Source organism: Acipenser ruthenus, chromosome 22 (genome assembly GCF_902713425.1).
Source record: "Acipenser ruthenus chromosome 22, fAciRut3.2 maternal haplotype, whole genome shotgun sequence".
Taxonomy (NCBI): Eukaryota; Metazoa; Chordata; class Actinopteri; order Acipenseriformes; family Acipenseridae; genus Acipenser; species Acipenser ruthenus.
In genome coordinates, this window is record NC_081210.1 from 18,464,817 (window position 1) to 18,749,080 (window position 284,264).

Consider the following 284,264-nt stretch of genomic DNA (forward strand, 5'->3'; position numbering starts at 1 on the left):
ATTATTTACAATATTATGTTGAATAAAAAATCAAAAGCAAAGTCTGATTTCTATTAAATATGGAATAAACAATGGTGGATGCCAATTACTTTTGTCAGTTTTAAGTTATTTCAGAGAAAATTGTGCATTCTTCGTTTTTTGTGGAGGGGTACCAACAAATTTGAGCACGTCTGTATGTAGAGGTCATGATTCACCAGGATGCGGTGATTGAATTGGAAAGTGATACATATTGTAATGAATCGAAACCAGAAGAATGATTCCGATATTTCACTCCCATTATTGGGAGCTCTTTAACATGGCCACATGCTAACTTTACTAGTGTTATGGTGTGGTGGTTGTATCTGTTACTACATCCTGACTTGGAGTGCATGTTTTTAACCATTCTGTTTGTCCTTTATTTCATGCTCATAGGGAACACCAGGACGAGATGGCTACCCGGTAAATAAGCACTTTAAGATATCTCTGGCACCTTCATCTCCATCTCTCTTCCACACACATTTCTCTGTTTCTCTGTCCACTACCTCTCTCTTGTTTCCATCTTTCATTATTCTTTTAATCCAGTTTCCATGTTTCAATAGGGTTTTTCCTGTAAAACGTTATAAAACAAATCCATTGAGGTATACCAGACCTTGAAGATGCTGCTTGTTGCATCCTACACTACTGCTGTGCGCTGGAGCAAAAGCAGGCCAGTATGTAGAGAGGTGTACTGTCAAGCGGGTCCCAACAGGGGAAGAGACACTATCTGAGCCCAGAGTAATTAAGCTATTATAAGGTTAAATTGGTGCGAACTTTTAAAAGTGTATGGACAAGACAAATCATTGGGGAACTTCATGTCTCAGCTGTAGCACTGTGTATAGTGAGAAGCAGGTTACTATTGCATGTAATGGATAAAAAAAACACTTTGTTATAAAAATATGAGTGTGCCTCCCTCCACTTACATTGACTGAGCATAAGCATCTGTGCTACATTTACAGTGCATAGTAGTCTTGAAAAGTGATTTACATATAGTTACATCAGGTAAAGTAGCCACTAATTACAGATGATGGCGGTGTTCTTTCTACGTGACATTATTTGGATAGTTTATATATTAAACCTTTCTCTCTAAAAGGAATCTAACTTTAATTCAGGCAGGGTGGCAATTGCCAGGCAAAGTCTCATTTAGAAGGTGCCGTGCTTCCTAATCCATTCGCAAACACACGCTGCTTCTGAAAATCAATTCTAGCAGTCGACTGAGAGAATAGAATGTTGCTCATATTTACTTACTTCTCAGTTTGCCTTTCACGTGCGGTGGGGCTGTATCTTGGCCTGGTACACTAGTGCTCTGTTCGTATGCCTTGGTTACCATACATATCTGGTTGATTTTGTTTTTCTGCCAAATGGTATCGCTCTACACCGAGGTCCCCACATTGTTTTGCCTTGAAGTAAATAAAGATTGGGTTCTGTACACAAGATGTTATTCCCTCTAAATGGTTGGGCTGCTTGCACAGCTGCCAGAGAGTAGTAGGGAATTCTCCCCTGGCCTGTGCTGCCAGAGAGTGCTGCAGTACTGGATGCAGAGCTGCTGTAGTGGGGAAGTCTCCCCTGGATGCTCTAGCTGGTGTAGTAGCGAAGTTACCCCTGGATGCTCTAGCTGATGTAGTAGCGAAGTCTCCCCTGGATGCAGAGCTGCTGTAGTAGGGAAGTCTCCCCTGGCATCTGTCTGTTACATGGCACAGCTGTGTAATGTTCTAAATATATGTATTGCCATTCCTTTCAATAGAAATCTGTCAATTTATAGAAGTTTTATACAGAATATTCTATAGATAACAATATCCTAATAAGGATTGACTAGAAATAATTTGCAGCATACCACCAACAGCTGACTTAAATTAACTTACAGAAACGCTACTATATTTATAATTTCTGATCTAAACTGTGGCGTACCTGAATAAAGGATTCATATTTCTGATCTAAACCGTGGTATATCTTAATACAGCAGGATTCATACACAGAGTTAAATGGTGGCGGTATTTAGATCTACCACTGTTATTAATTATTAAAATAGATGCCAATAGGCTATAGCAGGGTGGCAAAGTATTGTATCCTATGTGATGCACCAGTGAGCATGAAGGGGTTAAAAAGAATGACGCGACACACACTTCAGAAACAAATGTAAAACAATCTGTTTAATAAACAGTCTTGCATGGCATGTGAAATCACTATAGCCAGTCAGTAACAACAAACAAGCTCGGGGGTGCTTGAGTTCCTATTGCAGTGTCACACACCGGGGCGTTTCACTGTGTGTTTAACCTACAACACATCTGCGGCAGTTTAACTTGGAACTCTTACTTTATCAGCCAGTAGCATCACACTTTACCAGATTCCAATCAGAACATTAAACTAGGGGCTCGGAGACGCAGTGACGAAACTGTTCCATATAACCCAGAAGAGACTGGGGGCAGTGAGGCCTTAACAGGTCACAGAGCATATAGGAAACAGGGACAGCACAGCTGGTGTTAACACAATCCTGAAAAATGACATCTATAATCTGTAAGTGTGAATTAGTAAGACACTAAGCAATGCTGTCGGTACCCAGTGTTCTCTTGTTTTCATATCAGCAGAGAACGATATCTGCACTGGCCTTCAGAATAGTGTTAGCCTTGGCATTGCCCTCTAGTGGCAAACGTGTGCAACAGAATCATTATTGATTTCTACCTCTAGCTCTAGTATGATAATAGCCTTAAAGACAAGAGTGTAATATATTTAACTATTGAAACCTTTACTCAAAACTCTTAAGTTACATGTATTCATCAGACTCTGCTTGGAGCTGTCAATATCCTATTATAAATGGCCTTTCTAAGCTAATATGGCTTTAGAATCTGGAATCTTTCACAACAATCAGATTCTATGCAAAGAATCTGTGGCTTTATAATAGCATTATAACTGACTTATAATACACATCCGACCCCATTAACAGAATAGCACAGCAGCCAGTTGCTGAATGATTTGATTGTATTACTAAAATTCAGGACCTTAAAGGAAAGACCAAAGCACCTGACATATAAAAGCTATAACTGTTGGACATGTAGATGCTCTCTTAGGTAGAGATAAGTAGGTATTCTAAATACCCAACCTACCTCTCTATTTAAAGGTGTCGTTTCCGCATGCACTCCCATTGTTTTGAATCATGTATCGCAGGACTAGTGTTGGGGGACACTTGAAGTTCAGTAAAGAGATTTCTACTGTACTTAGACATTCTGCTGATTTATGATTAGGATGATATTAATAAAGAAAACATCGTCTAATATTAGCCTTTCTCCCAAGTGGCAACCCTGCTCTGCTCTGTTAACCCACAGACAGGTCAAGACTGACAGTGGTTCCTCTGCCTCCTGCTGTTAGAGTCAGAAGGGCTGTCTTGCATGGCGGTGCGTTTCCACTGCTCATCACAGAACGGGATTCCATTAATCAGACAGCACGCTAAAAAGCCTATTCTGTTAAACATCAAAAACCGCCCTGACAGTCCTGACTTTGTGGAAAGAAAGACCACAGATGATTTCTAAGGCTGCGGATCATTTTAGCACAAACCTTTATTGAATTAGACGTAGAACAATGCGTTGCATGTGAGGTTTCAAAGGGAGGCAGTGGGTTAGGGAGTTTGTCTTTGACTGTGTTTATCTTTGGCTCAACCCAAGGCAAGACTCGGTCTACCTCACATCGTGAAACGGATCTAACAAAGTATGTAGCAGTATTTTAAAAGTCTGCTTGCTCTATAGAATGCATCAGAGATCAAAGTGTGATTGTACAGTTTCTAGAGAGGTTCTTTTGCGGCTGGAGTAGGCTATGCTTGCATTTCTTTCCTGAGGTTTACGCCACCGTCTTTTTTAATTTCCCCCTGGACGATTTGAGTATAGATTTCCTCAGAGAGTTACTGTATCAGAGAGGCCTGCTGCAGGGTTTTTGGAACCTGTAAAGGAATAATTATCAAAGGTTATTTAACTTGAAACATATCTGCTCTTAAAATGAACTCTCTTGACATTATTTAACCTGTTAAGGCCCAGTGATCAGAGAATGATTGCATGTGTGCTGTAATAAAAAAAAAAAAGTCAATTCCAAGTTTTACAAGCAGAAACAAAATGACATCCTAGCAGGAAGCAATAATGCAGCAATTTCACTGCTAACAAACAGCTAACTAAACTTTAGATATATAAATATTATTTTCTGTGAATCTCAGACTTAAGTGATAGAAATTGACAGGTAGCCTGGAGCTATATTTGAGTGTTTCCAATGGAAATGCTTGATCTTTTGTGTGTTTTTTTTATTTGTAATATAGTACAGCTATCGCCAATACCTGAGATGTCTTGGTATGATAGCAAGAGCATGTGCACTATTTAATACCAGGACTTGGCAGCAGAGTTTACAGTCGTGTAAACTTTGTCAAACACAGATCTGTCTGTGAAGTTCTACATTAAATGGTCTGTATCGCATTTTGACATAAGAATAAACTGAGTATGCAGGTCTGCCTGCTTGGCAAACCGTTTTTTCTTTATTTAGTGTGCAAACAAAGCGTAAGGTTGGACCAATAATTGATTAGCGTGATATTAGGCACAATTTGATTATGCTTGACTATAATTTTTTTTTTAGCCGAATATTGCTAATTGATAATGTCATTATTATCCAGCACCAGCAATACATGAAAGTGAGTCAACACACCAGACTGATACAGAGATGAATGAAAGAGAACTAACAACACAACACACCAGCAGTCCTATTTTATGCTGTCTCCTGACACACCTCGCGAGGTGGTTCAGAGACGACACTGAACCGTCATAACTGTAACCAGTGCTATTCTATATCACCTTTTCTGCACTGAATAAAAGACAGTTCCAGCAGTATCATTTTTTTTTAATTGACCGCTAACAGTAAGCCATGGACACCTTTCATAATTTTAATGTTGGAAGTGGTGAGTATATCCCTTCCCTTCCTGTGTCAGTATGGGTATCTGTGGTGTATACCTGCCTTTTTTAACAATCTCCAATTTTTCGAAGAAAGTTCTTCCTGAAAATCGATTCGTAACCAAATCTACTACAATGTCTCTGTTGTCTGATGACACTTAAAAAAAAAAAAAAAAAAAAAGTATAGAAAGCAATTTGAAATATTAGTTCAAAGTTATCAATATCATTTTTAATAACAGTCTCTATAATAAGCAATATCGCTTATTATATATAATAAATATGTATCGCTCGCCTCTGCTCACTAGTGATTGGACAGCTGCAAAAAAAGGGCAGATCTTTGACTTTCCCATTGATTAAACTTACTCAAGCCGAGGCAGAGAATACCTTCAACTGTTTGTCCCGCCTCCGCTCACTTATGATTGGACTGCCTTGGAGAAAATTCAGATCTTCTATTGGTTCCTGTTTCAGTACTGGAGCAATATATTCAGTAATCTTCCTGAAAGGGTTACAATTAAGGAGTACAGCATGTTGCTCTCATGATAGTGTACTGGCACATCACACATTAATGAATGGGTCTCTACCAAAGCATACGCTCTTAATATTAACGGATACTCTTGGCAAAAAAACAAAACTCTGATGAAGTATGTTTATTTCTGAGATTAGTTAATTCTCATAATTGGAACCAGTACACTGATTAAGGCTTTTGCTGGGAGATTTGTCTACTTCAGTTTTATCTTAGAACTTGCACCAACTTTCAAAGGAAAGTATCCTTCACCTAATTGATTGGATTGAAAAACAGGTGTAGTTGTGACCCAGTTTACAAAAACTTCCTCAATGGTGCAACAGTACTAGGCTTACCCCTGTTTCCACACATCAGACCATTCATCTGTACTGTAGCTGCTACAGTATTCATCCATGATACTCCAGTTATGAATCCCCCTTCTTTTTTGAAGTTTAATAGCACTTCTTGAAAACCATCTTCATTGTTGTGATTTATATCAAGTCTTATTATAACAGAAATCTTTTTGCCCAGTTTTCAGCCCAAACTGCACAAGATCTCTCATAACAAAAAGAGAAAGGCAACACACAGCATATTAATGTGGGTTTAACTGGGAAGCCAGGCAAAGACCAGGCAAAAATTCAGTGTTGGAGCAACAGAATTCAAAACCATGCAGAAACAAAACAAATCTCAACATATATTAAAAATAAATATGTATTGTATTTTAAAGCAGACTGTGAGCAGTACAAAGTTGAATATAAAATCCAGTGTTACATTCTGTACAGATTGAAATGCATTTGAGCAGATGTGTGCTAGCTGTCCTAGCTGGTAGTGTGTTCTTGCATCACTGAGTCTGAAGTTCGTTAGTAAGGGAGTATTGATACCACCTAGTCATTGGTATACAGCTGGTAGTGTGTTCTTGCATCACTGAGTCTGAAGTTCGTTAGTAAGGGAGTATTGATACCACCTAGTCATTGGTATACAGAATAGCCTTTATTTGCATTTTGTTGGCATTTTCAGCAGCTTCTTGCCAGTGAAAAGTCTGACCACACAGGCAGGGGTGTCTCAGCATTTGAGCTTGACTGGCCCGCTGTATTCAAAGCCAGGCTCTACTTGGTTGACAAAACTTTGGGAAGCTGTGGAAATCCGCTATGTTTTTTCAGGTGCCACCACAAATCCAACATATTTTCCTTTAGGAAAAAATATATATTTTTGTGGTCTCGACTCCTACCGCAAAGGGTGGTCCAATCGCGCCAACGTGCTTTCAGTGCAGTGGCTTGGAAACATTGACTACAATTTTCGTTTCTTTTTTTTTCATAATGAAGTGTCAAATGTGGAATAGCAGTTCTGTACTGAGGGGCAAAGGGCAGCTACATTGGGATGAGCTGCTGGGGGAATATGCAGTGGAAGTGGTAACGTTGTTATAAATGGTATCCCAATGGCATGAACCAATACACAGTGTGGCAAATAGGTGTCTTAGCGGTATCTATTACAAGTCACATACAACAACCAATCCGAGTTAATGTATACACTGTCCTCTAATACAACAGCAGAATCTTTGTTTGTAATAAAACCACACACACGTTTCTTTTGGTTTGTAATACAGGGTTATAGCGCACCGAACGTCTGTGTATGTGGGTAATGTCTGTACCAGTAGAAGTGAATAGGCCGAGCCTGAAACGAAGTCGAGGTCTGTTTACACTGTGTGTGCCGATATAACAAATACACAGACACGTCCAGTCCGATGACTGACTATTATAAACTTCTTCATTATCAATCCAGCTGTATTTGTTTTTTAATCATTACCAACCTGTATTTAGTCAATTTCTTTTCATTTAAAAAGTGGGGAAAGGTTGATGAGGACAATACCGTTAAATGACTGATGTGGGTGGCTGATTGTGATGTCACCGATTTTGAATTTCAGTTGAATTCCGAGGTGAACCGCAGGTATGATTTTTTTTTTTTTTAAAACAGGTGAGGTGAACCGCGATTTATGTGGAGAATACAGCACGTAAAAACAGAAAGCAGCATGGCTGATGTCATGGATAGGGTTTCTGCGTGGTGTCGTGGAATACAGACGGTGAAACGTGGGCTCTGATTGGCTGAAAGATCCTGAGCAGTCTATAGTTAAAACGTCTCTTAGCAGTTCTCTTACCAAACTGAATCAGATGACATCACCTCTATAAGAGGCACTATACATCAAATCTAATAGTGACTAGTAGAAGCATCTTTCACTGAAGCATCAGTGGCAGGGCATGCTAATTTGCAAGCAGCTGACTTATTGTTTCACATGTGAAGGAAATAAACAGATCTGAGTTGTACTTATACAGAGTAAGAACCTCGTCTCTTCCCTCTTATTACAGACAATTCAAACGCCATTCTGTTTCAGAACAACAAGCATTTATTCAAGTCACATAATAAATAACAAGCTTAGACATATTTACACACATATCTAGCAACTAATGAACATGAAAGATATGTTCATCCATAAAACCTAAATATGTTATTTATTAAAAAAAAAAAAGTCAGCATATATTGCAGATAATCACCACCGACAATTATTTCAGAGCACAGGATTGTGCGCAATTGATTCGTGGTGGACATAAATCTAAACCAGAAATAACTTTAATAGAAAAAAGCATTTGACTATTTTCCCAGATGTTGGTGCTGTGCTTGTAATGTGTACAAGACGTGCATTACAGTTTTGAACCCACGCAACAAACGCTGTATCCAGAAGCACAGATTTAGAGTCGATTTAAAAAGTTCTAATTTTTTGGCGCAGTTTATATATCCGGAAACATTGTTAGATAACCAGGTTTAGCATGTTTTTATAGACTCCTGTACCTTGCGTGCCTGCTGTCCCAATTAAGAGTCTGTAACTGTAAACAAACTGGGTTGTCAAGGCAAGAGGGTGGGGCCTGTGCGAGACCGGCAACTGAGCACCTTAACCACTCTGCAAAGGAGCCAGGCTCATTTTCATGTGCGGCTCTAGAACCTTAAACCTCATCTCAGACACAGAATTCATAAAGGCAGCACATCACACATCAGCAAGGTTTTCCACCTGATATCCTGCTCTGTGGAATGCACTGAAGGCTGTGTCAAACATAGTAAAAACAGACACGCATGAATTATTTTAGTGTAAAAATAACTGGAATTCCAATAGCTCTGTTGCCATTTCATTTGTTTTACATTGTTTGGCAAGAACTCCTTATTATTTTCCATTTTAAGGAATGAAGTTCACAAACCGCTTTAAACAGTAAACATATCAAATACAAACGGAACTGTCAAAAGCAGATTGGTATCGTAATTAGGGGTTCTGATTTTCCAGATTTTTATTTTTTGAGTAGTGCCCAAAATACTGCAATAAATCACTCCCATTTTAGAGGAGGGTATTTGATTTGAGCCGACATTGTGAAACTTGGGCGACACGTGGCAGAAGATTTGATCATTTCCATTTGTTTTTGCAAGCTGCAGCTTTAAAGCTGGAAGAGGATATCAAAGAGAAGCCAGCATGCTGGACCTGACATACAGCGATTTTAGAAAGACCTGTAACATTCTTGGAACTGTAAGCGTTGTTCCGATATTTTCCAAGTGTATTTCTGATGATTCTAAAAATGAATGTGCTACAGTCAGGCACATGCAATTGCATCTAGTACCTGTTGCACATTAACAGATGGCACCATGTTTTAATGTACTCAGGTCATGGAGGGTGATTATTTTGGTATTTTAGGCCTGGAGATCGGTGCTTTGACTCTCACTGTGAGGGTTTGGTTTGCCCACAGCCTCCATCCTCATTAGTGTCATAGAAATGTTCATCTTTATCAGCAAAGCTCTGTTCATTCCAGAAACAAGCAGGTAGCTCTGTATTTGAATTATTTAAAACTACATGTTCTGTGTGAAACGGAAAGCTTACTATTAACAATTGCAGAATGGGTTAATGGAGTTTAAAAAGGAGCTTATGCTGAACAGCATGTCCTAGCATAACTGTTTCCATTCCCAATCCCCATTGTTCAAATACAAATTCACTTTATAAAAACATAAGCAGTGTTCTGTGCTGACAGGATCACCATCTTCTGTAAATCAAACTAATAAGCTGAAGTCATGCAGCTGCAATGGGCTCTGTTTCTGGATCGTGTCTGCACGCTCTCTCTCTCCATAGCCCTGAGCTTGGGTTATAAAAGAGGGGAGACCACAGCCTTCTGCAGCCAGGATTTCATTTGAAACCATGCAAATACTTTACATCAACTAACTGGAAATTAGGTAACTTGAAAACACTAGCAGATAGGCACGACCTACTTCCCTTCTAAAGAGGGTAGGTAATGTACTCAAAGGAGACGCACTGTAATATTGTTTGTCTGCGCTTTGTTTTTGTTTTTTTTGAGATGTTGTTGTCTGCACTTCTTTTTTGAGGTGTCCTTAATACTGTCTAAGTGTTCTAAACAATTGATCATAATGCTGGGGGTTATGAAGCATTGAAGCTAAGGAGATGCCATCCAGAACAGTGTCTCGTCTTCCAGTGGTTATTCAGTATAGTGTAGCTGCTGTCTGTCAAAGACAGGTTTAGCAAGAGAAAGGCTGAATTGCTCATTTTGCTTTCTGACATACTATTTTTCCCTCAAATGTTTTTAGTTTTCGCTGTTAAAAAAAAAAATATATATATATATATATATATATATATATATAAAATGTATATATGTGTATGTATGTTTGATGTTAGTACTGGTCTAGTTATTTCTAGTTTACAGCCAAGTTGTTTATAGTTGTCGTGCGGCCCATGTATTATTATTATTATTATTTGTTTATTTAGCGGACGCCTTTATCCAAGGCGACTTACGGAGACTAGGGTGTGTGAACTATGCATCAGCTGCAGAGTCACTTACAACTACGTCTCACCCGAAAGACGGAGCACAAGGAGGTTAAGTGACTTGCTGAGGGTCACACAATGAGTCAGTGGCTGAGGTGGGATTTGAACCCGGAACCTCCTGGCTACAAGCCCTTTTCTTTAACCACTGGACCACACAGCCTCCTCTATTAAGATTGCGTATTAAGATTGCATGTGCCTCATACGCTGTAAAAAACAAAAGATCAAAGTGACGTCCAGATTTCATTGCATCTCAGGTTTGTGGAGAAAGTGATATTTATAACCCTCAAAGGAATATTATTATATTAAAGTATTGTTGAACTATCCCTGTGGTGATACCAAGTTACCAATTCAAATAGATTTTTCTAATTGTAAGACCATCTGTTTTAAAAAGGAAAGCATGTTTTCTAACAAGATTTCTTCAGTGTCAACTCTTTGTGGCTTTTCTTTAATGGTGATTACACCGTGTAACAATTTTTTTTTTTTTTTGGTTCCTGGGTAGTAAGTGCTATTTCCTAATTGTTTATGCCTCAAAAGTATAGAAAATGGCTATTATTCCCCACAAACTTTGCTTTTGTGACCAGGACAGTGATATTTTGAAATTTACCTATTTTCCAGAACATTCCAGATAGATTCAGTGCTGAGTAAACTTGGAGTAACTTATAGAACTTTCTAGAACTTTCCAGTAATATAAATGGTAGTATAAATACAGGGGCCTTAAGCCCACCAGTTCAGTTTAGTTCCAGCTGCCTAAGTGGATACATATCTGCATTTTTCTGAGATGGCATCAAGAGGCTACAAGCATCCGGCAGATGCATTTTGCTATGTCTGCGGCCAATTTATCAAGACAAGAGCAAAAAAGTACTCCGTGGAAGCATCTGCTAAGATGTGTGAGGCCTACAAGGCATATTTCGGCATGCCTGTCGGGGATCAAGACAAACCCTGGGCACTTCATTTCACCTGCGAGCACTGCAAAAAAACTCTGGAAGGTAAGATGGACAATTGTTGCTCGGAATTTTATGTTATAAAATTTGTTAATTTTTAAAATTGTAAAAGTTTTTAATTTTAAAATGTTTTACAATTTTCAATGTTATTGAAAAAATATATCATATATGAAAAATGTTGCGAGAATCTCTTACACATTAGTCATGGGTGAAATAAATGTATTTTTGTAGGATGGTACAGAGGGGAAAAGAGAGCCATGAAGTTCGCTATCCCAAGAATTTGGCGAGAACCCACTGACCACTCAAGAAACTGCTACTTCTGCATGGTGGACCCTTCCAAGCGGACCGAGTTCTCTGTGGGGAGGAACAACGTCAAGTGGGAGCCACTGGTGGACCCCCGGAAGGTGCTGATGCCACCACTGCACATCAAATTGGGCCTTATGAAACAATTTGTCAGAGCTCTAGATAAGGAGTCGGCAGCCTTCAGGTACCTTCAAGACTTCTTCCCTAAGCTGTCTGAGGCAAAGGTCAAAGCCGGTGTCTTCGTCGGACCACAGATAAAGAAGATCCTGGAGTGCAATTAATTCCCCAAGAAGCTCACTAGTAAGGAGAAAGCGGCTTGGAACAGCTTTGTCGCAGTGGTTCGGGGCTTCCTGGGCAATCACAAGGCCGAAAACTATGTGGAGCAGGTTGAGACTCTGGTGAAGAACTACGGCACAATGGGCTGTAGGATGTCCCTCAAAGTCCATATTCTTGATGCTCATCTTGAGAAATTCAAGGAGAACATGGGAGCATACTCGGAGGAGCAAGGCGAGCGCTTCCACCAGGATATACTGGACTTTGAATGCCGCTACCAAGGACAGTATAACGAGAACATGATGGGAGACTACATTTGGGGGCTGATTCGTGAAAGTGATTTACAGTATAATCGTAAATCTCGAAAAACTACTCACTTCTAAATCTTTTGTAGTCATTTTTGTATTACTTTAGTATAAATACATGTTAATTTGGATTCATATGTTGTTTTTTTCTGACTTTTTATGTGAACGAAAAGACACAAATTCGCCCGTTTTCTCATTGGAAATAGGTAAATTTCAAAATATCACTGTCCTGGTCACAAAAGCAAAGTTTGTGGGGAATAATAGCCATTTTCTATACTTTTGAGGCATAAGCAATTAGGAAATAACACTTACTACCCAGGAACAAAAATTGTGTTACATAGTGTTATGTTTACTTGTGGTGGTTTTGTGGGATATCACAATCAGGCTTCTGGTATGAAGAACTTGATTTTAGGCTTTCCATAGATCTAGTTTACCTGAAAGTCAAACATTGATGTCTGCAGTCTATAGGTCAGCACCAGTCTTTATCTACAGAGTGGAGGCAGTGAGATATTCATTACATTTCTCTGAACTGGGGTCAATCTTTGATTTAGATTAAAGAAGCAGCAATTAGGTTTATTTATTTAACATCCCCCAGCAATGTTGAGGTTCAGTTCTTTGATGGCAATACACTGTTTTGCATTTTGATTGCATTTAAAGGTCATTTTCCTTTATCGTGGCCAGTATTACATTTAAAAAAAAGCATTTCTGATTTAATGAGAGGGCCACGGAGTGTTCTATAGAAATAATGATGGAAGTAATTAAATTATGCTAAAACACAAAATAAATACTTGATATTTGGACACAGTGCAACATTGGGTTACAAGGGGATCAATTTCAAATTTGGTGAAACCTCCATGATAGGGGGGGGCCACGACACAGCAGTCCACAGTTAAGAAGTGAATCAGCAGCAACTGAAACAAGTCAACATCTAGATTTGTATTTATTTAAAAAGACTTGAGGTTGAATATGTTTCAAAGCTTTGATTTGCTTGTGGACTTGACCAGTATCATTGTTCATTCGTTCAGGTCTTGGGTTCTCTCCTTGTACATTTCTGTGAGCACACTTTACAGCTTCAAGATCTTCTTTTCAAATCCTGTTCTTTCACTGTTTCTTTAACTTCTTTTAACTGTAATGTGTGAGGAGATTCTGCATTGATTTCCATTCATTCATAGCCAGAATTATATACTATATTTACAGTAAAACCTGTCTAATCCAGCCCATCTCCAAACCGGTATCCTGTATAATATGACATCATTGTGGGTCCTGACCAAATCCCTATTAAAACGAATGGTGTGGTACCCTGTACAATCCGGAACCTGTCTATTCCGGAATCTGGCATCATTTATACGTCTTGTTTACCTAAAATCAATGGAAATTTGACAGTGCAGTCTGGCAGTTTATAATCAAGTATGTTTCATGAATACAGTGCAGTAAAACCCTCGTTTGCATAATGGAGAAAGGAAATCATTGCAATCCTTTAATTGCAGGATACACCTGGACTGTACATCTACAGTATGTATTGCAATAGTTATTTAAAGTGTTCAAATATTTAGTCATTTATACTTTAGGTTTACAGTACTTCTGCAAACCCTCACACTGTAAACTCCGGTCCCAGCGATGCCCGATTAGACAGGTTATTCTGGTAAACCATATTTAATAACGTTTAATAATAAAATGAGATGATATCTCTTAGTATGAACATGCCCTTTGTACTAAAACATCTTGTTCTCAGATCAATCTGCTGCTGTCAAAATTGTCACGCTTAGTCTACTATGAGTTCATTACAGCAGCATCTTTATCTTTTATTGTCTTTATCAATTCAAAGTTTGTTGTTGTTCTTTTAGGGTCCACTTGGTATGGATGGGAAGCCGGTGGGTATCAGTAATAGAAATTCTCAGTTATGATTTAGATTAGAATGTGATTATGTATATATATATATATATATATATATATATATATATATATATATATATATATATATATAATATATATAAGGGTATAAACTTGTTTTAATAATGGAATGGACCCTTTTTCAAGATGAAAATCACACAATTTTAAAACTGTATAAGGATAAGCAACCAGTTAAATGTATAAAGAGGCATAAACAACCCCATGCTGAAATACCCCACAGCTCTGCACAGGTATTCAACATTATACTTGCATGGACGCTCAAACTGTTTCTGATTGGTCGACAATTAGCTTCAGATTATTTATTTATTTTTTGCTTGTTTTTTGCTTTGATTTTGCAGTAACTCAGGTATTGTGGTTTATGTTATTATTTTGCTAGGTCTGTGTTGAGGTGCTGATGAGTGAGGGAGCTGCTCTTCAGTTCTAGTTGCGGCTGCATACATGTGGAATACAGGCTAGATCAGGCCAGGTGTTTTAGATTAGAAAGCACCACCACCATCTAGTGCACTTTATTCAAAGTGGCATATCAGTAGATGCTGCTGACTCTTCCATTATAAAGACAAGCCTGTTGCAGGCAAGTAGAGCTGAAGAGGAACTCCTGAACACGGAGGAACGTGCCTTAACGGTGAACTGTCAAAACAACAAACAGCACAGAACCTGAGTGATTGCAATAAGAACCACGTAGAATGATTGCAAACACAATGAAATGTGAAGCTGCTTACTCTTTCATTGAACAAAACATTACTCTCCAAGCTACCACTGCCCCTCACTTTCAGCCTGATTCATTCTGTCGCTGGTCTAGTCTTCATTGTAAAATTGGTAGGGAAGTAGAATATATGGTTACCATCACTTTATGGAACCACACCCATTCGTCTTGCATGGACAATTTCTGTTGAACTGTTCCCGATGTCCAATGGCCATGTTTGTATGTGAATAAGCTGCATTACTGTTAACTACTGTGAGATTAATCTTGAAGAATGACAATAAGATGCATCTGTTTCCATATATGTGAAAGGATAATGGCATGGCTGTGGCATGTTATGAGGTAATAATGGAACTCCCAAGTCAATAAACAAGTTCCATTATTACCAAGGAGCACACAGCAGTGCAGTTATCACTATTACACTACAACGGTTTAAAGTTCCTGTATTCATGTATTCACAAGGGAGTTCCGTTATTACCGAAGAACACACCATAGCAATACCATTATCACAATAATACTACAGCTTTTTAAAATGTTTCTGAAAGATTGTTGTCCACTGAAACAGTTCACCCTTTGAAAGCAGGACTCCAGCACCTGTAATAATGGGCCAGCTGACCTCCATAGAGAACAATGGGAGAGTCCGGATTTTGTAAAATATTAGTTGGTATTCATGTGGTCTGCCTGCCCCACCACGTTCAGAGGGATTTCTTGCAATTTTGAAATATTTTTAGTTTGGTTTTTATATGCAGACAAGGCCAATGATGCACATTATAATTTGCACTAAGAATGCTAATAATTGTGAAAGCCAAGAAAAAGAGCTGTTTAACCTGAATACTGTAGTGTTGGTACGAAGCAGTGCTGAAGTACTGTAGTGCTGATTCCTCACACCTGCAAGCCTTCTGAGCATCGTTAAGTAAACCATTAAGATTCTTTTAAAGGAGCACGTTAACTTGACTGATACTACTGTGGTTAAACCCTGAAGAAACGTTTGGCTCTGCGTGAGGTTTGTTCCATCTTGCTTGTTTCAACCAACATACATAAATAGAACACTGAATGTGTTTTAAATGTAACAAGTCAATCTGTCAACTTCAGATTGGCTTCAAAATATATACAGATTCCTTGTGGCCAGAGCTCCTCATAACAATCCTTTTAAGCTGCACCATTACACACAAAAAACAGTCGAGATGTTTGTCGGGCTATATAAATAACTGACAAGCAAAGACCGAATGCACAGCTGGTGGAAGCTTTAACAGTGAGAAACCTGTGTTAGCTTTCAAAGCATTTGTCTTTGATTAGGAATCAGTTTAAACATATGAAGGGAGCACAGCATATTCAAAGGCTAGCAATCAAAACCATTTGATAGTCCACAATTTTAGGTTCGCTTCATTTTGCCTAAAGTAATTGAAGCTAACAAAATAGTTAATACAATGTCTCTGACGTACACATGCATTCATTATATAGGTTTCAAATGTGCAGTTTTGAAAGAAACACATGCTATAGCAAGCATGTATTATCATTTAAAAAACATGACATCTGGTACTACACAAGGTTAAAGAAACCTTTGTTTACAAGGCTTGCTTTTAGACTGTCTTGCACTTCCTGCCTAATTTAACCTAGAGAGTGAAAATGTCCCCACTTCAATGGCTTCTTCCCTGTCAATAGCCAATCAGCTGCTTCCCCTAATGGCTGACACACAAATAACCCAGGAAGTGCAAATGTAACAGATGACCTGAGAAGGCGGCATGTGCTATAACATGTGTTTCTTTCAAAGCTGCACATCGGAGGTGTATGTAGACAATGGAAGTGCAAAATGGATAATAAGAGGCAAAGGATAGTTTTTTTTCAAAACACCAGTTTATTTTAGCAATGTTTCTTGTCTAGTTTTTTTTTCATTCTGTGTCACTAAATGGTTAATTCCTGTTCTCCTTATCCCAAGTACCCCAAATAGTAAGAGGCAAAGGTTCTCATTACTGTAAGCTTAATCTGTTCCATTAATATTGTGCTTGAAGACAGATGGACCCTTATGAATGTGACAGGAGTGTAAAATGACACAATTAACAAACATTTGCGCTTGCTTTAAAAAGCCGCCTAATGATTCTCTCAGGACAGTGTCTGGGAGCTATCAATAACAGATGGGTAGTTCATGCTTTGTTTTCTATTGCAATCTGAAATGCACGCCTCAGAGTTTTGACTTTGGAAACTCTAACTTCAAGCCCCAGGTGTGTTTGGCCAGTTACTGAAAGTGGACTGGGATGTATAGGGCAGGCGTCAACAGGAAACAGTGTGTTTATCCCTTCAAATCTTTGGGGGGGAAAAGGTGTACAGTCAACTTTTTTTATACAGTCATTTGCATCAATAGGAGGAAGATAATAGTGTTAGCCTGACAGTAAGTCACGTTCACATTACTCTTAGTTGCATCTCTTTGCTGTTCGAAATGCATTCGCAAAAAGAAAGAGGCATGTTCCGATTAACATCTGAATTTTATTAAAAACACGCTAAAAAGAAAAAAATCTGACAAATGTACGACTTCTAATAAGTAACATTACTTTTGGAAGGGTTTTACTTCCAGAGGTGACACTTCTACTGTTTAAAAGGTGAAGTTTATCAATCTGTGTTTACCCAGGAATTTATGATTGAGTGAAAGGATATACTGATGGAAACAAGCATGAGTAACTGAACAGGCGAGTTGAGAATTACATTGATGAAATGTAAGAGCACTCCGCTTGGAAAGAGTTCAGTACGAGGGATTAGAGCTGGAATTCCTCTATAGAACTAAGCCTGGTGCGTTTGGAGGTCCACAAGCAGTGCCCTAAAGCTGAAGTAATTGCTTGTTTTATTTTTAACAGGGCCCCCCTGGACCAAAAGGAGATAAGGTACGAAACATGTTCCACGAAAACACATGCATTTTTAAAGCTGTCCCGCTTTCACTATTGTTTTACTAGAATGAGGTTAATACATCCGAAAAGAAATCAAGCACATTAAATGATGTTTTGCTTTTCCGCAGGGTGACCAAGGGGATGCTGGTCCAAGGGTAAGTGCAGATCAAACAAAAAATGTGTGTTGCTTCTGGTAACTCTTGATGTGCTTAAATGGAGTTTTGTGAAGTATTTTGCATTCCCGAACACACAATGTATTACACAGTCAGTTTATTGCTATAACACTGCTGCCTGGCTTTCCGTACCTTCATATGCATTCGCATCGCTTCGCCTAATATTTAAAAAAGTGATTCACTCTGATTTAATCAACAGTTTGCCCATTTGTAATGCTATTATTTATTTCAGGCTCTTTCATGTAAACTGTTCCAAATTTGAGTTTTAGTGCCAATGATTTACATCACAATGCATCCAAGTTACAGCATGTTCATCTTGCTATAGGGGTCATTTCAACCAATCAAAACCTTTATTCTCCAGATAAGGTGATTTTAAGAACAAATTCGTATTTACAATGACTACATGGGAAAAGGCTCACACCACCACAGCAAACATCAAACAATAAATAAGGAGTAAAAAAAAAACATAAAATCAATGATAAAACATACTAAACCAGCACAGATGTCAGTCTGCAATGAGTCGACCCTACGGCTAAAAGCAACCTCAGATATGAATGGTTCTAATTTGAACTTTTGTTGAAAGTCATTCCAGTCATTGGCGACTGCAGACTAGAATGAAGTGCCTGATACCTGGTTGTGGAAGGGATGGGTATTCAATGACACGGGAGACAGAAATTAGAGTGGAAACACCACACAGGTGCTCAGATTTATTTTTACTCCTGTGAGTTGCACTAATTGACTTGAGCCCGTAGAGGGTGCTGTTGTCCGTGGTCTGGCTACCAACTATGGTATCCAGAACCAACGGGAATACCACAGCAGGGTACTCAGTACAGTTCAGGGCACTCGCAGGTGCTCAAAAATAATGAAAAATGAAAAAGGCAAAAAGAAACAGGGAAAATAAAACACAGTAATGAAAACTACAAAATAAATGTGCTGCACTTCGCAGCGTGATTTTCCCCCAGTCGCCGCTATTCGTACAACCTGGGTCTCCGTCCTACTCTAGGCCGTTCCTCAGCTCACTCTTTAACAGTGTCAGGGGCTGCCCAAGGTTTCCCCACTTTCTCTCTCTGGCTTTAAATTATTGTCTTTAATTTTCTGTCCGGAAGGTTTTTTCTCTCCCGTCCTTCTTTGATCAAACGAGAACGCTTGCTCGTCATTCTGGTCTAAAGGGGCAGATCTGAGGAAACAGCAGAGTATTAATTTATAGGTTAAGCAATACCACTAAAGCCCGCCTCCCAGCCACTCAGAGAGGGGGAAAGCGCACACACCCTCTTCCCCACCTCTCCGTGTCACCGCCATGACTGGCAGGCAGATCCCACGGGACTGCCACCCCCCTTCCTGCAGCATCGTGCATGCGTCAGACGGCCAGTCCAGATCTCTCCCTGTTACACTGGTCTACATTATTATTATTATTATTATTATTATTATTATTATTATTATTATTATTATTATTATACATAGAAAAATAGTTGGTCTAAGTATAGAGCCTTGAGGGACTCCTGTTGTGACTGGAATCCAGGCTTAATCATTAGGACTGCCGATGGTAGCCTTAATACGGAGAGTGGCATTGCCGTCAATAGGAGAAAATCAGGACTGTAAAGAACGTGTCTGTGGACCAATTTTACAAATCAAACTCTTATGATACCTGTAGCTTAACAGAACAAAATGTACCCTGATAGTGAGGTGGGGAGAGCCCCAGAACAGCTGCTGCGAGTGTCTTATTAGAAAAACAATTAGGGTTATTTTAAAAACCATTAGTGTTATTTTACTCCAGACATAAATGTAACATTTCTGGTATAATGATCTGAGAACCGTTCTTGACCTTTGATAGTTTGCATGGATTTGCCCAAGTCATATGTCAATGTCTGACAAGCATTTTCCCAAACACTTGCTATACATATAGTGAGTGTAGCAAGTGGGAATCAAGGTCACCTCCACACTGAAATCAATGCAAACTCTACCCATCAGTGTGCCTGTAGCGTGTTTGTAGTAACCCCAGCAAGAAAAAATTCAGATCCAGTTAGTCTACTTTTGTTAAAAAAATCTGACAAACATTTCAACGAAATCCTACTTGGCAAACCCACAGGGACTATTGATCAATTTTAAATATGTGTACATTTTAATGTCAGTTTTGAATTTGTATAGTTTTTTTTGTATCCTGTGATATACTGTACAGAACACTGTCCACCGTCACATTTACAGCATCGCCATTCTGTCGACAAATTATAAATTCAGTTAATCAGATTCAGATCAAAAGCAGAACATAACTCTTATTTTTAATGTATTTATGATGCACTGTAACAGGGGTGTTTGTTACATGTGTGGGTATCCGCTGATTAACAGGAGAGACACAGAGATAGATGCTGAAACGCCGCTCAGGCGTCCAGGTTTTATTGACAATGTTTACAAGCTGTTGCAGTGGTAGGTGGCCGCCACTAGGGTACCAACAATGGTAGTCCTAGTGTGGGAGGACATACACAAACAACATACAAAATCAACTAGAAAATAAAAGTTGACCAAACAGTGGTCGAGCGCTACTCCCCTAGAAAGGAGGTCCCGCTCCAGGAACAGTCTCCCTGACACTTCCTCTCTATAGCGTTTCCACTATTCCTTCCAGTACTAGCGATCCTGGTATACACACAGTGATCCTAGATCCAACGATCCCGCTATACACATGGTGATCAAAATAATAATTCATTTTTCCTTTTATATTTATCTCACCCTGGTTAACGCACGCAGTTGTGAGGATCCTACAGCCAAACTCGCCTTCCCTGCTTGTAGGACAAAGACACTGGCTTTCCAGCTCCTTTTTAAAGGCATGTGGCCAAGGTTAATTGATCAATTAATCAATGAATGCCTGGCCACATTCCACACCTCACTCATTACCAAGGGAGCTATTGTTTTTTAGGTTTGAAGTTTTAGTTACATACTGTGCATGACTCGGTTCATGTTGAGGAGCCTGTACTGCACACCGCTGCTGTTCATTCCATTAATGCTGCAGTACCTGTTTGAGTAAGGGCTGTGCTGCTGTATGTATAGCATTGCCTCACCCTGTCCTGTGTTGTGTTCATAGGGCTACCCTGGCTCAACCGCTGCAGCACTACTCAGTAATCAGATTCTTACAGTGAAGGTTTGTGGGAGCGTTTGATACAACCGGGTCAGACCTCTGTCCTCTGACTGCTTCTCCACTGTCCCTCAAGACTTTACTAACAACTGCAATCTCACTGCTGCCTCAGTTTAGTTCATCTGCAGCACTGAAGTTCAACATGATGTTGATAGTAAGCATACTGTCAAATAGACAAGTTAAAGTAATTTGTTCATCTTAGTTAATACATATCACAAAGCTTCAACTCATGATTTCAAGTTTGATTAAGGATTGAAGGACTATAGGAAAGATTGACTCTTGCTGAATTACAGTTGAAAGGGGTTTTATTAACTGAAAACTAGATTTGATTGTTCAAAAGGAGCTTTATAAAAAAAACAGTCCTTAACAGAATAGTCCTTAATGATCCCATAGGTTTTTGTGAATTCAGACCAGTGTATCAATGCATTACGATTTTGTTGTCCATTTGGTAGTTACCAGTAAACAGTCCGTTAATAATTCTCATTGTATCCAGAGTTATTCGGTTGATCTTCTGCATTCAAAATGAACAACAAACATGGCAACCAAATATGACATTGAGGCAGACTTTTCTTCATTTATTATTAACCTCATTCCATGGCCTGAAACTGAGCCATTTCTACTCCGGGGTGACGTTGTTCTTCTCCAGCCTCTGTACTGTATTGTAACTGCCTGGTTCCTGTTTCTCTCTACCCTCCTCCTCCTCCTCCTCCTTCTCCTCTGCCTCCTGGCACCAACTCCCTGGCTAGATGGTCTTTCCACGCTTCGATCACGGATTCCTCTCTGGCGATCAGCCAAACTTTCAAAGGAGGATTCTGAAGGTAGCGCTGACTGTGACCTGAGTCTGCTTGTTATCCTGCTCTCTTTCTGCACTCTGCATTGTGAAACTGTCTTGTGCATGCCGCTTGTAATTGTGTGTGTATTAAAACTGAAAAGCTCACAGACCCTCTTCTTTTTTGAATGTGTTGCCGAGGACCCTGTTTTAATGATCAGCGATCCCCACTTGTGGCTTGTCCACCCCAGGACATTGTTCCAACCAGACTCTGATCTAAATGGTGGCAGATCTTAATGCACCACTGATTTAGATAATACTGTAAAATAGGGTCCACTTATGAAATACAGACCCTATTCCAAAAGCTTTAACTCGTGAGTTATTTGGGAATGTTTATTTAAAGTCAGTTTTGATGGATTCAATATATGCATGCACTGTGAAATGAGCAGCTTCATTAATATCAACTTGAACAGGGCCCAGCATCTCTAACAGTGCATGTCGTGAGAGTCCGAGTGATTGTATTTAGATACGCCGCTGTTTAGATCATATACATGAGATCCTTGTCTGATGATCTTCTCTCTTTTCTTGTGGTCAGGGGGATCAGGGGCAGGCCGGCCCCCCAGGGCCACCCGGCCCTCCAGGACCCAGGGGACCTCCAGGGAATACAGGCAAAGATGGACCACGGGGACCTCCCGGAGAGCCGGTGAGGGGCTTGTCTGTCTTAAATGCAGGGTTCCACAATCACGTTCCATTGTGCACTGCTTTAGAATTCTTTGGTGTCAATACAGCCTTTCATCGTTTAGTGCACTCTCCATCAGAAAGAATGCAGACCTTGCTGACAGTCCAGTTTGTTTGCCCCATGGTACACACCTCCTTCTTCCCCCTTGAAGCCAAATAGAAATGCTTGTGGTATTAAAAAGTAAACTAGTAATTATTTTACTGACGTCTTATTTATTGCATACAGATGTTGAAAGACTTTTTGCCAAATAATCAGTTGTTTATTTGTAGTACTTCTATGGTCCTGCTGCTTCTTGCATTGGGAAGATTTTTTAAATGACATCTTCAAAGCCAGGAAGCTTCCCATTCCCTGCCCCGCTTATAGTTGTTAAGATTACAACCTTATATCTCAACACATTTCTATGCACTCATCTATTTGCTGTATGAACGTAAGGGAGCATGCCTCAGAATCCTTCTCTTATGCTGTGATTTGACCTCCAAATTCTCAAAAGGTCCAGATAATGACACGGAATAGATGAGACACAAACAGGCCAGATAATGACACAGAATAGATGAGACACAAACAGGCCAGATAATGACACAGAATAGATGAGACACAAACAGGCCAGATAATGACACAGAATATATGAGACACAGGCAGTTTTTATGATTCTGACTCACTGGGACAATTAAAGCAGATCGCTGTGCACACCAGTGTGCTGCGGCTTTTGTCATCCCAATAAATAGATGAACGCAATTCAGAATTTCATATGGTTTTGATAACTAGGGCTCTACCATCGCTGGGACCTTAACGTATTTTGGTTTCGTATCATCTGTTTGTTTTTTTCCTATTTTAAAAACAATCTGGCTAGCTGCTGGTGAACTTAGTTACTGGCATGAGCTTGAATCGCTTCTCCTTAAATTCTAGCACATCATAGTCATGCAGTGAAACAGCCTACAGCACAATACTGCGGTCCATTAGAAACCCCTTGAATTCAGTCTTGTATTGAGAAGTGAGTTGAGTTGCCTTTAAAGGCACTTCATACTTTCTATTCTTTTCCCAATACATTCTTTTACAAATACATTGCTGTTTAAATGATACAAAATATGTTCATAAATCTTCTACTTCCATTCACTAAACAGGTCTCAAATGTGCAGTTTCAAAAGAAACATAACATCTCAAACACTTATTTTCATTTTAAACATCTGGTACTAAACTAGGTTAAAAAGTTCTCATTTGACTTGCCTTCTATGAAATATGTTAGACTTGCACTTCCTAGGTCATTTGCCCCAGCAGTGTCTTCAGGGCCAAGCATCTTACTGGCTGTAAAGCTGTCAGTCACAAAGGGAAGCAGCTGGTTGGTTACTGACTAGAAAAGGTTCTGAAAGGCTGGGGACAATTTCACACTCCAAGGCTTGCAAACAGAGATTTCTTCAACTTACCAGGTGTCATGTTGTGACAGGGTAGCCGCGGGTGGTGACGTTAGGCCAGAAACAGATACCACACAGACAGGTACTCGGGTGAAAAAGCACACTGCGGCGCCGTATTTATTACACAAAAATGAATACAATGTTTTAACAGAAACACTGCTCACACAGCAAAATAAAAGTTTTAACAAAAACCAGAGTCTCGAACCCAAAAGAAAACCAATACCCAAGTCAGGCTGGGCAGTCGCCTTCACTGATCCTAACAGTTTCTAGACTGTTATAAACTTCCTAGGTCATTTCACCTGGCTTCTTTCCTGTTGATAACCAATCAGCTGCTTCCCCTGATATTCTTTCAAACAAGTAACAAGCTTTGACCCAGAAGACATTGCTGGGGTGAAATGACCAAGCACGTAAAGCAGTACCAGACTTCCAGGACGGCAAGGCCAGCTAACTGAAAACTGTTTAACCTAGTGTAGTACCAGATGTGTGCTTTAAAATGAAAATACATGTTTGCTATAGCATGTGTTTCTTTTGAAACTACATTTGAGACCTATGTAGTTAATGGAAGTTGAAAACGGGTAAGATTTATAGAATTGTTTAGTTAGCTACAATTACTTTAATGCCAAATGTCCTATTGGGTAACTGTGCCAACCCTATATCAATTTAATCTCTACCATTGTCATGTTTCTGTCTGAATTCCCATTTCTAATTTAATTTTACATAGGAGACCAGTACACAACTGTTTTCCAATTAATCTGATCGGAAACAAGCCAGCAATAGCTGGGCTTGTATGATCGTGATATAGGGCCTTGGGGAATAGACCAAGGAGAATTCACTGCATTCCCAACATCTCATTGTGCTCGGAGATGGATTGCACACACATTTCTCTCCCTGTGAAGTATAAGTCACCACAGCACAGAGAATATTCTGCAAAACATGCAATGTGGTGCTTGTCAGTGTTTTCAGTTACTGTTACCCTGATGGTAGAGTGGGTGGGAATTATGATCTCTAAATAACTAGATTTATGTATTACTGTGACCTGTTTTAATACTTGCAGTACATGCATCCAAAACTATAAAACACTCAGTAGTGCTTCATTTAGAAATGCTCAGAGAAACAAAATAAATGCAAAGTCAAACATTTTGACAAGATAAATTAAAATGCTGTTCAATTCCTTTGTAGAACACTGACATCTGGTGGCACTACAGTGTAATTGACACCAATTAGCTTGCTTGAGGTTCTTTTCCGAACGCTGTGAAACAAGGACACAGCAACCTATTTTTTAATGGTACTGCCCTTATAAAAGTTTCCCACACTAAATGTGCACAGTAATTCTGCAGTTTTCCTAGGCTTTTCCCATGGTTATACTGTGCATTTACCATAGTTTGCCATGTTTTTTCATGCTTTACCACGCCTCTGTGGGCTTTATAATGCTAACAGATACAATGTTTACCTGTACAATGTGCTGCCATTGTATTTTATGTAGCAAAGTGAAAAAACATGTTATTGTTTGGACATTTCAACTAGATTGTTGCAGGGGGACAGGTTAATAGTTACACTTGGGTATACCTGATGAACTGTACTTAGATATGATCCTGTTGAGGTCACAGAGGTGCTTTTAAACTTTCACAAAGTCTGCCAGATGTGCTGACTGGAACAGAAAATCAAACAAATAGATCTAAACAAGAAGGAGAATCCATTAGTCGAGATAAGCGATGTCCTACCAACCCCAAGCATTAAACAGCTTTGTCCCACAAGCATAGTAAATAGAATACCTTGGTGTCTGTTTAGAACATCATTCCTGGAGTTTAGCCTTCTGTGCATTTTAGACCATGGTTTTCCCAAATGGAAGATTGTCTTTAACATAACATTTTACAAGAATCCCTCACAGAGCTGACACTTTCAACAGGGCAAACCTCTTTGAGAACAGTTTGTAAAACATTAAAACATGTTAAAGGGTGCTATAAAGCTGCAATAGTTCCACTGTCATAGTCCAGAGTATTCAGCTAGCAGTAATCTAGTTAAGGATACATACATGTACAGCTATGGGCAAAAGTTTTGCATCACCTAGAATTTTAGGATTGAGACATTTTATTTATATATAGAGAGAGAGAGAGAGAGAGAGAGAGAGAGAGAGAGAGAGAGAGAGAGAGAGAGAGAGAGAGAGAGAGATACTGTGTGTGTGTATATATATATATATATATATATATATATATATATATATATATATATATATATATATATATATATATATATATAAAATCTTATTTAACATCATGAAATAAAATCAACTACAAAACAATATTGCAAATGTCTACCACAAGCCACAATAGTAGTAAAGTATTTCATGTTGTCATGTTGGTTTTTAATTTGTCAATTTTTTGTTCAATATATCCTAAAATTCAAAGCGGTATGTAATTCAATATGTTAACATAACATTATTCAGCATGTTTCATTCGACTTTGTGAAGCAAAATCAGTTAATTTTATAGGGTGCTGCAACACTTTGGGCCATGGCTGTAGGATTGGAATATGAATAATATAGCTTCATGAAATTCACACAAGCTGGTTATGTTTTTTCATATAAGTGTGCAGTATTTATTACAATGTGTTTTAGATCACTTCAAACTGCTTGAAGAGGAATCTGAGCGTAGTCTTGGAACTCAAAGTAACGTGGGCCCCTGTGTGGGTTTTTTTTTTTTTTTCCCAGGGGGAAGATGGTGCTCCCGGACAGAAGGTTAGTAACAAGCAATGTTAGAACCGTTTCAGAGCAGGGGTATCCACGGGGGCTCCTGTTTTGGTCTGTGAGCTGTGTCCGTGGTAAACCATTTCACAGCAGGGCACAGGGACTCCTGTTTGGTCTGGGAGCTGTGTCTGTGGTAAACCATTTCGCAGCAGGGCACGGGGACTCCTGTTTGGTCTGGGAGCTGTGTCTGTGGTAAACCATTTCGCAGCAGGGCACGGGGACTCCTGTTTGGTCTGTGAGCTGTGTCCATGGTAAACCACTTCACAGCAGGGCATGGGAGCTCCTGTTTGGTCTGTGAGCTGTGTCCGTGGTAAACCACTTCACAGCAGGGCACGGGGGCTTCTGTTTGGTCTGTGAGCTGTGTCCGTGGTAAACTCATATGCCAGTGACAATAAAATCCAGATACAATAAAATCCAGATTTTGTCAAAAGTCACAAACAGGAAGGCATTCTATGTTTGGTGACAGGATAAACTGTCTTCACCCAAATCGGATGGAAAAAAGTCAAGAAAACTATACAGTAACAGACTTGTGATAAATAGGTTATTCCAGAGCTTGTTTGGATCAGGTAAGGCCTTCCTTCCACAGAAGGGCAGTCGGTCATTTCCAGTGCACGGAATGCTAGTTCTGCACATGGAGCCTCTTGCTCAGATTTTCACTGGCAGCCCTTTCATCAGCTCATTATCCAGTATGCATGACAGAAGGGTTATGTGACTGAAGGCTGATTCTTTCCCAAACACACTATCAGAGAGTAGGAAACAGGCTGCCCTGCTCCCCTGGTGATGCCATGCCTGTTAAAATTCCCCCATGTGGTTTCGTTTGATCTGCTCCCCTCTGAGCCAGATTAGCTATGTTATTTTTTTTTTTGTCGTCTTCTGATTTTTGTGTGTGTATTTGTCAGAAGTTCTTCAGCAAAGAAATCTCATGTGACTGGTTGCACGCAGACATTATTGGTGAAGTGACCTGCACCAGATTTTTCTGCATTGCCCCAATGAGGTGATGTAATGCTGGAAGTGTAGCATTGCACTGACAGAAGCCAGGTCTCAGAGCTGAGTTTGTATTATGCTTATTATTGGTTCTGTATGTTTGTTTGTTTTTAATTGCCTTTATAATGGCTTCCAGGAGAGAGAGAACATTTCTGCAAACAATCTGGAATGCGAGAATACTCTGAATCGATGCAGGCTTTACCTTTGCTTGCCAACTACAAGCAAACCAATAGAATGTGTGTTGATGCCAGTTAGGAATAGCAGTTGAAAGGTCACATTGTCACATGATTTGAATATAATGAGGAAGGCTGTTCAGTCCTGGTACTTATGAACTTATGATTCTTCAGACAAGCTCAAAGGAAGTTGAAAGCCAGGAACTGGGAACCACTTTTGGTACAAAAGATTTTTCCTACAATTCTTTGTTTTTGAGAAATTTCTGGAAATTTATAAATTTCCAGTGGGGTATGTAAACTTTTGACTGCAGCTGTATATAGGGAAAAACAATTGGCATGCTACTTATTCTTTAACTGCTGGGAATGTTGAGGTGTTTAATTGATCTTCTGTTGTGTTTTTCAGGGAGAGAAGGGTATTAACGGTTTCCAAGGTGAAAGAGGAATCGATGGATTGTCAGGAACTAAGGTAACTTACCTGAGCCCACTTCCACCACACTAGCTTTCACTGCCCCAAAAACACTGGTGAGCACAGTTAATCAGTTCAGTAACGCTTTCTTTAATGTGTTATCAAGGAGATAAAGGAGACATGGGTGATGTGGGCAAGCCTGGGCCTCAAGGGATCATGGTTAGTTTGATGTGTCAGGATGTGAGTGGTGCTGTAATAATAAAATGTCCACAAGGAAAGTATATTTATAAAAAAGGTCCCAAACAAGAAGATTCTCAAAATAATACAACAATAATCAGTCTAAGGCGTGCGTATGGGTTGAGGTGATGTGGCAGTGTAGATGCTCTGGGTGGTAGTGCTGGCTCCATTGCTTCAGCTCCCATGGTGCTCACCTGCCAAAACAAAAACAGCATCTCCAGCATCTCACTGTATCAGCGTAAGGGCCTGTACTCACGTAGCTGCGTCCCCTTTGTACTGCTAAACTGCTCCCTGTGATCAGCACGGCGCCACGCTCTATCCAATCGCCACGCATGAAGTTACAAACTGGCAAAGCTTTTCAGATAGGGTCAAAGAGTCAAACCAGTTCTAATAATATACATACAATCCACCATATATCAATGAGCTAAAGCATGGAAGACCAGCCAGCTAATTCAAACTTGCCTTTTAAAGAGATGTTTAAGACAACTCTAAACTGTTTAATTAGTCTTATTGTCACTTACTGTTGAAAATGTAAGATGGTTTTATACACTGGAAGAAAAATTGGGTGCAACCATTTTCTGGTCATTGCAGGGGGAGATGGGAGCGCCTGGAATTCCTGGATTTCCTGGGCTAAAGGTAATACCCATGGTTTCTTTCTTTTCTTAAAGGACTAGCTAATAATTGAGAGAGCGTCATGTAGTTTACTGTTCCCTTGCCTATTTATGATGTTTACAATCATTGGGAATCAGAGTTTACAGGAGTTCAGGAACCGATACTCATTCCTAATTGCCTCCCATAGTGTCCATATAGCAGTAAGAGCCGGCACCATTGTGGTGTGCCACTTTGGATCAGGTTTCCTTTTGTTTTGCAGGCAGCACACTGCACACAAGGGTGTTGACGCTTAGTAATATAAAGATACTTTAGATGATCTATTAAAGGTCAGGAGACCAGGGAAAAAATGTAATTAAAAAAATAATAATACACTTGAAGCTGCTTCAAAATCTACATCAATTATCTCTTACTGTTTGTTTATCGTTTTAGATATTAATCCATTATTTGAATAACAGCACTTTAGATTAAAAAGGTTTAAACTGACAATTTCTGGTCCCCCATCTGTTTCGGTGATACAGCAGTTTTTAAAAACATGTTCAAGATGTATGCTTTTGTTTTTATTTCAAGGCTTTTTGATTTAGTTTAATTTATATTGTTGTGTTGTGTTTTTAGGGTGAACCAGGAAATGACGGGCCAGCTGGTCCCAGGGTAAGTAATAATTAATGTAAACTGGAATGGGAAAAACTCTTTCAGATATCCAGAGTTTTTTCATGTGTTGGTCATTCTGTTCTAAAGTACCAATCTTTTATATTTCTGTATTTTGTTATATTTAAGGGTCTACCTGGTCAAAAGGGTCATCAAGGAGCAACTGAGATCATAGACTACGATGGAAGAATACATGAAGCCCTTCAGGTAAATAGTCTTCAGAGGAACATATTATTGTAGTGTTCGAATTGAACCATTCTGGGCTATTGAAATGCAATCCCCAGGGTTATCTGTTTGCCTTTTTACAGCTAAGAGTGCTTCAGGTTTCTGGAATTCAGCCTGAAGATTTTGACATGGCAAAATGCAAACAGAAAAAGTTATATAAAGTTATATACAATCTGGCAGTGAAGCATTAGCTTGTAACTGATGGAAGATGTTGGAGTTGTACTGTGTCTGTGCATCTCTTTGCATGAACCCTCACCTCTCAGAAATGAAGACCTGGGCACAGTAGCTGATTTCCTTGCTCATTGTGTTTTCTTAAACTCTGAAGCTGGTAGAACTCAATAGAGCAGCCTGCTCTTCCATGTTGGTCACAGGTATTGTTCTCCACAGTGTTTTAATGAAACAGGATAAAGGGGGCTCTAACAGCACAGTAGATACAGACCAACATTGAGGAGAGGACTGAAAAATAAATCTCCCACCTACTCAACTTTACAAAGCTGAGGCGGGTAACAGCCTCTGACATACATATATATATATATATATATCTAATATTGTGTTTATTATTAAAACAGGCTATCCAGACTATCAGTGTCATGGTAATGAAGGAGAGAGCATGCTGTGTGCTGTGCAGTGAATGTTTACTTGCTACCCCGGTGAAGCTGTGTACTAAACTGACCACAAAGTCAAATTATTTTAGTGAAATGCTATTTTTTATTTTACATCCCCTGCTATAAATATTTTATTAAAAAAACTATATTTTATATATATATATATAAAATACATGGATGAAGGCATAATAACATGGTAGTGATGTCAAAATGTGATAATTCCTCTAGAGGAAAATATACTTGAACTTTGACCCATTCGACTCCTCGAGACCATCACTTTCAATTCAAACACAAAATGTCTAGTTTTCAATCACTCGACAACATACAGTACAGTTCACTAATGATCAACAAAATGAGAATGTGTTAAAATAAAAATAAAAAAATGATGTAAAGTTGGTACATTCGTATCTCAGTGAAACTGTAGTGGAACGGTGTGGCAAAGTGCCCCGCCCCTGTGTGCATTTGTGTGTTCTGTGTTGTATGTTGCGTGTGTTAATGTTGGTGTATAGATTGGTACACGGGATATAAACGGGTCTGTGTTTCACGTATATTTAAAAAGTGTAGATTTGTATTTAGGCACGGGATTGCACATCACGCACGTGCATTTAAAATATAATATGCGAGCACGGGGTTGCACAGAATTAATTCACGTGCTGGGATTCAAGTGAATAATTAATTAGTAATTGAATCCCAGCACAACAGTATATATAGAGACACATTTTCACTCACTGGTGGTTAGGTGTTCGGTGAGTGGAGAACGGGATTGGAGACGGAGATAATAATAAGCAGAAGAATAGTTAAGTGTTTTCACTCACCGTGTTTGTTTGTCTCCGTGCACCGTTTGTCTGTGTAGTCCGTTTTGTTTGTCTATTTATTTTGGCGTGTAGTGCCGTGTCCAGTGTTTTTGTCTGTTCCAATCTTTTATTTTCTGTTCTGTTTATTAAATGCTGAACGCGATCACGCGTTCAGCCTCACCAAATCCCCATCTCTCTGTCGTTTGTGTTCCTGTTTCTGGTCTGACGCCACCCACTCCGGCCGTCTTTGTGACAAACGGGAAATTAAAACAAGGTAAAGGCAAGCATCCAAATAAAGCTAACGCACTAACAGATAACGACATAAAACGTCTGTACAGCACTGAAACACTAAGTTTAAAAAAAAAAAAAAAAAAACTTTACTGCTGAACCTCGTCTTTTTTAATATTAGCATCACAAGGGTATCCATGTAGTATAAAAAATAATAGATGGGTCTCTTGAGTTACAGGAAAACAATTCCATCTCGGGGTTCTGTGACAGTTTATAAATTACTCGACCTTCGGACTCGTAATTTATGACATCATAGAAACCCTAGATGGAATTATTTTCCTGTAACTCACTGAAGCCCATCTATTATTATATATGTTTTAACTAACTACGAGAGATTGATTAGTTAAACATCAATTTTAATAAATAAGTGTTGTGGTATATTTTTTGTTTGGAATTTGACCTGTAGCTAAACATAATGCTGTTTTTTTTGGTAAGGTAAATGTTATTGAAATGTGTATTTAAATATTTTAACTGTCTCTTTAAAAATATTTATTTAGTAAGTATGTGTCCTGCTTTAATAGATCAACAAAGTATAAAACAAATTTTACGTTAAAATGGATTTTTACAATACTGTAGTAGCGATTCACAAGAAAAATAATTACCATGAATGACTTTAGCGTACAGCTGATTTTTAATAAGAAAATACAGTAAATGCATGGCATAACATTTTGTATATGTTTTTTACTAACATCGGTGTGCAATGTGTTTCTTTCTGTGACAGAAACCAGAGAGATATTTCAAAAGGCTCATTTAAAGGACTGGGTTATTTCTCACTAGTGTTGTATTGCTGGTGGATTTTCTTTGTTCTTTATTTGATCATTATTTGATTTAGCCTTACTGGATATCAATCAAAAAACACAACTTAAAAACAATCAATCGAAAGGTAAAACTTAAGTCCCGATTTGATCGAGCTATTGCCTGCTACACTGTGCCACAGCTGGATTATTTAAGAGCAGTTCACAGCACTGGATTAAATCCACCACCAATAATCTCATGACAACCACTTCTGCGCCTCATCCAGGCAGGGCACAGGCTGATCAAATCAACCCCGAAGTCAAGTCGACAAACAGTTTGGCCCGTGCCTTCATCCGTGCTGTGATGAAAGTTAGGATCATTTTCCTGATGAGGCATTAATACGCTGATGAAGGCACCTGTGTAAACATTGGTCTGCTTGACTTCTTGTACACTGATAAACATGACTCCCAGCTTTGTGAACCGCGTGGCCTCTTTCCCGGTCTCTAATGCTGTCAGTTGGGCTGCTGTTGATTAGTGTCAGTCACGTGAGATTACAGGAGCCAGCGATCTCTCGGTTTCTTTACTTTTTTGATCTCATCAGGGGATAGGCTGAATCTTTATAATTGCTTCATGCTGCAGGAGGGGAGAGGAGGCTTGAGCTGCGTTTGGCATTACTAGAGCAGATCTGCACTGTCTCTGTGCATTCCTCGCAGTTATTCTCTCGGGGTGGTTGCAATTATAGGTTTCTGACGCATATTTTTCCTTAAATGCAGGCTGGAGCTGTGGTTGCCAGGCCTAGTCCACAGAACAGTTCATTTGCTTATCTTTTGTTTTTGTATCGCAGTCAGAGGTACACGGAGCAATCACTGTTGCACAGACTATTTAAAGTGTCAGACATTTCGTCTATTAAATATGTGTTTTATAAAAGATAACGTCACTGTATTTTCTGCAGACCCCAGTTTGAGAATCTTTGTGAAGACACTGAAGTTTGGTCAGTAACGACAAGGGAATGGTCAGAGCAGTGTCTTAAAATTACACAGTTTATAAACAATAAGACGGATAGAGCAGCAGTCAAGTAGACCATGTTTACACAGGTGTTGTGGTGCCGCATTAATATACAATAACTGTAACCTGTCCTTGTGTTGTGTTTCAGGGCCCCGCTGGTCCCCCTGGCCCCCCCGGTCCCAAGGGAGATGCGGGACCAAAGGTAAGCTTAATGTCATTGTGATGCCTCGTAATAGGCAGTAGCACTTATTTTTAGGCACTATTTGTATTATAAAGCACTATATTCACTGTGTATTTTCTTTGTTGGGACAGTATTCTTTTTGGATACGCATTATAAGCTATTGAAATGTGTTGAACAGTCATTTATTATTTTGTGACACAGGGTGAATTGGGATTACCAGGTACAGCTGGAGTGGATGGAGAAAAGGTAATTATATACACTTTGAAATTAAACCACTTACAGTGCTGTTGTAAAAGTCCGTATGCCGTAGTTTGGATTGCATGCTTTCTGAAGAGTTGCTTGTTTTAAAGCGTTGCCGCTCTTTAAATCGCATTGTGGTGAATTTCAAGTAATGTCTGATTTCTGATTTATTAAATGTTTCAAAGATGTTCTGCACAATCATTATTAAACTGCCACATCTCTTTTGGAAGCTTGTTGTGGAGGTGTCGCAGTAAAACCTTGTATTTGAATTGCCTTCACCCCCTCCAGCAATGCTCCCCCGTCTTCCTGTTAGTTAGGAATATATTGCAAAACGCAGTGGAAGCAAACCCACTACAGTGTCTTTCCTGTGAGGCCCACTTGACTTCAGTTTGCTTTTTTTTTTTTTTTTTAGCGAAAAATTCATTTGGATAGCTGTTAAAAATCATAAAATGTCATCTAATTCTGCATACTGGTTTGTGAGCTATTCTAGTTACCCTCTCCAAAGAGTGTAGGCTACCCCACACCGGCGTGACTGGCAGCCGTTACATTTTCAACTCCTTGTTTTCTTTATTGCTACGACAGAAAAACATTCAGTAATGCTAGCAATGTAAAGTACCCACTAGACAGTTACAGGATGTCTTTGTAGTGTACACAAGTGTCATTTTAATTGTTTTGTAAATGTCTCTGGAAATCAACCAGTGACTTTTCTTTACAGTTTGCGCAGTGATTTAAAAAGCCATGCTCACTTCCAGTTCTCAGCCCCTTGTACACCTTTTAAATGAAGTGAACTGTGTCCTAGGGTCCTAAAGGTGAGAAAGGAGAGGATGGGATCCCGGGGTTTGCTGGTCAGAGAGGAGAGAAGGGGGAGATGGGCTTGTCCGGTCCTGAGGTAAGTGGAGCAGAGGCAGGGGTGCTTTCCTTGTATTCCATCTCGTGAAACTTTTTCTACTGTCAATACATTTTACCCGGCAAGCGCTTCATTGTATAGTTTTTTTTTTATTCATTGCCTGAGAGGGACAGGAAACCTGGCAATAGGATGAGGAGGTGTGAGTCAGCTTTGTGTTTTCAGCAAGTGCATGGTTTCCATCACTGTTCACTAATGATCCTTCAGAATGTCATAGAGACATTTCACCTAAGAACCGCAGTTTTTTTTATCTGTTGCTGAGGGCAAGAACAATGCAACTAACAGACTTCCCAAAAGTTATGATACTTTTAATAGGCAGTTCATGTTTTGATATTAAAACCCTAATGTTAAAGTCTCTCTTATCTCAATATCTTCTGTTATGATGTTCTTGCTGTCATCCAGGTATGGCTAATGAAGAAATGACAAAATCAGCCTAATGTCATTTTAAACCTTAGATTTCCTTTCTGAAAATCATGATTTAGAACTTTGTATAAAAAAATAAAAAAATGCAGTCATGTAAATCTAGTCTGTGTTTTCTTGTGCCACTATTAAGGAATAAAACAGCTTTTAGTGATGTGCTCAGTACACATCAACATAACAAAAACACAACATCCATTACAGGCTGTCAAAATATTATTTTCAAATTAGAATTGTAATTATCCCAATGTACATAATGCCGTTCTGGTTGTCTTAAAATACCCTTGATTTTGTCCCGTGCCATTAGTACTAGGAAAAATAGTCGCATTTATTTTGAAGATTTATTTTCTGCATCTACCCAATTTTGGTTTTAGTTCACAATTTTCTCAAAGTAATGTGTTACTGTGTGTGTATCTGAAAGTAGAAGAAATGGAAAGGTATCCAACTACAAAGTTAGTATAGCTATTGGACTTCAAATGCTTAATACGAAGGTCAGACATGTAAAGGCATTTATTTACAACCTGATGACTCTGCTTCAGTGAGTTTGTGTTTAGCAGGTACGTACTGCACTGCTTCAGAATATTACACTTTAAGGGTGTGCGTCTATTGTAGTTAGCAGGGCACTTATAAGTTGTTCTTGTTTAAGGGTATTGATGGTCAGAAAGGAGAGAAGGGAGAACCTTGCCCATCTAGCTTGGAAGACCATATTGTAAGTGTGAACATTTATTTTTGCAATGTATATAATGTTTTATTTTAATATATTAGGTCTGTCACTCGATTCAAAATCGGTTCATTTATGGGCATTAGTTGATTAATACAGGTAATTTATAGTGGCTGTCCTGCATAGTAATATTAAAAAATCAGTAGAATTTAAAAAAATTAAAAAAGCAAGCCCAATGGGAATTTGGTCTTTTTAAAAAGCATTTTTATTTTTTGTATTTTAGTAATGTAACAAATGTTCACAGAACAATGTCAATCCATGAAATAATTTAATAGCAAAATATAATGTACAAGAACTGAGAATTGGATTTTTTTTGTTTTTTGTGCAAACATAAGTAACACTTAGTTATGAGCTCTTTGAACAACCTTCCTTTTTTACATTATATTATATTCAAAGAACAAAACAAAACCAATAATAATAATACAAAAAACACAGTTTACGTATGTTACAGGATCTTTTAAAATGCACAGATTCCAATACATTTTATATTAACTCTACTGTTCAGGGATTGGTGCCACAAACAGGAAATAGTGTTCTGCTTATTAATCTGCTAATACATACTTTATAGTAATAGGATGAGCAATTCAAATGGTAACGTGGGGTGACTGCAAACTACTCGCACTCCCCTTGCACGAAAAACCTTGCTTGCAGATGAAACAGAACACCCTTTCTTTTTCTAATGATTTTTCCTTCCAAGCATAATTTATATCCAAAACTAGATTTGAGTTTTCCCTTCTGTTCGTAACCCTCCATTTTCTGTTCTCTCCAACTATCTCCACGTGATGACGTTCGTGACGACTCGTGTCATTTCGCACGCGTTGGTTACTTTGGATTTTAATCCTACAATGCCAAAACAGAAAGAAAACAAAAATTCTGTACGATTTAAATTAAAAAAAAAAAAAAAAGGTGCATGCCGGGGTACGTGCATCCCACTTCTAACACCAATGTGGCGAACCTCGGTTCCTGCAAGCAGGGGCTTCTCGCAGGCGGAGGTGTTGAATTCAAAATAATATTATATTTAATTAACTTTTAATAACTTTACTACTTTCATTGTTTTATTTACAATGTAATTTAATGTTGAGCTTGTAAGAGTCTCTGTCTATGTCAAAGATCACTTTTTATTTGTTATTACGAAAGACAAAATAACTTTGACACTAATCGGTACTTTTGTAAGGTCAAGACAGGGTTCTCAATGTTTTTGATGTAAATCAAACATTTGCATTATTAAACTAGTGTTTTTTCTTTTAATATTTTTTCTACTGATAACAGTACAGTATAGATTTATTTTGTTCAGAAGCAGCTTGCTGTCTATACAGTATAAATCTTGCTTCGCTTTTTTCATTCCGTTCGTATTCAAATAGCCTGAGCCTTAATTTCTGGTGTGTTGTATAAATCCAACATTACAAATATTATCACCTATGTATTTAAATATCTTGAGTTATTTGAGCAAAATACATATGTCAAGTTAACCATTAGAGATTGCAACAAGAGAGTAATATGCAACTAAATTGAGGAATACTAACTTATTTATGAATAGCTTCAGTATCAAAAGATAATAAATTAAATAGAAAAGATAATCTCTGAAAGACAATATTTAAACTACTGTTGCTTATATATGGATGTTTACTGCATTCTTCCTTAGTTCAGCTATCTCCACTCAACTTCTTTAGAATGCAGACTTTGCTAACATTCCAGTTTGTTTATAGCTTCTAAAGTTTTGCACACTACTGTGTATAACTTGTGTGATTTTAAAGCAGTAGGGGTATATTTAAGTTGCGTGAACAAGAATATTTTGCATCGGAGTATTTCATCGATTTTTCTTACAGTTCCTTTTCCAGCCAGTCTTGTATTGCAGGGGCCTTGATGATCCTAGAGTGAATTCTTCTTCTTGTTGATCTTGCCTTGCTTTGAGCAGTGCTGAAATAAAGCTCCTTTGTTGCACTAATACTTTGTCAGACACTACAAGCAGACCACTTCTAGTGTAGCACATGCTTTAACCATGCAAAAATGTGCCAGAATGCACCAATTTGATCCCTTTTTTCATCATTTCCAGTGGGAGGGTGGACACCCCCCTCCCACACACTCACCCCTTGCCACAATGCGCCTTGATGAGAATGGTGCCCCCTACTGCCTTGTAAGTGCCACATACTTCAAAACAAATTGAAACCCCTGTTTGCATGCTGTGTGTAGGAGTGTAGAATTAGTCTCCCAGCCAGTTGGTGGTGCTGTCTCCTGTTCTCTCACTCCTACTGTGCTGGGGTTTGTTTGCTTGCTGATGATGCTGTCAGTGGGGAATCAAAGTTGCCGTGCTTTAAACAGACCATATTGTGCCAGGATCATACTCGCTGCTGTCTTTTTTTTTTTTGTTATGCAGAAATTTGCCAGGTGTGTGTCAAGCTTGGACATGGGTATTTCTTCTGGGTTTCTGTGCTCTCTGATCTCAGTTAGATAAGATTTTACCAGAGCAAAGTCAGATTTTGTTCTTTTTCAAGTATGAAATGTAACCATTACCGAATGGGTATTCACCTCCTAAACCATATTTACTGTACCAACCCACTGCTACAGTCACCAAACCGGTAACGAATCAACCCAGTACTGTTCCAGTTCCAACCCGCTACCGACCGGGACTTATTCCCCGGTCCAGTACCAAACCGGTCCTGTTCGGGTCTTGACACACCCGGTTGCTATCGTAAGCAGATTGAGGCAGCACCTGTACATCTGTGTACTGTACACTGTACATCATGCCTGCGTTTTACACCTGTGAAACATGCAAGGCCAGTCTGCCTGAGGAGGACAACCATGGCAGTTATACTGCAATGTTTGCATGACCTGTTTGGCGAGAGGAAATACCCCTCTACATTTAAAGGTCTATCCGGCAGCTGTTTCAGTTTGCCATGTCTTCAGCTGCCTGTGAAGTGATGCTTAATGCACTCATGAAGCCTCCATTTGACCCCATGCATTCAGCTGTGCTGAAATATTTATTGCTCAAAGGGTCTTTCTTCCTTGCCATTACCTCTGCAAAGCGGGTGAGTGAGAGGCAGGCATTCTCCATTGCAAAAGCCTGCTTAATTTTTACGGAGGCCAGAACAAAGGTTACCAATCCTGCCTTTTTGCCAAAGATGATCTCGGCATTTCATGTCAACCAGTCTGTGGAAAATGGAGGCTTTCCATCCACCTCCTTTCCAGTCTGACAGGGAGTGACGGCTCCATATGCTCTGTCCTGTGCGGGCCCTGGAGTGTTATGTTGACAGTACAAAAAGTTGGAGGCAGTCTGAACAATGTTTAGTCTGCTATGGGGCTAAATCCCATGGTCAAGCCCTGTGTAAACTTAGGCTGTCCAAATGGATAGCAGACACAGTCAGGGCTGTCTATGAGCTGGTCAATTTGCCCCCTCCACAGAAGCTCACTGCCCATTCCACCAGGAGCATGGCAACTTCGTGGGCTTTATTCCAGGGTCAAAGACATGTGCAATGCAGCAGTGTGGGCTACTCCCCATACCTTCACTAGGTTCTACAGACTAAATGTTGTGGATCCTCAAAACCCTGGCGTTGGACCTGTTTAGGGCGGCTTTCGAGTCAACCCTTATAACACAGGTGAGTTCTCCCTTGATTTTTTAGCCCTAGCTACATGTTACTGGGGTTCTAAATGGTAACGCACAAGGCAGCCTTGGCTTAGTCTTGTAACATTCCGGGCAATCTTGCCCTTGCGACGGCTTGGGTATACTGACCCATTCAGTAATGGTTACATTTCGCACTTGATAAGTTATTATCGTAACCCTGGTTCCTTGGACTCTGCAATGGGAAGTGACCTGTCTGTGTGTTTGACTGGACTCTGCAATGGGGAGTGACCGGTCTGTGTGTTTGACTGGACTCTGCAATGGGGAGTGACCGGTTTGCTTGTCAATGTGTTGCAGGTCCAGATGATTTCCCAGCCTGGACCGCCAGGGCCTCCCGGTCCACAAGGTCCCATTGTAAGTGACCAGAACTTGCCTTTGTCCACAATGTTGCAATAAGGAATGTAGTGTTGCATGCAGTTTTATGTATAACAAATACAATATGTTTAAGTAGCTTGACAGGGGGGTGCACAGTTTATATTTCCACAATGAAAATATCAGTTTTACATTTTGTTTCCTGTTAACACCAAAGCATTTGTTAAAGTAATTTGTATTTTTCTACAAAATGAGCTGTAAGAAAGCTTGATGATACAAATGTCAAATGGATCCTTTACACTTTTGATTTCTGGCACAGTAATATCAGGCACAGGAAGCTTAGGTTTGAGAAATTCAATGCAATAAAGAAATGTTCTCTGCCGGTTTGTGTTTGTAATTGAGATTGTAGCTTTGTATTGACTCTAAAACCAGCAATACTGACTTTAAACTTTGACTTGCTTTTACAGGGGCTTACAGGCGCTCCAGGCTCAGAGGTACTGTACATTTCTGAAGATTTTTTAAATAATCATCTTTTCAATACTCAATGTCTTTGTAATGTGAAGTCTAGATTTTTTGAAGTATCATTGTATACAAGAACAACAGTACATCACCATTCACTGTGTTATACAGGGGGAGCCTGGGTTAGATGGCTTGAATGGAGAGAAGGGGGAGCCTGGAGAGAGGGTAAGTCTAGTTAGTATTTAAGAACCTTGTCCCCTTATAGCCAATGGCGAGGAAGTGAGAGCTATAGCTATTTCTTGTGTTAGCAGCACAACAAAAACAATGTGTAAAATGTTTGCTTCTCAAGCTGAAACAGAGCTTGTATTAAGTATCCATAAACTTCTACTGCTGCATTCATTAATCCACACATAAAGTTCAATTCAAGTGCTGTTGCTGATTTCTGAATCGAGTGTGAATCTCCAGAATGACAGACTAGTTTTCTTCTGAACACCCAGCAGTGGCAGACAACACCATCTAGTGGAGGATCACAATAAAGACCAGGACAACAGAATGGAGAAATTTGTCATTTTTTTGCCAAAAAAGTTTTATGACCATTTCTTTCACCCAACATGGAGCCGTTTTAGCATTTTGTGAATTAACAGCCTCATTTGAATGTTGTCAACTTGCATTACATCACAGCTGGCTTTCTCAGAGCTTCTCTCTCAGATATGAATTCAAGTTATAATAGTAAACGCCCTCATTGTGACCAGCACAATATAAAACCCAGCTAATCAGAAGACCTGCTCTCAATCCGAAGAGGACCAGCTTTGGAACAAACCTGTTTCCTTGTCATGTTTGTGTTTCTTTGTTTCAGGGTCTTCCAGGTCCCACAGGTTTGGTAGGCCTTCCCGGCACCAAGGGAGAAAAGGTATCCTTCTCATTCGCAAAGAAACCGTGCTGAGCTATATACACTGCCTGGACAATTTATTAGGACCTTTACTTAATATGAGTTTGAGACACCATTATCACAGCCTTGACTTGATGTGGCAATGGTGCTGAAAGGTGTCTCAAGAGATGTGAACCAGTCAGTCATTAATATTTCACACAACCAGTAGAGAGAGGAAAGGAGATGATTGTGATGACAAAGGTGTTCAAATTAATTCCAAACTTGCTCAATTGGATTGAGATCCAGGGATTGTGGTGGCCATAGAAGACATTTCTGTCATGCTCCTCAAACCCTTAGCGCACAATTCTGGCACGCTGGATGGGTGCATTGTCATCTTGAGTGTAGCCAATCATCAGGTCCAATTGTAGTGTTGTTGACGTGATCCACAATGATGCCAAGTAAAGTAGAGCAGAGTAATCAAGGGACCCAGGGTATACAGGAGAACACGCCCCACAGCAGGGTATACAGGAGAACACGCCCCACAGCAGGGTATGCAGGAGAACACGCCCCACAGCAGGGTATGCAGGAGAACACGCCCCACAGCAGGGTATACAGGAGAACACGCCCCACAGCAGGGTATGCAGGAGAACACGCCCCACAGCAGGGTATGCAGGAGAACACGCCCCACAGCAGGGTATGCAGGAGAACACGCCCCACAGCAGGGTATGCAGGAGAACACGCCCCACAGCAGGGTATGCAGGAGAACACGCCCCACAGCAGGGTATGCAGGAGAACACGCCCCACAGCAGGGTATGCAGGAGAACACGCCCCACAGCAGGGTATGCAGGAGAACACGCCCCACAGCAGGGTATACAGGAGAACACGCCCCACAGCAGGGTATACAGGAGAACACGCCCCACAGCAGGGTATACAGGAGAACATGCCCAACAGCAGAGCGAGACCAAACCCAATCGGACAGACAGGTCCTAATAGTGGCCAGGCAGTGTATATTGCTGTAGAAGATATTATTCTTTGTTTAAATTTACATTAAAACAGTTTACTATTGTTTACATTTAATATTGAAAGCCTTGAACACCCAGAGTAATGTTAAAAATAAATAAATAAAATCAGAACAGGGAGCCTTGATGAGCAGATATGAATAGAAAATGTATCTACATTATGACAACATGACAGACTTAATCTGCATTATCACATCATGACAGAATTAAACTACATTATCACAACATGACAGAATTAGCCAGAGTGATTAGGCATACAATGAGGGAAATATTTTTTCCTTTTAATGATGTGCATTTCCCCCATTGGGTTTTAATTCACATACAACAATTGTCAGGTCTAAATCTGTTTTCTGTGCATGGTTGTTTCAATCTCTTCCACATAGCAGGTAACCAATAAACCCCTCATAGACTCTGATACGATGCGCTGTTATCATGATTGCCAGTAACAAGTTGGTTGTAGATTGTGGATTTCTATACATGAGCAGTTTTGTGAAGAATGAAATTAATTGCATGCTTCTCTATCCACAGGGAAAGACTGGGGAACCAGGATTAGACGTAAGGATTTTTTAAATGCATCATGCAGTCACAGCATAGAGTATAGTGTCCCAGCATTGTGACTTTGAATTATACTGTATTGTTACCTCACAACTACCAAGACACCCATGTAGAAATTTCACATGTGCATCTAAGATGTACGGATATCTTACAGTGTATAACTAACTGATAGAAAATGACAATTCTGAATCAAAACCTTATCTAAAGATAAATACAGCACTATGTAATATTTGTGTTATTTATGTGATGCAACAATTATGTACGATTGTGTTATTCAATCCAAACATGCACTTCTCCAATACTTAATTGCGTACACTACAATACATTTCTCAGCTTGTTTTTCAATTACATTAACTTTGACTGAACTTCTGTCCTCGTGGTCCGTTCAGGGTTTTCCAGGTCTAAGAGGTGAAAAGGGAGACCAGGGTGTGAAAGGAGATAAGGTATGGTGTTTTCTCCATGTTCTGCTTCTCTCTTTATGTATTGTGGAAAATGTATTGCACAACATAAATCCAGATCTTTGAGCCAGTTCATTTGAGCTTACTGTCATAGAAAAGGACTGGCTCGTGACTAGGGTGCTTGTATTATTTCTCCATATTTAAAATGAAAGCTCCACTGTTTGTGATGAATGCTGTTACTCAAGTTTAAAATGTAGTTACTATCACAAGATTTTTTTTGCTTTAGAGTTGTTTGGACAGCTTCCATTCATTGTTATTTAATATTCTCATATCAAAAGTTTCCTTCATTTCTCTATCACAATTAATAGTTTTTCGTTTTTGAAAGTACTTTTAAATTGTCGCCCCTTCAAGCAGGTTGATTCATGTTGATCAGGCTACATCTCTCCCTCGGTTTGTGTCGGCTCATCACAGCTTCTCTCTCTCTCTCTCTCTCTGATTAGCCTCTGATCTGCACAAATCCATCTTCCATTTGCACAATACAGACCGATGCCTCAACAAACAAACTACTTGACATTTTAAGCATTTTAGTTTTCTATTCAGTAGGGAAAGCACTATTTTTACACTGTATTTGTATGTGTGTAGGCTATAGAAAAGTGAATAAGTCAGATCTGCCCACAAGAAAACTTCAAAATCATAAATACAACAAGGCACTATGAGGAAGTCAAGAGAAAGCGTTTAGGGCCCTATTCATTAACACACTGTTAAAGTCATAAGACTTGGAGGTTCTGTATCATCAAGGGGCTTAACAAGCTGTTCCTCATACAGTGAGGTCTTCACAGGATCCAATTGCTTTGACCGCTTGCTAAGACCCTTGGTGGTTTTCATACAGTAAGACTGACAGGAGGCCTCTGTGTTTGCTTGTGTGTCGCCGCACTGCGAGCGTCACTGTGTTCATGTGTTTGTGTTGCCTCTTGCTCCTGCTTGATGTTTGCTGTTGCTACATCATTCTCCAGCTGTGCTGTTCACTCTGAACCTGTCTGGCTCCTCCATTCCAGCTCCTAGTCTGCTCCTCTGCTGCTCCTTTGCTTTTGCCCACCTCTTTTCCCTGGTCCTCCTCCTTTCTTTCCTCATCAGCAGACACCCTTCACCCTGCTTATTTGTGTTTTACCACAGTCACTAAATGACTGCTTAATTACTAGATGCTTAATGTGTAGGTACTCCTGCTCCTCAGTCTGGCCCATTTCCCCACTCACGTTGCTGATACCACATGTTTAATGTGCAGGTCCACTCACGTTGCTGATACCACATGTTTAATGTGCAGGTCCATTCACGTTGCTGATACCACATGTTTAATGTGCAGGTCCACTCACGTTGCTGATACCACATGTTTAATGTGCAGGTCCACTCACGTTGCTGATACCACATGTTTAATGTGCAGGTCCACTCACGTTGCTGATACCACATGTTTAATGTGCAGGTCCACTCACGTTGCTGATACCACATGTTTAATGTGCAGGTCCACTCACGTTGCTGATACCACTGACCTTGTGAGATGGTGGCATTTTTATGGGGAGTGGGTCATTATTCAGAGATAACAGGATAATTCGTAAGCATGGGTTCTGAGTGAAAACAGTGCATGTTTGTTTTTATTTCTTTCTTTCTTTATTTTGTCATCGTAAAGCAAAAAATGTTTTTCAATCAAACATTGGGGCATATTTTTCTCACTGGACAATGTGTAGGAACACTGTAGAGCTGTATGACAGTAAAGCTGTAAATACAGAAAGCATTCATACCCAATTTAAGAGCATGACAGATGTTGTTTTTGTTGTTGTTGTTAATTAAGGAGCAACATACAAGGTCGCTTGCCTGATTAAAACAATGTTGATAAATGGATTGTGTCCACAGGGGGAGAGAGGGACAACAGGAAAGAGAGGACTAAAGGGGCACAAAGGAGAGCAAGGACCCCCTGGATTGGACCAGCCATGTCCAGTGGTGCGTGAACATGCTATTATTACAGCAGTCATTTCATTGCCATGTGTTGCAAACAGCCACTGCTATAGCCATTGCATTCTGCAGGGGCTTGGAAATACATGAGCTTCATCCACTTCTCAACCAGTCTCTCCCAATACAGAGACCCAGGGCTCATTCTAATAGGCTCCTGAGTCTCTGTTTCAAGAGTTCATTCAGGTCATGCATATTGTGTTGCTTTGTTGAAACTAGACCCATAAAGTGGTTGTAGCTGTCAAAATGATTCCTAAATCTACCAGTTCTGCACTTCCATTAGCTACACAGGTATTTAATCTAGCAGTGTTTTATGAATAAAATATGTTGTTTTATTGTTCAATGTTTATACAGAAAGCAAATAAATTAGTTAATTGGTTTTTAAAATATCATTAATTAAATGTGCAGTTTTGAAAGAAGCACGTGTTCTAGCATGCATGTATTTTCATTTTAAAACATGGCATCTGGTGCTAAACTAGGATAAAGAAAGTTCCCAGTTTCTGTGCGGTATTCTCAGGTTATCTGTTAGACTTGCTGGGTCATTTCCCCTCAGCAGCTTATTGGTCATGTAACTGATGTCACTCACAGATATCTCCACCATTCACCATTGAGTTTATACAATAGGCTATACAGTGTGGTAGCTCCCTCTAGTGGTATGGATATAGTTTAACTGTACTATAAAATACCTGTCTATTCCTTTCGTACCACCAGTTGAAAGGAACCTACACCTGTGCTTTTTCAGAGATGTACCAGTTTTATGGCTGTAGTTCACAAAAACATGACGAATCCAGGCATATATTCATTATTTTCATTCGCTATGACTCCAAAAGAATTCCATACTTCTGACTGATTTACTTCTCAAACTATTATCCACTATGTGGTATAAACCCTGCTCTATCTTTTGTTTCACCTCGTTCACAAACATTTTTAATATCACCAAGCAGACGTGATAAAAGGATCTTGCGACTTATCAAACAAGCGGCAATACAAACCGAGAATACTGCTTAGTAAGCTGACTGCTCCCTAATCGCCTCCTGCTTTAGTGCAGTAAATACGGGTACATTTACAGACGAGTACGATGAAAGGACAGGGAACGTTTTTGTGATTCAAATTCAGACCCGAGCCTGACCCAAAAATAAATTTCTGACCCGCACACGAACCGCAAACCGCGAAAAGGTTCACATTTGTTCAGAGACCCCTCATTACAACTGCATCGTCGTATGTCAGCGCAATAAGTTTAGTTTTTAAATGGTAAGGCTCCAGTTCTTGCTTCAGAAGAGTTGTTAATCCTTCAGTTGTTCGGTCCCAAAAAAAACGTGAAACCTCTCAACTACAGAGCCCTCAGTGATAATATACCTCACCACAATCACTAGCTGAGTGATTCGTCGTTTCCTCGCTTTGTACTGACACGAAGCTTGCATTTGAAACTAAAGTTTTCATTTTCTTCTTGTACACTTCGAGCATACAATCTAGAAGTTCGTTCTGTATGGTCTTCGATGTATTTTTACATAACTAAATAAACTTCTAGATTAGCAGGCAAATCTTGACAAATATGTTGTTTTCAATGTGTGAATATAGCTGTGGAGTTACAGCACAGGGGGCGCACATGTTTCTAAGAGGTACAGTATGATACATGCCCCTTTCACTGTGGTCCTGCAGTACTGCAGTGCTGTCCACCAAAGGCACAAACAGATCACAGATTCTTATACCCGTATCCCTTACCTTCAACTTTATATATTTTGTTTCTGCTGCATTTGCCTAAACGGGCCTCTGGATTTTTAGAATGAACTGGTATGTACCGGTATACTCAGCAATAAGACTATTTTGTGTTATTAAACATTTCGTTATATAACTTAGAAGTGTGTTATTACAATGTAATTTAACCCTTGCTCTATCCTGGGGAGCACAAACAACGTTTTCTTTCTCAACCTGTTTGAGTTGCACGAGGTGAAGAATGAATTCTACGATGGGTGACAGTTTCATAGCGTTTCATCACAATGCTGTTAATGACAGATTCCACAACGACGGGTATAATCTCCATGTGCAATGGGTGTGGCTGCTGTAGTGTTTCCTGCTTCACTAGTTACACAAGAGGTTCATTTCACAAACAGGGGACTCCAGGAGGTAGAGGAGGCCAGGGGGAGGTGGGCTTGCCTGGTCTGGATGCTCCCTGTCCCTTGGTACAGTATTTCACTCTTTCTTTCTTTTCTTTCTATTCTTCCTTCCCTCCCTCTGCTACATGGGGTTTTCTGCCTGTTCCTAGACTGTGCATCCCACTCTCTCTGCTTGAATTGTAGTAAAATAATCGGAAGGTGATGCTCTATACCTGTCTGCTGCTTGTGAGTGTAGAGTGTGTGCATGCTGTTCTGTACTCTTGTGAGCTGTGGGGATGTGGTTTATCTCTTGTTTGAGTGTGTGCATGCTGTTCTGTACTCTTGTGAGCTGTGGGGATGTGGTGTATCTCTTGTTTGAGTGTCTGCATGCTGTTCTGTACTCTTGTGAGCTGTGGGGATGTGGTGTATCTCTTGTTTGAGTGTCTGCATGCTGTTCTGTACTCTTGTGAGCTGTGGGGATGTGGTGTATCTCTTGTTTGAGTGTGTGAATGCTGTTCTGTACTCTTGTGAGCTTTGGGGATGTGGTGTATCTCTTGTTTGAGTGTCTGCATGCTGTTCTTTACTCTTGTGAGCTGTGGGGATGTGGTTTATCTCTTGTTTGAGTGTGTGCATGCTGTTCTGTACTCTTGTGAGCTGTGGGGATGTGGTGTATCTCTTGTTTGAGTGTCTGCATGCTGTTCTGTACTCTTGTGAGCTGTGGGGATGTGGTGTATCTCTTGTTTGAGTGTCTGCATGCTGTTCTGTACTCTTGTGAGCTGTGGGGATGTGGTGTATCTCTTGTTTGAGTGTCTGCATGCTGTTCTGTACTCTTGTGAGCTTTGGGGATGTGGTGTATCTCTTGTTTGAGTGTCTGCATGCTGTTCTTTACTCTTGTGAGCTGTGGGGATGTGGTGTATCTCTTGTTTGAGTGTGTGCATGCTGTTCTGTACTCTTGTGAGCTTTGGGGATGTGGTGTATCTCTTGTTTGAGTGTCTGCATGCTGTTCTTTACTCTTGTGAGCTGTGGGGATGTGGTTTATCTCTTGTTTGAGTGTGTGCATGCTGTTCTGTACTCTTGTGAGCTGTGGGGATGTGGTGTATCTCTTGTTTGAGTGTGTGAATGCTGTTCTGTACTCTTGTGAGCTGTGGGGATGTGGTGTGTCTCTTGTTTGAGTGTGTGCATGCTGTTCTGTACTCTTGTGAGCTGTGGGGATGTGGTTTATCCATTGTGCATCTCTTCAAACCCTTGCATTATTGGATCTATGTATATTCTTCCCTTATCTGTTTCTCCAATACCGAGTTATCCTATAAATGTCTCCAGCTGGCTTTCAGCTGTATTTAATGCTTCATCCATAATTGCAAAACATAAGCCATAAAATCGAATGTAAACTAAAGTCCACAAAACAAATGTTTAGACAAGTCTACTGGACTTTTTTTTGTTTTTCCAAAATTGAATGCTGGCGGACTAAATGGCTGTTAATTAACTTTGATTTCCTCATGCAAGAAAGTGGCCTTTTTAATTGCAATTGATTTGATAGTTTTATTCACGTCCTTGATCAGAAAAAAATATAACCCTTATTTTCATTTGACATCGGGCTCATGCCATGAAAATGTCTTGAAGCATAACATCCACTGTTTGCACCCCCATCAGAAATATTGGTTCCCCGCCTGTGTGTTTCTAACTATATGTCCTTTCACTGAGTATCTTCATGTCCACTGTCTTTGACAGGTTCCTCACAGTTTGAGGCTTGTTGCTTTATTGAACAGGGGAAAGGGAACCATTCAAAGCACAATTTGCAAAGAAAAGATTACTAGATGTCCCATTCTAAAATGAGATGCAGACGCAGGCTAACACTTTATATTAAAATAAGTGTGTGAGTGACTTATTGTCAAACAGCAAGAAAATCAAAGCAGACAAACAATACAATAAACATATCCAAGAACCCCGCTCGCTGAGCTCCAAGAGGATTTGTGTGCGTCTAGACCAGGTGGGGTCTGTCGTGACTAATCCATTTGTCGTTGGCTGCATGAGCGCACACATCGAAACGTTTGCTCTGCATTTCTAGAGAATTAACAATCTGTTTGTGTTCTAGAGATTGTGTAATCACTGGCAGTGTGGGTCTGATGAATGGTTCCCCTCTGTAAATGAGGCCACTCTTGTTGGATATTGATCGGTGATTCAATGGAATGTTTTGAAACTCATTTTGGGTTTGCATGATCAGTGCAGTGAACCCCCACATCTCGCTGAATGACTATGTGAATGAAGTGCTGGGTGTAACAATGTACCGATGCAGCAGGGAACACAACTCAGACTGACATTATTAATTAATTTTTTTAATAATACAGGGTCCAGATGGACTTCCTATACCAGGATGTTGGCATAAGGTATGTAACTTCTGCAAGTAATAGACTGGCATGTTTTTTTTGTTTGTTTTGTTTATTGAGTCTAATGTGTAAAACAACCAGGAGGGCACAGATATTGTAAACTGCCATAGTTTGCACATAAAGCAAGCATGTCAGTTTCATTCATCCTCCTCTCCAGCTGTAACTTCAAAACTAGAGCTGTCTATAACAGTAGACCAGCATGAGCAGTGTCCACTGTGTGTGTGTGTAAGGGACAGTGTTGTGTGAGAAGTTAAAAGATCTTAAAAACACAAATACAGATGAGCGGGGCAGGAGGACAGATTCTGATACTCTTGTGCTAAAGTATCTCCAGACCAAGTCCCATTTATAACTTCTGTTTCTGTATTTGTGACCTGCCCCAGCAGTAGGGGGAGTCAGTTTCTGCTGTGTGTGTTCTTATAATCTCAATATCCTCCTGAAATGTAACCTTGTGTTTCCTGTGTTTGCAGTGATCTCTAACCATCGAGCATGGAGTGTGTACATATTGATATGGCAATTTGTGGGTTGAAGCCTTTTTTTTTTTTTTGTAAAAAAAAGTTTGTATTTTTTTTTTTATAATATATTGAGCTATTATATTGGACATGGTGTATGAAAAAAAAATGGAACAAAGAACTCTACTCACCCACTGAAAAAAATTAACTTTCCAGTGCTGTGGGCTATGAAGTGCTGCTACATGGACTAATAATGACCCCTAACATTATTAACAGTGACTGATCATCCTTGTGAACACAGCGGAGTGATGCATGGAACACTAGTTCACATGTTAAGCTTCACAGCACTAAGGAACAGTTTGCTTTTTCTTCCCACTAAAAGGGTGAACCAGCTTGGTTCAAACCCAAGAGGAAAAGAATGTCTCAGCCCTAGACGTCCACAGTGAAAGAAACTTGTTTTCTGGGCTTCTCTACATAAAGGGACGGACGGCCCATTGGAAGAGGCCTGCCAGCATGCATGGGATTGCACCAGTCTGAATCCCAACCCTTTATTAGACTGGGAACAGGGCGCTTGAAGCTGTGCCGTCACAGACCAGGCCGGTCTTGTGTGCCCTGCAGGAACGCCAAGTAAAAGCAACCCTCATTCTCCTCCATTCTCCTCCATTCTTCCAAAGGGGATGTGACGCACACGTGTCATTTTATGTCTGTTAATAGAAAGATGCCGCACTGAAGACAGGCATTTCTGTTGGGATTGTATCTTCTTTTTTAACACACCTGTCGGTACACATGGCGAAAGTAAGACATTCTCTGGTATTAATATTTTAAGATCAACATACTGTCAATAAGTTTGTTTTTTTATATTCTATAATATGGCTCGATTTACATTTATGTTCATAACAGGTAAAGCAAAGCCTATATAAAATGTATTTTGCAATTACAATGCATGGTATTTTTAAAGCAAGTTTGATTTTTTTTTGTCATTTTAAAGCAAGCTGAAGTTTTGTATTTAAAAGTAATTAAGTGCATGAAGATAAACCCCTTTTTAAAAAATGTCATTTCTAAATCACTGACAATTCACTGAGGGTCGTGTTGACGTGATTTTGCCAAACATGGTTGGCATTGTCTTTTGCATTGAACTTGCATGTTCTGTATACAGTCCACTTTTTTCAGTATTACAAGATTGGCTAATTGAAGTGATTGCTTGCATGTATCACAAATACAATTGTTTGCAACTGTATTTAAAATAACTTGTCAGAGTGCAGACATATAAAAGTATCAGGAGTGTGTTATAAATAGTTTGGTAGATATCAGTCTACACACACACACACACACACACGTATATGCAAGAATTGGACACGCGCCAGTATTACCCATGTTCATACTCAGATGCCATTAAATCTGATTGCTTCCACCTCTTCCTAGAATACCTTCTCCAAGAATGGGATGTCTATCCACAACTGTAGCATAGTTCTTACTATAGAAAGTGGATATTATTATGCACATGTTACTAGTTCAGATTCATGCCATGGAATTGAGAAGCAGGTTACTTATTTCACTTGAGCAGATATGTATGGGTGCTTAAAAGAGTTGAAAACAAGACTTGCATTGCCGAGTCATTCCACAGTTTACTGTGTGCTAGAGACTAGGACCTGTGGTTTGTTTCATCTGAAAACACCTTTAGAATGGGAGTCTTTGCTTTCACTTTTTACAGGGCAGATTTTTTAAAACCCTCAACATACTAATCTCTCAGTATCGGAATATCCTGTATGAATCGATTGTGTAAGACTTCAGTTGAATATCAACGTATCATTCACTACTTCCAGTACTTTTAGTGTTGCATATTACAGAAATAATGCACTTGTGGAAAATCTATTTCAAACACGTGTTACATATATTTGGAGAGTGCCATGCAGAAGGAATAAAAACCCTAAAGGAAAGTTTCTTGGTTTTTTTTTTATTTTATTTTCCCTACAAGTTTTGGCCACTTTGTAAACCTCACCATCCTCTTTGTAACTTGCTAGGTATAATCCACACCATCCTCTTTGTAACTTGCTAGGTATAAACCACACCATCCTGTTTGTAACTTGCCAGGTATAAACCACACCATCCTCTTCCTCGTAGTCCTGGTTTCATTGCTTTTCAGGGCTTTACTTATCCCCTTGCATGCCTATGTACTTGTCAAGTCAAGTGACTTTTGAATCACTGTATAAAGCAAGGCCAAGAAATAGAATGTGGTTGAGATACTACTGCATCTGAAGAAAAGTGGGTTCACTAACCATCTAGAAATTCCAAATTGCTTCATACCCAGAATTTACATGATATATATTTGTATTGTTTTATTATGGCACATTTCTCTAAGCTTGTAACACAATATTTTCTGGGAGATTTATTAAGTTTGCAATGTTTTGAACACACAGTTTATTTACATTAAAAAGTAGCCCTGTAGGAATTCTTTTAACACTGGACTGGATAAAAAAAATATAATAAAAAAAACGGATGTCTCTGAAATATGATGGCTTCCCAGTGGCTTTAGGTAAAACGGAAAAGAATAGGCTTTGTCAGTTAAAGCTGACCTTTGATTAAAACCCAGATCATTTGTTTGGAGGGGACAATGAATTGCTTTTCAGGCTGGAAAAACTTCAAAGCCAAAGAAAATCCTGAAGAATGTATTCATACAGTGTTGTTGGTTTTAATGAAGGTGTAGCACTTCCTCAAACAAGAATTGATTAGCCATCACTAAGAAACCCTATGTGTTATTTCTGTATTTCAAAAGACATTTCAAGAGAGAATTTTCAACAAAAATGTATTTTGAATTGCATTGTATTGAAATACAACACACAGCAAAGTTTCTTCCCCCTCTCCCGCTGTGAGTGGAGTCTTTGGTAGAGGTTTATTTCTAGTACCATTTCAAATCAGTTTTACTCCTGTTACTCAGTAGATCTGAAATGTTTCAGCTTTTTTACATGGTGTTGATATTTTGACAAGCATGTTCTTTGTGTATTTGTAAGGTCACCATTATATTATAGACCTGTCAGATATATTGCCAAACCATGGGGTCTGTTTTAATGATCACTGCATTTAGTATTTTAATCAATGAACCACAGTATTAGATCCTCACTGTTTTAGTTCATTAGAATCAATTCCCCATGTGTGTGACAGTCTAAATGAATGAATACTATTTATTTCAATATAGCTTCATTTTGTTATTGATGAAATAAGCTTGTCAGATTATGTTTTCGTTTGATTTTCATAACAAATATCAGAAAATGTTATTTACAAGTACCAGTATTTTAAAACACTTCTTTTTTTGTTAGTAGGGGGACTACAAATGTGTTTAATAAAATGTGCTTTCAATTTTAATTTTGGTATGTTAAAATGCATTTTCCATAGTGTACAGTTTTTTGGGGTTTTTTGCCCATCATTATTGTGTGAATAATTATTGTGTAACCAATATCATATTTCATGACGTAACAAGTTTCAAATAAAAACATATTTCCCCAAAAGACTCTCTCGGTAAATGGCATTGTTTTGATTTTATTATTTCAAATCGTGTAATTAGTCACCTGCATTGTATTATGCTGAAGCAGTTCACTGTTATTATATTAGAATGCTCTAGTAACAATATGCTGTGTTTGTGAGAGATTCGCGCACAGAAAGGCATACAGAAATTGAGAGTTGGCAAGGTTAACCCTAACCAATACTTGAAGGGCAGTACAGAAACCAGGACCAGAGGACATCGCTTAAAATGAAGTGGAAAAAGACTAAGGACAGAGGGTGGTGAGGGTATGGAATGGGTTACCTAGTCATGATGCTGAATCACTTGGATCCTTTAAGACAAAGTGTTGATCTATCAGCTACTGGCAACCGGACTAGCATAGATGGGCCTCCTCTTGTTTTATTTTCTTCGAGAATTTATAAGCCTGTCAGAATTCAGTTATATGACTAGGTGATGCACACTCTTAGATAAGACGAAGCTCAGACTAGATTCAGAATACTGTATTTGAAATACATGAAGACAGTGGCTGTGCTGTTCATAGAAGTTCCTGAGCCAGATGTTACTGATTTAGATTAACTTCAAAACCAAAAAAAATGCATGGTTTTTTGATCAAGAAGTTTGGCCGCCCTGCTTTTTAACAGGATGTGACAGTACAAGGTTTTATGGAGGCTTTATTGTCACCATAATTGACTTGGACTTTTGAACCTGATCTCTTAAGTCCTGACCTTGATGCTCTGCCTCACCTTCTACACTCTCTTGCCTCAAGATAAGATTCAGAGAAGTTCTGTATCCTGACCTTACATTCTCATTACAAATGTTTAGATTAGGAGTATGTATAGGTTACTGAACCTAACAGTGAAAAGGAGCCTCTGTGAATTGCAGTTCTGGGGGCTGCATCGATATACACTTTCCATTATCCACACATATATAACCAAAACAATTTAAACTACAGTACATGCAGTACTTAGCAAGTATTATTAGTCCAACAGATGCTGTTACATGTTTTGGCCACAGGGGGAAGCATTGTGTTAAAAATGTTCATTCTTCCGGTCTTCCAGATACAGTATGGTGCATGAGTTAAATATACTGCAGTAAAAAAATTAATCTTTTGCGTAATGCAAATAATGGCTGCACCCAGATATTAGTTCTTTGGCAACCAACCAGTTATATCAATACAATGTCTACAAACAAGTATACAGTAATTTACAGAAAGTCACCAAAAAAAATAACTGCTAGTTAATCTGCCTTATTTTCCGCATGTTCTTGAATTGAAGTACAGATCGATTAAACAAGATCCACTTGGCCATTACGGCTGCTGTCCAGGTAAACAAACAATTTTAAATGTCAATTCAATTTGGCGTTATAAGTGCAAACATGTTTGTTTAAAGTCACATACAAATACCCTTTAGCAAACTTCATTTCAAAATGAATCCGCGTGGGAACTTACAAAAAGCTGTACTTAGGAGCCGGAACACCTGTAACTAGTGCAGGTGCGTCTGGTACAAGCTGGGTCTCCCCGTCCGTTAAGGATGCAGGAATCTGAATAGGTAAGCGATATTGACCGTGACGCTGCTTACGGTCAATAACCTCTTCCAATATCAATTGAAGTATTTAAATGTTAGTGTGCTGGGTGCATTTGAAATAGCAAGACGTTAAATGATCTATAAACCATACAGGTTCGTTTTAAAATTAAACAGCAATATGTTTTTGTTTTTTAAACGTACACAACACAACGGCCTTTTAAATTGTCTTAAGATAACATAAATTGCATAGCTATTGTTGAAAGTAGCTATGTAACTAGTAAACGTAGCCTTACGTTTTATTTTGGATAGTGGTTTGTTCTTTGTTTGTTTGTTTTGGTTTTGTTTTTTTTACTTTGTTACATTTTATTATTTGTCAGGTGTGTGTGTGTGTGTGTGTGTATATATATATATATATATATATATATATATATATATATATATATATATATATATATACATATATATATATATATATACATACATATACATATACACTACTGGTCAAAAGTTTTAGAACACCCCCATTTTTCCAGTTTTTATTGAAATTTAAGCAGTTCAAGTCCAGTGAATAACCTGAAATGGTACAAAGGTAAGCGGTAAATTGACAGAGGTTAAAAAAAAAAGTTTAGGTTACCAAAAACTGAAAAATAATGTACATTTCAGAGTTATACAAAAAGGCCTTTTTCAGGGAACAAGTAATGGGTTAACTTACAGCTGTTCTGCAGCAATGGAAGTAAATTAAGCCTTGAAAGTTGATGCTAACAATTTCCAACAGGTGTCCCAACTTTTGTTGATTACTTACAAACCCTCTGTCTGTATAAAAGCAGTGTTGGAACAGACTGTGTTACTACACCCTCTTAAGCATTATTTGGACAGTATTGTACTGCAGGAAGTAGTATATTGCTCTCATAATGGCGAGAAAAAGGCAATTAACAAAGGAAGACAGACAGACCATTATAACCCTTAAAAGTGTAGGTCTTTCCTTTAGAGAAATTGCAAAGAAAGCCAAGGTGTCAGTGAGTACAGTTTCCTACACCATCAAAAGGCACTTGGAAACTGGAGGAAACTCTGACAGGAAGAGGTCTGGCAGACCCAAAGCCACAACAGAATCAGAAGACAAGTTTCTGAGAGTCAACAGCTTGCGTGATAGGCGGCTCACAGGACAACAGCTTCAAGCACAGCTTAACACTGGTCGAAGTAAGCAAGTCTCAGTTTCAACTGTGAAGAGAAGACTTCCAGCTGCAGGTTTGACAGGTCGAGTGGCAGTAAGAAAGCCATTGCTAAGATGGCAAAATAAGAAAAAGAGGCTTGCCTGGGCCATGAAGCACCGCCAGTGGACTACTGAAGACGGGAAGAAGGTCTTATGGACCGATGAATCAAAATTTGAAATCTTCGGTTCATCACGCAGGGTTTTTGTACGCCGTCAAGTAGGCGAAAGGATGGTTCCTCGGTGTGTGACACCAACTGTCAAACATGGAGGAGGAAGTGTGATGGTCTGGGGCTCTTTTGCTGGATCCAGAGTCGGCGACTTGCACAGAGTGAGTGGCACCCTGAACCAAAACTGCTACCACAGCATTTTGCAGCGCCATGCAATACCCTCTGGTATACGCCTAGTTGGTCAGGGGTTCATCCTACAGCAAGATAATGACCCAAAACATACCTCCAGGCTATGTCAGAACTACCTTAGAAGAAAAGAACAAGACGGTAGGCTTCAAATCATGGAATGGCCAGCACAGTCTCCAGATTTAAACCCCATCGAGCTGGTTTGGGATGAACTGGACAGAAGGGTGAAAGCAAAGCAACCTACAAGTGCAACACATTTGTGGGAACTTCTGCAACAGTGTTGGGAAGAACTTTCCGAACAATATTTGATTTCCATTGTAGAAAGAATGCCACGAGTGTGTTCGGCTGTTATATCTGCAAAAGGTGGCTACTTTGATGAGTGAAAAATTTAGATTAAATTTTGTTAAACAAAACGATTCCATGATTTATTTTTTATCTCCAATTGTTTATTTGTTCTATGCTTTAATTTCAGAGTACATTGAGACATTAAACTGCATAAATTTCAATAAAAACTGGAATAATGGAGGTGTGTGTGTGTGTGTATATATATATATATATATATATATATATATATATATAACGCTTCTAAATTACAGGCAATATACAAAGCAAACACATATACAATATATACAAACTAATTATAAAGACAATACAAAATTATATAGGAATTTACAAATAAAGACTGAATAAGTATATTAAGACTATTAATTGATTAATAAGTAACATTTAAAAAACCTATCAAACCATATGCAGCACAACATCAATTTGCCACCCTGTCATGTGTCAGAAATAGTGTCTCCTAGCATTATCTGGCATTGTAGCTGCCAAACACTGTCTCCAGCACAATTGTAATAATACAGTAATGATGTGCAATATATTGTATAACCTATTGATCTGATATTTTAATTGTTTTACATTCTTTGTCAGAGAACATTGTACTGTTAATTAGTGGATTTACTACTGCGGTGCAGAACACTTGCATGTAATCATGTGCGGAGGATGCGAAAATAGTTCTGTCACTTTTTTAGACGTATATATATATATTTATTTAAATAAAATATTTGGTATAATACACCTAAAGTTAAAATATATGAGGTTGCGATACTCAGCCACAGATACTTACACGAGAATTAAGGATGTTCTGTACACGTTCAAAGTAAAATCATCGAAATGCGACACTTTCTGGCAGACAAGATTCAAAGATGGTTGAAAAAATAAACTAGGCATGCGCAAATGAATTCGTAAACGAGATGGTTTATAGCACCGCCTGCGTCTGAGTCAGCGAGCTGCAGTCAAACAAGAACGATAGTGTAATAAAGTGTTGTACAAAAACCATGGAACGCTACAGAAAAGAAAAAAAACACTGGAAATGCGCAAAAACCTCATAGGGTAAGTGCACGTGTACAGCTGTCTTATGTGGATGTGACACCCTGGCACTATAAAGGTTTATTTATTTATTTTATTTATCTTTACGTTTTGATCTTTGATTGAAGGTGACAATATTACTAAGTGCAGAAATGATCACACGAATAGGTAAAGTGAATCTCGGGATCGTTTCCTTGCATTTACAGACAGTGTTTTTTTTTTTTTAATGTTTATTTAGTTTGAACTGTATTATGATTTTGCACACGTGTCATTGTTCCAATGCTGCTTTGTAAGCAGTTATATATATATATATATAACTTTTCTGACTTCACACAAAAAAACGGCTGTAAAGGCGGTGCTCTTGAGCCTTAAGCATTTGTAACAAGACGAACTGATTTTTATAAATCTATAAAATAGTACTGTGTATATTTAATTATTTTTATGTAAAATGTATTGAAAGGTACCTCCTGTTATATTTTACTATTTTTGGAATAGGCACCTTTTCAAATAAAAATAACCAGACTTGCTTCCGGTTTTAAAATGCTTAAACGTCCAAAAAAATAAAAATAAATAAAGAGCTGGGACTAAAAAACCCGTGAGTCAAGAGCAGACAGCAATCTAAACACACCACTCAGCCATAGCCCACACAGCTATCGTTTTATTCATTTCATAATAAAAAAAATATTTATAGATACTTTTTTTTTATTATTATAATTTTTTACATGGGATTGAACCCACGCTTTAAGGAGAGAACGAAATATACACAACACCGTACTTTGTGCTGAAATTCAAACTATATAAATGTCCAAGCTCTTCCAATCCAAGTCTGTAAAAAAAAAAAAAAAGTAGTTAACTGAGGAGATGGTCCATCCGGACTCCCTGACAATGCCAGACTACTTTCATTCATAAATACTAACCTGGAAACATGAAGGTATACCTGAAATACACTGTCTGGCCACTTTAGGACTGAATGGAGTCTATTGCATATGGTGATAATCAGGGAAAGTGGTGGTCAACCCAGTATTAGGTCCTAATAAAGTACATTGTGTGTACATTATTGTATTCATTGGAAGTTGTAGTGTACCACCGTTAGTTCAGTAGTACATTCTGTATGTTGTGTGTGTGTGTGTGTGTACTTTTCTGAGAGCTGTATGTTGTCCTGCAAACTGTTTTTTTCCTGACAATCCTGTGAAGATTATCAGAGCTAAGGGCCAGTACTTGTATGATGAAGAGGGCAGACGCTATCTGGACTGCATCAGCAGTGTTCATCATGGTAGGAAAATATTTGGTGTACACACCAAACAAAAAAGCTTATTGATAAAATAAATGTACAGACATACAGGCACCCCTCCTATCCCCAGATTACATACGTTCATACATACAGACACATTCTTGTGTCCCTAGACTGATGCTCATTAACATAGGAGGCTCTGGCTAAAGAAAAGGGCTTGTAACCAGGAGGTCCCCGGTTCAAATCCCACCTCAGCCACTGACTCATTTGGTGACCCTGAGCAAGTTACTTAACCTCCTTGTGCTCCGTCTTTCAGGTGAGGCATAGTTGTAAGTGACTCTGCAGCTGATGCATAGTTCACACACCTTAGTCTCTAAGTCGCCTTGGATAAAGGCGTCTGCTAAATAAACAATATTTATTTCTTGGCAAACGCCCTTAGCCAGGGCAACTTACAATTGTTACAAGATATCACATGTTTACGTGCAAATTATTATTTTTTTTTCTTTTCTTACATACAATTACCCATTTATATAGGTGGGTTTTTACTGGAGCAATTTAGGTAAAGTACCTTGCTCAAGGGTACAGCAGCAGTGTTTTTCTTTCTTGTTAGTAGGCCATTGCCACCCACTAGTTGTCCAGGCAGCCTCGGCACAGATGGAAGTGCTGAACACAAACACTCGCTTTCTCCATGATCACCTGCTAGAGTACGCACAAAGACTCTCCCACACGCTACCAGAGAAACTCAACGTCTTCTATTTTGTCAACTCAGGGTAAGCTCCTTCCAACACAATAAGTTCAGTCTTCTGTTTCCTCAAGTCAGCATATTTCTTCTTTAATTACTGGCAGGGTTTCCATGGAACAATTTTAATAAGTCTGAGGTTTTTTTTCTCACACTATTTTGGTAGGGCCTTTTGGGTAATTTGGGTTTCTATGTAGTTTTCTTGTAGGAGAGAAATTCTCCTTCCAAATGCAAATATCCTAATTAGTATTAAAATGTGGGAGGCACAGCCTGCCTTATTTGGCCACCAAAACATGTAATAAAAAAGCACAGGAAGCGAAACAAAAACCTATACATAGCATTAACTAAAAAATATTAAAAAAAACATTCAGAAACAATGGCAATACATTCCATGGGAGATTCATTTATGGCTGTTGTCTTTGGGCATACCCAAGAAGATCTTCCAAAACTGCAGTAATCTGCCTTTGGGTGTGGAGATTGTGTCCCAGGCCTCTATGCTGGTTCACACTGTAAAGAGCTCAGCACTGTTGGGAGTGGAGATTGTGTCCCAGGCCTCTATGCTGGTTCACACTGTAAAGAGCTCAGCACTGTTGGGAGTGGAGATTGTGTCCCAGGCCTCTATGCTGGTTCACAGTGTAAAGAGCTCAGCACTGTTGGGAGTGGAGATTGTGTCCCAGGCCTCTATGCTGGTTCACACTGTAAAGAGCTCAGCACTGTTGGCCTGAAAGAGTTCACTAGTTTAGAGAACCTCTATGCTTCACTAAAAACAAAAAGGATCAAAACCTAAGTGATCATCAGGTATGAAGGAAGTAGAAAGCTCATGTACACTTAGACTGTTGTGATGTGTAATGTGTGTAATATCTCAACCACAGCTCCGAGGCGAATGATCTTGCCCTTCGATTGGCTCGTCAATACACCCAGCATGAAGATATCAATGTTTTGGACCAGTAAGTGGAAGCATTGCATTTTAGTTTTATTTAAATTTCTGCAAACCCTTGACTTCAGGGCAGGGGACTCAGTGGAACATTATTTGATTTTATTGCTGTCTCGTTTCATTATCAGTAATTTTGAAAACAAATTATATATTGTACTGTTCCACCAGGATCTTCTAGTCTTAGAAGACAATTTCCCAGTAAAATATATACAATATTTCCATTTGTTTTCTGCAGTTTTACCACCTATTGTACAATTTTATGGAATTGTACTAGGTGTGTCAATCAATTAAAATTGATTTAGTTTATAACCACAACATATAATAATCATTTATTAAAGACATTTCAGTCCATGGGCAGCAGGATTACAAGAAAACTGTTCCGTCTCATGTGACAGAACCCGTCGATGGAAGTAGTTTACACAGCCGTGGCCAAAGGCTTTGCATCTCCGTATAGAATTTACTGATTTTGCTTCATAAAGTCCAATGAAACCTGCTGAATAATGTTACGTTACCATATTGAATTACATATAGTTTTCCATATACTGTCAAAAACTGAAAAATGTGACATTTCGAAATCTAACATGGCTTTTGTGGTATCATTTTGTAGTTGCTATGATTACATGATGTTAAATAAAAGATCAGCATTATGTTCTGATGTTTTAAATTATGGCTCAATCCCAGAATTCTAGGTGGTACAAAACTTTTGGCCATAGCTGTAGTCATTCCCCGTTTATGTATAGATCAAGATTTCAAAATACAGAGTGATTCACAATTCGAGCAGCACTGTCGACACATTACAAAAACTGGAGGGTACATGCAGAGTGATATGCAAAGGAAAAACGTCTATGACAGAGACACTGTGTGACATAGTGTTTGGCTACCAGAGGCTACAGTAATGTAGAATTGAAAACCGAGCAAAAACAACAATGTTACACAAATGATCAACTACCCTGTATATTAGATAACCTTTCGTGTATTATTTTATAATATTGATTTTGACTACATTTTAATTGAAAACATTGCAAATTGTTAAACAGATCGAATAACCTTTTTAATGTATGCTTGTATTGGACAAGGGTGTCTGCTAAGAAATAAATAATAATAATAATAATAATAATAATAATAATAATAATATTATTGAGGGGCCTCACAGCTCTTGTGTTTCTTTATTCAAAGTGCGTACCATGGGCATATTACATCGCTGATCGACATTAGCCCCTACAAGTTCCGAAAACTTGAAGGACAAAAGGAATGGGTTCATGTGGTATGTAATTGTAGTAAAGTGTTTTATGTATACTTTTAAGGGAGTAATAACCATCAGCTGTTAGCATGAGCATCTTTATCACTTTTCTCCCTAGCGCTGTGCTAAATCTTATCTTTCTATTTCTTGCATCCACTATGGCAGAATGTTGCAGGGGACAGGGTTAGGGTCACACTGTGGTGTACCAGATGTACTTTATTATTGAGGGGTGCTTTAAACTTCTGAGCTTTTTAAAAGGTTAAAAATAAATAGCTTCAGCAAAAATATAAGATGATCAGTGATGCATATTCCTAAATACTGCTCATAATTGGTAAGAAAATCGATTTTGAAGACTTGGCTGTCACTCTTTTAGATACTTAACTATCTTGAATCGGTTATGTCTAGTCCAAGTATTGTGTTCTAGGGACAGTTTTTTTTAATATATATATATATATATATATATATATATATATATATATATATATATATATATATATATATATATATATATATATATATAAATAAATGTTTGTTTCTCTGTAGGTTTAAATGAAATTTCAGGACATGTTTTTTTTTTTCAAATGAACGGATTTTAGAAATACTATTAACAAATGTATTTTCATTACAGGCCCCAATTCCTGACACCTACAGGGGCAAGTATAGGGAAGATCACAAAGATGTGGCCCAAGTTTACGCTGATGAAGTGAGACAAGTAATAGATAAAGCACACAAGAGAAACAGGAAGGTGAATTACTCGCACATCTCCTCCTGGAACACACACGTGCCGTATTGCAGTGATGAGGGATAGAGATGTTGAATAGTAACTGCAGTACGCAAAGCAGAGCTTTAAATTCAGCTTCTATAATTATGCCCCACAAGGGACTTGTCAAGTTCTAGACCAGCAACTCAATTAGTCCGAGACTCTCAAGGAATCCCCTTGTCAAATGAAAACCTGAGACAGATTTGCTAGGAGGCGCTACAGGCACATTTTTCCAGTCAGAGTAATCTAGGGCCAGCATATTTAGAGAAAAAAAACAAGACCATATTTTATATGATCCTTGCTTTAAATCGTAGTGGCCACCTGTTTTCAGCCAGCTTGGCAAGCGCACGTATTGCTTTGCCGATTTACCAGTTGACAGATGAGATCAGCTGTTTTTTGTTTGTTTTTTTGGATAATTTATAAATGTATATTAGGCTGCAGTTAAAATTCTCAGCAGTCTTTTTAGCGGTACAGCTTGTTAAAATGGAATCATGCAGCTCATAGAAAATACAGGTAAAGGTCCACAAGACTCCAGCAAAATGAAACTCAAGCCACCTTACTTACATCTCCTAAACTAGGTAAGACACTAGAAAGATGCGCTGCGTGTGTGTGTGTGGAGGAGGTGTTGGGAATGAGGGCCACCCTACTTACCTCCTGTACTTTAACTACAATAGCGACTAGGCCCAAATGTTGTTGTTTTTTTGCACAGATTGCTGCATTTTTTTGCTGCAGTCATTGCCAAGTGTTGGAGGGCAAATCATTATACCAGCTGGCTACTTTCAGAAGGTAGCAGAGTAGGTATTATTTTATATCTCCTGGACACTCTGTCATACAGATCAGATATATTTTGCATGGTTCAAGTAACAACTAAGTAGTGTAAAGCAGGGATTTGTTGCAATTCCTTTTCATGTAGCTCGAAGTCCGACCCCCTATTAAAAGAATAAATACTAATTAGCGAGAGCAACCTTATTTCCTCTGCTGTAGGTACTAGGAAGCAGCGGCAGCAGCGTTCAATCTATAATTGCATATCCCAAATTTATAGGGAAGATCCAAAATATATTTTACCTAAAAAAAAAATTGATCAGTGATAATGAACCCTATTCACAAAACTGTTTTAAGGAATGTTTTTTTTAAAGCCCATTTTGATTCATCAGTTCTTTACAATGTATAGGGCATAATGTTGCTCTTATTTACCAGCCCTTTAAAGCCACGTTGCGTTTGTTCTGTGACCTGTTCTTAACAGCAAGGGCTCACCAGTATGACGTTAACACAGACACTTGTTTGTAGGTACGTGCGGAGAGCGGGTGGAGTCTTTGTTGCTGATGAGGTGCAGGTGGGGTTGGGCAGAGTTGGGAAACACTTCTGGGCATTCCAGCTTCAGGGAGAAGACTTCACGCCTGACGTTGTCACTATGGGCAAACCCATAGGAAATGGACACTCCCTTTCCTGCATGGCTACAACACAGGAAATAGCAGAGGCTTTCACTGCGACAGGGGTGGATTACTTCAACACTAAGTACAGTACATCCTTTTCAGCACAATCGTGCATTCGAGAAAAAGTCATCTCAATACAGCTGGCATTTCTAGCCCTGGGGTAACTCAAATGGAAAAAGTGGGCACAACATACAAAGTTTTTGAATCAGGGATAATGTACAGCAACTATGAAGTAGAGCTGTGTTCAAAGGTTCTAAGGCTTGTTCGCTAACCAGGAATTCAAAGGTAGTTCTGAACCTTCGAAGGTTCGGCAGGCGTGCGCTGTCAGATATTTTTTCTCTGTTAACAGAAACCGTTTGACAATGTGTGAAATACTATAAACTGTGATCTTTTGATTTGTGTAATATTACTAGGAACTTAATACAAAGGTTGATGTATTAAGTTCCACTAACAAGTCGTTACACGTAGCTCCTCTATATGGCTTCACTGCCGTGCATTGGAGCAGGGTATTATGCCAAAGCACTGGAGGGTACCTGTAGCAGCTGTATTGCTTCAGTAAAACATGTACTAAATGTCCTTTCACAGGAAGCGTTTCGCGTCAAAGCGAGCTTATCATTCATTGTAAGTGTACAGCTTGTGGAGGATTTCACACCGGTCATGTAGCATAAAACGGGTGGTGTCTAAAATATACTGTGTCCCTATTTCTCTATGAAAAATATCCATCAACGTGGCAAATAAGCTTTTATTACCGTGTTCACCCAGTCTGAAGTATTTCGTTGAGCTATGTTTTGTTTTGGAGAAAATCTGCATTTATTTTCGAGATGGGACCAGGAATAAATGTGTTAGAAAGATACATCAGGGTGCCCTGCATTGTGCAAACTATTTTGCAAGTAGTAAAGTGTAAGTATAAATTTATTGTTATTTTATAAAAGTTGCAACCCTACTTTTTGGGTTCAAAAATAAATTAGCAAGAGCTGTATATGAAGATCCCAGCGGGGTTACAGTAGCATCTGATCTGTGTTTGGAATGTGAAACTGTTCAACAGCTGATAGGTCGCTTCAGCCTGTTTGCTTTTCATTTTGTATGGCTTGTTTAAAAACCAGCAGTTAATCACTTTCATCTGCGTCAATTTGAAATATTTACGCCAGCAATTTCAAATCTGGCAAGATGGTATAACCAGACACACTCTATCAATGACAGGCCACGAACTGGGTGACCAAGAGTCACAACACCTGCCCAAGATCGACAGATCATTTTGCAGCATCTTCGTGATGTCAGTTGTTAATCAGCACAATAAAAAGTCACTGCACCTGCTCTAAAACAGTTTGTCATTTTTTGATCACATCTAGTGAATTTTATCCAAATATAAGTGATACGTTTCTTTTGATGCTCAAATATACATAAAAAAACAAAATATTCTACAATTTAGCGTTTACTGTTTTTCAGGTAAGCATTTCAGTACGTAGGAACATTCGTTGTATAATTTTAGAGAAGATAATACATTTTGAATGTGACAATGCTGTTTTTTTCTGCTTTAATAACTGTTGCTTAATTGTGAAATATCTTGAAATAACTATTTGTAGACCGTGAAATAAACATGGCCCTACTTATTGGACACCTCTAAGTAAAATTACCATTGTGCTGGCTTCTAGTTTGGAGGGAACCCAGTCTTGTGCGATTGGACTGGCAGTTTTAGATGTCATTGAGAAAGAGGATCTTGGTGACAATGCGACGAAGGTGGGCATCTACCTCCTGGGACTGCTGAATGAGCTGCAGTACAAGCACCCCATTATTGGAGATGTCAGGTACCTTCTACGATTACTTGTATCTGGCCTCTGATTAGGTTAATGAGGGCTGTATAGTAGAACAGCTCACACAAATAAGAAACTGTACATGTACTGCAGTATATATACACACTGTATTAATGTGACTTACACATTTCATCAATCTATATCTATGAATGTGCTTGCCAAACTGCTGGCACCTTCATTCCATGTAGAATTGAATGACATACTGCAGTCCTTCTGTAAATGTTTTTGGCACCATAATTCAGGGAAAGCATTGTGCTTTAAAACATGCAGCAGCCTATCACAAAATAAATGTGCATTTTTTTTTTTTTTTGCCTTGCTTAAAACACTTGCTTGATAGAAATGTGATAGGATTTTTTGTAAAGGATGTTCTTTTTATTTCTTACAGATATGAAGGGGAATTTAAAAGCCACTGACGCAGTGTCTGGCTGAGAGAAGGTAGGTATTTTATGTACCTGGTAAAAAGATTTCACAGTATTTTAGGTTAGCAGGAGGTGTGTATATGTGTGTATATCTGTCTATCTGGATGTGGGTTTTTTTAAATGTTTTTTTAAAGCTATTAACACATTTGTGACAGTTGGTGAGCTTTGTATTTTTATTTTATTTTATTTTTTACATAAAACAAAACTGAAAAAATAAGGCACAATTTCATTAAGGCAGTTTTTTACATTACGTACCCCACAGGTGCTTGCAGACGGTCCACAAACAAGAACTGTGAATTAAACAATTATGGTGCAGTTCTACAGTTCACATTGCAGAAAGTGGTGAAAATAATGGAACGAAAGGAAGGTTCTGGTGAAAAATGAAGATACATACTGTGTATATTTCTCTTCTGTTTCACTTGTGCAGCGAGCGAAGGTGTGGGTGGGTGGGTGGTTGCAGACATTGTTGACAAAGCCTGTAGACCCCCACTCTACTGGAATAATCCATAAATGAGTGTAGCTCCCCTTCAAACCGTGAGCACTGTCTCTGCCTTTATTAAAAATACTTTCCTGTTTAAACTATACTGACGCTACGCTTGCGTCTTACTAGACAACAATAAGTAAGTCTGCATTTTTTTATTGGTCCGCATTGCATATCTGCTTACCAGTTATGTGAACCCCTGATTATGTATCAAGAGAGTACAAGGTGTTGGAAAGCCATATTCTCTGCAGAAACATGTAGACATAATAAATATGCGTCGCAGTAACTACTGCCTGTCGTCTGCATTTTCTTTGTGACATGATGTTGATAGGCTTTAGGCTTAGGCTTATTATTATTATTATTATTATTATTATTATTATTATTAAAGCTCAAAAAGAACAATTGAAAGTGTACATAGTTCTTTTTTGACCTTTAACAATTAAACAAGTTGCATTTGAGATCCAAAGGAACAAGAACTTTAAAAGACAGCACATGCTGTACAACGTTTATTTCAGCCCTTGTGCACAGGTAAGAAAAAAGAGATTTCACTTGAAACTAAATATATATTTTACCTCAATTTTATTTGGCTGGATACTTGCATCAAGTTTCACAGACCCTGTTTTACCATCCTGACTTTTATTATAATAATAATAATAATAATAATAATAATAATAATAATAATAATAATTGACCTAATTTTGCTTGGCAGGTGCTGTTTTGTTCACTCTCAAGTATTGGCATCTCTGGGTTTGTGAAACCAGCAGTTAAAGTTCACTTATTTGGTATACATTCTAATTTCAGGTGTAATCCAACACAACAGCAGATCCCAGATTCCTGCCACTTTTCAGCTTTATTTATTTATTTATTTATTCATTTTTATTTATTTATTGTTTTTACTTCTCCTCACTTTCATCTCTGTATATAATAAATTTTATATATATACACTACCGGTCAAAAGTTTTAGAACGCAGTTTAATGTCTCAATGTACTCTGAAATTAAAGCATAGAACAAATAAACAATTGGAGATAAAAAAGAAATCATGGAATCGTTTTGTTTAACAAAATTTTATCTAAATTTTTGACTCATCAAAGTAGCCACCTTTTGCAGATATAACAGCCGAACACACTCGTGGCATTCTTTCTACAATGGAAATCAAATATTGTTCGGAAAGTTCTTCCCAACACTGTTGCAGAAGTTCCCACAAATGTGTTGCACTTGTAGGTTGCTTTGCTTTCACCCTTCTGTCCAGTTCATCCCAAACCAGCTCGATGGGGTTTAAGTCTGGAGACTGTGCTGGCCATTCCATGATTTGAAGCCTACCGTCTTGTTCTTTTCTTCTAAGGTAGTTCTGACATAGCCTGAAGGTATGTTTTGGGTCATTATCTTGCTGTAGGATGAACCCCTGACCAACTAGGCGTATACCAGAGGGTATTGCATGGCGCTGCAAAATGCTGTGGTAGCAGTTTTGGTTCAGGGTGCCACTCACTCTGTGCAAGTCGCCGACTCTGGATCCAGCAAAAGAGCCCCAGACCATCACGCTTCCTCCTCCATGTTTGACAGTTGGTGTCGCACACCGAGGAACCATCCTTTCGCCTACTCGACGGCGTACAAAAACCCTGCGTGATGAACCGAAGATTTCAAATTCTGATTCATTGGTCCATAAGACCACCTTCCAGTCTTCAGTAGTCCACTGGCGGTGCTTCATGGCCCAGGCAAGCCTCTTTTTCTTATTTTGCCATCTTAGCAATGGCTTTCTTACTGCCACTCGACCTGTCAAACCTGCAGCTGGAAGTCTTCTCTTCACAGTTGAAACTGAGACTTGCTTACTTCGACCAGTGTTAAGCTGTGCTTGAAGCTGTTGTCCTGTGAGCCGCCTATCACGCAAGCTGTTGACTCTCAGAAACTTGTCTTCTGATTCTGTTGTGGCTTTGGGTCTGCCAGACCTCTTCCTGTCAGAGTTTCCTCCAGTTTCCAAGTGCCTTTTGATGGTGTAGGAAACTGTACTCACTGACACCTTGGCTTTCTTTGCAATTTCTCTAAAGGAAAGACCTACACTTTTGAGGGTTATAATGGTCTGTCTGTCTTCCTTTGTTAATTGCCTTTTTCTCGCCATTATGAGAGCAATATACTACTTCCTGCAGTACAATACTGTCCAAATAATGCTTAAGAGGGTGTAGTAACACAGTCTGTTCCAACACTGCTTTTATACAGACAGAGGGTTTGTAAGTAATCAACAAAAGTTGGGACACCTGTAGGAATTGTTAGCATCAACTTTCAAGGCTTAATTTACTTCCATTGCTGCAGAACAGCTGTAAGTTGTTAACCCATTACTTGTTCCCTGAAAAAGGCCTTTTTGTATAACTCTGAAATGTACATTTTTTTCCAGTTTTTGGTAACCTAAACTTTTTTTTTTTTTAACCTCTGGCAGTTTACCGCTTACCTTTGTACCATTTCAGGTTATTCACTGGACTTGAACTGCTTAAATTTCAATAAAAACTGGAAAAATGGGGGTGTTCTAAAACTTTTGACCGGTAGTGTGTGTGTGTGTGTGTGTGTGTGTGTGTGTGTGTGTGTATATATATATATATATATATATATATATATATATATATATATATATATATGTATATGCCCTGTGTTTTTCATAAATACAAAATAAAACGAAATGTAACATATAAAACTAAATGCAAATATAAAACTAAATAAAACGAAAAATCATTATAAAGCAAACCTAGAATGACATTTTTAAATTGGGATGTTTATACAAAAAAATAGTTTAAATAAATACTTTGCAATTGTATTTGTCACGGTTCAGCCGTTACCATAGACACAGTCTGAAGGGATACTGAAGCTCTGACTAGCACTTGCACAGATGTATAATTTGGAGCGAGTCGTTTGGGATTTAAAATTGTGATGGAAGAGAAGAGACGTTTGTTTCGAAAATGCCTAAACCACGCATAACAATTAAACACTGCAAAGAATTTGCAGCTGACATTGACAAAATAATGATGTGCAGATTTTGCACCTGTCGGCTGGAATGGGAGTCGAAAGATACAGTTGTTAAGCATTATTATCTGTTTATTCCTTGTGGGGAAAGTATGGCTTGTTTGCTTGTACAGATGAAGCTGCTTTATATCACGATTGTCATGTCGGTATAATTCATGATATAAAGAGGATCATGATCTAAAGCGGGTTTCACGTTTGCCTGTGACAGCACATTACGAGTGCGAGAAAAAAAAAACTAACAGTGAATAAAACAGAAGCGATTTAATATTGTACATTTAGTCGTTCTTTACATTTAAACACATGCATATAGTTTACTACAGGACAAATACGGTTTGTGTCATTATCAAAAAAAGGCATACTTGTCGACTGATGAGAGCTATCAGTACTTGGGGTTTTTTTTGTATGAAACTGACGTTAAAATTTGGTGACGTTGGTGTTTTGTAACTGAACTGTATCCCGTTAAGACCGCCCATGCAGCATTTGACAGGCTGCACAAAATGTAATGTTATCAGCCAAGGTGATTATTGGTTGTTAGTTGCGTTGGAAAGTAATTATATCCTGTGGTTACTTAGTAAAGCCCTGCAGCATTTGACAGGCTGCACAAAACGTGACAATAAGCGGGTTTGTGAGAAGTAATTGAGAGGTCATTTCTCAAAGAACCGATGGTGCATGCCAAGTGGCTTTTGAAAAAATAAGTGGTGCAAACTTTGCACTGGAGCAAATTCTGTTTTGGTTTTAAATGGATTTGAATGAATGAATGAATCTGCTTTGCTTTGTGTTTTAAATACTGAGAAACCCCAAGCTAGCCGTAGTGTTTCATGCAATGGGTTTGAAATGAAATTCCTACCGTTTTAATGGGTAGATTGCTGTATGTGCAGTTATTATGACAACCCCACAATAGTAGGGCAGTGTAAATATATATTTGTATTATCTTTATTGTATTTTTATAGAGGACATGGGCAGTATTTACTGTAGTTAGAGTGGGGGACTGTTACCGTTACTGCCGCTAATGAGAAATTATGGTAAAAAAAATTCTGGACGAGGTCTGTTTGTCAATGTATTGTTTTTTTTTTTTGTTTGTTTTTTAAGTGGATGTTTAATAAATGTGTATGTAGTTATAACATGATGTATACTATACTATTAATATATACATCTATTTGAGTTGATTATTAATGTGTATCTAATAAAACGACATGTGAAAAATAAAATGAAAAATTGTAATAAAAAAAGTAAATAATTCATAGGGCTCTAATATTAATATATAATGTTATTGTGAGTATACTCATATGTGACGTGTATAATGGAATGGCAGGTGTAATACATGTGTTCATTGGCTCCCTCTAATCAGGCTTTCAATAATGTAAGCACCAGCGGTCCTGTAAAAGACCATGATTTTGAAAGGTGTGCCAGGGGAAGCTGAAGTGTTTTATTTTCCAAGAGATAACATCTACATTAACTGTGTGTTGAATGTTAATCTGATATTTTGAAATGTAAAATACAAGAATTGTTCACTTCTGTAAAGTTCTTTAATGTGGGCCAGATAGTGGTGTGCCTGTTAAACATATTTACATTTTGACAAATATGTTTTACTGTGATTCTCTTTTTTTTGTTGTTTTGGATATTCATTTCCAATGAGTGGATCTGCCTTTAATTTTAGGCAGTGTTGTCTATGTTAATATTGACTGTCAAGCAGTATGTGATTTTTGTATTAGACTTTGATAAATGCAGTGCTTGTGCAACTTTAATCCAGAGTGTTGGTGACCAAAGCAGTGTGTAGCTCTGGGCATCCTGGGAGAACAGGTTTGCTGCCCTGGTTAATGTACTGTGCTGACTGCTTCCAGTAAAAAAATAAATAATAATAAGACAACCAGATTACAGTGGAGCCTGCCTATCTCAACCATTCCAGGAAATATCTGACCATATTAAACGTCACACATGTGAAATCTAGATGGCGGCTCCAGAGCAGTGAAGCATTAATCAGACAGGGCCAAGTTAAAATTAATTGTTGAAAGGACATTTCCGATTTACTGAAGAGCATTTAATTAAAATATTTGTTTATTTTCAGTTAGTATCAGATGTACCCACTGTGCAGTTTTATTAGAGTAAAATAAATGTCAGAATCTTAACTTATAAAAGTCCTGAATTGTCTTTATGAAACTGTAAATTCAAATCATAACATCTATGAAAAATGACAAACCTACAACATCCTAAAAACTAAAAAAAATAAAAACCAACACCTGTTATTGTGCAATAAACTTGTTTTATTGGCAGCAGTGTGGAGTAGTGGTTAGGGCTCCAGACCGGAGGGTCGTGGGTTCAATCCCTGGTGGGAGACACTGCTGCTGTACCCTTGAGCAAGGTACTTTACCTAAATTGCTCCAGTAAAAACCCACCTATATAAATGGGTAATTGTATGTAAGAAAAGAAAAGAAAAAAAAAAATTGCATGTAAACATAATGTGATATCTTTTAACAATTGTAAGTCGCCCTGGCTAAGGGAGTCTGCCAAGAAATAAATATTGTTTATTTAGCAGACGCCTTTATCCAAGGCGACTTAGAGACTAAGGTGTGTGAACTATGCATCAGCTGCAGAGTCACTTACAACTATGTCTCACCCAAAAGACTGAGCACAAGGAGGTTAAGTAACTTGCTCAGGGTCACAAAATGAGTCAGTGGCTGAAGTGGGATTTGAACCGGGGACCTTCTGGTTACAAGCCCTTTTCTTTACCCACTGGACCACACAGCCTGTTAGTTGTGGATTTAATTGTAGGAAGGTATAAAACAATTTTACCTGATTATGCCTGTGAAGACCTTGCACTACAAGTCAATCTCGTTCAGAAAGCAACAAGGGGTAGTTACATTGGGGTCTGATGTATTTAGTTTTGTTCATCACATTTTGCATGGGATGTCGTGTTCTTTAAATTAGCCTCTAAACATGGCACAGAATTGCCAGGCTTTCAAGTTAATCAAGTGTTTAAATAAATAAATAAAATAAAAAAAAATATTCCCTTACTATAGGATTCAGTTGTGCTGCCACTTCTCTCCAAAGATGACTAATGTTGTCTTCCCACTAAATCTACAAATATGGTTTGCTGTTCAAGTACATTCAGAACACTTTGCAAGCCCACTGATTACGAAGCTTTCTAGCACTAGCAAAGGCTAAAGTCATGCAATTTGTCTGTAAATTAAGTGCTGCAATAAAACAAATATAGGGAAAGAAATTAAGGGTTAGACAGGACTAAAAATGCAGATGGGGATTTGTTCTTTAATGGTATGTGATCAAGAAGCATCAACTGGAAAGACTTCATTCTAACCAGCAGCAAACAAGTGTTTAAAGAAAGTAACTAACATTACACTACAAAACATGCCATCAGATTGTCTGTAATCAAATTCCTTTAATGACTTAACTCTGCATATAGCCAAGACAATAGATAAATACAGAAGATATATAAACCAGAGTTTACTTCCAAGTATTTGCCCAAGACAAACTATAGAGGAATGGTTCAGTGGGGTAGAGGGGGTGTCCTTATACATACTTGCAGGTTTCAAGGTGTCTGGTTCTAGAGTGCCGTTCACACGTTTAAAAACCCAATTGTAATCTAATCGCCAACAAGCTTTATAAAACTAAGAAAAAAAAAAAAAAAAAAAAAAAAAAGCGTTTATAACCTGCATCAAGGTCGTCCTTTGCTACCAGCCATCAACTATACATTAGCACTTTACGATTAGAAAAAAAACCCCTCCATTTTGCTCAGTAGCTATGCATCTTGCTTCCACACTTGGCACAATTTAAACAGTAAAGTAAATCTAGAAACACACTGAAATTACTCAAAATTGTTTTATTTCAAAAGCTCCCAACAGCTTCGATCGCATATTGTGGTAAATCCAGTAGACATGTAAAATACAACCTTACAATACATTAGATTCAAAATAGGTACCAAAAAGTACAGTAAAAATAACACTTCCATCTCTGGAAATGTATATGGACACAAAACAATATAAAATAAAAAGTGGAAAAGTGACATTTGCTTCCCCAATTCCTCACTTGTTCTGTACAAATGGAGCATGAGTCTCTTAAATCTGCCAACTCCAAAGGAAAGTCAGCCCCCGTATTTACTGCAGCAGTATGAAGGGGACCCTGGATCTTGAATTCTTTTATTTTAGTCCTTAAAAGTAAAACAAAAAGATAAACATGTTGCAAGCTGTCTGGATGCTACAGAGTGGTATGAAAGTTGAATAGCAAGTGTAAGCATGGTCTACAGGCAAGTTCTTAATGCTGCACAGAATGCTCCCTTTATTTGCAATTTTAAGAGATCAGGTTCTATTAGCCCTTTGGGGGGGCAAGAGTCAGATGCTTTATTTTTAAATAGGAGTCAAATTGAGCAGGAATTTAGTACAGGGCATATTTATAGATAGACAATTAAAGAGGTGCTACTAGAATGCAACTACAAGCACTGATCCCTTGGTACAAATTTACAAGTTTTAGCCTGGCCAACCACCTTCTCAACCCTTTCATCATGTTTACAGACAGAATCAATTCAGATAGTTTGTGGTAAGGTTGTGTGGGAAATGCCAGGCTCAATTGTCCCCCAATAAAAACAAATGGACTGGTGTGCAAAGCCACTGTTAACAGCTTCTCTATAGATCAGTAGCACAGATCCATTTAAAAGATCCAGTCCAAAAACGCTCAAGTTCCCCAATTGAGGACTTTGGAACAAGTTACATAATCCAGATTGACTAAATCACATATCCGGATTATGGCACTTTCAGAGAGCGTTAACTACGCATCACTAGAACTACATTGTCAAGCCACCATAATCATGCTTCAATGCATACCTGTACTACATGTGATCAGTATGGCTTGTAGCTACTCTGGTGGCCTCCACGTCTTGGAGTTTTTCCATAGCTTGTATTGCCCTGGTCTGGAGAATGAAAGAGAAAGGGGCTGAGTTCTATTGCGCAAAGACAAGTTAAACAACTAGAAATTAAAGACTTAAGGCTCATACTTACTGTAATCATAACCCCCCTGCCCATATCCGTAGTAGCCAGTGTAGTCGTAATTTCCGTATCCGCCATAGCCACCGTATCCTTGCTGTCCACCATATCCATACCCCTGGTTGCCATAGCCCTGATTCCAGTAGTTATTGTAACCCTGGTTCCAGTTCTGGTTTTGGCCTGTAAAATAAAGTGCCTTCTGTAAAAGGTGGTCTTGATCTGCGCCAGGAAAAAGGCTAGTCAACTAGGACTAAAACACTAAACGAAGGAAGCATGCCAACTGTTCACTACAAGTATTTTAGACACTTACCTCCTCCTCCACCACCACGGCCTCCCCTGCCTCTGCCACCAAAACTGCGGCCACCAAACTGCTGCTGCTGGTAGACTTCCTTGGGCTGCGCAATTTTAATTTCACACTGTAAAGAGGGGGAAGTGTTAGTACAACACGCTTCTATAATGAATGTACTCACTACAACGCAGGTTTAATCTCTCTTTAAAAGAGAGACTATTCAAGTTTAGAAGACTTAACATGCATCTTATCTGGTCAACATGCAGCAAATCTAAGAGTATACAGAGCACCACCTTCAAACTAATATTTAACCCACCACCCTCACTGAATAAACCCAAACTCCAGTTAGTCACAAATGTGGATCAGACTGATCTAAATTTAGGAAAGTCACTTCCTGCCAATTTAAAATTAAATGGTTTAGATTTCATAAACTTGTTTATAAAGCAATGGCAGAATGGAAGCCTCACCTTACCGTCTCCTACATACAAACATTCTTAATGCTTCAGTATAAAATGGAAATAAAAATATACGTACAAGGCCATCCTTCCCGTTTGTTACCTTGCTTCCACTAACGTTATGGTATTTTTTCTCAAGGATTTTTTTAACGGGAGATTCTTCCTTGAATGTGATGAATACAAAGCCCCTCCTTTTGTTAGTCTTTGGGTCCATTGGAAGCTCAATGGATTCAATCTGAAATGAAAGGCATGGTCAGAGAGAGCGCAAATGTACTTCTATAATCAACTTACTTAAGGTACTTGGCAAACAGGAAAGTTAATACTTGGTTATTTGTTTACCTCTCCATAGGTTCCAAAGTATTCTCTGATCTTTTCTTCTGTTGTCTCTGGGTTCAGACCACCAACAAAGATTTTCTTAACTGGCTCCTTTTTCATAGCCATTGCCTTCTTTGGGTCGATCTGTCGCCCGTCAAGCCTGTGCTCCTTCTGTTCCAGGACCTAAAAAAAACCAAAAAACTAACAAGTTAAGCATCAGCCTAAAAACCTGATTTTGTGGGTTCATTTTAAGCTACAGGCCAAGTTAATGATGCAACACAAACATGCTTTGGACAGATTTCACATAGATCTTAGAATGAAATGTCTACTTAATCAAATGAGTATCAAGCACCAATAAGCTAACACATTGAAGCTGTTTGTTTACTAACCTTGTCTACACCAGCGGCTTCTTTGAAGAGGATAAAGCCAAACCCTCTTGATCTTCCTGTGTTGGGATCCATCTTGATAGTGCAGTCAGTCACTTCTCCAAACTTGGAAAAGTAGTCTTTAAGGTCTTTTTTGCTTGTGTCCCAACTGAGCCCACCAACAAACATTTTCCTGCATGGGGAGACATTCAGTACCATTTAGTTTGGATTTTAACCAGGTTCAGACAACAGCATTAAGCATTGGTGTCCCTTCATAATTGCAGGACTTGTCATCATTCATAACATGTCTGATGATAGGACCGTGATATTTTAATCACTGGGACACAATTTATTCTATGAATTTCAAAACTACATTTTAGGAGCAGAGATCGAAAAGCCAACACTCTACAGTATTAGTAACCAAGCAGAACATGAAACAATTCCATTTAGTGGCCAGGTAACACTGCTTAATACAAAGGCCTCAATGAACACTGCCGAACGAAATAGTACAAATGAGAAAAGCTTTGTTTGGGAAGTGGAGTAGCTGTATATCAGAGCACACACTTAATCCACCATAAAAATCTTATCTGCTCTTGCCAATCGATCCTGTATAGGAAAGGCGCTAAAGCACAAAAGCTGTATAATTGCAAGTATTCAGCCCATCCCCCACCCTATACTAGCACATGGCGCCAACAAAGACCGGAGGAACAAAGGAGGTCAAGCAGCTACCCCCCACAACAACTACACACAATTATTTTCCTAGCACCTTCCGCAATAAATAATTGTAGCGTTTTATAACCGCTAATCCCTTACCCTGCATCCTCCTCGCTCTTGCTGGCATTGATCTGATCCCCTTCTGTTGCACCATTCTGAGGATCTCCCTCCGCCGTTTCCTCCTGCTTAACGTCGTCTTCCGTGTGTTCTGCTGCTTGTTCTGCTTGCTCGGCTCCATTCGATTCCTCCTCTCCCTCGTGGCCGTTCTCGGAGGTTTCCATAAGCTGTTGCTCGGCGTCAGACATGATCTGTTTTTTTTGTTAGTTACCTATACAACGAAAGGCGGTGTTTAAAACTGCAACTTCCTCATTGCAGTGCCCTCAAGGCGCGCTCATTACATACACGGCGGTCACTGCACACCTCAACATTAAAGTGAAGTCTTATTATAGTTGGTTTATTGATATAAAAATACACGTAAACAAATCATTTAAATTTCACACTAATCGTGATAAAACACACCTTAAATATCAAACATTAGCAAAACCGATTAAAAAACACTTCCAAAATATTTAAATCCACAGATGTTTTTAAAAATCACAAATATAATATAAAACCTAATTTCACCGGAACAAAGCGACATTTTCTTTTACTAGCGTGCGGCTTCTTATATAACATAGGCCGCATACATTTCACTGACAGTTTAACACTATATTTGACTATACATCTCATAAAATACCGCAAACTAAAAACTCTATATAACCGTATTTCAAAAGGGAATTTCAAATAACGATCATTATTCAACGTCAAACAACTGTTAAAATGGAATATATTTCTTACTGCTCACAAGCGCAGAACTAGAGACTGGTCTCAAGATGGACTCTCCCTCACAATGCCAACTCGTGGCAGTTCTTATAGTACCGGATAAGCTGCTCGGTTCAATAAAGACGATCCTTATTGGCCGTATACCACTGTCAATCACATTGATCGCCACTACTCATTGGAGTATCACACACTTACGCTCTCCCCGCCTCTCTTTTCCGCCCACGGAGCATTTTTTATAGTGGTTGTTCGCAGAAAGATAAAATATTTTCTTTTTAAACAAATAAAAAGCAAAATAACACGTGATTAACTCTTTCCGTAAATATTTGTTCACCATTTCTTAACGACTTTTTAGATTTTACAACTTTTCCCATATTTATATGTGCGTTATTTTTTTTCGCAAGATACTTATCGTTTACATAAGGGGATGGAAGTAGGCCGGAGGAGGGGTATTAACACTCGAATGCATGTCAGTGAGATGTTGTGTCTGCAGTCTCAAATATACTGTGTGTTTTGTTTGTATTATATTTTAAACGTGTTACATTTTGTTGACAGTTGCACGTAACCGATGCGTATGTTGAGTTGTTTCCACGAATTTGTGTATAATGTGCGTACGGCAACACTTATTTTTTTTCTATATCACATAACTGGTCGTTTCCTTCTCATGCGGGCAGTGTTAGAATTTTGAGTTTGTTCCATTGGATTATTTTAAAGACCTCATATTATTTTTGTGTCTATCTGAGAACAAAGTTGTAGTTTTTACACGACTAGAGGCATAGGGTACAGGGATATGTTTGTTAGAAATTGGATTTTAAGAGGCAGGTTTATGTTTCCCGCAAGCACCCTTGTTTCCAATGTGTGGCACAGCCACTTAAAAATGTTAAAGTTCAAAATGCAATTGGGGTTAAACAGATCAAACCTAGAAAAAGATCCTGTAAGATGCAATGCTTTGTTTAAACGGCTATCTCAAATCCGTTGTATTTTAAAGTTTGTGCCAGTGTTGCTTAAATTTACTGAAAAATAAAAAGGCCACTGAAGAAAAAAACAGCAAATGCCAAACAAAGCTTTACAGAGGCTGATTGAATTGTAACTTAGCCTATACCTTCACAAAGTAACCTTTTGAGGGTGTCACAAATTCAATTGATTGAAAGCGATTTAAAAAAAATAATTAAAAAAAAAACACATAAGTAGTGCTCTGGCTTTTCTGTTCCTTACCACATCATGGATCGTTATTGCTGTGTTGCCTGTGTGACAATGTGGGCAATAATCCTTACACTGTCAGTGCACTAGAGCAGACATTTTGAAAATAGCTTTGAAACAGATTTTAAAGTTATAAGTGTAAAAAGTTGTCAGGATGTTAACAAGGAAAAGAAAAAATACAGATGTTATTTAAACAGTTGTAGCAAAACCCTGCTACTTTTTGGCCCAGGGGGACTTTTTTGACCTGAAAAAAGAAACAAGGACCAGGGGTCACAAATGGAGATTAGATAAAGGGGCACTTTTTTACACAGAATTGTGAGGGTCTGGAACCAACTCCCCAGTAATGTTGTTGAAGCTGACACCCTAGGATTCTTGAAGAAGCTGCTTGATGAGATTCTGGGATCAATAAGATACTAACAACCAAACGAGCAAGATGGGCTAAATGAAAAAAATACACTTCGGTTACTTTCCTAATGTGTGGCTCGAATGAAAGATGTGGATCAAAAATTACATCCAAATTTCAAATTTCAGCCTTCAACTCAGAAGAGAAACTACTAAGTGTAAAATCAGATGGATTTAGATTATTTAGTTGATTCTTTGATTGTACAATGCTTTGTGATAACTGTCGTGAAATGTGCTATATAAAATTATATTGTAAAAGCATAATCTATGTTTTGTCTGAGTTTGACATTAAAACATTTTTTGACACTCATTGCTTAATGTCAGCAAGTCAAGAGTATTTTCAGCCGAGGTGTCCCGCGGTTTGAGTATCATCAGCATAACAATGAAAATGTACCTCCTGTCTACAGACAGTATCACCCAAAGGTAACATATGCAAGGAAAACTGAAACTGAAATTCGGAATATTTAAACCACGAGTGATAGCGAAGTCTAACGTATGGGTTGGTCACACATGTAGTCAACAGATAGCAACTGCCAACAAGTTACTGCCATTTTGTTACCAAAAATTTGAACGTAGGGGTTCTATCAGTTTTCTTTCTACACATCAAATTTTCGGCTTGAGAATGCTAGTAGATAGTTCAGCATTCATGCAAGCCAGTTCCCATTCTGTTTTAATTAGACATGTTTCTGCTTTTTAGTTTGTGTACTCATTGTTTGGTAGCCAGAGAAACAACTGAGATGTGGGTTGAAGCCCTCTACAAACACCCAAGCTGTTTATCATTAGTTTTGACCATAAATGTCAACTGTAGAAAAGGTACAGTTAATGGAGTTCAGTTTTTGCATGTTTTAAAATTAACAAAAATGTGTTTGGATAGTGTCCAGGCTTACTGAAAGTACATTATCACCTTGTAGTGTCTACCATTCCAGCATTCACACAAAGTACAGTTACAATTTGCTAAATTGAATGCTTCTTTTTTTCTGGAATCAATTTTACTTTAATAATTGTATTTTTAAATCTGCAGCCTTTTTTCAGAAACTCAGACTTAGAAGCCATTCAATGTAGGTATGAAGGACGAACCAGACAGTAACACTGTTGTATGGAAGAGTATACACGGAGTTCATGTGCAAACAGAAAGGTACCGGATCTTAGAATTAAGGAAGAGGAATGGCATTTCTGTTTCCAGATGAAATGTACTGACCTTGATTTACAGTGTCTCTCATACATGCTTCAGGTTCTCACGATTGCATGCCTATTGTTGCAGTCAGTAGCTGCCATCCGACCTTAGCTGTGTTTTAATATAATCTGCAGGCCTCTTAATCCACAATATATGATGTTGAACACTGGCTGGTTCACTCCTGTAGAAGAAGTGTCTAGAAAGCCCACTCATGGTGCTATACCAGCCTTCAGTGTATAGCAAGCGATCAGATGTTTAAAACAAATGTAGCAGAACCATTGGCTGACTACAGCATTACAGGCAGTGTTCTAGATTTATAGCAAACCAATCAGTACTGGTAATTCATACCATTGTGATTCCATTACCTTGTCATGATGTGGACATGTTACAGCTGTAGTGTAATTCTAGAAGCTAGCTACTCTTGCCTCTCTACAGTGTTGTTGAAGATTATTTGGTAAGTGTTTATTTCAGTCCTGAAAACGGTCTGTCTTTAGCATATTTATTGTCTCAAAGACAATAAATATGCTAAAGTCCCTGGCAGCACCTTATCTGCTTGTGATTGTTTAAAATGCAAATGGACATAGGAATGCCCTGGGGCTTTATTGACAAAGAGAGGCATGATTATCATTTGTGTGGACCTCGGGATGAACCTCTGACAACAAGTGCTCTGTATGACTTTCTTTTTGTAATGAATAATAATAATAATAATAATAATAATAATAATAATAATAATAATAATAATAATAATAATAATAATAATAATAATATAGGGAGTTCCTTGTGTTTGTTGTTTCACTGTAGTTTAGTCATTTCTGTACTGTGTGTGAGTGAAGTTTGTTTAGGGGAACTTGTTTACTGTCTTTTTGCGAAGTGGTCGTACCACTAAAGGTTTATCATGGTTAAAAAGGCAGTTTCAGGGGGTCCCCAAGTGGCTCACCTGGTAGAAGCACAGCTGCATGGTGCCCAAGGTGAGTCATACAGCACAGGTTCAAGTCCTGGCTGTGTGAACTATGCCCATCATCACTGGGGACTCCGAAGGAAGCGTCACATTGGCTCAGGCCATGGGTGAGGGAGATAAACCCAGGAGGGACTGTTTGTCCTCACTGCTCTACAGCAAACCCTACTGGACAGGTGCCCAGTGAGCTCAAAGGCGGGCACCTGCAGTGCTAGCCTTTGTCCTCCAGAGACTGGTAGCGCACTGACATCTGCTCTCGAGTTCCTGGGTGAAAAAGGAAGCTGGCTTGGTCGTGGGATCAGAGGACGCCCACTGAATCTTCGTTGAGGAGAAAAGCAATTGGGCATTCCAGATTGGGGGAAAATGATAATTGGACACGCTAAATAAAAAGGCAGTTTCCCATGCTTATACACTTAATAAAAGAAGGTAGTACTGTATATTTCCCATGCAAAATGTGCTGTTATAGCTTACCAAGCAAGACAGAAATTATTTCAATTTCTGTCTTGCTTGGTAAGCTATAACAGAGCTTTAAAATGTCATTATAACCCCCATAGTGTTCAGTGTCTATTTGGCACCAGAGGTACCTAAGTGGCGAGTAGGTTTCAAAAGGAAAGCAGGAAGCTTGTATCCTTGAAACAACCTTTGGAGGGTATACACCAAAGTGACTGTCAACAAGGCATGTTTTCAGAAAACAGGCTGCGCAAAAGGTTTTGTTTTAATATGAAACTGAAGAGGAGAGCCGTGGCAGACAGTGAAAGTGTTATTTCCAGAGGTAATCCTGGGTGCCGGGGCATAGCCTGATACTCTTCTATATTTGATCGCAATTTACCTCTTATAAGTTTATATTTATTTATAGTTAATTTGGGTTCTTAGTCTGAACAATAGGCTACACTCAGACGCGCAACGGTGGCGCGTCTGACTCCAGATCAGAAGGTTGCGTGTTCATATCACGTCGAGGTCAAAGCCTTCTTTGTAGGAGGCTGTGTGGTCCAGTGGTTAAAGAAAAGGGCTTGTAACCAGGAGGTCCCTGGTTCAAATCCCACCTCAGCCACTGACTCATTGTGTGACCCTAAGCAAGTCACTTAACCTCCTTGTGCTCTGTCTTTCGGGTGAGACGTTATTGTAAGTGACTCTGCAGCTGATGCATAGTTCACACACCCTAGTCTCTGTAAGTCGCCTTGGATAAAGGCGTCTGCTAAATAAACAAATAATAATAATAACTTGGGTTTCAAGAACCAACCATTACTTTACAATTGTAAATAATATGCAAATTAACAAACAAAATAACTACCACTACCCCCCTCCCCTTGGAGTTGTGCATTATCCTGTTGAAATGTAAGAGATGAAGTCCATTGGAGGAGCTCTCCAGCATGTTTTGTACCAGCCTGCAACTGCTGTAGTGGCTCTGGGATTTGAAACACACCCGTTCTTAAGTCTCAATTTCTCCTCCCTCAAGCAGACCCAATACAAGTGAAGTGCTCAGTAATGTGAAAGGATGCAGTCTGAAGAGGTGGTGCTTGACTGGACATCGTTTGTGAAAATGGTACACAAGCTCAATCACCTGAACCAAACTGCCTGGGTTTAGTTTGAAATATATTTTGTACATAATGTAAGAAGGCGTTTGTCTCCTATGCCTGTTGAAATCTCAGCTGTGTAGTTGTTTACTGTAAAACCATCATATACAAAACAAAAAAAAACTGCTTTGTTTCTTTGACTAACATTTTGAAACTTTATCATAGCGTAGTGAAGCGTAGCAAATGCAGTGAATTCATAATAAACACAGCCACATGTGTAGTACATGCATGGGGAAAGCAAGGTGAGCTGTTATTGACCATATCAAAATTTACCATGGTAAATTTGACAGTAATTGTTTAGTTTCCCTATGCCTTTGCCGAGGAATTATACTTTGGGTGAAATCGTATTTAAATAGCGTTTCACGTGCAGCTGCAACAGGTTTGTGATGTTTTTTTTTTTTTTTTACAGCTAACCTCCGTGTACCCACAATGCAACACGTCCCTCTGGGTGCCTTTTTTTAGTTCCGTTTCTGGGTCAGCTCTTCCTCTTTCCTTGTGCCTGTATCTGAAAGGAGCAGGGTGGCCATTGGCTCCGATCGCAATCCGACTCCATCCTCATTGAAAGGCACCGTGTATCGTCGCCAAAATGACCGAGCAGATGACCCTAAGAGGGACCCTCAAAGGCCACAATGGCTGGGTCACCCAGATTGCTACCACTCCGCAGTTTCCAGATATGATTCTCTCTGCATCCAGAGGTAACCCTGTCGCCCCGGCCCGCCGCCATCATGCACGGGCTGCTGTGGCAGCCTACGTGGTATAGGGGGAAAGTGGACGATGACTGTCACGAAAGTGGTTGAAACTGCAGCACAACACAGGCAATGTTGGCGTTAAAAATAATATTAATAAAAAGAAGTACATAGTCTAATTGATAGTTTTATCACAACAGTATGAAACGCAGCAGGAAACGCGTGTCGTGATAGATAAATGAAATATAACGCTTTCAGTTAAATGCGACACGTGAGTGGTGTAGTTTTTATTTTTGTTCTTTGTAGCAAATTTGGTTGCGTTATGTGAAGTTGAAATCAGATTAAAATATGTGCTAGTATAAGGTTACTATTGTTATGGGTGATGCGTTGTAAACTGCTATTTGAAAATCATGATATTTTAATACGCATTTAATATGTAAAATGTTTCAGTTTATCAAAGTGAATACCCATGTTTTTCAAAACTAACATGTACCGGCTCGTTTTCATCGATGCATACAACTAGTACTGTGAATAGCGGTATAAAGCAGGAAATTGCCGGACTGCTTGGTAATGTTTAAAAACAAAGAAATGGTTTAGAAATGGGTTCTTTGCAGTAGTTCGTTTTTATAAAATATGTGTAGATGTCTATAGTCAAACTAATGTGTAGATACAAGATTATCGAAGGCATCACCCCAGGCCTAGAAATACATTTTGCCATTGCATTAAGTGACCTGTCAATAAAGCAGAAATCCTTCTTGTTAGGAATCTTCTCTTGAATGAACAGGAGAACTGCTCTGAACCGCTAAACATGGCCCTTTGGTCAAATTAAGTAAACAAAATTGTGGTTTAGGTTGGTCTAATACAGTTAAGTATGTACAGTAATGAGTTTTTTTTTGTTTTTTTTTTGCAAATGAAGGAAAAGTTTTTTTAAAGCTACAATATTGAAGTCAAACAGTCAGGTTACTATGAATGGTGTTGGGATACAGCAAGACAGACCTAGAAGTGTGAAAATAGTGTCTTGTACACTAACCCTGCATTTTTTATGTGTGCAATGCTAATACATGACTGTTCAACCTTCAGATAAGTCTATCATCATGTGGAAGCTGACCAGAGATGAGACCAACTACGGCATCCCCCAGCGCGCCCTCCGCGGCCACTCCCACTTCGTCAGCGATGTGGTCATCTCCTCTGACGGTCAGTTTGCTCTGTCTGGATCTTGGGATGGAACGCTTCGACTTTGGGACCTGACTACGTAAGTGTGTTGGCATGCTGCTGCTGCTGTGTTTGGGATTGTCAGTGTAGCAATACAAAGCAGTTGTACTTCACACCAATATGTGATTCTTCAGATCTCCACAGACGAGGGTCATTGATGTTGATTGGGTGAGTTTCCCATTCCAAGTGAATAAACTGCTGCTTGATTTGTGATTGCTGCTTTTCTTGGACTCTGAGAGCAGCAATCCACACAAATCCAGCAGCTGTTTCTTCACATGTTTACCTTGAAATAGTAAACTAGTCCTATCCGCACCAATGTCCCTTACCTGTGGATCTGAATAATTGTTTTGTGGTGTGTGAACCTCTAGTGTTGGATCCCTGTACATATAGACCACCTATCTAGGTCAGGGTTTTGCTTGTAAAATATAAACTGTTTAGTGCCTTTAAGTCTGTCCCAATGATTATCTTATTTGCGGTCCTATCATCTGAACCATTGATGACAACCTGCAATGCTGATGGGAAAGTGGCAAAGTTTAACACTCTGGAGGCTAGCGTTTACTTTTTAAATGGTGAAACAGCTTTGAGTTGTCGGTACATAACAGTGCTGACAAAGTAAATGGTTAAATTAAAACCAAGCAACATTTTAGTTAAGCAAACGCTCTCAAGCTGTGTTTTGTATTGTGGAACACAGACAAACCTGTAGTGACCATTCTGTATCTGTAAAATACTATATGCATAATAATTAGGCAGTTTTTGTGCATGAAGGATTTGCAGCACTTTGTGAGACTTGTTGTACCCTCCTCTACCGGAGTTCAGCTTAAATAGACTGTCTGTTCTGTGTGTTTTTAGAGGTACAACTACCCGGCGCTTTGTCGGGCACACCAAGGATGTCTTGAGTGTTGCCTTCTCAGCTGACAACCGCCAGATTGTGTCTGGCTCTCGGGATAAGACCATCAAGCTGTGGAACACCCTGGGAGTCTGCAAGTACACAATCCAGGTAGGGGCTGCCCAAGGGCTTTACAGGGCTAGCAGCTTGCACAAGCCCTGCAAACTGGTCCTGGGTTTCAGAACTACCTTCAATTATCTTTAAATTATCAGGAGTTTGAAACATTGCATGCCAGTATAACTCCCTATTAGTGTCATTAGTACAATGTAGATTTTGTGCAAACTCCAGGCATCTGGTAATTTACCTAAAGAAGGGACGTTCTGGTACACAGTACTGGTTGCTAGGCTAGTGTGAGTATTGAGTATCAAGGTCCTGGACTGTACTGGAACAGGTTGGAGATCACTAGTCTACAGCACTGATGTGTGTCTCCTGTATTCAGACTGTCTGGAGAGATGTTAGGCACCTGTGTGAGCTCAATACTTGAGAATTAGAATGGAGTATGAATATTCTTTAACACAACCCTGCCCTTATCACAGTCACTTCCAAATGGCTCTGAATGCCAATTCAAGTTCTGAAGTTCAAATCACATTTAATCACAATGCTCTGTAGTTTGAGCATGTCTTCAAAATCTGTTCTTTGCCTAGGCTCTGTTATATTAAAAGCACCACAAAGCTGTTTATGTAACTTGCTGTCAGTGGGAATTGAATGCTAATAATGAATATGCCTGTACATGCTGCCATAAGTCTGTCCCAGTGATTATAAAATTCACGGTCCTATCATCTGAACCACTTCGTTTTGATGACAAGTCCTGCAATTATGATGGGATATGCAAAGTTTTATGTGCTTTAGTACTGGAGTTGTTCACACTTTCACGCAACTGTAAAGTGAATTGAAAGTTCACGTAATGCATCAAAGCTGCAACCTGTTGCACAATTAGGTTTTGTAATGTTTCAATGAACTTGTTGCACGCCTCAAATACACATTGAAACACAGTTGAGGTGCACACTTATATGGTGGATTAGCTCTTTGTTTGTCCTTGTTAATGTGGTCCCTTTTTCTCCAGGATGAAAGCCACACCGAATGGGCTTCCTGCGTGCGCTTCTCTCCAAACAGCAGCAACCCCATCATCGTCTCTTGCGGCTGGGACAAGATGGTTAAGGTATGAATATTTGACATCCAGTAAACCTAACCTTGTTAGCTAATTCCAAGTGTCCCAGTGATTATAAAATTCACGGTCCTATCATCTGAACCATTAGGTTTTGATGACAAGTCCTGCAATTATGATGGGATGTAATTCAGATTCAAATGGCATAAACTGCTTGTCATGTACTGTTATTAAATGTATTCTCCATGGCTTTTTAATGGAATACATCTGTGCAAGTACAAAAACTAAATGTGTTTTGAAAGTTTAGGGCTTATAATGAAATTCTAATACTTGTTATTGAAAACAGTGGTTCTCAACTCTGCTTCCTGGTGCCTGTCAGTTTCACACTTGTTAATGGTGTGAAACCTGTTAAGAATCGGGTTGCAAGCACTATTCCATAGACAAGTAGAGACACAAACCTGGACTCTTTACTGCCAGTTCTGTGCCTGCAGTAATACTTGCGTGTGAACTTGATTTGTGAAATGGTGGTTTTGTATCTAAATGTGCGTGTTTAAATGGCCAGGTCTGGAATTTGGCTAACTGCAAGCTGAAGACTAACCACATCGGACACACCGGCTATCTGAACACAGTCACCGTCTCTCCTGATGGCTCCCTGTGTGCCTCTGGTGGCAAGGTAAACTTCAGCAGGATCGTTACATACACTTTCATTCAAACTGCACATTATAGACGCCTGTTTGCACATACACATTTAACCTTGAGAAATTAAAATATGCTGTGCATGTCCAGCCGTAGGAAGGTGTGGTGCACAGCACTACTGAAGTGTTTCACTTGGAGGCTGTGTGAATGTGTGGGTGTGGTGAGCTGTGATGAAACCTTCAATGCCATCTGTATTGTACGGTGATGATAAAGAGGCTGTTTCTGAGCACAACCCTTGTTTCTTTAAACCCTCATCTGTGTGACACAACTTGTGTACATTAGCACACGGTTGCAGTGCCCCGTTTTGTAGTCAGTTTAATTGATCTTACTATGCATCATACAAATAGCTCATCAGAACCATCAAATGTATCCTGATGCACACTGCATTGTGACTGCGTATCGTGATACACATCTTACTGTGACATGAATGTACTGTTCCACCCCTAGTTCTACACACTGCTGCCTGTAATCTGGATTCATGTTTCTTGAAAGGCTACGATGGAGGTTGATTGTTTTAAAACATGCAGTTCCATTAATTTAGTTAGATTTATTTTGTTAAATTGTGTATCTTATTACAGAAGTGGGTGACAATTGTCTCTGCAGTTTAATAAAAAAAATCCTATGCTCTACCATAGTTGTATAGCGGAGGCTGCTGTACTTGTTTTACATGGAGAACCACTGATCTAAATTGTATGACTGTCAATGGAAATACTATAGCAGAAGTTATTGCATATTGGAGTCTGGGTTAAACTTGCATTACATGTGTAAGGTGAGGTCTGCTTTTTTAGTTACTTTTAATTTTGTTTGCTCCCCATAGGTTGGCTTCAGTTTGTTATTTCATCAGTATGCTAGCTTTACTTTTTTGTGTGAGTAGGTCCCTAGATTATGCTGTTATGAATTTGATGCAAGGTCTTAAGTGCACATAGTTTGGTTTTACTTTAGTTTACAAAGATTGACTGACAGTATTTTGTGTTCTCCCCATTAGGATGGTCAGGCAATGCTGTGGGACCTGAATGAAGGCAAGCACCTGTACACTTTGGATGGTGGAGACACAATCAACGCTCTGTGCTTCAGCCCCAACAGATACTGGCTCTGTGCCGCTACTGGACCCAGCATCAAGATCTGGGTGAGTTGCAGCTCAAATATACAACCCTTTGTACCTTTCACTGGGTTCATGTTCTAGGGAGAATTGTGTGGGAGTATCTGCTAGAAGGAAAATAGATCTATTCTGCCTTTTGAATTGCAAAATGGAGTTCACGAACTGTAAGCTGTGATGAAACTTTCAATGCCATCTGTATTGTACGGTGATGATAAAGAGGCTGTTTCTGAGCGCAACCCTTCTGTGTACTCTAGGTAAGTGAATGGTGAACCCATAAGGTAAAGGTTTACAGAAGTACAAACCTACAGTACCTTTCTATTGCCACCAAACACTCCAGCTACACCTGGAGTTCACACTGCATTCAGATCTGTTCAGCGTTTTTAATGGTGCTGTAGATTTCTGTGGATTGTATTTGTGTAACATAAGAACTAACCTCTACAGGACTTGGAAGGCAAGATCATCGTTGATGAGCTGAGGCAGGAGGTGATCAGCACCAGCAGCAAGGCTGAGCCCCCACAGTGCACTTCCCTGGCCTGGTCTGCAGATGGACAGGTAAGAAGCGCTCGCCCTTTCTGTCTGTGTGTATGCCTGCTCCATTCCCAGTCATTATGACCATTCATGACTGATCTGATTTCCAGTGGGGACAAGTCCTGCAATTATGAGGGGCCACAGTAATTAAATAAGCATAGATTAGTTAGACTGCCTGTCTTGCTTACTGAAATGCCAAAGTGGTCATTTTGAAACAAAATTGATAATGACGGCAATGTGGGTGCAGATCTTGGTTACACCTTGTAATTGTAATAGCTGGGATGGATGGAAATAGGTGCTGTGGATGATGGTGTTAAATGTCCAACTAGATATTGGACCTAACTAATACTAAATCTGCTTCTCTTTTGCAGACCCTGTTTGCTGGTTATACCGACAACCTGATCAGAGTTTGGCAGGTCACCATCGGCACACGATAATTGTTTTCTACGAAAATGAAGAGAACTGTTGGAGCTTTGAATAAAAACTAATATTTGAAATGTGTGTTTTTTGTTTTTTGTGTGAAGTGATGGTGGAAGTATTTGTCTTGAATATTCTCACTTGTGTAGTGTCACGATTGTGAAGGAGTATCAAAGGTGACGGAGGAGCCTGGAGCTGCTGACCCCTGTAAGGGTTCTTGCATGTGCTGTGTTGTGTGGGTAAAGTTCTATACCTTGATGGACTGGTGTTACAGGGTGTGTATCTTGTGTAAGGTGCTTTTTCCAAAAATTGTGAATTCTGATCTCCATTTGCAAAGTGATGTTCAAAGCATCCCTTGTGTGTAGATAAAAATAATTAGGGTTATCCCTGAGTGACTTGTTTGTAGAAGTGCATCGGCGTGGTGCACAGGGTCAGTCTTGCAGCGCAGGTTCATGCTGTGTCTTTGCTGGGGACTCCGAAGGGAGCGTTGCATTTGCTCAGGCTCTCCTGTGGGTTGGGGAGGTAAAACCGGCAGGCCCCGTTTCTCATCGCTCAAACCGTGCAGGCTAGCCACCCAGTGAGCTCAGAGCGGACACCTGCAGGTCTGGCCTTTGTCCTCCACACATTTGCTCTCGAGTTTCTGGGTGAAAAAGGAAGCTGGCTTTGTTTCGGAATAGGAGGACTCCCACTGAATCTTTGGGTCTCCTGAGACATGTGGGGCCTCCCCCTCCTCTGTTGAGAACCACTGGGTAAATGATGAATTAGCTCCTACAACACTTCATATTAGCTGCTTATGTATAGTTTACTTTTAGTTGTTGTGAAAACAAGTTTTTGAAGATTCTGATGAATGTAAATTAAAGATTGCTAAATGACAAGCTTGGTTTCTTATTAACAGTCAAATTTGTTAATAGTGGAAAACACTAGTGGAGGCTTTGAGTAAATTGATGATGCTCATAACATTGATATATAGTGTAACTCCTGAATGGGTCTAAGACTTCTGCACAGTGTGTATATAAGATAATTGCCCTAGAATTTTAGGATTGAGACATAAGATATATATATATATATATATATATTTTTAATCAGCCATAATAGTAGTACATCGCACTTGCAGTGCATTCTATTGTTTTAAGACTTCCTTAATCCTGTGAGGCATGGACACAATGAACCACTGAAGGGGCGAGTTGTCCTTTCGTTTCCTCCATGCAGTCTTTACACTTGATTCCAGTTAGTTTGGGTTGCATGGTTGACTTCTCATGATTTCTTGTCCTAGCAGACCCCACACATTCACGATAGGATTGAGATCCGGTGAATTTCCAGGTTGAAATGGCAGTGGTGTGACGCTGTCGTCTAACCATTTCTGCACTTGACAGCTCCATGTCAAGGGGCTCTGTCATCTTGGATTAGAAATCACTGTAGAGATCCTGTTCCTTTGGCAGAAAAGCATCCTCAGATATGGAGTTTCCAGATGCTTCGTCATTGGGACGGTACACTGGCTTGTATCTTTCTCCTTTGCGCTTTGAACTCTTATTCCACCTCGGATTCCAGAATAACTGAAGGGGGACTCAGAGAATGACTTTGTATGTGCAACAAAAGTTCAGGTGATCTCTGATGTTTTTCTTGCTCAGAAGGGGCTTCTTAGCAGGCCTCGCTGACACCAGACCTTTCTCCAAGAGACTCCTTCAGTCCAACTTCTTTCCACATGCTGCATTAAGTGGACACTACTGGCCATCCTGTTTATCCAATGTGAATGGTATAGGTGGTGATCCTGGTGAACAGTGCTGGCTTTTGGGCATCCAGACCTGGGACAGCTTTCAGTCTTCTTTTAAAATCCTCTCAGAGATGCCATTCCCCATGCATTATTATTTTACAGCAATAACCCTGTCTATATCCGTCAGACCAGTTTGGCACACACGTCATTCTTTATGCTTGTAAATCAGTGTACATTTAATAGGCATAAAGAAGTTTAATCTTAAGTGAGTATATACTTTAAGTTTGAATATATTTTCTGTTGCAGACTTATCAATTCATACTGTAGGTAGGGTATAGTTTATATTGTCTGGACACCTGACAACCAGTGAGTGTACAGTAAACGTTACTAGTGCAACTTGATTTTTTCAATATGAGTTGTTTACGTATTAAAACGAATATGTTTAGTTTTATTGTAAGACATTCTCCATATCTACTCGTAACAGCAGTTGCATTGTAATTTTAATGTAACCATACTTACAATAATACATACCATCACTAGGCACTTTGGTTTATTATAATAAACGTATTCGCGTCCTATATGGTATTTTTTTTTTAAGTGTTTACTGTACATGGGCAAAATAGAGAATAGTAGATTAAGTGAATATCACTTAAGTGCGTAAAGTACGTGAGCCGAGCATCTGATCCTTATAGTGTTTTCATCGATGATATGAGTGAGCGGACACAATGTGTGCTTGTTGAAAATGCTCACTCTTAGCGGCTTAGTTACCCACTTTATCTAACTGATCTATTATAGGGTAATGGAAAACGACAAAGCACACATGGAGAGGGAGTTGCCCCATCCTCACATTTATGTCGAAAGGACTTTGGCTTTGATTAAACCAGATGCCGTTGACAAAGAAGAAGAAATCGAAGACATTATATTGCAAGCAGGATTTACCATTGTACAGGTAGGTAGGTGTGTGTTATAAATTGTTTTGCATAATTACTTAACTATTGGAGGTGGAGACAGACAGTCTATCAAGTGCATTATGTAACTACATATAGTTCCTTGTACCAAACACAAAATGAAAGATCAGGCTAACAATACATATATTAAAACGCTGTCTTTGTGGCTGTACACAAGTTGCTACAAAGAGCTACAAAGGATTGTGATACACCAATATGCATTACAGGTAAATAGAACCCTGTTAAAGGATCCCATGAGCAGATAACAGCATTGCAAGAAAGCAGGTCTAAGTACATTTTCTTGCCATTTTTCAGAAAAGAAAGGTACACCTGAGCCCGGAACAATGCAGTGACTTCTACGCAGAACAGTACGGCAAACTGTTCTTCCCAAGCTTAACCGCCTTCATGAGTTCTGGTCCAACCATTGCTATGATCCTTGCCAGAGACAAAGCCATTGCCCACTGGAAAACACTGATTGGCCCTCCAAACAGTGCAAAAGCAAAAGAAACACACCCAGACAGGTACGAAAACAAATGCACTAGTAGGGAACAGGCTTTGCTTAAGATGAGTAAAGATTTATTTTAAATAACTCATTGCCTGTTATGTGTAATAAAACATGTATTGATTTTAGTTTACGGGCAATCTATGGGACAAGTGATCTAAGGAATGCAGTGCATGGCAGTGACTGCTTTTCTGCAGCAGAGCGGGATATAAAGTTTATGTTCCCTGATGGTAAGTATTGTACAGTAATGATTTATTTGTTTGACAGTTATCCATGTGTCTAATATAAAGCTGCATTGTAATTTTAAGTTTAACACTAAAGTATATCTTTACCACTACATTACACAGATTGCTTTACCACTACATTACACTATGAGTCAAATAGACATGTTACTCTTACTACGTAATAGAAACTACATCGTCAAGCTCAGGAAGCAAAACAGAAATTCTAAAAGCATTTTTCACCATGGTGTTAGTATATTCATATCATTTTATAGCTGATATCTACAGGGTTATATACGATAGGTTACAAACTTTTAAATATGTAACAAATATGTTTTAATAGTATGGGCAACTACACTTTTTTAAATTCTTCATCCACAGTATGAGAAAAAAAAAATAGGAATGCTGTTTCCACCCGGTCTCGAACCGGGGACCTTTCGCATGTTAGGCAAACGTGATAACCGCTACGCTATGGAAACTTGCCGGTGACGTAGTTCACTTTAGCTCCATGTAGTTTCTGTAGTGTAGTGCGCATCACGTTCACCTCCCACGGGAAAGGTCTCCGAGGGGAAACAAAGTTATTATTATTATTATTATTATTATTATTATTATTATTATTAATCTATAATCTGAATAGCAATGTGTCCGCTTGTGCATTCTATACAAATATGTTCAAACCTAGGCAGAGTTCCCTGGTTGCTTCAGGAAAAAGAGCCATATAGCAAGCTCCACTTTAATTAATTGGGAACACAGCCCATCCTAGCAGGATCACAGAGAATTACAATGGTAAAACATAGCTGGTATTTACTTGTTCCAGGCTGTAGCTGTTCAAAATAACTGTTCTGCTTGTGTTTCATGGAAATACATTAAAATACATTCCTATTCAGATTATAGGCAGGGTCATCATGATGTTTATTCAATTGCCCCTGGAGGTCAATTAAATTGTATTTCATAATCTCTACCATTCACTTTCATTAGCGTGCAATAGCAGGACACAGTTTCAATAAAACCTAATGTGTATTCTTTTATTAATTATTTAATACCATGCTTTATTTCTAGCTATTATTGAACCTATCCCAGTAGGACAATCTGCAAAAGATTACCTTGGAAGATTTGCAAATCCTACTCTCTTAGCTGGACTGACAGAACTCTGTAAAAAGAAGCCGTCAGATCCCTTTGTAAGTGGATTATTCAGTACTTTTGAAAATGTACAGTGCATTAAAATATTGTAGGATTTTTATTAATGAGAAGAAATTCTACTGACTGCAGAAACAAAATCAAATAGCCTTAAAATAAAAAATGCTTTCAAATCCTTTTAAAATTCTTTGTTTGTTTCATTTTCTTCTGTACAGTGTGTAAGTTCAGCTATAAGAAACAAGGCTGTTGCCAAAACGCTTGTCTACTTGACTTACTTGAATTGTTTCTTATACTTTCACATTAGAATTCTGATCTAGGGTTTTGAAGTTAAGAATATAGAAAGCTCACTCCCTAAAAAGCTACAGGGTCCTACTAGCTGTAACACAGGAAGTCAATGGAGAGATATACTTCCAATTGTATATTGTGGTAAGCTTGGTTCAGGTGGGTGACTGGATTAGTAGTTTATCTGAACACCTGTCACACCATCCTTCAAATCATTCCCTTTATCCCAAAACTACTGGAGCTTTACCTGATGACTCTTCATTGCACCATGGGCTGTTTGTGGATGGCACTGATTTGTCTTTTCTTTTCTACAGACCTGGCTAGCTGATTGGCTGATTGATCATAATCCAAATAAGCCAATGGTGGAAGACAGAATGGTGATTGAAGAAGCTGATTAAAACAAGAGCACGTGACCACGCTATTTCATAGAACCATCAGTTAATAAAAAGTTACTGTCATCACCCCAGCCATTTAATATTTATTAGGAGATGCACTTTTGGGGTTTCAGAAACAGGAGCCAGTGAGTGACATACTCAATTCAAGAAGAACTTAATACTGTAATTTACTGCACACGCGGTTGTACATACATTCAGACATGGATTAGCTGTACAGGTTAAAGACCTTTTGGGCATATTTGTCAACACAAAGCAAATTGAATACATTCCTCAAGACAGTTTTAACTGTGTGGACAAAACTTCACACTTGAACCCTGCTGGTCACCAAGGCATGTTATAAGTATAATCCACAAGCCCTGTTCTATGTAAGCAAAACAACATTTAAAGGAGGTTGCCTTTTATCCCCTCATTATATCTGTGTACAGGATGAACCTACAGCTGTCATATTTTCTCAGTTGGTTCATTATGTAGCAGTGTAATTACACTGATGAAGGCACTCCTGTCTGCTTCACTTAGATTCTCAGTTTATCTATAGAATCTGATGTTTTTTAAAGTTATGGATGAATAGTAATAAAAAATATTAAAATTGCACAAAGACTTCTTTGTTACTAAAAGCGATGTCTAAACATATACAGTTTCAATGATTAAAAACATTTCACATCAGGCCCACCGAGAGGACGGGGAAATTTCCCCGGGGCCCAACGCTTCGAAGGGGGGCCCTGATGAAGGGGGAACTTTTATTTTATGTTGTGTAATGACTGTGTATCCAGGTGCTGTCAAACACTTCCTTTCACACAATGATTTGAACTTTCGCATTTCATATTTTACTACACCAAAAAGCTGAAAAAAGGGCATAGCAATTTTATGGATGTGGGGGGGGGGGGGGGGGGGGGTCGGCAGCGGGACATACAATTCCTTCCCCGGGGCCCATGACAGCTCTCGGCGGCCCTGTTTCACATGCACAAAAACAGAAAAGAATGTCTAGTTTGCCCCAGTTTCATGAAGATACATCTTCATTTAATATCTGTGGCTTCTCAACAAGAGAACAGGAAAACAAGATTAAGATTTTTAAACAAATTAATGCTAATTAGTCAACAGATAGTAAACTTTGTAACATGATATATGCAAAGAATTCAGTTCTGTAGTAAGTTGAGCTGGTACTCAACTTAGTACAGAACTAAGGAGTTTGTTTCATTTGACCAATGTTTAGAACATTGCTTTTAGAGTAAGTGTTTTGTTTAAGAGGTACTCTGCAAAATAGCTTCTCTTACTCAGTTTTTTTAGTGTAGTGGTTATCACGTTCGCCTATACATTTTTTAAAAATCTATAATCTGAATAGCAGTGTGTCTGTCTGAGATGATGCAATTTTTTAAAATGTATTTACACGAAACAAGCAGGACAGTTATTTGTAGCCGGTGGTGGTGCCAGACTTTCCCTGATGAGGGGCACTGTGTGCGGGCACGCATAAAACACAGACCAGTGGAGCAGTGTAAACAGCAGGCATTTAACACCTTGGATGTAAACGGGGAGTAGGATTGTTCAACACACGCATTCCGTTACTAAACACTCGTCATCTTGTAACACTGTCGTGAAACATGCTGAAACATGTGTCCGAGTCAGTATATAGCTAAGCCTTTAGGTAGGCTAGTAAAGCTAAACACATACTTTGTAGACAGCTATTTCATGTTCTTTACCAATACATTCTTTATCAATCCAAATGCTGTACATGGTCCTTTTCTTTTTTGTTTGTTTTACAAAACAAACATTGAATTTTTTTTAAAGTCATTTAAACGATGTTTGTGGGATAATTCTTCTTCTTCTTCTTCTTCTTCTTCTTCTTCTTCTTCTTCTTCTTCTTCTTCTTCTTCTTCTTCTTCGTAGTAGTAGTAGTAGTAATAATAGTAGTAGTAGTAGTAATAGGAGTATTATTATTAGTGGTAGTAGTAGTATTGTTGTTCACGTTAAAATGTAAATAACCAGTAGACTTTAAATATATAACCTGCTTCAATATTTGTTATATTGCATTAATTGATCCGTAGAAAGTAACATTTGTTTTTAAACGGAATTGGTGTTTTTTTCCATAATGGCAATGTTATCGATTATATTATAAGGGGAAAATGTTTGGCTATAGGAAACTAACCAATGTGAAGCGAACATATGAGACGCCAGTTTAAAGACACCGACTGTCAAATTTGTATACAGCCTGAGATCACAGCAATGAAGAAATGACAAGCGTATGGACAGAGTATTAGTTTACAAATGTTTATTAAAACGTTGCGTTTTTGGAACATTGATCAACTTCAGTTAATGGAACACAAATAGACATACGAGACTGCGCGATGTTTTTAAACACCGAAAACAATTTTGAATAAGCAAAGTGATTAATTTGGTATAATAATTGTGCAAAAAGTGCTTGGTAAAGTTATAAGCTCAATAATATAAATGTGTCCAGTAGATAATTTAGTGGTAATATTAAAAAATAGCGATACAGGGATCTTCCTTCTAAGTTGAGTATTCTGTTCTGAGAGGGTGAATATTATTTTTTATAGTTTTATAATGTGTTTTGTAGCACAGTATATTTAATTGACATTGAATTGTAATAGTGTAATATTACGTTTTTAACGTAATAACTAAAGATATAGAGCAGAGCGGGATATGAAGTTTATGTTCCCTGATGGTAAGTATTGTACAGTAATGATTTATTTGTTTGACAGTTATCCATGTGTCTAATATAAAGCGGCATTGTAATTTTAAGTTTAACACTAAAGTATATCTTTACCACTACATTACACAGATTGCTTTACCACTATGAGTCAAATAGACATGTTACTCTTACTACGTAATAGAAACTACATCGTCAAGCTCAGGAAGCAAAACAGAAATTCTAAAAGCATTTTTCACCATGGTGTTAGTATATTCATATCATTTTGTAGCTGATATCTACAGGGTTATATACGTTAGGTTACAAACTTTTAAATATGTAACAAATATGTTTTAATAGTATGGGCAACTACACTTTTTTAAATTCTTCATCCACAGTATGAGAAAAAAAATGCTGTTTCCGCCCGGTCTCGAACCGGGGACTTTTCGCGTGTTAGGCGAACGTGATAACCACTACACTACGGAAACATACCCTGCGTTCTACTGTTTTAAGTCAGTATGTTTTATCGGCAAATGAACGCTACTACAACTAAATGGGGTAAACAGACATATTCTTCCCATCGAAAAGTATAGACTATTAAAGTGAAAATACGGCTGTACTTAGAAAATGAACACGTGCATCACCCGCGGGGTTTGCTGTGCTCAGTACTTCAGAGTTGCCTGCTATTAAGTTTCCGTAGTGTAGTGGTTATCAAATTCGCCTCACATGCGAAAGGTCCCCGGTTCGAAACCGGGCAGGAACAGCTTTTTTTTTTTTTTTTTGTTTTGTTTTTGTTTTTTTTTTTTTGTTGTTTTTTACAGTATTATTTTTCAGTGGTCTCCATTTGTTGCATTTTGAACGTTTAAAACCCGTGTTTTTTTTGTTTAATGCAACGGTAAATGGATCATAGCGATAGCAGCGCTTGTAACTTTTTGTTACCACCAATGCATTCACTCTGGGTCTGTTTGTGCCGTAGGCAGTGTCACCTGGTACAGCTATCTGATAGTAAAACGTATTTTGTTAACTTGGAAATCGAATACTTTGGGTTGAGCAATACTGTTGGAAACTGCGCTGCAGGGGTAAAATCATATTTGCATACACATAATGCACTTTGGCGGGGCTTCCTTGTGCATTTACATTTCGAACAGGCTTCCAAATGTAGTTACGGGAATGTAAAAGCGCACTGTGAAATATAAATAGCAAAGCGGCAAACGGGAAATAAATAAACAAATGAATTAATAAATGAATTAATAAATGTTGAAATAAATAAATGAATAACTAGATAAATGTTTAATAAATAGATAAAAAAAAAAAAAAAAAAGAACCATCTAAAAAAAACAGTGTATGTGAGGGCCGGGGAGTGCTCTCTTAGAAAAGTTCAAAAGGTGAACATAAAACAGAACAATAAACTATAAAACTAAAACTAAAGGGACAGGGGCAAAAGGACAGTGTATAAAACTGTGTGTTAAAATTTTAAAACACTTAAACTGTAACTTTTAATAGTTTACATTAAAACTCTTAAAACAAAAGGGTCCATAAAACGGAAACAAAAAGATTACATAAAACCAGGGCACCGTTCAAAACGGTCGTGCCAGCTAAAAAGGGTGGAATTCTGGCATGACAAAATAAATAAAAGGCTTAACCGGTGCCCCGTAGTCCCGCTCCTAGGATCTAGCGGTTCCAGTCTTTGGTGCTATTCCATCTTCACGTCCTGGGGTCCGACGATCCTCCAATCCTCGCAATCTGGTAAATAATTGTCAACTACATTTTGTGCGTAAAATATTTAAGGAAAGTTTAAAAAAAAAAAAAAAAAAAAAAAAATCTCCCCGTCGGGGAATTGAACCCCGGTCTCCCGCGTGACAGGCGGGGATACTGACCACTATACTAACGAGGAATGCGCGAAAAGCGACCGTTCTGTACTCACAGGAAGACTGCACTGCCCCCCCCTGTCGAGAATTGTTTAGCTAAACCGCACTAAACCATTTCCCATTCATTCTTTATGGTAGTGCTAAACCACCACGGATGTAATACTGCTGCCGCCGCAACATGATTTTGGCGCTGTTGTGCAGGTCTGTTCCTAAACTTAATGTATTGAGTTGTGCAGATCTACCAAGAGAAGGCACTAAAGAGCATGAAGCGTTTTATCTGCTTCGGCTCAGTGAATTTTGCGAACCAAATGATTCGGAGGCTTCACTTCCCTTCCCACCATCTTGCACGAATGGTTGAGTGATTGGATGAAAGTGGGGTACAATCGGTTCTACTATACATAAACAACTAAAACACCCACTTCCTTAGTTTGAGCAAAAAGGCTGCAGTCTGTAACGGAGGTTACTGTGAATAGCACGCCCATTTTCCGAACCAACAATACATACCACAGTTCTATTATTTTACAACACAAGGAAGCCCCGCCGAAACAGGACATCAAAAAATTAGTTAAAACTCATAAATGTTCCTCTCCACGGAAATCTTTAGTAAAATACTCTTTTATTGAGATTTTACATTTTTTACATTTACACCCATTCGTTTTTTCATTCATTTTACATTTCTTTTAAAGATGACATTCATGCATACAGACATACATTTTGTTTTAAAAGCATTTAAAACACATTTAAAAACACCAAGACAATTGTGCTTTGTACATGGTTAAAACAGACACAGATTAAAATCAACATGAAAAAAACCTGTGCTGTTTTAAAAGTGACTGGAAAAAAAGAACCATCTATAAAAAACCAGTGCTTGTGAGGGCCGGGGAGTGCTCTCTAAAAAAGTGAACATAAACCTAGATCTAACACAGGGACAGGGGAAAAGGGACAGTGTATAAACAGTGAGTTAAAATTCTAAAATTTTAAAACACTTAAAATGTAACTTTTAATAGTTTACATTAAAAATCTTAAAGATACATAAAACAAAACAAAACAAAATCAAATAAAACATTCAAATTAAATCAAAGGTCCATAAAACTGAAACAAAAAGACTACATAAAACCAGGGCACCGTTGAAAAACGGTCATGCCAGCTAAAAAGGGCGGAATGCTGGCATGACAAAATAAATAAAAGGCTTAGCGGTGCCCCGTAGTCCCGCTCCTAGGAGCTAGCGGTTCCAGTTTTTTCCTTTATTCCATCTTCACGTCCTGAAGTCCGGCGATCCTCCACTCCGCGCAGGCCTTGTCCTTCCCGAGGGTCCGGATGTCCAGAATTACAAAGTCCTTGATAAGAGTTTGTGCCCTTCTGGTCGTGGTGATAGTGTCTAGCTCCTGCTTGTGATAGACACAGACGTTACGGCCTTCCCACAGGATCTGCTTGACAACATTGATGACACGCCAAACGCACTTAGCTGTGCTGGTAGTGATTCCTCCCGCAGGCCCATAGAGCACAGTCTCAGCGGTCATCTTGGCCGTGTCAGCAAACCTGTTTAGGAAGACAGAGACAGAGAGCCAGACACTGCCAGCCACATCACACTCCCAGAAGATATGGGCTGGTGTTTCTCTCTTGCGGCACTTTGCATAGGGGCATGTTTCTACTTGGGCTAGTCCCCTCCTGAACATGAACGCTCGAGTGGGGAGTGCACTGTGGACGGTGTTCCATGCTATATCCTTCTGGACATTACTGAGGCAGCTGTGAGACACATTCTCCCAGATTTTTTGGCTTTGGGTGAGGGAGAAAGTAGCTACTTTTTCAATTTCCTGGGAACCGGCAAGATATTTAGTTACAGCCTTGTATTCCCAGGAGGCCAATTTTGCTTTATCTAAGCCCAATTTATATATAGTGTCCCTTAAGGTTCTATAATACAATGGGGGGTCCCAGGAGTACGGCACGGTGTTATCAATAGTGCAGAGGCCCAAGGCCCTGAGACAGGTGGCAAAATAGAAACGATTCATGTAACATACCTTCCTGTCCAGGGCCTGGATGTTCTTGATAGTTTGCGTGAGCCCCTGCACTCGGGTGAGCTGCACAACGTCCGGGACCCCCTTACCTCCCTTCTTGTCGGCTTTACTCAGAGTGGCTCGCTTTACCCTCTCCATCTTGCTGCCCCAGATAAAGCGGTGGATAATGCGGTCCACCACTTTTTTGGTGGTCCTGTCTGGGGGAAAGATTTTTCCTACATAAGAGAGGATGGGGAACAGTATAGACTTGGTTATTAATACTCTACCCGTCATTGTTAAGGATCTTGTGCTCCATCCGCCAATCTTTTTACGGACCTGGTTAATGGCCGCCGTCCAGCTCTGGGCCCCCGAGCTATTGTTCTCGAAAATGAGGCCCAGAATCTTGATTTTGTCCTTTTTGACAGGGTACATGTCCGACAGTTCCCTATCTACCTGCCAATTTTTAGACACGTAGACTTCGCTCTTGGACTTATTAATCACTGCCCCGGTCGCCGTGCAGTACTTCTCAAGGATATTACTAATCCGAGGTACCGACGATGTGTTGGTGCAAATGAGTGACACATCGTCCATATATGCTGTTGTTTTGACCTGGACCCCGTTGGATCCAGGCAGCTGGAAACCAGTTATATTGGTATCCCTACGAATTGCCTGCAGGAGGGGTTCAATGCACACGACATATAGCAGTGGGGATAGTGGGCAACCCTGTCTGACCCCTGACTGGATAGATATTTTACCAGTCAGGTGCCTGTTCACCAAGACTCGGGTACTAATGTTTGTATATATGGTTTTAACCCACTCCCTAAGTCCAGGAGCGAATTTCATCTGGTCCATCACTTTGTACATATATTCATGGCTTACCCTATCGAACGCCTTCTCCTGGTCAAGGTTGAACAGGCAGAGGGGATGGTTCCGTTCTCTAGAATAAGCCAGAATGTCCCTTGTTAACATTAAAATATCCGTGATGGACCTCCCTGGGACGCCACAAGCCTGGTCGGGGCCAATGACCAAAGGGAGGTGTACTTGTAGCCGGAGCATCAGAGCTTTGGCTAGTATCTTGTAATCCACGCAAAGGAGGCTGATTGGGCGCCAATTCCGTAGATCTTTAACTTCCCCTTTCTTATGAAGGAGAGTAATTACACTCTCCCGCATAGAAGGGCCCAACCGCTTCTCCCTGTAGACCGCTCTGTAGACCTCCGCTAAATGGACTTTTAGCGTGTCCCAAAAAAGATGGTAATACTCACCCGGGATGCCATCTGGACCTGGCGTCTTACCGGTGTTCATGGTCTTAACCGCCTGGGTGAGCTCCTCCAGCGTGAGTTCTGGGTCCTTCTCCTCCTCCTCGTCGTCCCGCACTGAGTCAGGCTCCAACTGGCTCAGGAACCACTCTATCAGGGTGTCATCTGTAGCTTTGATGTTATACAGGTCCCTATAGAAGTTCTCTACCACTTTTTTCACTCCCTCACTATCCTCTACTATCCTCCCCCTGCTGTCGAGCATGGAGGACATCAAGTGCCGCTTCTCCCTCGTTTTCTGGAAGAAGAAGCGAGTACACTTTTCGTCTTCCTCCATTTTTTGCACTTTTGCATTGTGCATGACCTTTCATTGTTCCTCCCTACAAAGCACTGAAAGATCTAGCTTGGTCTGGGCTATCTCGTCGCTTACAGGGAACCCCCGAAGCTGAAGCAGGCTCAGACGCTGGAGGGCAGCATTCAGGTATTTATATTTGGCCCTCCTTTCTTTTGCTTTCCTCTTGCCTGCTGCTATGAAATAACCCTTAGTTCTCATTTTGACCATCTCCCACCACTCTATAGGGGAGTTGAATAGGTCACGCAAAGTGGTCCACTCAACAAGCCTGCTCTTATAGGCTGCAGCTATGGAGGGGTCATCGAGTAAGGAGGTGTTTAATTTCCAGACCCCTGACCCCATCTGGGAGGTCTGAGGGACCTGCAATGTTACCTGCAGGAGCCTATGGTCAGAGAAGAAGACGGCCTGGGTGTCTACTGCCGTCTTCGTAAGGGAGCTGGTATGCAGGACGAGATCTATACGGGAGAAGGAGGTCCCAGATGAGCTCACCCAGGTAAAGGGAGGCACCAGGTCCTTACCTGCATCACACAGGGAGAAATCAGATATTACGGAGGACAAAACTCTACTAGAGCGGTCGTTGCGTGGCCTGCTCCGGTCTACGTCCCTCAGAGCACAATTGAAGTCACCTGACACGATGACGGGTACGTTCCCCAGCAGGAGTGGACGCAGCTGTGGAAAAAATTGAACTCTTTCGTTTTGGTTAGTGGGTGCGTAGACATTGACCAGTCTGAGGGGAGTGTTGTTGTATGTCACATCCACGCTCAGAATTCTACCAGGTTCTACCTCCCTGCTGCTGCGGGAGGTAATAAATGGGTTTTTAAACAGGATACCTACTCCGTCGGCTCTGGCTATGTTGGAGCCCGACCAGAAGGAGTCCCCCAGGGTCCAACTCTCCTTCAGGTCCCTATAATCAGGGCTCGACGAAATACCACACTCCTGCAGAAAGATGAGATCTGCTTTCAAGTTAGCTAGATAGTTTAGTACATCAAATCTTTTTTGTGTCTCCCTGATGCTCCTGACATTAACAGACACACATATCAGGGCCATCAGGGTAGCTAACAAGAAAAGGAGTCGCTGCGTCCACCCCATAGCGACTATGATTGGGAGGTCGGGACACTCTTCCTACTCTTAGCTCTACGCTTGCTTCGAGGGGGCTTGGGCTTATTTGCAACTCCCATCACCCCTGAGAAGGTACTCACTGCTGCCTCGTCCAAGAAGGCACCGTCTTTATATGCACAGTACGTGGAGTTGTTGGGGCTATTCAACTCCCCACAAGGTAAGTCTGGTGGAACTTGCTCAGGGCCCCTCGGAACGTGTGGGTCAGCTTTGTCCTGGGGGGGGGGTTATGACAGACAGCATTCTTTGGCTGTTACCGTCTGTTGAATTGGAGCTGTTAGCAGACTTCTGGCTTACCGCGTCCAGGGGTATTCCCATGTCCTCCAGTGCTGTATCTAGGAGGACCTCTAGGGGGCCCCTGGTTTTGCCCATACAAGGGAGGGGGTCAAGGATGCTTTGAAGGGAGGCCCTTCGCTTGAAGAGGGTCATTGCTACCGAGGTACTGCTGGTCAGGGAAGGTGTTGACCCCGACCTCTCCCTCGGTGCATTAGTGAACACCTCTTCTGCGAGGTGTGCTAGGGTTTGTGCCAACGACTGGGAAGGCTGGCTGGGGATGCCCTGGCTGGCTGCTACCTGCCCACTAGGCGGCAGTGTAGCCGTCCCACTCGCCTCCGTCTCTGCCTGCGAGGGCAAGACTGGGGACTTTGTGTGGACATTATCTGGTTTTGGATCTATGGGGGCCACCTGCAACTTGCTGTCTTTGATCTTGATCTTCTTTCTTTTCCCCCCCTCGTCTCTACCCTTTCTTTTCCCCACCCTCTGCTGGTTCTTCACTCCCTTCCCCTCCTTCTCACTCTCACTTTCACTGTCGCTTTCGCTTTCCTCCCCCACGGACTCAATCCTTATGGCGTCATAACGAGAGCCAAGGGGGAGTGCTGGCGCTGAGAGGGCCCTACTCAGGGGGGGGCCGCTGCTGGGTCCGGGCTCCCTCCCTGCCTCGTGTTCTGCATCAGAGGAGCTACTGGAGGAGCTAGTGGAGTAGCTGTTGTACTCTCTCTCTGGGCTGGGGGAAGGGGTCCTCGTAAAACGGGACATGTCTCGGGGGCGGGGGGGTGAGGGGGGTGCTGGTGATGATGGTGGTGCTGGAGTCTGGGTTTTGGATGCTGTTGGTGGTGATGTGGACTGATCTTTGTTACTTGCTCCCTCTTCCTGCTCAGGCCTAGGCTTGTTCGTGTTTGCCTTGCTGGCTCTGGCCATGTTGGCATAGGAAGAGGGGCAGTCCTTAAACAGGTGCCCCTTCTTTCCACACAAATTGCACTGCCTCTCTTCTCTGCAGTGGCTGGTCTCGTGGGGGGCGCCGCAATTCCTGCACTTGACTACAGTACACGCGGCCGCCAGGTGTCCTAATTCCCCACATTTCCTGCAGAGTTTTGGCATCCCATTATAGAATACCAGCCCTCTGTTGGGCCCTAACACTATGGAGTTTGGAATGTGGCGGACGCCTCTAATGCCCGATGGATCAACATTGAGGCGTACCAGCCACTTTCTGGCGCCTGTCCAAACCCCATCTTCATCTGTAATTTTCCTCCCTTCTGATGACACCCTCCCATAGCGGTTAAGCCATGTTGTAATATCATAGTCGCTAACAGCCTCATTGAAAAATTGGACAGTAACAACTTTCATTTCTCTGTCTGTCAGTGCATCCACACAAAATTCTTTGTATGGAGCGAGATATTTATTCTCCCCCCAAAAGGACCACATTTCTTGTAACTTTTGGGGGTTCCTAAAACTGACCTCAAACACTTCCTTAAGCCCTGGCAATTTCACCAAACAATTCAAGTCAGAAGGGGAAAAACCCATACCCCTCTGAAGAATGGTCCGGCTGAACTCCAGTCTCGTCAGTCCTGGTTCCGTTTCATCTTGCTTGTTTCTTGTGAAGCGCACCGCATTGTGCCTCCTGGTCTCCTGGGTTGGCCGGAACGCCATCCTTCAGCTGGCTCCTCCGATTGGGGTGGGAGAAGCCTCTGGACGTCCGGGTTGTCTCTCTCTACGGAAAAGAGACAACGTAAGCAGCAAATCTGGGCAGTTGAAGGAACTATTACTTTAGTCCCTGAGGAGATGGTCGCCTCGCAAGAGGGACCCCCTCCCCAGGTGAACGGTGTCCTTCCCTGGCGGAGTAGGGGGCGCTGCTTGGCACCGAGACCACGTAGGAAGAATCGTGGCTGTGACGCCTCCTCGGGGTCCGGGGCCGCCCTCTGCTCCTCCCAGATGGCGCCCTCTGCTGGGCGCCTGCTGCTCTCTCGGTCTGGATCTCGATTACAATCAAGGGCTGGGGATGAGGTCGTCTAGGTCATCAAAGGGTCCTCAAAGGTCGTCTGGATGGTAGGTCCTCCTTCTCTCGAACTCCAGGAACGTCTGGAAAAGCCGGAACCGCCTGAAAAAGAAAAAAACTGGAACCGCCTGAAAAAGAAAAAACTGCTCTCAACAGTCAACAAAATCTTGAAAGACCCTCGGCCTGGATTGGGCAAGCCAAAACCAGACTGAGCATTAGTCTTCCAAAAAGTTGCCGAGCTGAAGAAAGCCAGTCAAAAATAAAAAAAATTCTGTTCCTCCTCACCCGAACAAACCTCTCACAGACCCTCGGAGGGAGCGGGCAATGCCACTACCCTCTAAGCCTTAGTCTTAGAAAGATTTATTCGAACTGAAGAGAAACCAGAGTACACTTTATTTTCAGTGAGGACAAGAGTATTCTTGCACAAACTGTTTTAGCAATAGAAATCGTCTATAAAAATGATATTCTGAAATGTACAAAAGCACAGGTCAAATAATAAATAGTTAAACTCAACGAATAATACTGTAAATATGGTACAGCGGGTAAGGATTACGTATATAGGTATAGATAAAAAAGCGAATATATACCATATCTGGTAAATAATTGTCAACTACATTTTGTGCGTAAAATATTTAAGGAAAGTTTAAAAAAAAAAAAAAAAAAAAAAAATCTCCCCGTCGGGGAATTGAACCCCGGTCTCCCGCGTGACAGGCGGGGATACTGACCACTATACTAACGAGGAATGCGCGAAAAGTGACCGCACTAAACCATTTCCCATTCATTCTTTATGGTAGTGCTAAACCACTACGGATGTAATACTGCTGCCGCCGCAACATGATTTTGGCGCTGTTGTGCAGGTCTGTGCCTAAACTTAATGTATTGAGTTGTGCAGATCTACCAAGAGAAGGCACTAAAGAGCATGAAGCGTTTTATCTGCTTCGGCTCAGTGAATTTTGCGAACCAAATGATTCGGAGGCTTCACTTCCCTTCCCACCATCTTGCACGAATGGTTGAGTGATTGGATGAAAGTGGGGTACAATCGGTTCTACTATACATAAACAACTAAAACACCCACTTCCTTAGTTTGAGCAAAAAGGCTGCAGTCTGTAACGGAGGTTACTGTGAATAACAGGCCCATTTTCCGAACCAACAATACATACCACAGTTCTATTATTTTACAACACAAGGAAGCCCCGCCGAAACAGGACATCAAAAAATTAGTTAAAACTCATAAATGTTCCTCTCCACGGAAATCTTTAGTAAAAGGCGAAAGATTTATGCGATCTGAAGAGAAACCAGAGTATATTAACATTTGTTAGTGCAGTAAGCAACCTACTCATATTGCTATTGTAACAAGGGACGGTTAGTTTTTTTATTTATTTATTTTTTTAAGTTTTTTTTTAAACGAGCATTTTAACATCTACGTCTTGAGAAAAACAACCAAAACAGTATACAAGTACTGTGTGCTGACATTTATATTTAAATATGATATTTTAAAAGCATACATTACATAAGAGGAAATTAGATTCTGGCAACGTGCATTATGGGTATGCAAATGTGATTCATCCCTGCTAGCGCGGTTTCCACCCAACAGTATTGCTCAACCCAAGGCATTCGTTTTCCAAGTTACCAAAATACGTTTTACTATCAGATCGCTGTATTTTATGGAGTATGGAGGACTATCCATGGCAAAATTAAAAATAAATACATAGAGAAATAAATAAATGAATAAATAAATGTTGAAATATTGATTTATTGCAACATCTATTTGTTCATGCATTTATTTATTTATTTATTTATTTATTTATTTATTTATTTATTTATTTATTTATTCATTTATTTATTTATTTATTCATTCAGTGGGCGGTATCAAGTACACTATTGGCTGTAGGAAGTTTGTTTCTCCCTGCTCCAGGGAACACAATCGATGCCGATGTGGGCTCGCTAGATCACTGTGTGTTGGAAGGCCGTGTATTATTGTGAGCATTTTGTTTTCAGCGCCAGTTGCATTTAGCTAGTAGTTTAATTGTTTTGCTGAGCATTCTCCTTCAATTTGTTCTTAACCGTACTGTGTCTGTTTTAAGTGGGTTAGATGCACAATTTCTGCATGCTATAGTGGTATAGTAATATTTTATAGTTTATATTTTTGTCCCTTTTTTTTTTTCAAGGATTTTTCGCCCCATACAGAGGATCGTCTTCAAAAAGACGAACGTTCCCACTCCAGCGCCGTGTTGGTGTTATTACACTCACAACTTCTGCTGTCTAAAACGGAAAACCATTTCCACGGTGCCGACTAGACAGCAGAAAAAGACGAATTGAATGTAGCAGGACTGGGGGAGAAAAGAATCTCCTTTCAAGGTACGTTTATGCAAATATTCTGTCAAAATGAAACGGTTTATTTAATAGTACATATACTGAACATCACAAGAAACGTATCAGTATTATTACACATTTAATTCGGAAAAAAAACGAGGTATATACATGATGGACATTGACAAAATGTCTACTGCTCAGCAACGGTGGCCACACGCTAGTACTTGCCTGTGAATTTCACAGTACCCTGTCCCCTCATAACTATATACAGTACAATGTCAATTGTTAATCAGCACATTACAATCTTACTGCACCTGCTGTAAAACAGAATTTGTCATTCTAGAGAATGTTATCTAAAAAGTTTCTTTCGATGCTCAGTATATATCACGACTCTAAAATCAGATACAAATAAACCTAATGAGACGGACGGTCTATAATAACAAATAACGCGATGTAGAGTTCAATGCAATGTAACCTGTACCTTCGATATTTTAGACTTTTTATTAAACCACTGCTCAATGCTACTGAAATGTCATCAACCACTATTAGTATCATAAAGCTCCCAAAATCCTTTTAGATGCCACTCAAAGTAAATGTCTGGAATTTAGTTTTGGATTGTTTTGCAGTTAGTGATCCATTCAGCTTTGTGTTGATGGTATACAAAAATAAAACCAATAAAAAACCTATGCCGCTTTAGTAGCAGCAAAATACAAGGTTGTGTATCAGTGTGTAAGATGTTCGCTAGATTCACATTTATTACATTTGTGTTCTTTTTTATGTCAAGGTTGTGACAGCAGCTGTGAAGGATTCAGAAGCCAGTTATTCAAATCTTATCCCAAACTGAGTGAAGGTGGTAGATTTGAACAAATGAAGATTTCAGGATCTACGAGAAGCCGGATCTAGGCTGTTATTCCTTGCCCTAATGAGGGGTACTCAGCAAAATATTTAAGGGACCCAGAAACCCAAATTGTCTGCTGCAATTCATTTTGTAGGTTCCTGGACTGTCCTTATCCACTGGGCCCCTGATGAAGTGCCTCTTTTGTGAGAGACTTTTCTTTCTCAGAAATAGTCACAGTGACAGCTGTAGCAGCAGGTATAGAGTTTTTGTTAATGTAATTGGTCAATGTTAAATACAGTACATTAACTATTTTGAAAGGTTTACTTGCAGTAAAATGAAGAAATTTGCATGTAGTGGGTTTCAGGAAATGTTTATGCTAATGTTGTCTTACAAAAATTTTTTCTCAGTGAAGAAGACAAAAGCATTATACTGCAATTGGCATTAAGCTTGGATCTTCCAGGGGTGACAGAAGAAAATCGGCATTGGCTAATGGACAAACTCCTCTTCACGCTGTAAGTAGGTTTGTTTCGTGCATATCCATGTTCGGTTTACTCATTGTACTGGTTAGTTGTGTAATTAATTGATAACCTACAGCAGGGGTGGCCAAACCCAGTCATGGAGAGCCCCTATCCAGCAAATTTGTTCAATAAAAGGGAAACTCTTGTGATTGAGGTCTGAAGAGGGAATTTTTAGTTGAAACAATCACTAAAGGACTTCATTTAACAAATTCACCTGCTTAATTCAGCACATTGAAATTCTGACACACTATACACCTCCCAGGTGTGTTACATTTTATTACATGTTGTTCCCTAATTAAGTTTTGAATGCCTGTGGCAGTGTGTTACTGTTTCAGTGTTTTGATAATGTGATTTACTAGTTATATTTCTAATTCTGAAGTTTATATATTTTTTGGTGTTTTGGTCTACAATATAAAACCCAGCTTGTATAGAGCTTTGAGATGAAGCTTGGTATTGAGCCATTTCAATATTGGAATTGAACAAAAATGGCCAATAAGGTTCAGCAAGAGATCCCCTGCCGTTCATTCATTTATCTATTCATTCTTTTTTTCCTCAAGATGATCCTTGAAAGAATCACCTGGCCCACACTGAATGTGGAGGAAGATGATGATGAGGATGACTGTTCTCTTGAGACTAAATGCCGTATCACAGGTGTAAGAAAGAGCGGTGTCGCCTTTAAGAAATGGCGACGCCATTTGAAAGACTACGCAACCCAGGAACCTTAGCACTAATGGGCAAGGCGGGGTTTCTGGGTATAAAGGGAAGTGGAGCGGGACAGCAGGGGGTGATTGTGGGGAGCACCGCCGGTTTGTCCTGCTGAATAGTTCCCAGAAGGTTGAGAGTGCATTACGTAGTATTGTAAGGTAAAGTGAACGTTTGGTTTCTTTTTTGAACAAGAGTTGTGTTTTGTTTATACCGTGAGCGTTTTCCTCTTGGTGAGGTAGTCTTTTGTTTTGACAAAGTTTAATTTATTTTATGAAACGTTGGTAGATAAACGCTGCCTCTCGGTAGTTAATTTAAAACAGTTCCGCAGTTTTCGTGACGATTGGGAACCGTCACAACTGCCGTCTATTTGTGTATGTGTGTTTGACTCGGGACTCGGAGGGAAAGCGCGCATTCATGCGCTGCAGGAACAGCGGGCTGTAACAGAGAGAACTGAGGCAGCAGTCTGGTTTTCTGGACGTGCTTTATTGTGACACACATGAACAACAGTACCCACAGGTGGTGTGGACAGTATGGATATTGTGCTTGAACTCGGAGACACTCCCGTGTTTCCGTGAACGACTGGGACGTCAGCTGCAGGGGTCCTTCCCCACAGCCTGGATACAATTCTTTATCAACAGAGCCCTTCTTCTGGGAGGGCCCATTCCATACTTGCTTACGCTTACCTGTGTTACAGCAAGACTCCAGCAGAGGGAGTCTGCGCTATCCTTGCCTGTGTTGCAGAGATACTCCAGCAGAGGGTATCTTCTTTGTTCTTACCTGTGTTGCAGAGATACTCCAGCAGAGGGTGTCTTCTTTGTCCTTACCTGTGTTGCAGAGATACTCCAGCAGAGGGTGTCTTCTTTGTTCTTACCTGTGTTGCAGCAAGACTCCAGCAGAGGGAGTCTGCGCTATCCTTACCTGTGTTGCAGAGACACTCCAGCAGAGGGTGTCTTCTTTGTTCTTACCTGTGTTGCAGCAAGATTCCAGCAGAGGGAGTCTGCGCTATCCTTACCTGTGTTGCAGAGAGACTCCAGCAGAGGGAGTCTGTTCCACCCTTACCAGTGTTGCAGAAATACTCCAGCAGGGGGAAGCCACTTCTGACTTGGAATACAAAGCTACCCCGGCAGGGAAAGCCTACATTGAACTTACCAGCGTACAGAACTACTCCAGCGGAGGGAGGTGGCCTGTACGTAACTGCGGACTGACCCACCTGGGTCGAAGGATCTTTCCTGACACTTACCAGGCTCCTCAGCTAGAGTTTCCTGCTAAGTTCATCCCAGTGGACTCAATTCCACGGGGAAAGGACTTGCACAGGCCTCGGCCTGTAGAACTCGGTATTCTGAAATAGTTAGAGAGGGGCAAAGAAGTGAGCCAGTTAGTGACCCGTACAGGGCAATAATCTATACAAAGAAAGTGTTGACTTGTGTAAATATTGTAAATAAAAGTTAGTTGCCTGAACGTTCTTCGTGTCTGTGCCAGTCGGTGGAAGCAGTAATAGAGTATCACGCAGGGGTACTCTAACGGTTTGTTACACTGGCTTCTTCAGGACATTCATGGAAACGGTATAATTTAATCTATTAATCATCGCCATGTATAATTTTATTTTAACCATCCAACTCATTCTTACCTTATATGAGAAGGGACAACTTCTTATTCTTCATCACTCAAAACAGCGTTGGCCACCACTTCATATGTAATATAATAAAAAAGAGGCCGTGGAGAGGGGGGGCGTGACTATGACTAAACGGGCAGTTCTGTAAATAGAAAAAGCTAAATACATAAATGTTAAACTCATTCTTAAAAGTCAGGAGTATGTATGTTATGTGTGTTAGGCGCCCGTGATAACCACTACACTACCTATTCTGCGTCGTTCTGTTTTCAGTCAGTATGTTTTATCTAAAACTCAACTATTTGAAAGTTGAACAGCAAATTAACGCTATTACAACTATATGGGATAAACAGACATATGGCTTCCCATTGAAAAATATAGACTATTGAAGTGATGATACGCCTGTACTTAGAAAATGAACTAAACACGTGCATCACCATCGACCTGTAGCACTTGCTGTGCTCAGTGCTTGAGCGCTGTCTTCCGTGAAGTTTCCGTAGTGTAGTGGTTATCACGTTCGCCTCACGCAAAAAGTCCCCGGGCGGAAACAGCTTTTTTTTCTGTATTATTATTTTTCAGTGGTCTCCATGTGTTGCATTTTATTTCCGAACGTTTAAAACCTGTGGGTTAATTATTTATTATTTTTTTTTAAATGCAAGCGTAAATGTATCATAGCGATAGCAGCACTTCTTGTAACTTTTTGTTACGACCAATGCATTCACTCTGAGTCGAGTCTGACTGATTTCTAAGTTTGTGTTGTGTAGGCAGTGCCACCTGGAACACTATTTGTGGTTTTACTAGAAAATGTGCTCAACCGGACTAATATTAATTATAGCAATCATAAGGCAGGCCCTGATTTTTATTTATTTTTTTAGAACAGGAATAACTAGGCTCTCAAATTTTAAGAAAACAAATTATAATACAAAAATAAATCTTCACAGAATCCGTACCTTCCAGTTACTATCATGTTCCTTGGCCATGGTGGTGGTACTGTAGGCAGGACTCGGTGCTGGACTTCAGTCACGTCCTGGTCAGCATAGAGGGGGTCCCCTGCACTGCGCTGGAGGACACTGGGTCGAGTGTTACACTCATATGGGCCGATGTCTACCAGCAAGACCCCGACACAGCACCACCGCATTGGTGCTTTAACAGTGAAGTGATTAGAAAAACAAAATGGTTATAACTGCGTATTATTAGATGTGTTAGTAGCGTTAGAGATAAAACAATGGAACAAATTATAACTTGAATTCTGTTCCATGAACTTCAACTGTATTAGAATAAAATAGCAACACAATTACTGTACAATTACTTTATTAAATCCATTTCTAACATCAAGCATCAAGTGTGATATTTCCACTGCAACATGATCCATTGATACAGTAATTACTTTAAGCACTGTCCACATAGAAAATGTGCTTCTCATGGATTTACAGAGGGCCACTGAGTCAACCCAGAACAACATGGATTTGTTTGTGGCAGAATTAGACGGGGTGGGGGCTGCATACTGGGACACTATACCGCAACATCAATGTCAAGAATTAAATTCTGATTGGTGCTTGCAACTGGGTGATCGGAATGAACATTTAATGTATCATTTATTGCCGTTTAATGAGGGGGGAACACTAGGCACATCACAGGGGTTAGGTATTGTATTATTATTCATTTATTTATTTATTTATTTATTTATTTATTTATTAGCAGACGCCTTATACAGGGCGACTTACAATTGTTACAAAATATCACATTACAGAGAAGAGCCGTAAAAAGAACAATAAAATCAGTAGCAAATAAGATCCAACTTCAGATAAGAGCAAACTAAAGAATACAGTAATAATTACATTTGAGAGGGAGTTTGACTAATGCGGAGTTGGATGGTTATTCAAATATAATATAATATAATATAATATAATATAATTATTTTATTCTGCCATACAATATATTCCTAATATGTGATTTGCATTATGACTCTCAACGAAGGGTTACTTTCTCACAGCCTCGTTGGCGCTCCCACACAGCCAAAAGTCGATGTCAATCTTGGTAATATCTTGGTAGTTTTGACCAATCATAGCCCGTGTCGCTACCAAGATTTGACCAGGAAAGAGCCAATCAGATTTCCCAGAGCTGCCAAGACTCAAGTGACGAAATTATCCAATCAGATCTCGTAGAACTACCAAGAATACTGAGCGTTTTCAACGATGGGAGATTATTGAATCTTGAAGTCTTTTGGTTTATTTTGAAATACACTCATCTGAAGGTAAGAATTTTATTACAGTATTATTTAATTGTCACTAGTACTGTACCTATAGTCACCAAGAATTAAAAAATGCCAATAATAATATATGTTCGTATTACAAATGTCAGCTGTAGAAATGCGTGGAGAGTAAACTCTATATTTTGTAATATTATCAATAAAAATACACGATTGACATTTTTACAATAGGTGTCAATTCTTGTTATTAAATAAAAATGATTCATATGTTTTACTTGGGTTTTTATTTATTTATTTACTGTTTTATATCAAGTTTTTTCTTAAACTTTGGGGTTTATGTACAACCTCTTTCTGATGCTTTTCATTCATTTACAATGTAGGCGTGACAGCTGAATCATTTTAGAATGTATGATAAATAAATCGAGGTCAATCGTCCAGAGATTACTATTAAAAAATGGGAGGAGCTGACATGATTGACAGCTGCATATCCTACTACAGGGCAAAAGCCAGGATCAAGAAATGGATAGCTAAGGTGATCGTTCACATGCTGGATTTGTCAGCAGCAAATGCATGGTTACAATACTGACAAGATCGCTATTCCTTAGGGGACAGAAAGAGAGAGGTTATGGAATATCTAGACTTCAAGGTGGAACTAGCCAATGTTCTGCTTGCTTGCAGAAAACCATTGCAATGAAGACCAGCTACCACTCCAGAGGAAGAGCACACCAATGCCAGCAAAGGTGTTTTTTCTGAATAAAAAATCACAGGATCTTTGGGTCTGAGCAAATCTCAAGATCCCTGCTTTGAAACCTTTAGCATTGCATAGATCCCACATTCCTCAATCCTGGAACGGAAAACATTTTCAAGGCCTCGTTAGCGCAGTAGGTAGCGCGTCAGTCTCATAATCTGAAGGTCGTGAGTTCGATCCTCACACGGGGCAGCACTTTTATTCTTGGGTAAGAGTTATTTAAACATAAATACCAAAATCGTTTAAGGCTGGGGTTGCCTTAAAAACTGTCAAAACGTTGTTCATGGTCGTAAATACTTAGATGTCCTTATTATTTTAAAACTGGGTATCAAAAAAGCATCTGGACAAATGTAGAACTGTTACAATTTGTATGTGAGCACAGGAATGGACATTAACATGTACGCGCTTACACTATAAAACGTATCAGGGCTATATTATATATTAAGGGCTTGTATTATTTATGGTGTTAAATAAAAACTATATATGTTAGTAAGCTACTGTATGAATAGTGGACCGTGTCACAAGACGTCCTTCCGTAGTGTAGTGGTTATCACGTTCGCCTAACACACAAAAGGTCCCCGGTTGGAAACATTTTTTTTAAAGAATTTATTTAAAATAACAATCCGTTACAAATACATTTTTTTTATACTTCTTAGATCATATTGCATATATCGCAAACTGCAATATACAGTGCATTATTTGTACAGTACTCAAATAAATGCAACCATCAGCCATGCTGTTACAAAAATGCTGCCACGTCTAATAAATATAACTGATTAAAAAAAAAAAAATAATAATAAAAATACACACGTGTTTCCAACCGGGAACTTTTCGCGTGTGAAGCGAACGTGATAACCACTACACTACAGAAACATTTAGTAAGACATTATTATTATTATTATTATTATTATTATTATTATTATTATTATTATTATTATTATTATTATTATTATTATTATTATTATTATTATTATTTATTTCTTAGCAGACGCCATTATCCAGGTTGACTTACAATCGTAAGCAAATACATTTCAAGTGTTACAATTCAAGTAATACAATAAAAGCAAGAAATACAATAACTTTTGTTCAAGCAAAGTACAAGTGTGACAAACCACAATTCAATAATACAGCAGATAATAGTGATAGTGACATCAGGATATGATTAAATAGTGATAGTTACATCAGGATGTGATTAAATACAAAGTACTACAGGTTAAACACTTGGCAGATTACAGTATTCTGAAGTACAGGATTAAATGCAGTAAAAAGGGGGCAGATAAGAGCAAAATAAAGCACATTTACATGAAGGGTGATAGTGTCCCAGGATACAGAGGAGTTCTGGTGCTGTTTGAAGAGGCGAGTCTTAAGGAGGCGCCGGAAAGACATGGAACCCACTTATCAACCACAATCACCTACAAATAGACAATAAGAATTGTACTGTACTGTGCAATTTGCGATACGTGCCGTATAATCTAAGACGTATAAAAAATAAATATATTTGTAATGGGGTTTTTATTTTAAAATAAATTACAAAAATTAATGTTTCCGCCCGGTCTCGAACCGGGGACCTTTCGCGTGTTAGGCGAACGTGATAACCACTACACTACGGAAACACATCGTGTCAACCTCCCCTATTCATATAGTATCTTACTAGCACCTTGCTTGAGTGAAGGGAGTACATTATATTGAACTCGTTCTGCAAAGCATTTTTTTATTTAATTTATTGCATAAATGAAAGAACAAGACTTTAATATATAATATAGCCCCGATACGTTTTATAGTATAAGCGCGTATATGTTAATGTCTGTTCCTGTGCTCACATACAAATTGCAGCAGTTCCACATTTGTCCAGATGCTTTGTTGATACTCAGTTTTAAAACAATAAGGACATCTAAGTATTTACGACCATGAACAACGTTCTGACAGCATTTCACATTTTTGGTATTTATTTTTAAATAACTAACCAATAATAAAAGTGCTGCCCCGTGTGAGGATCGAACTCACGACCTTCAGATTATGAGACTGACGCGCTACCTACTGCGCTAACGAGGCCTTGAAAACGCTCCGTGGTCCTAGGCTGAGAAAGGTGGGATGTTTGTGAACAAGGGACCTTCCACGTGTTAGGCAAACGTGATCACCACTACACTAAGGACACCTTTAATGAATTTCAGAAACCATGAATTTCAAATACATTGAAATTTGAATACATACAGATAATGTACTGTATATTGCAGTTTGCGATACGTGCATTTTCTGTTGTCCCGGATACAAGTATTACAGTACCATTATAACGGACAACTGTATTAAATATAATTGCGCTTTAGATAAAACAGTCTCTCAAACAAGTTTCTAGCTGTTGTAAATATTACATTTTTTAACACTCAGAACTGACACCGATTGTAAAAATGTCAATCGTGTATTTTTATTGATAATATTACAAAATATAGAGTTTACTATCCGCGCATTTCTACAGCTGACATTTGTAATACGAACATATATTATTGGCATTTTTTAATTATTGGTGACTATAGGTACCGTACTAGTGAGAATTAAAATAATACTGTAATAAAATTTTTACCTTCAGATGATTGTATTTCGAAATAAACCAAAAGACTTCAAGATTCAATAATCTACCGTCGTTGAAAACGCTCAGTATTCTTGGTAGTTCTACGAGATCTGATTGGATAATTCCGTCACTTGATTCTTGGTAGCTCTGCGAAATCTGATTGGCTCTTTCCTGGTCCATTCTTGGTAGCGACACGGGCTAAGATTGGTCAAACCTACCAAGATATTACCGAGATTGAACACCGATTTTTGGCTGGGTGGGACGAGGCTGTTGTGCAAGTAAGATATTTATCAAATTTTGACCCGATGAATGATACACAGGATAATCTGGATGTACAGCACTCAAATAAATGCAGCCGTCTGCCATGCTGTTACAAAAATGCAGGCACGTCTAATAAAATATAACTGATTCAATAAAAAAAGGGATGTTTGTAGTGAATGAAACAACACCACAGTATTCCTCGGTGTAGCAATTCACATGTTCTATGTGGACAATGTTTAAACTAATTACTGTATCAACAGACTGATCATGTTGCAGTGGAAACATCACACTTGATGCTTGATGTTAGAAATTGATTTGATAAAGAAAAAGGACAGATTTGGTACAGTAACATTTATTCAGTTATTTTTCATAACACAAGATAAAATAGAAAATGAAGGAATTACATATATGCACAGTAAACTAAATGTAAAATATCATCAGTCTACTTAATTTATTCCACATGCTGATGAAAAAAAAAAAAGTTACACACCTTAAATATAAAGCACTACAAACTTTGTTTTGTTCAAAAAGAACAATTATGAAAATAAAGATGTTAACAGAGATGGGCGGTGGGGGTCTTCAGTATTTTGGTCTCTTCACTTGAACCCTGTAGTAAAAGATTTATAGCATTACTGCAGAACAGGGCTTACATTTTTTAAATTATTATTATTATTATTATTATTATTATTATTATTATTATTATTATTATTATTATTATTAAGAACATTTATCTGTGCTGCTCTCTTTATAGGAGCAAGAAAAACTTGTTTTTGGAAAAATCATGAAGCACATGAAGTAAAGTAGTTTAAGAAAACAAACAAGCAAATAAATAAATAAATAAATAAATACTAACCCATCTGAATCCATTTTTTTCCTCTTCTCAATAATCTAAAAAAAACAAACAAACAACATGTGTGTTACTTCCCACAGCATGGTGGACTGCGACTTGTTACTCTGCCTTAAGCTCATTACTGATGGAAGTCCGGCAACACACTTATTTGGCATGAATATATGCATTTACTCTAAAAAAGCATGTCATATATAAAAATCATTCAGTTGCAGTGCTCTTTTGAAACTAGGACCTTGTCTGAACAACTGGATCTCTACAAAAAAAAAAAAAAACACTTACAGCACTGATCTTCTTCCACTGCCGATCCAGCTCGGCCTTCTCATTAGTCTCCTTAAAACGACGGGTTTTCCGCCCCTCTGACATTTTGATGCCGTACTGGAAGGCAGCTCTGCAGAGAGAAAGGGACAATGGGCAATGTTTATACAAATACAACCAAGCACAATACATGACAGCTTGCCAGGTCTTAAATGAAAAGACATGTTGCAGTTCTGTAAATGTGTCTGATCACGCACAGTACTGCCCAAGCACTTACTTGGGCAGAGCCTCCTTGTTATTCATGTAATCACTGTACTCCTCCTGCGTGTCAAAGTCCCAGCGTCCCAGAGGACCCTTCTTGTTACCCTGCCAGGAAGACGAGAGAGACAGCATCAGCTTCATTCAGTGTGGGTGAAAATAAATGACAGCAGGATCTAGAGCTAGACATTCCCTTCCGTTTTTACCTCCTGGCATACGCAACATCTTGCTGAAATTTACCTGATCCATTTTGCTGTAATCAACCTCGTCATCGCTGTCCACAGCCAGGTCGTCCATTCTGTAGAAGAGAGACTCATCAACACAAGTGAAGGAGATGGATTGCAAGGGTCGGCAGGTTAGTGTTAGATAATCAAAAGGGAAATTTATTTACAAGTATTAACATTTAGCACAGTCCTAATAACTTCTGAGATACTGTGGCTACCTGTATACAGAAAAGGACAGCAAATACATGGGACTGCAGTAATAGATTTCATTTAAGTTCACTTACGTTGCTGGATAGCACTCAGCATAGCTGTTAGACATGCCAAAGAAATCCCCGAGGTGCTTCTTCTCCTCACGCTTGGTTCCTGCAGTACTTGGTGTTAAGGAAAAAACAGCATAGCAGCAATAATAATACATTTCAAAGTCATAGCAACTCTTGCTTGGAAATCGTCTGCATTCATCCCAAGAAGGGGCATAACAAGTGTGTAATTAATACATTCCTCACTCCGGAGGCAAATACAAAATCCAGATGAGCTACCTAAAGCGAACAATGTGAGGAAGCTCATTTGGAGAAAAAGACTGTTCCAAATGGGCTGCCCTGTGTTTGAATTGAAATGTACACGTTTTAACCCTCTAAATCCTGGGTAGCTCATTTGGATGAGAAGAAAAGACTGCTCCAAATGGGCCACCCTGTGCTTTAATTAAAATGTACAGGTTTTAACCCTCTAAATCCTGGGTAGCTCATTTGGAGGGGCAGCACAATTAAACTGATAATGGTGATGTGCATTTGGAAGTGCAATGTAGATGTGTCTAAGACAGAAAACAAGGCTCTGTGTGCAGCTTTAGATTGCAGGGTAGGTAGATCATAGACAACATCTTGAGGAACTTATTATTTATTTAGCTAATTACTGTTTTTGTGGCAGAAAAAGAACAACAGAAATCCACGTCTCGTTACACGGTCCACTATTCATACAGTAGCTTACTAACATATATAGTTTTTATTTAACACCATAAATAATACAAGCCCTTAATATATAATATAGCCCCGATACGTTTTATAGTGTAAGCGCGTACATGTTAATGTCCATTCCTGTGCTCACATACAAATTGTAGCAGTTCTACATTTGTCCAGATGCTTTGTTGATACCCAGTTTTAAAATAATAAGGACATCTAAGTATTTACGACCATGAACAACGTTTTGACAGTTTTTAAGGCAACCCCAGCCTTAAACGATTTTGGTATTTATGTTTAAATAACTCCTACCCAAGAATAAAAGTGCTGCCCCGTGTGAGGATCGAATTCACGACCTTCAGATTATGAGACTGACGCGCTACCTACTGCGCTAACGAGGCCTTGAAAATGTTTTCCGTTCCAGGATTGAGGAATGTGGGATCTATGCAATGCTAAAGGTTTCAAAGCAGGGATCTTGAGATTTGCTCAGACCCGAAGATCCTGCTATTTTTTATTCAGAAAAAAACACCTTTGCTGGCATTGGTGTGCTCTTCCTCTGGTGTGGCAGCTGGTCTTCATTGCAATGGTTTTCTGCAAGCAAGCAGAACATTGGCTAGATCCACCTTGAAGTCTAGATATTCCATAACCTCTCTCTTTCTGTCGCTATGATACATTTACGCTTGCATTTTAAATAAATAAATAAATAATTAACCCGCGGGTTTTAAACGTTCGGAAATAAAATGCAACACATGGAGACCACTGAAAAATAATAATACAGAAAAAAAAAAGCTGTTTCCGCCCGGTTTCGAACCGGGGACCTTTCGCGTGTGAGGCGAACGTGATAACCACTACACTACGGAAACTTCACGGAAGACAGTGCTCAAGCACTGAGCACAGCAAGTGCTACAGGTCGATGGCGATGTACGTGTTAGTTCATTTTCTAAGTACAGGCGTATCATCACTTCAATAGTCTATATTTTTCAATGGGAAGCCATATGTCTGTGTTTATCCCATATAGTTGTAATAGCGTTAATTTGCCGTTCAACTTTCAAATAGTTGAGTTTTAGATAAAACATACTGACTGAAAACAGAACGATGCAGAATAGGTAGTGTAGTGGTTATCACGGGCGCTTAACATACATACTTCCGACTTTTAAGAATGTGTTTGTTAACATTTATGTATTTAGCTTTTTCTATTTACAGAACTGGCCCTTTCGTCATAGTCACGCCCCCTTAGTGACTCTCCACGGTCAGTTTTTTATGTTTCTATTTCTTTTTTTTTTTTTTTTTTACGAAACACTTTTTTTTCAGTGAGGACAAGAGTATTCTTGCACAAACTGTTTTAGCAATAGAAATCGTCTATAAAAATGATATTCTGAAATGTACAAAAGCACAGGTCAAATAATAAATAGTTAAACTCAACGAATAATACTGTAAATATGGTACAGCGGGTAAGGATTACGTATATAGGTATAGATAAAAAAGCGAATATATACCATATCTGGTAAATAATTGTCAACTACATTTTGTGCGTAAGTAAAATATTTAAGGAAAGTTTTAAAAAAATAAAATAAAAAAAAATCTCCCCGTCGGGGAATTGAACCCCCGTCTCCCGCGTGACAGGCGGGGATACTGACCACTATACTAGCGAGGAATGCGTGAAAAGCGACCGTTCTGTACTCACAGGAAGACTGCACTGGCCCCCCCTGTCGAGAATTGTTTAGCTAAACCGCACTAAACCATTTGCCATTCATTCTTTATGGTAGTGCTAAACCACTACGGATGTAATACTGCTGCCGCCGCAACAGATCAGATTTTGGCGCTGTTGTGCAGGTCTGTGCCTAAACTTAATGTATTGAGTTGTGCAGATCTACCAAGAGAAGGCACTAAAGAGCATGAAGCGTTTTATCTGCTTCGGCTCAGTGAATTTTGCGAACCAAATGATTCGGAGGCTTCACTTCCCATCCCACGAATGGTTGAGTGATTGGATGAAAGTGGGGTACAATCGGTTCTACTATACATCAACAACTAAAACACCCACTTCCTTAGTTTGAGCAAAAAGGCTGCAGTCTGTAACGGAGGTTACTGTGAATAGCACGCCCATTTTCCGAACCAACAATACATACCACAGTTCTATTATTTTACAACACAAGGAAGCCCCGCCGAAACAGGACATCAAAAAATTAGTTAAAACTCATAAATGTTCCTCTCCACGGAAATCTTTAGTAAAATACTCTTTTATTGAGATTTTACCTTTTTTTACATTTACACCCATTCGTTTTTTCATTCATTTTACATTTCTTTTAAAGATGACATTCATGCATACAGACATACATTTTGTTTTAAAAGCATTTAAAACACATTTAAAAACACCAAGACAATTGTGCTTTGTACATGGTTAAAACAGACACAGATTAAAATCAACATGAAAAAAACCTGTGCTGTTTTAAAAGTGACTGGAAAAAAAGAACCATCTATAAAAAACCAGTGCTTGTGAGGGCCGGGGAGTGCTCTCTAAAAAGGTTCAAAAGTGAACATAAAACTATATTACTAAAACAGGGACAGGGGAAAAGGGACAGTGTGTAAAACAGTGCGTTAAAATTCTAAAATTTTAAAACACTTAAAATGTAACTTTTAATAGTTAACATTAAAAATCTTTTAGATACATAAAACAAAACAAAACAAAACCAAATAAAACATTCAAAATAAATCAAATAAAAATCCATAAAACTGAAACAAAAAGACTACATAAAACCAGGGCACCGTTGAAAAACGGTCATGCCAGCTAAAAAGGGCGGAATGCTGGCATGACAAAATAAATAAAAGGCTTAGCGGTGCCCCGTAGTCCCGCTCCTAGGAGCTAGCGGTTCCAGTTTTTTCCTTTATTCCATCTTCACGTCCTGAAGTCCGGCGATCCTCCACTCCGCGCAGGCCTTGTCCTTCCCGAGGGTCCGGATGTCCAGAATTACAAAGTCCTTGATAAGAGTTTGTGCCCTTCTGGTCGTGGTGATAGTGTCTAGCTCCTGCTTGTGATAGACACAGACGTTACGGCCTTCCCACAGGATCTGCTTGACAACATTGATGATACGCCAAACGCACTTAGCTGTGCTGGTATCGATTCCTCCCGCAGGCCCATAGAGCACAGTCTCAGCGGTCATCTTGGCCGTGTCAGCAAACCTGTTTAGGAAGACAGAGACAGAGAGCCAGACACTGCCAGCCACATCACACTCCCAGAAGATATGGGCTGGTGTTTCTCTCTTGCGGCACTTTGCATAGGGGCATGTTTCTACTTGGGCTAGTCCCCTCCTGAACATGAACGCTCGAGTGGGGAGTGCACTGTGGACGGTGTTCCATGCTATATCCTTCTGGACATTACTGAGGCAGCTGTGAGACACATTCTCCCAGATTTTTTGGCTTTGGGTGAGGGAGAAAGTAGCTACTTTTTCAATTTCCTGGGAACCGGCAAGATATTTAGTTACAGCCTTTTATTCCCAGGAGGCCAATTTTGCTTTATCTAAGCCCAATTTATATATAGTGTCCCTTAAGGTTCTATAATACAATGGGGGGTCCCAGGAGTACGGCACGGTGTTATCAATAGTGCAGAGGCCCAAGGCCCTGAGACAGGTGGCAAAATAGAAACGATTCATGTAACATACCTTCCTGTCCAGGGCCTGGATGTTCTTGATAGTTTGCGTGAGCCCCTGCACTCGGGTGAGCTGCACAACGTCCGGGACCCCCTTACCTCCCTTCTTGTCGGCTTTACTCAGGGTGGCTCGCTTTACCCTCTCCATCTTGCTGCCCCAGATAAAGCGGTGGATAATGCGGTCCACCACTTTTTTGGTGGTCCTGTCTGGGGGAAAGATTTTTCCTACATAAGAGAGGATGGGGAACAGTATAGACTTGGTTATTAATACTCTACCCGTCATTGTTAAGGATCTTGTGCTCCATCCGCCAATCTTTTTACGGACCTGGTTAATGGCCGCCGTCCAGCTCTGGGCCCCCGAGCTATTGTTCTCGAAAATGAGGCCCAGAATCTTGATTTTGTCCTTTTTGACAGGGTACATGTCCGACAGTTCCCTATCTACCTGCCAATTTTTAGACACGTAGACTTCGCTCTTGGACTTATTAATCACTGCCCCGGTCGCCGTGCAGTACTTCTCAAGGATATTACTAATCCGAGGTACCGACGATGTGTTGGTGCAAATGAGTGACACATCGTCCATATATGCTGTTGTTTTGACCTGGACCCCGTTGGATCCAGGCAGCTGGAAACCAGTTATATTGGTATCCCTACGAATTGCCTGCAGGAGGGGTTCAATGCACACGACATATAGCAGTGGGGATAGTGGGCAACCCTGTCTGACCCCTGACTGGATAGATATTTTACCAGTCAGGTGCCTGTTCACCAAGACTCGGGTACTAATATTTGTATAGATGGTTTTAACCCACCCCCTAAGTCCAGGAGCGAATTTCATCTGGTCCATCACTTTGTACATATATTCATGGCTTACCCTATCGAACGCCTTCTCCTGGTCAAGGTTGAACAGGCAGAGGGGATGGTTCCGTTCTCTAGAATAAGCCAGAATGTCCCTTGTTAACATTAAAATATCCGTGATGGACCTCCCTGGGACGCCACAAGCCTGGTCGGGGCCAATGACCAAAGGGAGGTGTACTTGTAGCCGGAGCATCAGAGCTTTGGCTAGTATCTTGTAATCCACGCAAAGGAGGCTGATTGGGCGCCAATTCCGTAGATCTTTAACTTCCCCTTTCTTATGAAGGAGAGTAATTACACTCTCCCGCATAGAAGGGCCCAACCGCTTCTCCCTGTAGACCGCTCTGTAGACCTCCGCTAAATGGACTTTTAGCGTGTCCCAAAAAAGATGGTAATACTCACCCGGGATGCCATCTGGACCTGGCGTCTTACCGGTGTTCATGGTCTTAACCGCCTGGGTGAGCTCCTCCAGCGTGAGTTCTGGGTCCTTCTCCTCCTCCTCGTCGTCCCGCACTGAGTCAGGCTCCAACTGGCTCAGGAACCACTCTATCAGGGTGTCATCTGTAGCTTTGATGTTATACAGGTCCCTATAGAAGTTCTCTACCACTTTTTTCACTCCCTCACTATCCTCTACTATCCTCCCCCTGCTGTCGAGCATGGAGGACATCAAGTGCCGCTTCTCCCTCGTTTTCTGGAAGAAGAAGCGAGTACACTTTTCGTCTTCCTCCATTTTTTGCACTTTTGCATTGTGCATGACCTTTCGTTGTTCCTCCCTACAAAGCACTGAAAGATCTAGCTTGGTCTGGGCTATCTCGTCGCTTACAGGGAACCCCCGAAGCTGAAGCAGGCTCAGACGCTGGAGGGCAGCATTCAGGTATTTATATTTGGCCCTCCTTTCTTTTGCTTTCCTCTTGCCTGCTGCTATGAAATAACCCTTAGTTCTCATTTTGACCATCTCCCACCACTCTATAGGGGAGTTGAATAGGTCACGCAAAGTGGTCCACTCAACAAGCCTGCTCTTATAGGCTGCAGCTATGGAGGGGTCATCGAGTAAGGAGGTGTTTAATTTCCAGACCCCTGACCCCATCTGGGAGGTCTGAGGGACCTGCAATGTTACCTGCAGGAGCCTATGGTCAGAGAAGAAGACGGCCTGGGTATCTACTGCCGTCTTCGTAAGGGAGCTGGTATGCAGGACGAGATCTATACGGGAGAAGGAGGTCCCAGATGAGCTCACCCAGGTAAAGGGAGGCACCAGGTCCTTACCTGCATCACACAGGGAGAAATCAGATATTACGGAGGACAAAACTCTACTAGAGCGGTCGTTGCGTGGCCTGCTCCGGTCTACGTCCCTCAGAGCACAATTGAAGTCACCTGACACGATGACGGGTACGTTCCCCAGCAGGAGTGGACGCAGCTGTGGAAAAAATTGAACTCTTTCGTTTTGGTTAGTGGGTGCGTAGACATTGACCAGTCTGAGGGGAGTGTTGTTGTATGTCACATCCACGCTCAGAATTCTACCAGGTTCTACCTCCCTGCTGCTGCGGGAGGTAATAAATGGGTTTTTAAACAGGATACCTACTCCGTCGGCTCTGGCTATGTTGGAGCCCGACCAGAAGGAGTCCCCCAGGGTCCAACTCTCCTTCAGGTCCCTATAATCAGGGCTCGACGAAATACCACACTCCTGCAGAAAGATGAGATCTGCTTTCAAGTTAGCTAGATAGTTTAGTACATCAAATCTTTTTTGTGTCTCCCTGATGCTCCTGACATTAACAGACACACATATCAGGGCCATCAGGGTAGCTAACAAGAAAAGGAGTCGCTGCGTCCACCCCATAGCGACTATGATTGGGAGGTCGGGACACTCTTCCTACTCTTAGCTCTACGCTTGCTTCGAGGGGGCTTGGGCTTATTTGCAACTCCCATCACCCCTGAGAAGGTACTCACTGCTGCCTCGTCCAAGAAGGCACCGTCTTTGTATGCACAGTACGTGGAGTTGTTTGGGCTATTCAACTCCCCACAAGGTAAGTCTGGTGGAACTTGCTCAGGGCCCCTCGGAACGTGTGGGTCAGCTTTGTCCTGGGGGGGGGGGGTTATGACAGACAGCATTCTTTGGCTGTTACCGTCTGTTGAATTGGAGCTGTTAGCAGACTTCTGGCTTACCGCGTCCAGGGGTATTCCCATGTCCTCCAGTGCTGTATCTAGGAGGACCTCTAGGGGGCCCCTGGTTTTGCCCATACAAGGGAGGGGGTCAAGGATGCTTTGAAGGGAGGCCCTTCGCTTGAAGAGGGTCATTGCTACCGAGGTACTGCTGGTCAGGGAAGGTGTTGACCCCGACCTCTCCCTCGGTGCATTAGTGAACACCTCTTCTGCGAGGTGTGCTAGGGTTTGTGCCAACGACTGGGAAGGCTGGCTGGGGATGCCCTGGCTGGCTGCTACCTGCCCACTAGGCGGCAGTGTAGCCGTCCCACTCGCCTCCGTCTCTGCCTGCGAGGGCAAGACTGGGGACTTTGTGTGGACATTATCTGGTTTTGGATCTATGGGGGCCACCTGCAACTTGCTGTCTTTGATCTTGATCTTCTTTCTTTTCCCCCCTCGTCTCTACCCTTTCTTTTCCCCACCCTCTGCTGGTTCTTCACTCCCTTCCCCTCCTTCTCACTCTCACTTTCACTGTCGCTTTCGCTTTCCTCCCCCACGGACTCAATCCTTATGGCGTCATAACGAGAGCCAAGGGGGAGTGCTGGCGCTGAGAGGGCCCTACTCAGGGGGGGGCCGCTGCTGGGTCCGGGCTCCCTCCCTGCCTCGTGTTCTGCATCAGAGGAGCTACTGGAGGAGCTAGTGGAGTAGCTGTTGTACTCTCTCTCTGGGCTGGGGGAAGGGGTCCTCGTAAAACGGGACATGTCTCGGGGGCGGGGGGGTGAGGGGGGTGCTGGTGATGATGGTGGTGCTGGAGTCTGGGTTTTGGATGCTGTTGGTGGTGATGTGGACTGATCTTTGTTACTTGCTCCCTCTTCCTGCTCAGGCCTAGGCTTGTTCGTGTTTGCCTTGCTGGCTCTGGCCATGTTGGCATAGGAAGAGGGGCAGTCCTTAAACAGGTGCCCCTTCTTTCCACACAAATTGCACTGCCTCTCTTCTCTGCAGTGGCTGGTCTCGTGGGGGGCGCCGCAATTCCTGCACTTGACTACAGTACACGCGGCCGCCAGGTGTCCTAATTCCCCACATTTCCTGCAGAGTTTTGGCATCCCATTATAGAATACCAGCCCTCTGTTGGGCCCTAACACTATGGAGTTTGGAATGTGGCGGACGCCTCTAATGCCCGATTGATCAACATTGAGGCGTACCAGCCACTTTCTGGCGCCTGTCCAAACCCCATCTTCATCTGTAATTTTCCTCCCTTCTGATGACACCCTCCCATAGCGGTTAAGCCATGTTGTAATATCATAGTCGCTAACAGCCTCATTGAAAAATTGGACAGTAACAACTTTCATTTCTCTGTCTGTCAGTGCATCCACACAAAATTCTTTGTATGGAGCGAGATATTTATTCTCCCCCCAAAAGGACCACATTTCTTGTAACTTTTGGGGGTTCCTAAAACTGACCTCAAACACTTCCTTAAGCCCTGGCAATTTCACCAAACAATTCAAGTCAGAAGGGGAAAAACCCATACCCCTCTGAAGAATGGTCCGGCTGAACTCCAGTCTCGTCAGTCCTGGTTCCGTTTCATCTTGCTTGTTTCTTGTGAAGCGCACCGCATTGTGCCTCCTGGTCTCCTGGGTTGGCCGGAACGCCATCCTTCAGCTGGCTCCTCCGATTGGGGTGGGAGAAGCCTCTGGACGTCCGGGTTGTCTCTCTCTACGGAAAAGAGACAACGTAAGCAGCAAATCTGGGCAGTTGAAGGAACTATTACTTTAGTCCCTGAGGAGATGGTCGCCTCGCAAGAGGGACCCCCTCCCCAGGTGAACGGTGTCCTTCCCTGGCGGAGTAGGGGGCGCTGCTTGGCACCGAGACCACGTAGGAAGAATCGTGGCTGTGACGCCTCCTCGGGGTCCGGGGCCGCCCTCTGCTCCTCCCAGATGGCGCCCTCTGCTGGGCGCCTGCTGCTCTCTCGGTCTGGATCTCGATTACAATCAAGGGCTGGGGATGAGGTCGTCTAGGTCATCAAAGGGTCCTCAAAGGTCGTCTGGATGGTAGGTCCTCCTTCTCTCGAACTCCAGGAACGTCTGGAAAAGCCGGAACCGCCTGAAAAAGAAAAAAACTGGAACCGCCTGAAAAAGAAAAAACTGCTCTCAACAGTCAACAAAATCTTGAAAGACCCTCGGCCTGGATTGGGCAAGCCAAAACCAGACTGAGCATTAGTCTTCCAAAAAGTTGCCGAGCTGAAGAAAGCCAGTCAAAAATAAAAAAAATTCTGTTCCTCCTCACCCGAACAAACCTCTCACAGACCCTCGGAGGGAGCGGGCAATGCCACTACCCTCTAAGCCTTAGTCTTAGAAAGATTTATTCGAACTGAAGAGAAACCAGAGTACACTTTATTTTCAGTGAGGACAAGAGTATTCTTGCACAAACTGTTTTAGCAATAGAAATCGTCTATAAAAATGATATTCTGAAATGTACAAAAGCACAGGTCAAATAATAAATAGTTAAACTCAACGAATAATACTGTAAATATGGTACAGCGGGTAAGGATTACGTATATAGGTATAGATAAAAAAGCGAATATATACCATATCTGGTAAATAATTGTCAACTACATTTTGTGCGTAAAATATTTAAGGAAAGTTTAAAAAAAAAAAAAAAAAAAAAAAATCTCCCCGTCGGGGAATTGAACCCCGGTCTCCCGCGTGACAGGCGGGGATACTGACCACTATACTAACGAGGAATGCGCGAAAAGTGACCGCACTAAACCATTTCCCATTCATTCTTTATGGTAGTGCTAAACCACTACGGATGTAATACTGCTGCCGCCGCAACATGATTTTGGCGCTGTTGTGCAGGTCTGTGCCTAAACTTAATGTATTGAGTTGTGCAGATCTACCAAGAGAAGGCACTAAAGAGCATGAAGCGTTTTATCTGCTTCGGCTCAGTGAATTTTGCGAACCAAATGATTCGGAGGCTTCACTTCCCTTCCCACCATCTTGCACGAATGGTTGAGTGATTGGATGAAAGTGGGGTACAATCGGTTCTACTATACATAAACAACTAAAACACCCACTTCCTTAGTTTGAGCAAAAAGGCTGCAGTCTGTAACGGAGATTACTGTGAATAGCACGCCCATTTTCCGAACCAACAATACATACCACAGTTCTATTATTTTACAACACAAGGAAGCCCCGCCGAAACAGGACATCAAAAAATTAGTTAAAACTCATAAATGTTCCTCTCCACGGAAATCTTTAGTAAAATACTCTTTTATTGAGATTTTACATTTTTTTACATTTACACCCATTCGTTTTTTCATTCATTTTACATTTCTTTTAAAGATGACATTCATGCATACAGACATACATTTTGTTTTAAAAGCATTTAAAACACATTTAAAAACACCAAGACAATTGTGCTTTGTACATGGTTAAAACAGACACAGATTAAAATCAACATGAAAAAAACCTGTGCTGTTTTAAAAGTGACTGGAAAAAAAGAACCATCTATAAAAAACCAGTGCTTGTGAGGGCCGGGGAGTGCTCTCTAAAAGTTCAAAAGTGAACATAAAACTATATTACTAAAACAGGGACAGGGGAAAAGGGACAGTGTGTGGAACAGTGAGTTAAAATTCTAAAATTTTAAAACACTTAAAATGTAACTTTTAATAGTTTACATTAAAAATCTTAAAGATACATAAAACAAAACAAAACAAAATCAAATAAAACATTCAACATAAATCAAATAAAAGTCCATAAAACTGAAACAAAAAGACTACATAAAATCTTTAGTAAAAGGCGAAAGATTTATGCGATCTGAAGAGAAACCAGAGTATATTAACATTTGTTAGTGCAGTAAGCAACCTACTCATATTGCTATTGTAACAAGGGACGGTTAGTTTTTTTAGATTTTTTTTTTATTTATTTATTTTTTTAAAGTTTTTTTTAAAACGAGCATTTTAACATCTACGTCTTGAGAAAAACAACCAAAACAGTATACAAGTACTGTATGCTGACATTTATATTTAAATATGATATTTTAAAAGCATACATTACATAAGAGGAAATTAGATTCTGGCAACGTGCATTATGGGTATGCAAATGTGATTCATCCCTGCTAGCGCGGTTTCCACCCAACAGTATTGCTCAACCCAAGGTATTCGTTTTCCAAGTTACCAAAATACGTTTTACTATCAGATCGCTGTATTTTATGGAGTATGGAGGACTATCCATGGCAAAATTAAAAATAAATACATAGAGAAATAAATAAATGAATAAATAAATGTTGAAATATTGATTTATTGCAACATTTATTTGTTCATGCATTTATTTATTTATTTATTTATTTATTCATTCATTCATTCATTCTATGCATTTATTTATTTATTTATTTATTTATTTATTTATTTATTTATTTATTCATCCATCTATTCATTTATTCATCTATTTATTTATTCATTCAGTGGGCGGTATCAAGTACACTATTGGCTGTAGGAAGTTTGTTTCTCCCTGCTCCAGGGAACACAATCGATGCCGATGTGGGCTCGCTAGATCACTGTGTGTTGGAAGGACGTGTATTATTGTGAGCATTTTGTTTTCAGCGCCAGTTGCATTTAGCTAGTAGTTTAATTGTTTTGCTGAGCATTCTCCTTCAATTTGTTCTTAACCGTACTGTGTCTGTTTTAAGTGGGTTAGATTCACAATTTCTGCATGCTATAGTGGTATAGTAATATTTTATAGTTTATATTTTTGTCCCTTTTTGTTTTCAAGGATTTTTCGCCCCATACAGAGGATCGTCTTCAAAAAGACGAACGTTCCCACTCCAGCGCCGTGTTGGTGTTATTACACTCACAACTTCTGCTGTCTAAAACGGAAAACCATTTCCACGGTGCCGACTAGACAGCAGAAAAAGACGAATTGAATGTAGTAGGACTGGGGGAGAAAAGAATCTCCTTTCAAGGTACGTTTATGCAAATATTCTGTCAAAATGAAACGGTTTATTTAATAGTACATATACTGAACATCACAAGAAACGTATCAGTATTATTACACATTTAATTCGGAAAAAACGAGGTATATACATGATGGACATTGACAAAATGTCTACTGCTCAGCAACGGTGGCCACACGCTAGTACTTGCCTGTGAATTTCACAGTACCCTGTCCCTTCATAACTATATACAGTACAATGTCAATTGTTAATCAGCACATTACAATCTTACTGCACCTGCTGTAAAACAGAATTTGTCATTCTAGAGAATGTTATCTAAAAAGTTTCTTTCGATGCTCAGTATATATCACGACTCTAAAATCAGATACAAATAAACCTAATGAGACGGTCTATAATAACAAATAACGCGATGTAGAGTTCAATGCAATGTAACCTGTACCTTCGATATTTTAGACTTTTTATTAAACCACTGCTCAATGCTACTGAAATGTCATCAACCACTATTAGTATCATAAAGCTCCCAAAATCCTTTTAGATGCCACTCAAAGTAAATGTCTGGAATTTAGTTTTGGATTGTTTTGCAGTTAGTGATCCATTCAGCTTTGTGTTGATGCTATACAAAAATAAAACCAATAAAAAACCTATGCCGCTTTAGTAGCAGCAAAATACAAGGTTGTGTATCAGTGTGTAAGACGTTCGCTAGATTCACATTTATTACATTTGTGTTCTTTTTTATGTCAAGGTTGTGACAGCAGCTGTGAAGGATTCAGAAGCCAGTTATTCAAATCTTATCCCAAACTGAGTGAAGGTGGTGGATTTGAACAAATGAAGATTTCAGGATCTACGAGAAGCCGGATCTAGGCTGTTATTCCTTGCCCTAATGAGGGGTACTCAGCAAAATATTTAAGGGACCCAGAAACCCAAATTGTCTGCTGCAATTCATTTTGTAGGTTCCTGGACTGTCCTTATCCACTGGGCCCCTGATGAAGTGCCTCTTTTGTGAGAGACTTTTCTTTCTCAGAAATAGTCACAGTGACAGCTGTAGCAGCAGGTATAGAGTTTTTGTTAATGTAATTGGTCAATGTTAAATACAGTACATTAACTATTTTGAAAGGTTTACTTGCAGTAAAATGAAGAAATTTGCATGTAGTGGGTTTCAGGAAATGTTTATGCTAATGTTGTCTTACAAATTTTTTTTCTCAGTGAAGAAGACAAAAGCATTATACTGCAATTGGCATTAAGCTGGGATCTTCCAGGGGTGACAGAAGAAAATCGGCATTGGCTAATGGACAAACTCCTCCTTCACGCTGTAAGTAGGTTTGTTTCGTGCATATCCATGTTCGGTTTACTCATTGTACTGGTTAGTTGTGTAATTAATTGATAACCTACAGCAGGGGTGGCCAAATCCAGTCATGGAGAGCCCCTATCCAGCAAATTTGTTCAATAAAAGGGAAACTCTTGTGATTGAGGTCTGAAGAGGGAATTTTTAGTTGAAACAATCACTAAAGGACTTCATTTAACAAATTCACCTGCTTAATTCAGCACATTGAAATTCTGACACACTATACACCTCCCAGGTGTGTTACATTTTATTACATGTTGTTCCCTAATTAAGTTTTGAATGCCTGTGGCAGTGTGTTACTGTTTCAGTGTTTTGATAATGTGATTTACTAGTTATATTTCTAATTCTGAAGTTTATATATTTTTTGGTGTAACTGTGAAGCTCATATACTAGTATGTTTTGGTCTACAATATAAAACCCAGCTTGTATAGAGCTTTGAGATGAAGCTTGGTATTGAGCCATTTCAATATTGGAATTGAACAAAAATGGCCAATAAGGTTCAGCAAGAGATCCCCTGCCGTTCATTCATTTATCTATTCATTCTTTTTTTCCTCAAGATGATCCTTGAAAGAATCACCTGGCCCACACTGAATGTGGAGGAAGATGATGATGAGGATGACTGTTCTCTTGAGACTAAATGCCGTATCACAGGTGTAAGAAAGAGCGGTGTCGCCTTTAAGAAATGGCGACGCCATTTGAAAGACTACGCAACCCAGGAACCTTAGCACTAATGGGCAAGGCGGGGTTTCTGGGTATAAAGGGAAGTGGAGCAGGACAGCAGGGGGTGATTTTGGGGAGCACCGCCGGTTTGTCCTGCTGAATAGTTCCCAGAAGGTTAAGAGTGCATTACGTAGTATTGTAAGGTAAAGTGAACGTTTGGTTTCTTTTTTGAACAAGAATTGTGTTTTGTTTAAACCGTGAGCGTTTTCCTCTTGGTGAGGTAGTCTTTTGTTTTGACAAAGTTTAATTTATTTTATGAAACATTGGTAGATAAACGCTGCCTCTCGGTAGTTAATTTAAAACAGTTCCGCAGTTTTCGTGACGATTGGGAACCGTCACAACTGCCGTCTATTTGTGTATGTGTGTTTGACTCGGGACTCGGAGGGAAAGCGCGCATTCATGCGCTGCAGGAACAGCGGGCTGTAACAGAGAGAACTGAGGCAGCAGTCTGGTTTTCTGGACGTGCTTTATTGTGACACACATGAACAACAGTACCCACAGGTGGTGTGGACAGTATGGATATTGTGCTTGAACTCGGAGACACTCCCGTGTTTCCGTGAACGACTGGGACGTCAGCTGCAGGGGTCCTTCCCCACAGCCTGGATACAATTCTTTATCAACAGAGCCCTTCTTCTGGGAGGGCCCATTCCATACTTGCTTACGCTTACCTGTGTTACAGCAAGACTCCAGCAGAGGGAGTCTGCGCTATCCTTGCCTGTGTTGCAGAGATACTCCAGCAGAGGGTGTCTTCTTTGTCCTTACCTGTGTTGCAGAGATACTCCAGCAGAGGGTGTCTTCTTTGTTCTTACCTGTGTTGCAGCAAGACTCCAGCAGAGGGAGTCTGTGCTATCCTTACCTGTGTTGCAGAGACACTCCAGCAGAGGGTGTCTTCTTTGTTCTTACCTGTGTTGCAGCAAGATTCCAGCAGAGGGAGTCTGCGCTATCCTTACCTGTGTTGCAGAGAGACTCCAGCAGAGGGAGTCTGTTCCACCCTTACCAGTGTTGCAGAAATACTCCAGCAGGGGGAAGCCACTTCTGACTTGGAATACAAAGCTACCCCGGCAGGGAAAGCCTACATTGAACTTACCAGCGTACAGAACTACTCCAGCGGAGGGAGGTGGCCTGTACGTAACTGTGGGACTTGTGTAAATATTGTAAATAAAAGTTAGTTGCCTGAACGTTCTTCGTGTCTGTGCCAGTCGGTGGAAGCAGTAATAGAGTATCACGCAGGGGTACTCTAACGGTTTGTTACACTGGCTTCTTCAGGACATTCATGGAAACGGTATAATTTAATCTATTAATCATCGCCATGTGTAATTTTATTTTAACCATCCAACTCATTCTTACCTTATATGAGAAGGGACAACTTCTTATTCTTCATCACTCAAAACAGCATTGGCCACCACTTCATATGTAATATAATAAAAAAGAGGCCGTGGAGAGGGGGGGCGTGACTATGACTAAACGGGCAGTTCTGTAAATAGAAAAAGCTAAATACATAAATGTTAAACTCATTCTTAAAAGTCAGGAGTATGTATGTTATGTGTGTTAGGCGCCCGTGATAACCACTACACTACCTATTCTGCGTCGTTCTGTTTTCAGTCAGTATGTTTTATCTAAAACTCAACTATTTGAAAGTTGAACAGCAAATTAACGCTATTACAGCTATATGGGATAAACAGACATATGGCTTCCCATTGAAAAATATAGACTATTGAAGTGATGATACGCCTGTACTTAGAAAATGAACTAAACACGTGCATCACCATCGACCTGTAGCACTTGCTGTGCTCAGTGCTTGAGCGCTGTCTTCCGTGAAGTTTCCGTAGTGTAGTGGTTATCACGTTCGCCTCACACGCGAAAGGTCCCCGGTTCGAAACCGGGCGGAAACAGCTTTATTTTTTTCTGTATTATTATTTTTTAGTGGTCTCCATGTGTTGCATTTTATTTCCGAACGTTTAAAACCCGCGGGTTAATTATTTTTTTTTTTTTTTTTAAATGCAAGCGTAAATGTATCATAGCGACAGAAAGAGAGAGGTTATGGAATATCTAGACTTCAAGGTGGATCTAGCCAATGTTCTGCTTGCTTGCAGAAAAACATTGCAATGAAGACCAGCTGCCACACCAGAGGAAGAGCACACCAATGCCAGCAAAGGTGTTTTTTTCTGAATAAAAAATAGCAGGATCTTCGGGTCTGAGCAAATCTCAAGATCCCTGCTTTGAAACCATTAGCATTGCATAGATCCCACATTCCTCAATCCTGGAACGGAAAACATTTTCAAGGCCTCGTTAGCGCAGTAGGTAGCGCGTCAGTCTCATAATCTGAAGGTCGTGAGTTCGATCCTCACACGGGGCAGCACTTTTATTCTTGGGTAGGAGTTATTTAAACATAAATACCAAACTCGTTTAAGGCTGGGGTTGCCTTAAAAACTGTCAAAACGTTCTTCATGGTCGTAAATACTTAGATGTCCTTATTATTTTAAAACTGGGTATCAACAAAGCATCTGGACAAATGTAGAACTGCTACAATTTGTATGTGAGCACAGGAATGGACATTAACATGTACGCGCTTACAGTATAAAACGTATCGGGGCTATATTATATATTAAGGGCTTGTATTATTTATGATGTTAAATAAAAACTATATATGTTAGTAAGCTACTGTATGAATAGTGGACCGTGTCACAAGACGTCCTTCCGTAGTGTAGTGGTTATCACGTTCGCCTAACACACAAAAGGTCCCCGGTTGGAAACATTTTTTTTTTTTAAATTATTTAAAATAACAATCCGTTACAAATACATTTTTTTTATACTTCTTAGATCATATTGCATATATCGCAAACTGCAATATACAGTGCATTATTTGTACAGTACTCAAATAAATGCAACCATCAGCCATGCTGTTACAAAAATGCTGCCACGTCTAATAAATATAACTGATTAAAAAAAAAATAATAATAATAAAAATACACACGTGTTTCCAACCGGGAACTTTTCGCGTGTGAAGCGAACGTGATAACAACTACACTACAGAAACATTTAGTAAGACATTATTATTATTATTATTATTATTATTATTATTATTATTATTATTATTATTATTATTATTATTATTATTTATTTCTTAGCAGACGCTATTATCCAGGTTGACTTACAATCGTAAGCAAATACATTTCAAGTGTTACAATACAACTAATACAATAAGAGCAAGAAATACAATAACTTTTGTTCAAGCAAAGTACAAGTGTGACAAACCACAATTCAATAATACAGCAGATAATAGTGATAGTTAATCAGGATATGATTAAATAGTGATAGTTACATCAGGATGTGATTAAATACAAAGTACTACAGGTTAAACACTTGGCAGATTACAGTATTCTGAAGTACAGGATTAAATGCAGTAAAATAGGGGGCAGATAAGAGCAAAATAAAGCACATTTACATGAAGGGTGATAGTGTCCCAGGATACAGAGGAGTTCTACAGGTGCTGTTTGAAGAGGCGAGTCTTAAGGAGGCGCCGGAAAGACATGGAACCCACTTATCAACCACAATCACCTACAAATAGACAATAAGAATTGTACTGTACTGTGCAATTTGCGATACGTGCCGTATAATCTAAGACGTATAAAAAATAAATATATTTGTAATGGGTTGTTATTTTAAAATAAATTACAAAAATTAATGTTTCCGCCCGGTCTCGAACCGGGGACCTTTCGCGTGTTAGGCGAACGTGATAACCACTACACTACGGAAACACATCGTGTCAACCTTCCCTATTCATATAGTATCTTACTAGCACCTTGCTTGAGTGAAGGGAGTACATTATATTGAACTCGTTCTGCAAAGCATTTTTTTATTTAATTTATTGCATAAATGAAAGAACAAGACTTTAATATATAATATAGCCCCGATACGTTTTATAGTATAAGCGCGTATATGTTAATGTCTGTTCCTGTGCTCACATACAAATTGCAGCAGTTCCACATTTGTCCAGATGCTTTGTTGATACTCAGTTTTAAAACAATAAGGACATCTAAGTATTTACGACCATGAACAACGTTCTGACAGCATTTCACATTTTTGGTATTTATGTTTAAATAACTCCTAACCAATAATAAAAGTGCTGCCCCGTGTGAGGATGAACTCACGACCTTCAGATTATGAGACTGACGCGCTACCTACTGCGCTAACGAGGCCTTGAAAACGCTCCCTGGTCCTAGACTGAGAAAGGTGGGATGTTTGTGAACAAGGGACCCTCCACGTGTTAGACAAACGTGATCACCACTACACTAAGGACACATTTAATGAATTTCAGAAACCATGAATTTCAAATACATTGAAATTTGAATACATACAGATAATGTACTGTATATTGCAGTTTGCGATACGTGCATTTTCTGTTGTCCCGGATACAAGTATTACCATTATAACGGACAACTGTATTAAATATAATTGCGCTTTAGATAAAACAGTCTCTCAAACAAGTTTCTAGCTGTTGTAAATATTACATTTTTTAACACTCAGAACTGACACCGATTGTAAAAATGTCAATCGTGTATTTTTATTGATAATATTACAAAATATTTAGTTTACTATCCGCGCATTTCTACAGCTGACATTTGTAATACGAACATATATTATTATTGGCATTTTTTAATTATTGGTGACTATAGGTACCGTACTAGTGAGAATTAAAATAATACTGTAATAAAATTCTTACCTTCAGATGATTGTATTTCGAAATAAACCAAAAGACTTCAAGATTCAATAATCTACCGTCGTTGAAAACGCTCAGTAGTCTTGGTAGTTCTACGAGATCTGATTGGATAATTCCGTCACTTGATTCTTGGTAGCTCTGCGAAATCTGATTGGCTCTTTCCTGGTCCATTTTTGGTAGCGACACGGGCTAAAATTGGTCAAACCTACCAAGATATTACCGAGATTGAACACCGATTTTTGGCTGGGTGGGACGAGGCTGTTGTGCAAGTAAGATATTTATCAAATTTTGACCCGATGAATGATACACAGGATAATCTGGATGTACAGCACTCAAATAAATGCAGCCGTCTGCCATGCTGTTACAAAAATGCAGCCACGTCTAATAAAATATAACTGATTCAATAAAAAAAAGGGATGTTTGTAGTGAATGAAACAACACCACAGTATTCCTCGGTGTAGCAATTCACATGTTCTATGTGGACAATGTTTAAACTAATTACTGTATCAACAGACTGATCATGTTGCAGTGGAAACATCACACTTGATGCTTGATGTTAGAAATTGAGTTGATAAAGAAAAAGGACAGATTTGGTACAGTAACATTTATTCTGTTATTTTTCATAACACAAGATAAAATAGAAAATGAAGGAATTACATATATGCACAGTAAACTAAATGTAAAATATCATCAGTCTACTTAATTTATTCCACATGCTGATGAAAGAAAAAAAAAGTTACACACCTTAAATATAAAGCACTACAAACTTTGTTTTGTTCAAAAAGAACAATTATGAAAATAAAGATGTTAACAGAGATGGGGGGTGGGGGTCTTCAGTATTTTGGTCTCTTCACTTGAACCCTGTAGTAAAATAATTATAGCATTACTGCAGAACAGGGCTTACATTTTTTAAATTATTATTATTATTATTATTATTATTATTATTATTATTATTATTATTATTATTATTATTATTATTATTATTAAGAACATTTATCTGTGCTGCTCTCTTTATAGGAGCAAGAAAAACTTGTTTTTGGAAAAATCATGAAGCACATGAAGTGAAGTAGTTTAAGAAAACAAACAAGCAAATAAATAAATAAATAAATAAATACTAACCCATTTGAATCCATTTTTTTCCTCTTCTCAATAATCTAAAAAAAAAAAAACAAACAACATGTGTGTTACTTCCCACAGCATGGTGGACTGCGACTTGTTACTCTGCCTTAAGCTCATTACTGATGGAAGTCCGGCAACACACTTATTTGGCATGAATATATGCATTTACTCTAAAAAAGCATGTCATATATAAAAATCATTCAGTTGCAGTGCTCTTTTGAAACTAGGACCTTGTCTGAACAACTGGATCTCTACAAAAAAAAAAAAAAAAAACTTACAGCACTGATCTTCTTCCACTTCCGATCCAGCTCGGCCTTCTCATTAGTCTCCTTAAAACGACGGGTTTTCCGCCCCTCTGACATTTTGATGCCGTACTGGAAGGCAGCTCTGCAGAGAGAAAGGGACAATGGGCAATGTTTATACAAATACAACCAAGCACAATACATGACAGCTTGCCAGGTCTTAAATGAAAAGACATGTTGCAGTTCTGTAAATGTGTCTGATCACGCACAGTACTGCCCAAGCACTTACTTGGGCAGAGCCTCCTTGTTATTCATGTAATCACTGTACTCCTGCGTGTCAAAGTCCCAGCGTCCCAGAGGACCCTTCTTGTTACCCTGCCAGGAAGACGAGAGAGACAGCATCAGCTTCATTCAGTGTGGGTGAAAATAAATGACAGCAGGATCTAGAGCTAGACATTCCCTTCCGTTTTTACCTCCTGGCATACGCAACATCTTGCTGAAATTTACCTGATCCAATTTGCTGTAATCAACCTCGTCATCGCTGTCCACAGCCAGGTCGTCCATTCTGTAGAAGAGAGACTCATCAACACAAGTGAAGGAGATGGAGTGCAAGGGTCGGCAGGTTAGTGTTAGATAATCAAAAGGGAAATTTATTTACAAGTATTAACATTTAGCACAGTCCTAATAACTTCTGAGATACTGTGGCTACCTGTATACAGAAAAGGACAGCAAATACATGGGACTGCAGTAATAGATTTCATTTAAGGTCACTTACGTTGCTGGATAGCACTCAGCATAGCTGTTAGACATGCCAAAGAAATCCCCGAGGTGCTTCTTCTCCTCACGCTTGGTTCCTGCAGTACTTGGTGTTAAGGAAAAAACAGCATAGCAGCAATAATAATACATTTCAAAGTCATAGCAACTCTTGCTTGGAAATCGTCTGCATTCATCCCAAGAAGGGGCATAACAAGTGTGTAATTAATACATTCCTCACTCCGGAGGCAAATACAAAATCCAGATGAGCTACCTAAAGCGAACAATACTGTTCCAAATGGGCTGCCCTGTGTTTGAATTGAAATGTACACGTTTTAACCCTCTAAATCCTGGGTAGCTCATTTGGATGAGAAGAAAAGACTGCTCCAAATGGGCCACCCTGTGCTTTAATTAAAATGTACAGGTTTTAACCCTCTAAATCCTGGGTAGCTCATTTGGAGGGGCAGCACAATTAAACTGATAATGGTGATGTGCATTTGGAAGTGCAATGTAGATGTGTCTAAGACAGAAAACAAGGCTCTGTGTGCAGCTTTAGATTGCAGGGTAGGTAGATCATAGACAACATCTTGAGGAACTTATTATTTATTTAGCTAATTACTGTTTTTGTGGCAGAAAAAGAACAACAGAAATCCACGTCTCGTTACACGGTCCACTATTCATACAGTAGCTTACTAACATATATAGTTTTTATTTAACACCATAAATAATACAAGCCCTTAATATATAATATAGCCCCGATACGTTTTATAGTGTAAGCGCGTACATTCCTGTGCTCACATACAAATTGTAGCAGTTCTACATTTGTCCAGATGCTTTGTTGATACCCAGTTTTAAAATAATAAGGACATCTAAGTATTTACGACCATGAAGAACGTTTTGACAGTTTTTAAGGCAACCCCAGCCTTAAACGAGTTTGGTATTTATGTTTAAATAACTCCTACCCAAGAATAAAAGTGCTGCCCCGTGTGAGGATCGAACTCACGACCTTCAGATTATGAGACTGACGCACTACCTACTGCGCTAACGAGGCCTTGAAAATGTTTTCCGTTCCAGGATTGAGGAATGTGGGATCTATGCAATGCTAAAGGTTTCAAAGCAGGGATCTTGAGATTTGCTCAGACCCGAAGATCCTGCTATTTTTTATTCAGAAAAAAACACCTTTGCTGGCATTGGTGTGCTCTTCCTCTGGTGTGGCAGCTGGTCTTCATTGCAATGTTTTTCTGCAAGCAAGCATTGGCTAGATCCACCTTGAAGTCTAGATATTCCATAACCTCTCTCTTTCTGTCGCTATGATACATTAGTAGTAATATTACTATAGCTTATGTCAAAAGTCTAATTTATGACCCTTTTGACCTTTTTTTGACCTTATAGGTATGAATGTATGAATATATAATGAGGGGCGAGGATTTATGAATTCATGAATATATAATGAGGGGGCCGTGGATTTTATATAGGAGTATGGAATATTGGTATTGATATATATATATATATATATATATATATATATATTTAACAAGTGCTTATAAACATTAAATATTTATAAATGTGAAAGAGTATGAAAAAAAAATAATTACTGTTGGTAGGATTTGAACCCACGCTGACAATTAAGTCAAAAGGATCTTAAGTCCTTTGCCTTAACCACTCAGCCACAACAGTCTTTCTTAAAACATTAATAAATAAAAAATAAGTATTCTGCTTACCGGGGGTTTCAGAGAATGAAGGTGGTATGGTGGTTGAGCAAAAGGTTGAACAGATGGAGACTACGATGGGTTTTTGTTTTAAAGGGGCAAGTCTGGGCATGTTTTTTCAGACCTCATAAAAAGGAGGAAAATATTTGGGCAGTTTATTAGAGTGTTACACAAGATGTCTCGTACCGTTGTTAGTTGTTGCTCAGAGAAAGGGGATCTTGAGGATCGGGAAATGTCTGAACTTATAAAAGCCTTTAAAAAAATGCACATTAGCCCTTCCACAGATGCGAAAGAAACCACGGCTTGTAAAAAAGTTTCAAGAGAGAGTCCAAGCAAGGGGCCTACACTGAACTGAACTGAAAACAAACATCAATGAGAGAGAGGGGCGGATGTATTAGGGTAACTCTAAAAACGCCCCTAGGGGCGTCGCCTCAAGGACCACCCATTCATGGATCTCTGATAGGTCATCTCAAAGGATCCCCCACGGTGCCTGAGACGTCAACACCCTCATAGGCCGAAACCTAATCATGGGGAGCATACTAAAGGGGCTCCCCACATGTCCTTTTGAATGAAGGAGTCTGACACCATGGCTTCTGCAAACTTTAGATACTTCTCTGAAAATGCCATTCTTGAACCTTGCGATCTTGAGATGGATTGGACCAGTGAAGAAATGACCCAGCTTATAAAAGACTTTGAAAATGTCCCGCTCCTCAACCCTGCAGAGTCTGACGACGTTGACGGAGTCTTAGGCATCTCTTTTGAAAAAGTATTAAAGATCTCTATGGGGCTCGTGGCTTCTCTATTGGAAGTGATCATTGACCGTGATATGGTGAAAAATTGCCGTGGTTGCGAAATTGACCACCCGAGCCAGCTGAGACACAGCTGCCTTTTTGAAGCGGCCCCCAATTATTTTGATCAACATTTTGAAGAAATACTAGAAAAAATACACGTCCCGTGGCTGAAGCTTCTGGTGGCTAAAGCTCTAGCGTGTTTCAATTTTCATCCATCTTTGACAAAACTTCAGAAACTGGTGGAAGATATTTTAACAGAGCTAAGACCTGAACACAGCATTAGACGTAAACTGATTCATCTACAAGAAACCCTGGATGACAAGACCCGAGACATTGTTAACAAAATAACCAAAGCTTTCTACCATCGCAGTTTTACAAACCCTCGTGCGCCATTAGCATATTACGGGGCCTGTGACTTTGAAAATGGGGAACGTCCAGACTCCAGCAAAACTGAGGAAAACCCTGGAGGGGCTGCTGTTTGAGTTAATAGCTGAGAAAGTGGCTTGTAAGAGACTCTTTCAAAACCTGATCCCCGTAAATGTACAAATGTTCAGCAATTTAAAAAGTGTAACTGATTTAATCCGTAAAGATATTGATACTAAAGAATGGTCAGAGTTGGTAAATACACATGTAAAACACTGTAAACCCTTAAATGCATTTTTAATGAATATATTACTGTCACAAAGACGGCCAGAGTGGGTGGCGTCAGACCGGAAGTAGGAAGGAATTCAAACAAAGACAGTGGTTGTGATGATGAGCTGAGTGCAATGGCTGCACTCAGCGTTTATTAACAAAATAAAAAGGTTTAACAGTACAAAAACAGGACACGGCACTTGACGCCAAAATAAACAGACAGACAAAACGACTAAACACTTAACAAACGGTGCACGGAGACAAACAAACACGGTGAGTACAAAACACTTATAATTATTCTTATCACTTATTTTAACTCCTTTCTCTCTCACCCGTTCTCCTCTTCCGAACACCCAACCCTGAGTGCAAGAAATGTGCGTCTATATATACTATTGTGCTGGGATTCAATTACTAATTAATTATTCACTTGAATCCCAGCACGTGAATTAATTCTGTGCAACCCCGTGCTCACATATTACATTTAACCAGCACGTGAAGTGATTTGTGCTCTCCTCGTGCCTAAATACAAATCTACACTTTTTAAATACACGTGAAACACAGACCCGTTTATATCCCGTGTACCAATGACTATACACCAACATTTACACACGCAACATACAACACATAACACAAATGCACACAGGGGCGGGGCGCATTGCCACATATACCCCCCCTTGTGCGCAGCACACATGGCCTCAACGGCCACCTCCCCCCTTAAAAACCCAGCAGTCCAGGACAAAGTCTCGGGCTGGGAAGGGAGGCTTCAGTGGGCCCATGGCTGGCCATGCTGTCAGCACCCCTGCCGGTAGTGGAACGGCTGACCGCCTGTTGGTCCACTTCTGCAGCGAAACTGCTGCTGGGGAAAGTGGTCTCCTGACCTCTCCCCCTGTCTTTGTAGCCGGTAGCTCCCTTTGGTGGGGCTCCGACCACAGTACTGCCGGCAGCGAAGAAGCTGCAGTGGGAGCAGGTCTCCGGACCTCCCCCACGATCTCCGGCAGCGAAACTGCTGCAGTGGGAGCAGGTCTCCGGACCTCCCCCACGATCTCCGGCAGCAAAACTGCTGCAGTGGGAGCAGGTCTCCGGACCTCCCCCACGATCTCCGGCAGCGAAACTGCTGCAGTGGGAGCAGGTCTCCAGACCTCCCCCACGATCTCCGGCAGCGAAACTGCTGCAGTGGGAGCAGGTCTCCTGACCTCCCCCACGATCTCCGGCAGCGAAACTGCTGCTGGGGTTGGTGGTCTCCAGACCTCCTCCCCCTTCTTTGTGGCCGACAGCTCCCCTTTCTGGGGCTCCGGCAACCGTACTCCCCGTGGTGGAAGTACGGGAAGCAGAGACAGCTCCTGCTGTTCTGCTTCTGGCGGTGGTGGAGGCAGAGGCAGCTCCTGCTCCTCTGCTCCTGGAAGTGGCAGAGGCAGCTCCTGCTCCTCTGCTCCTTCCGGTGGTGGTGGCTGAGGCAGAGGCAGCTCCTGCTCCTCTGCTCCTTGCGGTGGTGGTGGCAGAGGCAGCTCCAGCTCCTCTGCTCCTGGCGGTGGTGGAGGCAGAGGCAGCTCCAGCTCCTCTGCTCCTGGTGGAGGTGGAACCAGCAGGTATTCACCCTCTGCTGGTGGAGGTGGGAGGGGCAAGCAGTCCTCCCACTGCGGTGGAGGTGGAACCAGCAGGGATTCTCCCTCTGCTGGCAGCTTGGGTCCTAGGGCTGTGGAAGCCCCGACTTCCCTCTCTTCGGGCTGTGGACGCACCGACACCTCCCTTTTGGGCTGTGGACGCCCCGACTCCTCCCTGTTGGGCTGTGGACGCACCGACTCCTCCCTGTTGGGCTGTGGACGCACCGACTCCTCCCTGTTGGGCTGTGGACGCACCGACTCCTCCCTTTTGGGCTGTGGACGTTCGGGCTCCCCCCACTCAGGCGTAGGACGTTCGGGCTCCTCCCACTCAGGCGTAGGACGTTCGGGCTCCTCCCACTCAGGCGTAGGACGTTCGGGCTCCTCCCACTCGGGCTGTGGACGCTCAGGCTCCTCCCACTCGGGCTGTGGACGCTCAGGCTCCTCCCACTCGGGCTGTGGACACTCAGGCTCCTCCCACTCGGGCTGTGGACGCTCAGGCTCCTCCCACTCGGGCTGTGGACGCTCAGGCTCCTCCCACTCTGGCTGTGGACGCTCAGGCTCCTCCCGCTCAGGTACTGGAGAGGGCAGCGACTGCTCCTCTCCCTCTTGCTCACTGGAAGGCATCCCTCCCATGTCTGCAGCTAGGTACCCCAGCACCACCATGGTGAGGTCACGAACGGATGCTGGGTTGTGCTGTTGCTCCCAGTCCTCCCATCGTTTCCCATCTCGCATCTGCAGTGCGTGAATAACCCAGGGGAGGTCACTGGCGAAGTTCCCCTCGGGGTGCACCAGCCAGTCCCATATTTCCCGGGACGGTGGGGAACCCGGTGGCAGTGGGGGTAGAGGGGTGGCTACTGCCCCGTCGTGGCTGTCCTCCTCCCAGCCCGGCATGCAGGATGAGGGCTGCAGCTGTTGTTGCTGCTGCTGCTTCTGCTGCTTCCTGCAGCTCTTTCTTCCCATCCTCGCTTTACTATTTTTTTTTTTTTTTTTTTTTCACAGAACCCCCTCTCCTGGTCTGACGCTTGGAGGCGCTATTATCCCACGATGACACCACGTGTCACAAAGACGGCCAGAGTGGGTGGTGTCAGACCAGAAACAGGAACACAAACGACAGAGAAATGTGGTTTGGTATAAGCTGGGCGCGTGATCGCGCTCAGCATTTAATAAACAGAAAATAAAAGGTTTTAAACCCCAAAACACGGGACACGGCACTTGACGCCAAAATAAACAGACAGACAAAACGACTAAACACTTAACAAACGGTGCACGGAGACAAACAAACACGGTGAGTACAAAACACTTATAATTATTCTTATCACTTATTTTAACTCCTTTCTCTCTCACCCGTTCTCCTCTTCCGAACACCCAACCCTGAGTGCAAGAAATGTGCGTCTATATATACTATTGTGCTGGGATTCAATTACTAATTAATTATTCACTTGAATCCCAGCACGTGAATTAATTCTGTGCAACCCCGTGCTCACATATTACATTTAACCAGCACGTGAAGTGATTTGTGCTCTCCTCGTGCCTAAATACAAATCTACACTTTTTAAATACACGTGAAACACAGACCCGTTTATATCCCGTGTACCAATGACTATACACCAACATTTACACACGCAACATACAACACATAACACAAATGCACACAGGGGCGGGGCGCATTGCCACAATTACCTAAAATGTTTGATGAAATAGAAGATTGCAAATGCACACATATCATTGTTTTGTATGCTTATGTGACTGATGTATGTTTTTATAACTTGGCAAGGTTTTTAAGAGATGAAGATATATCGATAGTTGTGCAAAATGTCGTGGATTATTTAGTGACTAATCATGAATGTTTGTGTAAAAACTTTATAGCTCTTCTAAAATGTCCTAATCTTCTTGATAAACTGTGAATAAAACTTTTGAACTTCCCACATGTCTCTGAGGTGTTATGATAACCTTTGAATAAAAACTTTTTGAAAGTCATATTGGTCGCAGTTGTGTTATTTTGGTTAAAGATGACACATCAGCGTATGAAAAAAATATACTACGATCCCTCAAATCCTGGAGGTTTAGGGGGTTTACAGACTCTTCAAAGAGCTCTGAGGTCTGATGGGCCTAAAGTCTCTGAGAGGGTCTTAACTGCCTTTTTATCAGAGCAAGACTCATATACGTTGCATAAGCCCTCTAAAATAAACTTTAAAAGAAACACCGTATTTGTATCTAATATCGACACACAGTGGCAAGCTGATTTAGTGGATATGTCTAGCTTGTCAAAAGAAAATGGAGGTTATAAGTACATGTTAACATGTATAGATATCTTATCCAAATATGCATGGGTCTTACCTTTGAAAAATAAGTCATCTACGACTGTGACAGAGGCGTTCAAGAGGATCATCAGCGCTGGTAGGAAACCTAAAAAACTACAAACTGATAAAGGGGCCGAATTTCTAAACAAAGCATTTCAGCACATGCTAAAAAAACCATAATATTCTACACTTTACCACGGGGAATGAACTAAAAGCATCTATTGTTGAGAGATACAACAGGACTCTTAAATAAAAAATGTGGAAATATTTCACCGCTTTTAACACGCACAAGTATATGGATAAACTACAAGAAATGGTACAGGCTTATAACAACTCCTTCCACCGTAGTATTCAAATGAAACCTTCAGAAGTTAATGAAGATAATTCATTTAAAGTGTTTAAAACTTTATACTCCAAGAAGAAAAGCCCTAAACATATAAAGTTTAAGTTTGCCGCTGGTGACAGCGTAAGAATTTCAAAGTTAAGAGCTCCCTTTATAAAAGGTTATGAACAGACGTTTACATCAGAGATTTTTACTATAACAGAATGTATACCAAGATTTCCACCGGTGTATAAACTATGTGATTACGATGAAGAGCCTATAATGGGCACCTTTTATGAACCAGAATTGCAGAAAATAAATGTTAAGACTGATACGCTGTTTAGGATAGAGAAGATAGTTGCCGAGAAAAAGGAAAATGGCAAAAAGTCTTATCTCATAAAATGGGCCGGTTGGCCTGAAAAATTTAACAGTTGGGTCGCTGAGCATCAGGTGGTGGATCTAAAGAGTTAACAAGAACTGACTGTATTTAATTACACTTAAAACATTATTCATGATGTCTCAAGACTCTTTTTATGTAACTCTGCCTGGTAACGCTTCACAGGAGGTTTTCCCTAAAAACGCAATATCCAATTTTACTATCAAATTGGTTAAAACACTGAATCTACCGGGAAAATGGGAAGTTTGCTTAGCAGAGATTCAATATCCCCATACCTGGTATAATATAAGCCTTAAAGACAGCACTTTTATTACTTATGATATAGAAAAAGTGGTCAAACGTGATTATACTATACCAAAAGGATATTATGAGACCCTTCAGGATGTAATAACAGCTATGAACGATGCCATGCTCGGAAAAGGACTAGATCAGAAAGGTGACAAAGCTCCCGATGAACAATATAAAAATGATGTGAAATTAGTCTATAAACCTATAGAAAGACGAATTTATATAAAAAGTACTACACCATATATGTTTTATGCCAAAGAACATCTCAGACAAATGTTGGGGTTTCGAGAAACTATGAAGGGTGAAACTATTGAACTATTGGGCCCTATTGAGGCTAAAGTGTATAGTGCTCATTTGAGGACTCTCTACCCAGCCGATATCAGAGCGGGATTTTATACCCTGTATGTCTATACTGATATCATTACACATCAAGCCGTTGGAGATAGTTACGTGCCTCTTCTAAGATGCGTCCCTATTAAAGGCCAAAACAAAGATATAATCACGGTAACTTACGACAGACCTCATTACGTGCCCCTCAGCAAGACCAACTTTGACACGTTAACTATACAAATTAAGACGGACCAAAACAAGTTAGTGCCATTCCGTTTTGGGAAGGTTGTAGTGAAGTTGCATTTCCGACCTGTAAAGCCTCTTTTTTACACATAATTGAAAATGGGCCCTAATGGATATGTCAATCCTTATGTTAATTATTACAAAAATCAAGCTGGTAATGGTTTGCCTGGATTTTCTGGAGCTCCAGTAATGTACGGAGCTGGTATAGGGGGTATTTTTAGAAGTCTTTTCAGAAAAGCTTTACCGTTACTTAGAAGGGGTTTTGAAATAGTTAAACCTCTTTTTAAATCAGCAGCTAAAAATATTGTTAGTGACGTAGTGTCAAATGTCCTAACAAGTCATAACCCTCATAGCCATAACAAGAGCCAGTCAGGGGAGGGATTGATGGTGATGTCCCGAGGATACAAGAGAAAACGTGGCAAACCCCCAGGATCTCGCTATCATCCACACAAAAAGGCTAAACCAGCTACATTGAGGTCATTTAGTAGCGGTAACCGGAGAAGGAGTAAGAAACCAAAGACCCACAGAACAGCGAAAAAGAGAAACATCTTTTAAATCATGACGCTGGTACATCATATGTCTCAAGAATGTGTGAAATCAGAATTGGATCTGTTTACTATACCTTATACCCAGACAAGTATTGAAAAAAACCTTTATGTGGAAATTCCCCCCCTGTCTGCCTTGTCTGACACGGCCCCCATCGAATTTTACATAGCGGGAAATGGGGAAGATTATCTTGATTTGAATAATACTCTTTTAAGACTTTCATGCAAAATTACTAGGGCTGATGGCGCCGATTTAGTTGGAGGCAGTATAGTTGGTATTATCAATTACCCTGTAGCTACCATGTTTTCACAAGTGGATGTAACTTTAGGAAATCGCTTAATTAGTCAAAGCAGTAATACTTATCCTTACAGGAGCATTATAGAAGCAATGCTAAACTTTAGTAAGGACACTCTAGAATCACAGTTCACTGCCGGCTTGTTTTACAAAGATACCCCAGGACATATGGATGAGACTGATCCTGCAGGGGCTAATGAAGGTCTAGTTAAACGGCATGCGTTTACCAGAATGAGTCATACTGTTGAACTTTTAGGACCTCTGCATGCGGATATATTTTTTCAAGAGAAACTCATGCTGAATGGGATTGATCTGAAAATTAAAATGGTGAGGGCCAATGACACTTTTTGTTTAATGTCTGATGCCGCAGAAGAGTTCAAACTTAAAATTTGAGAGGCCTCTCTCTATATTAAAAAAGTAAAAGTGTCCCCTGAGGTCAGAATTGCCCAAGCTCAGGCCTTGATGACCTCTAATGCCCGATATCCTATTGATAGAGTGTCTATGAAAGTTTTTAGTATTCCTAGAGGGAGTAGGGTATGTAATCAGGAGAATTTGTTTCTGGGGCAGTGTGGCAAAGTGGTTAGTAAGGGGAACAGGTGTAGCGGTGATGCGGTGCAGGAGTGACAGGCAGACAACGGTAATCCAGTGACAAATGTTTTTATTTATTTTAAATCCTGGTCTAGCGACCGTAAATAATAAGCCCCGGCAATACACAACGATGTGTAGAGCGCGGGGATGAAACGACAGGTTACAGTCCTGAATAACAAAACAAAAACACGTTCACCCGTCCCGGGTGCGTGCAGTCGTGCTGGTGGTGAATGAATACACTTTTTATTCGGTGACAGTTGTGAGGTGGTGATCCGGTTTGTGCTGGCCCACGGCGACAGCTCCGGATGTGCTTTAGCTGTCTGGTGGTTTCAAAACACAGACAGTTATTGTACAGCAATAAACAAACAAAAACACACACACACTCAACTCTTTACAGAGTAATACAGTACTTCACTCTATACCGTCCTTCTCGGTCCTTGGCTTAACCCAAACGAAGGAAAAGAACAGCGTTACCCTGGCCCCTATATGTAATCCCGCATGATATCTAGGTAAACGGTTGCAGCTGCCTTATTACTTGCAGCTGCCCCTTGTTTACCTGTCAAATCAATACGGTCTTACAACAGAGTCTCGCTTCCTTCCAGGCTGACCCACTTTCCGGTCCCGGAAACGAACTGTCAGGCCAGCCCTTCCAGATACTTCTCCTCCCGTTCTTTAGCGCCCTCACTGGTCGGGAGGAAGATTTATCACCAGAACTCATTGTATTTCTGTCACATATCACACCGCTCAGAGTGGAGCCGAAGGAACACTCGGCTAAATCTACCTTTCCCATTGCTCCCCCCTCCCGGGAAAAATAATCCGCATTTTGGTGGTCTTTCCCCGCACGGTGTACCATATGGTACATGAAGGGCTGCAATGCCAGATACCACCGAGTTATCCGGGCATTGCTGTCCTTCATGGTGCTTAACCACTGGAGTGGGGCGTGGTCTGTGACAAGATCAAATGAGTGTCCCAGCAGGTAGTATCGTAAAGAGTGAGTAGCCCATTTAATGGCCAAACACTCTTTTTCGACTACGGAGTAGTTACGCTCCCGAGGTAACATTTTTTTGCTCAGGTACAATATCGGGTGTTCTACTCCAGCTACTTTTTGGGACAAGACTGCACCCAAACCTACATCCGAGGCGTCGGTGTGGAGGATGAATCTCTTGGTGAAATCTGGGGTAATAAGAGTGGGGGCCTGGCAAAGTTTACGCTTAATCGTATCAAACGCCCCCTGACACTCAGCTGACCATTTAATTAAATTTGGAGCACTCTTTTTGGTGAGGTCGACTAACGGGTTAACCACTGTGGCGTACTCGGGGATGAAGCGGCGGTAATAACCGGCTAAGCCCAGTAGTGACCTCACCTGAGTCTTGGTTTTGGGGATCGCTGCATCAACCAAAGCCTGGATTTTGGTGACCACAGGTTTCACCCTTCCATTTCCCATTACAAATCCCAAATATTGAGTCTCTGTCTTGGCAAACGCACATTTTCTCAAGTTAGCTGTCAGCCGGGCTGCCCTTAGAGACTGAAGAACGGCTGCAACCCTAGCCAAATGCTCTCGCCAGGTGGAGCTGTAAATCACCACGTCATCAATATACGCTGCTGCATATTCATGATGTGGGCGTAAAACCTGGTCCATCAGTCTCTGAAAGGCAGCGGGCGCACCATGTAGCCCAAACGGCATGGTTTTAAAGTGGAACAGCCCCTCTGGTGTTGAAAATGCGGTTTTCTCTCTGGAGCTGCGGGTTAGAGGGATTTGCCAGTATCCCTTCGTCAGGTCCAGAGTGGAAATAAACCTCGCTTTTCCCAGTCTGTCTAAAAGTTCGTCGACCCGAGGCATGGGATACGCATCGAACTTGGCAATAGCATTCACCTTTCTGAAATCTACGCAGAAGCGGTTGGTGCCGTCCTTCTTAGCCACTATTACAATAGGACTGCACCACTCGCTCCTGGAAGGTTCAATCACTCCAAGCTCGAGCATATCCCGTACCTCTTTGCGAACGCCACTTCGTCGACTTTCCGGGATCCGGTACGGTCTCTCTCGCACTGTGACACCTGGGGGAGAGATAATGTCATATTCAACTAAGTTCGTCCTGCCGGGCACATCAGAAAAAACATCGCTGAACTCCTCAATAAGCTTACGCAGCTCTCTTTGCTGATCCGGAACTAATTGTTCCCCCATTGAAATCGCTCTTGTGCTCGGGGTCTCTGGACAGGGACCTAAATCATCCTCCATATTGCCTGGGGCTATAAATAAGACCTCTCTTGCCTGCCAGGGCTTCAACAAATTAATGTGGTAAATTTCACGTTCATTCCGGCGATCGGGCTGTCTAATTTCATAATTTACTTTCCCTATAGCCCGAATCACCTCATACGGCCCCTGCCATTTAGCACACAGTTTTGACTCTGATGAGGGAAGTAGCAGCATTACCTTGTCCCCTGGTCGAAAGGTTCGAATCCGTGCATTTTTGTTATAATGCTGCTCTTGTCGGTGCTGAGCCGATCTGAGGTTGTCTTGGGCCAAACGACCGACCAAATCCAGGCGATCTCGGAGTAGGAGCACATACTTCACTACATTTTTAGACGAGCCTTTGTGCTCCTCCCACCCCTCTCTCAGCAGGTCGAGAATGCCGCGAGGCTGCCGGCCGTACAGGAGCTCAAAGGGGGAGAACCCCGTTGAACTCTGCGGCACTTCTCTCACTGCAAAAAGGAGGTAGGGGAGAAGTGATGCCCAATGTTTCTGCTCTTGTGTCACAAATCGCCTCAGCATCGACTTTAAGGTCTGATTAAAACGTTCCACCAGACCGTCCGATTGTGGATGATAAACGGACGTCCTGATGGGACGTATTTTTAATATTTTGTACACCTGCTGTAACGTATTGGACAAAAAGTTAGTTCCGTGATCGGTCAAAATCTCCTTGGGGATCCCTACTCTGGCCATAATCTGTGCTAACTCGGTGGCTATTGCAGCGGCACTAGTGGACCTCAATGGAACTGCCTCCGGGTATCGCGTTGCATAATCCACCACTACTAAAATGTGCGTATACCCGGAGTCAGAAGGTAGCAAAGGGCCGACTATGTCCATTGCAATGCGCTCGAAAGGAGTGGAAATAATCGGCAGTGGGACCAAAGGGGCGGGGCGCACTCGACCCGGCGCTACTCGCTGGCAGTCTGGGCAGGTGGCTACATATCTCGACACATCAGTATGAAGACCTACCCAATAGAATCGAGCCAATATCCGTTCCCTCGTCTTCTCGGCTCCGAGGTGCCCCGCAAAAGGGATATCATGCGCCAGCCTCATGACCTCGGTCCGACAAGACGGGGGAACCAACAATTGTGTTACAGGCTGTCCTGTGCCCGCGGCTAGGTTTACCCTATATAGTAATTGCCCCTTGATACTGAAATGTGGATATACTAGCGCCCCAGCGCCGTCAACATCCTTACCTTCAATGGACCGGACCTGCCCCCAAGCGTGCACCAGTGACGGGTCGTTTTGTTGGCCCCACACTAGGTCCGCGCTTGAGTACCACGGGTCCGGTACATTGAGAGGGGCTGGAATAACCTCTGCTCTAGTCGGTCCAGTAACCTCGCTCTCTCGGTCACACTGCGTTCCCACTCCCTTCGACTGGCGTTTGTTACCATTGCAGCACTCTCCCACCAGACCCCAGCCTTGTCTCACAAATGCTCCCTCCCATTTCGCGGTCCGTCTCTCCTTATTTGTTTTTCTAGGACGGAAAAGAGGGGAAAACATTTCAGTGTGAAAAGGAAACACATCACCAATTCGTTCCTCTTTTTTTTTTTTTTCTGCCACGTTTACGTGTGTGGCTGAGACTGCCATTGTTTGCATCAATTCTTTGAATTTTGGCCAGTCTCGACCCAGAATAACTGGGTGTGGCAACCTTTCCGCCACCCCGACTACAAGGTGACGTTTTATCGGTCCTACCGATAAATATACTTTTAATGTGGGGTATGCCGCCGTGTCTCCATGGATACAGGAGATGGCCACCTGACCTCGTGGCCGCCACGACACACCGCCCAGGAGAGCTGTCCTAATCAAGGTTTGCTCACACCCTGTGTCCACTAATGCGTGGGTTTTCACATTCCCTAACACAACATTAATCAAACAAGGCCCCTCCCGACCATATTCCCCACGCTTACCAGTTTCAGGTGCCCAATTGCACGCGGCCACGTCACACTCCATGGCAGCGGGGCATGACCTGGCCAGATGTCCCGGCTGGTGGCACCTAAAACAGATAGGAGGGACAGAGGGGGCATAGGTCAGAAATCTGTCCCGCTGCTGGTATGGCAACGGGGCAGGGGCAGCACCTCTACCCCAGCTGGGGGCCAACCTTGGTCTCCATGGGGGGGAGGCAAGGGGGCCCAATGGGGTCGGTGCTCTGGGAGGTCTGGGTCCCTGGAACGTGGGGGGTGGTGGTGGTGGTGTTGGAGGAGAGGGAGGGAGAGGTCTGCTGCTCCGAAGGGCAGGGGCCGACAGGATCCCGATCCGGGCAGAGGTCAGGGAGTCCTCGAAGTCTTCGGCCAGTTTGACCGCCTCCTCCAGGGTGTCGGGGTTGTGGCGCCGTATCCACGCCTGGGTTTCGGCGCCGACCACATGGCAGAATTGCTCTACCACAATGGCTTCCCCCATCTGCTGGGCGGTCTTCTTCCCGGGGGTCAGCCAATGCACCATGTGGTCGCACAACCGCTCTGCAACCACCCTGGGGCGTGTCTCCGGGGCTCTCCGGTACTCCCTAAATCGCGCCCGGTGGGTCTCCGTGGTGATGTTCAGCCGGCGGAGGATAGCCTGCTTGACCAAGTCATAATCGGTGGCGTGATGGTCGCTCATGGCTTGGTAGGCTGCCTGAGCCTCCCCAATCAGGCAGGGTCCCAACTGGCTGGCCCAGAACTCCCGCGGCCAAGCCGCCGCGGTAGCCAGCCGCTCGAACGCCACCAAATACGCCTCCGGGTCATCCTCCGCCGACATCTTCATTGCCCGTGCCTTCGGGGGCGACATCAGCGGTGTTGTGGTAGGGGTCGTCGCTGCAGCAACGGCCAGCCCTACCCGTTCAATGAGCGCCGTGTAGCGCTCCTCCCTCCTTCTCTCCTCTGCGTCGCGCCTGCTCTCCAGCGCCTGCAGCAGCTCCGCCAGTGCGTTGCGGTCCATGATCCCACTTCTGACACCACGTGTGGCAAAGTGGTTAGTAAGGGGAACAGGTGTAGCGGTGATGCGGTGCAGGAGTGACAGGCAGACAACGGTAATCCAGTGACAAATGTTTTTATTTATTTTAAATCCTGGTCTAGCGACCGTAAATAATAAGCCCCGGCAATACACAACGATGTGTAGAGCGCGGGGATGAAACGACAGGTTACAGTCCTGAATAACAAAACAAAAACACGTTCACCCGTCCCGGGTGCGTGCAGTCGTGCTGGTGGTGAATGAATACACTTTTTATTCGGTGACAGTTGTGAGGTGGTGATCCGGTTTGTGCTGGCCCACGGCGACAGCTCCGGATGTGCTTTAGCTGTCTGGTGGTTTCAAAACACAGACAGTTATTGTACAGCAATAAACAAACAAAAACACACACACACTCAACTCTTTACAGAGTAATACAGTACTTCATACTATACCGTCCTTCTCGGTCCTTGGCTTAACCCAAACGAAGGAAAAGAACAGCGTTACCCTGGCCCCTATATGTAATCCCGCATGATATCTAGGTAAACGGTTGCAGCTGCCTTATTACTTGCAGCTGCCCCTTGTTTACCTGTCAAATCAATACGGTCTTACAACAGAGTCTCGCTTCCTTCCAGGCTGACCCACTTTCCGGTCCCGGAAACGAACTGTCAGGCCAGCCCTTCCAGATACTTCTCCTCCCGTTCTTTAGCGCCCTCACAGGTCGGGAGGAAGATTTATCACCAGAACTCATTGTATTTCTGTCACAGGCAGTTACCAAAGTTTGTGGTTATTGGTTTAACAGATAATGACGCATTTAGTGGTTCCTACGCTAAAAACCCATTTAACTTTAAACACTATGCTGGGAACTTTATAGCTATGTACGTCGATGGTGAACAAGTCCCCTCAAAACCTTTACAACCCCACTATACAGCAAGACACAACCCCGTCAGGGAATATTACAGTCTAATACAAGCCACGGGTAGACATCTCAAAGACAAACCGCTGATAATTGATAGGTCAGACTTTATTAGAGGCTATACGCTCTTTGCATTTGATTTGACCCCTGATCAAGAATGTGGAGATCATTTTTTCTTAGTGAAAAATGGTAATATGCGCCTTGAAATGCGTTTTGCCAATGCTCTGCCAGAGACGGTGAATATGATTGTATATGCTGTTTTTGAGAACGTGATTGAGGTTTCCCACCAAAGAGCTGTTCTCTTTGATTACTGAAAAGTTTGATACAACATTGATCCTTTTAAAAATGAATACCACGCAGCTTACAGCGCTGCTATCCAGCAACCCATTGACTGCAAAGTATTTTTATGGGATTCTAGCTAGTGATCAACTACCTAAAGGAAAAATAAAAAAACTGCCGGCGATACTCATTGTCAACACGGACCCCCAGAATTATCCTAGAGAACACTGGCTAGGGATTTATCTAAAAGAAAAGGGACAGGGAGAGTTTTTTGATTCTTACGGAAACCCTCCAGATTTTATTTATTTTCCTAAGACTATCTCAAACTTTTTAGACAACAACGTCAAACAAACAGTGTACAATAATCAGCCTCTACAAGGTCTTATGACCACGACATGCGGCCATCACTGTGTTTTCTTTGTACATCATCGAGCCAAAGGACTTACTTACCCTGAGGTTATGGCGCTCTACAGCTCTGATTTAAACAAAAACAATCTGATGGTGTCCCAATTTATACATTGTATGTCTAACCCTAAAAAACAGAACTGTATAAATATATTTTCATGCGTGCAGTGTGTCAAGACTCATCATGATTTTAAAAAATGTTATGAATGTTAATCTTCAAAAAAAAAAAAAAAAACTTATGACAATGTAAATGGTGAATAAATATTTTTATTGCTGTAAAGACATATATATATATACATACATGTATATCAGACATTGTTTATATAACATTTGCATGAATATAAAACAAAATGTATCAGACAATGTTTACACAGCATTTGCATAAATATAAAACAAAATGTATCAGACAATGTTTACACAGCATTTGCATGAATATACAACAAAATGTACAGATATGTAAACTCAAGAAAAACAGTAATATCTTAATAAGTTTCCCTTAACTGCTGCCTTTTTTTCTGCTTCTTAGGCATTGGGGTCTCTAAGGGTCGTTTTTTATAAGCTTCTATGAGTTGTCGGGTTTGAGAATTAGGCACTGTAGAATAGGGGACATTTATTACAGACAAACCTTTGATGAATTCGGCCCATCCTACAGGTAACCTATGTTCAGGGATATGGGTATGTCCCGTTGCAGCCCTGATTAAATCAACCATATGCAACCCTCTAATGTTCTTGCCCCTAAGAATGAATTCCCCTTGATCATTCCATGAGGTAACCAAAGCATTCTGAGACATAGCGTTTAAAATAAAATTAGCATTTTTCTTAGATCTGGAGGGAACGCTACTCATAACTGCAGTCACTATCTTAGATTCAGATTCAGCAGCCGGTTGAGCCGTTTCCTCAGAGGGGGGTGTAATTAATGTCAGGGTATTAAACTCTTTTTCACTCTGTTTAAGCAAGTTTAGATATCTCTGTAAGGAGCTGGTGTATAGCTTAACTTTCTCTTGGTCACTGATGTCGGTTCTAAGTAGAATGCTTTTCATTTCAGAGTCAAGTCGGCTTTCAACTGCTTTTTTAATAGTCTCGGGGTGTTGGGGCTCAGGCTGCCTAAGTCTATCGAGTTGATGTTGTGGTATCAGAAACATTTTCTGGGAGTGAGTCATTTTTACAAATTAACTTTGAGGCGCTAAGAGTCCTGATAAAAAAGGCAATGCAATCCTTATTAATGCGCCAATAAAACCACCAATCTGATTCACAGTTTTTTTCTTCTTTTTAATTGAATGGTTCTTATTGCATAGGCTCTTTATAACACGCCGCTGCTTTTTGAGAGTGTTTAACTGACTCGAAGTTAAGGGGATGTGACCCTTTAAGGCATTTAAGGCAATTTCCACAATAGATTTGATAAAATCGTCTGAAGCGTTTTGTAAGATTGTTCTTCTCTGATGAGCAGAGCTATGAACTATGCTCTTAAAGAGATGGAGGTTACGTTTTATTCTAGCCGACATGCTGCGCTGTTGCAAAGCCTAGATAAATAAAAGTTTGTGACAGAGCGGTTGCAGTACTGACGTCCTGGACCAGGAAGAAGCAATACAAAAACAAAGGCAAAGGTAGGTAGGGGAAACGAGACGCGTTTGCGCTCGGGTTTTAATAATAAATCAAACAATAAACAAAACACTCTATAACAAACAAAAGGGCTCGATGGCCAAAAATACATAAAGAAACAAATACCGAGTGGTACAGCGGTAGCAGTTGCTTCGGATGTATGATCTCGCTCTAAACCGTCCTCCTGTCTCTAACTCAAAGGAAAATCTCCACCCATTACCCTGGAGCTCGTTCTTTTAAGCTGTGGCTGGAGCCTTAATTAATTATCAATAAAACAATGACCTTATTGAGGCTCCAGCCACATTCACACAGGTTTTTTAAATTAATAAACAAAACGAACAATAAAAAAAACACGGCTTTCCCACCGTCAAATACAAATAATAATACAGGGACGAGGTGTACCCTATCACACACGCCCCCCCTTGGGCGTAGCACACATGGCCTCAATGGCCACCTCCCCCCTCAGTCTCAACGTCCCGGAAGAGGGGGAAGCACAGTGTCCATGGGGGTGGCCATGGTGGGAGGTCCGGCACCCCCCAACTCTTCGTGGCCGGCAGCTCCCTCTTCCAGGGCTCCCGCCACACACTATCCTGCCGCAAACGTGCGGCTGGGGAAGCTGGTCTCCTGACCTCCCCCCCCTTCTTCATGGCCGGCATTTCCCCTCTGTGGGGCTCCGACCACAGTATAGCAACCCCAGGCAAAGCAGAACCCTCAACGACCCCAGGCGAAGCAGGATCCCTGGCGACCCCAGGCGAAGCAGGATCCCTGGCGACCCCAGGCGAAGCAGGATCCCTGGCGACCCCAGGCGACGGCAGCAGCAGCGGACCCTCGGGAGGCGACGGCAGCAGCAGCGGACCCTCGGGAGGCAGAGGCAGCTCCTGCTCCTCTCCCTCGGGTGGTGGTGGTGGAGGCAGAGGCAGCTCCTGCTCCTCTCCCTCGGGTGGTGGTGGTGGAGGCAGAGGCAGCTCCTGCTCCTCTCCCTCGGGTGGTGGAGGCAGAGGCAGCTCCTGCTCCTCTCCCTCGGGTGGTGGCGGCGGGAAAAGCAGCTCATCTCCCTCCGGTGGCACTGCTGGCTCCTTTGCCAGCGGGGTTAGAGCTGTTGGTGCTGCCGACTCCTCCGACAGCGGGGTTAGGGCTGGTGGCGCTGCCGGCTCCTCCGACAGCGGGGTTAGGGCTGGTGGCGGGCGTCTCCGCTGGGCTCCCTTCAGCAGCAAAAACAGCGGCTGCTGTGGAGCCTGAGCTTCACGCCCTCGTCCCTCCCCCAAAAAAATAGGGGTTTGGGCCTTCAGCTCCTCCCCTCCGGACACAGGACGCACCGGCTCCTCCCTCTCGGGCCGTGGACGCACCGACTCCTCCCTCTCGGGTCGTGGACACACGACTCCTCCCTCTCGGGCCGTGGACGCACCGACTCCTCCCTCTCGGGCCGTGGATGCACCGACTCCTCCCTCTCGGGCCGTGGACGCACCGACTCCTCCCTCTCGGGCCGTGGACGCACCGACTCCTCCCTTTTGGGCCGTGGACGCACCGACTCCTCCCTCTTGGGCCGTGGACGCACTGACTCCTCCCTCTTGGGCTGTGGACGTTCGGGCTCCTCCCACTCGGGCTGTGGACGTTCGGGCTCCTCCCACTCAGGCGCAGGACGTTCGGGCTCCTCCCACTCAGGCGCAGGACGTTCGGGCTCCTCCCACTCAGGCGCAGGACGTTCGGGCTCCTCCCACTCAGGCGCAGGACGTTCGGGCTCCTCCCACTCAGGTGCAGGACGTTCGGGCTCCTCCTCCCCTGGCTCCTGCTCTGGGCAGTCCTCGTCCTCATGCCCATAAGCAATGCACATGGTGCACCACCTTGGCTCCCTCTGCTTCCTCCTCACTTTTCCCCCTCTCTGCCTCCTTCTCCTCACCTTCCTCCTTTGGGCTGGTTCCTCCTCCTCTTCCTGGAAGGGGCAGACAGCCACCGTGTGCCCATACACCCCGCAGGCAAGGCACCAACCTTGGTCCTCCAACCTGCCGAGGAGATCCTCCAGCTCACTGCAGCCGTCTCTCCAGTTCCAGCCTTCCATTTTTTTTTTTTTTATTTATTTACTTTTCTACAAAAAACAATTTTCGAAAAAAATAAAAAAAACGCCCTTTGTATTCCTGGTCCGGCTCCTGGAGGCGTTTATCCCACGCAGGACACCATATGTGACAGAGCGGTTGCAGTACTGACGTCCCGGACCAGGAAGAAGCAATACAAAAACAAAGGCAAAGGTAGGTAGGGGAAACGAGACGCGTTTGCGCTCAGGTTTTAATAATAAATCAAACAATAAACAAAACACTCTATAACAAACAAAAGGGCTCGATGGCCAAAAATACATAAAGAAACAAATACCGAGTGGTACAGCGGTAGCAGTTGCTTCGGATGTATGATCTCGCTCTAAACCGTCCTCCCGTCTCTAACTCAAAGGAAAATCTCCCCCCATTACCCTGGAGCTCGTTCTTTTAAGCTGTGGCTGGAGCCTTAATTAATTATCAATAAAACAATTACCTTATTGAGGCTCCAGCCACATTCACACAGGTTTTTTAAATTAATAAACAAAACGAACAATAAAAAAACACGGCTTTCCCACCGTCAAATACAAATAATAATACAGGGACGAGGTGTACCCTATCACAAAGTTTTAGAGCAATAACCGGCCGCTTATAAGTGTTTTGATTTGGTATTTCTCATGATGTAAGCAACTGGCCAATCAGGAGTAAATAAACCAGTTCTTAGACGATATGCTTCGGGGGTTTGGGCCTTTAAGTCTATTAAAAGATAACCATAGGGTTTTTTTGTCGCATCTTCAAACGCTTCTAAGAAAAACTTGGAGTTACCGGGGTACATCTGACGGGCTAGTGTGTTGATTTGAAGTTTATCTTGAGGGTTTTTAAACAGAATAATGTAATTGGCATTCAAGTTTATGGTGCGACTCATTTTTCCTTGAAAAAACTAATTTTGAACCAAATACAGTACGCATAAATTCCTATGATGAACGTATTTTGTAAAAGCTTTCTGTATTTCATCATTTTCGCTAGCTGCTTCCATCAAGTCATCTATAATGAGTAAATTGATTTTGTTAGGAGGCATTAAATTATCATCGGTTAATGAATCTGGTATGCCTTCAATAAATTTGATATTTTTAAATTTAAGGGCCAATTCATTGTATAATGCCTGCCAGCAACTAAAACACCAAATGATATTCTCAGGGGTTTTGGAAAAGATCTGTTGAGAGTTTTCTAAAAGCTGCTTCACAAAATAACTTTTCCCTGAATTGGAGGGTCCCGATATTATAGCTGCAAAAGGCACGGATAGTCTAATATCAAAACCTTCTTCAGTACCCATAAGGAATTGATGTGAAATCAGAACGCAGGACTCGCTTGTTGTAGACTATTTGAAAGGTTTTCTGGAGTGGTTTGTTTTCCAATTGAAATTCTTTTTTATTGCGGTGAATCTGGGAGCCTCGAATCATGATATGCTCCGCGGGGGTGTTTCTATCATGATTCACAAAGTTTTGTACAAGGTCTTTTAATGAAGCAAGGTTAATTAATTTGGGATTCTCATAGTTTAGGGTAATCCCCTTTACTTTGAGACACGTTTTTCCGTTGTTTGTGACGTATCCATATGTTTTAGGGCCCCCTGACACAAACTCTGTAATGTATTCACCCGGCTTCAACTCGCTAGTTAAATCACCAAGATAATCGCCTAGTTCTGGACGCCAAGCCCGGGGCCTGCTGACAAAGATTACAGAGTCCGTATCATGATACAGACATCGCTCCTGCAGCCGATCCAAGAGGTTATAGAGCTCTAACCGGGCGTAAGCGGTTGTAAAGGCCGCTATGAATACGTTTACATTACCTGTGGGAGTATAGGTATCAGAAGCGTAACGCCACTGAACCTGAGCCACAGTATCACTTACAAAACAAAAATGCGAAACCTGATATCTTTTTGAAAAGAGATAATGGAAAAACTGGTCAGGATCCTTTACCAAGCTTGTAGAGAGCTGGTTAGTTCTCTGTGCTAGCTTTCCCCACAAACTATTGAGGGATAGTTTGGAGATTTGTCTTTTAGCAGGATTAACATTAATGTTTTGAGGATCTAATTGAACCCCCTCTTTCTGAAAATATTCAGCAATATAACGCTCTTTACGCTCCTCATCGGTACAATGAGCAGGGTATCCTGAACTTTCCTGTTTCCCCTTGAGATGACTATTAATGTAACCTGTAAAGAGAGTGTCAGATTTCTGAGGAAAATGCCACACTTCATGTATTTTAGACACTTTGTAACCTTTCTCAAGAGCTTTGACTACCTCTACACTGCACCATGTCCCTGTCAAGGCTCTTTCTCCAGAGGTATGATTACATACCCCAGTCTGGTTTAGTGTTTCCGCGCATGAACGGCAGAGGGTAAACATTAATTTACCACAGATGCGGGCAGGCAGTACAGGGAAATAAAGACCCCTAGGAGGCAGAACAGTTAATTTGAACAAGCCAAAGTAGTGGCTCAAGTCTTGAAAATTATGGTAAATTACAGTAGGATGGTCTACGGGATACACTTTTGTTTTGTAACAAACGGATACAAACTAGTGAAATCAAAGTATTCCACCCTTTCATTTTCCTGGGTCACATAATGTAATGTAATGGCATTTGTACGACCCCCAAACAGAGCCTCGCGTGGATTTATGCGTTCAGGAAAATCAGAACGAACCAGAAAATCGTGAACTTTAGGCTGTTTTTTCAGGGTGTTCCATTCATGTTCCCAAATAACTCTGACTTCCAACCCGTAAACCTTTTGCAATGTTTCAATCTTTTCATCAAAGTGATGACGCATCGTACCACACGATACTTTGCTTAAGGGGTTTACATCAGCCGAATCATAGCACAAGGGACAACCATGAAAAAAACACCCTGCAAATTCAAAAGCCGTACGCTTACCATTAATCACAGCATAACCGCCCAAGAAAAAGGGTCCTATTTTAAGCTCTCCGTAGTTTAAAGCATGTTGAATGAAAACATTTTCAGTTTCTGCGACATACATTAACCATTGTATCGAGGCATTTGAAAAGCTTTTTTGCTGCTCACTGTAATTGTCGGGAGGAATGATCGCTATTGTGTCTTTAGGCATGAATTTACTTCTATACATAGCCATGCACAGTGAAGCAATGGTGGTACATTGGAATGGATCTATCTGCCCTATTGCATAAACCTCGGTTCGGAATTTCATACAGGCCTCTTTCAAAACATCATTTTTGCAGTAGAACGCCATTTCGTCTCTGAAATTAAAAATGCCATTCTTAATCGAATCATACCATTTGTAAAAGGCATCACGATCTTTAGACATCATTTGGTGAACACCATAGTAACGGGGTTCAGGATAAGGTCCTACATAATTCTGGTTTTCAGCAGTATTGAAAAAATGAGGAAAATATCCTTTTTTGGCTTCAAATCCCATAGCTGCAGGCAGGGCACTTAACTTCATGGGTAAAAAGTTAAAGGAATCAATGTAACGCATCTTAAAAGCCTCGTCTGTAAAACACATCAACTTGCTACCCTGAGCTATGATATGTGGGTTAATTCCGTTGGTTACTAAATAATTCATCAGTAAATAACTGTCATAAGACTTTGCATTGTGTGCCAAGAAAGTATAGCCTGCATAACAAGGTCTACGATACCGCTCAAAAAACTTTTTCACACATTCCTCGCCCTCCCAAAACCATTATTCACCACCCATGTGCATGCAGTACAAATAATTAGGAATGTGCACGCCTGCTTCCTGCCGACATTCAAAATCATAAAACACATATTTGTCTGTGGGTTCCTTAGGTTTAAGCATTTGAATGAAGCATTTATGATCACTATGAGGTAACAACACGGCTTTACATAGCTTACAGTAAGGAATAAGACATTTATGAGTCTGTGGCTTTGTCGGGTCACATTTATAGAGAGAATAGCACCTTGTACAAAGTTTTCAAATGTCACACATAGAAACCTGTTTTTCACTGTTGGCTTTATCTCGGAGAATCTTATGCTCATCATAACAGAGCTGTGATCGACAATAACGATTGCAATCGTTACATTTTACCTTTACTGAGTACTCGCTGTTACAAGCTGGTGAAAAACACACATTGCAGTGTCCCTCACAACGATGTCCAGATCGGTTACTGTAGGCTGTGTAACAGTAATTACACAGATAGGTGGCACCCAGAAAACCTTTCAAGTTAACAATACCATAGAAATGATTCTCATGAAGAAACAGAAATACAGTTTTGTTTTTTGCTCGAGTATCTGTTTGGTGATTCAGGAACACATCCTTTTGAGGACATCTGTACCAGACCACAATTTTAACATCTAAGGCCTGTTCAAATTTATCTATGTCTACAAACGACACCATTTGATGTTCACTTAATCCCACACTCTGTTGAAGTTTTAAAGCCTCAGCCATACACGTATCATAAGCCCCCCTGAATTCTCGAAATAACAAGCTCAGAACGCTGTAGGCAAAACATAATTGATTGTCTCTGTTGTAACATATAATCAGATGCTTGGCTTTTTTCTAATAAGCTCACTTTTCATTAAGGTCTGCAAACATCTCCTAACACCACCTCCTTCTGGACACCTAATAACCTGGCCAATCAACATCAAAGAGTCATCAGCCAAAATTTCATTATGACTTTGAAGGAGAGCTTCAATCTGACTGAGAAAATCGTCTAGACTTAAATAGGCTCCAGTCATTTTTACATACACTGGTATATCTAAGGATCCTGCTCGTAATTCAAGCTGCACTACGTCTGCGGGTCTTAGTGTTCTAGAAACCTCACTCAACATATTCTCTAACGTTTCATGTAACACCGTAAAAACTTCAGCATAGGAATCCAAGTCATACAGATGTGTAAAGTTAAGAGGTTGTTTCAATTCGAAATTGTTAAACATAGGTCTATGTCTACGCTGTACACCTTCCGTACCAATTCTATCACCGTTGCTATCCCTATGGGAGACCTGTAAACCAGAAGGACCAGCCACTTGATCATCATGTAATACACCACCCCCCGGGACTTTTATGCTAAAAGAATCATCATGGCAATCCCCCTCGTTCAAGCCTCCCCCTATTTGTTTTTCCACATCAACTACACTCTCTAGAGTATCATGATTCTCTCTAGACATTTCATGCAGAAGCTTATCCAAAGAGTCAAAATTGATCTGAGTCAATTTAGCATCATTAACAAACCCAGGGCACTGGGAGTTATTGTTGTCTATATTAGTGGAGTTGTCATTTATCGGGGGCCTATCTGTAGAAATTTCATCAATCAGAGCCCTGATTGACGGTAAACTATACGCGTTATAATTTAAATCATTTAATAGTTTGTCTAGATAGTCAAAATTCTCGAAACCATTTAAATTTTGGGGGTGAACATGGGGCAGTCTGACATTGTGGGCTGTAGACATACTATGTGTATGGGAACTTGTTGAAGGATCAGAATTTAAGGTATTTTTAGGAACGAATATAGAATTAACCACAGAATTTGACACAGTATGACTCGGATCAATTGAAACCTTTTTATTTTTTTGAACACCATTCACAGCATCATCATTGTCTGAATCATCAACAGTAATTTCAATGTGTTTCCTTTTACATGTTTTTTTGCGATGTGGTTCCATTGTAGCTCTACAAATACACTGTTATTGTTTTAAGAAACCCAGCGTTTTCAATAGGGTAATTAATGTTTGTATATTCTGAGCCACTTCTGGGTCAGAAACTAGGGCCCTTATAGCAGGATGTCTGTAAATGATCTGCTCTATAGTCAGATGTACATGTTTCAATAGCTCAGCGCTGTGATACCTAGCAGTAGTTGAAGTTGAGGGGAGCGTAGGTTTTAGCCTTTGTGATACTTTGGATACTGTGGGGGTGCCTCTTGATTGTAGCGAAGTATGAAACCTTTCGGAAAATTTACGCAGCCTTTTAGACTTTGGGTCTCTGCTGAAGGATGTGTCGTCCTCTGAAGATTCGCTTTCCACAAGAAGTGTACGTCTAGTGGGCCGTTCTAAATGAAAATATGCCAAAATATACAATCAGACCAAAAATACCTTAACAGATGTTTGAAATATTTAACATACTTAAAAAAAAAAAAAGCTTTATTTTAAATACACTTACTTTTGAGAGGTCTTTTTGCAGATTTTTGAGGTTTATTGGGAGGCTCCAAGGGGTATATGCTAGTATAACCTGGCCCTCCTCCGATGTACAGGCAACGTCGTTCCTTTCGGCTTTTTCAGGATCTTCTAAAATAATATAAATGGTTGAATATGAATGTTTTAACCTAAAAATAATTAATATTATGAAAAAACGATCAAACATATTTTATTAATCTATAAAAACAATACGGTTCATACTTTTAGACAATTCGGAGTCTGACGCTAGGTCGCTGAATGATGTCTTGAAGTACTGTTCCAAAAGCTCAGAATCTTCAATATATTCAGCTTCTAAAAACAGAATGAATCAGTTATGTTTTTAAAAGGAAATCATAATAAAATAAAATAACAATGTCTAACATGTAATATCATTCAAGCACTATATATATCATAAGTACATTTATGTATTTGTTATTAATAAAACAAACAGACAAATATGTCTACTCACTTTCATGCTTTTCTGTTATCACTGAGAAATTATTTAAAAAGTCCTCAGGCACGATTAGATCGCACGGTAGATAAAGGGAAATGCTATGCCCCGGGATTGTATCTGCAATTTAAAAGGAGGTATTTATAGTTAGACCAGAAAAAAAAACCCTCGCGATATTTTGGTTTAGCAAATGAAAAAACTCACCATTCTGACTATCCAAGAAAAATGTCGGGGACAATGGAATGATTGTAGGTGAGAGGGGAATGAGCGTAGGAGGCTGCTCAATTACTTCCTCCTGGTGTGAAATTAAATGTTCTTCAATAAATTCTTGGATATCTATAAAAATGAAAATATATAATTTTAAATAAATAAAATAATAATAATATTAATGACGACATAAAATAAAACACATGCCTTAATTCACCGTGTTAAAGTGTGTATTTATAGTGAACATATAGCAGAGTTACATGCCTCATCTTAACTCTTAAAATAAAACCAGCATCACAGACACGCGGCACCGTGTTCATTCATAAGCAGAAATAAATCGCGTCTCAAACATTTTTTTTTTTACACTACATCTACATTTATCCGCATCTTAAAATCAGACCGGTCACCAAAAAACAAAAAACAAAAAGAAAACACGGTTACGCTGCATCACAGACACAGCACACAGTATTCGTTTATAAACAGAAATTAAACCGCGTATCAAACATTTTTTACACAGAGTTAAAACAGCATTTAAACATTAAACATAGGACCTACCATTTAGAACCTCATTGTTGTGGGTTGATTCTCCGTCCATTTATAGTTGAAGTGGGTCTTTACGGGATAAGGTTCTTGAGAGGAATCGTCCTTTCCAGAAGTGTAATACATAGCTCTGTACGGGGACGATTAATACTCTCAAGATCAGCGGTAAATGCCTTTGTAACCACACGGGGTCCGGATCAGGCTGGATCAGGGGAGATAAACACGACACCTGAACGGTACCTAGACTAGATGGCGCTTCAAATCTACCCACCCCACATCTCTAAAGCAGTTATTCCAAAACCACCCGTCATATTCTCGATATTATGCTGAAATTATGTTTTATTATGCTTAAATCACGTTTTTTTTATGGGTATGCCGTTAATAAACAAGAATTGGTGAAGCATATACCTATACTTGTATGTTTTTATAGTTAAACGTGGGCTTGGTTTTTTTCTATACTCAGTATTACATGCAAAAAATATTCTCATTCGTTTTGTAAACGATTTTATACAATCTGTTTTGTAACACGAATCATTTTAGATACACATAAAGGATCATTAGAACAGGATTGGGTCAATATTCGCCGTTTTTTTTTAAAACATAACGTTGTACTATGTTCACACATGGTTTTAAATCTACAACAGTAAAAGCGCGTTAATGATTTGCACCATCGTCAGAATAGTTTGACCGTGTATGAGAAGCTACTGGAGATTATCCTGATGGGAGGCTATTCAAAAACGGGCAATGATAAAACACTTAAATAGGTTCTCTTATTTTATTTGCAATATAACACAGATTTTTCTCTTATTTTATTTTCTAATCGTTATGCCCCAAACTATATCCCGTTTGAAATACCATGAGGCTTATTGCCCATAGCAGACTAAACGACGCCGCGGTGATCATCGATCCATGTTTCTCAGCGGGGTGCCTTCCTCTAACATACGCTATCTGTACTTTTAATACACAGCGGCGCCAAGCTGAGCCTAACGTGTAAAATTGAATAAAAAATATTTATCCCCTATAGGTATCTCTCTCTCTCTCTCTCTCTCTCTCTCTCTCTCTCTCTCTCTCTCTCTCTCTCTCTCTCTCTCTCTCTCTCTCTCTCTCTCTCTCTCTCTCTCTCTCTCTCTCTCTCTATATATATATATATATATATATATATTCACATTGAGATAATATTGTGCTTTCCAACATCAGCAAACATACAGCCACCCAAAGTCTGATATGTTAAAGAACTAGACTCACGGGTGCCACGATTCTCACCTCACAAATGAATTTCGGTTTTTTCAGACACGCAAAATACCCTACAAAGACCGTAGCACTTATTCCTTAAGACATGATAAACTCTGATTTATTCATTTACATATGTGTTTAATTTTCCTTCATTTGTTTCCTGCAGAATCATTACATTTTGTTTTTATTCAGTTATATTCAATTCCATAAGTTTTACGGGTACAGTGCGAATAACCAAGCTTTGCAATAGCATATATTATACATGTTTGTTTGTTTATAGTTGAACGTAGGCTTAGTTAAATCTACTTTCTTTACGCGGTAATACGGTAAGTCTGTATATTCATTTGAAATAGTCATCGCCGTGTCTATCATGCTGAGACCAAACCTTTAGGCATTACAAATCACACATTTCAAAAGCCTTCTCTGCAGGGGACCTTCCTCTAACAAATAGGTAGCGGTGCTTTTTAATACATCGAGACGCCAGGCTGTTCATAGCGGTGGTTATGTGTCTGTGTCTGCGTGTGGGGCTGTCTCAGTGCCGCTGCTCATGTGCGCGCGCCTGTAAGTGTACCTATAGGAAGTTGTGCGCATGTTCGAAGCCCAAGGAACCGCCCCCTATTTAAGTCACAGAGCGAGTAGCAGTCATTCTTCTGCTAAAGTTTGATGAGTGCGGTTGGCTGCAGTTGGCTGCAGTTGTCTGCGAGGGAGAGAATTCAGACTGTACTTAAGCGGTTGTCCTGTGGAGTTTTTTTAAAACGGTAAGAGAGAGAGAGCTTTTTCAGAAATTGTACTTTGGTAGATTTTTTTTTTTTTTTATAAATATTTAATTTAATATCTGTTTTATTTTGTGATACGCTGTTTTAAACTTTCTTTTTCATTAAGTGTGTGTGTGTGTGTATAAAATGAGATAATAGTGACAATATCTAAAAAATATAAATTATAAAAAGGGGTTATTACATCAGGATATGCAATGTGATTACTGGGTGTAATGTTAGTTTAAATGCTTTCAGGGAATTCTAACTGTAAAGCGTTTTGTCCGGGGAGTTTTGTATATAAAAAAAATGAGATAACAGTGGCAATATCTAAAAAATATAAATTATAATGGGGTTATTACATCAGGATATGCAATGTGATTACTGTGTGTAATGTTTGTTTAAATGCTTTTAAATGGTGAATAAGGCGTTTTCTTTTTTTGGTTTTTCTTTTAGCTTTTAATAACTTCTTTTAAACTTTCTCCTTTTTCATTAAGTGTCTTATGTAAAAAAAAAAAAAAAAAAAAAAAGACTTTAATGTTGTCTGCACAAAGCATAAGTTAACATAAGCATTAATGTTGTATGCACCAAGCAGAAGTTAACATAAGCATTTATAAAAACATGGGTACCCCCTATCCCCTGATTACATAAATAACATATTAAACACTGATTTTTGTACATATCTAATAAAAGACGTGCAATAAGTTTATAGGCAAATATAAGCCTATATTCAATAAGCATATCTGTCTTGTAACAACCATAAAATCCACGGCCCCCTCATTATATATTCATGAATTCATAAATCCACGCCCCTCATTATATATTCATAAGTTCATACCTATAAGGTAAAAAAAAGGTCAAAAGGGTCATAAATTAGACTTTTGACATAAGCTATAGTAATATTACTACTTACATTTACGCTTGCATTTAAAATAAATAAATAAATAATTAACCCACAGGGTTTAAACGTTCGGAAATAAAATGCAACACATAACCCTAACCCTAACCCTAACCCTAACCCTAACCCTAAACTTAATGTATTGAGTTGTGCAGATCTACCAAGAGAAGGCACTAAAGAGCATGAAGCGTTTTATCTGCTTCGGCTCAGTGAATTTTGCGAACCAAATGATTCGGAGGCTTCACTTCCCTTCCCACCATCTTGCACGAATGGTTGAGTGATTGGATGAAAGTGGGGTACAATCGGTTCTACTATACATAAACAACTAAAACACCCACTTCCTTAGTTTGAGCAAAAAGGCTGCAGTCTGTAACGGAGGTTACTGTGAATAACAGGCCCATTTTCCGAACCAACAATACATACCACAGTTCTATTATTTTACAACACAAGGAAGCCCCGCCGAAACAGGACATCAAAAAATTAGTTAAAACTCATAAATGTTCCTCTCCACGGAAATCTTTAGTAAAATACTCTTTTATTGAGATTTTACATTTTTTTTACATTTACACCCATTCGTTTTTTCATTCATTTTACATTTCTTTTAAAGATGACATTCATGCATACAGACATACATTTTGTTTTAAAAGCATTTAAAACACATTTAAAAACACCAAGACAATTGTGCTTTGTACATGGTTAAAACAGACACAGATTAGGCGAAAGATTTATGCGATCTGAAGAGAAACCAGAGTATATTAACATTTGTTAGTGCAGTAAGCAACCTACTCATATTGCTATTGTAACAAGGGACGGTTAGTTTTTTTTATTTTTTTTTATTTATTTATTTTTTTAAAGTTTATTTTTAAACGAGCATTTTAACATCTACGTCTTGAGAAAAACAACCAAAACAGTATACAAGTACTGTGTGCTGACATTTATATTTAAATATGATATTTTAAAAGCATACATTACATAAGAGGAAATTGGATTCTGGCAACGTGCATTATGGGTATGCAAATGTGATTCATCCCTGCTAGCGCGGTTTCCACCCAACAGTATTGCTCAACCCAAGGTATTCGTTTTCCAAGTTACCAAAATACGTTTTACTATCAGATCGCTGTATTTTATGGAGTATGGAGGACTATCCATGGCAAAATTAAAAATAAATACATAGAGAAATAAATAAATAAATAAATAAATGTTGAAATATTGATTTATTGCAACATTTATTTGTTCATGCATTTATTTATTTATTTATTTGTTCATTCATTTATTTATGTATTTATTTATTTATTTATTCATTCATTCTATGCATTTATTTATTTATTTATTTATTTATTTATTTATTTATTCATTCATTCATCTATTCATTTATTTATTTATTCATTCAGTGGGCGGTATCAAGTACACTATTGGCTGTAGGAAGTTTGTTTCTCCCTGCTCCAGGGAACACAATCGATGCCGATGTGGGCTCGCTAGATCACTGTGTGTTGGAAGGCCGTGTATTATTGTGAGCATTTTGTTTTCAGCGCCAGTTGCATTTAGCTAGTAGTTTAATTGTTTTGCTGAGCATTCTCCTTCAATTTGTTCTTAACCGTATTGTGTCTGTTTTAAGTGGGTTAGATTCACAATTTCTGCATGCTATAGTGGTATAGTAATATTTTATAGTTTATATTTTTGTCCCTTTTTTTTTTTCAAGGATTTTTCGCCCCATACAGAGGACCGTCTTCAAAAAGACGAACGTTCCCACTCCAGCGCCGTGTTGGTGTTATTACACTCACAACTTCTGCTGTCTAAAACGGAAAACCATTTCCACGGTGCCGACTAGACAGCAGAAAAAGACGAATTGAATGTAGCAGGACTGGGGGAGAAAAGAATCTCCTTTCAAGGTACGTTTATGCAAATATTCTGTCAAAATGAAACGGTTTATTTAATAGTACATATACTGAACATCACAAGAAACGTATCAGTATTATTACACATTTAATTCGGAAAAAAACGAGGTATATACATGATGGACATTGACAAAATGTCTACTGCTCAGCAACGGTGGCCACACGCTAGTACTTGCCTGTGAATTTCACAGTACCCTGTCCCCTCATAACTATATACAGTACAATGTCAATTGTTAATCAGCACATTACAATCTTACTGCACCTGCTGTAAAACAGAATTTGTCATTCTAGAGAATGTTATCTAAAAAGTTTCTTTCGATGCTCAGTATATATCACGACTCTAAAATCAGATACAAATAAACCTAATGAGACGGTCTATAATAACAAATAACGCGATGTAGAGTTCAATGCAATGTAACCTGTACCTTCGATATTTTAGACTTTTTATTAAACCACTGCTCAATGCTACTGAAATGTCATCAACCACTATTAGTATCATAAAGCTCCCAAAATCCTTTTAGATGCCACTCAAAGTAATTGTCTGGAATTTAGTTTTGGATTGTTTTGCAGTTAGTGATCCATTCAGCTTTGTGTTGATGCTATACAAAAATAAAACCAATAAAAAACCTATGCCGCTTTAGTAGCAGCAAAATACAAGGTTGTGTATCAGTGTGTAAGATGTTCGCTAGATTCACATTTATTACATTTGTGTTCTTTTTTATGTCAAGGTTGTGACAGCAGCTGTGAAGGATTCAGAAGCCAGTTATTCAAATCTTATCCCAAACTGAGTGAAGGTGGTGGATTTGAACAAATGAAGATTTCAGGATCTACGAGAAGCCGGATCTAGGCTGTTATTCCTTGCCCTAATGAGGGGCACTCAGCAAAATATTTAAGGGACCCAGAAACCCAAATTGTCTGCTGCAATTCATTTTGTAGGTTCCTGGACTGTCCTTATCCACTGGGCCCCTGATGAAGTGCCTCTTTTGTGAGAGACTTTTCTTTCTCAGAAATAGTCACAGTGACAGCTGTAGCAGCAGGTATAGAGTTTTTGTTAATGTAATTGGTCAATGTTAAATACAGTACATTAACTATTTTGAAAGGTTTACTTGCAGTAAAATGAAGAAATTTGCATGTAGTGGGTTTCAGGAAATGTTTATGCTAATGTTGTCTTACAATTATTTTTTCTCAGTGAAGAAGACAAAAGCATTATACTGCAATTGGCATTAAGCTGGGATCTTCCAGGGGTGACAGAAGAAAATCGGCATTGGCTAATGGACAAACTCCTCCTTCACGCTGTAAGTAGGTTTGTTTCGTGCATATCCATGTTCGGTTTACTCATTGTACTGGTTAGTTGTGTAATTAATTGATAACCTACAGCAGGGGTGGCCAAATCCAGTCATGGAGAGCCCCTATCCAGCAAATTTGTTCAATAAAAGGGAAACTCTTGTGATTGAGGTCTGAAGAGGGAAGAATTTTTAGTTGAAACAATCACTAAAGGACTTCATTTAACAAATTCACCTGCTTAATTCAGCACATTGAAATTCTGACACACTATACACCTCCCAGGTGTGTTACATTTTATTACATGTTGTTCCCTAATTAAGTTTTGAATGCCTGTGGTAGTGTGTTACTGTTTCAGTGTTTTGATAATGTGATTTACTAATTATATTTCTAATTCTGAAGTTTATATATTTTTTGGTGTTTTGGTCTACAATATAAAACCCAGCTTGTATAGAGCTTTGAGATGAAGCTTGGTATTGAGCCATTTCAATATTGGAATTGAACAAAAATGGCCAATAAGGTTCAGCAAGAGATCCCCTGCCGTTCATTCATTTATCTATTCATTCTTTTTTTCCTCAAGATGATCCTTGAAAGAATCACCTGGCCCACACTGAATGTGGAGGAAGATGATGATGAGGATGACTGTTCTCTTGAGACTAAATGCCGTATCACAGGTGTAAGAAAGAGCGGTGTCGCCTTTAAGAAATGGCGACGCCATTTGAAAGACTACGCAACCCAGGAACCTTAGCACTAATGGGCAAGGCGGGGTTTCTGGGTATAAAGGGAAGTGGAGCAGGACAGCAGGGGGTGATTTGGGGAGCACCGCCGGTTTGTCCTGCTGAATAGTTCCCAGAAGGTTGAGAGTGCATTACGTAGTATTGTAAGGTAAAGTGAACGTTTGGTTTCTTTTTTGAACAAGAGTTGTGTTTTGTTTATACCGTGAGCGTTTTCCTCTTGGTGAGGTAGTCTTTTGTTTTGACAAAGTTTGATTTATTTTATGAAACGTTGGTAGATAAACGCTGCCTCTCGGTAGTTAATTTAAAACAGTTCCGCAGTTTTCGTGACGATTGGGAACCGTCACAACTGCCGTCTATTTGTGTATGTGTGTTTGACTCGGGACTCGGAGGGAAAGCGCGCATTCATGCGCTGCAGGAACAGCGGGCTGTAACAGAGAGAACTGAGGCAGCAGTCTGGTTTTCTGGACGTGCTTTATTGTGACACACATGAACAACAGTACCCACAGGTGGTGTGGACAGTATGGATATTGTGCTTGAACTCGGAGACACTCCCGTGTTTCCGTGAACGACTGGGACGTCAGCTGCAGGGGTCCTTCCCCACAGCCTGGATACAATTCTTTATCAACAGAGCCCTTCTTCTGGGAGGGCCCATTCCATACTTGCTTACGCTTACCTGTGTTACAGCAAGACTCCAGCAGAGGGAGTCTGCGCTATCCTTGCCTGTGTTGCAGAGATACTCCAGCAGAGGGTATCTTCTTTGTTCTTACCTGTGTTGCAGAGATACTCCAGCAGAGGGTGTCTTCTTTGTCCTTACCTGTGTTGCAGAGATACTCCAGCAGAGGGTGTCTTCTTTGTTCTTACCTGTGTTGCAGCAAGACTCCAGCAGAGGGAGTCTGCGCTATCCTTACCTGTGTTGCAGAGACACTCCAGCAGAGGGTGTCTTCTTTGTTCTTACCTGTGTTGCAGCAAGATTCCAGCAGAGGGAGTCTGCGCTATCCTTACCTGTGTTGCAGAGAGACTCCAGCAGAGGGAGTCTGTTCCACCCTTACCAGTGTTGCAGAAATACTCCAGCAGGGGGAAGCCACTTCTGACTTGGAATACAAAGCTACCCCGGCAGGGAAAGCCTACATTGAACTTACCAGCGTACAGAACTACTCCAGCGGAGGGAGGTGGCCTGTACGTAACTGTGGACTGACCCACCTGGGTCGAAGGATCCTTCCTGACACTTACCAGGCTCCTCAGCTAGAGTTTCCTGCTAAGTTCATCCCAGTGGACTCAATTCCACGGGGAAAGGACTTGCACAGGCCTCGGCATGTAATCTAATTTCCTCTTATGTAATGTATGCTTTTAAAATATCATATTTAAATATAAATGTCAGCATACAGTACTTGTATACTGTTTTGGTTGTTTTTCTCAAGACGTAGATGTTAAAATGATCGTTTAAAAAAAAACTTTAAAAAAATAAATAAATAAAAAAATTTTTAAAAAAAACTAACCGTCCCTTGTTACAATAGCAATATGAGTAGGTTGGTTACTGCACTAACAAATGTTAATATACTCTGGTTTCTCTTCAGATCGCATAAATCTTTCGCCTTTTACTAAAGATTTCCGTGGAGAGGAACATTTATGAGTTTTAACTAATTTTTTGATGTCCTGTTTCGGCGGGGCTTCCTTGTGTTGTAAAATAATAGAACTGTGGTATGTATTGTTGGTTCGGAAAATGGGCGTGCTATTCACAGTAACCTCCGTTACAGACTGCAGACTTTTTGCTCAAACTAAGGAAGTGGGTGTTTTAGTTGTTTATGTATAGTAGAACCGATTGTACCCCACTTTCATCCAATCACTCAACCATTCGTGCAAGATGGTGGGAAGGGAAGTGAAGCCTCCGAATCATTTGGTTCGCAAAATTCACTGAGCCGAAGCAGATAAAACGCTTCATGCTCTTTAGTGCCTTCTCTTGGTAGATCTGCACAACTCAATACATTAAGTTTAGGCACAGACCTGCACAACAGCGCCAAAATCATGTTGCGGCGGCAGCAGTATTACATCCGTAGTGGTTTAGCACTACCATAAAGAATGAATGGGAAATGGTTTAGTGCGGTTTAGCTAAACAATTCTCGACAGGGGGGGCCAGTGCAGTCTTCCTGTGAGTACAGAACGGTCGCTTTTCACGCATTCCTCGTTAGTATAGTGGTCAGTATCCCCGCCTGTCACGCGGGAGACCCGGGTTCAATTCCCCGACGGGGAGATTTTTTTTTATTTTATTTTTTTAAAACTTTCCTTAAATATTTTACGCACAAAATGTAGTTGACAATTATTTACCAGATATGGTATATATTCGCTTTTTTATCTATACCTATATACGTAATCCTTACCCGATGTACCATATTTACAGTATTATTCGTTGAGTTTAACTATTTATTATTTGACCTGTGCTTTTGTACATTTCAGAATATCATTTTTATAGACGATTTCTATTGCTAAAACAGTTTGTGCAAGAATACTCTTGTCCTCACTGAAAAAAAAGTGTTTCGTAAAAAAAAAAAAAAAAAAAAATAGAAACATAAAAAACTGACCGTGGAGAGTCACTAAGGGGGCGTGACTATGACGAAAGGGGCAGTTCTGTAAATAGAAAAAGCTAAATACATAAATGTTAACAAACACATTCTTAAAAGTCGGAAGTATGTATGTTAAGCGCCCGTGATAACCACTACACTACCTATTCTGCATCGTTCTGTTTTCAGTCAGTATGTTTTATCTAAAACTCAACTATTTGAAAGTTGAACGCCAAATTAACGCTATTACAACTATATGGGATAAACACAGACATATGGCTTCCCATTGAAAAATATAAACTATTGAAGTGATGATACGCCTGTACTTAGAAAATGAACTAACACGTACATCGCCATCGACCTGTAGCACTTGCTGTGCTCAGTGCTTGAGCGCTGTCTTCCGTGAAGTTTCCGTAGTGTAGTGGTTATCACGTTCGCCTCACACGCGAAAGGTCCACGGTTCGAAACCGGGCGGAAACAGCTTTTTTTTTCTGTATTATTATTTTTCAGTGGTCTCCATGTGTTGCATTTTATTTCCGAACGTTTAAAACCCGCGGGTTAATTATTTATTTATTTTTTTAAATGCAAGCGTAAATGTATCATAGCGACAGAAAGAGAGAGGTTATGGAATATCTAGACTTCAAGGTGGATCTAGCCAATGTTCTGCTTGCTTGCAGAAAACCATTGCAATGAAGACCAGCTGCCACACCAGAGGAAGAGCACACCAATGCCAGCAAAGGTGTTTTTTTCTGAATAAAAAATAGCAGGATCTTCGGGTCTGAGCAAATCTCAAGATCCCTGCTTTGAAACCTTTAGCATTGCATAGATCCCACATTCCTCAATCCTGGAACGGAACACATTTTCAAGGCCTCATTAGCGCAGTAGGTAGCGCGTCAGTCTCATAATCTGAAGGTCGTGAGTTCGATCCTCACACGGGGCAGCACTTTTATTCTTGGGTAGGAGTTATTTAAACATAAATACCAAAATCGTTTAAGGCTGGGGTTGCCTTAAAAACTGTCAAAACGTTGTTCATGGTCGTAAATACTTAGATGTCCTTATTATTTTAAAACTGGGTATCAACAAAGCATCTGGACAAATGTAGAACTGCTACAATTTGTATGTGAGCACAGGAATGGACATTAACATGTACGCGCTTACACTATAAAACGTATCAGGGCTATATTATATATTAAGGGCTTGTATTATTTATGGTGTTAAATAAAAACTATATATGTTAGTAAGCTACTGTATGAATAGTGGACCGTGTCACAAGACATCCTTCCGTAGTGTAGTGGTTATCACGTTCGCCTAACACACAAAAGGTCCCCGGTTGGTAACATTATTTTTTTTTTATTTATTTAAAATAACAATCCGTTACAAATACATTTTTTTTATACTTCTTAGATCATATTGCATATATCGCAAACTGCAATATACAGTGCATTATTTGTACAGTACTCAAATAAATGCAACCATCAGCCATGCTGTTACAAAAATGCTGCCACGTCTAATAAATATAACTGATTAAAAAAATAATAATAATAATAAAAATACACACGTGTTTCCAACCGGGAACTTTTCGCGTGTGAAGCGAACGTGATAACCACTACACTACAGAAACATTTAGTAAGACATTATTATTATTATTATTATTATTATTATTTATTTCTTAGCAGGCGCCATTATCCAGGTTGACTTACAATCGTAAGCAAATACATTTCAAGTGTTACAATACAAGTAATACAATAAGAGCAAGAAATACAATAACTTTTGTTCAAGCAAAGTACAAGTGTGACAAACCACAATTCAATAATACAGCAGATAATAGTGATAGTTAATCAGGATATGATTAAATAGTGATAGTTACATCAGGATGTGATTAAATACAAAGTACTACAGGTTAAACACTTGGCAGATTACAGTATTCTGAAGTACAGGATTAAATGCAGTAAAATAGGGGGCAGATAAGAGCAAAATAAAGCACATTTACATGAAGGGTGATAGTGTCCCACGATACAGAGGAGTTCTACAGGTGCTGTTTGAAGAGGCGAGTCTTAAGGAGGCGCCGGAAAGACATGGAACCCACTTATCAACCACAATCACCTACAAATAGACAATAAGAATTGTACTGTAGTGTGCAATTTGCGATACGTGCCGTATAATCTAAGACGTATAAAAAATAAATATATTTGTAATGGGTTGTTATTTTAAAATAAATTACAAAAATTAATGTTTCCGCCCGGTCTCGAACCGGGGACCTTTCGCGTGTTAGGCGAACGTGATAACCACTACACTACGGAAACACATCGTGTCAACCTCCCCTATTCATATAGTATCTTACTAGCACCTTGCTTGAGTGAAGGGAGTACATTATATTGAACTCGTTCTGCAAAGCATTTTTTTATTTAATTTATTGCATAAATGAAAGAACAAGACTTTAATATATAATATAGCCCCGATACGTTTTATAGTATAAGCGCGTATATGTTAATGTCTGTTCCTGTGCTCACATACAAATGGCAGCAGTTCCACATTTGTCCAGATGCTTTGTTGATACTCAGTTTTAAAACAATAAGGACATCTAAGTATTTACGACCATGAACAACGTTCTGACAGCATTTCACATTTTTGGTATTTATTTTTAAATAACTAACCAATAATAAAAGTGCTGCCCCGTGTGAGGATCGAACTCACGACCTTCAGATTATGAGACTGACGCGCTACCTACTGCGCTAACGAGGCCTTGAAAACGCTCCCTGGTCCTAGGCTGAGAAAGGTGGGATGTTTGTGAACAAGGGACCTTCCACGTGTTAGGCAAACGTGATCACCACTACACTAAGGACACCTTTAATGAATTTCAGAAACCATGAATTTCAAATACATTGAAATTTGAATACATACAGATAATGTACTGTATATTGCAGTTTGCGATACGTGCATTTTCTGTTGTCCCGGATACAAGTATTACAGTACCATTATAACGGACAACTGTATTAAATATAATTGCGCTTTAGATAAAACAGTCTCTCAAACAAGTTTCTAGCTGTTGTAAATATTACATTTTTTAACACTCAGAACTGACACCGATTGTAAAAATGTCAATCGTGTATTTTTATTGATAATATTACAAAATATTTAGTTTACTATCCGCGCATTTCTACAGCTGACATTTGTAATACGAACATATATTATTGGCATTTTTTAATTATTGGTGACTATAGGTACCGTACTAGTGAGAATTAAAATAATACTGTAATAACATTTTTACCTTCAGATGATTGTATTTCGAAATAAACCAAAAGACTTCAAGATTCAATAATCTACCGTCGTTGAAAACGATAGGTTGCGGATGCAACCCCGGTTCCCTGAAAGAGAAAATAACCATCAAGGTATGGGACATTGCCGTCAGGCAGTAGGGATTGGCTGAGCTTTATGTCAAAGCTGCCGATAGGCCTCCGCGCAAGCTGCCGTGTAAGCCCGCCCCCTTGGGAGCTTACTATACGCAGCGCGCGGAGAGTCACTTCCTCTTTTGCCCTTCAGGCCGTGAAGGCCTCCAGAGCGACCTCGCGGCTTGATGGTTATTTTCTCTTTCAGGGAACCGGGGTTGCATCCGCAACCTATCGTTCCCTTTCAAGTCGAAAATAACCATCAAGGTATGGGAACAGTGTACCCAAGCCGTCGCGAGGGAGGATTCTCGGCAGTAGGACAGACTTACGTCATAACGCAACTGCGTAGGCAGTACATCTACACATATGCGGAGCTGCGCCTCAGCGTCTATGCTCGCAATGACACCTGTCCCAAGGTGGAATAGTCACACCATATTGTACCTACTCTAGACGTCCGCAACCTGAGGCGTCATAGAGTGCAACACAGATGCTCCAAATGACGGAGCAGAGGATTCCAGCACATTTAGCCTGTAAAACCTCATGAAAGTATGCGGCGTAGCCCAACTGGCTGCCGCGCAAATATCAGACACCGGCACCCCTCGAAAGAGGGCCCAGGATGTCGCCATACCCCTGGTAGAATGCGCCTTCAACTGCCCTGGTGGAGGAAGGCCTGCAGATTCATACGCTAATTTAATAGCATCCACTATCCAGTGGGAAAGGCGCTGTTTAGACATTGCAATGAAAAATAACCATTTTGTTTTTCTAATCACTGTTAAAGCACCAATGTGGTGGTGCTGTGTCGGGGTCTTGCTGGTAGACATCGGCCCATATGAGTGTAACACTCGACCCAGTGTCCTCCAGCGCAGTGCAGGGGACCCCCTCTATGCTGACCAGGACGTGACTGAAGTCCAGCACCGAGTCCTGCCTACAGTACCACCACCATGGCCAAGGAACATGATAGTAACTGGAAGGTACGGATTCTGTGAAGATTTATTTTTTTATTATAATTTGTTTTCTTAAAATTTGAGAGCCTAGTTATTCCTGTGCTAAAAAAAATAAATAAAAGTCAGGGCATGCCTTATGATTGCTATAATTAATATTAGTCCGGTTGAGCACATTTTCTAGTAAAATCACAAATAGTGTTCCAGGTGGCACTGCCTACACAACACAAACTTAGAAATCAGTCAGACTCGACTCAGAATGAATGCATTGGTCGTAACAAAAAGTTACAAGAAGTGCTGCTATCGCTATGATACATTTACGCTTGCATTTAAAAAAATAAATAAATAATTACCCCACGGGTTTTAAACATTCGGAAATAAAATGCAACACATAGAGACCACTGAAAAATAATAATACAGAAAAAAAGCTGTTTCCGCCCGGGGACTTTTTGCGTGAGGCGAACGTGATAACCACTACACTACGGAAACTTCACGGAAGACAGCGCTCAAGCACTGAGCACAGCAAGTGCTACAGGTCGATGGTGATGCACGTGTTTAGTTCATTTTCTAAGTACAGGCGTATCATCACTTCAATAGTCTATATTTTTCAATGGGAAGCCATATGTCTGTTTATCCCATATAGTTGTAATAGCGTTAATTTGCTGTTCAACTTTCAAATAGTTGAGTTTTAGATAAAACATACTGACTGAAAACAGAACGACGCAGAATAGGTAGTGTAGTGGTTATCACGGGCGCCTAACACACATAACATACATACTCCTGACTTTTAAGAATGAGTTTAACATTTATGTATTTAGCTTTTTCTATTTACAGAACTGCCCGTTTAGTCATAGTCACGCCCCCCCCTCTCCACGGCCTCTTTTTTATTATATTACATATGAAGTGGTGGCCAATGCTGTTTTGAGTGATGAAGAATAAGAAGTTGTCCCTTCTCATATAAGGTAAGAATGAGTTGGATGGTTAAAATAAAATTATACATGGCGATGATTAATAGATTAAATTATACCGTTTCCATGAATGTCCTGAAGAAGCCAGTGTAACAAACCGTTAGAGTACCCCTGCGTGATACTCTATTACTGCTTCCACCGACTGGCACAGACACGAAGAACGTTCAGGCAACTAACTTTTATTTACAATATTTAAACAAGTCAACACTTTCTTTGTATAGATTATTGCCCTGTACGGGTCACTAACTGGCTCACTTCTTTGCCCCTCTCTAACTATTTCAGAATACCGAGTTCTACAGGCCGAGGCCTGTGCAAGTCCTTTCCCCGTGGAATTGAGTCCACTGGGATGAACTTAGCAGGAAACTCTAGCTGAGGAGCCTGGTAAGTGTCAGGAAGGATCCTTCGACCCAGGTGGGTCAGTCCACAGTTACGTACAGGCCACCTCCCTCCGCTGGAGTAGTCCTGTACGCTGGTAAGTTCAATGTAGGCTTTCCCTGCCGGGGTAGCTTTGTATTCCAAGTCAGAAGTGGCTTCCCCCTGCTGGAGTATTTCTGCAACACTGGTAAGGGTGGAACAGACTCCCTCTGCTGGAGTCTCTCTGCAACACAGGTAAGGATAGCGCAGACTCCCTCTGCTGGAATCTTGCTGCAACACAGGTAAGAACAAAGAAGACACCCTCTGCTGGAGTGTCTCTGCAACACAGGTAAGGATAGCGCAGACTCCCTCTGCTGGAGTCTTGCTGCAACACAGGTAAGAACAAAGAAGACACCCTCTGCTGGAGTATCTCTGCAACACAGGTAAGGACAAAGAAGACACCCTCTGCTGGAGTATCTCTGCAACACAGGTAAGAACAAAGAAGATACCCTCTGCTGGAGTATCTCTGCAACACAGGCAAGGATAGCGCAGACTCCCTCTGCTGGAGTCTTGCTGTAACACAGGTAAGCGTAAGCAAGTATGGAATGGGCCCTCCCAGAAGAAGGGCTCTGTTGATAAAGAATTGTATCCAGGCTGTGGGGAAGGACCCCTGCAGCTGACGTCCCAGTCGTTCACGGAAACACGGGAGTGTCTCCGAGTTCAAGCACAATATCCATACTGTCCACACCACCTGTGGGTACTGTTGTTCATGTGTGTCACAATAAAGCACGTCCAGAAAACCAGACTGCTGCCTCAGTTCTCTCTGTTACAACCCGCTGTTCCTGCAGCGCATGAATACGCGCTTTCCCTCCGAGTCCCGAGTCAAACACACATACACAAATAGACGGCAGTTGTGACGGTTCCCAATCGTCACGAAAACTGCGGAACTGTTTTAAATTAACTACCGAGAGGCAGCGTTTATCTACCAACGTTTCATAAAATAAATTAAACTTTGTCAAAACAAAAGACTACCTCACCAAGAGGAAAACGCTCACGGTATAAACAAAACACAACTCTTGTTCAAAAAAGAAACCAAACGTTCACTTTACCTTACAATACTACGTAATGCACTCTCAACCTTCTGGGAACTATTCAGCAGGACAAACCGGCGGTGCTCCCCATAATCACCCCCTGCTGTCCTGCTCCACTTCCCTTTATACCCAGAAACCCCGCCTTGCCCATTAGTGCTAAGGTTCCTGGGTTGCGTAGTCTTTCAAATGGCGTCGCCATTTCTTAAAGGCGACATCGCTCTTTCTTACACCTGTGATACGGCATTTAGTCTCAAGAGAACAGTCATCCTCATCATCATCTTCCTCCACATTCAGTGTGGGCCAGGTGATTCTTTCAAGGATCATCTTGAGGAAAAAAAGAATGAATAGATAAATGAATGAACGGCAGGGGATCTCTTGCTGAACCTTATTGGCCATTTTTGTTCAATTCCAATATTGAAATGGCTCAATACCAAGCTTCATCTCAAAGCTCTATACAAGCTGGGTTTTATATTGTAGACCAAAACACCAAAAAATATATAAACTTCAGAATTAGAAATATAACTAGTAAATCACATTATCAAAACACTGAAACAGTAACACACTGCCACAGGCATTCAAAACTTAATTAGGGAACAACATGTAATAAAATGTAACACACCTGGGAGGTGTATAGTGTGTCAGAATTTCAATGTGCTGAATTAAGCAGGTGAATTTGTTAAATGAAGTCCTTTAGTGATTGTTTCAACTAAAAATTCCCTCTTCAGACCTCAATCACAAGAGTTTCCCTTTTATTGAACACATTTGCTGGATAGGGGCTCTCCATGACTGGATTTGGCCACCCCTGCTGTAGGTTATCAATTAATTACACAACTAACCAGTACAATGAGTAAACCGAACATGGATATGCACGAAACAAACCTACTTACAGCGTGAAGGAGGAGTTTGTCCATTAGCCAATGCCGATTTTCTTCTGTCACCCCTGGAAGATCCAAGCTTAATGCCAATTGCAGTATAATGCTTTTGTCTTCTTCACTGAGAAAAAAAATTTGTAAGACAACATTAGCATAAACATTTCCTGAAACCCACTACATGCAAATGTCTTCATTTTACTGCAAGTAAACCTTTCAAAATAGTTAATGTACTGTATTTAACATTGACCAATTACATTAACAAAAACTCTATACCTGCTGCTACAGCTGTCACTGTGACTATTTCTGAGAAAGAAAAGTCTCTCACAAAAGAGGCACTTCATCAGGGGCCCAGTGGATAAGGACAGTCCAGGAACCTACAAAATGAATTGCAGCAGACAATTTGGGTTTCTGGGTCCCTTAAATATTTTGCTGAGTACCCCTCATTAGGGCAAGGAATAACAGCCTAGATCCGGCTTCTCGTAGATCCTGAAATCTTCATTTGTTCAAATCCACCACCTTCACTCAGTTTGGGATAAGATTTGAATAACTGGCTTCTGAATCCTTCACAGCTGCTGTCACAACCTTGACATAAAAAAGAACACAAATGTAATAAATGTGAATCTAGCGAACGTCTTACACACTGATACACAACCTTGTATTTTGCTGCTACTAAAGCGGCATAGGTTTTTTATTGGTTTTATTTTTGTATACCATCAACACAAAGCTGAATGGATCACTAACTGCAAAACAATCCAAAACTAAATTCCAGACATTTACTTTGAGTGGCATCTAAAAGGATTTTGGGAGCTTTATGATACTAATAGTGGTTGATGACATTTCAGTAGCATTGAGCAGTGGTTTAATAAAAAGTCTAAAATATCGAAGGTACAGGTTACATTGCATTGAACTCTACATCGCGTTATTTGTTATTATAGACCGTCTCATTAGGTTTATTTGTATCTGATTTTAGAGTCGTGATATATACTGAGCATCGAAAGAAACTTTTTAGATAACATTCTCTAGAATGACAAATTCTGTTTTACAGCAGGTGCAGTAAGATTGTAATGTGCTGATTAACAATTGACATTGTACTGTATGTAGTTATGAGGGGACAGGGTACTGTGAAATTCACAGGCAAGTACTAGCGTGTGGCCACCGTTGCTGAGCAGTAGACATTTTGTCAATGTCCATCATGTATATACCTCGTTTTTTTTCCGAATTAAATGTGTAATAATACTGATACGTTTCTTGTGATGTTCAGTATATGTACTATTAAATAAACCGTTTCATTTTGACAGAATATTTGCATAAACGTACCTTGAAAGGAGATTCTTTTCTCCCCCAGTCCTGCTACATTCAATTCGTCTTTTTCTGCTGTCTAGTCGGCACCGTGGAAATGGTTAGACAGCAGAAGTTGTGAGTGTAATAACACCAACACGGCGCTGGAGTGGGAACGTTCGTCTTTTTGAAGACGATCCTCTGTATGGGGCGAAAAATCCTTGAAAAAAAAAAGGGACAAAAATATAAACTATAAAATATTACTATACCACTATAGCATGCAGAAATTGTGAATCTAACCCACTTAAAACAGACACAGTACGGTTAAGAACAAATTGAAGGAGAATGCTCAGCAAAACAATTAAACTACTAGCTAAATGCAACTGGCGCTGAAAACAAAATGCTCACAATAATACACGGCCTTCCAACACACAGTGATCTAGCGAGCCCACATCGGCATCGATTGTGTTCCCTGGAGCAGGGAGAAACAAACTTCCTACAGCCAATAGTGTACTTGATACCGCCCACTGAATGAATAAATAAATAAATGAATAAATAAATAAATAAATAAATAAATAAATAAATGAATGAATAAAGAAATAAATAAATGCATGAACAAATAAATGTTGCAATAAATCAATATTTCAACATTTATTTATTTATTTATTTATTTCTCTATGTATTTATTTTTAATTTTGCCATGGATAGTCCTCCATACTCCATAAAATACAGCGATCTGATAGTAAAACGTATTTTGGTAACATGGAAAACGAATACCTTGGGTTGAGCAATACTGTTGGGTGGAAACCGCGCTAGCAGGGATGAATCACATTTGCATACCCATAATGCACGTTGCCAGAATCTAATTTCCTCTTATGTAATGTATGCTTTTAAAATATCATATTTAAATATAAATGTCAGCATACAGTACTTGTATACTGTTTTGGTTGTTTTTCTCAAGACGTAGATGTTAAAATGCTCGTTTTAAAAAAAACTTTAAAAAAATAAATAAATAAAAAAAAAAATCTAAAAAAACTAACCGTCCCTTGTTACAATAGCAATATGAGTAGGTTGCTTACTGCACTAACAAATGTTAATATACTCTGGTTTCTCTTCAGATCGCATAAATCTTTCGCCTTTTACTAAAGATTTTATGTAGTCTTTTTGTTTCAGTTTTATGGACTTTTATTTGATTTATGTTGAATGTTTTATTTGATTTTGTTTTGTTTTGTTTTATGTATCTTTAAGATTTTTAATGTAAACTATTAAAAGTTACATTTTAAGTGTTTTAAAATTTTAGAATTTTAACTCACTGAGGTCTACAGAGCGGTCTACAGGGAGAAGCGGTTGGGCCCTTCTATGCGGGAGAGTGTAATTACTCTCCTTCATAAGAAAGGGGAAGTTAAAGATCTACGGAATTGGCGCCCAATCAGCCTCCTTTGCGTGGATTACAAGATACTAGCCAAAGCTCTGATGCTCCGGCTACAAGTACACCTCCCTTTGGTCATTGGCCCTGACCAGGCTTGTGGCGTCCCAGGGAGGTCCATCACGGATATTTTAATGTTAACAAGGGACATTCTGGCTTATTCTAGAGAACGGAACCATCCCCTCTGCCTGTTCAACCTTGACCAGGAGAAGGCGTTCGATAGGGTAAGCCATGAATATATGTACAAAGTGATGGACCAGATGAAATTCGCTCCTGGACTTAGGGAGTGGGTTAAAACCATATATACAAACATTAGTACCCGAGTCTTGGTGAACAGGCACCTGACTGGTAAAATATCTATCCAGTCAGGGGTCAGACAGGGTTGCCCACTATCCCCACTGCTATATGTCGTGTGCATCGAACCCCTCCTGCAGGCAATTCGTAGGGATACCAATATAACTGGTTTCCAGCTGCCTGGATCCAACGGGGTCCAGGTCAAAACAACAGCATATATGGACGATGTGTCACTCATTTGCACCAACACATCGTCGGTACCTCGGATTAGTAATATCCTTGAGAAGTACTGCACGGCGACCGGGGCAGTGATTAATAAGTCCAAGAGCGAAGTCTACGTGTCTAAAAATTGGCAGGTAGATAGGGAACTGTCGGACATGTACCCTGTCAAAAAGGACAAAATCAAGATTCTGGGCCTCATTTTCGAGAACAATAGCTCGGGGGCCCAGAGCTGGACGGCGGCCATTAACCAGGTCCGTAAAAAGATTGGCGGATGGAGCACAAGATCCTTAACAATGACGGGTAGAGTATTAATAACCAAGTCTATACTGTTCCCCATCCTCTCTTATGTAGGAAAAATCTTTCCCCCAGACAGGACCACCAAAAAAGTGGTGGACCGCATTATCCACCGCTTTATCTGGGGCAGCAAGATGGAGAGGGTAAAGCGAGCCACTCTGAGTAAAGCCGACAAGAAGGGAGGTAAGGGGGTCCCGGACGTTGTGCAGCTCACCCGAGTGCAGGGGCTCACGCAAACTATCAAGAACATCCAGGCCCTGGACAGGAAGGTATGTTACATGAATCGTTTCTATTTTGCCACCTGTCTCAGGGCCTTGGGCCTCTGCACTATTGATAACACCGTGCCGTACTCCTGGGACCCCCCATTGTATTATAGAACCTTAAGGGACACTATATATAAATTGGGCTTAGATAAAGCAAAATTGGCCTCCTGGGAATACAAGGCTGTAACTAAATATCTTGCCGGTTCCCAGGAAATTGAAAAAGTAGCTACTTTCTCCCTCACCCAAAGCCAAAAAATCTGGGAGAATGTGTCTCACAGCTGCCTCAGTAATGTCCAGAAGGATATAGCATGGAACACCGTCCACAGTGCACTCCCCACTCGAGCGTTCATGTTCAGGAGGGGACTAGCCCAAGTAGAAACATGCCCCTATGCAAAGTGCCGCAAGAGAGAAACACCAGCCCATATCTTCTGGGAGTGTGATGTGGCTGGCAGTGTCTGGCTCTCTGTCTCTGTCTTCCTAAACAGGTTTGCTGACACGGCCAAGATGACCGCTGAGACTGTGCTCTATGGGCCTGCGGGAGGAATCGATACCAGCACAGCCAAGTGCGTTTGGCGTGTCATCAATGTTGTCAAGCAGATCCTGTGGGAAGGCCGTAACGTCTGTGTCTATCACAAGCAGGAGCTAGACACTATCACCACGACCAGAAGGGCACAAACTCTTATCAAGGACTTTGTAATTCTGGACATCCGGACCCTCGGGAAGGACAAGGCCTGCGCGGAGTGGAGGATCGTCGGACTTCAGGACGTGAAGATGGAATAAAGGAAAAGACTGGAACCGCTAGCTCCTAGGAGCGGGACTACGGGGCACCGCTAAGCCTTTTATTTATTTTGTCATGCCAGCATTCCGCCCTTTTTAGCTGGCATGACCGTTTTTGAACGGTGCCCTGGTTTTATGTAGTCTTTTTGTTTCAGTTTTATGGACTTTTATTTGATTTATGTTGAATGTTTTATTTGATTTTGTTTTGTTTTATGTATCTTTAAGATTTTTAATGTAAACTATTAAAAGTTACATTTTAAGTGTTTTAAAATTTTAGAATTTTAACTCACTGTTCCACACACTGTCCCTTTTCCCCTGTCCCTGTTTTAGTAATATAGTTTTATGTTCACTTTTGAACTTTTAGAGAGCACTCCCCGGCCCTCACAAGCACTGGTTTTTTATAGATGGTTCTTTTTTTCCAGTCACTTTTAAAACAGCACAGGTTTTTTTCATGTTGATTTTAATCTGTGTCTGTTTTAACCATGTACAAAGCACAATTGTCTTGGTGTTTTTAAATGTGTTTTAAATGCTTTTAAAACAAAATGTATGTCTGTATGCATGAATGTCATCTTTAAAAGAAATGTAAAATGAATGAAAAAACGAATGGGTGTAAATGTAAAAAAATGTAAAATCTCAATAAAAGAGTATTTTACTAAAGATTTCCGTGGAGAGGAACATTTATGAGTTTTAACTAATTTTTTGATGTCCTGTTTCGGCGGGGCTTCCTTGTGTTGTAAAATAATAGAACTGTGGTATGTATTGTTGGTTCGGAAAATGGGCGTGCTATTCACAGTAACCTCCGTTACAGACTGCAGCCTTTTTGCTCAAACTAAGGAAGTGGGTGTTTTAGTTGTTTATGTATAGTAGAACCGATTGTACCCCACTTTCATCCAATCACTCAACCATTCGTGCAAGATGGTGGGAAGGGAAGTGAAGCCTCCGAATCATTTGGTTCGCAAAATTCACTGAGCCGAAGCAGATAAAACGCTTCATGCTCTTTAGTGCCTTCTCTTGGTAGATCTGCACAACTCAATACATTAAGTTTAGGCACAGACCTGCACAACAGCGCCAAAATCATGTTGCGGCGGCAGCAGTATTACATCCGTAGTGGTTTAGCACTACCATAAAGAATGAATGGGAAATGGTTTAGTGCGGTTTAGCTAAACAATTCTCGACAGGGGGGGCCAGTGCAGTCTTCCTGTGAGTACAGAACGGTCGCTTTTCACGCATTCCTCGTTAGTATAGTGGTCAGTATCTTGCGAGGCGACCATCTCCTCAGGGACTAAAGTAATAGTTCCTTCAACTGCCCAGATTTGCTGCTTACGTTGTCTCTTTTTCGTAGAGAGAGACAACCCGGACGTCCAGAGGCTTCTCCCACCCCAATCGGAGGAGCCAGCTGAAGGATGGCGTTCCGGCCAACCCAGGAGACCAGGAGGCACAATGCGGTGCGCTTCACAAGGACCCAGCAAGAGGAAACGGAACCAGGACTGACGAGACTGGAGTTCAGCCGGACCATTCTTCAGAGGGGTATGGGTTTTTCCCCTTCTGACTTGAATTGTTTGGTGAAATTGCCAGGGCTTAAGGAAGTGTTTGAGGTCAGTTTTAGGAACCCCCAAAAGTTACAAGAAATGTGGTCCTTTTGGGGGGAGAATAAATATCTCGCTCCATACAAAGAATTTTGTGTGGATGCACTGACAGACAGAGAAATGAAAGTTGTTACTGTCCAATTTTTCAATGAGGCTGTTAGCGACTATGATATTACAACATGGCTTAACCGCTATGGGAGGGTGTCATCAGAAGGGAGTAAAATTACAGATGAAGATGGGGTTTGGACAGGAGCCAGAAAGTGGCTGGTACGCCTTAATGTTGATCCATCGGGCATTGGAGGCGTCCGCCACATTCCAAACTCCATAGTGTTAGGGCCCAACAGAGGGCTGGTATTCTATAATGGGATGCCAAAACTCTGCAGGAAATGTGGGGAATTAGGACACCTGGCGGCCGCATGTACTGTAGTCAAGTGCAGGAACTGCGGCGCCCCCCACGAGACCAGCCACTGCAGAGAAGAGAGGCAGTGCAATTTGTGTGGAAAGAAGGGGCACCTGTTTAAGGACTGCCCCTCTTCCTATGCCAACATGGCCAGAGCCAGCAAGGCAAATACGAACAAGCCTAGGCCTGAGCAGGAAGAGGGAGCAAGTAACAAAGATCAGTCCACATCACCACCAACAGTATCCAAGACCCAGACTCCAGCACCACCATCATCACCAGCACCCCCCTCACCCCCCCGCCCCCGAGACATGTCCCGTTTTACGAGGACCCCTTCCCCCAGCCCAGAGAGAGAGTACAACAGCTACTCCACTAGCTCCTCCAGTAGCTCCTCTGATGCAGAACACGAGGCAGGGAGGGAGCCCGGACCCAGCAGCGGCCCCCCCCTGAGTAGGGCCCTCTCAGCGCCAGCACTCCCCCTCGGCTCTCGTTATGACGCCATAAGGATTGAGTCCGTGGGGGAGGAAAGCGAAAGCGACAGTGAAAGTGAGAGTGAGAAGGAGGGGAAGGGAGTGAAGAACCTGCAGAGGGTGGGGAAAAGAAAGGGTAGAGACGAGGGGGGGAAAAGAAAGAAGATCAGGATCAAAGACAGCAAGTTGCAGGTGGCCCCCATAGATCCAAAACCAGCTAATGTCCACACAAAGTCCCCAGTCTTGCCCTCGCAGGCAGAGACGGAGGCGAGTGGGACGGCTACACTGCCGCCTAGTGGGCAGGTAGCAGCCAGCCAGGGCATCCCCAGCCAGCCTTCCCAGTCGTTGGCACAAACCCTAGCACACCTCGCAGAAGAGGTGTTCACTAATGCACCGAGGGAGAGGTCGGGGTCAACACCTTCCCTGACCAGCAGTACCTCGGTAGCAATGACCCTCTTCAAGCGAAGGGCCTCCCTTCAAAGCATCCTTGACCCCCTCCCTTGTATGGGCAAAACCAGGGGCCCCCTAGAGGTCCTCCTAGATACAGCACTGGAGGACATGGGAATACCCCTGGACGCGGTAAGCCAGAAGTCTGCTAACAGCTCCAATTCAACAGACGGTAACAGCCAAAGAATGCTGTCTGTCATAACCCCCCCCCAGGACAAAGCTGACCCACACGTTCCGAGGGGCCCTGAGCAAGTTCCACCAGACTTACCTTGTGGGGAGTTGAATAGCCCCAACAACTCCAAGTACTGTGCATATAAAGACGGTGCCTTCTTGGACGAGGCAGCAGCGAGTACCTTCTCAGGGGTGATGGGAGTTGCAAATAAGCCCAAGCCCCCTCGAAGCAAGCGTAGAGCTAAGAGTAGGAAGAGTGTCCCGACCTCCCAATCATAGTCGCTATGGGGTGGACGCAGCGACTCCTTTTCTTGTTAGCTACCCTGATGGCCCTGATATGTGTGTCTGTTAATGTCAGGAGCATCAGGGAGACACAAAAAAGATTTGATGTACTAAACTATCTAGCTAACTTGAAAGCAGATCTCATCTTTCTGCAGGAGTGTGGTATTTCGTCGAGCCCTGATTATAGGGACCTGAAGGAGAGTTGGACCCTGGGGGACTCCTTCTGGTCGGGCTCCAACATAGCCAGAGCCGACGGAGTAGGTATCCTGTTTAAAAACCCATTTATTACCTCCCGCAGCAGCAGGGAGGTAGAACCTGGTAGAATTCTGAGCGTGGATGTGACATACAACAACACTCCCCTCAGACTGGTCAATGTCTACGCACCCACTAACCAAAACGAAAGAGTTCAATTTTTTCCACAGCTGCGTCCACTCCTGCTGGGGAACGTACCCGTCATCGTGTCAGGTGACTTCAATTGTGCTCTGAGGGACGTAGACCGGAGCAGGCCACGCAACGACCGCTCTAGTAGAGTTTTGTCCTCCGTAATATCTGATTTCTCCCTGTGTGATGCAGGTAAGGACCTGGTGCCTCCCTTTACCTGGGTGAGCTCATCTGGGACCTCCTTCTCCCGTATAGATCTCGTCCTGCATACCAGCTCCCTTACGAAGACGGCAGTAGACACCCAGGCCGTCTTCTTCTCTGATCATAGGCTCCTGCAGGTAACATTGCAGGTCCCTCAGACCTCCCAGATGGGGTCAGGGGTCTGGAAATTAAACACCTCCTTACTCGATGACCCCTCCATAGCTGCAGCCTATAAGAGCAGGCTTGTTGAGTGGACCACTTTGCGTGACCTATTCAACTCCCCTATAGAGTGGTGGGAGATGGTCAAAATGAGAACTAAGGGTTATTTCATAGCAGCAGGCAAGAGGAAAGCAAAAGAAAGGAGGGCCAAATATAAATACCTGAATGCTGCCCTCCAGCGTCTGAGCCTGCTTCAGCTTCGGGGGTTCCCTGTAAGCGACGAGATAGCCCAGACCAAGCTAGATCTTTCAGTGCTTTGTAGGGAGGAACAACGAAAGGTCATGCACAATGCAAAAGTGCAAAAAATGGAGGAAGACGAAAAGTGTACTCGCTTCTTCTTCCAGAAAACGAGGGAGAAGCGGCACTTGATGTCCTCCATGCTCGACAGCAGGGGGAGGATAGTAGAGGATAGTGAGGGAGTGAAAAAAGTGGTAGAGAACTTCTATAGGGACCTGTATAACATCAAAGCTACAGATGACACCCTGATAGAGTGGTTCCTGAGCCAGTTGGAGCCTGACTCAGTGCGGGACGACGAGGAGGAGGAGAAGGACCCAGAACTCACGCTGGAGGAGCTCACCCAGGCGGTTAAGACCATGAACACCGGTAAGACGCCAGGTCCAGATGGCATCCCGGGTGAGTATTACCATCTTTTTTGGGACACGCTAAAAGTCCATTTAGCGGAGGTCTACAGAGCGGTCTACAGGGAGAAGCGGTTGGGCCCTTCTATGCGGGAGAGTGTAATTACTCTCCTTCATAAGAAAGGGGAAGTTAAAGATCTACGGAATTGGCGCCCAATCAGCCTCCTTTGCGTGGATTACAAGATACTAGCCAAAGCTCTGATGCTCCGGCTACAAGTACACCTCCCTTTGGTCATTGGCCCTGACCAGGCTTGTGGCGTCCCAGGGAGGTCCATCACGGATATTTTAATGTTAACAAGGGACATTCTGGCTTATTCTAGAGAACGGAACCATCCCCTCTGCCTGTTCAACCTTGACCAGGAGAAGGCGTTCGATAGGGTAAGCCATGAATATATGTACAAAGTGATGGACCAGATGAAATTCGCTCCTGGACTTAGGGAGTGGGTTAAAACCATATATACAAACATTAGTACCCGAGTCTTGGTGAACAGGCACCTGACTGGTAAAATATCTATCCAGTCAGGGGTCAGACAGGGTTGCCCACTATCCCCACTGCTATATGTCGTGTGCATCGAACCCCTCCTGCAGGCAATTCGTAGGGATACCAATATAACTGGTTTCCAGCTGCCTGGATCCAACGGGGTCCAGGTCAAAACAACAGCATATATGGACGATGTGTCACTCATTTGCACCAACACATCGTCGGTACCTCGGATTAGTAATATCCTTGAGAAGTACTGCACGGCGACCGGGGCAGTGATTAATAAGTCCAAGAGCGAAGTCTACGTGTCTAAAAATTGGCAGGTAGATAGGGAACTGTCGGACATGTACCCTGTCAAAAAGGACAAAATCAAGATTCTGGGCCTCATTTTCGAGAACAATAGCTCGGGGGCCCAGAGCTGGACGGCGGCCATTAACCAGGTCCGTAAAAAGATTGGCGGATGGAGCACAAGATCCTTAACAATGACGGGTAGAGTATTAATAACCAAGTCTATACTGTTCCCCATCCTCTCTTATGTAGGAAAAATCTTTCCCCCAGACAGGACCACCAAAAAAGTGGTGGACCGCATTATCCACCGCTTTATCTGGGGCAGCAAGATGGAGAGGGTAAAGCGAGCCACTCTGAGTAAAGCCGACAAGAAGGGAGGTAAGGGGGTCCCGGACGTTGTGCAGCTCACCCGAGTGCAGGGGCTCACGCAAACTATCAAGAACATCCAGGCCCTGGACAGGAAGGTATGTTACATGAATCGTTTCTATTTTGCCACCTGTCTCAGGGCCTTGGGCCTCTGCACTATTGATAACACCGTGCCGTACTCCTGGGACCCCCCATTGTATTATAGAACCTTAAGGGACACTATATATAAATTGGGCTTAGATAAAGCAAAATTGGCCTCCTGGGAATACAAGGCTGTAACTAAATATCTTGCCGGTTCCCAGGAAATTGAAAAAGTAGCTACTTTCTCCCTCACCCAAAGCCAAAAAATCTGGGAGAATGTGTCTCACAGCTGCCTCAGTAATGTCCAGAAGGATATAGCATGGAACACCGTCCACAGTGCACTCCCCACTCGAGCGTTCATGTTCAGGAGGGGACTAGCCCAAGTAGAAACATGCCCCTATGCAAAGTGCCGCAAGAGAGAAACACCAGCCCATATCTTCTGGGAGTGTGATGTGGCTGGCAGTGTCTGGCTCTCTGTCTCTGTCTTCCTAAACAGGTTTGCTGACACGGCCAAGATGACCGCTGAGACTGTGCTCTATGGGCCTGCGGGAGGAATCGATACCAGCACAGCCAAGTGCGTTTGGCGTGTCATCAATGTTGTCAAGCAGATCCTGTGGGAAGGCCGTAACGTCTGTGTCTATCACAAGCAGGAGCTAGACACTATCACCACGACCAGAAGGGCACAAACTCTTATCAAGGACTTTGTAATTCTGGACATCCGGACCCTCGGGAAGGACAAGGCCTGCGCGGAGTGGAGGATCGTCGGACTTCAGGACGTGAAGATGGAATAAAGGAAAAGACTGGAACCGCTAGCTCCTAGGAGCGGGACTACGGGGCACCGCTAAGCCTTTTATTTATTTTGTCATGCCAGCATTCCGCCCTTTTTAGCTGGCATGACCGTTTTTGAACGGTGCCCTGGTTTTATGTAGTCTTTTTGTTTCAGTTTTATGGACTTTTATTTGATTTATGTTGAATGTTTTATTTGATTTTGTTTTGTTTTGTTTTATGTATCTTTAAGATTTTTAATGTAAACTATTAAAAGTTACATTTTAAGTGTTTTAAAATTTTAGAATTTTAACTCACTGTTCCACACACTGTCCCTTTTCCCCTGTCCCTGTTTTAGTAATATAGTTTTATGTTCACTTTTGAACTTTTAGAGAGCACTCCCCGGCCCTCACAAGCACTGGTTTTTTATAGATGGTTCTTTTTTTCCAGTCACTTTTAAAACAGCACAGGTTTTTTTCATGTTGATTTTAATCTGTGTCTGTTTTAACCATGTACAAAGCACAATTGTCTTGGTGTTTTTAAATGTGTTTTAAATGCTTTTAAAACAAAATGTATGTCTGTATGCATGAATGTCATCTTTAAAAGAAATGTAAAATGAATGAAAAAACGAATGGGTGTAAATGTAAAAAAATGTAAAATCTCAATAAAAGAGTATTTTACTAAAGGTTTAGTGCGGTCACTTTTCGCGCATTCCTCGTTAGTATAGTGGTCAGTATCCCCGCCTGTCACGCGGGAGACCGGGGTTCAATTCCCCGACGGGGAGATTTTTTTTATTTTTTTTTTTTTTTAAACTTTCCTTAAATATTTTACGCACAAAATGTAGTTGACAATTATTTACCAGATATGGTATATATTCGCTTTTTTATCTATACCTATATACGTAATCCTTACCCGCTGTACCATATTTACAGTATTATTCGTTGAGTTTAACTATTTATTATTTGACCTGTGCTTTTGTACATTTCAGAATATCATTTTTATAGACGATTTCTATTGCTAAAACAGTTTGTGCAAGAATACTCTTGTCCTCACTGAAAATAAAGTGTACTCTGGTTTCTCTTCAGTTCGAATAAATCTTTCTAAGACTAAGGCTTAGAGGGTAGTGGCATTGCCCGCTCCCTCCGAGGGTCTGTGAGAGGTTTGTTCGGGTGAGGAGGAACAGAATTTTTTTTATTTTTGACTGGCTTTCTTCAGCTCGGCAACTTTTTGGAAGACTAATGCTCAGTCTGGTTTTGGCTTGCCCAATCCAGGCCGAGGGTCTTTCAAGATTTTGTTGACTGTTGAGAGCAGTTTTTTCTTTTTCAGGCGGTTCCAGTTTTTTTCTTTTTCAGGCGGTTCCGGCTTTTTCAGACGTTCCTGGAGTTAGAGAGAAGGAGGACCTACCATCCAGACGACCTTTGAGGACCCTTTGATGACCTAGACGACCTCATCCCCAGCCTTTGATTGTAATCGAGATCCAGACCGAGAGAGCAGCAGGCGCCCAGCAGAGGGCGCCATCTGGGAGGAGCAGAGGGCGGCCCCGAACCCCGAGGAGGCGTCACAGCCACGATTCTTCCTACGTGGTCTCGGTGCCAAGCAGCGCCCCCTACTCCGCCAGGGAAGGACACCGTTCACCTGGGGAGGGGGTCCCTCTTGCGAGGCGACCATCTCCTCAGGGACTAAAGTAATAGTTCCTTCAACTGCCCAGATTTGCTGCTTACGTTGTCTCTTTTTCGTAGAGAGAGACAACCCGGACGTCCAGAGGCTTCTCCCACCCCAATCGGAGGAGCCAGCTGAAGGATGGCGTTCCGGCCAACCCAGGAGACCAGGAGGCACAATGCGGTGCGCTTCACAAGGACCCAGCAAGAGGAAACGGAACCAGGACTGACGAGACTGGAGTTCAGCCGGACCATTCTTCAGAGGGGTATGGGTTTTTCCCCTTCTGACTTGAATTGTTTGGTGAAATTGCCAGGGCTTAAGGAAGTGTTTGAGGTCAGTTTTAGGAACCCCCAAAAGTTACAAGAAATGTGGTCCTTTTGGGGGGAGAATAAATATCTCGCTCCATACAAAGAATTTTGTGTGGATGCACTGACAGACAGAGAAATGAAAGTTGTTACTGTCCAATTTTTCAATGAGGCTGTTAGCGACTATGATATTACAACATGGCTTAACCGCTATGGGAGGGTGTCATCAGAAGGGAGGAAAATTACAGATGAAGATGGGGTTTGGACAGGAGCCAGAAAGTGGCTGGTACGCCTTAATGTTGATCCATCGGGCATTGGAGGCGTCCGCCACATTCCAAACTCCATAGTGTTAGGGCCCAACAGAGGGCTGGTATTCTATAATGGGATGCCAAAACTCTGCAGGAAATGTGGGGAATTAGGACACCTGGCGGCCGCATGTACTGTAGTCAAGTGCAGGAACTGCGGCGCCCCCCACGAGACCAGCCACTGCAGAGAAGAGAGGCAGTGCAATTTGTGTGGAAAAAAGGGGCACCTGTTTAAGGACTGCCCCTCTTCCTATGCCAACATGGCCAGAGCCAGCAAGGCAAATACCAACAAGCCTAGGCCTGAGCAGGAAGAGGGAGCAAGTAACAAAGATCAGTCCACATCACCACCAACAGTATCCAAGACCCAGACTCCAGCACCACCATCATCACCAGCACCCCCCTCACCCCCCCGCCCCCGAGACATGTCCCGTTTTACGAGGACCCCTTCCCCCAGCCCAGAGAGAGAGTACAACAGCTACTCCACTAGCTCCTCCAGTAGCTCCTCTGATGCAGAACACGAGGCAGGGAGGGAGCCCGGACCCAGCAGCGGCCCCCCCCTGAGTAGGGCCCTCTCAGCGCCAGCACTCCCCCTCGGCTCTCGTTATGACGCCATAAGGATTGAGTCCGTGGGGGAGGAAAGCGAAAGCGACAGTGAAAGTGAGAGTGAGAAGGAGGGGAAGGGAGTGAAGAACCAGCAGAGGGTGGGGAAAAGAAAGGGTAGAGACGAGGGGGGGAAAAGAAAGAAGATCAGGATCAAAGACAGCAAGTTGCAGGTGCCCCCCATAGATCCAAAACCAGCTAATGTCCACACAAAGTCCCCAGTCTTGCCCTCGCAGGCAGAGACGGAGGCGAGTGGGACGGCTACACTGCCGCCTAGTGGGCAGGTAGCAGCCAGCCAGGGCATCCCCAGCCAGCCTTCCCAGTCGTTGGCACAAACCCTAGCACACCTCGCAGAAGAGGTGTTCACTAATGCACCGAGGGAGAGGTCGGGGTCAACACCTTCCCTGACCAGCAGTACCTCGGTAGCAATGACCCTCTTCAAGCGAAGGGCCTCCCTTCAAAGCATCCTTGACCCCCTCCCTTGTATGGGCAAAACCAGGGGCCCCCTAGAGGTCCTCCTAGATACAGCACTGGAGGACATGGGAATACCCCTGGACGCGGTAAGCCAGAAGTCTGCTAACAGCTCCAATTCAACAGACGGTAACAGCCAAAGAATGCTGTCTGTCATAACCCCCCCCCAGGACAAAGCTGACCCACACGTTCCGAGGGGCCCTGAGCAAGTTCCACCAGACTTACCTTGTGGGGAGTTGAATAGCCCCAACAACTCCAAATACTGTGCATATAAAGACGGTGCCTTCTTGGACGAGGCAGCAGTGAGTACCTTCTCAGGGGTGATGGGAGTTGCAAATAAGCCCAAGCCCCCTCGAAGCAAGCGTAGAGCTAAGAGTAGGAAGAGTGTCCAGACCTCCCAATCATAGTCGCTATGGGGTGGACGCAACGACTCCTTTTCTTGTTAGCTACCCTGATGGCCCTGATATGTGTGTCTGTTAATGTCAGGAGCATCAGGGAGACACAAAAAAGATTTGATGTACTAAACTATCTAGCTAACTTGAAAGCAGATCTCATCTTTCTGCAGGAGTGTGGTATTTCGTCGAGCCCTGATTATAGGGACCTGAAGGAGAGTTGGACCCTGGGGGACTCCTTCTGGTCGGGCTCCAACATAGCCAGAGCCGACGGAGTAGGTATCCTGTTTAAAAACCCATTTATTACCTCCCGCAGCAGCAGGGAGGTAGAACCTGGTAGAATTCTGAGCGTGGATGTGACATACAACAACACTCCCCTCAGACTGGTCAATGTCTACGCACCCACTAACCAAAACGAAAGAGTTCAATTTTTTCCACAGCTGCGTCCACTCCTGCTGGGGAACGTACCCGTCATCGTGTCAGGTGACTTCAATTGTGCTCTGAGGGACGTAGACCGGAGCAGGCCACGCAACGACCGCTCTAGTAGAGTTTTGTCCTCCGTAATATCTGATTTCTCCCTGTGTGATGCAGGTAAGGACCTGGTGCCTCCCTTTACCTGGGTGAGCTCATCTGGGACCTCCTTCTCCCGTATAGATCTCGTCCTGCATACCAGCTCCCTTACGAAGACGGCAGTAGACACCCAGGCCGTCTTCTTCTCTGACCATAGGCTCCTGCAGGTAATATTGCAGGTCCCTCAGACCTCCCAGATGGGGTCAGGGGTCTGGAAATTAAACACCTCCTTACTCGATGACCCCTCCATAGCTGCAGCCTATAAGAGCAGGCTTGTTGAGTGGACCACTTTGCGTGACCTATTCAACTCCCCTATAGAGTGGTGGGAGATGGTCAAAATGAGAACTAAGGGTTATTTCATAGCAGCAGGCAAGAGGAAAGCAAAAGAAAGGAGGGCCAAATATAAATACCTGAATGCTGCCCTCCAGCGTCTGAGCCTGCTTCAGCTTCGGGGGTTCCCTGTAAGCGACGAGATAGCCCAGACCAAGCTAGATCTTTCAGTGCTTTGTAGGGAGGAACAACGAAAGGTCATGCACAATGCAAAAGTGCAAAAAATGGAGGAAGACGAAAAGTGTACTCGCTTCTTCTTCCAGAAAACGAGGGAGAAGCGGCACTTGATGTCCTCCATGCTCGACAGCAGGGGGAGGATAGTAGAGGATAGTGAGGGAGTGAAAAAAGTGGTAGAGAACTTCTATAGGGACCTGTATAACATCAAAGCTACAGATGACACCCTGATAGAGTGGTTCCTGAGCCAGTTGGAGCCTGACTCAGTGCGGGACGACGAGGAGGAGGAGAAGGACCCAGAACTCACGCTGGAGGAGCTCACCCAGGCGGTTAAGACCATGAACACCGGTAAGACGCCAGGTCCAGATGGCATCCCGGGTGAGTATTACCATCTTTTTTGGGACACGCTAAAAGTCCATTTAGCGGAGGTCTACAGAGCGGTCTACAGGGAGAAGCGGTTGGGCCCTTCTATGCGGGAGAGTGTAATTACTCTCCTTCATAAGAAAGGGGAAGTTAAAGATCTACGGAATTGGCGCCCAATCAGCCTCCTTTGCGTGGATTACAAGATACTAGCCAAAGCTCTGATGCTCCGGCTACAAGTACACCTCCCTTTGGTCATTGGCCCTGACCAGGCTTGTGGCGTCCCAGGGAGGTCCATCACGGATATTTTAATGTTAACAAGGGACATTCTGGCTTATTCTAGAGAACGGAACCATCCCCTCTGCCTGTTCAACCTTGACCAGGAGAAGGCGTTCGATAGGGTAAGCCATGAATATATGTACAAAGTGATGGACCAGATGAAATTCGCTCCTGGACTTAGGGAGTGGGTTAAAACCATATATACAAACATTAGTACCCGAGTCTTGGTGAACAGGCACCTGACTGGTAAAATATCTATCCAGTCAGGGGTCAGACAGGGTTGCCCACTATCCCCACTGCTATATGTCGTGTGCATTGAACCCCTCCTGCAGGCAATTCGTAGGGATACCAATATAACTGGTTTCCAGCTGCCTGGATCCAACGGGGTCCAGGTCAAAACAACAGCATATATGGACGATGTGTCACTCATTTGCACCAACACATCGTCGGTACCTCGGATTAGTAATATCCTTGAGAAGTACTGCACGGCGACCGGGGCAGTGATTAATAAGTCCAAGAGCGAAGTCTACGTGTCTAAAAATTGGCAGGTAGATAGGGAACTGTCGGACATGTACCCTGTCAAAAAGGACAAAATCAAGATTCTGGGCCTCATTTTCGAGAACAATAGCTCGGGGGCCCAGAGCTGGACGGCGGCCATTAACCAGGTCCGTAAAAAGATTGGCGGATGGAGCACAAGATCCTTAACAATGACGGGTAGAGTATTAATAACCAAGTCTATACTGTTCCCCATCCTCTCTTATGTAGGAAAAATCTTTCCCCCAGACAGGACCACCAAAAAAGTGGTGGACCGCATTATCCACCGCTTTATCTGGGGCAGCAAGATGGAGAGGGTAAAGCGAGCCACTCTGAGTAAAGCCGACAAGAAGGGAGGTAAGGGGGTCCCGGACGTTGTGCAGCTCACCCGAGTGCAGGGGCTCACGCAAACTATCAAGAACATCCAGGCCCTGGACAGGAAGGTATGTTACATGAATCGTTTCTATTTTGCCACCTGTCTCAGGGCCTTGGGCCTCTGCACTATTGATAACACCGTGCCGTACTCCTGGGACCCCCCATTGTATTATAGAACCTTAAGGGACACTATATATAAATTGGGCTTAGATAAAGCAAAATTGGCCTCCTGGGAATACAAGGCTGTAACTAAATATCTTGCCGGTTCCCAGGAAATTGAAAAAGTAGCTACTTTCTCCCTCACCCAAAGCCAAAAAATCTGGGAGAATGTGTCTCACAGCTGCCTCAGTAATGTCCAGAAGGATATAGCATGGAACACCGTCCACAGTGCACTCCCCACTCGAGCGTTCATGTTCAGGAGGGGACTAGCCCAAGTAGAAACATGCCCCTATGCAAAGTGCCGCAAGAGAGAAACACCAGCCCATATCTTCTGGGAGTGTGATGTGGCTGGCAGTGTCTGGCTCTCTGTCTCTGTCTTCCTAAACAGGTTTGCTGACACGGCCAAGATGACCGCTGAGACTGTGCTCTATGGGCCTGCGGGAGGAATCACTACCAGCACAGCTAAGTGCGTTTGGCGTGTCATCAATGTTGTCAAGCAGATCCTGTGGGAAGGCCGTAACGTCTGTGTCTATCACAAGCAGGAGCTAGACACTATCACCACGACCAGAAGGGCACAAACTCTTATCAAGGACTTTGTAATTCTGGACATCCGGACCCTCGGGAAGGACAAGGCCTGCGCGGAGTGGAGGATCGCCGGACTTCAGGACGTGAAGATGGAATAAAGGAAAAAACTGGAACCGCTAGCTCCTAGGAGCGGGACTACGGGGCACCGCTAAGCCTTTTATTTATTTTGTCATGCCAGCATTCCGCCCTTTTTAGCTGGCATGACCGTTTTTGAACGGTGCCCTGGTTTTATGTAGTCTTTTTGTTTCAGTTTTATGGATTTTGATTTGATTTATTTTGAATGTTTTATTTGATTTTTGTTTTGTTTTGTTTTATGTATCTAAAAGATTTTTAATGTAAACTATTAAAAGTTACATTTTAAGTGTTTTAAAATTTTAGAATTTTAACTCACTGTTTTATACACTGTCCCTTTTCCCCTGTCCCTGTTTTAGATCTAGTTTTATGTTCACTTTTGAACCTTTTTAGAGAGCACTCCCCGGCCCTCACAAGCACTGGTTTTTATAGATGGTTCTTTTTTTCCAGTCACTTTTAAAACAGCACAGGTTTTTTTCATGTTGATTTTAATCTGTGTCTGTTTTAACCATGTACAAAGCACAATTGTCTTGGTGTTTTTAAATGTATTTTAAATGCTTTTAAAACAAAATGTATGTCTGTATGCATGAATGTCATCTTTAAAAGAAATGTAAAATGAATGAAAAAACGAATGGGTGTAAATGTAAAAAAATGTAAAATCTCAATAAAAGAGTATTTTACTAAAGATTTCCGTGGAGAGGAACATTTATGAGTTTTAACTAATTTTTTGATGTCCTGTTTCGGCGGGGCTTCCTTGTGTTGTAAAATAATAGAACTGTGGTATGTATTGTTGGTTCGCAAAATGGGCGTGCTATTCACAGTAACCTCCGTTACAGACTGCAGACTTTTTGCTCAAACTAAGGAAGTGGGTGTTTTAGTTGTTTATGTATAGTAGAACCGATTGTACCCCACTTTCATCCAATCACTCAACCATTCGTGCAAGATGGTGGGAAGGGAAGTGAAGCCTCCGAATCATTTGGTTCGCAAAATTCACTGAGCCGAAGCAGATAAAACGCTTCATGCTCTTTAGTGCCTTCTCTTGGTAGATCTGCACAACTCAATACATTAAGTTTAGGCACAGACCTGCACAACAGCGCCAAAATCATGTTGCGGCGGCAGCAGTATTACATCCGTAGTGGTTTAGCACTACCATAAAGAATGAATGGGAAATGGTTTAGTGCGGTTTAGCTAAACAATTCTCGACAGGGGGGGCCAGTGCAGTCTTCCTGTGAGTACAGAACGGTCGCTTTTCACGCATTCCTCGTTAGTATAGTGGTCAGTATCCCCGCCTGTCACGCGGGAGACCCGGGTTCAATTCCCCGACGGGGAGATTTTTTTTTATTTTATTTTTTTAAAACTTTCCTTAAATATTTTACGCACAAAATGTAGTTGACAATTATTTACCAGATATGGTATATATTCGCTTTTTTATCTATACCTATATACGTAATCCTTACCCGATGTACCATATTTACAGTATTATTCGTTGAGTTTAACTATTTATTATTTGACCTGTGCTTTTGTACATTTCAGAATATCATTTTTATAGACGATTTCTATTGCTAAAACAGTTTGTGCAAGAATACTCTTGTCCTCACTGAAAAAAAAGTGTTTCGTAAAAAAAAAAAAAAAAAAAAATAGAAACATAAAAAACTGACCGTGGAGAGTCACTAAGGGGGCGTGACTATGACGAAAGGGCCAGTTCTGTAAATAGAAAAAGCTAAATACATAAATGTTAACAAACACATTCTTAAAAGTCGGAAGTATGTATGTTAAGCGCCCGTGATAACCACTACACTACCTATTCTGCATCGTTCTGTTTTCAGTCAGTATGTTTTATCTAAAACTCAACTATTTGAAAGTTGAACGCCAAATTAACGCTATTACAACTATATGGGATAAACACAGACATATGGCTTCCCATTGAAAAATATAAACTATTGAAGTGATGATACGCCTGTACTTAGAAAATGAACTAACACGTACATCGCCATCGACCTGTAGCACTTGCTGTGCTCAGTGCTTGAGCGCTGTCTTCCGTGAAGTTTCCGTAGTGTAGTGGTTATCACGTTCGCCTCACACGCGAAAGGTCCACGGTTCGAAACCGGGCGGAAACAGCTTTTTTTTTCTGTATTATTATTTTTCAGTGGTCTCCATGTGTTGCATTTTATTTCCGAACGTTTAAAACCCGCGGGTTAATTATTTATTTATTTTTTTAAATGCAAGCGTAAATGTATCATAGCGACAGAAAGAGAGAGGTTATGGAATATCTAGACTTCAAGGTGGATCTAGCCAATGTTCTGCTTGCTTGCAGAAAAACATTCCAATGAAGACCAGCTGCCACACCAGAGGAAGAGCACACCAATGCCAGCAAAGGTGTTTTTTTCTGAATAAAAAATAGCAGGATCTTCGGGTCTGAGCAAATCTCAAGATCCCTGCTTTGAAACCTTTAGCATTGCATAGATCCCACATTCCTCAATCCTGGAACGGAACACATTTTCAAGGCCTCATTAGCGCAGTAGGTAGCGCGTCAGTCTCATAATCTGAAGGTCGTGAGTTCGATCCTCACACGGGGCAGCACTTTTATTCTTGGGTAGGAGTTATTTAAACATAAATACCAAAATCGTTTAAGGCTGGGGTTGCCTTAAAAACTGTCAAAACGTTGTTCATGGTCGTAAATACTTAGATGTCCTTATTATTTTAAAACTGGGTATCAACAAAGCATCTGGACAAATGTAGAACTGCTACAATTTGTATGTGAGCACAGGAATGGACATTAACATGTACGCGCTTACACTATAAAACGTATCAGGGCTATATTATATATTAAGGGCTTGTATTATTTATGGTGTTAAATAAAAACTATATATGTTAGTAAGCTACTGTATGAATAGTGGACCGTGTCACAAGACATCCTTCCGTAGTGTAGTGGTTATCACGTTCGCCTAACACACAAAAGGTCCCCGGTTGGTAACATTATTTTTTTTTTATTTATTTAAAATAACAATCCGTTACAAATACATTTTTTTTATACTTCTTAGATCATATTGCATATATCGCAAACTGCAATATACAGTGCATTATTTGTACAGTACTCAAATAAATGCAACCATCAGCCATGCTGTTACAAAAATGCTGCCACGTCTAATAAATATAACTGATTAAAAAAATAATAATAATAATAAAAATACACACGTGTTTCCAACCGGGAACTTTTCGCGTGTGAAGCGAACGTGATAACCACTACACTACAGAAACATTTAGTAAGACATTATTATTATTATTATTATTATTATTATTTATTTCTTAGCAGGCGCCATTATCCAGGTTGACTTACAATCGTAAGCAAATACATTTCAAGTGTTACAATACAAGTAATACAATAAGAGCAAGAAATACAATAACTTTTGTTCAAGCAAAGTACAAGTGTGACAAACCACAATTCAATAATACAGCAGATAATAGTGATAGTTAATCAGGATATGATTAAATAGTGATAGTTACATCAGGATGTGATTAAATACAAAGTACTACAGGTTAAACACTTGGCAGATTACAGTATTCTGAAGTACAGGATTAAATGCAGTAAAATAGGGGGCAGATAAGAGCAAAATAAAGCACATTTACATGAAGGGTGATAGTGTCCCACGATACAGAGGAGTTCTACAGGTGCTGTTTGAAGAGGCGAGTCTTAAGGAGGCGCCGGAAAGACATGGAACCCACTTATCAACCACAATCACCTACAAATAGACAATAAGAATTGTACTGTAGTGTGCAATTTGCGATACGTGCCGTATAATCTAAGACGTATAAAAAATAAATATATTTGTAATGGGTTGTTATTTTAAAATAAATTACAAAAATTAATGTTTCCGCCCGGTCTCGAACCGGGGACCTTTCGCGTGTTAGGCGAACGTGATAACCACTACACTACGGAAACACATCGTGTCAACCTCCCCTATTCATATAGTATCTTACTAGCACCTTGCTTGAGTGAAGGGAGTACATTATATTGAACTCGTTCTGCAAAGCATTTTTTTATTTAATTTATTGCATAAATGAAAGAACAAGACTTTAATATATAATATAGCCCCGATACGTTTTATAGTATAAGCGCGTATATGTTAATGTCTGTTCCTGTGCTCACATACAAATGGCAGCAGTTCCACATTTGTCCAGATGCTTTGTTGATACTCAGTTTTAAAACAATAAGGACATCTAAGTATTTACGACCATGAACAACGTTCTGACAGCATTTCACATTTTTGGTATTTATTTTTAAATAACTAACCAATAATAAAAGTGCTGCCCCGTGTGAGGATCGAACTCACGACCTTCAGATTATGAGACTGACGCGCTACCTACTGCGCTAACGAGGCCTTGAAAACGCTCCCTGGTCCTAGGCTGAGAAAGGTGGGATGTTTGTGAACAAGGGACCTTCCACGTGTTAGGCAAACGTGATCACCACTACACTAAGGACACCTTTAATGAATTTCAGAAACCATGAATTTCAAATACATTGAAATTTGAATACATACAGATAATGTACTGTATATTGCAGTTTGCGATACGTGCATTTTCTGTTGTCCCGGATACAAGTATTACAGTACCATTATAACGGACAACTGTATTAAATATAATTGCGCTTTAGATAAAACAGTCTCTCAAACAAGTTTCTAGCTGTTGTAAATATTACATTTTTTAACACTCAGAACTGACACCGATTGTAAAAATGTCAATCGTGTATTTTTATTGATAATATTACAAAATATTTAGTTTACTATCCGCGCATTTCTACAGCTGACATTTGTAATACGAACATATATTATTGGCATTTTTTAATTATTGGTGACTATAGGTACCGTACTAGTGAGAATTAAAATAATACTGTAATAACATTTTTACCTTCAGATGATTGTATTTCGAAATAAACCAAAAGACTTCAAGATTCAATAATCTACCGTCGTTGAAAACGATAGGTTGCGGATGCAACCCCGGTTCCCTGAAAGAGAAAATAACCATCAAGGTATGGGACATTGCCGTCAGGCAGTAGGGATTGGCTGAGCTTTATGTCAAAGCTGCCGATAGGCCTCCGCGCAAGCTGCCGTGTAAGCCCGCCCCCTTGGGAGCTTACTATACGCAGCGCGCGGAGAGTCACTTCCTCTTTTGCCCTTCAGGCCGTGAAGGCCTCCAGAGCGACCTCGCGGCTTGATGGTTATTTTCTCTTTCAGGGAACCGGGGTTGCATCCGCAACCTATCGTTCCCTTTCAAGTCGAAAATAACCATCAAGGTATGGGAACAGTGTACCCAAGCCGTCGCGAGGGAGGATTCTCGGCAGTAGGACAGACTTACGTCATAACGCAACTGCGTAGGCAGTACATCTACACATATGCGGAGCTGCGCCTCAGCGTCTATGCTCGCAATGACACCTGTCCCAAGGTGGAATAGTCACACCATATTGTACCTACTCTAGACGTCCGCACCCTGAGGCGTCATAGAGTGCAACACAGATGCTCCAAATGACGGAGCAGAGGATTCCAGCACATTTAGCCTGTAAAACCTCATGAAAGTATGCGGCGTAGCCCAACTGGCTGCCGCGCAAATATCAGACACCGGCACCCCTCGAAAGAGGGCCCAGGATGTCGCCATACCCCTGGTAGAATGCGCCTTCAACTGCCCTGGTGGAGGAAGGCCTGCAGATTCATACGCTAATTTAATAGCATCCACTATCCAGTGGGAAAGGCGCTGTTTAGACATTGCAATGAAAAATAACCATTTTGTTTTTCTAATCACTGTTAAAGCACCAATGTGGTGGTGCTGTGTCGGGGTCTTGCTGGTAGACATCGGCCCATATGAGTGTAACACTCGACCCAGTGTCCTCCAGCGCAGTGCAGGGGACCCCCTCTATGCTGACCAGGACGTGACTGAAGTCCAGCACCGAGTCCTGCCTACAGTACCACCACCATGGCCAAGGAACATGATAGTAACTGGAAGGTACGGATTCTGTGAAGATTTATTTTTTTATTATAATTTGTTTTCTTAAAATTTGAGAGCCTAGTTATTCCTGTGCTAAAAAAAATAAATAAAAGTCAGGGCATGCCTTATGATTGCTATAATTAATATTAGTCCGGTTGAGCACATTTTCTAGTAAAATCACAAATAGTGTTCCAGGTGGCACTGCCTACACAACACAAACTTAGAAATCAGTCAGACTCGACTCAGAATGAATGCATTGGTCGTAACAAAAAGTTACAAGAAGTGCTGCTATCGCTATGATACATTTACGCTTGCATTTAAAAAAATAAATAAATAATTACCCCACGGGTTTTAAACATTCGGAAATAAAATGCAACACATAGAGACCACTGAAAAATAATAATACAGAAAAAAAGCTGTTTCCGCCCGGGGACTTTTTGCGTGAGGCGAACGTGATAACCACTACACTACGGAAACTTCACGGAAGACAGCGCTCAAGCACTGAGCACAGCAAGTGCTACAGGTCGATGGTGATGCACGTGTTTAGTTCATTTTCTAAGTACAGGCGTATCATCACTTCAATAGTCTATATTTTTCAATGGGAAGCCATATGTCTGTTTATCCCATATAGTTGTAATAGCGTTAATTTGCTGTTCAACTTTCAAATAGTTGAGTTTTAGATAAAACATACTGACTGAAAACAGAACGACGCAGAATAGGTAGTGTAGTGGTTATCACGGGCGCCTAACACACATAACATACATACTCCTGACTTTTAAGAATGAGTTTAACATTTATGTATTTAGCTTTTTCTATTTACAGAACTGCCCGTTTAGTCATAGTCACGCCCCCCCCTCTCCACGGCCTCTTTTTTATTATATTACATATGAAGTGGTGGCCAATGCTGTTTTGAGTGATGAAGAATAAGAAGTTGTCCCTTCTCATATAAGGTAAGAATGAGTTGGATGGTTAAAATAAAATTATACATGGCGATGATTAATAGATTAAATTATACCGTTTCCATGAATGTCCTGAAGAAGCCAGTGTAACAAACCGTTAGAGTACCCCTGCGTGATACTCTATTACTGCTTCCACCGACTGGCACAGACACGAAGAACGTTCAGGCAACTAACTTTTATTTACAATATTTAAACAAGTCAACACTTTCTTTGTATAGATTATTGCCCTGTACGGGTCACTAACTGGCTCACTTCTTTGCCCCTCTCTAACTATTTCAGAATACCGAGTTCTACAGGCCGAGGCCTGTGCAAGTCCTTTCCCCGTGGAATTGAGTCCACTGGGATGAACTTAGCAGGAAACTCTAGCTGAGGAGCCTGGTAAGTGTCAGGAAGGATCCTTCGACCCAGGTGGGTCAGTCCACAGTTACGTACAGGCCACCTCCCTCCGCTGGAGTAGTCCTGTACGCTGGTAAGTTCAATGTAGGCTTTCCCTGCCGGGGTAGCTTTGTATTCCAAGTCAGAAGTGGCTTCCCCCTGCTGGAGTATTTCTGCAACACTGGTAAGGGTGGAACAGACTCCCTCTGCTGGAGTCTCTCTGCAACACAGGTAAGGATAGCGCAGACTCCCTCTGCTGGAATCTTGCTGCAACACAGGTAAGAACAAAGAAGACACCCTCTGCTGGAGTGTCTCTGCAACACAGGTAAGGATAGCGCAGACTCCCTCTGCTGGAGTCTTGCTGCAACACAGGTAAGAACAAAGAAGACACCCTCTGCTGGAGTATCTCTGCAACACAGGTAAGGACAAAGAAGACACCCTCTGCTGGAGTATCTCTGCAACACAGGTAAGAACAAAGAAGATACCCTCTGCTGGAGTATCTCTGCAACACAGGCAAGGATAGCGCAGACTCCCTCTGCTGGAGTCTTGCTGTAACACAGGTAAGCGTAAGCAAGTATGGAATGGGCCCTCCCAGAAGAAGGGCTCTGTTGATAAAGAATTGTATCCAGGCTGTGGGGAAGGACCCCTGCAGCTGACGTCCCAGTCGTTCACGGAAACACGGGAGTGTCTCCGAGTTCAAGCACAATATCCATACTGTCCACACCACCTGTGGGTACTGTTGTTCATGTGTGTCACAATAAAGCACGTCCAGAAAACCAGACTGCTGCCTCAGTTCTCTCTGTTACAACCCGCTGTTCCTGCAGCGCATGAATACGCGCTTTCCCTCCGAGTCCCGAGTCAAACACACATACACAAATAGACGGCAGTTGTGACGGTTCCCAATCGTCACGAAAACTGCGGAACTGTTTTAAATTAACTACCGAGAGGCAGCGTTTATCTACCAACGTTTCATAAAATAAATTAAACTTTGTCAAAACAAAAGACTACCTCACCAAGAGGAAAACGCTCACGGTATAAACAAAACACAACTCTTGTTCAAAAAAGAAACCAAACGTTCACTTTACCTTACAATACTACGTAATGCACTCTCAACCTTCTGGGAACTATTCAGCAGGACAAACCGGCGGTGCTCCCCATAATCACCCCCTGCTGTCCTGCTCCACTTCCCTTTATACCCAGAAACCCCGCCTTGCCCATTAGTGCTAAGGTTCCTGGGTTGCGTAGTCTTTCAAATGGCGTCGCCATTTCTTAAAGGCGACATCGCTCTTTCTTACACCTGTGATACGGCATTTAGTCTCAAGAGAACAGTCATCCTCATCATCATCTTCCTCCACATTCAGTGTGGGCCAGGTGATTCTTTCAAGGATCATCTTGAGGAAAAAAAGAATGAATAGATAAATGAATGAACGGCAGGGGATCTCTTGCTGAACCTTATTGGCCATTTTTGTTCAATTCCAATATTGAAATGGCTCAATACCAAGCTTCATCTCAAAGCTCTATACAAGCTGGGTTTTATATTGTAGACCAAAACACCAAAAAATATATAAACTTCAGAATTAGAAATATAACTAGTAAATCACATTATCAAAACACTGAAACAGTAACACACTGCCACAGGCATTCAAAACTTAATTAGGGAACAACATGTAATAAAATGTAACACACCTGGGAGGTGTATAGTGTGTCAGAATTTCAATGTGCTGAATTAAGCAGGTGAATTTGTTAAATGAAGTCCTTTAGTGATTGTTTCAACTAAAAATTCCCTCTTCAGACCTCAATCACAAGAGTTTCCCTTTTATTGAACACATTTGCTGGATAGGGGCTCTCCATGACTGGATTTGGCCACCCCTGCTGTAGGTTATCAATTAATTACACAACTAACCAGTACAATGAGTAAACCGAACATGGATATGCACGAAACAAACCTACTTACAGCGTGAAGGAGGAGTTTGTCCATTAGCCAATGCCGATTTTCTTCTGTCACCCCTGGAAGATCCAAGCTTAATGCCAATTGCAGTATAATGCTTTTGTCTTCTTCACTGAGAAAAAAAATTTGTAAGACAACATTAGCATAAACATTTCCTGAAACCCACTACATGCAAATGTCTTCATTTTACTGCAAGTAAACCTTTCAAAATAGTTAATGTACTGTATTTAACATTGACCAATTACATTAACAAAAACTCTATACCTGCTGCTACAGCTGTCACTGTGACTATTTCTGAGAAAGAAAAGTCTCTCACAAAAGAGGCACTTCATCAGGGGCCCAGTGGATAAGGACAGTCCAGGAACCTACAAAATGAATTGCAGCAGACAATTTGGGTTTCTGGGTCCCTTAAATATTTTGCTGAGTACCCCTCATTAGGGCAAGGAATAACAGCCTAGATCCGGCTTCTCGTAGATCCTGAAATCTTCATTTGTTCAAATCCACCACCTTCACTCAGTTTGGGATAAGATTTGAATAACTGGCTTCTGAATCCTTCACAGCTGCTGTCACAACCTTGACATAAAAAAGAACACAAATGTAATAAATGTGAATCTAGCGAACGTCTTACACACTGATACACAACCTTGTATTTTGCTGCTACTAAAGCGGCATAGGTTTTTTATTGGTTTTATTTTTGTATACCATCAACACAAAGCTGAATGGATCACTAACTGCAAAACAATCCAAAACTAAATTCCAGACATTTACTTTGAGTGGCATCTAAAAGGATTTTGGGAGCTTTATGATACTAATAGTGGTTGATGACATTTCAGTAGCATTGAGCAGTGGTTTAATAAAAAGTCTAAAATATCGAAGGTACAGGTTACATTGCATTGAACTCTACATCGCGTTATTTGTTATTATAGACCGTCTCATTAGGTTTATTTGTATCTGATTTTAGAGTCGTGATATATACTGAGCATCGAAAGAAACTTTTTAGATAACATTCTCTAGAATGACAAATTCTGTTTTACAGCAGGTGCAGTAAGATTGTAATGTGCTGATTAACAATTGACATTGTACTGTATGTAGTTATGAGGGGACAGGGTACTGTGAAATTCACAGGCAAGTACTAGCGTGTGGCCACCGTTGCTGAGCAGTAGACATTTTGTCAATGTCCATCATGTATATACCTCGTTTTTTTTCCGAATTAAATGTGTAATAATACTGATACGTTTCTTGTGATGTTCAGTATATGTACTATTAAATAAACCGTTTCATTTTGACAGAATATTTGCATAAACGTACCTTGAAAGGAGATTCTTTTCTCCCCCAGTCCTGCTACATTCAATTCGTCTTTTTCTGCTGTCTAGTCGGCACCGTGGAAATGGTTTTCCGTTTAGACAGCAGAAGTTGTGAGTGTAATAACACCAACACGGCGCTGGAGTGGGAACGTTCGTCTTTTTGAAGACGATCCTCTGTATGGGGCGAAAAATCCTTGAAAAAAAAAAGGGACAAAAATATAAACTATAAAATATTACTATACCACTATAGCATGCAGAAATTGTGAATCTAACCCACTTAAAACAGACACAGTACGGTTAAGAACAAATTGAAGGAGAATGCTCAGCAAAACAATTAAACTACTAGCTAAATGCAACTGGCGCTGAAAACAAAATGCTCACAATAATACACGGCCTTCCAACACACAGTGATCTAGCGAGCCCACATCGGCATCGATTGTGTTCCCTGGAGCAGGGAGAAACAAACTTCCTACAGCCAATAGTGTACTTGATACCGCCCACTGAATGAATAAATAAATAAATGAATAAATAAATAAATAAATAAATAAATAAATGAATAAAGAAATAAATAAATGCATGAACAAATAAATGTTGCAATAAATCAATATTTCAACATTTATTTATTTATTTATTTATTTCTCTATGTATTTATTTTTAATTTTGCCATGGATAGTCCTCCATACTCCATAAAATACAGCGATCTGATAGTAAAACGTATTTTGGTAACATGGAAAACGAATACCTTGGGTTGAGCAATACTGTTGGGTGGAAACCGCGCTAGCAGGGATGAATCACATTTGCATACCCATAATGCACGTTGCCAGAATCTAATTTCCTCTTATGTAATGTATGCTTTTAAAATATCATATTTAAATATAAATGTCAGCATACAGTACTTGTATACTGTTTTGGTTGTTTTTCTCAAGACGTAGATGTTAAAATGCTCGTTTTAAAAAAAACTTTAAAAAAATAAATAAATAAAAAAAAAAATCTAAAAAAACTAACCGTCCCTTGTTACAATAGCAATATGAGTAGGTTGCTTACTGCACTAACAAATGTTAATATACTCTGGTTTCTCTTCAGATCGCATAAATCTTTCGCCTTTTACTGGCTCTCTGTCTCTGTCTTCCTAAACAGGTTTGCTGACACGGCCAAGATGACCGCTGAGACTGTGCTCTATGGGCCTGCGGGAGGAATCGATACCAGCACAGCTAAGTGCGTTTGGCGTGTCATCAATGTTGTCAAGCAGATCCTGTGGGAAGGCCGTAACGTCTGTGTCTATCACAAGCAGGAGCTAGACACTATCACCACGACCAGAAGGGCACAAACTCTTATCAAGGACTTTGTAATTCTGGACATCCGGACCCTCGGGAAGGACAAGGCCTGCGCGGAGTGGAGGATCGCCGGACTTCAGGACGTGAAGATGGAATAAAGGAAAAAACTGGAACCGCTAGCTCCTAGGAGCGGGACTACGGGGCACCGCTAAGCCTTTTATTTATTTTGTCATGCCAGCATTCCGCCCTTTTAGCTGGCATGACCGTTTTTGAACGGTGCCCTGGTTTTATGTAGTCTTTTTGTTTCAGTTTTATGGATTTTTATTTGATTTATGTTGAATGTTTTATTTGATTTTGTTTTGTTTTGTTTTATGTATCTTTAAGATTTTTAATGTAAACTATTAAAAGTTACATTTTAAGTGTTTTAAAATTTTAGAATTTTAACTCACTGTTCCACACACTGTCCCTTTTCCCCTGTCCCTGTTTTAGTAATATAGTTTTATGTTCACTTTTGAACTTTTAGAGAGCACTCCCCGGCCCTCACAAGCACTGGTTTTTTATAGATGGTTCTTTTTTTCCAGTCACTTTTAAAACAGCACAGGTTTTTTTCATGTTGATTTTAATCTGTGTCTGTTTTAACCATGTACAAAGCACAATTGTCTTGGTGTTTTTAAATGTGTTTTAAATGCTTTTAAAACAAAATGTATGTCTGTATGCATGAATGTCATCTTTAAAAGAAATGTAAAATGAATGAAAAAACGAATGGGTGTAAATGTAAAAAAATGTAAAATCTCAATAAAAGAGTATTTTACTAAAGATTTCCGTGGAGAGGAACATTTATGAGTTTTAACTAATTTTTTGATGTCCTGTTTCGGCGGGGCTTCCTTGTGTTGTAAAATAATAGAACTGTGGTATGTATTGTTGGTTCGGAAAATGGGCGTGCTATTCACAGTAACCTCCGTTACAGACTGCAGCCTTTTTGCTCAAACTAAGGAAGTGGGTGTTTTAGTTGTTTATGTATAGTAGAACCGATTGTACCCCACTTTCATCCAATCACTCAACCATTCGTGCAAGATGGTGGGAAGGGAAGTGAAGCCTCCGAATCATTTGGTTCGCAAAATTCACTGAGCCGAAGCAGATAAAACGCTTCATGCTCTTTAGTGCCTTCTCTTGGTAGATCTGCACAACTCAATACATTAAGTTTAGGCACAGACCTGCACAACAGCGCCAAAATCATGTTGCGGCGGCAGCAGTATTACATCCGTAGTGGTTTAGCACTACCATAAAGAATGAATGATAAATAGTTTAGTGCGGTTTAGCTAAACAATTCTCGACAGGGGGGGCCAGTGCAGTCTTCCTGTGAGTACAGAACGGTCGCTTTTCACGCATTCCTCGTTAGTATAGTGGTCAGTATCCCCGCCTGTCACGCGGGAGACCGGGGTTCAATTCCCCGACGGGGAGATTTTTTTTTATTTTATTTTTTTTAAACTTTCCTTAAATATTTTACGCACAAAATGTAGTTGACAATTATTTACCAGATATGGTATATATTCGCTTTTTTATCTATACCTATATACGTAATCCTTACCCGCTGTACCATATTTACAGTATTATTCGTTGAGTTTAACTATTTATTATTTGACCTGTGCTTTTGTACATTTCAGAATATCATTTTTATAGACGATTTCTATTGCTAAAACAGTTTGTGCAAGAATACTCTTGTCCTCACTGAAAAAAAAGTGTTTCGTAAAAAAAAAAAAAAAATAGAAACATAAAAAACAGACCGTGGAGAGTCACTAAGGGGGCGTGACTATGACGAAAGGGGCAGTTCTGTAAATAGAAAAAGCTAAATACATAAATGTTAACAAACACATTCTTAAAAGTCGGAAGTATGTATGTTAAGCGCCCGTGATAACCACTACACTACCTATTCTGCATCGTTCTGTTTTCAGTCAGTATGTTTTATCTAAAACTCAACTATTTGAAAGTTGAACGGCAAATTAACGCTATTACAACTATATGGGATAAACACAGACCCATTGAAAAATATAGACTATTGAAGTGATGATACGCCTGTACTTAGAAAATGAACTAAACGCGTACATCACCATCGACCTGTAGCACTTGCTGTGCTCAGTGCTTGAGCGCTGTCTTCCGTGAAGTTTCCGTAGTGTAGTGGTTATCACGTTCCCTTTCAAGTCGAAAATAACCATCAAGGTATGGGACATTGCCGTCAGGCAGTAGGGATTGGCTGAGCTTTATGTCAAAGCTGCCGATAGGCCTCCGCGCAAGCTGCCGTGTAAGCCCGCCCCCTTGGGAGCTTACTATACGCAGCGCGCGGAGAGTCACTTCCTCTTTTTCCTTCAGCATCATTAGCGGTAGGACTTAGAGCTATTTTGACTGATTGTACTCACTAAGCTTAGGCTTGAGAAGCTGGTTTATCCCCTTCTCCGAGTTTATTTCAGTTATTATTATTATTATTATTATTATTGTATTGTATTATTTTAGGATATATTTTGTGTCTACATTATATATTCCTTTTCGCTTTGCTTCGGCATTGCGTTCTTCGTGGTCTCCCCGTCTTTCCTCTGTTCCTTATATTTACTGTGTGGGTTTTTTGTATATATATTTTCTATATATATTATATTTTGTGTAATTATATTGTTATATATATTTACATTGTGTGTCGGACGCGTGTTGGGTTGGCCTTGGCCACGCGCAATTGCATCCTCGGTCTAGCTTTGGCTAACCGTGTGTGTGTGCGGGTAGTCTGCTCTGCAGTGTCCCCCCCCGCGGCGCGTTCCCGCCACGTGGTATTGCACTACACTCCCTTTCCTTTTGCAGCGTCCACAAAAAAAAAAAAAAAAAAAAAAAAAAGTTTTTCCCTTCACTATACAGAGGAAGACAACCACCAACGTGCAAAATCCCCAGCACCTTCAGGTAGGTATTGCACAGCACCAGACACTGTACCAGCACTTTGCGTCTCCGCTTGGCGGGTCAGCTGACGCTTAGGCGTCTGTGCTAGCGTTCCACGCTCGGTACTCGCGCTTCGGCGCTCGCGCTCCGGCGCTCGCGCTCCGGCGCTTTTGGTGTCAGCGCTTGTGCGCTTGGTGCAGCGCTTCGGCGCTTTGTGCAGCGCTTCTGCGCTTGGTGCTTAGTGCTTCTGCACTTGGGGCTCAGTGCTCGACGCTCGACGCTTCGGCGCTCGACGCTCGGTGCACGTTCCATCAACGTCGGTGCTCGACGCTCGGTGCTCGACGCTCGACGCTCGGTGCACGCACCCTCGACGCACCTCGGTGCTCGACGCTCGGTGCTCGACGCTCGACGCTTCGGCACTCGACGCTCGGTGCTCGGCGCTTGGCGCCTCGACGCACGCACCCTCGACGCTCGACGCACGCGCCTCGACGCTCGACGCTCGGCGCTCGACGCTCGGTGCACGCACCCTCGACGCACCTCGATGCTCGACGCTCGGTGCTCGACGCTTCGGCGCTCGACGCTCGGTGCTCGGCGCTCGGTGCTCGGCGCTTGGCGCCTCGACGCACGCGCTCGACGCTCAACGCGCGACGTTCGACGCTTCGGCGCTCGACGCTCGACGCTCGACGCTCGGCGCTTCGGCGCTCGACGCCTCAACGCGCGCACCCTTGACGTCGACGCACGCACCTCGGTGCTCGACGCTTCGGCGCTCGGTGCTCGACGCACGCACCCTCGACGCCTCGGTGCTCGACGCGGCGGCGCTCGACGCACGCACTTCAGGTGCTTGACGCTTGGTGCCCAGCGCTTCGGCGCTCGACGCGCGCACCTCGGCTCTTCGTCATTGACGTCAATATGTCTGGGTTCCACCGTTGTGTGACCTGTCAGGCCAAGTTGCCTGCCAGCGACCCTCACGAGGACTGCGTCGCATGTTTAGGGCCGGACCATGCAGCATCTGCCCTGGCAGACAGGGCATACTGCCAGCTATGCGCAGGGTTTCAAACACGCACCCTGCGCCAGAGAGCTAGGAAGGCGGTGGGAGGTCGTTCCCCATCTTCGGGCTCGTCCCACACCGTCTCGGCCCCACCATCGTCTATCGTGTCGCTGCCGGCGACGTCTCAGCCTATGAGCCCATCTTCCCAGCTTACAGCTGGTCAAAGGTCTCCAATTAGGCGTGCTCGGGAACGTTCCCGCAGCCCCTCCTCTCGCGGGGCTCGCCCCCGTCGGCAGTCGCGATCCAGATCTCGATCGCCTCGCCGGAGAAGGCACTCCCGCTCCCCTCGAAGGGGTAGACGGCATCAGGACACATCTGGGGTGGCTGAGCCTGTCACGCGGGAGACCCGGGTTCAATTCCCCGACGGGGAGATTTTTTTTTATTTTATTTTTTTAAAACTTTCCTTAAATATTTTACGCACAAAATGTAGTTGACAATTATTTACCAGATATGGTATATATTCGCTTTTTTATCTATACCTATATACGTAATCCTTACCCGCTGTACCATATTTACAGTATTATTTGTTGAGTTTAACTATTTATTATTTGACCTGTGCTTTTGTACATTTCAGAATATCATTTTTATAGACGATTTCTATTGCTAAAACAGTTTGTGCAAGAATACTCTTGTCCTCACTGAAAAAAAAGTGTTTCGTAAAAAAAAAAAAAAAAAAAAATAGAAACATAAAAAACTGACCGTGGAGAGTCACTAAGGGGGCGTGACTATGACGAAAGGGGCAGTTCTGTAAATAGAAAAAGCTAAATACATAAATGTTAACAAACACATTCTTAAAAGTCGGAAGTATGTATGTTAAGCGCCCGTGATAACCACTACACTACCTATTCTGCATCGTTCTGTTTTCAGTCAGTATGTTTTATCTAAAACTCAACTATTTGAAAGTTGAACGCCAAATTAACGCTATTACAACTATATGGGATAAACACAGACATATGGCTTCCCATTGAAAAATATAGACTATTGAAGTGATGATACGCCTGTACTTAGAAAATGAACTAACACGTACATCACCATCGACCTGTAGCACTTGCTGTGCTCAGTGCTTGAGCGCTGTCTTCCGTGAAGTTTCCGTAGTGTAGTGGTTATCACGTTCGCCTCACACGCGAAAGGTCCCCGGTTCGAAACCGGGCGGAAACAGCTTTTTTTTTTTTCTGTATTATTATTTTTCAGTGGTCTCCATGTGTTGCATTTTATTTCCGAACGTTTAAAACCCGCGGGTTAATTATTTATTTATTTTTTTTAAATGCAAGCGTAAATGTATCATAGCGACAGAAAGAGAGAGGTTATGGAATATCTAGACTTCAAGGTGGATCTAGCCAATGTTCTGCTTGCTTGCAGAAAAACATTGCAATGAAGACCAGCTGCCACACCAGAGGAAGAGCACACCAATGCCAGCAAAGGTGTTTTTTTCTGAATAAAAAATAGCAGGATCTTCGGGTCTGAGCGAATCTCAAGATCCCTGCTTTGAAACCTTTAGCATTGCATAGATCCCACATTCCTCAATCCTGGAACGGAACACATTTTCAAGGCCTCGTTAGCGCAGTAGGTAGCGCGTCAGTCTCATAATCTGAAGGTCGTGAGTTCGATCCTCACACGGGGCAGCACTTTTATTCTTGGGTAGGAGTTATTTAAACATAAATACCAAAATCGTTTAAGGCTGGGGTTGCCTTAAAAACTGTCAAAACGTTGTTCATGGTCGTAAATACTTAGATGTCCTTATTATTTTAAAACTGGGTATCAACAAAGCATCTGGACAAATGTAGAACTGCTACAATTTGTATGTGAGCACAGGAATGGACATTAACATGTACGCGCTTACACTATAAAACGTATCAGGGCTATATTATATATTAAGGGCTTGTATTATTTATGGTGTTAAATAAAAACTATATATGTTAGTAAGCTACTGTATGAATAGTGGACCGTGTCACAAGACGTCCTTCCGTAGTGTAGTGGTTATCACGTTCGCCTAACACACAAAAGGTCCCCGGTTGGTAACATTATTTTTTTTTTATTTATTTAAAATAACAATCCGTTACAAATACATTTTTTTTATACTTCTTAGATCATATTGCATATATCGCAAACTGCAATATACAGTGCATTATTTGTACAGTACTCAAATAAATGCAACCATCAGCCATGCTGTTACAAAAATGCTGCCACGTCTAATAAATATAACTGATTAAAAAAATAATAATAATAATAAAAATACACACGTGTTTCCAACCGGGAACTTTTCGCGTGTGAAGCGAACGTGATAACCACTACACTACAGAAACATTTAGTAAGACATTATTATTATTATTATTATTATTATTATTATTATTATTATTATTATTATTATTATTATTATTATTATTATTATTATTATTATTATTATTTATTTCTTAGCAGACGCCATTATCCAGGTTGACTTACAATCGTAAGCAAATACATTTCAAGTGTTACAATACAAGTAATACAATAAGAGCAAGAATACAATAACTTTTGTTCAAGCAAAGTACAAGTGTGACAAACCACAATTCAATAATACAGCAGATAATAGTGATAGTTAATCAGGATATGATTAAATAGTGATAGTTACATCAGGATGTGATTAAATACAAAGTACTACAGGTTAAACACTTGGCAGATTACAGTATTCTGAAGTACAGGATTAAATGCAGTAAAATAGGGGGCAGATAAGAGCAAAATAAAGCACATTTACATGAAGGGTGATAGTGTCCCAGGATACAGAGGAGTTCTACAGGTGCTGTTTGAAGAGGCGAGTCTTAAGGAGGCGCCGGAAAGACATGGAACCCACTTATCAACCACAATCACCTACAAATAGACAATAAGAATTGTACTGTACTGTGCAATTTGCGATACGTGCCGTATAATCTAAGACGTATAAAAAATAAATATATTTGTAATGGGTTGTTATTTTAAAATAAATTACAAAAATTAATGTTTCCGCCCGGTCTCGAACCGGGGACCTTTCGCGTGTTAGGCGAACGTGATAACCACTACACTACGGAAACACATCGTGTCAACCTCCCCTATTCATATAGTATCTTACTAGCACCTTGCTTGAGTGAAGGGAGTACATTATATTGAACTCGTTCTGCAAAGCATTTTTTTATTTAATTTATTGCATAAATGAAAGAACAAGACTTTAATATATAATATAGCCCCGATACGTTTTATAGTATAAGCGCGTATATGTTAATGTCTGTTCCTGTGCTCACATACAAATGGCAGCAGTTCCACATTTGTCCAGATGCTTTGTTGATACTCAGTTTTAAAACAATAAGGACATCTAAGTATTTACGACCATGAACAACGTTCTGACAGCATTTCACATTTTTGGTATTTATTTTTAAATAACTAACCAATAATAAAAGTGCTGCCCCGTGTGAGGATCGAACTCACGACCTTCAGATTACGAGACTGACGCGCTACCTACTGCGCTAACGAGGCCTTGAAAACGCTCCCTGGTCCTAGGCTGAGAAAGGTGGGATGTTTGTGAACAAGGGACCTTCCACGTGTTAGGCAAACGTGATCACCACTACACTAAGGACACCTTTAATGAATTTCAGAAACCATGAATTTCAAATACATTGAAATTTGAATACATACAGATAATGTACTGTATATTGCAGTTTGCGATACGTGCATTTTCTGTTGTCCCGGATACAAGTATTACAGTACCATTATAACGGACAACTGTATTAAATATAATTGCGCTTTAGATAAAACAGTCTCTCAAACAAGTTTCTAGCTGTTGTAAATATTACATTTTTTAACACTCAGAACTGACACCGATTGTAAAAATGTCAATCGTGTATTTTTATTGATAATATTACAAAATATTTAGTTTACTATCCGCGCATTTCTACAGCTGACATTTGTAATACGAACATATATTATTGGCATTTTTTAATTATTGGTGACTATAGGTACCGTACTAGTGAGAATTAAAATAATACTGTAATAACATTTTTACCTTCAGATGATTGTATTTCGAAATAAACCAAAAGACTTCAAGATTCAATAATCTACCGTCGTTGAAAACGATAGGTTGCGGATGCAACCCCGGTTCCCTGAAAGAGAAAATAACCATCAAGGTATTGGACATTGCCGTCAGGCAGTAGGGATTGGCTGAGCTTTATGTCAAAGCTGCCGATAGGCCTCCGCGCAAGCTGGCGTGTAAGCCCGCCCCCTTGGGAGCTTACTATACGCAGCGCGCGGAGAGTCACTTCCTCTTTTGCCCTTCAGGCCGTGAAGGCCTCCAGAGCGACCTCGCGGCTTGATGGTTATTTTCTCTTTCAGGGAACCGGGGTTGCATCCGCAACCTATCGTTCCCTTTCAAGTCGAAAATAACCATCAAGGTATGGGAACAGTGTACCCAAGCCGTCGCGAGGGAGGATTCTCGGCAGTAGGACAGACTTACGTCATAACGCAACTGCGTAGGCAGTACATCTACACATATGCGGAGCTGCGCCTCAGCGTCTATGCTCGCAATGACACCTGTCCCAAGGTGGAATAGTCACACCATATTGTACCTACTCTAGACGTCCGCAACCTGAGGCGTCATAGAGTGCAACACAGATGCTCCAAATGACGGAGCAGAGGATTCCAGCACATTTAGCCTGTAAAACCTCATGAAAGTATGCGGCGTAGCCCAACTGGCTGCCGCGCAAATATCAGACACCGGCACCCCTCGAAAGAGGGCCCAGGATGTCGCCATACCCCTGGTAGAATGCGCCTTCAACTGCCCTGGTGGAGGAAGGCCTGCAGATTCATACGCTAATTTAATAGCATCCACTATCCAGTGGGAAAGGCGCTGTTTAGACATTGCAATGAAAAATAACCATTTTGTTTTTCTAATCACTGTTAAAGCACCAATGTGGTGGTGCTGTGTCGGGGTCTTGCTGGTAGACATCGGCCCATATGAGTGTAACACTCGACCCAGTGTCCTCCAGCGCAGTGCAGGGGACCCCCTCTATGCTGACCAGGACGTGACTGAAGTCCAGCACCGAGTCCTGCCTACAGTACCACCACCATGGCCAAGGAACATGATAGTAACTGGAAGGTACGGATTCTGTGAAGATTTATTTTTTTATTATAATTTGTTTTCTTAAAATTTGAGAGCCTAGTTATTCCTGTGCTAAAAAAAATAAATAAAAGTCAGGGCATGCCTTATGATTGCTATAATTAATATTAGTCCGGTTGAGCACATTTTCTAGTAAAATCACAAATAGTGTTCCAGGTGGCACTGCCTACACAACACAAACTTAGAAATCAGTCAGACTCGACTCAGAATGAATGCATTGGTCGTAACAAAAAGTTACAAGAAGTGCTGCTATCGCTATGATACATTTACGCTTGCATTTAAAAAAATAAATAAATAATTACCCCACGGGTTTTAAACATTCGGAAATAAAATGCAACACATAGAGACCACTGAAAAATAATAATACAGAAAAAAAGCTGTTTCCGCCCGGGGACTTTTTGCGTGAGGCGAACGTGATAACCACTACACTACGGAAACTTCACGGAAGACAGCGCTCAAGCACTGAGCACAGCAAGTGCTACAGGTCGATGGTGATGCACGTGTTTAGTTCATTTTCTAAGTACAGGCGTATCATCACTTCAATAGTCTATATTTTTCAATGGGAAGCCATATGTCTGTTTATCCCATATAGTTGTAATAGCGTTAATTTGCTGTTCAACTTTCAAATAGTTGAGTTTTAGATAAAACATACTGACTGAAAACAGAACGACGCAGAATAGGTAGTGTAGTGGTTATCACGGGCGCCTAACACACATAACATACATACTCCTGACTTTTAAGAATGAGTTTAACATTTATGTATTTAGCTTTTTCTATTTACAGAACTGCCCGTTTAGTCATAGTCACGCCCCCCCCTCTCCACGGCCTCTTTTTTATTATATTACATATGAAGTGGTGGCCAATGCTGTTTTGAGTGATGAAGAATAAGAAGTTGTCCCTTCTCATATAAGGTAAGAATGAGTTGGATGGTTAAAATAAAATTATACATGGCGATGATTAATAGATTAAATTATACCGTTTCCATGAATGTCCTGAAGAAGCCAGTGTAACAAACCGTTAGAGTACCCCTGCGTGATACTCTATTACTGCTTCCACCGACTGGCACAGACACGAAGAACGTTCAGGCAACTAACTTTTATTTACAATATTTAAACAAGTCAACACTTTCTTTGTATAGATTATTGCCCTGTACGGGTCACTAACTGGCTCACTTCTTTGCCCCTCTCTAACTATTTCAGAATACCGAGTTCTACAGGCCGAGGCCTGTGCAAGTCCTTTCCCCGTGGAATTGAGTCCACTGGGATGAACTTAGCAGGAAACTCTAGCTGAGGAGCCTGGTAAGTGTCAGGAAGGATCCTTCGACCCAGGTGGGTCAGTCCACAGTTACGTACAGGCCACCTCCCTCCGCTGGAGTAGTCCTGTACGCTGGTAAGTTCAATGTAGGCTTTCCCTGCCGGGGTAGCTTTGTATTCCAAGTCAGAAGTGGCTTCCCCCTGCTGGAGTATTTCTGCAACACTGGTAAGGGTGGAACAGACTCCCTCTGCTGGAGTCTCTCTGCAACACAGGTAAGGATAGCGCAGACTCCCTCTGCTGGAATCTTGCTGCAACACAGGTAAGAACAAAGAAGACACCCTCTGCTGGAGTGTCTCTGCAACACAGGTAAGGATAGCGCAGACTCCCTCTGCTGGAGTCTTGCTGCAACACAGGTAAGAACAAAGAAGACACCCTCTGCTGGAGTATCTCTGCAACACAGGTAAGGACAAAGAAGACACCCTCTGCTGGAGTATCTCTGCAACACAGGTAAGAACAAAGAAGATACCCTCTGCTGGAGTATCTCTGCAACACAGGCAAGGATAGCGCAGACTCCCTCTGCTGGAGTCTTGCTGTAACACAGGTAAGCGTAAGCAAGTATGGAATGGGCCCTCCCAGAAGAAGGGCTCTGTTGATAAAGAATTGTATCCAGGCTGTGGGGAAGGACCCCTGCAGCTGACGTCCCAGTCGTTCACGGAAACACGGGAGTGTCTCCGAGTTCAAGCACAATATCCATACTGTCCACACCACCTGTGGGTACTGTTGTTCATGTGTGTCACAATAAAGCACGTCCAGAAAACCAGACTGCTGCCTCAGTTCTCTCTGTTACAGCCCGCTGTTCCTGCAGCGCATGAATACGCGCTTTCCCTCCGAGTCCCGAGTCAAACACACATACACAAATAGACGGCAGTTGTGACGGTTCCCAATCGTCACGAAAACTGCGGAACTGTTTTAAATTAACTACCGAGAGGCAGCGTTTATCTACCAACGTTTCATAAAATAAATTAAACTTTGTCAAAACAAAAGACTACCTCACCAAGAGGAAAACGCTCACGGTATAAACAAAACACAACTCTTGTTCAAAAAAGAAACCAAACGTTCACTTTACCTTACAATACTACGTAATGCACTCTCAACCTTCTGGGAACTATTCAGCAGGACAAACTGGCGGTGCTCCCCAAAATCACCCCCTGCTGTCCTGCTCCACTTCCCTTTATACCCAGAAACCCCGCCTTGCCCATTAGTGCTAAGGTTCCTGGGTTGCGTAGTCTTTCAAATGGCGTCGCCATTTCTTAAAGGCGACACCGCTCTTTCTTACACCTGTGATACGGCATTTAGTCTCAAGAGAACAGTCATCCTCATCATCATCTTCCTCCACATTCAGTGTGGGCCAGGTGATTCTTTCAAGGATCATCTTGAGGAAAAAAAGAATGAATAGATAAATGAATGAACGGCAGGGGATCTCTTGCTGAACCTTATTGGCCATTTTTGTTCAATTCCAATATTGAAATGGCTCAATACCAAGCTTCATCTCAAAGCTCTATACAAGCTGGGTTTTATATTGTAGACCAAAACACCAAAAAATATATAAACTTCAGAATTAGAAATATAACTAGTAAATCACATTATCAAAACACTGAAACAGTAACACACGCCACAGGCATTCAAAACTTAATTAGGGAACAACATGTAATAAAATGTAACACACCTGGGAGGTGTATAGTGTGTCAGAATTTCAATGTGCTGAATTAAGCAGGTGAATTTGTTAAATGAAGTCCTTTAGTGATTGTTTCAACTAAAAATTCCCTCTTCAGACCTCAATCACAAGAGTTTCCCTTTTATTGAACACATTTGCTGGATAGGGGCTCTCCATGACTGGATTTGGCCACCCCTGCTGTAGGTTATCAATTAATTACACAACTAACCAGTACAATGAGTAAACCGAACATGGATATGCACGAAACAAACCTACTTACAGCGTGAAGGAGGAGTTTGTCCATTAGCCAATGCCGATTTTCTTCTGTCACCCCTGGAAGATCCCAGCTTAATGCCAATTGCAGTATAATGCTTTTGTCTTCTTCACTGAGAAAAAAAATTTGTAAGACAACATTAGCATAAACATTTCCTGAAACCCACTACATGCAAATGTCTTCATTTTACTGCAAGTAAACCTTTCAAAATAGTTAATGTACTGTATTTAACATTGACCAATTACATTAACAAAAACTCTATACCTGCTGCTACAGCTGTCACTGTGACTATTTCTGAGAAAGAAAAGTCTCTCACAAAAGAGGCACTTCATCAGGGGCCCAGTGGATAAGGACAGTCCAGGAACCTACAAAATGAATTGCAGCAGACAATTTGGGTTTCTGGGTCCCTTAAATATTTTGCTGAGTACCCCTCATTAGGGCAAGGAATAACAGCCTAGATCCGGCTTCTCGTAGATCCTGAAATCTTCATTTGTTCAAATCCACCACCTTCACTCAGTTTGGGATAAGATTTGAATAACTGGCTTCTGAATCCTTCACAGCTGCTGTCACAACCTTGACATAAAAAAGAACACAAATGTAATAAATGTGAATCTAGCGAACATCTTACACACTGATACACAACCTTGTATTTTGCTGCTACTAAAGCGGCATAGGTTTTTTATTGGTTTTATTTTTGTATAGCATCAACACAAAGCTGAATGGATCACTAACTGCAAAACAATCCAAAACTAAATTCCAGACATTTACTTTGAGTGGCATCTAAAAGGATTTTGGGAGCTTTATGATACTAATAGTGGTTGATGACATTTCAGTAGCATTGAGCAGTGGTTTAATAAAAAGTCTAAAATATCGAAGGTACAGGTTACATTGCATTGAACTCTACATCGCGTTATTTGTTATTATAGACCGTCTCATTAGGTTTATTTGTATCTGATTTTAGAGTCGTGATATATACTGAGCATCGAAAGAAACTTTTTAGATAACATTCTCTAGAATGACAAATTCTGTTTTACAGCAGGTGCAGTAAGATTGTAATGTGCTGATTAACAATTGACATTGTACTGTATGTAGTTATGAGGGGACAGGGTACTGTGAAATTCACAGGCAAGTACTAGCGTGTGGCCACCGTTGCTGAGCAGTAGACATTTTGTCAATGTCCATCATGTATATACCTCGTTTTTTTTCCGAATTAAATGTGTAATAATACTGATACGTTTCTTGTGATGTTCAGTATATGTACTATTAAATAAACCGTTTCATTTTGACAGAATATTTGCATAAACGTACCTTGAAAGGAGATTCTTTTCTCCCCCAGTCCTGCTACATTCAATTCGTCTTTTTCTGCTGTCTAGTCGGCACCGTGGAAATGGTTTTCCGTTTTAGACAGCAGAAGTTGTGAGTGTAATAACACCAACACGGCGCTGGAGTGGGAACGTTCGTCTTTTTGAAGACGATCCTCTGTATGGGGCGAAAAATCCTTGAAAACAAAAAGGGACAAAAATATAAACTATAAAATATTACTATACCACTATAGCATGCAGAAATTGTGAATCTAACCCACTTAAAACAGACACAATACGGTTAAGAACAAATTGAAGGAGAATGCTCAGCAAAACAATTAAACTACTAGCTAAATGCAACTGGCGCTGAAAACAAAATGCTCACAATAATACACGGCCTTCCAACACACAGTGATCTAGCGAGCCCACATCGGCATCGATTGTGTTCCCTGGAGCAGGGAGAAACAAACTTCCTACAGCCAATAGTGTACTTGATACCGCCCACTGAATGAATAAATAAATAGATGAATAGATGAATGAATGAATGAATGAATAAATAAATAAATAAATAAATAAATAAATAAATAAATAAATAAATAAATGCATAGAATGAATGAATAAATAAATAAATAAATAAATACATAAATAAATGAATGAACAAATAAATAAATAAATAAATGCATGAACAAATAAATGTTGCAATAAATCAATATTTCAACATTTATTTATTTATTTATTTATTTCTCTATGTATTTATTTTTAATTTTGCCATGGATAGTCCTCCATACTCCATAAAATACAGCGATCTGATAGTAAAACGTATTTTGGTAACTTGGAAAACGAATACCTTGGGTTGAGCAATACTGTTGGGTGGAAACCGCGCTAGCAGGGATGAATCACATTTGCATACCCATAATGCACGTTGCCAGAATCTAATTTCCTCTTATGTAATGTATGCTTTTAAAATATCATATTTAAATATAAATGTCAGCATACAGTACTTGTATACTGTTTTGGTTGTTTTTCTCAAGACGTAGATGTTAAAATGCTCGTTTTAAAAAAAACTTTAAAAAAATAAATAAATAAAAAAAAAATCTAAAAAAACTAACCGTCCCTTGTTACAATAGCAATATGAGTAGGTTGCTTACTGCACTAACAAATGTTAATATACTCTGGTTTCTCTTCAGATCGCATAAATCTTACCAGACTTACCTTGTGGGGAGTTGAATAGCCCCAACAACTCCACGTACTGTGCATATAAAGACGGTGCCTTCTTGGACGAGGCAGCAGTGAGTACCTTCTCAGGGGTGATGGGAGTTGCAAATAAGCCCAAGCCCCCTCGAAGCAAGCGTAGAGCTAAGAGTAGGAAGAGTGTCCCGACCTCCCAATCATAGTCGCTATGGGGTGGACGCAGCGACTCCTTTTCTTGTTAGCTACCCTGATGGCCCTGATATGTGTGTCTGTTAATGTCAGGAGCATCAGGGAGACACAAAAAAGATTTGATGTACTAAACTATCTAGCTAACTTGAAAGCAGATCTCATCTTTCTGCAGGAGTGTGGTATTTCGTCGAGCCCTGATTATAGGGACCTGAAGGAGAGTTGGACCCTGGGGGACTCCTTCTGGTCGGGCTCCAACATAGCCAGAGCCGACGGAGTAGGTATCCTGTTTAAAAACCCATTTATTACCTCCCGCAGCAGCAGGGAGGTAGAACCTGGTAGAATTCTGAGCGTGGATGTGACATACAACAACACTCCCCTCAGACTGGTCAATGTCTACGCACCCACTAACCAAAACGAAAGAGTTCAATTTTTTCCACAGCTGCGTCCACTCCTGCTGGGGAACGTACCCGTCATCGTGTCAGGTGACTTCAATTGTGCTCTGAGGGACGTAGACCGGAGCAGGCCACGCAACGACCGCTCTAGTAGAGTTTTGTCCTCCGTAATATCTGATTTCTCCCTGTGTGATGCAGGTAAGGACCTGGTGCCTCCCTTTACCTGGGTGAGCTCATCTGGGACCTCCTTCTCCCGTATAGATCTCGTCCTGCATACCAGCTCCCTTACGAAGACGGCAGTAGACACCCAGGCCGTCTTCTTCTCTGACCATAGGCTCCTGCAGGTAACATTGCAGGTCCCTCAGACCTCCCAGATGGGGTCAGGGGTCTGGAAATTAAACACCTCCTTACTCGATGACCCCTCCATAGCTGCAGCCTATAAGAGCAGGCTTGTTGAGTGGACCACTTTGCGTGACCTATTCAACTCCCCTATAGAGTGGTGGGAGATGGTCAAAATGAGAACTAAGGGTTATTTCATAGCAGCAGGCAAGAGGAAAGCAAAAGAAAGGAGGGCCAAATATAAATACCTGAATGCTGCCCTCCAGCGTCTGAGCCTGCTTCAGCTTCGGGGGTTCCCTGTAAGCGACGAGATAGCCCAGACCAAGCTAGATCTTTCAGTGCTTTGTAGGGAGGAACAACGAAAGGTCATGCACAATGCAAAAGTGCAAAAAATGGAGGAAGACGAAAAGTGTACTCGCTTCTTCTTCCAGAAAACGAGGGAGAAGCGGCACTTGATGTCCTCCATGCTCGACAGCAGGGGGAGGATAGTAGAGGATAGTGAGGGAGTGAAAAAAGTGGTAGAGAACTTCTATAGGGACCTGTATAACATCAAAGCTACAGATGACACCCTGATAGAGTGGTTCCTGAGCCAGTTGGAGCCTGACTCAGTGCGGGACGAGGAGGAGGAGGAGAAGGACCCAGAACTCACGCTGGAGGAGCTCACCCAGGCGGTTAAGACCATGAACACCGGTAAGACGCCAGGTCCAGATGGCATCCCGGGTGAGTATTACCATCTTTTTTGGGACACGCTAAAAGTCCATTTAGCGGAGGTCTACAGAGCGGTCTACAGGGAGAAGCGGTTGGGCCCTTCTATGCGGGAGAGTGTAATTACTCTCCTTCATAAGAAAGGGGAAGTTAAAGATCTACGGAATTGGCGCCCAATCAGCCTCCTTTGCGTGGATTACAAGATACTAGCCAAAGCTCTGATGCTCCGGCTACAAGTACACCTCCCTTTGGTCATTGGCCCCGACCAGGCTTGTGGCGTCCCAGGGAGGTCCATCACCGATATTTTAATGTTAACAAGGGACATTCTGGCTTATTCTAGAGAACGGAACCATCCCCTCTGCCTGTTCAACCTTGACCAGGAGAAGGCGTTCGATAGGGTAAGCCATGAATATATGTACAAAGTGATGGACCAGATGAAATTCGCTCCTGGACTTAGGGAGTGGGTTAAAACCATATATACAAACATTAGTACCCGAGTCTTGGTGAACAGGCACCTGACTGGTAAAATATCTATCCAGTCAGGGGTCAGACAGGGTTGCCCACTATCCCCACTGCTATATGTCGTGTGCATTGAACCCCTCCTGCAGGCAATTCGTAGGGATACCAATATAACTGGTTTCCAGCTGCCTGGATCCAACGGGGTCCAGGTCAAAACAACAGCATATATGGACGATGTGTCACTCATTTGCACCAACACATCGTCGGTACCTCGGATTAGTAATATCCTTGAGAAGTACTGCACGGCGACCGGGGCAGTGATTAATAAGTCCAAGAGCGAAGTCTACGTGTCTAAAAATTGGCAGGTAGATAGGGAACTGTCGGACATGTACCCTGTCAAAAAGGACAAAATCAAGATTCTGGGCCTCATTTTCGAGAACAATAGCTCGGGGGCCCAGAGCTGGACGGCGGCCATTAACCAGGTCCGTAAAAAGATTGGCGGATGGAGCACAAGATCCTTAACAATGACGGGTAGAGTATTAATAACCAAGTCTATACTGTTCCCCATCCTCTCTTATGTAGGAAAAATCTTTCCCCCAGACAGGACCACCAAAAAAGTGGTGGACCGCATTATCCACCGCTTTATCTGGGGCAGCAAGATGGAGAGGGTAAAGCGAGCCACCCTGAGTAAAGCCGACAAGAAGGGAGGTAAGGGGGTCCCGGACGTTGTGCAGCTCACCCGAGTGCAGGGGCTCACGCAAACTATCAAGAACATCCAGGCCCTGGACAGGAAGGTATGTTACATGAATCGTTTCTATTTTGCCACCTGTCTCAGGGCCTTGGGCCTCTGCACTATTGATAACACCGTGCCGTACTCCTGGGACCCCCCATTGTATTATAGAACCTTAAGGGACACTATATATAAATTGGGCTTAGATAAAGCAAAATTGGCCTCCTGGGAATACAAGGCTGTAACTAAATATCTTGCCGGTTCCCAGGAAATTGAAAAAGTAGCTACTTTCTCCCTCACCCAAAGCCAAAAAATCTGGGAGAATGTGTCTCACAGCTGCCTCAGTAATGTCCAGAAGGATATAGCATGGAACACCGTCCACAGTGCACTCCCCACTCGAGCGTTCATGTTCAGGAGGGGACTAGCCCAAGTAGAAACATGCCCCTATGCAAAGTGCCGCAAGAGAGAAACACCAGCCCATATCTTCTGGGAGTGTGATGTGGCTGGCAGTGTCTGGCTCTCTGTCTCTGTCTTCCTAAACAGGTTTGCTGACACGGCCAAGATGACCGCTGAGACTGTGCTCTATGGGCCTGCGGGAGGAATCGATACCAGCACAGCTAAGTGCGTTTGGCGTGTCATCAATGTTGTCAAGCAGATCCTGTGGGAAGGCCGTAACGTCTGTGTCTATCACAAGCAGGAGCTAGACACTATCACCACGACCAGAAGGGCACAAACTCTTATCAAGGACTTTGTAATTCTGGACATCCGGACCCTCGGGAAGGACAAGGCCTGCGCGGAGTGGAGGATCGCCGGACTTCAGGACGTGAAGATGGAATAAAGGAAAAAACTGGAACCGCTAGCTCCTAGGAGCGGGACTACGGGGCACCGCTAAGCCTTTTATTTATTTTGTCATGCCAGCATTCCGCCCTTTTTAGCTGGCATGACCGTTTTTGAACGGTGCCCTGGTTTTATGTAGTCTTTTTGTTTCAGTTTTATGGACTTTTATTTGATTTATGTTGAATGTTTTATTTGATTTTGTTTTGTTTTGTTTTATGTATCTTTAAGATTTTTAATGTAAACTATTAAAAGTTACATTTTAAGTGTTTTAAAATTTTAGAATTTTAACTCACTGTTCCACACACTGTCCCTTTTCCCCTGTCCCTGTTTTAGTAATATAGTTTTATGTTCACTTTTGAACTTTTAGAGAGCACTCCCCGGCCCTCACAAGCACTGGTTTTTTATAGATGGTTCTTTTTTTCCAGTCACTTTTAAAACAGCACAGGTTTTTTTCATGTTGATTTTAATCTGTGTCTGTTTTAACCATGTACAAAGCACAATTGTCTTGGTGTTTTTAAATGTGTTTTAAATGCTTTTAAAACAAAATGTATGTCTGTATGCATGAATGTCATCTTTAAAAGAAATGTAAAATGAATGAAAAAACGAATGGGTGTAAATGTAAAAAATGTAAAATCTCAATAAAAGAGTATTTTACTAAAGATTTCCGTGGAGAGGAACATTTATGAGTTTTAACTAATTTTTTGATGTCCTGTTTCGGCGGGGCTTCCTTGTGTTGTAAAATAATAGAACTGTGGTATGTATTGTTGGTTCGGAAAATGGGCGTGCTATTCACAGTAACCTCCGTTACAGACTGCAGCCTTTTTGCTCAAACTAAGGAAGTGGGTGTTTTAGTTGTTTATGTATAGTAGAACCGATTGTACCCCACTTTCATCCAATCACTCAACCATTCGTGCAAGATGGTGGGAAGGGAAGTGAAGCCTCCGAATCATTTGGTTCGCAAAATTCACTGAGCCGAAGCAGATAAAACGCTTCATGCTCTTTAGTGCCTTCTCTTGGTAGATCTGCACAACTCAATACATTAAGTTTAGGCACAGACCTGCACAACAGCGCCAAAATCATGTTGCGGCGGCAGCAGTATTACATCCGTAGTGGTTTAGCACTACCATAAAGAATGAATGGGAAATGGTTTAGTGCGGTTTAGCTAAACAATTCTCGACAGGGGGGGCCAGTGCAGTCTTCCTGTGAGTACAGAACGGTCGCTTTTCACGCATTCCTCGTTAGTATAGTGGTCAGTATCCCCGCCTGTCACGCGGGAGACCCGGGTTCAATTCCCCGACGGGGAGATTTTTTTTAATTTTATTTTTTTAAAACTTTCCTTAAATATTTTACGCACAAAATGTAGTTGACAATTATTTACCAGATATGGTATATATTCGCTTTTTTATCTATACCTATATACGTAATCCTTACCCGCTGTACCATATTTACAGTATTATTCGTTGAGTTTAACTATTTATTATTTGACCTGTGCTTTTGTACATTTCAGAATATCATTTTTATAGACGATTTCTATTGCTAAAACAGTTTGTGCAAGAATACTCTTGTCCTCACTGAAAATAAAGTGTACTCTGGTTTCTCTTCAGTTCGAATAAATCTTTCTAAGACTAAGGCTTAGAGGGTAGTGGCATTGCCCGCTCCCTCCGAGGGTCTGTGAGAGGTTTGTTCGGGTGAGGAGGAACAGAATTTTTTTTATTTTTGACTGGCTTTCTTCAGCTCGGCAACTTTTTGGAAGACTAATGCTCAGTCTGGTTTTGGCTTGCCCAATCCAGGCCGAGGGTCTTTCAAGATTTTGTTGACTGTTGAGAGCAGTTTTTTCTTTTTCAGGCGGTTCCAGTTTTTTTCTTTTTCAGGCGGTTCCGGCTTTTCCAGACGTTCCTGGAGTTCGAGAGAAGGAGGACCTACCATCCAGACGACCTTTGAGGACCCTTTGATGACCTAGACGACCTCATCCCCAGCCCTTGATTGTAATCGAGATCCAGACCGAGAGAGCAGCAGGCGCCCAGCAGAGGGCGCCATCTGGGAGGAGCAGAGGGCGGCCCCGGACCCCGAGGAGGCGTCACAGCCACGATTCTTCCTACGTGGTCTCGGTGCCAAGCAGCGCCCCCTACTCCGCCAGGGAAGGACACCGTTCACCTGGGGAGGGGGTCCCTCTTGCGAGGCGACCATCTCCTCAGGGACTAAAGTAATAGTTCCTTCAACTGCCCAGATTTGCTGCTTACGTTGTTTCTTTTCCGTAGAGAGAGACAACCCGGACGTCCAGAGGCTTCTCCCACCCCAATCGGAGGAGCCAGCTGAAGGATGGCGTTCCGGCCAACCCAGGAGACCAGGAGGCACAATGCGGTGCGCTTCACAAGAAACAAGCAAGATGAAACGGAACCAGGACTGACGAGACTGGAGTTCAGCCGGACCATTCTTCAGAGGGGTATGGGTTTTTCCCCTTCTGACTTGAATTGTTTGGTGAAATTGCCAGGGCTTAAGGAAGTGTTTGAGGTCAGTTTTAGGAACCCCCAAAAGTTACAAGAAATGTGGTCCTTTTGGGGGGAGAATAAATATCTCGCTCCATACAAAGAATTTTGTGTGGATGCACTGACAGACAGAGAAATGAAAGTTGTTACTGTCCAATTTTTCAATGAGGCTGTTAGCGACTATGATATTACAACATGGCTTAACCGCTATGGGAGGGTGTCATCAGAAGGGAGGAAAATTACAGATGAAGATGGGGTTTGGACAGGAGCCAGAAAGTGGCTGGTACGCCTTAATGTTGATCCATCGGGCATTGGAGGCGTCCGCCACATTCCAAACTCCATAGTGTTAGGGCCCAACAGAGGGCTGGTATTCTATAATGGGATGCCAAAACTCTGCAGGAAATGTGGGGAATTAGGACACCTGGCGGCCGCGTGTACTGTAGTCAAGTGCAGGAACTGCGGCGCCCCCCACGAGACCAGCCACTGCAGAGAAGAGAGGCAGTGCAATTTGTGTGGAAAGAAGGGGCACCTGTTTAAGGACTGCCCCTCTTCCTATGCCAACATGGCCAGAGCCAGCAAGGCAAACACGAACAAGCCTAGGCCTGAGCAGGAAGAGGGAGCAAGTAACAAAGATCAGTCCACATCACCACCAACAGTATCCAAGACCCAGACTCCAGCACCACCATCATCACCAGCACCCCCCTCACCCCCCCGCCCCCGAGACATGTCCCGTTTTACGAGGACCCCTTCCCCCAGCCCAGAGAGAGAGTACAACAGCCACTCCACTAGCTCCTCCAGTAGCTCCTCTGATGCAGAACACGAGGCAGGGAGGGAGCCCGGACCCAGCAGCGGCCCCCCCCTGAGTAGGGCCCTCTCAGCGCCAGCACTCCCCCTCGGCTCTCGTTATGACGCCATAAGGATTGAGTCCGTGGGGGAGGAAAGCGAAAGCGACAGTGAAAGTGAGAGTGAGAAGGAGGGGAAGGGAGTGAAGAACCAGCAGAGGGTGGGGAAAAGAAAGGGTAGAGACGAGGGGGGGAAAAGAAAGAAGATCAGGATTAAAGACAGCAAGTTGCAGGTGGCCCCCATAGATCCAAAACCAGCTAATGTCCACACAAAGTCCCCAGTCTTGCCCTCGCAGGCAGAGACGGAGGCGAGTGGGACGGCTACACTGCCGCCTAGTGGGCAGGTAGCAGCCAGCCAGGGCATCCCCAGCCAGCCTTCCCAGTTGTTGGCACATACCCTAGCACACCTCGCAGAAGAGGTGTTCACTAATGCACCGAGGGAGAGGTCGGGGTCAACACCTTCCCTGACCAGCAGTACCTCGGTAGCAATGACCCTCTTCAAGCGAAGGGCCTCCCTTCAAAGCATCCTTGACCCCCTCCCTTGTATGGGCAAAACCAGGGGCCCCCTAGAGGTCCTCCTAGATACAGCACTGGAGGACATGGGAATACCCCTGGACGCGGTAAGCCAGAAGTCTGCTAACAGCTCCAATTCAACAGACGGTAACAGCCAAAGAATGCTGTCTGTCATAACCCCCCCCCAGGACAAAGCTGACCCACACGTTCCGAGGGGCCCTGAGCAAGTTCCACCAGACTTACCTTGTGGGGAGTTGAATAGCCCCAACAACTCCACGTACTGTGCATATAAAGACGGTGCCTTCTTGGACGAGGCAGCAGTGAGTACCTTCTCAGGGGTGATGGGAGTTGCAAATAAGCCCAAGCCCCCTCGAAGCAAGCGTAGAGCTAAGAGTAGGAAGAGTGTCCCGACCTCCCAATCATAGTCGCTATGGGGTGGACGCAGCGACTCCTTTTCTTGTTAGCTACCCTGATGGCCCTGATATGTGTGTCTGTTAATGTCAGGAGCATCAGGGAGACACAAAAAAGATTTGATGTACTAAACTATCTAGCTAACTTGAAAGCAGATCTCATCTTTCTGCAGGAGTGTGGTATTTCGTCGAGCCCTGATTATAGGGACCTGAAGGAGAGTTGGACCCTGGGGGACTCCTTCTGGTCGGGCTCCAACATAGCCAGAGCCGACGGAGTAGGTATCCTGTTTAAAAACCCATTTATTACCTCCCGCAGCAGCAGGGAGGTAGAACCTGGTAGAATTCTGAGCGTGGATGTGACATACAACAACACTCCCCTCAGACTGGTCAATGTCTACGCACCCACTAACCAAAACGAAAGAGTTCAATTTTTTCCACAGCTGCGTCCACTCCTGCTGGGGAACGTACCCGTCATCGTGTCAGGTGACTTCAATTGTGCTCTGAGGGACGTAGACCGGAGCAGGCCACGCAACGACCGCTCTAGTAGAGTTTTGTCCTCCGTAATATCTGATTTCTCCCTGTGTGATGCAGGTAAGGACCTGGTGCCTCCCTTTACCTGGGTGAGCTCATCTGGGACCTCCTTCTCCCGTATAGATCTCGTCCTGCATACCAGCTCCCTTACGAAGACGGCAGTAGACACCCAGGCCGTCTTCTTCTCTGACCATAGGCTCCTGCAGGTAACATTGCAGGTCCCTCAGACCTCCCAGATGGGGTCAGGGGTCTGGAAATTAAACACCTCCTTACTCGATGACCCCTCCATAGCTGCAGCCTATAAGAGCAGGCTTGTTGAGTGGACCACTTTGCGTGACCTATTCAACTCCCCTATAGAGTGGTGGGAGATGGTCAAAATGAGAACTAAGGGTTATTTCATAGCAGCAGGCAAGAGGAAAGCAAAAGAAAGGAGGGCCAAATATAAACACCTGAATGCTGCCCTCCAGCGTCTGAGCCTGCTTCAGCTTCGGGGGTTCCCTGTAAGCGACGAGATAGCCCAGACCAAGCTAGATCTTTCAGTGCTTTGTAGGGAGGAACAACGAAAGGTCATGCACAATGCAAAAGTGCAAAAAATGGAGGAAGACGAAAAGTGTACTCGCTTCTTCTTCCAGAAAACGAGGGAGAAGCGGCACTTGATGTCCTCCATGCTCGACAGCAGGGGGAGGATAGTAGAGGATAGTGAGGGAGTGAAAAAAGTGGTAGAGAACTTCTATAGGGACCTGTATAACATCAAAGCTACAGATGACACCCTGATAGAGTGGTTCCTGAGCCAGTTGGAGCCTGACTCAGTGCGGGACGAGGAGGAGGAGGAGAAGGACCCAGAACTCACGCTGGAGGAGCTCACCCAGGCGGTTAAGACCATGAACACCGGTAAGACGCCAGGTCCAGATGGCATCCCGGGTGAGTATTACCATCTTTTTTGGGACACGCTAAAAGTCCATTTAGCGGAGGTCTACAGAGCGGTCTACAGGGAGAAGCGGTTGGGCCCTTCTATGCGGGAGAGTGTAATTACTCTCCTTCATAAGAAAGGGGAAGTTAAAGATCTACGGAATTGGCGCCCAATCAGCCTCCTTTGCGTGGATTACAAGATACTAGCCAAAGCTCTGATGCTCCGGCTACAAGTACACCTCCCTTTGGTCATTGGCCCCGACCAGGCTTGTGGCGTCCCAGGGAGGTCCATCACGGATATTTTAATGTTAACAAGGGACATTCTGGCTTATTCTAGAGAACGGAACCATCCCCTCTGCCTGTTCAACCTTGACCAGGAGAAGGCGTTCGATAGGGTAAGCCATGAATATATGTACAAAGTGATGGACCAGATGAAATTCGCTCCTGGACTTAGGGAGTGGGTTAAAACCATATATACAAACATTAGTACCCGAGTCTTGGTGAACAGGCACCTGACTGGTAAAATATCTATCCAGTCAGGGGTCAGACAGGGTTGCCCACTATCCCCACTGCTATATGTCGTGTGCATTGAACCCCTCCTGCAGGCAATTCGTAGGGATACCAATATAACTGGTTTCCAGCTGCCTGGATCCAACGGGGTCCAGGTCAAAACAACAGCATATATGGACGATGTGTCACTCATTTGCACCAACACATCGTCGGTACCTCGGATTAGTAATATCCTTGAGAAGTACTGCACGGCGACCGGGGCAGTGATTAATAAGTCCAAGAGCGAAGTCTACGTGTCTAAAAATTGGCAGGTAGATAGGGAACTGTCGGACATGTACCCTGTCAAAAAGGACAAAATCAAGATTCTGGGCCTCATTTTCGAGAACAATAGCTCGGGGGCCCAGAGCTGGACGGCGGCCATTAACCAGGTCCGTAAAAAGATTGGCGGATGGAGCACAAGATCCTTAACAATGACGGGTAGAGTATTAATAACCAAGTCTATACTGTTCCCCATCCTCTCTTATGTAGGAAAAATCTTTCCCCCAGACAGGACCACCAAAAAAGTGGTGGACCGCATTATCCACCGCTTTATCTGGGGCAGCAAGATGGAGAGGGTAAAGCGAGCCACTCTGAGTAAAGCCGACAAGAAGGGAGGTAAGGGGGTCCCGGACGTTGTGCAGCTCACCCGAGTGCAGGGGCTCACGCAAACTATCAAGAACATCCAGGCCCTGGACAGGAAGGTATGTTACATGAATCGTTTCTATTTTGCCACCTGTCTCAGGGCCTTGGGCCTCTGCACTATTGATAACACCGTGCCGTACTCCTGGGACCCCCCATTGTATTATAGAACCTTAAGGGACACTATATATAAATTGGGCTTAGATAAAGCAAAATTGGCCTCCTGGGAATACAAGGCTGTAACTAAATATCTTGCCGGTTCCCAGGAAATTGAAAAAGTAGCTACTTTCTCCCTCACCCAAAGCCAAAAAATCTGGGAGAATGTGTCTCACAGCTGCCTCAGTAATGTCCAGAAGGATATAGCATGGAACACCGTCCACAGTGCACTCCCCACTCGAGCGTTCATGTTCAGGAGGGGACTAGCCCAAGTAGAAACATGCCCCTATGCAAAGTGCCGCAAGAGAGAAACACCAGCCCATATCTTCTGGGAGTGTGATGTGGCTGGCAGTGTCTGGCTCTCTGTCTCTGTCTTCCTAAACAGGTTTGCTGACACGGCCAAGATGACCGCTGAGACTGTGCTCTATGGGCCGGCGGGAGGAATCGATACCAGCACAGCTAAGTGCGTTTGGCGTGTCATCAATGTTGTCAAGCAGATCCTGTGGGAAGGCCGTAACGTCTGTGTCTATCACAAGCAGGAGCTAGACACTATCACCACGACCAGAAGGGCACAAACTCTTATCAAGGACTTTGTAATTCTGGACATCCGGACCCTCGGGAAGGACAAGGCCTGCGCGGAGTGGAGGATCGCCGGACTTCAGGACGTGAAGATGGAATAAAGGAAAAAACTGGAACCGCTAGCTCCTAGGAGCGGGACTACGGGGCACCGCTAAGCCTTTTATTTATTTTGTCATGCCAGCATTCCGCCCTTTTTAGCTGGCATGACCGTTTTTGAACGGTGCCCTGGTTTTATGTAGTCTTTTTGTTTCAGTTTTATGGACTTTTATTTGATTTATGTTGAATGTTTTATTTGATTTTGTTTTGTTTTGTTTTATGTATCTTTAAGATTTTTAATGTAAACTATTAAAAGTTACATTTTAAGTGTTTTAAAATTTTAGAATTTTAACTCACTGTTCCACACACTGTCCCTTTTCCCCTGTCCCTGTTTTAGTAATATAGTTTTATGTTCACTTTTGAACTTTTAGAGAGCACTCCCCGGCCCTCACAAGCACTGGTTTTTTATAGATGGTTCTTTTTTTCCAGTCACTTTTAAAACAGCACAGGTTTTTTTCATGTTGATTTTAATCTGTGTCTGTTTTAACCATGTACAAAGCACAATTGTCTTGGTGTTTTTAAATGTGTTTTAAATGCTTTTAAAACAAAATGTATGTCTGTATGCATGAATGTCATCTTTAAAAGAAATGTAAAATGAATGAAAAAACGAATGGGTGTAAATGTAAAAAAAATGTAAAATCTCAATAAAAGAGTATTTTACTAAAGATTTCCGTGGAGAGGAACATTTATGAGTTTTAACTAATTTTTTGATGTCCTGTTTCGGCGGGGCTTCCTTGTGTTGTAAAATAATAGAACTGTGGTATGTATTGTTGGTTCGCAAAATGGGCGTGCTATTCACAGTAACCTCCGTTACAGACTGCAGCCTTTTTGCTCAAACTAAGGAAGTGGGTGTTTTAGTTGTTTATGTATAGTAGAACCGATTGTACCCCACTTTCATCCAATCACTCAACCATTCGTGCAAGATGGTGGGAAGGGAAGTGAAGCCTCCGAATCATTTGGTTCGCAAAATTCACTGAGCCGAAGCAGATAAAACGCTTCATGCTCTTTAGTGCCTTCTCTTGGTAGATCTGCACAACTCAATACATTAAGTTTAGGCACAGACCTGCACAACAGCGCCAAAATCATGTTGCGGCGGCAGCAGTATTACATCCGTAGTGGTTTAGCACTACCATAAAGAATGAATGGGAAATGGTTTAGTGCGGTTTAGCTAAACAATTCTCGACAGGGGGGGCCAGTGCAGTCTTCCTGTGAGTACAGAACGGTTGCTTTTCACGCATTCCTCGTTAGTATAGTGGTCAGTATCCCCGCCTGTCACGCGGGAGACCCGGGTTCAATTCCCCGACGGGGAGATTTTTTTTTATTTTATTTTTTTTAAAACTTTCCTTAAATATTTTACGCACAAAATGTAGTTGACAATTATTTACCAGATATGGTATATATTCGCTTTTTTATCTATACCTATATACGTAATCCTTACCCGATGTACCATATTTACAGTATTATTCGTTGAGTTTAACTATTTATTATTTGACCTGTGCTTTTGTACATTTCAGAATATCATTTTTATAGACGATTTCTATTGCTAAAACAGTTTGTGCAAGAATACTCTTGTCCTCACTGAAAAAAAAGTGTTTCGTAAAAAAAAAAAAAAAAAAAAATAGAAACATAAAAAACTGACCGTGGAGAGTCACTAAGGGGGCGTGACTATGACGAAAGGGCCAGTTCTGTAAATAGAAAAAGCTAAATACATAAATGTTAACAAACACATTCTTAAAAGTCGGAAGTATGTATGTTAAGCGCCCGTGATAACCACTACACTGCCTATTCTGCATCGTTCTGTTTTCAGTCAGTATGTTTTATCTAAAACTCAACTATTTGAAAGTTGAACGGCAAATTAACGCTATTACAACTATATGGGATAAACACAGACATATGGCTTCCCATTGAAAAATATAGACTATTGAAGTGATGATACGCCTGTACTTAGAAAATGAACTAACACGTACATCACCATCGACCTGTAGCACTTGCTGTGCTCAGTGCTTGAGCACTGTCTTCCGTGAAGTTTCCGTAGTGTAGTGGTTATCACGTTCGCCGCACACGCGAAAGGTCCCCGGTTCGAAACCGGGCGGAAACAGCTTTTTTTTTTCTGTATTATTATTTTTCAGTGGTCTCTATGTGTTGCATTTTATTTCCGAACGTTTAAAACCCGCGGGTTAATTATTTATTTATTTTTTTTAAATGCAAGCGTAAATGTATCATAGCGACAGAAAGAGAGAGGTTATGGAATATCTAGACTTCAAGGTGGATCTAGCCAATGTTCTGCTTGCTTGCAGAAAAACATTGCAATGAAGACCAGCTGCCACACCAGAGGAAGAGCACACCAATGCCAGCAAAGGTGTTTTTTTCTGAATAAAAAATAGCAGGATCTTCGGGTCTGAGCAAATCTCAAGATCCCTGCTTTGAAACCTTTAGCATTGCATAGATCCCACATTCCTCAATCCTGGAACGGAACACATTTTCAAGGCCTCGTTAGCGCAGTAGGTAGCGCGTCAGTCTCATAATCTGAAGGTCGTGAGTTCGATCCTCACACGGGGCAGCACTTTTATTCTTGGGTAGGAGTTATTTAAACATAAATACCAAAATCGTTTAAGGCTGGGGTTGCCTTAAAAACTGTCAAAACGTTGTTCATGGTCGTAAATACTTAGATGTCCTTATTATTTTAAAACTGGGTATCAACAAAGCATCTGGACAAATGTAGAACTGCTACAATTTGTATGTGAGCACAGGAATGGACATTAACATGTACGCGCTTACACTATAAAACGTATCAGGGCTATATTATATATTAAGGGCTTGTATTATTTATGGTGTTAAATAAAAACTATATATGTTAGTAAGCTACTGTATGAATAGTGGACCGTGTCACAAGACGTCCTTCCGTAGTGTAGTGGTTATCACGTTCGCCTAACACACAAAAGGTCCCCGGTTGGTAACATTATTTTTTTTTTATTTATTTAAAATAACAATCCGTTACAAATACATTTTTTTTATACTTCTTAGATCATATTGCATATATCGCAAACTGCAATATACAGTGCATTATTTGTACAGCACTCAAATAAATGCAACCATCAGCCATGCTGTTACAAAAATGCTGCCACGTCTAATAAATATAACTGATTAAAAAAATAATAATAATAATAAAAATACACACGTGTTTCCAACCGGGAACTTTTCGCGTGTGAAGCGAACGTGATAACCACTACACTACAGAAACATTTAGTAAGACATTATTATTATTATTATTATTATTATTATTATTATTATTATTATTATTATTATTATTATTATTATTATTATTATTATTATTATTATTATTATTATTATTATTATTTATTTCTTAGCAGACGCCATTATCCAGGTTGACTTACAATCGTAAGCAAATACATTTCAAGTGTTACAATACAAGTAATACAATAAGAGCAAGAATACAATAACTTTTGTTCAAGCAAAGTACAAGTGTGACAAACCACAATTCAATAATACAGCAGATAATAGTGATAGTTAATCAGGATATGATTAAATAGTGATAGTTACATCAGGATGTGATTAAATACAAAGTACTACAGGTTAAACACTTGGCAGATTACAGTATTCTGAAGTACAGGATTAAATGCAGTAAAATAGGGGGCAGATAAGAGCAAAATAAAGCACATTTACATGAAGGGTGATAGTGTCCCAGGATACAGAGGAGTTCTACAGGTGCTGTTTGAAGAGGCGAGTCTTAAGGAGGCGCCGGAAAGACATGGAACCCACTTATCAACCACAATCACCTACAAATAGACAATAAGAATTGTACTGTACTGTGCAATTTGCGATACGTGCCGTATAATCTAAGACGTATAAAAAATAAATATATTTGTAATGGGTTGTTATTTTAAAATAAATTACAAAAATTAATGTTTCCGCCCGGTCTCGAACCGGGGACCTTTCGCGTGTTAGGCGAACGTGATAACCACTACACTACGGAAACACATCGTGTCAACCTCCCCTATTCATATAGTATCTTACTAGCACCTTGCTTGAGTGAAGGGAGTACATTATATTGAACTCGTTCTGCAAAGCATTTTTTTATTTAATTTATTGCATAAATGAAAGAACAAGACTTTAATATATAATATAGCCCCGATACGTTTTATAGTATAAGCGCGTATATGTTAATGTCTGTTCCTGTGCTCACATACAAATGGCAGCAGTTCCACATTTGTCCAGATGCTTTGTTGATACTCAGTTTTAAAACAATAAGGACATCTAAGTATTTACGACCATGAACAACGTTCTGACAGCATTTCACATTTTTGGTATTTATTTTTAAATAACTAACCAATAATAAAAGTGCTGCCCCGTGTGAGGATCGAACTCACGACCTTCAGATTATGAGACTGACGCGCTACCTACTGCGCTAACGAGGCCTTGAAAACGCTCCCTGGTCCTAGGCTGAGAAAGGTGGGATGTTTGTGAACAAGGGACCTTCCACGTGTTAGGCAAACGTGATCACCACTACACTAAGGACACCTTTAATGAATTTCAGAAACCATGAATTTCAAATACATTGAAATTTGAATACATACAGATAATGTACTGTATATTGCAGTTTGCGATACGTGCATTTTCTGTTGTCCCGGATACAAGTATTACAGTACCATTATAACGGACAACTGTATTAAATATAATTGCGCTTTAGATAAAACAGTCTCTCAAACAAGTTTCTAGCTGTTGTAAATATTACATTTTTTAACACTCAGAACTGACACCGATTGTAAAAATGTCAATCGTGTATTTTTATTGATAATATTACAAAATATTTAGTTTACTATCCGCGCATTTCTACAGCTGACATTTGTAATACGAACATATATTATTGGCATTTTTTAATTATTGGTGACTATAGGTACCGTACTAGTGAGAATTAAAATAATACTGTAATAACATTTTTACCTTCAGATGATTGTATTTCGAAATAAACCAAAAGACTTCAAGATTCAATAATCTACCGTCGTTGAAAACGATAGGTTGCGGATGCAACCCCGGTTCCCTGAAAGAGAAAATAACCATCAAGGTATTGGACATTGCCGTCAGGCAGTAGGGATTGGCTGAGCTTTATGTCAAAGCTGCCGATAGGCCTCCGCGCAAGCTGCCGTGTAAGCCCGCCCCCTTGGGAGCTTACTATACGCAGCGCGCGGAGAGTCACTTCCTCTTTTGCCCTTCAGGCCGTGAAGGCCTCCAGAGCGACCTCGCGGCTTGATGGTTATTTTCTCTTTCAGGGAACCGGGGTTGCATCCGCAACCTATCGTTCCCTTTCAAGTCGAAAATAACCATCAAGGTATGGGAACAGTGTACCCAAGCCGTCGCGAGGGAGGATTCTCGGCAGTAGGACAGACTTACGTCATAACGCAACTGCGTAGGCAGTACATCTACACATATGCGGAGCTGCGCCTCAGCGTCTATGCTCGCAATGACACCTGTCCCAAGGTGGAATAGTCACACCATATTGTACCTACTCTAGACGTCCGCAACCTGAGGCGTCATAGAGTGCAACACAGATGCTCCAAATGACGGAGCAGAGGATTCCAGCACATTTAGCCTGTAAAACCTCATGAAAGTATGCGGCGTAGCCCAACTGGCTGCCGCGCAAATATCAGACACCGGCACCCCTCGAAAGAGGGCCCAGGATGTCGCCATACCCCTGGTAGAATGCGCCTTCAACTGCCCTGGTGGAGGAAGGCCTGCAGATTCATACGCTAATTTAATAGCATCCACTATCCAGTGGGAAAGGCGCTGTTTAGACATTGCAATGAAAAATAACCATTTTGTTTTTCTAATCACTGTTAAAGCACCAATGTGGTGGTGCTGTGTCGGGGTCTTGCTGGTAGACATCGGCCCATATGAGTGTAACACTCGACCCAGTGTCCTCCAGCGCAGTGCAGGGGACCCCCTCTATGCTGACCAGGACGTGACTGAAGTCCAGCACCGAGTCCTGCCTACAGTACCACCACCATGGCCAAGGAACATGATAGTAACTGGAAGGTACGGATTCTGTGAAGATTTATTTTTTTATTATAATTTGTTTTCTTAAAATTTGAGAGCCTAGTTATTCCTGTGCTAAAAAAAATAAATAAAAGTCAGGGCATGCCTTATGATTGCTATAATTAATATTAGTCCGGTTGAGCACATTTTCTAGTAAAATCACAAATAGTGTTCCAGGTGGCACTGCCTACACAACACAAACTTAGAAATCAGTCAGACTCGACTCAGAATGAATGCATTGGTCGTAACAAAAAGTTACAAGAAGTGCTGCTATCGCTATGATACATTTACGCTTGCATTTAAAAAAATAAATAAATAATTACCCCACGGGTTTTAAACATTCGGAAATAAAATGCAACACATAGAGACCACTGAAAAATAATAATACAGAAAAAAAGCTGTTTCCGCCCGGGGACTTTTTGCGTGAGGCGAACGTGATAACCACTACACTACGGAAACTTCACGGAAGACAGCGCTCAAGCACTGAGCACAGCAAGTGCTACAGGTCGATGGTGATGCATGTGTTTAGTTCATTTTCTAAGTACAGGCGTATCATCACTTCAATAGTCTATATTTTTCAATGGGAAGCCATATGTCTGTTTATCCCATATAGTTGTAATAGCGTTAATTTGCTGTTCAACTTTCAAATAGTTGAGTTTTAGATAAAACATACTGACTGAAAACAGAACGACGCAGAATAGGTAGTGTAGTGGTTATCACGGGCGCCTAACACACATAACATACATACTCCTGACTTTTAAGAATGAGTTTAACATTTATGTATTTAGCTTTTTCTATTTACAGAACTGCCCGTTTAGTCATAGTCACGCCCCCCCCTCTCCACGGCCTCTTTTTTATTATATTACATATGAAGTGGTGGCCAATGCTGTTTTGAGTGATGAAGAATAAGAAGTTGTCCCTTCTCATATAAGGTAAGAATGAGTTGGATGGTTAAAATAAAATTATACATGGCGATGATTAATAGATTAAATTATACCGTTTCCATGAATGTCCTGAAGAAGCCAGTGTAACAAACCGTTAGAGTACCCCTGCGTGATACTCTATTACTGCTTCCACCGACTGGCACAGACACGAAGAACGTTCAGGCAACTAACTTTTATTTACAATATTTAAACAAGTCAACACTTTCTTTGTATAGATTATTGCCCTGTACGGGTCACTAACTGGCTCACTTCTTTGCCCCTCTCTAACTATTTCAGAATACCGAGTTCTACAGGCCGAGGCCTGTGCAAGTCCTTTCCCCGTGGAATTGAGTCCACTGGGATGAACTTAGCAGGAAACTCTAGCTGAGGAGCCTGGTAAGTGTCAGGAAGGATCCTTCGACCCAGGTGGGTCAGTCCACAGTTACGTACAGGCCACCTCCCTCCGCTGGAGTAGTCCTGTACGCTGGTAAGTTCAATGTAGGCTTTCCCTGCCGGGGTAGCTTTGTATTCCAAGTCAGAAGTGGCTTCCCCCTGCTGGAGTATTTCTGCAACACTGGTAAGGGTGGAACAGACTCCCTCTGCTGGAGTCTCTCTGCAACACAGGTAAGGATAGCGCAGACTCCCTCTGCTGGAATCTTGCTGCAACACAGGTAAGAACAAAGAAGACACCCTCTGCTGGAGTGTCTCTGCAACACAGGTAAGGATAGCGCAGACTCCCTCTGCTGGAGTCTTGCTGCAACACAGGTAAGAACAAAGAAGACACCCTCTGCTGGAGTATCTCTGCAACACAGGTAAGGACAAAGAAGACACCCTCTGCTGGAGTATCTCTGCAACACAGGTAAGAACAAAGAAGATACCCTCTGCTGGAGTATCTCTGCAACACAGGCAAGGATAGCGCAGACTCCCTCTGCTGGAGTCTTGCTGTAACACAGGTAAGCGTAAGCAAGTATGGAATGGGCCCTCCCAGAAGAAGGGCTCTGTTGATAAAGAATTGTATCCAGGCTGTGGGGAAGGACCCCTGCAGCTGACGTCCCAGTCGTTCACGGAAACACGGGAGTGTCTCCGAGTTCAAGCACAATATCCATACTGTCCACACCACCTGTGGGTACTGTTGTTCATGTGTGTCACAATAAAGCACGTCCAGAAAACCAGACTGCTGCCTCAGTTCTCTCTGTTACAGCCCGCTGTTCCTGCAGCGCATGAATACGCGCTTTCCCTCCGAGTCCCGAGTCAAACACACATACACAAATAGACGGCAGTTGTGACGGTTCCCAATCGTCACGAAAACTGCGGAACTGTTTTAAATTAACTACCGAGAGGCAGCGTTTATCTACCAACGTTTCATAAAATAAATTAAACTTTGTCAAAACAAAAGACTACCTCACCAAGAGGAAAACGCTCACGGTATAAACAAAACACAACTCTTGTTCAAAAAAGAAACCAAACGTTCACTTTACCTTACAATACTACGTAATGCACTCTCAACCTTCTGGGAACTATTCAGCAGGACAAACTGGCGGTGCTCCCCAAAATCACCCCCTGCTGTCCTGCTCCACTTCCCTTTATACCCAGAAACCCCGCCTTGCCCATTAGTGCTAAGGTTCCTGGGTTGCGTAGTCTTTCAAATGGCGTCGCCATTTCTTAAAGGCGACACCGCTCTTTCTTACACCTGTGATACGGCATTTAGTCTCAAGAGAACAGTCATCCTCATCATCATCTTCCTCCACATTCAGTGTGGGCCAGGTGATTCTTTCAAGGATCATCTTGAGGAAAAAAAGAATGAATAGATAAATGAATGAACGGCAGGGGATCTCTTGCTGAACCTTATTGGCCATTTTTGTTCAATTCCAATATTGAAATGGCTCAATACCAAGCTTCATCTCAAAGCTCTATACAAGCTGGGTTTTATATTGTAGACCAAAACACCAAAAAATATATAAACTTCAGAATTAGAAATATAACTAGTAAATCACATTATCAAAACACTGAAACAGTAACACACGCCACAGGCATTCAAAACTTAATTAGGGAACAACATGTAATAAAATGTAACACACCTGGGAGGTGTATAGTGTGTCAGAATTTCAATGTGCTGAATTAAGCAGGTGAATTTGTTAAATGAAGTCCTTTAGTGATTGTTTCAACTAAAAATTCCCTCTTCAGACCTCAATCACAAGAGTTTCCCTTTTATTGAACACATTTGCTGGATAGGGGCTCTCCATGACTGGATTTGGCCACCCCTGCTGTAGGTTATCAATTAATTACACAACTAACCAGTACAATGAGTAAACCGAACATGGATATGCACGAAACAAACCTACTTACAGCGTGAAGGAGGAGTTTGTCCATTAGCCAATGCCGATTTTCTTCTGTCACCCCTGGAAGATCCCAGCTTAATGCCAATTGCAGTATAATGCTTTTGTCTTCTTCACTGAGAAAAAAAATTTGTAAGACAACATTAGCATAAACATTTCCTGAAACCCACTACATGCAAATGTCTTCATTTTACTGCAAGTAAACCTTTCAAAATAGTTAATGTACTGTATTTAACATTGACCAATTACATTAACAAAAACTCTATACCTGCTGCTACAGCTGTCACTGTGACTATTTCTGAGAAAGAAAAGTCTCTCACAAAAGAGGCACTTCATCAGGGGCCCAGTGGATAAGGACAGTCCAGGAACCTACAAAATGAATTGCAGCAGACAATTTGGGTTTCTGGGTCCCTTAAATATTTTGCTGAGTACCCCTCATTAGGGCAAGGAATAACAGCCTAGATCCGGCTTCTCGTAGATCCTGAAATCTTCATTTGTTCAAATCCACCACCTTCACTCAGTTTGGGATAAGATTTGAATAACTGGCTTCTGAATCCTTCACAGCTGCTGTCACAACCTTGACATAAAAAAGAACACAAATGTAATAAATGTGAATCTAGCGAACATCTTACACACTGATACACAACCTTGTATTTTGCTGCTACTAAAGCGGCATAGGTTTTTTATTGGTTTTATTTTTGTATAGCATCAACACAAAGCTGAATGGATCACTAACTGCAAAACAATCCAAAACTAAATTCCAGACATTTACTTTGAGTGGCATCTAAAAGGATTTTGGGAGCTTTATGATACTAATAGTGGTTGATGACATTTCAGTAGCATTGAGCAGTGGTTTAATAAAAAGTCTAAAATATCGAAGGTACAGGTTACATTGCATTGAACTCTACATCGCGTTATTTGTTATTATAGACCGTCTCATTAGGTTTATTTGTATCTGATTTTAGAGTCGTGATATATACTGAGCATCGAAAGAAACTTTTTAGATAACATTCTCTAGAATGACAAATTCTGTTTTACAGCAGGTGCAGTAAGATTGTAATGTGCTGATTAACAATTGACATTGTACTGTATGTAGTTATGAGGGGACAGGGTACTGTGAAATTCACAGGCAAGTACTAGCGTGTGGCCACCGTTGCTGAGCAGTAGACATTTTGTCAATGTCCATCATGTATATACCTCGTTTTTTTTCCGAATTAAATGTGTAATAATACTGATACGTTTCTTGTGATGTTCAGTATATGTACTATTAAATAAACCGTTTCATTTTGACAGAATATTTGCATAAACGTACCTTGAAAGGAGATTCTTTTCTCCCCCAGTCCTGCTACATTCAATTCGTCTTTTTCTGCTGTCTAGTCGGCACCGTGGAAATGGTTTTCCGTTTTAGACAGCAGAAGTTGTGAGTGTAATAACACCAACACGGCGCTGGAGTGGGAACGTTCGTCTTTTTGAAGACGATCCTCTGTATGGGGCGAAAAATCCTTGAAAACAAAAAGGGACAAAAATATAAACTATAAAATATTACTATACCACTATAGCATGCAGAAATTGTGAATCTAACCCACTTAAAACAGACACAATACGGTTAAGAACAAATTGAAGGAGAATGCTCAGCAAAACAATTAAACTACTAGCTAAATGCAACTGGCGCTGAAAACAAAATGCTCACAATAATACACGGCCTTCCAACACACAGTGATCTAGCGAGCCCACATCGGCATCGATTGTGTTCCCTGGAGCAGGGAGAAACAAACTTCCTACAGCCAATAGTGTACTTGATACCGCCCACTGAATGAATAAATAAATAGATGAATAGATGAATGAATGAATGAATGAATAAATAAATAAATAAATAAATAAATAAATAAATAAATAAATAAATGCATAGAATGAATGAATAAATAAATAAATAAATACATAAATAAATGAATGAACAAATAAATAAATAAATAAATGCATGAACAAATAAATGTTGCAATAAATCAATATTTCAACATTTATTTATTTATTTATTTATTTCTCTATGTATTTATTTTTAATTTTGCCATGGATAGTCCTCCATACTCCATAAAATACAGCGATCTGATAGTAAAACGTATTTTGGTAACTTGGAAAACGAATACCTTGGGTTGAGCAATACTGTTGGGTGGAAACCGCGCTAGCAGGGATGAATCACATTTGCATACCCATAATGCACGTTGCCAGAATCTAATTTCCTCTTATGTAATGTATGCTTTTAAAATATCATATTTAAATATAAATGTCAGCATACAGTACTTGTATACTGTTTTGGTTGTTTTTCTCAAGACGTAGATGTTAAAATGCTCGTTTTAAAAAAAACTTTAAAAAAATAAATAAATAAAAAAAAAATCTAAAAAAACTAACCGTCCCTTGTTACAATAGCAATATGAGTAGGTTGCTTACTGCACTAACAAATGTTAATATACTCTGGTTTCTCTTCAGATCGCATAAATCTTTCGCCTTTTACTAAAGATTTCTCCGACCATAGGCTCCTGCAGGTAACATTGCAGGTCCCTCAGACCTCCCAGATGGGGTCAGGGGTCTGGAAATTAAACACCTCCTTACTCGATGACCCCTCCATAGCTGCAGCCTATAAGAGCAGGCTTGTTGAGTGGACCACTTTGCGTGACCTATTCAACTCCCCTATAGAGTGGTGGGAGATGGTCAAAATGAGAACTAAGGGTTATTTCATAGCAGCAGGCAAGAGGAAAGCAAAAGAAAGGAGGGCCAAATATAAATACCTGAATGCTGCCCTCCAGCGTCTGAGCCTGCTTCAGCTTCGGGGGTTCCCTGTAAGCGACGAGATAGCCCAGACCAAGCTAGATCTTTCAGTGCTTTGTAGGGAGGAACAACGAAAGGTCATGCACAATGCAAAAGTGCAAAAAATGGAGGAAGACGAAAAGTGTACTCGCTTCTTCTTCCAGAAAACGAGGGAGAAGCGGCACTTGATGTCCTCCATGCTCGACAGCAGGGGGAGGATAGTAGAGGATAGTGAGGGAGTGAAAAAAGTGGTAGAGAACTTCTATAGGGACCTGTATAACATCAAAGCTACAGATGACACCCTGATAGAGTGGTTCCTGAGCCAGTTGGAGCCTGACTCAGTGCGGGACGACGAGGAGGAGGAGAAGGACCCAGAACTCACGCTGGAGGAGCTCACCCAGGCGGTTAAGACCATGAACACCGGTAAGACGCCAGGTCCAGATGGCATCCCGGGTGAGTATTACCATCTTTTTTGGGACACGCTAAAAGTCCATTTAGCGGAGGTCTACAGAGCGGTCTACAGGGAGAAGCGGTTGGGCCCTTCTATGCGGGAGAGTGTAATTACTCTCCTTCATAAGAAAGGGGAAGTTAAAGATCTACGGAATTGGCGCCCAATCAGCCTCCTTTGCGTGGATTACAAGATACTAGCCAAAGCTCTGATGCTCCGGCTACAAGTACACCTCCCTTTGGTCATTGGCCCTGACCAGGCTTGTGGCGTCCCAGGGAGGTCCATCACGGATATTTTAATGTTAACAAGGGACATTCTGGCTTATTCTAGAGAACGGAACCATCCCCTCTGCCTGTTCAACCTTGACCAGGAGAAGGCGTTCGATAGGGTAAGCCATGAATATATGTACAAAGTGATGGACCAGATGAAATTCGCTCCTGGACTTAGGGAGTGGGTTAAAACCATATATACAAACATTAGTACCCGAGTCTTGGTGAACAGGCACCTGACTGGTAAAATATCTATCCAGTCAGGGGTCAGACAGGGTTGCCCACTATCCCCACTGCTATATGTCGTGTGCATTGAACCCCTCCTGCAGGCAATTCGTAGGGATACCAATATAACTGGTTTCCAGCTGCCTGGATCCAACGGGGTCCAGGTCAAAACAACAGCATATATGGACGATGTGTCACTCATTTGCACCAACACATCGTCGGTACCTCGGATTAGTAATATCCTTGAGAAGTACTGCACGGCGACCGGGGCAGTGATTAATAAGTCCAAGAGCGAAGTCTACGTGTCTAAAAATTGGCAGGTAGATAGGGAACTGTCGGACATGTACCCTGTCAAAAAGGACAAAATCAAGATTCTGGGCCTCATTTTCGAGAACAATAGCTCGGGGGCCCAGAGCTGGACGGCGGCCATTAACCAGGTCCGTAAAAAGATTGGCGGATGGAGCACAAGATCCTTAACAATGACGGGTAGAGTATTAATAACCAAGTCTATACTGTTCCCCATCCTCTCTTATGTAGGAAAAATCTTTCCCCCAGACAGGACCACCAAAAAAGTGGTGGACCGCATTATCCACCGCTTTATCTGGGGCAGCAAGATGGAGAGGGTAAAGCGAGCCACCCTGAGTAAAGCCGACAAGAAGGGAGGTAAGGGGGTCCCGGACGTTGTGCAGCTCACCCGAGTGCAGGGGCTCACGCAAACTATCAAGAACATCCAGGCCCTGGACAGGAAGGTATGTTACATGAATAGTTTCTATTTTGCGACCTGTCTCAGGGCCTTGGGCCTCTGCACTATTGATAACACCGTGCCGTACTCCTGGGACCCCCCATTGTATTATAGAACCTTAAGGGACACTATATATAAATTGGGCTTAGATAAAGCAAAATTGGCCTCCTGGGAATACAAGGCTGTAACTAAATATCTTGCCGGTTCCCAGGAAATTGAAAAAGTAGCTACTTTCTCCCTCACCCAAAGCCAAAAAATCTGGGAGAATGTGTCTCACAGCTGCCTCAGTAATGTCCAGAAGGATATAGCATGGAACACCGTCCACAGTGCACTCCCCACTCGAGCGTTCATGTTCAGGAGGGGACTAGCCCAAGTAGAAACATGCCCCTATGCAAAGTGCCGCAAGAGAGAAACACCAGCCCATATCTTCTGGGAGTGTGATGTGGCTGGCAGTGTCTGGCTCTCTGTCTCTGTCTTCCTAAACAGGTTTGCTGACACGGCCAAGATGACCGCTGAGACTGTGCTCTATGGGCCTGCGGGAGGAATCACTACCAGCACAGCTAAGTGCGTTTGGCGTGTCATCAATGTTGTCAAGCAGATCCTGTGGGAAGGCCGTAACGTCTGTGTCTATCACAAGCAGGAGCTAGACACTATCACCACGACCAGAAGGGCACAAACTCTTATCAAGGACTTTGTAATTCTGGACATCCGGACCCTCGGGAAGGACAAGGCCTGCGCGGAGTGGAGGATCGCCGGACTTCAGGACGTGAAGATGGAATAAAGGAAAAAACTGGAACCGCTAGCTCCTAGGAGCGGGACTACGGGGCACCGCTAAGCCTTTTATTTATTTTGTCATGCCAGCATTCCGCCCTTTTTAGCTGGCATGACCGTTTTTCAACGGTGCCCTGGTTTTATGTAGTCTTTTTGTTTCAGTTTTATGGACTTTTATTTGATTTATGTTGAATGTTTTATTTGATTTTGTTTTGTTTTGTTTTATGTATCTTTAAGATTTTTAATGTAAACTATTAAAAGTTACATTTTAAGTGTTTTAAAATTTTAGAATTTTAACTCACTGTTCCACACACTGTCCCTTTTCCCCTGTCCCTGTTTTAGTAATATAGTTTTATGTTCACTTTTGAACTCTTAGAGAGCACTCCCCGGCCCTCACAAGCACTGGTTTTTTATAGATGGTTCTTTTTTTCCAGTCACTTTTAAAACAGCACAGGTTTTTTTCATGTTGATTTTAATCTGTGTCTGTTTTAACCATGTACAAAGCACAATTGTCTTGGTGTTTTTAAATGTGTTTTAAATGCTTTTAAAACAAAATGTATGTCTGTATGCATGAATGTCATCTTTAAAAGAAATGTAAAATGAATGAAAAAACGAATGGGTGTAAATGTAAAAAAATGTAAAATCTCAATAAAAGAGTATTTTACTAAAGATTTCCGTGGAGAGGAACATTTATGAGTTTTAACTAATTTTTTGATGTCCTGTTTCGGCGGGGCTTCCTTGTGTTGTAAAATAATAGAACTGTGGTATGTATTGTTGGTTCGCAAAATGGGCGTGCTATTCACAGTAACCTCCGTTACAGACTGCAGCCTTTTTGCTCAAACTAAGGAAGTGGGTGTTTTAGTTGTTTATGTATAGTAGAACCGATTGTACCCCACTTTCATCCAATCACTCAACCATTCGTGCAAGATGGTGGGAAGGGAAGTGAAGCCTCCGAATCATTTGGTTCGCAAAATTCACTGAGCCGAAGCAGATAAAACGCTTCATGCTCTTTAGTGCCTTCTCTTGGTAGATCTGCACAACTCAATACATTAAGTTTAGGCACAGACCTGCACAACAGCGCCAAAATCATGTTGCGGCGGCAGCAGTATTACATCCGTAGTGGTTTAGCACTACCATAAAGAATGAATGGGAAATGGTTTAGTGCGGTTTAGCTAAACAATTCTCGACAGGGGGGGCCAGTGCAGTCTTCCTGTGAGTACAGAACGGTCGCTTTTCACGCATTCCTCGTTAGTATAGTGGTCAGTATCCCCGCCTGTCACGCGGGAGACCCGGGTTCAATTCCCCGACGGGGAGATTTTTTTTTATTTTATTTTTTTTAAAACTTTCCTTAAATATTTTACGCACAAAATGTAGTTGACAATTATTTACCAGATATGGTATATATTCGCTTTTTTATCTATACCTATATACGTAATCCTTACCCGATGTACCATATTTACAGTATTATTCGTTGAGTTTAACTATTTATTATTTGACCTGTGCTTTTGTACATTTCAGAATATCATTTTTATAGACGATTTCTATTGCTAAAACAGTTTGTGCAAGAATACTCTTGTCCTCACTGAAAAAAAAGTGTTTCGTAAAAAAAAAAAAAAAAAAAAATAGAAACATAAAAAACTGACCGTGGAGAGTCACTAAGGGGGCGTGACTATGACGAAAGGGCCAGTTCTGTAAATAGAAAAAGCTAAATACATAAATGTTAACAAACACATTCTTAAAAGTCGGAAGTATGTATGTTAAGCGCCCGTGATAACCACTACACTGCCTATTCTGCATCGTTCTGTTTTCAGTCAGTATGTTTTATCTAAAACTCAACTATTTGAAAGTTGAACGGCAAATTAACGCTATTACAACTATATGGGATAAACACAGACATATGGCTTCCCATTGAAAAATATAGACTATTGAAGTGATGATACGCCTGTACTTAGAAAATGAACTAACACGTACATCACCATCGACCTGTAGCACTTGCTGTGCTCAGTGCTTGAGCGCTGTCTTCCGTGAAGTTTCCGTAGTGTAGTGGTTATCACGTTCGCCTCACACGCGAAAGGTCCCCGGTTCGAAACCGGGCGGAAACAGCTTTTTTTTTTCTGTATTATTATTTTTCAGTGGTCTCTATGTGTTGCATTTTATTTCCGAACGTTTAAAACCCGCGGGTTAATTATTTATTTATTTTTTTTAAATGCAAGCGTAAATGTATCATAGCGACAGAAAGAGAGAGGTTATGGAATATCTAGACTTCAAGGTGGATCTAGCCAATGTTCTGCTTGCTTGCAGAAAAACATTGCAATGAAGACCAGCTGCCACACCAGAGGAAGAGCACACCAATGCCAGCAAAGGTGTTTTTTTCTGAATAAAAAATAGCAGGATCTTCGGGTCTGAGCAAATCTCAAGATCCCTGCTTTGAAACCTTTAGCATTGCATAGATCCCACATTCCTCAATCCTGGAACGGAACACATTTTCAAGGCCTCGTTAGCGCAGTAGGTAGCGCGTCAGTCTCATAATCTGAAGGTCGTGAGTTCGATCCTCACACGGGGCAGCACTTTTATTCTTGGGTAGGAGTTATTTAAACATAAATACCAAAATCGTTTAAGGCTGGGGTTGCCTTAAAAACTGTCAAAACGTTGTTCATGGTCGTAAATACTTAGATGTCCTTATTATTTTAAAACTGGGTATCAACAAAGCATCTGGACAAATGTAGAACTGCTACAATTTGTATGTGAGCACAGGAATGGACATTAACATGTACGCGCTTACACTATAAAACGTATCAGGGCTATATTATATATTAAGGGCTTGTATTATTTATGGTGTTAAATAAAAACTATATATGTTAGTAAGCTACTGTATGAATAGTGGACCGTGTCACAAGACGTCCTTCCGTAGTGTAGTGGTTATCACGTTCGCCTAACACACAAAAGGTCCCCGGTTGGTAACATTTTTTTTTTTATTATTTATTTAAAATAACAATCCGTTACAAATACATTTTTTTTATACTTCTTAGATCATATTGCATATATCGCAAACTGCAATATACAGTGCATTATTTGTACAGTACTCAAATAAATGCAACCATCAGCCATGCTGTTACAAAAATGCTGCCACGTCTAATAAATATAACTGATTAAAAAAATAATAATAATAATAAAAATACACACGTGTTTCCAACCGGGAACTTTTCGCGTGTGAAGCGAACGTGATAACCACTACACTACAGAAACATTTAGTAAGACATTATTATTATTATTATTATTATTATTATTATTATTATTATTATTATTATTATTATTATTATTATTATTATTATTATTATTATTATTATTATTATTATTATTATTATTTATTTCTTAGCAGACGCCATTATCCAGGTTGACTTACAATCGTAAGCAAATACATTTCAAGTGTTACAATACAAGTAATACAATAAGAGCAAGAAATACAATAACTTTTGTTCAAGCAAAGTACAAGTGTGACAAACCACAATTCAATAATACAGCAGATAATAGTGATAGTTAATCAGGATATGATTAAATAGTGATAGTTACATCAGGATGTGATTAAATACAAAGTACTACAGGTTAAACACTTGGCAGATTACAGTATTCTGAAGTACAGGATTAAATGCAGTAAAATAGGGGGCAGATAAGAGCAAAATAAAGCACATTTACATGAAGGGTGATAGTGTCCCAGGATACAGAGGAGTTCTACAGGTGCTGTTTGAAGAGGCGAGTCTTAAGGAGGCGCCGGAAAGACATGGAACCCACTTATCAACCACAATCACCTACAAATAGACAATAAGAATTGTACTGTAGTGTGCAATTTGCGATACGTGCCGTATAATCTAAGACGTATAAAAAATAAATATATTTGTAATGGGTTGTTATTTTAAAATAAATTACAAAAATTAATGTTTCCGCCCGGTCTCGAACCGGGGACCTTTCGCGTGTTAGGCGAACGTGATAACCACTACACTACGGAAACACATTGTGTCAACCTCCCCTATTCATATAGTATCTTACTAGCACCTTGCTTGAGTGAAGGGAGTACATTATATTGAACTCGTTCTGCAAAGCATTTTTTTATTTAATTTATTGCATAAATGAAAGAACAAGACTTTAATATATAATATAGCCCCGATACGTTTTATAGTATAAGCGCGTATATGTTAATGTCTGTTCCTGTGCTCACATACAAATGGCAGCAGTTCCACATTTGTCCAGATGCTTTGTTGATACTCAGTTTTAAAACAATAAGGACATCTAAGTATTTACGACCATGAACAACGTTCTGACAGCATTTCACATTTTTGGTATTTATTTTTAAATAACTAACCAATAATAAAAGTGCTGCCCCGTGTGAGGATCGAACTCACGACCTTCAGATTATGAGACTGACGCGCTACCTACTGCGCTAACGAGGCCTTGAAAACGCTCCCTGGTCCTAGGCTGAGAAAGGTGGGATGTTTGTGAACAAGGGACCTTCCACGTGTTAGGCAAACGTGATCACCACTACACTAAGGACACCTTTAATGAATTTCAGAAACCATGAATTTCAAATACATTGAAATTTGAATACATACAGATAATGTACTGTATATTGCAGTTTGCGATACGTGCATTTTCTGTTGTCCCGGATACAAGTATTACAGTACCATTATAACGGACAACTGTATTAAATATAATTGCGCTTTAGATAAAACAGTCTCTCAAACAAGTTTCTAGCTGTTGTAAATATTACATTTTTTAACACTCAGAACTGACACCGATTGTAAAAATGTCAATCGTGTATTTTTATTGATAATATTACAAAATATTTAGTTTACTATCCGCGCATTTCTACAGCTGACATTTGTAATACGAACATATATTATTGGCATTTTTTAATTATTGGTGACTATAGGTACCGTACTAGTGAGAATTAAAATAATACTGTAATAACATTTTTACCTTCAGATGATTGTATTTCGAAATAAACCAAAAGACTTCAAGATTCAATAATCTACCGTCGTTGAAAACGATAGGTTGCGGATGCAACCCCGGTTCCCTGAAAGAGAAAATAACCATCAAGGTATGGGACATTGCCGTCAGGCAGTAGGGATTGGCTGAGCTTTATGTCAAAGCTGCCGATAGGCCTCCGCGCAAGCTGCCGTGTAAGCCCGCCCCCTTGGGAGCTTACTATACGCAGCGCGCGGAGAGTCACTTCCTCTTTTGCCCTTCAGGCCGTGAAGGCCTCCAGAGCGACCTCGCGGCTTGATGGTTATTTTCTCTTTCAGGGAACCGGGGTTGCATCCGCAACCTATCGTTCCCTTTCAAGTCGAAAATAACCATCAAGGTATGGGAACAGTGTACCCAAGCCGTCGCGAGGGAGGATTCTCGGCAGTAGGACAGACTTACGTCATAACGCAACTGCGTAGGCAGTACATCTACACATATGCGGAGCTGCGCCTCAGCGTCTATGCTCGCAATGACACCTGTCCCAAGGTGGAATAGTCACACCATATTGTACCTACTCTAGACGTCCGCACCCTGAGGCGTCATAGAGTGCAACACAGATGCTCCAAATGACGGAGCAGAGGATTCCAGCACATTTAGCCTGTAAAACCTCATGAAAGTATGCGGCGTAGCCCAACTGGCTGCCGCGCAAATATCAGACACCGGCACCCCTCGAAAGAGGGCCCAGGATGTCGCCATACCCCTGGTAGAATGCGCCTTCAACTGCCCTGGTGGAGGAAGGCCTGCAGATTCATACGCTAATTTAATAGCATCCACTATCCAGTGGGAAAGGCGCTGTTTAGACATTGCAATGAAAAATAACCATTTTGTTTTTCTAATCACTGTTAAAGCACCAATGTGGTGGTGCTGTGTCGGGGTCTTGCTGGTAGACATCGGCCCATATGAGTGTAACACTCGACCCAGTGTCCTCCAGCGCAGTGCAGGGGACCCCCTCTATGCTGACCAGGACGTGACTGAAGTCCAGCACCGAGTCCTGCCTACAGTACCACCACCATGGCCAAGGAACATGATAGTAACTGGAAGGTACGGATTCTGTGAAGATTTATTTTTTTATTATAATTTGTTTTCTTAAAATTTGAGAGCCTAGTTATTCCTGTGCTAAAAAAAATAAATAAAAGTCAGGGCATGCCTTATGATTGCTATAATTAATATTAGTCCGGTTGAGCACATTTTCTAGTAAAATCACAAATAGTGTTCCAGGTGGCACTGCCTACACAACACAAACTTAGAAATCAGTCAGACTCGACTCAGAATGAATGCATTGGTCGTAACAAAAAGTTACAAGAAGTGCTGCTATCGCTATGATACATTTACGCTTGCATTTAAAAAAATAAATAAATAATTACCCCACGGGTTTTAAACATTCGGAAATAAAATGCAACACATAGAGACCACTGAAAAATAATAATACAGAAAAAAAGCTGTTTCCGCCCGGGGACTTTTTGCGTGAGGCGAACGTGATAACCACTACACTACGGAAACTTCACGGAAGACAGCGCTCAAGCACTGAGCACAGCAAGTGCTACAGGTCGATGGTGATGCACGTGTTTAGTTCATTTTCTAAGTACAGGCGTATCATCACTTCAATAGTCTATATTTTTCAATGGGAAGCCATATGTCTGTTTATCCCATATAGTTGTAATAGCGTTAATTTGCTGTTCAACTTTCAAATAGTTGAGTTTTAGATAAAACATACTGACTGAAAACAGAACGACGCAGAATAGGTAGTGTAGTGGTTATCACGGGCGCCTAACACACATAACATACATACTCCTGACTTTTAAGAATGAGTTTAACATTTATGTATTTAGCTTTTTCTATTTACAGAACTGCCCGTTTAGTCATAGTCACGCCCCCCCCTCTCCACGGCCTCTTTTTTATTATATTACATATGAAGTGGTGGCCAATGCTGTTTTGAGTGATGAAGAATAAGAAGTTGTCCCTTCTCATATAAGGTAAGAATGAGTTGGATGGTTAAAATAAAATTATACATGGCGATGATTAATAGATTAAATTATACCGTTTCCATGAATGTCCTGAAGAAGCCAGTGTAACAAACCGTTAGAGTACCCCTGCGTGATACTCTATTACTGCTTCCACCGACTGGCACAGACACGAAGAACGTTCAGGCAACTAACTTTTATTTACAATATTTACACAAGTCAACACTTTCTTTGTATAGATTATTGCCCTGTACGGGTCACTAACTGGCTCACTTCTTTGCCCCTCTCTAACTATTTCAGAATACCGAGTTCTACAGGCCGAGGCCTGTGCAAGTCCTTTCCCCGTGGAATTGAGTCCACTGGGATGAACTTAGCAGGAAACTCTAGCTGAGGAGCCTGGTAAGTGTCAGGAAGGATCCTTCGACCCAGGTGGGTCAGTCCACAGTTACGTACAGGCCACCTCCCTCCGCTGGAGTAGTCCTGTACGCTGGTAAGTTCAATGTAGGCTTTCCCTGCCGGGGTAGCTTTGTATTCCAAGTCAGAAGTGGCTTCCCCCTGCTGGAGTATTTCTGCAACACTGGTAAGGGTGGAACAGACTCCCTCTGCTGGAGTCTCTCTGCAACACAGGTAAGGATAGCGCAGACTCCCTCTGCTGGAATCTTGCTGCAACACAGGTAAGAACAAAGAAGACACCCTCTGCTGGAGTGTCTCTGCAACACAGGTAAGGATAGCGCAGACTCCCTCTGCTGGAGTCTTGCTGCAACACAGGTAAGAACAAAGAAGACACCCTCTGCTGGAGTATCTCTGCAACACAGGTAAGGACAAAGAAGACACCCTCTGCTGGAGTATCTCTGCAACACAGGTAAGAACAAAGAAGATACCCTCTGCTGGAGTATCTCTGCAACACAGGCAAGGATAGCGCAGACTCCCTCTGCTGGAGTCTTGCTGTAACACAGGTAAGCGTAAGCAAGTATGGAATGGGCCCTCCCAGAAGAAGGGCTCTGTTGATAAAGAATTGTATCCAGGCTGTGGGGAAGGACCCCTGCAGCTGACGTCCCAGTCGTTCACGGAAACACGGGAGTGTCTCCGAGTTCAAGCACAATATCCATACTGTCCACACCACCTGTGGGTACTGTTGTTCATGTGTGTCACAATAAAGCACGTCCAGAAAACCAGACTGCTGCCTCAGTTCTCTCTGTTACAGCCCGCTGTTCCTGCAGCGCATGAATACGCGCTTTCCCTCCGAGTCCCGAGTCAAACACACATACACAAATAGACGGCAGTTGTGACGGTTCCCAATCGTCACGAAAACTGCGGAACTGTTTTAAATTAACTACCGAGAGGCAGCGTTTATCTACCAACGTTTCATAAAATAAATTAAACTTTGTCAAAACAAAAGACTACCTCACCAAGAGGAAAACGCTCACGGTATAAACAAAACACAACTCTTGTTCAAAAAAGAAACCAAACGTTCACTTTACCTTACAATACTACGTAATGCACTCTCAACCTTCTGGGAACTATTCAGCAGGACAAACTGGCGGTGCTCCCCAAAATCACCCCCTGCTGTCCTGCTCCACTTCCCTTTATACCCAGAAACCCCGCCTTGCCCATTAGTGCTAAGGTTCCTGGGTTGCGTAGTCTTTCAAATGGCGTCGCCATTTCTTAAAGGCGACACCGCTCTTTCTAACACCTGTGATACGGCATTTAGTCTCAAGAGAACAGTCATCCTCATCATCATCTTCCTCCACATTCAGTGTGGGCCAGGTGATTCTTTCAAGGATCATCTTGAGGAAAAAAAGAATGAATAGATAAATGAATGAACGGCAGGGGATCTCTTGCTGAACCTTATTGGCCATTTTTGTTCAATTCCAATATTGAAATGGCTCAATACCAAGCTTCATCTCAAAGCTCTATACAAGCTGGGTTTTATATTGTAGACCAAAACACCAAAAAATATATAAACTTCAGAATTAGAAATATAACTAGTAAATCACATTATCAAAACACTGAAACAGTAACACACTACCACAGGCATTCAAAACTTAATTAGGGAACAACATGTAATAAAATGTAACACACCTGGGAGGTGTATAGTGTGTCAGAATTTCAATGTGCTGAATTAAGCAGGTGAATTTGTTAAATGAAGTCCTTTAGTGATTGTTTCAACTAAAAATTCCCTCTTCAGACCTCAATCACAAGAGTTTCCCTTTTATTGAACACATTTGCTGGATAGGGGCTCTCCATGACTGGATTTGGCCACCCCTGCTGTAGGTTATCAATTAATTACACAACTAACCAGTACAATGAGTAAACCGAACATGGATATGCACGAAACAAACCTACTTACAGCGTGAAGGAGGAGTTTGTCCATTAGCCAATGCCGATTTTCTTCTGTCACCCCTGGAAGATCCCAGCTTAATGCCAATTGCAGTATAATGCTTTTGTCTTCTTCACTGAGAAAAAAAATTTGTAAGACAACATTAGCATAAACATTTCCTGAAACCCACTACATGCAAATGTCTTCATTTTACTGCAAGTAAACCTTTCAAAATAGTTAATGTACTGTATTTAACATTGACCAATTACATTAACAAAAACTCTATACCTGCTGCTACAGCTGTCACTGTGACTATTTCTGAGAAAGAAAAGTCTCTCACAAAAGAGGCACTTCATCAGGGGCCCAGTGGATAAGGACAGTCCAGGAACCTACAAAATGAATTGCAGCAGACAATTTGGGTTTCTGGGTCCCTTAAATATTTTGCTGAGTACCCCTCATTAGGGCAAGGAATAACAGCCTAGATCCGGCTTCTCGTAGATCCTGAAATCTTCATTTGTTCAAATCCACCACCTTCACTCAGTTTGGGATAAGATTTGAATAACTGGCTTCTGAATCCTTCACAGCTGCTGTCACAACCTTGACATAAAAAAGAACACAAATGTAATAAATGTGAATCTAGCGAACATCTTACACACTGATACACAACCTTGTATTTTGCTGCTACTAAAGCGGCATAGGTTTTTTATTGGTTTTATTTTTGTATAGCATCAACACAAAGCTGAATGGATCACTAACTGCAAAACAATCCAAAACTAAATTCCAGACATTTACTTTGAGTGGCATCTAAAAGGATTTTGGGAGCTTTATGATACTAATAGTGGTTGATGACATTTCAGTAGCATTGAGCAGTGGTTTAATAAAAAGTCTAAAATATCGAAGGTACAGGTTACATTGCATTGAACTCTACATCGCGTTATTTGTTATTATAGACCGTCTCATTAGGTTTATTTGTATCTGATTTTAGAGTCGTGATATATACTGAGCATCGAAAGAAACTTTTTAGATAACATTCTCTAGAATGACAAATTCTGTTTTACAGCAGGTGCAGTAAGATTGTAATGTGCTGATTAACAATTGACATTGTACTGTATGTAGTTATGAGGGGACAGGGTACTGTGAAATTCACAGGCAAGTACTAGCGTGTGGCCACCGTTGCTGAGCAGTAGACATTTTGTCAATGTCCATCATGTATATACCTCGTTTTTTTTCCGAATTAAATGTGTAATAATACTGATACGTTTCTTGTGATGTTCAGTATATGTACTATTAAATAAACCGTTTCATTTTGACAGAATATTTGCATAAACGTACCTTGAAAGGAGATTCTTTTCTCCCCCAGTCCTGCTACATTCAATTCGTCTTTTTCTGCTGTCTAGTCGGCACCGTGGAAATGGTTTTCCGTTTTAGACAGCAGAAGTTGTGAGTGTAATAACACCAACACGGCGCTGGAGTGGGAACGTTCGTCTTTTTGAAGACGATCCTCTGTATGGGGCGAAAAATCCTTGAAAACAAAAAGGGACAAAAATATAAACTATAAAATATTACTATACCACTATAGCATGCAGAAATTGTGAATCTAACCCACTTAAAACAGACACAATACGGTTAAGAACAAATTGAAGGAGAATGCTCAGCAAAACAATTAAACTACTAGCTAAATGCAACTGGCGCTGAAAACAAAATGCTCACAATAATACACGGCCTTCCAACACACAGTGATCTAGCGAGCCCACATCGGCATCGATTGTGTTCCCTGGAGCAGGGAGAAACAAACTTCCTACAGCCAATAGTGTACTTGATACCGCCCACTGAATGAATAAATAAATAAATGAATAGATGAATGAATGAATAAATAAATAAATAAATAAATAAATAAATAAATAAATAAATAAATAAATAAATAAATGCATAGAATGAATGAATAAATAAATAAATAAATACATAAATAAATGAATGAACAAATAAATAAATAAATAAATGCATGAACAAATAAATGTTGCAATAAATCAATATTTCAACATTTATTTATTTATTTATTTATTTCTCTATGTATTTATTTTTAATTTTGCCATGGATAGTCCTCCATACTCCATAAAATACAGCGATCTGATAGTAAAACGTATTTTGGTAACTTGGAAAACGAATACCTTGGGTTGAGCAATACTGTTGGGTGGAAACCGCGCTAGCAGGGATGAATCACATTTGCATACCCATAATGCACGTTGCCAGAATCTAATTTCCTCTTATGTAATGTATGCTTTTAAAATATCATATTTAAATATAAATGTCAGCATACAGTACTTGTATACTGTTTTGGTTGTTTTTCTCAAGACGTAGATGTTAAAATGCTCGTTTTAAAAAAAACTTTAAAAAAATAAATAAATAAAAAAAAAATCTAAAAAAACTAACCGTCCCTTGTTACAATAGCAATATGAGTAGGTTGCTTACTGCACTAACAAATGTTAATATACTCTGGCTTCTCTTCAGTTCGAATAAATCTTTCTAAGACTAAGGCTTAGAGGGTAGTGGCATTGCCCGCTCCCTCCGAGGGTCTGTGAGAGGTTTGTTCGGGTGAGGAGGAACAGAATTTTTTTTTATTTTTGACTGGCTTTCTTCAGCTCGGCAACTTTTTGGAAGACTAATGCTCAGTCTGGTTTTGGCTTGCCCAATCCAGGCCGAGGGTCTTTCAAGATTTTGTTGACTGTTGAGAGCAGTTTTTTCTTTTTCAGGCGGTTCCAGTTTTTTTCTTTTTCAGGCTTTTCCAGACGTTCCTGGAGTTAGAGAGAAGGAGGACCTACCATCCAGACGACCTTTGAGGACCCTTTGATGACCTAGACGACCTCATCCCCAGCCCTTGATTGTAATCGAGATCCAGACCGAGAGAGCAGCAGGCGCCCAGCAGAGGGCGCCATCTGGGAGGAGCAGAGGGCGGCCCCGGACCCCGAGGAGGCGTCACAGCCACGATTCTTCCTACGTGGTCTCGGTGCCAAGCAGCGCCCCCTACTCCGCCAGGGAAGGACACCGTTCACCTGGGGAGGGGGTCCCTCTTGCGAGGCGACCATCTCCTCAGGGACTAAAGTAATAGTTCCTTCAACTGCCCAGATTTGCTGCTTACGTTGTTTCTTTTCCGTAGAGAGAGACAACCCGGACGTCCAGAGGCTTCTCCCACCCCAATCGGAGGAGCCAGCTGAAGGATGGCGTTCCGGCCAACCCAGGAGACTAGGAGGCACAATGCGGTGCGCTTCACAAGGACCCAGCAAGAGGAAACGGAACCAGGACTGACGAGACTGGAGTTCAGCCGGACCATTCTTCAGAGGGGTATGGGTTTTTCCCCTTCTGACTTGAATTGTTTGGTGAAATTGCCAGGGCTTAAGGAAGTGTTTGAGGTCAGTTTTAGGAACCCCCAAAAGTTACAAGAAATGTGGTCCTTTTGGGGGGAGAATAAATATCTCGCTCCATACAAAGAATTTTGTGTGGATGCACTGACAGACAGAGAAATGAAAGTTGTTACTGTCCAATTTTTCAATGAGGCTGTTAGCGACTATGATATTACAACATGGCTTAACCGCTATGGGAGGGTGTCATCAGAAGGGAGGAAAATTACAGATGAAGATGGGGTTTGGACAGGAGCCAGAAAGTGGCTGGTACGCCTTAATGTTGATCCATCGGGCATTGGAGGCGTCCGCCACATTCCAAACTCCATAGTGTTAGGGCCCAACAGAGGGCTGGTATTCTATAATGGGATGCCAAAACTCTGCAGGAAATGTGGGGAATTAGGACACCTGGCGGCCGCATGTACTGTAGTCAAGTGCAGGAACTGCGGCGCCCCCCACGAGACCAGCCACTGCAGAGAAGAGAGGCAGTGCAATTTGTGTGGAAAGAAGGGGCACCTGTTTAAGGACTGCCCCTCTTCCTATGCCAACATGGCCAGAGCCAGCAAGGCAAATACGAACAAGCCTAGGCCTGAGCAGGAAGAGGGAGCAAGTAACAAAGATCAGTCCACATCACCACCAACAGTATCCAAGACCCAGACTCCAGCACCACCATCATCACCAGCACCCCCCTCACCCCCCCGCCCCCGAGACATGTCCCGTTTTACGAGGACCCCTTCCCCCAGCCCAGAGAGAGAGTACAACAGCTACTCCACTAGCTCCTCCAGTAGCTCCTCTGATGCAGAACACGAGGCAGGGAGGGAGCCCGGACCCAGCAGCGGCCCCCCCCTGAGTAGGGCCCTCTCAGCGCCAGCACTCCCCCTCGGCTCTCGTTATGACGCCATAAGGATTGAGTCCGTGGGGGAGGAAAGCGAAAGCGACAGTGAAAGTGAGAGTGAGAAGGAGGGGAAGGGAGTGAAGAACCAGCAGAGGGTGGGGAAAAGAAAGGGTAGAGACGAGGGGGGGAAAAGAAAGAAGATCAGGATCAAAGACAGCAAGTTGCAGGTGGCCCCCATAGATCCAAAACCAGCTAATGTCCACACAAAGTCCCCAGTCTTGCCCTCGCAGGCAGAGACGGAGGCGAGTGGGACGGCTACACTGCCGCCTAGTGGGCAGGTAGCAGCCAGCCAGGGCATCCCCAGCCAGCCTTCCCAGTCGTTGGCACAAACCCTAGCACACCTCGCAGAAGAGGTGTTCACTAATGCACCGAGGGAGAGGTCGGGGTCAACACCTTCCCTGACCAGCAGTACCTCGGTAGCAATGACCCTCTTCAAGCGAAGGGCCTCCCTTCAAAGCATCCTTGACCCCCTCCCTTGTATGGGCAAAACCAGGGGCCCCCTAGAGGTCCTCCTAGATACAGCACTGGAGGACATGGGAATACCCCTGGACGCGGTAAGCCAGAAGTCTGCTAACAGCTCCAATTCAACAGACGGTAACAGCCAAAGAATGCTGTCTGTCATAACCCCCCCCCAGGACAAAGCTGACCCACACGTTCCGAGGGGCCCTGAGCAAGTTCCACCAGACTTACCTTGTGGGGAGTTGAATAGCCCCAACAACTCCAAGTACTGTGCATATAAAGACGGTGCCTTCTTGGACGAGGCAGCAGTGAGTACCTTCTCAGGGGTGATGGGAGTTGCAAATAAGCCCAAGCCCCCTCGAAGCAAGCGTAGAGCTAAGAGTAGGAAGAGTGTCCCGACCTCCCAATCATAGTCGCTATGGGGTGGACGCAGCGACTCCTTTTCTTGTTAGCTACCCTGATGGCCCTGATATGTGTGTCTGTTAATGTCAGGAGCATCAGGGAGACACAAAAAAGATTTGATGTACTAAACTATCTAGCTAACTTGAAAGCAGATCTCATCTTTCTGCAGGAGTGTGGTATTTCGTCGAGCCCTGATTATAGGGACCTGAAGGAGAGTTGGACCCTGGGGGACTCCTTCTGGTCGGGCTCCAACATAGCCAGAGCCGACGGAGTAGGTATCCTGTTTAAAAACCCATTTATTACCTCCCGCAGCAGCAGGGAGGTAGAACCTGGTAGAATTCTGAGCGTGGATGTGACATACAACAACACTCCCCTCAGACTGGTCAATGTCTACGCACCCACTAACCAAAACGAAAGAGTTCAATTTTTTCCACAGCTGCGTCCACTCCTGCTGGGGAACGTACCCGTCATCGTGTCAGGTGACTTCAATTGTGCTCTGAGGGACGTAGACCGGAGCAGGCCACGCAACGACCGCTCTAGTAGAGTTTTGTCCTCCGTAATATCTGATTTCTCCCTGTGTGATGCAGGTAAGGACCTGGTGCCTCCCTTTACCTGGGTGAGCTCATCTGGGACCTCCTTCTCCCGTATAGATCTCGTCCTGCATACCAGCTCCCTTACGAAGACGGCAGTAGACACCCAGGCCGTCTTCTTCTCTGACCATAGGCTCCTGCAGGTAACATTGCAGGTCCCTCAGACCTCCCAGATGGGGTCAGGGGTCTGGAAATTAAACACCTCCTTACTCGATGACCCCTCCATAGCTGCAGCCTATAAGAGCAGGCTTGTTGAGTGGACCACTTTGCGTGACCTATTCAACTCCCCTATAGAGTGGTGGGAGATGGTCAAAATGAGAACTAAGGGTTATTTCATAGCAGCAGGCAAGAGGAAAGCAAAAGAAAGGAGGGCCAAATATAAATACCTGAATGCCGCCCTCCAGCGTCTGAGCCTGCTTCAGCTTCGGGGGTTCCCTGTAAGCGACGAGATAGCCCAGACCAAGCTAGATCTTTCAGTGCTTTGTAGGGAGGAACAACGAAAGGTCATGCACAATGCAAAAGTGCAAAAAATGGAGGAAGACGAAAAGTGTACTCGCTTCTTCTTCCAGAAAACGAGGGAGAAGCGGCACTTGATGTCCTCCATGCTCGACAGCAGGGGGAGGATAATAGAGGATAGTGAGGGAGTGAAAAAAGTGGTAGAGAACTTCTATAGGGACCTGTATAACATCAAAGCTACAGATGACACCCTGATAGAGTGGTTCCTGAGCCAGTTGGAGCCTGACTCGGTGCGGGACGAGGAGGAGGAGGAGAAGGACCCAGAACTCACGCTGGAGGAGCTCACCCAGGCGGTTAAGACCATGAACACCGGTAAGACGCCAGGTCCAGATGGCATCCCGGGTGAGTATTACCATCTTTTTTGGGACACGCTAAAAGTCCATTTAGCGGAGGTCTACAGAGCGGTCTACAGGGAGAAGCGGTTGGGCCCTTCTATGCGGGAGAGTGTAATTACTCTCCTTCATAAGAAAGGGGAAGTTAAAGATCTACGGAATTGGCGCCCAATCAGCCTCCTTTGCGTGGATTACAAGATACTAGCCAAAGCTCTGATGCTCCGGCTACAAGTACACCTCCCTTTGGTCATTGGCCCTGACCAGGCTTGTGGCGTCCCAGGGAGGTCCATCACGGATATTTTAATGTTAACAAGGGACATTCTGGCTTATTCTAGAGAACGGAACCATCCCCTCTGCCTGTTCAACCTTGACCAGGAGAAGGCGTTCGATAGGGTAAGCCATGAATATATGTACAAAGTGATGGACCAGATGAAATTCGCTCCTGGACTTAGGGAGTGGGTTAAAACCATATATACAAACATTAGTACCCGAGTCTTGGTGAACAGGCACCTGACTGGTAAAATATCTATCCAGTCAGGGGTCAGACAGGGTTGCCCACTATCCCCACTGCTATATGTCGTGTGCATCGAACCCCTCCTGCAGGCAATTCGTAGGGATACCAATATAACTGGTTTCCAGTTGCCTGGATCCAACGGGGTCCAGGTCAAAACAACAGCATATATGGACGATGTGTCACTCATTTGCACCAACACATCGTCGGTACCTCGGATTAGTAATATCCTTGAGAAGTACTGCACGGCGACCGGGGCAGTGATTAATAAGTCCAAGAGCGAAGTCTACGTGTCTAAAAATTGGCAGGTAGATAGGGAACTGTCGGACATGTACCCTGTCAAAAAGGACAAAATCAAGATTCTGGGCCTCATTTTCGAGAACAATAGCTCGGGGGCCCAGAGCTGGACGGCGGCCATTAACCAGGTCCGTAAAAAGATTGGCGGATGGAGCACAAGATCCTTAACAATGACGGGTAGAGTATTAATAACCAAGTCTATACTGTTCCCCATCCTCTCTTATGTAGGAAAAATCTTTCCCCCAGACAGGACCACCAAAAAAGTGGTGGACCGCATTATCCACCGCTTTATCTGGGGCAGCAAGATGGAGAGGGTAAAGCGAGCCACTCTGAGTAAAGCCGACAAGAAGGGAGGTAAGGGGGTCCCGGACGTTGTGCAGCTCACCCGAGTGCAGGGGCTCACGCAAACTATCAAGAACATCCAGGCCCTGGACAGGAAGGTATGTTACATGAATCGTTTCTATTTTGCCACCTGTCTCAGGGCCTTGGGCCTCTGCACTATTGATAACACCGTGCCGTACTCCTGGGACCCCCCATTGTATTATAGAACCTTAAGGGACACTATATATAAATTGGGCTTAGATAAAGCAAAATTGGCCTCCTGGGAATACAAGGCTGTAACTAAATATCTTGCCGGTTCCCAGGAAATTGAAAAAGTAGCTACTTTCTCCCTCACCCAAAGCCAAAAAATCTGGGAGAATGTGTCTCACAGCTGCCTCAGTAATGTCCAGAAGGATATAGCATGGAACACCGTCCACAGTGCACTCCCCACTCGAGCGTTCATGTTCAGGAGGGGACTAGCCCAAGTAGAAACATGCCCCTATGCAAAGTGCCGCAAGAGAGAAACACCAGCCCATATCTTCTGGGAGTGTGATGTGGCTGGCAGTGTCTGGCTCTCTGTCTCTGTCTTCCTAAACAGGTTTGCTGACACGGCCAAGATGACCGCTGAGACTGTGCTCTATGGGCCTGCGGGAGGAATCACTACCAGCACAGCTAAGTGCGTTTGGCGTGTCATCAATGTTGTCAAGCAGATCCTGTGGGAAGGCCGTAACGTCTGTGTCTATCACAAGCAGGAGCTAGACACTATCACCACGACCAGAAGGGCACAAACTCTTATCAAGGACTTTGTAATTCTGGACATCCGGACCCTCGGGAAGGACAAGGCCTGCGCGGAGTGGAGGATCGCCGGACTTCAGGACGTGAAGATGGAATAAGGGAAAAAACTGGAACCGCTAGCTCCTAGGAGCGGGACTACGGGGCACCGCTAAGCCTTTTATTTATTTTGTCATGCCAGCATTCCGCCCCTTTTAGCTGGCATGACCGTTTTTGAACGGTGCCCTGGTTTTATGTAGTCTTTTTGTTTCAGTTTTATGGACTTTTATTTGATTTATGTTGAATGTTTTATTTGATTTTGTTTTGTTTTGTTTTATGTATCTTTAAGATTTTTAATGTAAACTATTAAAAGTTACTTTTTAAGTGTTTTAAAATTTTAGAATTTTAACTCACTGTTCCACACACTGTCCCTTTTCCCCTGTCCCTGTTTTAGTAATATAGTTTTATGTTCACTTTTGAACTTTTAGAGAGCACTCCCCGGCCCTCACAAGCACTGGTTTTTTATAGATGGTTCTTTTTTTCCAGTCACTTTTAAAACAGCACAGGTTTTTTTCATGTTGATTTTAATCTGTGTCTGTTTTAACCATGTACAAAGCACAATTGTCTTGGTGTTTTTAAATGTATTTTAAATGCTTTTAAAACAAAATGTATGTCTGTATGCATGAATGTCATCTTTAAAAGAAATGTAAAATGAATGAAAAAACGAATGGGTGTAAATGTAAAAAATGTAAAATCTCAATAAAAGAGTATTTTACTAAAGATTTCCGTGGAGAGGAACATTTATGAGTTTTAACTAATTTTTTGATGTCCTGTTTCGGCGGGGCTTCCTTGTGTTGTAAAATAATAGAACTGTGGTATGTATTGTTGGTTCGGAAAATGGGCGTGCTATTCACAGTAACCTCCGTTACAGACTGCAGCCTTTTTGCTCAAACTAAGGAAGTGGGTGTTTTAGTTGTTTATGTATAGTAGAACCGATTGTACCCCACTTTCATCCAATCACTCAACCATTCGTGCAAGATGGTGGGAAGGGAAGTGAAGCCTCCGAATCATTTGGTTCGCAAAATTCACTGAGCCGAAGCAGATAAAACGCTTCATGCTCTTTAGTGCCTTCTCTTGGTAGATCTGCACAACTCAATACATTAAGTTTAGGCACAGACCTGCACAACAGCGCCAAAATCATGTTGCGGCGGCAGCAGTATTACATCCGTAGTGGTTTAGCACTACCATAAAGAATGAATGGGAAATGGTTTAGTGCGGTTTAGCTAAACAATTCTCGACAGGGGGGGCCAGTGCAGTCTTCCTGTGAGTACAGAACGGTCGCTTTTCACGCATTCCTCGTTAGTATAGTGGTCAGTATCCCCGCCTGTCACGCGGGAGACCGGGGTTCAATTCCCCGACGGGGAGATTTTTTTTTATTTTATTTTTTAAAAACTTTCCTTAAATATTTTACGCACAAAATGTAGTTGACAATTATTTACCAGATATGGTATATATTCGCTTTTTTATCTATACCTATATACGTAATCCTTACCCGATGTACCATATTTACAGTATTATTCGTTGAGTTTAACTATTTATTATTTGACCTGTGCTTTTGTACATTTCAGAATATCATTTTTATAGACGATTTCTATTGCTAAAACAGTTTGTGCAAGAATACTCTTGTCCTCACTGAAAAAAAAGTGTTTCGTAAAAAAAAAAAAAAAAAAAAATAGAAACATAAAAAACTGACCGTGGAGAGTCACTAAGGGGGCGTGACTATGACGAAAGGGCCAGTTCTGTAAATAGAAAAAGCTAAATACATAAATGTTAACAAACACATTCTTAAAAGTCGGAAGTATGTATGTTAAGCGCCCGTGATAACCACTACACTACCTATTCTGCATCGTTCTGTTTTCAGTCAGTATGTTTTATCTAAAACTCAACTATTTGAAAGTTGAACGCCAAATTAACGCTATTACAACTATATGGGATAAACACAGACATATGGCTTCCCATTGAAAAATATAAACTATTGAAGTGATGATACGCCTGTACTTAGAAAATGAACTAACACGTACATCGCCATCGACCTGTAGCACTTGCTGTGCTCAGTGCTTGAGCGCTGTCTTCCGTGAAGTTTCCGTAGTGTAGTGGTTATCACGTTCGCCTCACACGCGAAAGGTCCCCGGTTCGAAACCGGGCGGAAACAGCTTTATTTTTCTGTATTATTATTTTTCAGTGGTCTCTATGTGTTGCATTTTATTTCCGAACGTTTAAAACCCGCGGGTTAATTATTTATTTATTTTTTTAAAATGCAAGCGTAAATGTATCATAGCGACAGAAAGAGAGAGGTTATGGAATATCTAGACTTCAAGGTGGATCTAGCCAATGTTCTGCTTGCTTGCAGAAAACCATTGCAATGAAGACCAGCTGCCACACCAGAGGAAGAGCACACCAATGCCAGCAAAGGTGTTTTTTTCTGAATAAAAAATAGCAGGATCTTCGGGTCTGAGCAAATCTCAAGATCCCTGCTTTGAAACCTTTAGCATTGCATAGATCCCACATTCCTCAATCCTGGAACGGAACACATTTTCAAGGCCTCGTTAGCGCAGTAGGTAGCGCGTCAGTCTCATAATCTGAAGGTCGTGAGTTCGATCCTCACACGGGGCAGCACTTTTATTCTTGGGTAGGAGTTATTTAAACATAAATACCAAACTCGTTTAAGGCTGGGGTTGCCTTAAAAACTGTCAAAACGTTGTTCATGGTCGTAAATACTTAGATGTCCTTATTATTTTAAAACTGGGTATCAACAAAGCATCTGGACAAATGTAGAACTGCTACAATTTGTATGTGAGCACAGGAATGGACATTAACATGTACGCGCTTACACTATAAAACGTATCAGGGCTATATTATATATTAAGGGCTTGTATTATTTATGGTGTTAAATAAAAACTATATATGTTAGTAAGCTACTGTATGAATAGTGGACCGTGTCACAAGACGTCCTTCCGTAGTGTAGTGGTTATCACGTTCGCCTAACACACAAAAGGTCCCCGGTTGGTAACATTTTTTTTTTATTATTTATTTAAAATAACAATCCGTTACAAATACATTTTTTTTATACTTCTTAGATCATATTGCATATATCGCAAACTGCAATATACAGTGCATTATTTGTACAGTACTCAAATAAATGCAACCATCAGCCATGCTGTTACAAAAATGCTGCCACGTCTAATAAATATAACTGATTAAAAAAATAATAATAATAATAAAAATACACACGTGTTTCCAACCGGGAACTTTTCGCGTGTGAAGCGAACGTGATAACCACTACACTACAGAAACATTTAGTAAGACATTATTATTATTATTATTATTATTATTATTATTATTATTATTATTATTATTATTATTATTATTATTATTATTATTATTATTATTATTATTATTTCTTAGCAGACGCCATTATCCAGGTTGACTTACAATCGTAAGCAAATACATTTCAAGTGTTACAATTCAAGTAATACAATAAGAGCAAGAAATACAATAACTTTTGTTCAAGCAAAGTACAAGTGTGACAAACCACAATTCAATAATACAGCAGATAATAGTGATAGTTAATCAGGATATGATTAAATAGTGATAGTTACATCAGGATGTGATTAAATACAAAGTACTACAGGTTAAACACTTGGCAGATTACAGTATTCTGAAGTACAGGATTAAATGCAGTAAAATAGGGGGCAGATAAGAGCAAAATAAAGCACATTTACATGAAGGGTGATAGTGTCCCAGGATACAGAGGAGTTCTACAGGTGCTGTTTGAAGAGGCGAGTCTTAAGGAGGCGCCGGAAAGACATGGAACCCACTTATCAACCACAATCACCTACAAATAGACAATAAGAATTGTACTGTAGTGTGCAATTTGCGATACGTGCCGTATAATCTAAGACGTATAAAAAATAAATATATTTGTAATGGGTTGTTATTTTAAAATAAATTACAAAAATTAATGTTTCCGCCCGGTCTCGAACCGGGGACCTTTCGCGTGTTAGGCGAACGTGATAACCACTACACTACGGAAACACATGGTGTCAACCTCCCCTATTCATATAGTATCTTACTAGCACCTTGCTTGAGTGAAGGGAGTACATTATATTGAACTCGTTCTGCAAAGCATTTTTTTATTTAATTTATTGCATAAATGAAAGAACAAGACTTTAATATATAATATAGCCCCGATACGTTTTATAGTATAAGCGCGTATATGTTAATGTCTGTTCCTGTGCTCACATACAAATGGCAGCAGTTCCACATTTGTCCAGATGCTTTGTTGATACTCAGTTTTAAAACAATAAGGACATCTAAGTATTTACGACCATGAACAACGTTCTGACAGCATTTCACATTTTTGGTATTTATTTTTAAATAACTAACCAATAATAAAAGTGCTGCCCCGTGTGAGGATCGAACTCACGACCTTCAGATTATGAGACTGACGCGCTACCTACTGCGCTAACGAGGCCTTGAAAACGCTCCCTGGTCCTAGGCTGAGAAAGGTGGGATGTTTGTGAACAAGGGACCTTCCACGTGTTAGGCAAACGTGATCACCACTACACTAAGGACACCTTTAATGAATTTCAGAAACCATGAATTTCAAATACATTGAAATTTGAATACATACAGATAATGTACTGTATATTGCAGTTTGCGATACGTGCATTTTCTGTTGTCCCGGATACAAGTATTACAGTACCATTATAACGGACAACTGTATTAAATATAATTGCGCTTTAGATAAAACAGTCTCTCAAACAAGTTTCTAGCTGTTGTAAATATTACATTTTTTAACACTCAGAACTGACACCGATTGTAAAAATGTCAATCGTGTATTTTTATTGATAATATTACAAAATATTTAGTTTACTATCCGCGCATTTCTACAGCTGACATTTGTAATACGAACATATATTATTGGCATTTTTTAATTATTGGTGACTATAGGTACCGTACTAGTGAGAATTAAAATAATACTGTAATAACATTTTTACCTTCAGATGATTGTATTTCGAAATAAACCAAAAGACTTCAAGATTCAATAATCTACCGTCGTTGAAAACGATAGGTTGCGGATGCAACCCCGGTTCCCTGAAAGAGAAAATAACCATCAAGGTATGGGACATTGCCGTCAGGCAGTAGGGATTGGCTGAGCTTTATGTCAAAGCTGCCGATAGGCCTCCGCGCAAGCTGCCGTGTAAGCCCGCCCCCTTGGGAGCTTACTATACGCAGCGCGCGGAGAGTCACTTCCTCTTTTGCCCTTCAGGCCGTGAAGGCCTCCAGAGCGACCTCGCGGCTTGATGGTTATTTTCTCTTTCAGGGAACCGGGGTTGCATCCGCAACCTATCGTTCCCTTTCAAGTCGAAAATAACCATCAAGGTATGGGAACAGTGTACCCAAGCCGTCGCGAGGGAGGATTCTCGGCAGTAGGACAGACTTACGTCATAACGCAACTGCGTAGGCAGTACATCTACACATATGCGGAGCTGCGCCTCAGCGTCTATGCTCGCAATGACACCTGTCCCAAGGTGGAATAGTCACACCATATTGTACCTACTCTAGACGTCCGCAACCTGAGGCGTCATAGAGTGCAACACAGATGCTCCAAATGACGGAGCAGAGGATTCCAGCACATTTAGCCTGTAAAACCTCATGAAAGTATGCGGCGTAGCCCAACTGGCTGCCGCGCAAATATCAGACACCGGCACCCCTCGAAAGAGGGCCCAGGATGTCGCCATACCCCTGGTAGAATGCGCCTTCAACTGCCCTGGTGGAGGAAGGCCTGCAGATTCATACGCTAATTTAATAGCATCCACTATCCAGTGGGAAAGGCGCTGTTTAGACATTGCAATGAAAAATAACCATTTTGTTTTTCTAATCACTATTAAAGCACCAATGTGGTGGTGCTGTGTCGGGGTCTTGCTGGTAGACATCGGCCCATATGAGTGTAACACTCGACCCAGTGTCCTCCAGCGCAGTGCAGGGGACCCCCTCTATGCTGACCAGGACGTGACTGAAGTCCAGCACCGAGTCCTGCCTACAGTACCACCACCATGGCCAAGGAACATGATAGTAACTGGAAGGTACGGATTCTGTGAAGATTTATTTTTTTATTATAATTTGTTTTCTTAAAATTTGAGAGCCTAGTTATTCCTGTGCTAAAAAAAATAAATAAAAGTCAGGGCATGCCTTATGATTGCTATAATTAATATTAGTCCGGTTGAGCACATTTTCTAGTAAAATCACAAATAGTGTTCCAGGTGGCACTGCCTACACAACACAAACTTAGAAATCAGTCAGACTCGACTCAGAATGAATGCATTGGTCGTAACAAAAAGTTACAAGAAGTGCTGCTATCGCTATGATACATTTACGCTTGCATTTAAAAAAATAAATAAATAATTACCCCACGGGTTTTAAACATTCGGAAATAAAATGCAACACATAGAGACCACTGAAAAATAATAATACAGAAAAAAAGCTGTTTCCGCCCGGGGACTTTTTGCGTGAGGCGAACGTGATAACCACTACACTACGGAAACTTCACGGAAGACAGCGCTCAAGCACTGAGCACAGCAAGTGCTACAGGTCGATGGTGATGCACGTGTTTAGTTCATTTTCTAAGTACAGGCGTATCATCACTTCAATAGTCTATATTTTTCAATGGGAAGCCATATGTCTGTTTATCCCATATAGTTGTAATAGCGTTAATTTGCTGTTCAACTTTCAAATAGTTGAGTTTTAGATAAAACATACTGACTGAAAACAGAACGACGCAGAATAGGTAGTGTAGTGGTTATCACGGGCGCCTAACACACATAACATACATACTCCTGACTTTTAAGAATGAGTTTAACATTTATGTATTTAGCTTTTTCTATTTACAGAACTGCCCGTTTAGTCATAGTCACGCCCCCCCCTCTCCACGGCCTCTTTTTTATTATATTACATATGAAGTGGTGGCCAATGCTGTTTTGAGTGATGAAGAATAAGAAGTTGTCCCTTCTCATATAAGGTAAGAATGAGTTGGATGGTTAAAATAAAATTATACATGGCGATGATTAATAGATTAAATTATACCGTTTCCATGAATGTCCTGAAGAAGCCAGTGTAACAAACCGTTAGAGTACCCCTGCGTGATACTCTATTACTGCTTCCACCGACTGGCACAGACACGAAGAACGTTCAGGCAACTAACTTTTATTTACAATATTTAAACAAGTCAACACTTTCTTTGTATAGATTATTGCCCTGTACGGGTCACTAACTGGCTCACTTCTTTGCCCCTCTCTAACTATTTCAGAATACCGAGTTCTACAGGCCGAGGCCTGTGCAAGTCCTTTCCCCGTGGAATTGAGTCCACTGGGATGAACTTAGCAGGAAACTCTAGCTGAGGAGCCTGGTAAGTGTCAGGAAGGATCCTTCGACCCAGGTGGGTCAGTCCACAGTTACGTACAGGCCACCTCCCTCCGCTGGAGTAGTCCTGTACGCTGGTAAGTTCAATGTAGGCTTTCCCTGCCGGGGTAGCTTTGTATTCCAAGTCAGAAGTGGCTTCCCCCTGCTGGAGTATTTCTGCAACACTGGTAAGGGTGGAACAGACTCCCTCTGCTGGAGTCTCTCTGCAACACAGGTAAGGATAGCGCAGACTCCCTCTGCTGGAATCTTGCTGCAACACAGGTAAGAACAAAGAAGACACCCTCTGCTGGAGTGTCTCTGCAACACAGGTAAGGATAGCGCAGACTCCCTCTGCTGGAGTCTTGCTGCAACACAGGTAAGAACAAAGAAGACACCCTCTGCTGGAGTATCTCTGCAACACAGGTAAGGACAAAGAAGACACCCTCTGCTGGAGTATCTCTGCAACACAGGTAAGAACAAAGAAGATACCCTCTGCTGGAGTATCTCTGCAACACAGGCAAGGATAGCGCAGACTCCCTCTGCTGGAGTCTTGCTGTAACACAGGTAAGCGTAAGCAAGTATGGAATGGGCCCTCCCAGAAGAAGGGCTCTGTTGATAAAGAATTGTATCCAGGCTGTGGGGAAGGACCCCTGCAGCTGACGTCCCAGTCGTTCACGGAAACACGGGAGTGTCTCCGAGTTCAAGCACAATATCCATACTGTCCACACCACCTGTGGGTACTGTTGTTCATGTGTGTCACAATAAAGCACGTCCAGAAAACCAGACTGCTGCCTCAGTTCTCTCTGTTACAGCCCGCTGTTCCTGCAGCGCATGAATACGCGCTTTCCCTCCGAGTCCCGAGTCAAACACACATACACAAATAGACGGCAGTTGTGACGGTTCCCAATCGTCACGAAAACTGCGGAACTGTTTTAAATTAACTACCGAGAGGCAGCGTTTATCTACCAACGTTTCATAAAATAAATTAAACTTTGTCAAAACAAAAGACTACCTCACCAAGAGGAAAACGCTCACGGTATAAACAAAACACAACTCTTGTTCAAAAAAGAAACCAAACGTTCACTTTACCTTACAATACTACGTAATGCACTCTCAACCTTCTGGGAACTATTCAGCAGGACAAACCGGCGGTGCTCCCCAAAATCACCCCCTGCTGTCCTGCTCCACTTCCCTTTATACCCAGAAACCCCGCCTTGCCCATTAGTGCTAAGGTTCCTGGGTTGCGTAGTCTTTCAAATGGCGTTGCCATTTCTTAAAGGCGACACCGCTCTTTCTTACACCTGTGATACGGCATTTAGTCTCAAGAGAACAGTCATCCTCATCATCATCTTCCTCCACATTCAGTGTGGGCCAGGTGATTCTTTCAAGGATCATCTTGAGGAAAAAAAGAATGAATAGATAAATGAATGAACGGCAGGGGATCTCTTGCTGAACCTTATTGGCCATTTTTGTTCAATTCCAATATTGAAATGGCTCAATACCAAGCTTCATCTCAAAGCTCTATACAAGCTGGGTTTTATATTGTAGACCAAAACACCAAAAAATATATAAACTTCAGAATTAGAAATATAACTAGTAAATCACATTATCAAAACACTGAAACAGTAACACACTGCCACAGGCATTCAAAACTTAATTAGGGAACAACATGTAATAAAATGTAACACACCTGGGAGGTGTATAGTGTGTCAGAATTTCAATGTGCTGAATTAAGCAGGTGAATTTGTTAAATGAAGTCCTTTAGTGATTGTTTCAACTAAAAATTCCCTCTTCAGACCTCAATCACAAGAGTTTCCCTTTTATTGAACACATTTGCTGGATAGGGGCTCTCCATGACTGGATTTGGCCACCCCTGCTGTAGGTTATCAATTAATTACACAACTAACCAGTACAATGAGTAAACCGAACATGGATATGCACGAAACAAA

The 284,264-nt window shown here is 41.4% G+C and overlaps 7 protein-coding genes, 10 long non-coding RNA genes, 48 other non-coding genes and 1 pseudogene across 81 annotated transcripts in view; 30 read left to right on the forward strand and 36 right to left on the reverse strand.

The window, feature by feature from the left end:
• Positions 1 to 270: 270 nt before the first annotated feature.
• Positions 271 to 53,388, forward strand: LOC117431653 (collagen alpha-1(XXIII) chain-like). 8 transcript variants are annotated; one of them, XM_058996055.1, is made up of 25 exons: positions 275 to 438; positions 13,961 to 13,987; positions 17,574 to 17,600; positions 17,732 to 17,758; positions 21,647 to 21,718; positions 22,265 to 22,372; positions 26,524 to 26,550; positions 28,120 to 28,182; positions 28,951 to 28,995; positions 29,584 to 29,619; positions 29,746 to 29,823; positions 33,417 to 33,470; positions 33,651 to 33,695; positions 34,489 to 34,578; positions 35,657 to 35,719; positions 39,645 to 39,701; positions 40,127 to 40,153; positions 40,290 to 40,343; positions 40,975 to 41,028; positions 42,534 to 42,560; positions 42,950 to 43,003; positions 44,864 to 44,950; positions 47,071 to 47,139; positions 49,398 to 49,436; positions 49,904 to 53,388. In XM_058996055.1, the coding sequence occupies exons 2-25, from the start codon at positions 13,973 to 13,975 to the stop codon at positions 49,904 to 49,906; spliced, it is 1,221 nt and encodes a 406-aa protein (XP_058852038.1). In that variant the 5' UTR covers positions 275 to 438; positions 13,961 to 13,972; the 3' UTR covers positions 49,907 to 53,388. The 8 variants fall into 8 exon arrangements, 6 of the variants coding, with proteins under 6 accessions (XP_058852039.1, XP_058852038.1, XP_058852036.1 ...); XM_058996053.1 differs by having other exon boundaries at positions 50,268 to 53,388; XM_058996054.1 differs by lacking the exon at positions 21,647 to 21,718 and adding an exon at positions 20,850 to 20,906 and having other exon boundaries at positions 277 to 438; positions 50,268 to 53,388.
• A 6,290-nt stretch (positions 53,389 to 59,678) lies between these two features.
• Positions 59,679 to 65,136, forward strand: LOC117431776 (5-phosphohydroxy-L-lysine phospho-lyase-like; annotated as a pseudogene).
• A 542-nt stretch (positions 65,137 to 65,678) lies between these two features.
• On the forward strand, positions 65,679 to 67,176 carry LOC131699422 (uncharacterized). Its single transcript, XR_009308124.1, has 3 exons — positions 65,679 to 65,974; positions 66,366 to 66,415; positions 66,662 to 67,176. It is a non-coding gene; the product is annotated as an uncharacterized LOC131699422 (long non-coding RNA).
• Positions 67,177 to 73,707: 6,531 nt separating this feature from the next.
• LOC117431086 (heterogeneous nuclear ribonucleoprotein A/B-like) lies at positions 73,708 to 77,947 on the reverse strand. Of its 4 annotated transcripts, none has more exons than XM_034051711.3 (9): positions 77,854 to 77,947; positions 77,116 to 77,344; positions 76,327 to 76,495; positions 75,962 to 76,120; positions 75,726 to 75,857; positions 75,189 to 75,294; positions 74,894 to 75,058; positions 74,720 to 74,805; positions 73,708 to 74,049 (listed from the first exon to the last, which is right to left on the reverse strand). In XM_034051711.3, the coding sequence occupies exons 2-8, from the start codon at positions 77,319 to 77,321 to the stop codon at positions 74,735 to 74,737; spliced, it is 1,008 nt and encodes a 335-aa protein (XP_033907602.1). In that variant the 5' UTR covers positions 77,322 to 77,344; positions 77,854 to 77,947; the 3' UTR covers positions 73,708 to 74,049; positions 74,720 to 74,734. The 4 variants fall into 4 exon arrangements, with proteins under 4 accessions (XP_033907602.1, XP_033907601.1, XP_058852043.1 ...); XM_034051710.3 differs by having other exon boundaries at positions 75,702 to 75,857; XM_058996060.1 differs by having other exon boundaries at positions 75,702 to 75,857; positions 77,861 to 77,892.
• Positions 77,948 to 83,615: 5,668 nt separating this feature from the next.
• Positions 83,616 to 89,849, forward strand: LOC117431077 (small ribosomal subunit protein RACK1). The gene is made up of 8 exons (XM_034051688.3): positions 83,616 to 83,835; positions 84,907 to 85,078; positions 85,888 to 86,035; positions 86,988 to 87,083; positions 87,592 to 87,702; positions 88,711 to 88,851; positions 89,266 to 89,376; positions 89,724 to 89,849. The coding sequence occupies exons 1-8, from the start codon at positions 83,727 to 83,729 to the stop codon at positions 89,787 to 89,789; spliced, it is 954 nt and encodes a 317-aa protein (XP_033907579.1). The 5' UTR covers positions 83,616 to 83,726; the 3' UTR covers positions 89,790 to 89,849.
• Positions 89,850 to 92,279: 2,430 nt separating this feature from the next.
• LOC117431134 (nucleoside diphosphate kinase homolog 5-like) lies at positions 92,280 to 95,386 on the forward strand. The gene is made up of 5 exons (XM_034051778.3): positions 92,280 to 92,429; positions 92,743 to 92,948; positions 93,059 to 93,159; positions 94,210 to 94,328; positions 94,884 to 95,386. Exons 1-5 carry the CDS (start codon positions 92,280 to 92,282, stop codon positions 94,965 to 94,967), a joined length of 660 nt encoding a protein of 219 aa, XP_033907669.2. The 3' UTR covers positions 94,968 to 95,386.
• Positions 93,557 to 93,629, reverse strand: trnav-aac (transfer RNA valine (anticodon AAC)). The gene has a single exon. It is a non-coding gene; the product is annotated as a tRNA-Val (tRNA).
• Positions 95,387 to 98,020: 2,634 nt separating the features above from the next.
• trnav-aac (transfer RNA valine (anticodon AAC)) lies at positions 98,021 to 98,093 on the reverse strand. Its single transcript has one exon. It is a non-coding gene; the product is annotated as a tRNA-Val (tRNA).
• A 202-nt stretch (positions 98,094 to 98,295) lies between these two features.
• Positions 98,296 to 98,368, forward strand: trnav-cac (transfer RNA valine (anticodon CAC)). Its single transcript has one exon. It is a non-coding gene; the product is annotated as a tRNA-Val (tRNA).
• Positions 98,369 to 99,427: 1,059 nt separating this feature from the next.
• On the reverse strand, positions 99,428 to 99,499 carry trnad-guc (transfer RNA aspartic acid (anticodon GUC)). The gene has a single exon. It is a non-coding gene; the product is annotated as a tRNA-Asp (tRNA).
• Positions 99,500 to 107,130: 7,631 nt separating this feature from the next.
• trnad-guc (transfer RNA aspartic acid (anticodon GUC)) lies at positions 107,131 to 107,202 on the reverse strand. The gene has a single exon. It is a non-coding gene; the product is annotated as a tRNA-Asp (tRNA).
• A 447-nt stretch (positions 107,203 to 107,649) lies between these two features.
• LOC117964633 (U5 spliceosomal RNA) lies at positions 107,650 to 107,764 on the reverse strand. Its single transcript, XR_004661156.1, has one exon. It is a non-coding gene; the product is annotated as a U5 spliceosomal RNA (small nuclear RNA).
• A 587-nt stretch (positions 107,765 to 108,351) lies between these two features.
• LOC131699423 (uncharacterized) lies at positions 108,352 to 112,292 on the forward strand. The gene is made up of 5 exons (XR_009308125.1): positions 108,352 to 108,439; positions 108,629 to 108,818; positions 109,558 to 109,866; positions 110,019 to 110,123; positions 110,687 to 112,292. It is a non-coding gene; the product is annotated as an uncharacterized LOC131699423 (long non-coding RNA).
• A 3,227-nt stretch (positions 112,293 to 115,519) lies between these two features.
• trnam-cau (transfer RNA methionine (anticodon CAU)) lies at positions 115,520 to 115,592 on the forward strand. Its single transcript has one exon. It is a non-coding gene; the product is annotated as a tRNA-Met (tRNA).
• Positions 115,593 to 116,940: 1,348 nt separating this feature from the next.
• trnav-aac (transfer RNA valine (anticodon AAC)) lies at positions 116,941 to 117,013 on the reverse strand. The gene has a single exon. It is a non-coding gene; the product is annotated as a tRNA-Val (tRNA).
• Positions 117,014 to 117,379: 366 nt separating this feature from the next.
• On the reverse strand, positions 117,380 to 117,452 carry trnam-cau (transfer RNA methionine (anticodon CAU)). The gene has a single exon. It is a non-coding gene; the product is annotated as a tRNA-Met (tRNA).
• Positions 117,453 to 118,563: 1,111 nt separating this feature from the next.
• Positions 118,564 to 120,204, reverse strand: LOC131699513 (protein Red-like). The gene is made up of 6 exons (XM_058996586.1): positions 120,099 to 120,204; positions 119,831 to 119,888; positions 119,610 to 119,698; positions 119,357 to 119,465; positions 119,081 to 119,115; positions 118,564 to 118,834 (listed from the first exon to the last, which is right to left on the reverse strand). Exons 1-6 carry the CDS (start codon positions 120,131 to 120,133, stop codon positions 118,807 to 118,809), a joined length of 354 nt encoding a protein of 117 aa, XP_058852569.1. The 5' UTR covers positions 120,134 to 120,204; the 3' UTR covers positions 118,564 to 118,806.
• Positions 120,205 to 121,092: 888 nt separating this feature from the next.
• On the reverse strand, positions 121,093 to 121,165 carry trnam-cau (transfer RNA methionine (anticodon CAU)). Its single transcript has one exon. It is a non-coding gene; the product is annotated as a tRNA-Met (tRNA).
• A 389-nt stretch (positions 121,166 to 121,554) lies between these two features.
• trnav-cac (transfer RNA valine (anticodon CAC)) lies at positions 121,555 to 121,627 on the reverse strand. The gene has a single exon. It is a non-coding gene; the product is annotated as a tRNA-Val (tRNA).
• An 8,433-nt stretch (positions 121,628 to 130,060) lies between these two features.
• trnad-guc (transfer RNA aspartic acid (anticodon GUC)) lies at positions 130,061 to 130,132 on the reverse strand. Its single transcript has one exon. It is a non-coding gene; the product is annotated as a tRNA-Asp (tRNA).
• A 1,832-nt stretch (positions 130,133 to 131,964) lies between these two features.
• LOC131699424 (uncharacterized) lies at positions 131,965 to 134,566 on the forward strand. The gene is made up of 4 exons (XR_009308126.1): positions 131,965 to 132,351; positions 133,085 to 133,393; positions 133,546 to 133,651; positions 134,242 to 134,566. It is a non-coding gene; the product is annotated as an uncharacterized LOC131699424 (long non-coding RNA).
• A 1,657-nt stretch (positions 134,567 to 136,223) lies between these two features.
• trnav-cac (transfer RNA valine (anticodon CAC)) lies at positions 136,224 to 136,296 on the forward strand. Its single transcript has one exon. It is a non-coding gene; the product is annotated as a tRNA-Val (tRNA).
• A 391-nt stretch (positions 136,297 to 136,687) lies between these two features.
• Positions 136,688 to 136,760, forward strand: trnat-cgu (transfer RNA threonine (anticodon CGU)). The gene has a single exon. It is a non-coding gene; the product is annotated as a tRNA-Met (tRNA).
• Positions 136,761 to 138,089: 1,329 nt separating this feature from the next.
• On the reverse strand, positions 138,090 to 138,162 carry trnav-aac (transfer RNA valine (anticodon AAC)). The gene has a single exon. It is a non-coding gene; the product is annotated as a tRNA-Val (tRNA).
• A 369-nt stretch (positions 138,163 to 138,531) lies between these two features.
• Positions 138,532 to 138,603, reverse strand: trnam-cau (transfer RNA methionine (anticodon CAU)). Its single transcript has one exon. It is a non-coding gene; the product is annotated as a tRNA-Met (tRNA).
• A 1,118-nt stretch (positions 138,604 to 139,721) lies between these two features.
• Positions 139,722 to 141,367, reverse strand: LOC117431357 (protein Red-like). The gene is made up of 6 exons (XM_058996062.1): positions 141,261 to 141,367; positions 140,993 to 141,050; positions 140,775 to 140,860; positions 140,522 to 140,630; positions 140,244 to 140,278; positions 139,722 to 139,985 (listed from the first exon to the last, which is right to left on the reverse strand). The coding sequence occupies exons 1-6, from the start codon at positions 141,293 to 141,295 to the stop codon at positions 139,958 to 139,960; spliced, it is 351 nt and encodes a 116-aa protein (XP_058852045.1). The 5' UTR covers positions 141,296 to 141,367; the 3' UTR covers positions 139,722 to 139,957.
• Positions 141,368 to 142,216: 849 nt separating this feature from the next.
• Positions 142,217 to 142,289, reverse strand: trnam-cau (transfer RNA methionine (anticodon CAU)). Its single transcript has one exon. It is a non-coding gene; the product is annotated as a tRNA-Met (tRNA).
• Positions 142,290 to 142,830: 541 nt separating this feature from the next.
• On the reverse strand, positions 142,831 to 142,915 carry trnal-uaa (transfer RNA leucine (anticodon UAA)). Its single transcript has one exon. It is a non-coding gene; the product is annotated as a tRNA-Leu (tRNA).
• Positions 142,916 to 151,333: 8,418 nt separating this feature from the next.
• LOC131699425 (zinc finger protein 446-like) lies at positions 151,334 to 157,179 on the reverse strand. 2 transcript variants are annotated; one of them, XM_058996063.1, is made up of 2 exons: positions 152,644 to 157,179; positions 151,334 to 151,600 (listed from the first exon to the last, which is right to left on the reverse strand). In XM_058996063.1, exons 1-2 carry the CDS (start codon positions 156,442 to 156,444, stop codon positions 151,355 to 151,357), a joined length of 4,047 nt encoding a protein of 1,348 aa, XP_058852046.1. In that variant the 5' UTR covers positions 156,445 to 157,179; the 3' UTR covers positions 151,334 to 151,354. The 2 variants fall into 2 exon arrangements, with proteins under 2 accessions (XP_058852046.1, XP_058852048.1); XM_058996065.1 differs by having other exon boundaries at positions 151,482 to 151,600; positions 155,439 to 157,174.
• A 16,166-nt stretch (positions 157,180 to 173,345) lies between these two features.
• On the forward strand, positions 173,346 to 176,763 carry LOC131699428 (uncharacterized). Of its 2 annotated transcripts, XR_009308131.1 has the most exons (5): positions 173,346 to 173,417; positions 173,607 to 173,796; positions 174,531 to 174,839; positions 174,992 to 175,097; positions 175,664 to 176,763. It is a non-coding gene; the product is annotated as an uncharacterized LOC131699428 (long non-coding RNA). The 2 variants fall into 2 exon arrangements; XR_009308130.1 differs by having other exon boundaries at positions 173,359 to 173,796.
• A 611-nt stretch (positions 176,764 to 177,374) lies between these two features.
• On the forward strand, positions 177,375 to 177,489 carry LOC131699540 (U5 spliceosomal RNA). Its single transcript, XR_009308195.1, has one exon. It is a non-coding gene; the product is annotated as a U5 spliceosomal RNA (small nuclear RNA).
• A 1,293-nt stretch (positions 177,490 to 178,782) lies between these two features.
• trnav-cac (transfer RNA valine (anticodon CAC)) lies at positions 178,783 to 178,855 on the forward strand. The gene has a single exon. It is a non-coding gene; the product is annotated as a tRNA-Val (tRNA).
• Positions 178,856 to 179,242: 387 nt separating this feature from the next.
• trnam-cau (transfer RNA methionine (anticodon CAU)) lies at positions 179,243 to 179,315 on the forward strand. The gene has a single exon. It is a non-coding gene; the product is annotated as a tRNA-Met (tRNA).
• A 1,290-nt stretch (positions 179,316 to 180,605) lies between these two features.
• trnav-aac (transfer RNA valine (anticodon AAC)) lies at positions 180,606 to 180,678 on the reverse strand. Its single transcript has one exon. It is a non-coding gene; the product is annotated as a tRNA-Val (tRNA).
• A 366-nt stretch (positions 180,679 to 181,044) lies between these two features.
• Positions 181,045 to 181,117, reverse strand: trnam-cau (transfer RNA methionine (anticodon CAU)). The gene has a single exon. It is a non-coding gene; the product is annotated as a tRNA-Met (tRNA).
• A 2,716-nt stretch (positions 181,118 to 183,833) lies between these two features.
• Positions 183,834 to 187,759, reverse strand: LOC131699431 (uncharacterized). Its single transcript, XR_009308139.1, has 5 exons — positions 187,674 to 187,759; positions 187,305 to 187,485; positions 186,261 to 186,569; positions 186,003 to 186,108; positions 183,834 to 185,439 (listed from the first exon to the last, which is right to left on the reverse strand). It is a non-coding gene; the product is annotated as an uncharacterized LOC131699431 (long non-coding RNA).
• A 10,267-nt stretch (positions 187,760 to 198,026) lies between these two features.
• trnad-guc (transfer RNA aspartic acid (anticodon GUC)) lies at positions 198,027 to 198,098 on the forward strand. Its single transcript has one exon. It is a non-coding gene; the product is annotated as a tRNA-Asp (tRNA).
• Positions 198,099 to 206,528: 8,430 nt separating this feature from the next.
• Positions 206,529 to 206,601, forward strand: trnav-cac (transfer RNA valine (anticodon CAC)). The gene has a single exon. It is a non-coding gene; the product is annotated as a tRNA-Val (tRNA).
• A 387-nt stretch (positions 206,602 to 206,988) lies between these two features.
• trnam-cau (transfer RNA methionine (anticodon CAU)) lies at positions 206,989 to 207,061 on the forward strand. The gene has a single exon. It is a non-coding gene; the product is annotated as a tRNA-Met (tRNA).
• Positions 207,062 to 208,351: 1,290 nt separating this feature from the next.
• On the reverse strand, positions 208,352 to 208,424 carry trnav-aac (transfer RNA valine (anticodon AAC)). Its single transcript has one exon. It is a non-coding gene; the product is annotated as a tRNA-Val (tRNA).
• Positions 208,425 to 208,790: 366 nt separating this feature from the next.
• Positions 208,791 to 208,863, reverse strand: trnam-cau (transfer RNA methionine (anticodon CAU)). Its single transcript has one exon. It is a non-coding gene; the product is annotated as a tRNA-Met (tRNA).
• A 2,716-nt stretch (positions 208,864 to 211,579) lies between these two features.
• LOC131699430 (uncharacterized) lies at positions 211,580 to 215,511 on the reverse strand. The gene is made up of 5 exons (XR_009308138.1): positions 215,428 to 215,511; positions 215,051 to 215,239; positions 214,007 to 214,315; positions 213,749 to 213,854; positions 211,580 to 213,185 (listed from the first exon to the last, which is right to left on the reverse strand). It is a non-coding gene; the product is annotated as an uncharacterized LOC131699430 (long non-coding RNA).
• A 2,198-nt stretch (positions 215,512 to 217,709) lies between these two features.
• On the forward strand, positions 217,710 to 217,781 carry trnad-guc (transfer RNA aspartic acid (anticodon GUC)). Its single transcript has one exon. It is a non-coding gene; the product is annotated as a tRNA-Asp (tRNA).
• A 3,588-nt stretch (positions 217,782 to 221,369) lies between these two features.
• Positions 221,370 to 221,442, forward strand: trnav-cac (transfer RNA valine (anticodon CAC)). Its single transcript has one exon. It is a non-coding gene; the product is annotated as a tRNA-Val (tRNA).
• Positions 221,443 to 221,833: 391 nt separating this feature from the next.
• trnam-cau (transfer RNA methionine (anticodon CAU)) lies at positions 221,834 to 221,906 on the forward strand. The gene has a single exon. It is a non-coding gene; the product is annotated as a tRNA-Met (tRNA).
• Positions 221,907 to 223,255: 1,349 nt separating this feature from the next.
• Positions 223,256 to 223,328, reverse strand: trnav-aac (transfer RNA valine (anticodon AAC)). The gene has a single exon. It is a non-coding gene; the product is annotated as a tRNA-Val (tRNA).
• Positions 223,329 to 223,694: 366 nt separating this feature from the next.
• Positions 223,695 to 223,767, reverse strand: trnam-cau (transfer RNA methionine (anticodon CAU)). The gene has a single exon. It is a non-coding gene; the product is annotated as a tRNA-Thr (tRNA).
• A 2,716-nt stretch (positions 223,768 to 226,483) lies between these two features.
• LOC131699426 (uncharacterized) lies at positions 226,484 to 230,417 on the reverse strand. Of its 2 annotated transcripts, XR_009308128.1 has the most exons (5): positions 230,332 to 230,417; positions 229,954 to 230,143; positions 228,910 to 229,218; positions 228,652 to 228,757; positions 226,484 to 228,089 (listed from the first exon to the last, which is right to left on the reverse strand). It is a non-coding gene; the product is annotated as an uncharacterized LOC131699426 (long non-coding RNA). The 2 variants fall into 2 exon arrangements; XR_009308127.1 differs by having other exon boundaries at positions 229,954 to 230,398.
• Positions 230,418 to 243,736: 13,319 nt separating this feature from the next.
• On the forward strand, positions 243,737 to 243,808 carry trnad-guc (transfer RNA aspartic acid (anticodon GUC)). Its single transcript has one exon. It is a non-coding gene; the product is annotated as a tRNA-Asp (tRNA).
• A 715-nt stretch (positions 243,809 to 244,523) lies between these two features.
• trnav-cac (transfer RNA valine (anticodon CAC)) lies at positions 244,524 to 244,596 on the forward strand. The gene has a single exon. It is a non-coding gene; the product is annotated as a tRNA-Val (tRNA).
• A 389-nt stretch (positions 244,597 to 244,985) lies between these two features.
• On the forward strand, positions 244,986 to 245,058 carry trnam-cau (transfer RNA methionine (anticodon CAU)). Its single transcript has one exon. It is a non-coding gene; the product is annotated as a tRNA-Met (tRNA).
• Positions 245,059 to 246,422: 1,364 nt separating this feature from the next.
• Positions 246,423 to 246,495, reverse strand: trnav-aac (transfer RNA valine (anticodon AAC)). Its single transcript has one exon. It is a non-coding gene; the product is annotated as a tRNA-Val (tRNA).
• A 366-nt stretch (positions 246,496 to 246,861) lies between these two features.
• Positions 246,862 to 246,934, reverse strand: trnam-cau (transfer RNA methionine (anticodon CAU)). Its single transcript has one exon. It is a non-coding gene; the product is annotated as a tRNA-Met (tRNA).
• A 2,716-nt stretch (positions 246,935 to 249,650) lies between these two features.
• On the reverse strand, positions 249,651 to 253,584 carry LOC131699429 (uncharacterized). 2 transcript variants are annotated; one of them, XR_009308133.1, is made up of 5 exons: positions 253,499 to 253,584; positions 253,121 to 253,310; positions 252,077 to 252,385; positions 251,819 to 251,924; positions 249,651 to 251,256 (listed from the first exon to the last, which is right to left on the reverse strand). It is a non-coding gene; the product is annotated as an uncharacterized LOC131699429 (long non-coding RNA). The 2 variants fall into 2 exon arrangements; XR_009308132.1 differs by having other exon boundaries at positions 253,121 to 253,556.
• A 4,723-nt stretch (positions 253,585 to 258,307) lies between these two features.
• trnad-guc (transfer RNA aspartic acid (anticodon GUC)) lies at positions 258,308 to 258,379 on the forward strand. Its single transcript has one exon. It is a non-coding gene; the product is annotated as a tRNA-Asp (tRNA).
• Positions 258,380 to 259,094: 715 nt separating this feature from the next.
• On the forward strand, positions 259,095 to 259,167 carry trnav-cac (transfer RNA valine (anticodon CAC)). The gene has a single exon. It is a non-coding gene; the product is annotated as a tRNA-Val (tRNA).
• A 389-nt stretch (positions 259,168 to 259,556) lies between these two features.
• trnam-cau (transfer RNA methionine (anticodon CAU)) lies at positions 259,557 to 259,629 on the forward strand. The gene has a single exon. It is a non-coding gene; the product is annotated as a tRNA-Met (tRNA).
• A 1,369-nt stretch (positions 259,630 to 260,998) lies between these two features.
• trnav-aac (transfer RNA valine (anticodon AAC)) lies at positions 260,999 to 261,071 on the reverse strand. The gene has a single exon. It is a non-coding gene; the product is annotated as a tRNA-Val (tRNA).
• A 366-nt stretch (positions 261,072 to 261,437) lies between these two features.
• On the reverse strand, positions 261,438 to 261,510 carry trnam-cau (transfer RNA methionine (anticodon CAU)). Its single transcript has one exon. It is a non-coding gene; the product is annotated as a tRNA-Met (tRNA).
• A 2,716-nt stretch (positions 261,511 to 264,226) lies between these two features.
• On the reverse strand, positions 264,227 to 268,161 carry LOC117969817 (uncharacterized). 2 transcript variants are annotated; one of them, XR_009308137.1, is made up of 5 exons: positions 268,076 to 268,161; positions 267,698 to 267,887; positions 266,654 to 266,962; positions 266,396 to 266,501; positions 264,227 to 265,832 (listed from the first exon to the last, which is right to left on the reverse strand). It is a non-coding gene; the product is annotated as an uncharacterized LOC117969817 (long non-coding RNA). The 2 variants fall into 2 exon arrangements; XR_009308136.1 differs by having other exon boundaries at positions 267,698 to 268,142.
• Positions 268,162 to 276,207: 8,046 nt separating this feature from the next.
• trnad-guc (transfer RNA aspartic acid (anticodon GUC)) lies at positions 276,208 to 276,279 on the forward strand. The gene has a single exon. It is a non-coding gene; the product is annotated as a tRNA-Asp (tRNA).
• Positions 276,280 to 276,993: 714 nt separating this feature from the next.
• On the forward strand, positions 276,994 to 277,066 carry trnav-cac (transfer RNA valine (anticodon CAC)). Its single transcript has one exon. It is a non-coding gene; the product is annotated as a tRNA-Val (tRNA).
• A 388-nt stretch (positions 277,067 to 277,454) lies between these two features.
• trnam-cau (transfer RNA methionine (anticodon CAU)) lies at positions 277,455 to 277,527 on the forward strand. Its single transcript has one exon. It is a non-coding gene; the product is annotated as a tRNA-Met (tRNA).
• A 1,349-nt stretch (positions 277,528 to 278,876) lies between these two features.
• Positions 278,877 to 278,949, reverse strand: trnav-aac (transfer RNA valine (anticodon AAC)). The gene has a single exon. It is a non-coding gene; the product is annotated as a tRNA-Val (tRNA).
• Positions 278,950 to 279,315: 366 nt separating this feature from the next.
• On the reverse strand, positions 279,316 to 279,388 carry trnam-cau (transfer RNA methionine (anticodon CAU)). Its single transcript has one exon. It is a non-coding gene; the product is annotated as a tRNA-Met (tRNA).
• Positions 279,389 to 282,104: 2,716 nt separating this feature from the next.
• Positions 282,105 to 284,264, reverse strand: part of LOC117431359 (uncharacterized) — a 3,935-nt gene continuing 1,775 nt past the window's right edge. For both annotated transcript variants that reach the window (XR_009308135.1, XR_009308134.1), the window contains one exon: positions 282,105 to 283,710. This is a non-coding gene — a long non-coding RNA (uncharacterized LOC117431359). The remainder of the gene's footprint in view (positions 283,711 to 284,264) is intronic.

Coding starts and splice junctions, on each gene's coding strand:
- LOC117431653 (XM_058996053.1), top strand. Junction 35,720..39,644: donor CTAGCTTGGAAGACCATATT/GTAAGTGTGAAC, acceptor AATGTGTTGCAG/GTCCAGATGATTTCCCAGCC. Junction 40,154..40,289: donor CAGGCGCTCCAGGCTCAGAG/GTACTGTACATT, acceptor TGTGTTATACAG/GGGGAGCCTGGGTTAGATGG.
- LOC117431086 (XM_034051710.3), bottom strand. CDS start 77,321: ATGTCTGACGCCGAGCAACAGCTTATGGAAACCTCCGAGAACGGCCAC. Junction 75,059..75,188: donor CCGTGGTGGTGGAGGAGGAG/GTAAGTGTCTAA, acceptor TTTATTTTACAG/GCCAAAACCAGAACTGGAAC. Junction 74,806..74,893: donor GCAGGGGGGTTATGATTACA/GTAAGTATGAGC, acceptor TTCATTCTCCAG/ACCAGGGCAATACAAGCTAT.
- LOC117431077 (XM_034051688.3), top strand. CDS start 83,727: ATGACCGAGCAGATGACCCTAAGAGGGACCCTCAAAGGCCACAATGGC. Junction 87,084..87,591: donor GCTGGGACAAGATGGTTAAG/GTATGAATATTT, acceptor TTAAATGGCCAG/GTCTGGAATTTGGCTAACTG. Junction 87,703..88,710: donor TGTGTGCCTCTGGTGGCAAG/GTAAACTTCAGC, acceptor TCTCCCCATTAG/GATGGTCAGGCAATGCTGTG.
- LOC117431134 (XM_034051778.3), top strand. CDS start 92,280: ATGGAAAACGACAAAGCACACATGGAGAGGGAGTTGCCCCATCCTCAC. Junction 92,949..93,058: donor AAAGAAACACACCCAGACAG/GTACGAAAACAA, acceptor TATTGATTTTAG/TTTACGGGCAATCTATGGGA. Junction 94,329..94,883: donor AGAAGCCGTCAGATCCCTTT/GTAAGTGGATTA, acceptor TCTTTTCTACAG/ACCTGGCTAGCTGATTGGCT.
- LOC131699513 (XM_058996586.1), bottom strand. CDS start 120,133: ATGTCTAACAGCTATGCTGAGTGCTATCCAGCAAC. Junction 119,699..119,830: donor ATTACAGCAAAATGGATCAG/GTAAATTTCAGC, acceptor TCTTCCTGGCAG/GGTAACAAGAAGGGTCCTCT. Junction 118,835..119,080: donor AAAAAAATGGATTCAGATGG/GTTAGTATTTAT, acceptor CTTTTACTACAG/GGTTCAAGTGAAGAGACCAA.
- LOC117431357 (XM_058996062.1), bottom strand. CDS start 141,295: ATGTCTAACAGCTATGCTGAGTGCTATCCAGCAAC. Junction 140,861..140,992: donor ATTACAGCAAATTGGATCAG/GTAAATTTCAGC, acceptor TCTTCCTGGCAG/GGTAACAAGAAGGGTCCTCT. Junction 140,279..140,521: donor AGTGGAAGAAGATCAGTGCT/GTAAGTTTTTTT, acceptor TTTTTTTTTTAG/ATTATTGAGAAGAGGAAAAA.
- LOC131699425 (XM_058996063.1), bottom strand. CDS start 156,444: ATGGACCGCAACGCACTGGCGGAGCTGCTGCAGGCGCTGGAGAGCAGG. Junction 151,601..152,643: donor TCCCCAAAACCAAGACTCAG/GTGAGGTCACTA, acceptor TGAAACCACCAG/ACAGCTAAAGCACATCCGGA.